Genomic DNA, 288,358 nt, shown 5'->3' on the forward strand with positions numbered 1-288,358 from the left:
TGCTTTCCTATAGTGTACTATAGAGGTGGAGGCTGGGTGTGGACTAGTGGTTCTTTGGTGGGGGTGGAGAGTGGTCGCAGAATATGAATACAGCAAGCGGCAGCAACTAATTTATTGGGTTTTAAGTTGGAAAAGAGCAGACACAGCGCCCACAGGAGGCGAGCGGCAGTACACCTCTGCCTGAGACGGACTACAAACCGTACGTCGGAGTCAGCGCTTTCCATCTCTATGGCTCGGCAACGACCTCGGTAGCAGCACATTGAACTGTCTAAGTGCTGTGTCAGGCGGCGGCGCCTCTGCTCTCGTAATTGCAGTCAGGAGGAGCTGTCCTGTGGCGGCCCAGAGTTAGCTTTGAATCGGTGGCTGTCAGGCCGCAGTGGCTCAAAATTGAGAGAACGTTAAATCGACCCCTGGTCCGTTCATTGTTTAGGCTTTGAGGATGGTGGCGGATAAAAATCCGTTCAGAAATTGTGCAGCTGATGCCATTAATCAACATCACTTGCCCTCGTAGTTCTAAACACATTGTGCTACCAGTGTGCCCGTGGCCATAACTGGTATGGATGATGACTGCGGGACACGTTTCAGGAAACAGCCAATTTGACATTTTTGCTTGCAATTACCTGCCTAGAACGCTCAAATGCTGGTTTCTGTGTACTGAACAGGTTTACCTCGGACGAGCCCGGTGCTGTACATAGTAGTTTTTTGGGACAGACGGTGACTCACTTGGCCCGGCTTTGCAGCAACTCCAGAGTGGGGAGCAGTGTTTGGGACTTTATGTCTGGTATCTCTTACCTCGTGTAATGAATCTCCTCAGGGCTCCCTGTGCCACCAGGTAGGAATGAATTAGGAAACATTCGAACCGACAATCCTTACAGGTGAGTGATATCTGCACTCGAAAATCTACAAACTGCTGCACCACGTAGCCTACAACTAGTTGGGTTCTGATTTCTTGTACCAAGTATGCCTGACTGACTTCGGATACCTGCGAATCTGTATCTAGCAAAAACTTGCACATTCAGTTTCCTACACAGCTGGTTAGAGAAGTAGTCTGCCACTGAGTTAGCATAGGGTGCCTCCCGCTGACATTCGCTGGGAACGCTGCACAGTGGCTGTACTGTTCCCTGTTTGATTTAACGTTGGTGAGAGAGATCCACCCCAGAACCCCATTCTCATGTTTGCGTTTTCCTGTGCTGGCAGTCTAGTTCAGAGCCCAACGTATTTACACTTTATACATTGAAACTTGCTACAATATCGTTGGAGATGACCTGGCTGAATACACCTATAACACTTGAACTTGATATTAAAACATACTTTCCTGTCCCTAGGCTTGCTCACGGCGTCTATCATTGCCAAAGCCGTTGGAACTGTTACGGCCTCGTTTAAAGTCGGTGCAAACTCTACGCACACTTTACACGTCGTCTCAGAAGACAAACCTCACAAAAATGCTTCTGGCACCCTTTGTTCTGCCTCTGCCCTATTGGAATTATCGTCATCTATCGGTTCATACATATTAATGTTTATCTTCCTTATGTGATCCATAAAACTCTCCAGAAACTCTCTCTGTTTTTGAGTTATTCCCTTCAGTTGTTTCCGATAGTGTGCAAATGTGTTCTGGTCCATCCAAAATAGACAACAAGATACATAAAATCCATACGTGTCTGAGTACGTAATACATACTGTTGGGGGAAGCAGGGCAATAGACTTCATGTAAGAAACTGAAACTGACGCACATGGAGCATCCTGGAAGGACTGACTGTTTCGAAACTCATCGTGACACATCACGTACGCCCTAGCATCACCAGCTAATTATAGTCGAGCCATACTTAACAACTGCTCGTCATTTAAATTCCCTAATATTCCCCAGATTTACACCACAGTGTAGTCACTAATGATACCATTCTTGCGTCTAAGACTGATGGGGACATGTTAGGAATTGGCTGTTCCCTTCTTTCTTCGCTAAGTCTGTGTATCTCACTATATAAATACACATTATCAGCCTGCACTTTAGTTAATTGGTGCAGCAAGTGATGAATTGTTTCTTGAGTTGACACTTCTTCACTTACTGCCAATTTGCACAACTATTACTACCAGGAATTTACAGTATACCTAGGAAAACAAAACAGAAAAGGCAAAATCTTCCTAATGGGCCTATGCAACCCCACACACTTACTTGTACATTTTCGTCGAACATCACTTCTGCAATGCCCCTGTCATCGTCCTCATTCCAACCTTCAACAGGTTTTGTGGTATCACTTGTAAAAGCATGGGCTAGGTATAGGCGAGCGGAGGATGGTAGGTGGTAGGTGGTAGATGCAGAACTACCGGTGACAAATTTACTTCTAAGTTGGATGGGCAAGTCGGTAGGGGGTGAGTTTCTGGCCGGGACGGAGTGGCAATTGTGTGCCTAGAATAAGTGCTTTCTGTCAGTACGGCTCGGCACTGACCTAGCTAGCAGCGCACCGTACTGCCTCGGTGCTACATCAGGTGGCTGTGACCCTGCTCTCATAACTGCGATAGAAGGAGCCAGCGTGTGGCCCAGGGTCGAACGTGGGACCGGTGGTCGGAGGGTGGTGGCTGGCTCAGTCCGACCATAGTGGGTTAAGACCATACAGTCTGTGGCTAGACCCCCGGCTGACAGTCCCGTCGGGATGATGGAAGAACGTTGGCAACCTCGCAGTAGCAGCCTGCACACAGTAGACGTTGATGCCCAGTTGTCGCAACATGTCTAAGCTGCACCCTGGCTGGACAACCAATTTTTATACACAACAATGCAGGTCTTGTTGCAGCTGAGGTCAAGCACGCGGCCTGTCAAGTGCTGTTAATGATGGTTATTGCTCCCTGTATCTTGGTAGTAGTTGCAAGGCCAGTGGCATAGTGTAAATGCTGAGCCAGTGATTGTCAGGAAGTGCCTCGATTTCGCCACTGGGCTCGGACATGATCCCATGACGCTACAGTACAAAGGAGATCTGGAAAGTATTTCTTATTACTGTTTTATTTAAACCGGTGATTGAAATGTCGTGCTGAGCGGCACAAGAAAGTCCAAGATATAATAAGTTTACTGAACAAAACAAACTCTCGCTCCGGTTGTAGGTAATTAGAAGGTAAGAATACAGTAGCAAGAGTAACAGAATGGGTATTGAATAATTGTGGCTCAAAATAAGGCAAGACTGCACTAAGAGCCCAGGGCACTGGTTGGACAGAAAAAAATCCTGCCTGAAGCCAACACGGGAATGACCACTTGCTGGTTCCTCAATGACCTCTGGCTATATGTTAAGTTCATGGCTGAAAAGTCTGAGTCCGAGGATGACGACTGTCCGTGTTTAGGTCCAACAAGATAGCAGTTAGAGCTTGGACCGAAAACAAAGCCAGCAAGTCCTATTCAGTATACCTAGGAACTAACGACCCTGGATATCAGTCAGTGAGAGAGTCAGGGAGAAAAACCTACGATTTCTGGCAACGGAGATTATTGCTAAGGACGGATTTCGAGAGCAATCCTGTTTGATGGGGTTAGTAGCCCCCGTTGTCTGGCCCAGCGAAGATTCTCGAAGCCTGACTGACTAGTGCTTTTTTTAAGGGTGGAGCCCCTCCACACCCACACCGACATGGAGGTCATCATAAGAAATCTACTTACTGTTCCCTCTGTATTTGTTAGTTACTAATCGAGGCCTTCACGGGATGTGGAGCCGTGATGTTATCCATACGTCTGGGTAGGTTTACCCACTAGTACGGTGGCATTGAGGAGATAGATGGTGGGCGAAAGGCGAAAGAAGGGTAGCGGTTTCATGGGCAAAGGGGTAAAAAACAGTGCCAAGGCAAGCGCCAAGGGAAAAAACCTCTGTGATAGCCTGGTCGGATAGTAAGAGCAGTAGCGATTTTCTTGCTAACAGTGACTGATCATCCAAGGGCGGGGTTGTTCTTACTTTTGGGTATCGCTCAATGCTCGGTAGCGTCGTCGTTGCTTAGGTCGTCATAAATAGTGTCAGTCCTATCGAGGAGAGGTACTGCTGCGCTGGGCACCTGCAAAGTTTCATGGGCCAGCTGCAGCTGTCCCTGTAACAAGCCAAGGTCGTTATATGAGTGGTCGATTGGCCCTAAATCGATCGCACTGTGGTTGGGTTTGTGCAGTACGGCTTCACTGCATTGCCAACTGGTCAGCTAGTTTGCGACTGGCAATAATAGTTAGCTTTGCTGTGCTATGTCTGTATGTTGGTGCTACCTGGTGCTCTCCTGTCGCCGGCTTACATAGCTGCCTGCGGCGGAATATTGTTGGCACTCTTTCCTTGCTACGCGGCGCGCGGACTCGAGCAGGTTCGGTGTCGGTGGTGCCTTCTGTAGACGCAGGCTTCGCCTCCTGGTGGCCGGTCTTGAAGGCATCGAGTCGCATTTGCTATGCTGAGGCATGCAGTGGCAGTGATGGTTGCCCACGTGATGGGTCTGCCCGACCGGTTTCTGATCTATTAGGTGAGAGCCTCTGACATAATGTGACTGATGCCCTATTTCTTACTGAGATGTTACCATCAAAGTACATAAAAAACATTCTCCAAAACTACTGGATACATCAAATTTGTAATTCTGTCACTTCAGGGATTATTTTGTATGAATTTTTTGCTCCGTGTGCGTCAGTTTCAGTTTCTTACATGAAGTCTATTGCCCTGCTTCCGCCAACAGTATGTATTACGTACTCAGATACGTATGGATTTTATGTATCTTGTTGTCTATTTTGGAAACCAACACTTGTAACCAGACATTAACTAAAAATTACATAGATAAATTTGTTTTGTGTCTTGTTGAAAGATTCTCCAATTTTACGATATTTTAGCTTAAATTTGCTGTCTCACTAATCTACAAATGCAAACAGGCTCAATCAACTATATTACCTGATGTAACGACAGTGTTTTCATTAGTGATGCGTTTGTGGCAGTCCAACTTCCTGACTGACAATGTGTTAGAAACAAACGTTATCCATTGTGGGTTGGTTGCTGGTGAGTACTAAATATAGCACATTTATGAAATAAAGGGAACAATATAAGACAGCTGTGAAATTCGCTTGGTATAAATATGTATTAAAAACGTTAAATTGGAACAATGCGTATAACTGACAACTTCTCAGGAAAGAACATGTACAAAAATGAAGTGCTATTCGCTTTCAGCTTTCCCTAAATAATTTACAAGATTTCAGTTTTCACTAACAGTTGTAAGCAAAATCATTGCGTTTAATCAAACACAGGAACAAGCTGGCTTTAAAGGTGGATATAGCACAACTCGTCGATTGTAAATCTTGACTGATAATGAAGAACACAGCATATACTATTAATTAACATCGTGATGTAGATTTATAAATGATGAGAAAGATTTTGACTCGATTTCAACTAGATCTATGCTAACAATACTTAAGGAACAAAGCATTGACGCAACTTATATTAACCCACTCAAGAAATTTCACTGACAACTTAAAAACATTAGATCGCTGAACACCATAAAAGTTGATACTACCTGGTGACGTTGCACGCATTTGACGTGGTAAGAAAAGTATGAAAGCAGAGCAGAGAAAAATGAGGAATCATTGTACGGGTCGCAAATTGGGAAATCACTGACTTAAGCGACTTTGATAAAGGGTAGGTTATGATGGTCAGGCACATAGAAAAGAGTATGTCGGAAAAGACTGAGCATCTCTCTAAAGTGGTTGAAGGATGCTGAAACTACGTGTTTCGGAGAAAATCGTTAGCGCACATTGTTGAACAACGGGTTCTGCAGCAGATTTCCTATGTACCCTCAACTACACTGTCAATTACGACTGCAATGGGCACGGGATCATCGATATTGGATTGCTGATTAATAAAATTCCCTAGTGGGATTAATCGTGTACAGATGTGCCGCCATCTAGGGGATCTGTTGCTCTAAACCTGCACTGCACCACTGACCTAGGTCGGTGGAGGAAATATTATGCGATGGATGACATTAATCTGGTCTTCCCTGGGACCTGTGGTAATAATAGAAGGCACCAGGGCGTGTGTGGATTATATGAACATTATTGTGGAGCACTTGCTTCCCGTCATGCTTCGTATTGTTGCGACTTCTGCACCACTTGTTAGCAGCAGACATTAGCAGCAGACACAGTGGCTGCGCCAAAGACTGAAACGGCGTGGATGGTTCAAATGGCTCTGAGCACTATGGGACTCAACTTCTGAGGTCATTAGTCCCCTAGAACTTAGAACTAGTTAAACCTAACTAACCTAAGGACATCACAAACATCCATGCCCGAGGCAGGATTCGAACCTGCGACCGTAGCGGTCTCGCGGTTCCAGACTGCAGCGCCTAGAACCACACGGCCACTTCGGCCGGCGAAACGGGGTGGAGTTTTACAATTATTTATTGAACTTTCTTTACAATTTCTCCCTCGTCGTCGCTGCCCAGCCCTGCGGATTCCTCCACCTGGCTGCTGCTGTGTAGATCCTCCGACAATGCGCGCCACGCGCTCCGCTGATCGCACTCGGGAGCCTCAGGCCACCAGTGCTCAGCTGAATCCAGGATGCCCTGTGGTTGAGATGAACTCGTCGCCACCTGGCGCCCCAGTTAGGCACGCCCACGGAGCCTCATCGCCGTGAGGTCAGCTGCCGACGACTGCTGCACCGGCGGCTGGGAAGCCGTCAGTCGCGATGTCCGCGAGGTCCCGTCATGGACGGACCACGCGCCATGGCGCTGCGTTGCCGTGAAGTCCGGACGTCAGTCCCCAGCGGCGCCTGTGCCCAAGACCGCGCTGCGGCCGGTCCTGCTGGAAGTTCTCGCTGTAGTTAGTCAGCCATGGTGCCGACCGAACTCGGGTTGACCTTCAGAGCTGAAGTTGACATCTGGTGGTGAACGGATGACTCCTGCGAGCTGGAACAGACTTCCAGAATCGTCACCTACGAAGATTGAACATTCAGACACGTACCACGTACGTCCTCAGATCCGAACTGCTTCCTAATGGCTTCTGTCTGTTGCTGCCTGCACTCCACTATATAAATCCGGCAGGAGGACGTTTTTTACCCTCGGTGGTAGCTTTTTGCTATTACTCCCGCAGTATATTGCAGCGTAGCTTAGCGTGCTGGACTCACTTCCCCTTACTCAGCACTCTCCAGGCTTCGCTCGGCGCCCGGTCTGTGTACGTCCTTGCGTCAGACTGTTGGTAGACTGCTGCTGTCAGCAAGGCTATCTGTGCGTGCTTATTTCGCAACGCCTCGATCGCCGGCGTGCCTCTGTTTCGCCATTCTCCACTGCGTGAAGGAACACTTACTACATGTGGCCGCAACAGTATGTTCCACGGCGTTTGATGGCGTTTTCCAGCAGTATAACTGTCAGTGTCATAAGACCAGAATCGTGCTACTATGTTTTGAAAGCATGGTAGCGAAATGAAGCTGATGTTCTGGCCACCAAATTCGCCTGATCTGGAACATTGTTGGCTACCAGGTTGTGCCCGCTCGTCACCTGCCAATAATTCGCGATAACTGCTAGACATGTGTGGGTAAACGTCGACAAATAATAAAACAATTTAGCAGAGCAAGTTTTCAGTTAGGCTTCAAAGTCAATTGTAACAAGTGTATAACAATCTGTAATGAACACATTGATGAATAAATTATATCGATAAACGATGGTGTTACAGCGCTAGGTAGTAAGCTTTCATATCTAGAGCAGCTGAAGGAAACGACTGAATGGACAGCAAGAGAAATAAACTCGACTCAGTGATTTAGTTTCCAAAACTAAAATGTCGTGTTCCTGAAATTGTAATTTTGAAGTCTGTGTCTATTATCAGATTTGATTTGTGGCAGCGATGCATTGACTTTGAGTGCCAGAAAGATTCAAAAATTGAGGCTATCTCATAGAGAAACAGCAATATTCATGCTGGGAACTAGTTGGGAGTCCAGAAAACAAATAAATTGGTGAACGAACCCAGCACTGTGGAAAACATAATTATGTAATGAAGATTAAATGATGGTGAGGTTATGTGGGTAGTCGAATAGATAATCAATGGATCAAGGATGTACCTTTCAGGGCTCCAAGAGATAAAAAGACACTGTGAAAACAACGTGATGGGGGACGAGTGGTTGACTTTAGAAAATATGGATAGGTACAGGAGAAGACAGTAATATGGAGAAGTCTCAGAGAGGCCTTTATCCAACATAGGATGTCGAATAACTGATGAGATATACAATTACACTCCTGGAAATGGAAAAAAGAACACATTGACACCGGTGTGTCAGACCCACCATACTTGCTCCGGACACTGCGAGAGGGCTGTACAAGCAATGATCACACGCACGGCACAGCCGACACACCAGGAACCGCGGTGTTGGCCGTCGAATGGCGCTAGCTGCGCAGCATTTGTGCACCGCCGCCGTCAGTGTCAGCCAGTTTGCCGTGGCATACGGAGCTCCATCGCAGTCTTTAACACTGGTAGCATGCCGCGACAGTGTGGACGTGAACCGTATGTGCAGTTGACGGACTTTGAGCGAGGGCGTATAGTGGGCAAGCGGGAGGCCGGGTGGACGTACCGCCGAATTGCTCAACACGTGGGGCGTGAGGTCCCCACAGTACATCGATGTTGTCACCAGTGGTCGGCGGAAGGTGCACGTGCCCGTCGACCTGGGACCGGACCGCAGCTACGCACGGATGCACGCCAAGACCATAGGATCCTACGCAGTGCCGTAGGGGACCGCACCGCCACTTCCCAGCAAATTAGGGACACTGTTGCTCCTGGGGTATCGGCGAGGACCATTCGCAACCGTCTCCATGAAGCTGGGCTACGGTCCCGCACACCGTTAGGCCGTCTTCCGCTCACGCCCCAACATCGTGCAGCCCGCCTCCAGTGGTGTCGCGACAGGCGTGAGTGGAGGGACGAATGGAGACGTGTCGTCTTCAGCGATGAGAGTCGCTTCTGCCTTGGTGCCAATGATGGTCGTATGCGTGTTTGGCGCCGTGCAGGTGAGCGCCACAATCAGGACTGCATACGACCGAGGCACACAGGGCCAACACCCGGCATCATGGTGTGGGGAGCGATCTCCTACACTGGCCGTACACCACTGGTGATCGTCGAGGGGACACTGAATAGTGCACGGTACATCCAAACCGTCATCGAACCCATCGTTCTACCATTCCTAGACCGGCAAGGGAACTTGCTGTTCCAACAGGACAATGCACGTCCGCATGTATCCCGTGCCACCCAACGTGCTCTAGAAGGTGTAAGTCAACTACCCTGGCCAGCAAGATCTCCGGATCTGTCCCCCATTGAGCATGTTTGGGACTGGATGAAGCGTCGTCTCACGCGGTCTGCACGTCCAGCACGAACGCTGGTCCAACTGAGGCGCCAGGTGGAAATGGCATGGCAAGCCGTTCCACAGGACTACATCCAGCATCTCTACGATCGTCTCCATGGGAGAATAGCAGCCTGCATTGCTGCGAAAGGTGGATATACACTGTACTAGTGCCGACATTGTGCATGCTCTGTTGCCTGTGTCTATGTGCCTGTGGTTCTGTCAGTGTGATCATGTGATGTATCTGACCCCAGGAATGTGTCAATAAAGTTTCCCCTTCCTGGGACAATGAATTCACGGTGTTCTTATTTCAATTTCCAGGAGTGTATAATCACCATTCACAATACCCAGTTACAATTTTGATACTGTGCTAACAAATACTCATATACCCGTAATTTAAGTAGATTCTCTGTATTTTACTATGTCTACTTGATACAATTTCGAAGTCTTGAAAGCCACGTGACTTACCTGCAGTTAATAGTTACTGATTTTTTTATTCCCTTTAAATTATAACTGTGACTCATTCACAAGAAGAGGCTTATGTTCCTAATATGCAAGTCACTAACATTACACATATTTGGTCATTATACGTCAGGGCTTCTGCATTAAATACGATTGTTAACATCATTGCTTAGTTTTTCTTTTTACTTTAACAAAGGCATCAGTTGTAAAATTCCTCTTCGCCTATCTGTTTATTGTCTAGTTTCCTTCTAACCATGGATATCATCACAGTTATTGCAAATTTTCGGTAAGCGTGGTTATTAACATGCCAGTTCAGCATTTACAGAAGAACAGTAGTGATTATATAATTTTTTTTAAAAGTGCTATCATCAGTATGGTACCCACAAAATGTACTTCGAGCTGCAACTGAAGAAAAATTATGCAGCTGTGTGACAGTTTTAATTATGAAACGAATTTAAGCAAATTTTTTACGTTATTTCTATCATAATCCATGAAGGGATCCCCAACTATAGAAAATTTAACGATTGATGAGTGCTTTCTGGAACAGAAAGATTTATAAAATAAGAATAAATGGGTATGTTTTATCAGAGGTACAGTGTAAATAGGTGTGTTTTATGGTAGTGCCAAAGATCAGTTTTTAAGAAAACTACAAAAATTTCTGACCTGTTTTGACCTCTTCGTTCACACTATCTTTCCATGACCTTGAATTACGAAATTACATTAGAACTATGAAAGACATTTTGAATATACCATAGACATTGTGAAGTTTCCCAATCAAACCAGCCGTTTATCTTCAGTCATTTATATCCCTGTTGGGGACTCGTATTGAGTCCCTCAATTATAAGCTAGTAGCGAGTTGAAGCACCAACAAATGTTTCTGTTTAACCCTCGTAGCGCTGAGAACAACCCAGGTATCATTAGCCTCGGATGGACACCAGGTAAGAGTGCACCTGCCACCCTGCAGGTGAACACTTTTCAGGCAAATCGGCTCTTGAGCGAAGTCCTTGTGGCAAACTATTTACATCGGATGGCAGGTAAGAGGACAACTGTCGCCTCGTAGCGTAAGTTAGTGTTGTGAGATGGTCCATCTCACGTGAACATCTTTCAAGCACATCTAAACTTGAGCCAAGTCGACATGGCAAACTATTTATATAGTCTAATTATTTATGGGAAAATTATTGGAAAACTAAGTAAGCACGAAAGGAAAACTCTTTATACTTACCTGTTCAGGTACTGTAAGTTGTAGAGTGAATCGTATGCAGTTTATAAAACACGTAAATGACGAAGTGTTTTCCAAGAGAGGAAGACGGTGGCCGAACTTGTACGAACTTTCGTAACTGTGACTATTATTCAATGTGGAGTCAGTCGGCATGTATACACTGGTACAGTAAGATCTCTTTAATAACATATATTAACAAAGTATAAGCATTTTTCTGAAACTGTGAGCTTTTATGTACAAATATGTGAGCAAAGAATTTTGGTTGCAGAATAAGTGACGATTAATTATTGTAATAGCCGCTGTGTTTTATTTTAAGTGAAACCTTGTAACGATAACGTTACCTAATCCTAAATGGACGAATATTAAAATGCACTACGCACTGCAGCTACACAGGAGATGAAATAAGGTAGTCGAAGCTAGGGAAGGCCTAGGGAACAATGCCGTACAGCTGTCTCATAAATAGGGAGCGATGTCATGTTACTCAAGCGAACGGATGCACCATGAGTACAACGAAAAAATAGGAGCGTTTGGTGGTGCTTTAACTCATTTGCTAAACAGTCATGATTTTTGTGATTCGTAGTAGTACCTTGGGCGTACGCCATATTTAGCGTTTGAATATTAGTATTTAGAATTGTGAACAAGTATTATGCTCTTGAACGAGCCAATAATTACAATTAAAACAGCGAAGTACACATTTTAAAATTCTCAGCCGATGAATATAAATCGGTAGCTATGAACTGCATATCGGTGATCAAGAGAATTTCACTTCAAGCATGCGGTCTGTGTAACTAGTTTCTTTTCTAACGTTTATTGATGTCAACAGATAGTTGAGAGTATGTGGAAATTTATGTCTGGTTCACAGCATAAGTTTTGTCAATGAGCATAAAGAAAATGTTCAACATTTCTTACGTTTCCCAGTTGCATTCTTACGACGAAGGCGATATATTGTTGTAAATGCGTACAATAGATTTGAAAACTGTGGCAACAGTAACTGCGCCTGTAAGTAACTCGGAAAAAGTGCTGTACCTTTCCAACTTTCAAATTGTTCTCCGCATCTTTCCAAAGTGACGTGAGTTAGCAAGTTGATTAATTCTTGTTTGCTTTAAGGCCAATGATGTCTTTTGATATTATCCTGGAAATCTACAAATAGAACGGGGTAACTCCATTGTCTGGGCAATTGTCAACATTTAAATACAGCTGTATTATCCTGCGAAATCTACGAATAGAACAGGGTAATTCCATTGTCTGGACAATTGTCAACATTTAGATACAGCTACAAAATGGAAAATGATAAGGAGAAAAGATTACCGTTCAAGAGAAATCTCTAACTGAATGATATACTTTAAGTAGGGAAACTAAAAAGAGTTGTGCATCACAGTTACTACAGATAGAATTTTTTTTTTCTGTTCGTTCTAGTTTAAGCTTATAGCAACCAGAGTACATCTTGTGAGTTGCGTTGGAGAGAATATCCCGTTCCTGTAATAATGTATGATTTATCTGGTGTATGCTTCTGTACCAAGCTTGCTTGTTTTGTAAACTGTCTGTAGCTCACGTACTCTCGAAGTACACTGCTTTTCCCCTGCCTCGCTCTCATATTTTGAAGTCTGTCTTGTTATTCATTTCATTGACGAGTTGCCTATATGTACACACAGCTGTTTCCGTTCTTACTAACCTGTTGATACCACTGTTCCTCTTCCCCCTCCCTCCCCCCCTTTAATACTAGGGAGCACGTAGATACGCCGCCTCCGTACATATGGTGTTGATGTAGAATTCAAAACAAATGTTTCCTTATTATCATAGCAGCAACATCTGTTGTCACTATAACCTTGTCAGATGGCTGTGTATTCTTCAAGAACTGTGCAGTGTGATATGCTTGTTACACCACTTACTGTCAGCAGCAAATGTTAATAGTGTGATTACTCTTTTCCATGTGACATATAAGTTGAATAATAGTCTTTGCTACTTTGTCATTTTGTAGTGTTGAGTGGGAAGTGTTAGCAGATGAATGGCCAGTTGTTACGTCGGAGATTTTTCAATGTAATTATTGGTTCAATATGAATGCAATGTATATCATTTTCTCGGATTTTATGATTATGAACCATCTTGCAAAGTTCTTATTTTTGTATACTTGTGTGAATATTTAAATTGTTTTCGTATTTGTTTTTCTATTCAATGTTCTTTTGAATTTTAAGTGGATCAGGTTTTAGCCAAATATTGTTTGTAGCGTTGAAAGTCACCTTATGCTGCTGTAACCATTAGCAGAAATAAGTGTTACATTATTAATACTTAAGGCCTTTTGTACAATTACCCTGAAAAGCTCTAAACATAAATGTGAAACTGTGTTGATAAATATTCTGCCTGCCTATGCATCAGATATTAAGACATTTTATCAATAGCCCATATGCCTATGACTTGAGTGACGGAATGACGAAGGAGCTCTATTTGTGATATTTACGTGTGTTGTCAAGTTTGCTTCTTATTGTTTCCAAAAGCGTATTACTCAAATAGTATTTCAGCGCTTTCTTTCATTGCAGGCGAGCTGTTCATAGAATTCACAGATATTTGTGAATAATTTGGTTGTTGTCATAGTTTAGCTACACTCCAGCAACACTTCAAAACTGTTATTTACAAATGAGTGGTATTACATTCCATATTTTGTATATGGTTATTAAACCAAATTTTACCGACAGATTTTTCAAATACACACTTAAATATCATAACTATATTGTCTTGTGCTTGTTCGCAGTTTCTAATTGATTCTTCACATATACTTAAAAGTACAACATGTAAATTTTGTATTTTCGGTTACTCTGATAATATAAATTTAATAATAATACTAAATCTTTGGGACAATGATGCTCAATATTTCACGCACAATGCAATACATTTGAAAAAATGACAGCCTTCATTCTTTTTTAATGTAAGAAAACGTAATTCTCAGTAATTTCAATTACATGAGATGGATTATTACTGCGATATTTAGCGCCTAACATTAGTTAAGTGTCTGGGGTGCGATTTCGTATGACAGCAGGAGTACTCTCGTAATTTTCCCGTTCTCCCTAACAGCAAGTTTGCACGTTGCTCTCTACGCGTCCTGCCATTCACGAACAGCATTCCAGGGGTGTTTTCCAACGGTGTAACGCTCGCCCATACACCGCTATTGTAACCAGTGTCATCCACAACCAGCATTAATCGTCTCTGTGTTGGCTGACCACGTGCAACAGGCATGGAACTCCACCACATCAACTGACATCCGCCACCTGTACAACACAAGGTATGCAGGTTTGCATGCTTGCATTCAACATTCTTCGGGTACACCGCTTGTTAAGGTAACAGCTTTTCACATTGTAATGGCTTATCTCTCGGTTGCATTACCTTGTGATCTTGTGATGTTAATCACTTAAATACGTTACCTAAACAAATGTATTACCGGAATTTCATTACTCTACATTAATTAATTTTTGGTCCTGCGACTTTTTCTTCCGTCATTGTATGTATGGATGTATATAGTGTATTTCCTACATGACTGAAGATAGAGACCTGGAGCAAATTTTAACTTACGCATCGAAACTCAGAAGTTACCGTGGAGTCTGTTGTAAGTTTCCCGTTCATGTGGTTACCAGTCTGGGTCTCCCAGGTGCAGCTAGATCGCTAACCCATTCGTTATCCATTGTCGTCGAGTCCATATAGCGATAACTCAGCAAAATAAAGCGTTTTGCGTTGTCCTTATCAACAGTTTGAATTCAGTTGCAGGTTCGTGGCGTAATCTTAGTCGAGAGTCTGGCACGGCACCACCTGCAGGTCAAAGCACTTGGCGATGGCGTCAGCATTTTCAGGGCACTAATTGTTAAGATATGGGGCAATCCACAGGTTATCACCGTTTGGTCGATCAATATGTAGAGCGAATTTCTTAGTATTTTGCATGTATTCTACAATACTCGTCATGCCAGCAGATGGAGGTGAGAAACGAGCAGACTTTTGTGAATTCATTCTGTGCGTGTAGATTGAAGACTATTATTTCCTGCCAGTTTAGTGTTCAGTATGAGGTTAGATTCCATTTCAGTGCAAAAGTGAACCGACATTTCGTAACTGTATGGAGAACACAGCAGCCGCATACTGCAGTTGAGCGCATGTGAGAATCTTGAAAACTTCATGTCTGATTCGCAGTTTCCCAATTAAAAAATTGCACCACGTTGTTTTTTGCGAAGAAGATTCTTACAGAACTCATATACCTGTGTATGTTGAAGATCTGACTTTTTGTGAAAATATGGGATATATGAAAGATCGTATGGCATTGATGGCCGAGAGTTCCAATATGGGAGAAGTTCGGCCGCCGGGTTGCAAGTCTTTTCAGTTGACGACACGTATGTCGATAAGGTGAAATGGTGATGACAACGTCCAGTTCCCTAAATAAGAAAATCTCCGAGCGGGTCGGGAATCGAATCAGGGCCCACTGTATGACATTAAGACGCGCTGAACACTCTGCTAAGTGAGCGGACATATGTGAAAAATATCATTTTTCGACAAGATGGAGCAACATCGTAATGCCGCATGAATTCAAGAGCATTTATTAACATTGAGGGGTCACAATGACGAATCGTCCGTAAGAGGTGTACAGGTCTCGTATTTCAACATTGCACTAGTGGCCTACAATGTCACCTGATGTCACAGTACGTGAATTTATTTATTTTTTTGTGTTGTGGTGGTGGGGGGAGCTTGAGGAAGACTCCGTGTATGTGCATTCGCTTCCAGCACCTTTTGGTGAAATGCTATACCGCATAGCAAGAGCAGTGAATGCAGTGATACCAAATAGGCTCGCAAAAGTATGGGACGAGAAAATTGAACATTTGCACTAAATAAACGAAACCTTCGATCCTAAACGTAAATGTAGGAAGTACACAAAGATGGTATGTGCATCCATGTACAAGATAAGGGGTTCCTAGCCAAGCAGTGAAGGTCCAATGGATATCGCCTGACTACTGTCTCATCCTCTGCCTTGCGGCGTTATGCTGATGTGGTATGTAGCGGCATGTGGTCAGCACGCCGCTCTCCCGGCCGTTTTGCAGACTTTCCAGACCGTGGAGCCGCTGCCTCTCGGTCAAGTAGCTCCTCATTTGGCGTCACAAGACTTAGTGCACACTGCACCAGTGCTGCCACCAAGGAAAAATACTTTGCAGTACCGAAAATCGAAGCCGGGCCCTCTACATGGCAGCCATCTATGCTGAGCAATTAGCTACTGAGGCAGAAGGAGACACGCCAGTGATATGTTAATGTAAAATAAGATAGTTCTTAGGAAAATAAAATTTTTTGTAGGCGTATGCGTAAATTAAAACTAACCACAAAGCTTCTATCTTCATCAGTTTAGAAGATAAAGTATTTCGACGTTGGGTGGATATTTTAGAAACACTACGTACTACTACGCCTTGAAAGAATAATTCAAATTGATCTATTCTCAGAAAATATCTAGAACAGTGTATCTGCAGTAACTGATGACGATTGATGATGAATGCGGTACACTTAGTCCCACTATCCTCTGACGAGGAATTTCTTCGTAATCAATTTATGGTTGCTTGCTTAGACCATTCTGAAACCGCTGTGGCTCAAAACAATATGAAATAAAACTTCCTGGCAGATTAAAACTGTGTGCCCGACCGTGACTCGAACTCAGGACGGGCACACAGTTTTAATCTGCCAGGAAGTTTCATATCAGCGCACACTCCGCTGCAGAGTGAAAATCTCATTCTGGAATATGAAATAAAATTTGTGAATCTGCCGAGGTACAGGTGGGCGAGCGGTGCTAGGCGCTACAGTCTGGAACAGCGCGACCGCTACGGTCGCAGGTTCGAATCCTGTCTCGGGCATGGATGTGTGTGATGTCCTTAGGTTAGTGAAGTTTAAGTAGTACTAAGTTATAGGGGACTGATGACCTTAGCAGTTAAGTCTCATAGTGCTCAGAGCCATTTGAACCATTTTTTCCGCCGAGGTGGTCCTCTATCCTGCAGGATCCTTAACGATATCAATATTAAGGCTGCTTCATCAAAGATGGACATATTTTTTAAATTAAGGGGTGATAAAATAATTCAGTATTCGACTCCATCCCACTATCACTGTCATTGAAGACAAAGAGAAACTGAACTATTCTAGTAACTGATGCTTCCTCTAGCACACACATAAAATTCGATACTGTAATATTTTCACTGCTCTGGCATATGACGGTTGTTTGCTACCAAATTATCTTTAATTGAATAAGGTCTATCAATAATTGTTATAGTGTTTAACAAATCATGAAAATACTGGAACAACGGTATAATATGCTAGCCAGAAAAGATAATGGAGGAAGAACACTAGTTTTAATTTGCAGTTCATGAGTTGTTCAAAGGTTTCATGTGACAGTAATGTAAATTAAGATTTTTTTTTTGGTAAACTATGTGCTTCTGAGGAAACCGTTGCAAGAGATCACCAACATCTACATAAGAATTTTCAGCTGACATGGATAAACAGGCAAAATTTCTCAAAATAAATGTACCTTGAAAGTATGTAACTGCAGTGCAATCCTCTCATAAAAACAAATGTACCTGCTGCTGCAGCTGAACCAACAAGGAAACATTAACGCCTTGCTCCACTCTGCAACTGGATCAATATGAGATCACCTGTAGTGTAGCCAGGTAGGTGAGGTACTGTTGCTATCCCGGCAGCCTGTGGCTGAGCACCATGATGCTTGGCACCGGCTTCATTACCCTTCTGCTTCTTCACAGCTCGGGTTATGTCAAGGTAATCTTCATATAGTAGGAGTCTTAAATTCTATTTGCAGAAATTCTAATTATTTAAGTCTTTGCGTGTTTTAGGATGCACCAATTACAATTCTTCACAAATACCACTCTTGTAATTTTATAAGATTTTGTTCTTTAACTTCACTGATACTAGACGTGAATCAGCAAAGGGAAAAAAGTATACACGGTTGTAATACTAACGCTGTCCTGCTATAGAGGTTCCAAATCACTAATAAAAGGTAAAGCACGTAACTCAAATTTCAGTCACACAATCTGAACTTTACAACTCCAATACTAATATGTGAAACTGACATGTAGTCAGTGAAGTAAGTGATCGGGCAGCATAATGCATAAAAAGCCATTTTATTTAAGATTACAGCATGTGAAGATCATTGGGTATCTAAGGCTGCGCTACAGAGATCGCTGCCACGAAGGAGATCAGATATCAATTAATAGCCTCAACAAAGTTTATCAGCTACCAAAACTATGGATTTATAAAAAGTTACATTCCTGTTTTTATAATGAAAAAAATGAATAATATTTACGTTTACGGAAATGGAAAGTGTGCTCTGTGAAGCAGCAGTCCGAAACTGTTCAAAGTTCATGGTGATGTTTATCACATAATGGTTATTACAGGATTAAACTTTGATTCAGCTGGAACAGACGCCCACCATCAACATCAGTACGTGATTGTTAGAGGAACGAATAAGCTCTTGTATTTTTTATGACATGGAGGCAATCGTGCTCCGAATGTAGCCTCGAGGAACCTATTACCAAGTCTGACACAAATGATCTGTCAGTTAACGAAGATTGCCAGCTTCATGCTGGTATGAAAGTGTAGTATAGGAGGGTGAGTCAAATGAAAACCTTAAATTTGTAATAAAAAATCGAAATTTCGCGCCGTTATCCTGTAAGTTGGTAAGCGTGCTACAAACTGCGTGCAGAATGGCCTGTAGGTGGCAGCATAGTGCAGATGCACACATACCGTCGCAGTATCAGTATAAAGATGGCCGCACCACTTGCGACTTGCACCAGGGAAGAACAGCGTTCTGTTGTTCGGTTTTTGCGTAGTGAAGGTGTGAAACCTATTAAAATTCATCGATGAATCAAGGTTCAGTACGGTGACGCATGTTTGTTACAGCAGCAAGTCTAGGAATGGAGTAGGAAGTTCGCAAATGGTGTGAGTTCAGTGGAAGATGCTCCTCATCCAGGTAAGGCACAACGAATTGTGACTCCACCGAACATTGCAGCATAGTGAAGAAAAACCGCCGAGTGACACTGAATGACATTGCAGCATGTTTACAGATTATTGTGCATGATGTGCTCTACACAAAGTGTCTGCAAGATGGGTGCCACGGCAGCTGACTCCTGAAATGAGAGAACGACGTATTGATGCTTGTGAAAGAGTTTTTTGACGCTTTCCTTGCAAGAATCGTTACTGGGGACGAAACCTGGGTTCACTTCCACCAACCAGAAACGAAGAGAGCGAACAAGGAATGGCGCCTTTCCTCATCACCAAAACTAAAGAAGTTTCGAACAGAACCATCAGCAGGGAAGGTTATGCTGACGCTCTTTTGGGACGAAAAAGGCGTAATTTTGGAGCAGTACATGCCTAGAGGGACCACTGTCACCAGTGCATCAAACACAGATCTCGTAAAAAAATCCTCTGCGGCCTGCAATCAAATAAAAGCGACGTGGATTGCTGACAGCAGGTGTCCTTTTGCAACATGACAATGCAAGGCCCCACACTGCCCGTACAACAGTTGCAACAATTACAGACCTGCATATTGAGAGTCTTCCTCATCCACGATACTCATCAGACCTTGCCCCAAGTGATTTCCGTATGTCTGGACCACTCAAAGACGCAATGGGAGGAAAGAAGTTCCATTCTTATGAAGAGATACGGCACGTGGTGCATGAGTGGTTGTGCGGACTACCAAAAGAATTTTTTTTTTCTAAAGGAATTCATGCACTTTATAAGCACGGGAGGACTTGCATTGAGCGTGGGGGAGATTATACTGGAAAGTGATACAGCTTGGTACCACTTCTGCACAATAAATAATATTTTTAAAAATATTTAAGGTTTTCATTTGACTCACCCTCGTAATTACAGATTAATAGTTTTCCTTTACCCTGCTTCTTGCGAAATTTCACGTTTCTAGACCAATGGGGAGCACCATAGAGGTTCGATGAATGAGTTTGCGAGCATCAAAATATTTTATATAAATGGTTGTATCTTTTGATTCCATTGACTTAGAAGCTTACGTGTATTACACCGCCAAGAGACTGTAGATCTTAATACGTGACATAAATTCAAACTTGATACGCCTATGGACAGAGGTACAGTCCGATGATAAATCATAAACAATATTTTTTGGTGTGAGATAATTACAAATTAACAGTTTCCTCTTTTTTCCTTTAGTTGTACAGTGAAACCTTGCTTCTTGCCAAATTTCAAGATTCCAGGTCAACGGGAAGTACCCTCTAGGTATTGAGCAGTGAGTTTGCGAACACAAAATATGTGACACAAATAGTCGTATCATTTGACTGCATTAACTAAGAAACTTAAATATTTTACACCGAAAAGGGACCGTAGACATTAGTATTTGGGAAATATTTCAACTTGATATGTCTACCTGTTACTGAGAAAAAGAGTTTTTAACAGTCGGACCGACAGACAGACGGACAACAAAGTCATCCTATAAGGGTTCCGTTTGTGCCGAGTGACGTGCGGAGCCTGCAAAATTAAGTACATTGTTTATTATTTCAACAGTAATCGACATAGCTGTAAATACATTTTTTCTGTTGCGAGACAAACGGTCAACGTGGGCCCACCCACATGTTGCCAAGGTTTTTTTGGTTACGCAGCAGGAGTTTCGCTGGGAAGCCCCTACAGATCCCCCATACAGTCCGAATCCCGATATCTCTACATGCGAATTTCATATTACTCGAGCTCTGAAGAAAGGCATTTGTGGCCGTCGATATGCATCGGACAAAGACGCACCCGGCTCGGTACAATCATGGTTCCTTGGGCAACCGCTAACATTTTTCCATGAAGGCACTGACCGTCTTGCCTCACAGTGGAATGAAAATCTGAACAGATAAGGCGATTACTTCTGAAATAATAAACAGTTTGCTTACTTGTTCCCCATCTGCCTCATCTTTAGGATTCCGTGCCTCTGTCGGTGAAAATGGAACCCTTAGAGGATCACTTTGTTGTCTGTCCCTCAGTCTGTCCCTCTGTGCGCCTGTCGCCTGTTTAGACCCATCTTTCTCAGGAACAGGTACGAAACTTATGTCACATACTAAGCTCTATAGTCCCTTGGCAATGTAAAAAAATTTAAATTTCAGAGTCAGTGCACTCAAAGGATACAGCCATTTATGTCACATATTTCAATACTCGCAAATTCACTCATGAAAATCTTGTGATTAGCCTACAGTCGTGAAAATTGGCAAAAAGCAAGGTTTTACAGTAAAAGTAAAAGAGAAAAATCTGAAAGTAGTTAACTTGTAATTATGTAACACGAAAAACATTCTCAAAAGCCTTGGGGCCCCCAGAACCTCTACCTTGCCAGTAACGACGCCGACAACAGGCAAAAATCTTCGATATTCTCGATTCCTGAGGGCGATGTGCTATCTATAAACATAACTAAGTTCATACGGAACCGTCGCAGCACGAGTGGTACCTGCACTTGGCCAATTTTTTCATTTGACTGTCTCTTAAAATACCTTCCTACACCACGACTCCAGGAGTTAGAGAACTGTGAGCTCCAGAACCACTGCTGCCTGTGACCTTCCACCATGTCGTCTGTAGCTACTTCGGCTTCGTTCAAATCACCACATAAACAAACGAGACCCATCGTTGAGCACCGCAGAATGCTGCTAAGTGTCCCAGCTGACTCTGACCCTAGACCACGTTAGTCTCTGTTCCCTGCGGCATGGTGACACAGGTAAAAAAGACGCGTGGCAACTCGAGATCTCAAACGAGCTTCCTGTATTCTGCTCCAGAAAATTCTTTGTTACGTTCTGCCTGTAATCACTGCCCGAATTTCTGCTGTGTCCTACTTATCACAGTGCTGTCCTACCTCCATCCAGGTACCATGGTTCTGCAGTCACTGTAGTACATCCAACACAGTGCGCGTACTGTCAGTATAATATTTCCATATGGCCCGTTGCAGTGCTTCGACGCATCTCAGTCGTCGAAAGCTGGCAGTAAGCTTCCTGTGCACTTCCTCTAGGCTTTCCGTGCTGTGATATGCACCTAAAAAGTTCCAGTACCGTTAACCGTTTTACACGAGCGACTTCCTTGTCAAAGTTGACCACCCTCAGTGCGTGCGCCTGGCTTCCTGCGTATAAAGGAGCAACCAGCCACAACATGCTTGTGTCTGTGACGTCAGTGACCTATAGACTGTGCAGAGTGTGCTCTAAATATCCGATTATACTGCACACTGCGCATGCGCAGAAACAAGGGACTGTGGCGGCGTCTGCTAATATCGCACGTTAACGTATGCTGGCCTAGCTTAATTCTACTATAGAAATCAAGTTTGTAGTTTCGTGTCGTCTTAATGTTTATTGTGTTGTTTGCTTCATTTTCGTGACAAACTGTGAAGATAGACAAGGTCGTGATATTTTTCCTTCTAGTGTTCTCCCACAATAGAGATGAAATATCTGAAACCAAATTTGTATTTACGTTTTATAAAGAAAAAAATCCACACCATACATAAATAAGAACGTGAACAGATGAATGTGTTTCAATGAAAATCATTGCAATAGTTGAAAAAATCAGACTTATTTACAGAGAAAAATAATTTTCATTCTTATCTGGCACTTACCAATAAAACAAGAGGTAAGGGATAAAATAAAAAGGAGCCATTTACTGCGTTCGAGGTATTGTTCACAAATTTATATATTCTCAAACAAAAAAATAAATGTATATGTTCTAAAATGTTTGGATGACACTTTTCCTGTTCTTTCAGTTCTCAGAAGTGTAAAGAATTTACCACACGGCCTTTGAGAACATCCACTGTGAATTCTAGTCTATTATTATGGCTGGATCCTATATTTTGTTACTATATTTCGAGTTTTTCGTAAAAAGGAGAGTCCCTCATATCCTCAGTTTCACCGTTCGGATGCCAAACTGCACAGCAGACAGCTCTCACAAGACACACAATTTTGGCACTGACGTGGGCGAAAATGACCACTGAACTCAATACAGGAAAAAACGCGCTGCAGTAGACTCACTTGTATCGAGTAGTCAATTGAGACAAGAAAACCGATCTTGTAAAAGGGGCTTTGTACACAAGTGCTCACATCATTTTTCGGCTGTAGAAAGAGATTTTTTTCTTTACTGAAAATACTGGAAGTAAGTTCTCACAAACTTGAGATTTTAATCATTATATCCTGCATACATGGAAACATTGGAGTATCAGTTTGGTGGCGTTAATTGAGCTACACTTGATTTTCCCGTGAGCGTAGTCACCTCTGAAACAAATAAAACTGTCATATTTTTTTAACTGTTATATTAGACCTAGAAACAAGATTCAATGACACAGTTTTTTTTATTTATAAATTTTTATTCTCAATATTCCACATAAACTTGACATTGATTACAGCAAGCCATGTTAGTTGATTTGGTTCCTCGCTTTTGTTTGAAATGCTACCACAGTCAGAAATACACTATCACATCTGTAAGTTATACTGAGTGACATCTGTATAGTTTACGTTTTTTTCAGGACTGATAGATGCTATTCACGTACTTTTCTTTTTATCAAAATCTGTTTACAGTATACTGTGTCCCGAACTTCTAGATATGGTAGTCTGTTCTGGATATGGTACTATCTGAAAATATTCGTTGACTGAAAACTGTCCTAGAAGTCATGCATCTACTTGCGATTTTTCAAATCAAGGCATTGTTATAACTGGGTAGATGTCAAAAGAAATAAATAGAAGAGTACTTTTGTGAAACAAAATACACTTTTCGAAACGGAGTCTTCAATGCATGTGGAACTGAACATTTACAATCAGTATATACGACCAGGTTTAAGAACATACAGCAGTGAGACCGGAATATTAAATGCGAACGGCATTCAAAAACAAGGTAGATGAGCAAAAATGGGGAGACAAATGACGGGACTGGCAAGGAAGAAGAGAAGACAAATTAATGTTTCCGAAAAAACACTGGAGTGGAAGACGTAATTATTATTTCAGTGATAATGAAAGATGCTAAGGGAGAAAGACTTGTCACACAGTACCTCAAGTGTGCTCTTGTTTTATTTGATTAAAATATTTTTTATCCTTACTAACGAACTGCAGATTTCAGCGGTTGACAGATTCTCATGCTCCGTTTACATTTTGTGGTGGAATATTGTAAAGCATCCACTTGTGTCCTGGCTGAGTACCTTTCTAACTTGATTATATGTTCAAATAAGTGACGCAGCCAGGCATCGTTGAGGTCAGCCCTACTTCTTTGTCTAAAATGCTCAAAGGCGTGCATACGTACTTGGAATCCTCGGCCTCACTGAATGCCGTGCTTGGCACTTGTAAGGCTAAAATTTCATTTGCTGTCTCCTCGTCGCCATTTTAACACATGTTTACTCCCAGAAGGAAATAAAAGATATTTGGGAATATTTTTATCTCTAGCGGTTGTTTACATTGGGAAACTTACTGTTTACACACCAGATGTCGATCTAACAGAAGTACAAAAGGGACTACATTACTTTATGCAGAAATAATTTGACACTTGAATTGCAGCACAAAAATCAAAATTTGCTACTGCGTGACGTTATTGTTACATTACCATGAATAACAAACAAATAACAAAATACGAGTTATGGAAGAGAAAATTGATGAAATTCTAATAAAAACTGTCAACGGCTCTGAAAGACCAGTCATTCCGCCTCTCAAATAACTTTGGCGGTTTTGCGTTATTAAGTTCGGCGGAGTATCTTCCTCTGCCTGCATTTGCTAGTATTTTCTATGATCATATTTTCCGTATCAGGCCGGCATATCACACTGGGAACCTGAATCTGTGTTTCTTTACTCTCACCTTAACTACGACAGTAAAATATGTACCTATTCCCACCTGTCCCAAACATGAGCTCTTGTTCATTTTGAGTGCATGTGGGTGTATTAACAGATGCATGCAGCTAGAGAAATTCAGGTGGAAGCTGTAAGTTTAACTAAGTAATAGTAGCCTGAGAAGGCGGCTGAACGTTATTTTCTAAGTCAGCTATTGTCGTAACACTCTCGTGCGACTCTGTGTCACCAAAAGCGACCGCGTGTTCCTAGGCGTGGTGTGGCTGTGTGGTTGGCTGTTTCGCATCCGGCCGTTGGGACGCCATCCTCATTCAGCCTTTGAACGCTTAGGAAAATTTTTTGGTCGAGAAAAGTGGGCGTTTTCTCTGGTGTTGTCTGACTGGAGCAAACTCTAGCTCTAACTAAAAGAAGCAGTTCTGGGGCTGGTCAATGTGCCATCACCAAGTCTGGTCGCTCTCTGTATGCAGGAGCGAGTAAATTCAAGTTTAGAGAGAATTTGCAGGGACTTGGACTAGAGCAGTCGCAACAAGCTGTCGCTGCTCCGTGATCAGACAAGCTGTGATTTTCGGATGTGAGTTAGATCGATTTCGAGTTATGTTCCTCTATAAAGTTAAAATTCCATCGTTAGGAGCAGTGGGGAATTTTAGTAAGTGACGATTTCAGCATCGGTTTTGCATGAATTCGGATGGACCCGTCTTCAGTGTTTTATCGGTTACGAAGAACTTCATTCAACGTATAACCAGTGATTACCTTTGTCCTTGTCATTAAGAGTCATGAGTTGGCTTTGATGGTCAGAAAATAACGGAAATTGATGAATTTTGGGTTTGCATCTTTGTGTGTGAATAAACGCGCGTCCTTTTGCTGATAAATGATAGTACGTCATTATTGTTTGGTCGAATAGAAACATAGTTTAATTTTTTTAAATATTTCTCATGTAAATGTAGCCTCAGGAGTACGCTCCATTTGTGAAATAAATGTTAATAATGCAGCTACTGAGTCCGTTATACTCTCCCTCAAAGTGCACGTGAGCACATGTCCCCAGGGCCCGTAATGTTTAGCGTTCTGTTCCGTGTAAGATAAAGTTACTTAACATGTTAGCAAAGTATGGTTCCTGATTGGTCGTTCTGGGTTTCAGTAATTAAAATTCCGTTCCGCAGTGTTTCCCTTAGGATAGACACTACGGCTACGATTTCAAATAACATCGGCTGCTTGACACTCAAGGGCGGATTAATTGTGTTAATTACGGTGTTTGTGCGAGGTTAGCGATCAGCCACCCAAAGTCCTTGTTATTAGGCGAAGTGCTACACTTTTATCAGAACCAGTGTTAAGTCTGTCACAAGAAGCAAATGAAACAACAATGTACACCTGCCTAGGTTATTTACGTGAATAAATTTCGAAAATTACAAAAATTCATCACAAGGAAGATTTTTTAATTATGCTAGTTCCGACAATCGTTGCTGCGCTATTTTCAGGGTGCCTGTCTAGTGGCCACTCAGCGAGTAGAGGCAGTCTGACGTTCAGTACGTCACGCACACTGACGAGCGTACCATTTCCTATTTGTGGCACTCTTCTACTTGTTTAATATTTCATTTTGGTGTGCGTTCAAGATGTCGAAATAAAAAATAAAAAAAATGAGCGCTGTGATGAATTAACACATAGCTAAACAGTTCAATATCACCGGTTTTCAGGATGACCGATCTGTTGCGAAGTGCAGCATTTATAACGTATCAGTAAAAATGATGAAACGTATCAGCTAAACCGTGTACTGCAACATGTGGAAATTGCAAATCACAAAAGTACAGTGAGACGGTAGTTTATTGGTGAGACACTTCAGATACAAAAATTAAAAATTAGTTTTTGACTCATCAGCGGGTTTCTATCTAGTGGTTGTCCTCTTTTTCCAAGCTTGACCGTTCCATTAGGTGCACTCGATTAGAGCACTTTAAGAAACTTACACTTTCAGCTGCTATATGAAGAAAAATAGCCACAAATTGGACGAATAACAGCTGCTGATCGAGTAAAACGACTGTCAGGCGGAACACTTAACGTTGTAACCTCCCCACAAAAAATAAAAATAATATAATATATAAGAATAATATTCACATTTAGTGTAACCTCAAAACAGAAAAATTCTGAACTTCTCAACAGTAAAAATTATAATTATGTCGTTCACATTCAGTGTAACGTCCCAACAAAAAATAAATTCAGCAACCTGGTAATAATACAATTTAACTAACCTCTCAATTAAATTGTTGCTCACTTATAACTTTTCAATAATTGACTGTGGATTTAACCTGGTAAATTTGGGACGTCAGCAGTGCTGCGTCATGGCCCTGAAAGATCATTCTGAATAAAAAAGAAAAATTCTTACCTCAATGAAGTCGCCGGATAACGCATATATATCTGCTTTTACAATAAACTTTTCTGGCACAGCTCTGTGCAATGCTGGCCGATAGATTTGTCATTTACAAAAGGAACAACTGATTTTACTTTTACAATAATCGGGATGATCATGGATTGGAGAAATTAGTAAATTCTTTAAATTGAAATGAATGGTTGTTAAATGTTACTTTTTGTGAGAAAGATTATTATTAGGACATTTTTAAAACATTTACATGGGACTTGAGATAACAATACTACATATGCGCGAGGCTGCTTTTACCTTATACAATAATGCTCAGGGTCCGGCATCGCTGCACCACGACCGGTCCAGCCAACACGATACACCAGACCAGACTAGACTGCTCGCTAGCAACAACTTACTCCTACAGCTACACAGTTCCTACTGCAGTCAACACTGCTCTCTGGTCTGAGATTCTCTTATACCTTACATATCGCAGGCAGCGCGTGAGCAATACATTGAAATGACATCTGGTCGGACCTCTTACATAACCCTCCACTGGGGGGGGGGGGGGGGGGGCAAAAATTTGGCAGCGATGGTGAGTCAATTGGACTTGCCACTTGCCATGAGCAACAAATTTTTCTAAAATCTATTTAGTTACTAAGTCTACAGTCACAGAGTATATACATTATTGATAAGTGCAGAACATATTAAGTAATGAAATACAGTGCACCCGCACTGAGTACAGAATATATCAAGAAATGACAAAATGTATGTGCAATGAGTACAAAAGATATTAACAAATGACAAAGTGCACCCGCACTGTATAAGTCTTTAGCAATTTTTACATAACATATCATGGAGTTAAATAAAGTGCACACGCAATGAATACAAAATATATTAACAAATTACATAAAGTGCACAGGCACTGTAGAAGTCTTTAGCATTTTTACAACATATCATGGAGTGAAATAAAGTGCACACACACTGAGTACAAAATATATTAACCAGTGACGTAAAGTGCACACGCACTGTAGAATTCTTTAGCATATTTAGAACGACTGATCATATTAACAATTGAAATGAAGTGCACACGCACTGTAAAAGTCTTTAGCATATTTAGGAACTAGGAAAGGAATGGGAAGGATTGCATCATGGTTGTAGCACAGTAGGTTGCACGTAGTTGCACCGAAAGTCCGTATCTTTCTACAGAAGCACAACACCAAGTGAGACAATCTGAAGTTCTCTTCCCTGAAGTATTTATCAGTCTAGCCAGGACACTGAAATGTTGTATTAATATTGTATGTTATCATTTTGGTAGTACATTAGGTACACCAAACAGTAGGACCATAATGACATCTCCATCGTTCAAGGTGGTGGACACCTTGATATGTCAACACCACATTCTTGTAGAATCCATACTCTCACATCAACGTAGAATTAGTGCAAAAACCAAATGTAGTGCTCCATGATCTTGAGGATGGACAGGACAAACGGATATTGCAGTAATTTCTGGTAATTAGGTCAGAAGGTGTAGGACATTAAGTCTTACGCTCGTCATCATTGAGAATTACACTAGTCTATCAACCAATTTGAGTAATTATTGGCATTCATTGGCTATTTACACAGCATTTAAGTAGTATGTATGGAGTATTACAAAACATTATTCATAAGTCATCTCAACATAGTAATTATTGGCACTCATTGGCCAGTTACAAAGCATTGTTTTATGCATTATTCAGAAGTCATCATTCAAAATGAGTTAATTATTGGCATAGCATTTATACATAATTCATCTAATTACAGTAATCAATGGCATTCATTGGCAGTTACTAAACATGTAGCAAGTACTGAATATTACAAAACACTATTCATAACTCATCTGATTGCGGTAATTATTGGCACTCATTGGCTAGTTACAAACTATTCATATAATTTTACAAAATATTATTCAGTATTATTCAGAAGTCATCATTCAAAACAAGAGTTAATTATTGGCATAGCATTTATAGAGTATATCAAAAATATTATTTACATAAATTATTGGTGTAACATTTATGCATTATTAGAAAAAATCATTCAGTATTACTCAGAACTCATCATTCAAGTGACATAGGACATATTTAAAATGTAACACACTGTAACAATTACTCAAGGTCTGTGGTCCAATAATACATAGATATAATGGATTCAATATATATGAGAAATTTGCATTATATTTAGGACTAGAAATATATTCTAAACTGGTAGCATTATTTGGTTGTATACTGGTAATAGTTGGGAGTGGTAATAGTTTTTTTTGTGTTAGCAATGCATTGCATTGGGATCGATAATTGCTGGGGCATGAAAATATATGCTTTTGACTTATTGCTGGAAATAGGGATTAATAACGTCATTCGTCATGAGACAGCTGTAGCAAGGTTATGAAACAAGTAGAGTATATGTGATCACATTCATGAATGATACACACAAATGGATAAAAAAATGCAAGTACTAGAACAAGTTTAATGACTAACTGCTTATAGCACATTGATTTCATGAATAGCTTCTCCTGGAAAAAATACAAAATGGATTATTGAGCTGAAAGAAGAAATGCATATTATGCTGAAAAGTAGTGAACTTCGAATTAACAGGTAATGAAACGTGTACTCAATATGTATGTACTCTAGCTGTCTTTTCCAAAACATTCAGTCATTATACCATGCGACATAAGACATACTGTTAAAAGGAACTGCAACAAATACTTAAATAACTACATAGCATTTCTTAACTAATAGTAAATATATATATATGTCATCATTATTCTCATCTGCAAAGAAAAACTTCATTATTCATATTACTATAACTTCATCACTATCATCACCTGCAAAGAAAAACTTCGTTATTCATATTACCATATTCTTCATATAACTATTCATCATCATTTATTATCATCTGCAAAAAATAGACACTTCATTATTCATATTCATATTACCATTTACTTCATATAACTATTCATAGTATAGTGTTTCTTATTTCTAGCATATTTCATCACTAAAATTAACATGTGTAGTTCTGTCTGACAGTCTGCGTCAATCGCCTCGTATTCTGAAAGAAAAATAATAGTCAAGACTGCTACCATACGATGTGTATAGTATATTCTGGTTAATGCTTGTTAATTCTGATCCATTTACTCTTCCTGACAAGATATTCCATTTTCTTTCGTTCATTCCGATGGTAAAATTTCCATTTCAGAGTAAACCACTATGGTTCGTTTAATTTATTCCTTGTACATGTTATCGCTTTCTGAAAATGATGAATAAGGATTAATATCTTGCATTTAAATCATATACCCATTAGATAAAAACTTGTTTCTTGTGATACAACTAAGCATAGAGCATAGCATGACAGAAAACGTATTATGTCAAAAACATAGACAGTTTTCAAGCGCAAAAAATGTACACACAGTATCATAATGTAGTAGCAAAAACTGTAGAATAGTCAAGATATTGAGATATCATCAGGCAAAAATGTCAAAGTCAACTTGTTTGTTACACCTTAAAGATTTCTTAGTTAGTGCACACAAAGAAAAATCTACTTTCGATAGGAAAACAATCATACATACACAAAAAATGGAAAATGTGCACGGTCTGATATATAATGACAAGAAAAGCAACCTGCTAACCTTACCTTGCCGGGCACTGGCCAGGAAAAAATATGATAATCATCAGTAAGTGTTCATATAAATATAATTGCATAAGTGGTCATATAAAATTCAGGAAATGGCATTACAGTGTGAAAAATCAAAAAGTATATTCATTCAATAAAGGGTTTAATATTGGAGACATGGTGATTGCCTTTGCTTTTTCTGGTTCTCAAAGTTTCGACGTGTACTACATTGGGGTGAGGAATGCTGCGAATTCGATATGGACCTGCGTATAGAAGCTCAAATTTACTGCATCTACTCTTTCCCCTGTTGGATAAATAGTGCATACGTACTAATATCTTCTGTCCTATGTGAAAGTCGCGGCGTGTACAAACCTGTTTTTGCTGTCTTCTCCGGCGCTCTGCGGCACGTTTGATGTTGTTGAGCGCAATGTCAATTATTTCATGGTGGCGTAGTCGACGGGATGTAGGACAAGATACTAGTTCTTTAATTTTGTTAGGTGGTTCAACATTTTTCAGTATAACAGTCGGAGATAGCATAGTAGATTCATTTGGTATGGAGTTAATTACATCCTGGAATGAGAGTATGTGTGTATCCCAATCAATATGTTTTTTATGGTAGTATATTCTACATAGTTTACCAATTTCTTTCATTAGACGTTCACAAGGGTTCGAAGAAGCGTGATACTTGGATATGTAGATCGGAGAAATGTTTCTTGTTCGTAACATACGTGTCCATATAGCAGATCGAAATTGTGGTCCATTGTCAGAAATTACTTTCAATACATGTCCTACATGGAATAAAAAATGTTTTACAAATGCATTCGAAATAGTTTTAGCAGTAGCTTTGTGTAACGGAGTGAAGGTAACAAATTTCGAAGTGAGTTCAACAGCGACAAAGATGTAACAAAAACCTCTGTTAGTTCTGGGAATTGCACCAAAAATGTCTACAGTGGCCATGTGTCTCAATTTAACGGGCACAATGGGATGTAACGGAGGAATATGTGAGGTCGTGTCTGATTTAGCTTTCTGGCAGATATTACATGGCGCAAAAACTCGTCGAATACGTTTCTCCATGTTAGCAAAATAACAGTTCTGTCTCAGTATAAGAAAACATTTTCTTGCTCCATAATGTGCGTAACTTAAATTAGTATACCAAATTAATTTGTTAACAAGTTCGTCAGGAATGCATAGTAACCAATTGTTGCTGTCAGTGTGAGAGCGGCGAAACAGATTATTATTGCGTACAGTATAATGGTTTCTAATGGTAACATTATTCCTATCTTGCCAAAGGTGTTTAATTTCTTTCCATACGTTGTATTTGCTCTGCTCCTGTGGTATGTCTCGTAATGACGACGAAATGAAATTTTCAAATGCTACTTGCTGAATATACATGACGCTAAAATTTGCTTGGCAGAAGTTGGTTGCGATGTCTTGCTGATTGTTGCTGAGAGAACGGGATAGTGCTTCTGCTACAATATTTTGTGTACCGGGAATGTGAACAATTGTAAAATTAAATTCCTGTAAATAAAGTTTCCATCTGCTTAACCTGTCATGTGTAAATTTTGCGGAAAGTAAAAACTGTATCGCTCTATGATCTGTGTAAACAGTAGTATGTCTTCCATAAAGAAAATCTCTAAATCTCGTAAATGCCCATACAACACATAATGTTTCAAGTTCTGTAACAGAATAATTGCGTTCAGCAGGTGACAGAATGCGACTTGCAAAGGCGATGTTTTTAATTACTGTATTACCGTCTTCTTCAATTTCCTGAAAAATGTGTACGCCTAAAGCGGTGTTCGAACTGTCGGTGGCAATGTAAAAATTTCTGGTAGGATCTGGGTGTGATAAAAGTGGTGCATTCAACAAAGCTTGTTTCAGATTAGCAAATTCAGACTGTGCTTGGCTATCCCAGGACCAAATAGCGTTTTTACCCGTCAATTGGCATAATCTAGGGGTGTCTAAAGCAGAGTAATGAATAAATTTACGGAAAAAGTTAATTAAACCCAAAAAGCTGCGTAGTTGTTTCTTCTTCGTAGGAACAGTAATGTCACGTAAAGCTTGAAGTTTTTCCGGGTCAGGCGCAATGCCTTCAGCTGAAATTACATGTCAAAGAAATTTTATGGAAGTTTTGCCAAAGTGCGATTTGTTAAGATTAACTGTGAGTCCTTGTGCACGAAAAGTTTGGAACAGTTGTTCCAGAATCAGATTATGTTCAGACCAGTTAGCTTCTGTGATAACGATGTTGTCTACATACGTTGTGATTCTGTCTTTCATGCAAAAGTGTGTATCGGATGTCGTCAAAACTAATAACATTTTCGTGAACAAGATTCTGTGTGTCAAAAGTATGGCTTACGTTGCTGGAAGATGTAACCTGTACTGTATCTAGTCAAATTCTTTCTGACGTGCTATTATTTGCGGGAGGATGCTGTGGCATTTCAACTATTTGTACTGTTCTGTTGTTTCTTCCTGACGTATTACGTTCGGGATGATACCGACTGTCTGGTTCATTCATGATAATCTGTTGTTGCGGATAATTTTGCTGCTGGTAAGACCGACTGTTACGCTGAAAATTGTGCTCATTACTTTTACGTCTGTCATGATAGTCATTGCTATACAGCGCATTGCGATAGGAATTGAAATGATGTGTTTTCTGTACATACTGATTTCCTTGTTGCTGCGCGTTACTGTTTGGTGGAGCGGACGCTATACGTGTAGGCGGCGAAACATTAAACCTTGGTTGACCTTGCAGACTACATTGTTGGTTAGGTATGCTAGCCGGCTGGTTTTGATGCTGTTGCGGAGAAAAGCCTCTATTGTTGCCAAAATGTGTTTGCTGTTGCTGATAATTTTGTACATACTGATGATTAAAATTTTGTCTGTTATTAAAATTACGCTGGTAGTTCTGGAGTGTCTAATGAAAATTGTCATTTTCGGTAAAACTTGTCATATTGGGTTTTCTTTACACGTTTCTAATCCTACATAGATCGATAGTTGAAGAGTTGTTTTGATAGATATAAAGGATAGTAAAAAAGAAGGCAGCAGTGCAGAAAACTAAAGATGAAATAGCACTACTACGGCTCGGGGCCCTGTGCACGCTACGGCACATATTCATCGAAGTGTAATGAATCCCCTGAGGTCACTTACGCGCTGCAAATAAATTTTAGTTTCTGCGTTACAGGCAGTGCCGGTGAAAATTCAAAAACAAATTGTTGTATCCAGTCCAAGGGGTGAATCTGTGTTCTGTCATTTTTTAATACCTTAAATTTTCTCACGGATAGAAAGTGCTTGTAATCAAAATTATCGTCTCTGTATGTATGAACAGGTTCAGGATTGTATGATAATCTATTTGTCTGTGAGTGTTCGGAATCTAACTCACGTACTCTCTGTAAATTACCTAAATTACACTGGCTGTGTGAGTCTGACAAATCTTCGGAGAGTGGCGTATGCTGTGATGTGTTAAAGGCTGAAATATTTTTTATCTCTGTCAATTCGTGCTGTAAAGATGACAATTTTCTACGTAATGTATTATTGGACAAACCTATCTCACTGATCGTCTGCTGTAAATTTTGGAATTCGGGTGTTTGATTAAGCAAAACTGGTGACGTATCGTCTGATTTGGTGTCATTATTATTTTCGGTAACATCAATACGACTGGCCAATTCATCATATTTTTCAGTCAGTGCTTTTACCTGATCATCGTTTTTAGTATCACAAGCATTAATTTGTTTTTGTATTTTACGTGTGGTTTTGTTCAATTTCTTAACGTCTGCTTTGATTGCATCGGGATCCTGTATTAGTTCCAACTTTTCAAGTCTGTTGGTCATTGTCTGAAAGTCTAATGTGTGTGTGTCTGTTTTTGTTTTAAGATCGGAGATTGCATCATGCAATTCGGTGTTCAACTGTTTGATTTCGTCTGATACTGTAGCAATATTGTTGTCTACGTATGTTTTTGCTTTCGTAAACAATTTACGCTTATCTTCCTGTCTCCGTGCAGTAATTGTTTCCATGACTTGTTGCTTTCCTTTATTCTGTTCCTGTATAAATTTACGGTAACGCGTTTCACTGTTTTGTAGGTGGTGGTTAAAACGTTCGTCAATTTGGCTGTTCTGTTGGTCAAATGTCGTGTCTACTTTCGCATCCAGTGTGCGTGAAAGTTCTGCTGACATTAATTTAAACTCGTCGCGTAACTGTGTTGCGTTTTCAGAACATTGTTTAGCGACTGCACTAATTTCATCTCTAAGAAATTTAGTTGTGGCTACATGTGTATTATTTAATTCTTGTGCCACAGATCTAATTTCTTCACTATTGTTCCTAGCATAAGCCTTAATTTCCTCACGTAATTGTTCTTTAGTACCATGACATTGCACGGCAACGGCTGCAATCTGTTCACTAAGTTGTTTGAAATTGTCGTCCTGTCTTTCATTCTGTTGTAGCAATACTGTCATAACTTGATCCAAGCCAAAATTACCGACTCTTTTTTCTGTGCTGTGTGACGGTGTATCTGCATGTGTCACGTTTTGTGTAACCATTTGGTCATTGATTCACAAAAAGGTTTGCCAGTTGTATGTGCACTGTTAGTCACCACATCGGAATCAAATAAATCTGACATAATTTGAGTATTTTGTTCATTTTCGTTAGAAACATTTATCTGTTCACTGTGTAGATTTTGCAAATCAGGTGTGTTAAACTGAGCAGCGTTCATTGGATCGGAACGTACCGCGTCATCAATTGTTAAATTTACTGTGGACATAATTGAATTTGTTTGCCCATCATTAGGATTTAACTCAATACTAGTGATCGGCAGGCACTGATTATCTGTAATTAGACGATTATCACTATTACACTGAGTGTTGCAAGTATTATCGGTCAAATTATTCGAGTCGGCTATTTCACCCATTGCACATTGCACATAACAGTTTTTCGCGGCATTTTACGCAAATCAAAATGTGCTTACAAAATGAAACAAAGACGAAGCAAAACTGGAACAAACACAATTACAACAAAGAGCAATAAATTGCCGATGATCTGTGAAAGAGTGACAAATTAGTAAATGCGTTGCGCCAGATGCAAACTACATTTAAGTAAATAAGAGCAGATATATAACTGACTACTTCTCAGAAATTCACAAAAATACGATCCTGGCCGGTTGTCGCCAAGTGTAACCTCCTCACAAAAAATAAAAATAATATAATATATAAGAATAATATTCACATTTAGTGTAACCTCAAAACAGAAAAATTCTGAACTTCTCAACAGTAAAAATTATAATTATGTCGTTCACATTCAGTGTAACGTCCCAACAAAAAATAAATTCAGCAACCTGGTAATAATACAATGTAACTAACCTCTCAATTAAATTGTTGCTCACTTATAACTTTTCAATAATTGACTGTGGATTTAACCTGGTAAATTTGGGACGTCAGCAGTGCTGCGTCATGGCCCTGAAAGATCATTCTGAATAAAAAAGAAAAATTCTTACCTCAATGAAGTCGCCGGATAACGCATATATATCTGCTCTTACAATAAACTTTTCTGGCACAGCTCTGTGCAATGCTGGCCGATAGATTTGTCATTTACAAAAGGAACAACTGATTTTACTTTTACAATAATCGGGATGATCATGGATTGGAGAAATTAGTAAATTCTTTAAATTGAAATGAATGGTTGTTAAATGTTACTTTTTGTGAGAAAGATTATTATTAGGACATTTTTAAAACATTTACATGGGACTTGAGATAACAATACTACATATGCGCGAGGCTGCTTTTACCTTATACAATAATGCTCAGGGTCCGGCATCGCTGCACCACGACCGGTCCAGCCAACACGATACACCAGACCAGACTAGACTGCTCGCTAGCAACAACTTACTCCTACAGCTACACAGTTCCTACTGCAGTCAACACTGCTCTCTGGTCTGAGATTCTCTTATACCTTACATATCGCAGGCAGCGCGTGAGCAATACATCGAAATTACATCTGCTCGGACCTCTTACAACATACTTAATATTTTAGTGCGGCGTCTGACTAGAGATCCAGTGAAGCCTATGTTTTGTTAAGACGCTTGCTTGAGGAAACAACCATTTCTACCGTGATGCAGTGATTCAACATCGGATGTTGCAAGACGTGGCCTGGTATAGTGAACTGTGATCGAGCAGGGCCCTTGCCTAGAGATCGAACTTCTTGCATGTTATTTGCGTTTTCCATTGTGAAGTCTACTTCTGTAGCTTGAAACACGTAGCGTGCGTTGTGTGAGGTGATCATGGGCTTTGTGAAGCATTAAAAGGGGGGAATACTCATAGCGTTAAGAAAAACTTGAAAAAAAGTTGCTAGCAGACTATGAATACACGACAAGACTTTCTATATCACCTTCCGATATCAACACTACATGGACTACTTGGTTGAAAGCATTAGTATTTGTTAGTAATAATTGTCAGGGTACATTCTTTGATAGATGATTTTTAAGCTCTAAGAAAGGCTAAAGAACTACCAACAGTTAAATAAGAAATGCAAGATGATCTTAGCGTCGTACAAGGACGCTCCTCCCCAAAAACAGCTATTAGAAAACTAGGGGAGTAACGTCTGGGAAAAAATCGACCGTTTTGCAGACGTGGAGAATGCGATGGAAGATTTTTGATATAAGAAAAGCCTCAAAAAAAAAAAAATAGCTTGGCCTAATTCTTGCGACTCTTTCACTGAACATTTGAATTAACAATTCATAGTAGGCCCTGTCGTCCCATAGGTAAAGTAACGTGCACAGTAACCGTGGTTTTTGCCCCCAGCATGCTACTAACTTGAAGGACACACTTTAATGTATTTTGAGATTAATATTCAGGTCCGAAAGATATAGCAAACGTTGGGAAGAGCCTGAGGACTTTATGAGGATGTGAACTGTGGAAAACTGGACACCCGACTAGCGTTCTTACCTGCCTCAAGTGCGAGTGGTGAAGAGTAAGAGACGACAGCCCGCGTTCCAGCAGCGTCGGCGACGGTGGATTACGAATGACCTTGTGGTGCGGATGGTGAAAATTAATATTTGTACCACACGACTTAACGCGAGGCGGAAAACTTAATTTCCTCACCTCGTCAACATTTGCTAATCAATCCGTAAAAACCAGACAAAGATGGCCGCCTATGCCAAGGTTTTCGGACTAACAGTCCATTTCCTTTGTCCCATACAGGACGACTGGTATCGACCACGATCTGATGCGACTGGACGAAGACAGCAAATCAGGAGGGGGCCATTATTATACGCTCGGTTTGAGAAAAAATGTAAGACAAGACGCGCTAAATCTGCATGTTACCAACTTCCTTGTGAGCAATGCACCAATGCCTGTCTCTATCCCACAAGACGCGAGAGGGGTGTTAAGCAAGCACTCGGTTGGCATCCACCGTGTGGAGGAGGGAAGAGTTTTTAACGAACCGAGAAGGCACACAGTGCAGGAGAAATTGCAACGAAGTAGCCCGCTTTCGAAATGTGCAATGGTTGCTTCTTATTTGCCGGCATCTTGTGGGTTTCAGTTATATGAATGACTACTGCTGCCAAACACAAACTCTGGGTACAATGACTCCTGTAGCCAGAGAAATTATGGATACCTCTCATTGCTCTTTAGAAGAAAAGTGAACATGTAAAATTCACCCATAAATTTTTAACTAATTATAATATACGTATATAATATTATATTCTATACAGTGTAATATAGTTACATACTTATTATAAAACAAGTTAACTGATTATAATATCAAAAATTAAATTACGTAAATGATATCCTATAATTATCACTGAATATGTGATGTGATAATTTATCGGAAGCTCTCGATATTTGACGTACTACAAGCGGAGCCGAGACGAACGGGGAATCACTCTAGTGATGATACGACTCAGAAATGGGAAAATCCACTCACATAGGGGAGTGTGACGAACGACAGATGGTTGGCGGCTGGTAATGAGCATTTCGGAAACTGCGAAACTGATCGGCTAAATCGCATGATACTGACATGAACACATAAGGAAAGTGGTTGACGGACGATGGAAGCACGAGTGGGCAGCAGGGTGTAGGACGTCCACGCCTCTTCACAGAATTTTGAGATCGGAGGCGCCTTGCTTGCTCTGAAAAGCAGAATAGGGCGCTGTCTGTGGCAGATCTGAACTCGAACATTATGAATCACCTCGAAGAGAATGCCTTATTGACACATAACCAACATGGATCCAGAAAATATCGTTCTTGTGCAACACAGCTAGCTCTTTATTCCCATGAAGTAATGAGTGCTGTCGACAAGGGATCTCACATCGATTCCATACTCCTAAATTTCCAGAAGGCTTTTGATACCGTTCCTCACAAGCGACAGTTAATCAAATTGCGTGCATATGGAGTATCGTCTCAGTTGTGTGACTGGATTCGTGATTTCCTCTCCGAGAGGTCACATTCCGTAGTGATAGACGGTAAATCATCGAGTAGAACAGAAGTGATATCTGGCGTTCAGCAAGGTAGTGTCATAGGCCCTCTGCTGTTCCTGATTTATATAAATGATGTAGGTGATAATCTGAGCAGCCCCCTTAGATTCTTTGCAGATGAAGCTGTAATTTACCTTCTAGTAAAATCATCAGACGATCAATTCCAATTACAAAATGAACTAGAGAGAACTTCTGTATTGTGCGAAAAGTGGCAATCAGCACTAAACAAAGATAAGTGCGAGGTCATCCACATTGGTACTAAAAGAAATCCGATAAATTTTGGATATACGATAAATCGCACAAATCTAAGGGCTGTCAATTCGACTAAATACCTAGAAATTGCAATTAAGAGCAACTTAAATTGCAAGACCACATAGATAATATTGTGGGGAAGGCGAAACAAAACCTGCGGTTTGTTTGCAGAACACTTAGAAGATGCGACAAACCCACTAAAGGGACAGCCTACATTACACTTGTCCGTCCTCTGCTGAAATACCGCTGCGAGGTATGGGATCCTTACCAGGTAGGATTGACGGAGGACATCGAAAAAGTGCAATGAAGGGCAACTCGTTTCGTGTTATCGCACAACATGGGTGAGAGTGTCACTGATATAATACGTGAGTTGGGGTGGCAGTCACTGAAACAAAGGCGGTTTTCTTTGCGGCGAGATCTATTTATGAAATTTCAATCACGAACTTTCTCTTCCGAATCCGTAAATATTTTGTTGACACCCACCTATGTAGGGAGAAATGATCACCATAATAAAATAAGAGAAATCAGAGTTCGAACGGAAAGATTTAGGTGTTCCTTTTTTCCACGCGCCATTCGAAAGTGAAATGATAGAGGAGTAGTATGAAAATGGTTCGATGAACCCTCTGCCAGGCACTTAAGTGTGAATTGCAGAGTAACCATGTAGATGTAGATGGAGTACAATGCAGACGCAGAGTCAGTAGTATTTCGGAGCACACTGTTCAGTGTACACTCTTGAATAAGGAACTCCGCTGCAGACAACGACACCGTCAGTTACTGTTGCAGTGGATACCTGATAACGGAGACTGGACCGTGGACCAATGGGATCGTGTCACCTGGTCCGATGAGTCACATTTCTTGTTATACTAGGTCAAAATTCGCACCCAGATACGATGTCGCCGGCCGCTGTGGCCGAGCGGTTCTAAGCGCTTCAATCCGGAACCACGCTGCTGCTACAGTCGCAGGTTCGAATCCTGCCTCGGGCATAGATGTGTGTGATGTCCCTAGGTTAGTTAGGTTTAAGTAGTTCTAAGTCTAGGGACTGATGACCTAAGATGTTGTTCCATAGTGCTTAGGGCCATTTGAACCATACCATGTCGGTCGGGCGAAAGACAGCTCGAAGCATGTACCTAGTAACGAACGCAAACCTGCGGGGACACTGTTATGATGTAGGGGACGTTCCCCAGGACATCCACGGACCTGTGGTAGTAACGGAAGCCTCCATGACACTATGGTATAGTGACAAATGTTGCGGATTACCTGCATCCCTTTACGCTTTGTCTTCTTAGGCGGCTGTAGCATCTTCCAACAAAGCAACTGTCCGCGCCACAAGTCCAGAATCGAATAAGAGTGGTTGCATAATAGACAACTTACATTGATGTCTAGGCCACCAGATTCACCTGATCTGAACCGTAGAACACATCTAGGACGATGTCGAGCGCCAGTTCCGTGACCACAAACCATGGGCCCTTAATTTACGGAAATTGTGTGACCTATGAGTAGACGTCTTGTGCCACATACCGCCTAAATGCTTTCAAGGTCTTACAGGAAAATGTGAACCAAGATGCTATCAAACAGGAGGTTAGAATGTTTGGCTCATTAGTTAATTCTTAGGTTATACTTAAGTACGGTGCTTGATTTGTGTCTGTACGCGGCGGTGAAAAAGAAGCTTTAAAATAACGTTTCAAGATGTATAATTTTTAAAAAAACCTGGGAAGTCACAATACCGGAACTTCTTTTCTTTATAAATGAGGCACTGCTTAAGTATATTAATTAAGTATACTTTATGCACTGATGGATCTTCTCTAGTTTTCGCTTACAACGTACTGGACAAGGCGCTCCTGGACATAATATGAGCTGACATGACGTGTTTTAAGATTTTCAGGAAGCACTTGAGAGAAGTTGAGCAATTACGTCAAGCTAACAGATTTGTAGCAGGCTGCCTATGAATGGTAAGAATTTTTGGTTGACAGCCGGTTCACACATGTAATTTGTTAGTAAGTTTCGAAATACTGAATTATAAGCATATTCTAATTATTGGGTGACGTACACGATATAAAACGGGCTACTTCAGCCAAATATGCTTATTCCACATTCATATATTTACAGTTTCATAATGCGTGCAGTATATTCCAACTAAAGATGATACAATCCGGAGACAAACTTTACCATGTTGCGGCAACTTAGTTACATATTCTATACATCAATTGAACGATTCCTTGATCGAAATGGTGTTGATCGAGTCAGTTTACAGGATATGTATGAATGATTAATGTGAACAACAGTGAACGTATTGTTATTTTAGTACCAATCATGCATGTACATATAGTGTTAAAGCAGAAATTCGTTAATGGAATAGAAGAATTTGTCCAGGTGAAACGGATTAAGTTATATTTACCTAACTGTGAGACGTGTCATTGAAAAAATAATCAAATATTGTTGTTTCTGCATATTGAACTCCTTTCTGAGCCACTGACAGCTTTAATAAAGAATAAGAAAGATCATTTTGCCTTTTAGTGTTGTGGGTATGGACATCACTGTTTCCTCAAACTGTAATGGATTACTCATGACGGATTTCATTAGTCAATATTTATAAGTATATTGTAACGGCCCAGTTAAAATGCCTTTCTCGTTGAACAGGTACCTACAGAAAGTATGTGGGTGAACATCATATATTAATCTTACTGTTTGCTTTTGTGCAGTCAATACATCCTTTCTAAGTGAAGAGTTGTTCCATGAAATTTTTGAATAAGTCGTTGTTGAGTGACAATATGCAAAATATTTCAGGAGGTTGATTCGTTTGTTTCCAAGATCAGCAGATGAATGAAGAGCAATAATTGCTGAACTTAATTGTTTGAGATGCTCTGTAATAGTCTTCTTCCAGTTCAAGTCTTCATCAACACGTACAGCCAAAAATTTGGAGCATTCTACTCTGTTTACTGGCTCCTGCTCATCTACCTCCATTCTTGGTATGATTCTATTCGTTGTACAGAAATGAATGTAGTGTTTTTTTTTTTTTCAAAAACTTTGCGAGGCTCCATTTTCTGAGCACCACTTTATAATTCTTTGGAAAATATCATTTACCATCTATTCTGTTGCTTTCTCTCTATCAGGATTTATTACAACACTAGTATTGTAAGAAACAGGTACCTATCAATTCTGCATGTTGAATGTTAAGCGGAAGACTGTTCACGTGTATAAGGAACAGGAGTGGATGCAAATTTAACAGTTTGAGGCTCGCTTTGTGCTTTTCCACCAGTCACTAAAATTTTATACCCTTCCGACATTGTTTGAATTATTCGGCACAACCGTTTGCATTCTGTTTGATACGCCTGATTCAAACAAGCTGTGTGTAAAGCCATTAATTCTATAGAAGCTGTGTTTATCTAACAGAGTAACATGATCTACACAATCAAACGCCTCAAAAGATCACAAAAAACTGGCGATCTTTTATTATTTAAGGCTTGTACTTGTTGATGGGTGTATAAATACCACTCTCAGTCGAATAGCCCTTCTGGAATCCAAACTCTGATATGCTAAGTAAATTGTCTCCTCTTAATCGTAAGACTACCCTTGAGGGCAATAATTTTTCAATATTTTCGAAAAAGATCTCCGTAAGGAAATTTGATGATAATTATTTAAGTCTGTTGTGTCACCTTCCTTATGAAGAGGTTTCACAATTGCATATTTTAACCTGTTTGGATAAATTCCCTGCTCCAGTAACGCATTACAAATATCACTAATGAGAGTACTTATTAAGTTGGAACAAGTTTTCAGAATTATATTTGCAATTCCATCAACACCTCATGAGCTTTTGTTTTTTAGAATTTTTATACTTCTACGTATCAATTTCAGTGACGGATGTTGGTGCTACATCTAGTTGCCTAAAATTTTTTGGACGGACATTTTTAATATATCCTCTTACTTCTTCAACTGAGCTGTTTAATCCCATTTGTTGTAATCACCTCGAACTCATTCCACAGTCTGTGCAGGCTGAGAACGTGCTGGTGAGCACAGAGCAAGGACAGCTGATGGGGACGACGGCCACGAGCGTCTACAACACGTCCTACACGGCCTTCCTGGGGATCCCGTACGCGGAGCCACCCACTGGAGAGCTTCGGTTCCAGGTGAGTTCACAGCGCTGGCCCTCCAGGGCGCCCCTCACGATGTTCGTTCCTAAGCATTGTGTCTGTGTCTTTCACAATTCTAGATAGCGTGAGAAGACTTTAACGCTCAGTAGGCGATCAGTATGGAATAACTGTAAGAGAAAATTAGAGACGATTCTGATACTGCTGTTAGACTCCTGCATCAGAGGTAACGTAATCCACATGATAATACATGTGTCATTCTATCGTAACAAGTCTTCGGATTTTATTTCCACAATATTCATACACTACTGGCCATTAAAAATGCTATACCACGAAGATGACGTGCTGCAGACGCGAAATTTAACCGACAGGAAGAAGACGCTGTGATATGCAAATGATTAGCTTTTCAGAGCACTCACACGAGGTTGGCGCCGGTGGCGACACCTACAACGTGCTGACATAAGGAAAGTTTACAACCTATTTCTCATACACAAACAGCAGTTGACAGGCGTTGCCTGCTCAAACGTTGTTTGATGGCTCGTGTAAAGAGGAGAAATGCGTACCATCCCGTTTCCGACTTTGATAAAGGTCGGATTGTAGCCTATCGCGATTGCGGTTTATCGTATCGCGTGGTTGCTGATCTCGTTGGTCAAGATCAAATGACTGTTAGCAGAGTATGGAATCGGTGGGTTCAGGAGGGTAATATGGAACGCCGTGCTGGATCCCAACGGCCTCGTATCACTAGCAGTCGAGATGACAGGCATCTTATCCGCATGGCTGTAACGGCTCGTGCGGCCACGTCTCGATCCCTGAGCCAACAGATGGGGACGTTTGCAAGACAACGACCATCTGCACGAACAGTTCTACGACGTTTGCAGCAGCATTGACTATCAGCTCGGAGACCATGGCTGCGGTTACCCTTGACGCTGCATCACAGACAGGAGCGCCTGCGATGGTGTACTCAACGACCAACCTGGGTGCACGAATGGCAAAACGTCATTTTTTCGGATGAATCCAGGTTCTGTTTACAGCATCATGATGGTCGCATCCGTGTTTGGCGACATCGAGGTGAACGCACATTGGAAGCGTGTATTCGTCATCGCCATACTGGCGTATCACCTAGCGTGTTGGTATGGGGTGCCATTGGTTAAACGTCTCGGTTACCTCTTGTTTGCACTGACGGCACTTTGAACAGTGGACGTTACATTTCGGATGTGTTACGACCCCTGGCTCTCCCCTTGATTCGATCCCTGCGAAACCCTAATTTTAGCAGGATAATGCACGACCGCATGTTGCAGGTCTTGTACGGGCCTTTCTGGATAGAGAATTGAAAACGTCTGGTCAATGGTGGCCGAGCAACCGGCTCGTCACAATACGCCAGTCACTACTCTTGATGAACCGTGTTATTGTGTTGAAGTTGCATGGGCAGCAGTACCAGTACACGCCATCCAAGCTCTGTCTGACTCAATGCCCAGGCGTTCATGGCCGTTATTACGGCCATAGGTGGTTGTTCTGGGTACTGATTTCTCAGGATCTATGCACCCAAATTGCGTGAAAATGCAGTTCTAGTATAATATATTTTTCCAATGAATACCCGTTTATCATCTGCATTTCTTCTTGTGTAGCAATTTGAATGGCCAGTAGTGTAGTGTTTTTTTCATGCTGAGAAAGACTCCTCCAGAAATTCTGCACAAGGAAGCAGCGAAATGGCAACTGGGAAGGGAGTAATGGTTCTTCCACTTTTCGCCCTCAGTTCTTCTGTAATTAGGCTATCAATCTGTCTGTGATTCAAAGTGCTCAATGTTGTGTCATTTGTGCCAAGGCTGCCCTGCAGTGACCACCATACGGACACACGTCATATTGCGCTTCATTCATGATGCAATAGACACAGTTTTACCGCTTCATTACAGTAACTCATGTGTTAGCTCTATGCTGCGCATTTACTGAGATGACACTGTCATCGCTTGCATTAGCTGTTATTGTTTGCAAGTTAAGATAATTCAGTTACAAGACATATGGAGATCAAACGAAAGGAGTAATAAAAAAAGATAAACGAAATTCTTTGCGGCCTTAACGACAGTGTCAGAAGAGAGGAAATCTTGTTGGTACTGCAGACTGCAACAATAACGATATGTTGCGTTTCAGTCCCACAAGGAAAGACAATATCTATGTAGAAGCAAGGAAAATGGAAACCTTTGATGAAGAAACGAAAATTCAGTCTTCGAAGGAAGATACTGTTGGAAGAAAAATTGGAACTAATTCGGCCGATTTTCAGAAGCCAGTAGTCACTTTATTTACACTGGGTATTCTGCCGCACTTTGTTCACATATGACTGATGTCATTGAACTAAAGACACCTTCGGTCTTACCAGTGGCATCGTCATCATCGTCATCATCATCATCTTCATCTTCTTCTTTTTCTTCTTCATCATCATGATCACTGGGAAGCCATTCCCCTTCCCTCCTACCTCCAATCAACCAAAAATTTAAGATGGTGGAACTAAGTAATTGTGTTAATGTAAAATTAAAAACACTTTCCGCCTACTGCTTCTCTCTGCCCCCTATCCCCAATCAATCATCGTGTAGTATTAAAAATGAAAGAACCAATCAAAAACTCCAAGATGGTGGAAATTGCCGAATTGTGTTAGTGGGAAATTTAAAAAAAAAAAATAAACCTTCCCTTTTCCAGCCAGTCAGAGAGCGGGTTTGAAATGAGGCATAAATAACCTCCACTTGAAAGTCAAAGGTATACATTATTTAACAATGGAAAATCCAGTTTGGAACGTAACAATATTATGAAAAGGGAAGCTGATACTCACCATATAGCGGAGATGCTAAGTCGCTGATAGGCACAACAACAAAAATGTCAAAATATATTGTGACAGCCTTTTTGTGGACATCTGCGACTTAGCATCTCCGCTTTACAGTGAGCAGCAACTTTCCTTTTGCTAATATTGTTATATATACAGTATTTACATATCTCTGGCTAATATAAAAACGATACCTAAAAATAGTGTCAAATTACATTATTTCCAAACGACATTTTTACGTACACATCACACACACACGCACGCACACACACAAAAACACGCACACACGTGTTCTCCTCAGTGTATCTCGGCCGAGCGCCTGCACGTACCGACCACCTGCACAACGATTCTGATAGGCGGATCCTGGACCCAGTAGGGGCCAACTTGGCGGCAAGCGGATCGCAATTTATTCTCTACCAGAGCCCGGAAATCACAGCAGTTTCAGTGTGTGACACACCTGTTCGCTGGTCGTACCAAGGACCAATTTGGCTCACTTATACGACAGAGTGCGCAAGGATACCAAATGTCAAGACTGGTAAACCAAACCTAGTAAGTGTGCCCTCGGCAAATGAGCGATCCGAGATGTTTCAAGGCACACTGTTGGTACACTGTCAAGTCACACTTCACCACAGGCTCCCCAGTCTAAACAACTTGCAAATGAAGTCAGTTTCAGGACAGGTTCCAAGTACCCATCACACATACCAGAGCCTCGACTAGAAGTGCTTTCCAGACAAAAGTCCCACATCCGAGAGCTACGTACCTCTCTAGAAAAAAATTCCTTTTTCCTGCAAAGTGCATGAACGACACCGCCTTCACCCCATCTTGACCCAATCACAGGACTCTAGAGGCGGTAAATCTCCCATCCCACACGACAGCACAAACTCAAACAAAAAAAAAAAAAAGAACTGCCAATTACTGGCTTTTTTTTTCCGCAGAGGGGGATGATGATTTTCTCCGACGTCGTGTTACTTCCCACAGCAACAAGCGAACAGATACAATCTTAAAGATCTGTATGTAAATCACCTGTGCCTTGGAGCTTGTTAGTGCTAGCTATGAGGTATAATAACGATTCTGCCTCTAAACGTTTCTCGGATGGCAGAGTTTCTTATACAACCGAGGCGGCTGATGAAAGTGGTTCACAGAGCTATTTGCAGTATCGGCGAACACGAAAACTAGTGATTTTTTTCTACGCGTGGCTCTGCACACAATGCCTGGTTTATGACTCCACTGTGTAGACACATTCCTTCAGACTGTAACCCCCAGCCCAGACGTCGGCTGGTGCCAAGGCAATTATCGCAGCATTGTTCTGCTGGAGACCTGTCTCAATGAGAGGCTGCCCTGTCTGCCCCGTACAGCTGTGGGCCTATCCAGCAAGATTTACTGAAGGATGGGCTCGCCGCCAATTGCTCTGAACTCCCAATATGCCGTTTCTATGAGCTAAGAACCATAAAAATACCTCATGCTTTTAGGGCCCTACCAGGCTCCATCAACCTCTGCTCATGCCGTTAACTTTCTAGAGTCTAGCTCAAGGTGTGTCAGGTTGTAACAAAATTTTTAACAATTTCCCGTATACGAAAAATAGGTGAAAGAGTAACTGGTCCCCTGTCAAGGCGTTAGAGATGTGTGCAACCGGCCGGTACACCTGAGATCTGGCAGCTCTGCAAGACCTTGTTGCGATGATGACAGAATCCTCGCCCAACGACTCACTGTACTTTCGTTCACTGGCAAGTTTCCATAAACATTCTGCAAGCGCCTGTGATTATCTGTGATGCTCTGGTTTTCTGCCAAAAGAACCTGAATGACAGCTCTCTGCTTGGAACACATTTCCATTACAAAAAGAAAAAAAGAAAATGGCTCTGAGCACTATGGGACTCAACATCTTAGGTCATAAGTCCCCTAGAACTTAGAACTACTTAAACCTAACTAACCTAAGGACATCACACACACCCATGCCCGAGGCAGGATTCGAACCTGCGACCGTAGCAGCCTCGCGGTTCCGGACTGCAGCGCCAGAACCGCACGGCCACCGCGGCCGGCACATTTCCATTACAGATGCCATTTTGAAGGCTACGTATAGCGCCACCCTTGTCTGAAATTCAGGAAACTGTAAGGAATGAAGCGGGAATACTCCACAGTGTCCCAAACAAATTTTTCATTTCTTCAACCGAAATTGGCCAAGAAAAGAAGGGTGGCATTACTTACTGAACGCCGCTCAGACTTAATGGCGATAATTGGAAGGGGGGGGGGGGAGAGGAGAGAAGAGGTTTTTTTTTTATTTCCCAATAACACAATTTGGTTAGTTACAACATCTTGAACCTTTGATTGGCTCTTCCATTTTTCATACTTCACTTTTATTGGTTGGAGGTAGGGGCAGGGGAGAAGATGGGGAGGGGAAGGGACGTGGCTCGATGAGATCATTGGTAAGGAGAGCACGGATTGTCACATGAGGGATCGAGGATGCTGCCATCTTGGAATTTGCGACATTGGTCTCACATCTACAATACACAGCACCAAAACATCATTGCACACTCTCCCTTCCCTCCCACTCCCCCAAATTAAGTGAATTTTCCTAGCATACCATTCATTGAAGAGTTTCCATGACAGATTGCAAGCATTATTCATGCGAAAGATACCTAAGGTAGTTGTTCCACAAACGATAAAATTAAAGACAAAATCATAACTTAAAATTGAGCTGGATGGCGCAAGAATAGTTGACACATGTAATATTGTCACAACACTTTTATTAGCGAAATGAAAATTTTTCCAATTTTGCACTAAGTAGTATGGTCCATGGAAATGCATTTTACTTCATCACTTGTTCACTCCACTGCAGCAGACAACTTCGCGAAGGCGAGTGCACGTATTCCTTACAACTTTGCGCCGCACAACTTTATTTATCTCGTTGCACAGTTGTACTATTCGGGCACGCATTGCCACGACATTCTGTGATCTCAAAGGGAAAAGATTCTCTTTCAGTTATCCCCATAAAAAACTTCACAGGCATTTAAATCTGGACTTGAAGGAGGTCAAAAGAATGCTCCATGATAGCGATACGAGTAACGATGGGAAATCACAAGATTGCAGAATATTTTGTGTAGAAAATACAGTAAAGCATTAGACATGCTGTGTTGCGCCATCTTGCATAAACGACTGTGTGTTCAAATGTTCAAATGTGTGTGAAATCTTATGGGACTTAACTGCTAAGGTCATCAGTCCCTAAGCTTACACACTACTCAACCTAAATTATCGTAAGGACAAACACACACACCCATGCCCGAGGGAGGGAGGACTCGAACCGCCGCGACCAGCATGACTGCAGCGCCCCAGGCCGCTCGGCTAATCCCGCGCGGCACTGTGTGTTCATTGGAAGATTAGTAGCAAGAAGATATGACACAAAGTCAATTTCAAATATTGTCTTGTATCGGTCAGTCTGACAGTTTCATTGAAAAACACAGGTCCGATTAGGCCGTGACGTATAGAGTTGCCCACACTATCAATTTTCCCTCATGCGTGGTGTCTTCAATAACGTAAACACCTTTTGGTTTCCTGAGTTTCTCCTGGCGTATACAACTTTCAAATAACTTCCGGGAATTCAGCCAGGTAACACTTTCAGCGACCGCCGATATTTCGGCGGGAGAAATCCTTGCCATTTTCAAGGCAAACTGCAACGGACAGGCGGCGTACATGCAAATTTAAAACGTCGGTTCTCGGACTGAGGCAGAAAAGATAATACACACACTGAACACTAGTGCCACCGAAGATGACCAGAGTCAGAGCTATCGATAGTGAGACTATGAATTCGCAAGTGAGGTAGCATTGACTCTGTCCCTCTGTTTTTTGACAAGGGAGAGAGCCGGATTCCAAACAGAGTTTAAACAGAAACCTCCATCCCTGTTAACAAGGTTGCTCTCTACTTTAATCTCAACTGCCTCCCTAATAACACTGTCCCAATAGCTGGACGTGCATGCCAATATCTCGGTGTTATTATATAACATGGGGTGACCAGTATCGAAGCAATGTTCGGCAATAACAGATCTATTTGGCTGCTGTAATCGTGTGTGCCGTTTATGCTCAGTACATCGGTCCTCCACAGTCCTGACAGTTTGACCAGTATACGCCACGCCGCAGCTACAAGGAATGCGATATACACCCGCCTTACGCAGTCCGAGATCATCCTTAACGGAACTCAAAAGTGCTCTAATTTTAGATGGAGGTCGGAAAACACATTTCACATCGTATTTCCGTAAAATAGGACCGATCTTGTTGGACGTGTCTCCAACTTAAGGCAAAAAGGCAGTAGACTTAGGTGTTGACTCAGAATTATCATCAATCACCCGATGTACAGTTGGTCGATAGCGCAACGCACGTTCAGTCTGTCTATCACTATAACCATTTTGACGAAATGTAACTTCAAGATGGGACAGCTCAGCTGGCAAAGTCTCAGCGTCAGAAACGACATTTGCCCTGTGTACCAAGGTACGAAGTACCCCTTCACGCGGAGCCGGATGGTGACAAGTATTAGCCTGTAAGTACAAGTCGGTGTGAGTACGTTTCCTGTAGACTGCATGTCCCAATGATCCATCTTCCTTCCTCCTAACCAACATGTCAAGAAACGGAAGGCAACCATCCTCTTCTACCTCCATCGTAAAACGAATGTTCGGATGGATGGAGTTCAGATGTTCTAGAAAGACATTCAAATTCTCCCTACCATGAGGCGAAACAACGAAGGTATCGTCAACGTATCTAAAGAAACAGGCGGGTTTTAAAGGCGCCGACTCCAATGCACGTTCCTCGAAGTCTTCCATAAACAAATTTGCGATCACAGGAGACTACGGACTACCCATCGCAACTCCATCTGTCTGCTCGTAATACTGGTCATTAAATAAAAAGTAAGTGGATGTCAACACATGCCGAACGAGATTAGTTAATTCAGCACCAAACCTGGCCTCAATTAACCGCAACGAATCAGACAGAGGAACACGAGTGAAGAGAGAGACCACATCGAAACTCACTAAAATATCAGAGTCATTCAACCTCAGTCTCTCCAAACGACGTAAAAAATCAGCTGACTTCCTGATATGATGTTCACACCGACCTACTTGTGGTCTCAACAGAAAAGCAAGATGCTTGGATACACGATATGTCGGAGCGCCGATGTTACTCACTATAGGACGGAAAGGAACCCCTTCCTTGTGAACCTTCAGAAGGCCATATAACCTAGGGGGAACGGCACTATAGGTGTTAAGACTCTTGATAGTGTCCTGCGACAAACCACTTTTCTTCAAGAGGCTGTTGGTCTTTCTCTCAACACTTTTTGTGGGGTCAGCATCGATTCTGCGATACTCTGAATCAGATAGTAAACGTTGCATTATTTGTACATAATCATGTTTATTTAAAACAATGGTGGCATTGCCCTTGTCAGCAGGTAAAATAACAATACTAGGATCAACTCTGAGAGAGCGTAAAGCAGCCCTCTCTGCTGCTGTTACATTACTCTTGGGTGAACGAGCCCTAGTCAAAACACGGCATCCCTCCCACCTAACCTCCTCTGCAGCGTCAGGACGTAGTTTGCAAACTGCCTGTTCAATTGAACTAATAAAATCAACTACGAGCAAATTCTTCGGAGTGGGTGCAAAATTTAAACCCTTCCCTAGCACGGATAAGGTTGCGTCGTCAAAAGATTTCTCTGTGAGATTTATCACAGAACGTCGAGATATAACATCCGACTCCGCGCGATGAAAACGTTGAACTCTGCCAAATGCCGGGCAGTGACGGAGTTGTATTCCCAGTCGGCATGGGTCCATGAGGCACCGTCAAACCAATCCCAAGTGAAATCAGACACTTCAGATGCAACCATTAATAGAAAACGATACAATTCTTTGGAAACAGAATCCAAACGTCGACGAGTAAAACGAATCCTTTCGCGAACAAGAGCCAAACCATTACGTTGCTTGATACGATTGGCGGCAGCAGAATTAATATGGTGCACAATCTTAGCAAATGTTGAGACATGATTTTCATCACGACACCACAATAAAAATGACAAAGCACATTGCAGTCTAACTCGACAGCTACGAAGTTTATCCAACTTACGTAAACATCGATACATTTCCTCCCCGTAGAGGTAAACAATGTGAGACCTGGCTTGGCAAACATGATTATGTACAAAAGATGTAACGTTTACTATCTGATTCAGAGTATCGCAGAATCGATGCTGACCCCACAAAAAGTGTTGAGAGAAAGACCAACAGCCTCTTGAAGAAAAGTGGTTTGTCGCAGGACACTATCAAGAGTCTTAACACCTATAGTGCCGTTCCCCCTAGGTTATATGGCCTTCTGAAGGTTCACAAGGAAGGGGTTCCTTTCCGTCCTATAGTGAGTAACATCGGCGCTCCGACATATCGTGTATCCAAGCATCTTGCTTTTCTGTTGAGACCACAAGTAGGTCGGTGTGAACATCATATCAGGAAGTCAGCTGATTTTTTACGTCGTTTGGAGAGACTGAGGTTGAATGACTCTGATATTTTAGTGAGTTTCGATGTGGTCTCTCTCTTCACTCGTGTTCCTCTGTCTGATTCGTTGCGGTTAATTGAGGCCAGGTTTGGTGCTGAATTAACTAATCTCGTTCGGCATGTGTTGACATCCACTTACTTTTTATTTAATGACCAGTATTACGAGCAGACAGATGGAGTTGCGATGGGTAGTCCGTAGTCTCCTGTGATCGCAAATTTGTTTATGGAAGACTTCGAGGAACGTGCATTGGAGTCGGCGCCTTTAAAACCCGCCTGTTTCTTTAGATACGTTGACGATACCTTCGTTGTTTCGCCTCATGGTAGGGAGAATTTGAATGTCTTTCTAGAACATCTGAACTCCATCCATCCGAACATTCGTTTTACGATGGAGGTAGAAGAGGATGGTTGCCTTCCGTTTCTTGACGTGTTGGTTAGGAGGAAGGAAGATGGATCATTGGGACATGCAGTCTACAGGAAACGTACTCACACCGACTTGTACTTACAGGCTAATACTTGTCACCATCCGGCTCCGCGTGAAGGGGTACTTCGTACCTTGGTACACAGGGCAAATGTCGTTTCTGACGCTGAGACTTTGCCAGCTGAGCTGTCCCATCTTGAAGTTACATTTCGTCAAAATGGTTATAGTGATAGACAGATTGAACGTGCGTTGCGCTATCGACCAACTGTACATCGGGTGATTGATGATAATTCTGAGTCAACACCTAAGTCTACTGCCTTTTTGCCTTACGTAGGAAACACGTCCAACAAGATCGGTCCTATTTTACGGAAATACGATGTGAAATGTGTTTTCCGACCTCCATCTAAAATTAGAGCACTTTTGAGTTCCGTTAAGGATGATCTCGGACTGCGTATGGCGAGTGTATATCGTATTCCTTGTAGCTGCGGCGTGGCGTATACTGGTCAAACTGTCAGGACCGTGGAGGACCGATGTACTGAGCATAAACGGCACACACGATTACAGCAGCCAAATAGATCTGCTATTGCCGAACATTGCTTGGATACTGGTCACCCCATGTTATTTAATAACACCGAGATATTGGCATGCACGTCCAGCTATTGGGACAGTGTTATTAGGGAGGCAGTTGAGATTAAATTAGCGAGCAACCTCGTTAAGAGGGATGGAGTTTCTGTATAAGCCTAGAATGCATATACAGGGCATCCGTGGCCCTTGTATATCTTCATTTTTTTTTTAAATTTTGTAATTTTTTGTTTGATTTCAAACTGCTTTCTAGTACTCTTCCACTAACACTGTGACATTCCTCCTATCAAGTATGAACGAGATACCTTTTTAAGTTTTTTGTATAATTCAATACGTTTACCCATACACCGTGAATGCATAAACAGGGCTTCAGAAGCCCTCACACATTTATAAATATTCTTTAGCCTATATTGTCTTCAACATTTGTTTGGGAGCAGTTATTAATTCAACAATAACTGTAGTGGTATTTCCAGCAACAGGAGTGCCAACAGCAGCAGTAGCTGTAGTAGTAATAGTATAACTAAAAAATAATACACACTACTTTCACATATTGGCGATGTAGGTGTATTATTGAACCTTTTGCTATCAAATGTTTTATTATTGCATAGTATTGTTATCCTGTGCTGCTCTTGTCAGCCTCATTGTTACTGTAGTTTGTTTGTTGCTGCAAGGCCCATATTGTTACGAGTATGACTCGTTTAGTGCTGCACAAGCTGCTGTTGGAGAGACACGCCGTTTGCTATGGCTTCGACACGTAAAGCAAGAGAGTTAGTACGTGCAAATGCAGCTAATTTTGAAAGTGTTGTGGCTCAGTGGTTTGAAGAAAATGATTCTTGCGACGAAGGAAATATTTTTGAAGATGAAGTAGTGAAGAATCAGCCAATGCACCTGCAGATGTGAATATTGAGGCAGATGGCAGTCCTTCCGATAATATTACTTCATCAGAGTCTGAAAATGAAGAACCACCAGAAAAAGGTATAGAAAACCACACATACATTTGTCGGAATGGAACGATTTGGAAATTAGGTCCTCCTGCAACTTTTCGTACGCCTGTTCATAATATCGTAAAAGAAGGCACCTGATCCAGCCCGTGGTTTGAAAACCTGTAAAGCTAAGGATGCCTGGGACTATTTCATCTCCAAGGAAATACTAAAGGAAATAGTCAACTGCACAAATATTGAAGGCAGAAGAGTGGCTGCTTTACGTGGTAAAACGTGGAAAAACGTTTCACTTGCTGAAATGGAGGGTTTTCTTGGTCTTTTACTGCTTTCTGGTGTTGAGAAGAGTTGGGATGTCCCTATTAAAAAATTATTCTTGGATGATAAGGCAAATCCTACATATAAGGCCACCATGTCAGTAAATAGATTAGAGGATATAAGGAGAATGATTAGATTTGATGACAGGCGTACCCGTGAAGCTCGATCTGCAGATGACAAACTTGCAGCTGTTCGCTATGTATGGGAACTATTTCTTGACAAGTGTAGAAATAGAATGATTCCCAATGATTCGCTCACAGTTGACGAACAGCTAGTCCCATTCCGTGGAAGATGAAGCTTCACCCAGTATATGCCCTCTAAACCAGCCAAGTATGGCATAAATATATTTTGGTTATGTGATGCTACATCTGCATATGCTTTAGACGGAAACGTTTACACGGGAAGGAAGCCCCATGAACCTATTCAGAAAAATCTTGGATTGAATATGATGGAAGATCTTGCTAAAAGCATTGAATGATCATCAAAAAATATTACTGTTGACAACTTCTTTACTAGTGTGCAGCTGGCTGAAGAGATGCTTCAGAAGCAAATTACAGTGGTGGGAACAATAAAAGAAAATAAAGCAGAAATTCCTAAGGAGATGAAACCATCTGCCCAAGAGCGATTCATTCCTCTTTGTTTGTATTTAGAGGTGACATTACAATGGTGAGTTATGTTCCCAAAAAGAAAAAGTCTGTAGTTCTCATTACCACAATGCATCACGTCAGAAACATTGATGAAACTCATGCAAAAAAGAAACCAGATGTAATAAAGTTTTATAACTCTACGAAGGGTGGAGTGGATTAAATGGACCAGAAAATTCGTTATTACACTTGCAAGAGACAAACAGAAGATGGCCATTTGCATTATGGATGAATATGATGGACGTCGCAGCAATGAACAGTGAAATTTAATTTTCCGCCCAACATCTGATATACCATAGTGGAAGAAGTGATAAAAGGCATTTGTTCATAAGAGATTTAGCAGAGGAAATGGTAAGACCACTAATGGAACTTAGTATTCAGATCCCTAATCTTCCAAAGAAAATCGTTGATGCCATGCAAAGATGTGATGTTCAAAAAGATGTCATATTGCCAAACCAACTACCTGTTTCAGGAAAAAGAAGAAGATGCAATTATTGTCCATATAATAAACACAGGAGAAGTGCTATGACATGCATTAAGTGTAAAACTAACATTTGTAAGGAACATAGCGGGGTTCTATGTGCTTCTTGTTTGTCACATGTTGAAAACTAAGAAAAATGCAATTTTATGTGAACAATGAATAATAACTTTTTGTCAAAATATAGCCTATATACATAATATTGTGAATAATGAGTATGTTTTAATTGAAGAAATTGGTTGTAATGAATGTTATAAAATGTAAACTGCAACTTGTAAGTGAATTAATAAAATTAATTGTTTACGTTGTATGTAAATGGACGTAACTAATAAAAATTCACTATTAGAGTTTTTTAAAAAATTAATAAAATGTTAATCAGGCCCATCAGATCCTGTTACTGTACCTTAGGAATCTTCCAATATGACAATAAATTTGACAGAAATAAATTTAACTCCAAAGAATGATTATATGAAAAGAGGAAAATTTTAAATTAGGGCAGGGCCTTGGAAGACCTGCATATGCATTCATATGTGTTTTCGGCACCATGCCTCCTAGGATTAAACTCTGTTTGGAATCCGGCTCTCTCCCTTGTCAAAAAACAGAGGGACAGAGTCAATGCTACCTCACCTGCGAACTCATAGTCTCACTATCGATAGCTCTGACTTTGGTCATCTTTGGAGGCACTAGTGTTCAGTGTGTGTGTGTTATCTTTCCTGCTTTAGTCCGAGAACCGAGGTATTAAATTTGCATGTACACCGCCTGTCCGTTGCAGTTTGCCTTGAAAATGGCGGGGTGTCCTCCCGCCGAAATATCGGCGGTCGCTGAAAGTGTTACCTGGCTGAATTCCCTGAAGTTATTTGAAAATCTTTTGGTTTTTCTCTACCCTAAAAATCCAACAATTTTGTTTATTTACTGTTCTATTAGGTGGAAATAAGCTTGTCTTATAACCATGTGCTGAACATTATCTCAAAAACGATTCAAATGGCTCTAAGCACTATGGGACTTAATATCTGAGGTCATCAGTCCCCTAGACTTAGAACTACTTAAACCTAACTAACTTAAGGACATAACACACATCCATGCCCTAGGCAGGATTCGAACCTGCGACCGTAGCAGCAGCGCGGTTGCGGACTGAAGCGCCTAGAACCGCTTGGCCACAGCGTGCGGCGAACATTATTTCATCTTTTCCTTCTGTCCATAATGAATACCCCAGTCTTCTCTATTCGTTCTGCTCAGTCAGCTGCTGTAACACAGTCATTTTGTAAGGGAAGAGCGCGAGGTTAATCTGTAAAATTCTTTGTACAGAACGACATGATATCCCCATTCCCCTTGCTGCCCGCTGGGATGATCTGGGTTGACCTCGTTGAATGACGATCCGTAGCGCTGCGGTATTTTCCGGAGAACGAACAATGGGTGCCCGAGGTCGTTTCCCTTCGAACAAACTACATTCTTCCTAAAATTTTCTCGTTAATCGGAGAACTGTGCTGCTTGATGGAACCCAACGCGTGTGGAATATTGCCATATGTCTTCTTTGCATTGCTATGCCACTTTTCTATTCAACATAAAGGAGCACTGTCTTGACATGCTATTGAACAGATAAACGTCCATGCTCGGTCATGGCAAAGCGCCTAACTGCAAATCAAGACACTAGCGATACTGCAGCAATACGATATCTACCGACATTTCCATGAAACAAAAGACGTTGCAGCGAAATCTGAATGAAGTATTTCTTGATGTATAACGTTTATTCAGTGTTAAACTGTGTCAACTATTCGTGCGCTACCGTGTAGAATGAAGTGTATCACACATCTTGCATCAATAAGCTGAAATGCTCTACATGCTCTAAATTTTTACCTGACCAAAATGATAGGAGTTTCAGCATACAGTGTCGAAAATACGTATGCACTCAATATCAAAAATCTAAATAAATCAACATTTGCTGCGCAGATGGCCCGAAATTGACACACAGAGAATAGCATTGACAAAGAATTAGAGGTACTACATTTTATTGTGATAGGAATACAGTGTTCGTCTTTCATTCTGGAAACATCACTCAGGCTGTGGCTAAGTAATGTTTCTGCAATATCCCTTCCTCCAGGAGTGATAGTCCCCTAAGTTTCACAGGGGAAGTTTTTTGACGTTTGGAAGATAGGAGATGAGCTACTGAGGAAGTAAAACTGTGGATAGCTCAGTTTGTAGAATACTTGTCCACGAAAAGCAAGGGTCACACGTTCAACTCACGGTCTGGCAATAGCTTCCATCTTACAGAAAGTGTAATATCTTTACTGGATTGTATATTCCGTTTAAGATTTTCTGTTGCATATAATTCCTACGCGGTATATCGGGTGGTTATAATTAAACTTTCCCTGTTTAACACATTATAACACGGAAACTAATTACCATACGAGGGCCAAACTTGGCAGCATAAATGTCAAGGACATGGGAAGATAAATAACGCGGAATCAATTCAATTGAAACACTTTTAAAGTGCTGCTATGGCACATCACACCATTACGCCTGCAAAAGGGGCACAATATGGCGCCCATTAGTGCCCAGAAGAGTCTGAAAACGCAGAATTCCATTCTGCAAAACAGAACGAAGCATGTCCGCAGGTGTGCTAGCTACCTCTCTTGCTTTGCTGCGCTGCAGATCGGCACATGTTTGAATTTTTCCCCGTAAACCCTGTCTTTCAGGTATCCCACAACCAGAAATCACAGGGAGTGAGATCAGGTGATCGTGCCGGGCAAGCATTTGGAAACGGTCGGCTGATAATTCGATCGTTTCCAGATGTGTTTCGGAGAAGCAGGTAAACTTAACAAGCTTTGTGCTATGGGGCCCCATATAGCACGAAAACTGTTGAGTTTAATGCGTCTCTCTCCTGTAGGGCGGGTATGACATGCTGGCGAAGCACATCGCAGTAACGCTGGCCAATCACACTGCACGTCCTTGGTCCTTGAGCGCCAATCTGTTCAAAAAAGAATGGGCCAATGAGGAACGTAGCCGTGAAGCCACACCATACGGTGATACGTTCGCCATACAGAGCAACTTCAGATGCACAGTGGCCGGAGCTGAAGATCCTCGCACTCGGCAATTCTGTGTGTTCACCTCACCCGTCAGAGAAAAATGAGCTTCGTCTGCCCATAGGATGGTCCAGGCCAGCTCTCGTCAACTTCAATCCTTGCGAGGAAGTGGACAGCGAAGTCAACACGTTGTTGTGAGTTCTGTGGTGCAAGCTGCTGTGCGATATGGATGTTGTATGGATATCTTTTGAGAATGGTTCTAAGCACCTTCCGTATAGTGGACCACGGGATGTTCAACCGTCGTGATACAGCGCTAGCACTGCCTGACGATCGGGAACTGCGCGCCAACCACCTGTCGTGCAACCGGTTGTCGGCCTCTTCCCGGAGTGAAGCCCAGTTCTCAAGTTAATTCGAACTTCTTCCTCAAGCTCCTTTCAGCCGGCGATATTCTCGAAGTGCAGCTGCAGGATTACTGTTGCTGTGATAATGGAGTTTCACCAATAGCGCTCTGCTCCTTTTGTCCAAGCTTATGTTGACACATCAACAAGCGCACTGCTACTGGTCAGGTGTGTGAGACTATGAATCACGGTGACTGATCACGGCACCTGGTGGCCATAGTTGGAACTGAATGGTGGTGGTGAGCCAAATGGAAATCGTACACCTCATACTCCAGACATTAGTGCTACAAAGTTTGGTACTAGCACGGCAATTAATTTACGTGTTAAAACGTGTTGAATAGGGAAAGTTTAATTCTAACCTCCCGGTATGTCCGAGATAACATTTTTTCATCTTTCTGGTCGATTCCAGTTGTCCTTCTCTTCCCCTACTTTGTTCATTACTTCTTCCTTCATAAGGCTCTCAGTAGCCCTTCAAACCACATCTCAAAACTTTAAAATGGCTTTCTTCTTTTTTTATTATCCATGATTCACTATAGTATGACATCCACTTAAGACATTATATTTAGCATATCTTTACTCAGCTCCATTGGATTTCTTCTTCTTTTTTTGCTCATCAGTCTACTGACTGGTCTGATGCGGCCCGCCACGAATTCCTTTCCTGTGCTAACCTCTTCATCTCAGAGTAGCACTTGCAACCCACGTCTTCAATTATTTGCTTGACGTATTCCAATCTCTGTCTTCCTCTACAGTTTTTGCCCTCTACAGCTCCCTCTAGTACCTTGGAAGTCATTCCCTCATGTCTTAGCAGATGACCTATCATCTAGTCCCTTCTCCTTATCAGTGATTTCCACATATTCCCTTCCTCTCCGATTCTGCGTAGAACCTCCTCATTTCTTACCTTATCAGTCCACCTAATTTTCAACATTCGTCTATAGCACCACATCTCAAATGCTTCGATTCTCTTCTGTTCCGGTTTTCCCACAGTCCATGTTTCACTACCATACAATGTTGTACTCCAGACATACATCATCAGAAATTAAGGCCGGTATTTGATATTAGTAGACTTCTCTTGGCCAGAAATGCCTTGTTTGCCATAGCGAGTCTGCTTTTGATGTCCTCCTTGCTCCGTCCGTCATTGGTTATTTTACCGCCTAGGTAGCAGAATTCCTTAACCTCTTTGACTTCGTGACCATCAATCCTGATGTTAAGTTTCTCACTGTTCTCATTTCTACTACTTCTCATTACCTTCGTCTTTCTCCGGTTTACTCTCAAACCATACTGTGTGCTCATTAGACAGTTCATTCCGTCCAGCAGATCATTTAGTTCTCCTTCACTTTCACTCAGGATAGCAATGTCATCAGCGAATCGTGTCATTGATATCCTTTCCCCTCGTATTTTAATTCCACTCCTGAACCTTTCTTTTATTTCCATCATTGCTTCCTCGATGTACAGATTGAAGAGTAGGGGCGAAAGGCTACAGCCTTGTCTTACACCCGTCTTAATACGAGCACTTCGTTCTTGATCGTCCACTCTTATTATTCTTCTTGGTTGTTGTACATATTGTATATGACCCGTGTCTCCCTATAGCTTACCCCTACTTTTTTCAGAATCTCGAATATCTTGCACCATTTTATATTGTCGAACGCTTTTTCCAGGTCGACAAATCCTATGAAAGTGTCTTGATTTTTCTTTAGCCTTGCTTCCATTATTAGCCGTAACGTCAGAATTGCCTCTCTCGTCACTTTTTTTCCTAAAGCCAAACTGATCGTCATCTAGCACATTCTCAATTTTCTTTTCCATTCTTCTGTATATTATTCTTGTAAGCAGCTTCGATGCATGAGCTGTTAAGCTGGTTGTGCGATAATTCTCGCACTTGTCAGCTCTTGCCGTCTTCGGAATTGTGTGGATGATGCTTTTCCGAAAGTCAGATGGTATATCGCCAGACTCATATATTCTACACACCAATGTGAATAGTCGTTTTGTTGCCACTTCCCCCAATGATTTTAGAAATTCTGATGGAATGTTATCTATCCCTTCTGCCTTATTTGACCGTAAGTCCTCCAAAGCTCTTTTAAATTCCGATTCTAATACTGGATCCCCTATCTCTTCTAAATCGACTCCTGTTTCTTCTTCTATCACATCAGACAAATCTTCACCCTCATAGAGGCTTTCAATGTATTCTTTCCACCTATCTGCTCTCTCCTCTGCATTTAACAGTGGAATTCCCGTTGCACTCTTAATGTTAGCACCGTTGCTATTAATGTCACCAAAGGTTGTTTTGACTTTCCTGTATGCTGAGTCTGTCCTTCCGACAATCATATCTTTTTCGATGTCTTCACATTTTTCCTGCAGCCATTTCGTCTTAGCTTCCCTGCACTTCCTATTTATTTCATTCCTCAGCGACTTGTATCTCTGTATTCCTGATTTTCCCGGAACATGTTTGTACTTCCTCCTTTCATCAATCAACTGAAGTATTTCTTCTGTTACCCATGGTTTCTTCGCAGCTACCTTCTTTGTACCTATGTTTTCCTTCCCAACTTCTGTGATGGCCCTTTTTAGAGATGTACATTCCTCTTCAACTGTACTGCCTACTGCGCTATTCCTTATTGCTGTATCTATAGCGTTAGAGAACTTCATATGTATCTCTTCATTCCTTAGTACTTCCATATTCCACTTCTTTGCGTATTGATTCTTCCTGACTAATGTCTTGAACTTCAGCCTACTCTTCATTACTACTATATTGTAATCTGAGTCTATATCTGCTCCTGGATACAACTTACAATCCAGTATCTGATTTCGGAATCTCTGTCTGACCATGATGTAATCTAATTGAAATCTTCCCGTATCTCCCGGCCTTTTCCAAGTATACCTCCTCCTCTTGTGATTCTTGAACAGGGTATTCGCTATTACTAGCTGAAACTTGTTACAGAACTCAATTAGTCTTTCTCCTCTTTCATTCCTTGTCCCAAGCCCATATTCTCCTGTAACCTTTTCTTCTACTCCTTCCCCTACAACTGCATTCCAGTCGCCCATGACTATTAGATTTTCGTCCCCCTTTACATACTGCATTACCCTTTCAAAAATATCCTCATACACTTTCTCTATCTGTTCATCTTCAGCTTGCGACGTCGGCATGTATACCTGAACTATCGTTGTCGGTGTTGGTCTGCTGTCGATTCTGATTAGTACAACCCGGTCACTGAACTGTTCACAGTAACACACCTTCTCCCCTACCTTCCTATTCATAGCGAATCCTACACCTGTTATACCATTTTCTGCTGCTGTTGATATTACCCGGTACTCATCTGACCAGAAATCCTTGTCTTCCTTCCACTTCACTTCACTGACCCCTACTATATCTAGATTGAGACTTTGCATTTCCCTTTTCAGATTTTCTAGTTTCCCTACCACGTTCAAGCTTCCGACATTCCACCCCCCGACTCGTAGAACGTTATCCTTTCGTTGATTATTCTATCTTTTTCTCATGGTAACCCCCCCCCCCCCTTGGCAGTCCCCTCCCGGAGATCCGAATGGGGGACTATTCCGGAATCTTTTGCCAATGGAGATCCGAATGGGGGACTATTCCGGAATCATTTGACAATGGAGAGATCATCATGATACTTCTTCAAATACAGGTCACATGTCTTGTGGATACACGTTACGTGTCTTTAATGCATCCTCATGTCGTTGATCATTGCTGATTCGTCCGCCTTTAGGGGCAATTTCCCACCCCTACGACAAGAGAGTGCCCTGAACCTCTATCCGCTCCTTCGCCCTCTTTGACAAGGCCGTTGGCAGAATGAGGCTGACTTCTTATGCCGGAATTCTTCGGCCGCCAAATCTGATTATTTATCAAAACTTGGGCAGTGGCGGGGATCGAACCCGGGACCGATGACGTTTTGATTATGAGTCAAAGACGCTACCCCTAGACCACGGGTAACCCCTTCTACTTGTTAGTAACTTCATCATCTTTTCAAACTCTCTCTTTTCCATAGATACCTTACCGATTATTTTTTCTGTGTGGCTTCTGTTCCACATCATTAAACATCCCAGATACGGAAATGATTTTACTTGTTCTACTTTTTTGTCTAAGAATACGTTGCATTGGGGCTTAATTATAAAATGAAAATAATTTCAGTAGCTGTGTGTGTCCGGCTACGAAGTCTCGTAACCGGTTGGCCCTGACTAGTATTAGTACGCAATCTGACTGCATAAAATAGCAATAAAGAATGAAGAGAAATTTCCGTTAACACAATTGATTAATTAAGTCCCCTGCAACTATAAAAGCTACGAAACAACAAAGGACAAGTGTAACTGTTCTGTGTGCGATAGTGTGATTCAACGTACATGTATCTGGCACGGTTCTTCCTCAATACGACAAGATATTTGTAACACCATTTACAATGGACTAATTAAAAAAACCAGAAATACTATAATTGCACACAGAAACCAGAATTACAAGTCTAATACATGAACACGAGCCAGATGCTTTGTTGACTGAACCTGTGACCAAGAGGCGCTATTATTAAGGAGATTTGAAATTTAAAAAAAAATTGTTACCTCCATATATATTGACGAAAGATACACTGTGATCATTGCAACATCTTCCACATATACATTACACCAACCGAACAGCATCTACTCTCTCACCCAGCAGAACAATAACTGCACACGACATGCTCTCAACTAGCACTGCTCTCGACATCGTCTGAACAAGCACTGCCCACGGCAACCTCTGAACTACAACTGGCCACCGCAACCTCTGAACTACGACTGCCCCAGTGGAAGCGGCGGAATAATACTCTTTGGCGCAATCTCTGGCGCTGTGACTCAGTGTAGTCACCTTTCAATGTTAACTAGATCTTCCTTCTTGCTTATTATTATCAATTATGTCTTTTCTGTAGTTTTCTTTTCATGCTGTACTACTTGTCACTTTTTGCAAATTCTTTGGCATCTGGTCTAACTACCTTCTGATCCCAGCGGCACTACACGATCATCCGCGTATTATACAGTCTTTACCCCTTCTCCTTCAATAAAAAAGCTTCTTGCGTCCTCTACGGCCTTGGCTGTCAATTCTTCTCCATATTTGTTGAATAGCTTCGATGATAATGAGAGTTCTTGACTAGCATTCTGTAATGTGGCCATTTTCCTCTAAACATACTTCAAAGGATGATATTCAAATTCCCTTGATCAATTAGTCGATCAGTTACACTGCCCTCTAATCGCAGACCTATATTAACATTAACGGACTCAGCATACAGGAAAATTAAAACAACCTTCGGTGACATTAAAAGCAAGGGCGATAACATTAAAAGTGCAACGGGAATTTCACTGTTAAATGCAGAGGAGAGAGTGGATAGGTGGAAAGAATACATTGGAAGCCTCTAAGAGGAGGAATATTTGTCTGAAGTGATAGAAGAAGAGACAGGAGTCGATTTAGAAGAGATAGGGGATCCAGTGTAAGAATAGGAATTTAAAAGATCTTTGGAAGACTTAGATCAAGTAAAGAAGAAGGGATAGATAAAATTCCATCAGAATTTCTAAAATCATTAGGGGAAGAGGCAACAAAACGACTATTCACGTTGGCGTGTAGAATGTATGAGTATGGCGACATGCCATCTGACTTTCGGAAAAATATCATCCACACAATTTCGAAGACGGTAAGAGCTGACAAGAGCGAGAATTATCGCACAATCAGCTTACCAGCTCATACATCCAAGTTGCTTACAAGAATAATACACAGACGAATGGAAAAGAAAATTGACGATGCGCTAGATGACGGTCATTTTGGCTTCAGGGAAGGTAAAGGCACGAAAGAGGCAATTCTGACATTGTGGTTAATAATGGAAGCAAGACTAAAGAAAAATCAAGACACGTTCATACGATCTGTCGACCTGGAAAAAGCGTTCGACAATGTAAAATGGTGCAAGATGTTCGAAATTCTGAAAAAAAGTAGGGGTAAGCTATAGGGAGAGACAGGTCATATACAATATGTACAACATCCAAGAGGGAATAATAAGAGTGGACGACCGAGAACGAAGTGTTCGTATTAAAAAGAGTGTAAGACAAGGATGTAGCCTTTCGCCCCTGCTGTTCAGTATGTACATCGATGAAGCAATGATGGAAATAAAAGTAAGGTTCAGGAATGGAATTAAAATTCAAGGCGAAAGGATATCAAAGATACGAATCGCTGATGACGTTGCTATCTTGAGTGAAAGTGAAGAAGAATTACACAATCTGCTGAACTGAACGAACAGTCTAATGAGTACAGAGTATGGATTAAGAGTAAATCGAAGAAAGACGAAGGTAATGAGAAGTGGTAGGAATGAGAACAACGAGAAACTTAGCGTCAGGATTGATGGCCACGGAGTAGATGAGGTTAAGGAATTCTGCTACCTAGGCAGTAAAATAACCAATGACGGTCGGAGCAAGGAGGACATCAAAAGCAGACTAGCAACGGCAAAAAGGACATTCCTCACCAAGAGAAGTCTACTACTATCAAACATAGGCTTTAATTGGGGGAAGAAATTTCTGAGAACGTATGTCTGCAGTACAGCATTCTATGGTAGCGAATTATGGACTGTGAGAAAACCGGAACAGAAGAGAATCGAAGCATTTGGGATGTGGTACTGCGGACGAATGTTGAAAATTAGGTGGACTAATAAGGTAAGGAATGAGAAGGTTCTGCGCAGAATCGGAGAGGAAAGGAACCTGTGGAAAACACTGATAAGGAGAAGGGACTGGATGATAGGTCATCTGCTAAGACATGAGTGAATGACTCACACGGTATTAGAGGGAGCTGTAGAGGGCAAAAATTGTAGAGAAAGACAGAGATTGGAATACATCCAGCAAATAATTGAGGACGTATGTTGCAAGTGCTATTCTGAGATGAAGAGGTTAGCACAGGAGCGGAATTCGTGGCGGGCCGCATCAAACCAATCAGAAGACTGATGACAAAAAAAATTAACATTGTCAGTCGCTGTTTTTCACTTCTCTGTTTGCTTTTCTACTTTTAGTATTTATTTGGTGGAGGCTTCGAGGACCTGAAAGCTTAAGTGTTGGATGCACGAGATAAGGGTCCTTTTTAGAGGAATTTTCCGCTATAAAACTATTAAGATACGGGCAGGCGTCTATCCGCAGGTAGTGAGCTTGACCTCCTTGTGCCCCCAGCTCACTCTCCAGGCGGTTAGCAGAACACGCATTCTTCTGTCGAAAACATAAAACTCTCTAGAAGCCTTTTATCCAGGTAAGAGATCTCTAGGTTTGTGAATGTCCGTTACGCTGTCCCAACGTAACACTCAGTTTCAACTTTTAGAATACAGCGTTCTGGTTGGATCATTCTGTCGTTTTCGGGAGAGCCCTCTCTATTACGCTGATCCAAAGTGCGGTTTTTCGTTCATCAATTTGAGAAACATGTCAAGAATCGGGAGAAGTCTCCTCGCTCCAGCTGCCCACCTCTGACCGATCGATTGTAGTATAATGATACAGGAAATAGCAGGAAACTGTTTAACGCTGTTACGTATTTTTCTTTCGTTGGAACTCACATGCTCCTGGGAGGCTATTTCCGTTTCTGGTATCATGACAACCGATTTACAAAAAGCATTTGGAAACAACACTTCTGTTCAAGCTATTGTAAGCACTTTGCTTTAGACTTTGTATAGTACAATCCACTTCAGGCTTTTTTTAAAGAGCTCAGTTTAAGTCAGAAGAGATGACTGATAGGACAAGCCTGGAAGGACGTCTGTACTTAAGCACTAATAGTACAAAGAGAGGGCGGAAGTCATATTCTCCAGCCACCATTGGCGCCAGCTACCTTATTCACTTTCTACGTATTTTCATTCACTCCCTTAAGGAGCCTGGTTTCTAAAGTTATTTATCCAGCTTGCTGCTCTCAATTTTGACAATTCTAAAGTGCTTGCTCCTATCTTTTGGTGTACTTTCTATATGTAATTAACAATTAACGTAATCACTGGCCGTGTGCGCAAATTTTTAATGTAATTGTTTTATCCACCTGTGCCAAGGTTATACTTTATTGCTACACCCCATTATTCATTTGTCAGTGTTTCTTTATAAATATCAGGAGGTACTTATCATGTCTAAAGGTAATAAGTCTAATTGTTATTGTGACTGTTTGTTTTCATTTAGAGCTAGAAATTCCTCCTCCCGTTAGCATGTCTCTGTGAGTGATGTGGCACCCACGTGTTTCATGTTTAGTTGCCATACCCCTATTAATATTTTTTTCATATAAGACATTTTCCTTTGTGTGGCAGTATCTTCTTTTTAAATTAATCTGCGTGATCATTTTGGGTGGGTCCTGACTCTGTTGGACATCAGACTCTCCATAACCACTTCCATTGCCCATCTCTTCCATCGCCTCATTCCTTGTTCTGTCACTTTCTACTTCGTGTACACCTCCTTTATTGAACTTCTATCATCCCAGTCTATACCCACAACTTTTAAGATGTTCATCAGTGTACTCCAGCTGTTTCTATCGAACTCCATCCCTGGTCGACCAAATAAAGATGCACCTCCTTGCTCGTTTTTGTTATTTCCTCAGTCATCCTCACACAACCTACAGCAACTCTTGTTTCTTTTCCCCATTTTCCTCATACTAGTTTTAGGTAAATAAGCTCTTTATGAATAAATAGGTGCTAAGACGAGCCGAACCACCGGAAATGGGTAAATCCCAAAGCTGGGAATTTGGACAATTGTTGCTACCATGGCCTTTGTACAGTTGATGCACCAAAAATGGTGGAGTGTCAGACAAGTTGAAAAATGGCTCCTTACAGTCTTATGAGAGTCTGTAATAATTTACAGTCAGGTATTAAAGCAAATCTGAATATAACTGCAATCTGAGAAAAACGAAGCGCACCTAATGATACAACAATATTTCAATATCTTTAAAACTACAGAGGTATATATTTCCCAGTGAACCTTTGAATTAACAACTTTTAAATGCTTCATGCGATTTCAACAAACGATATCTCAGATGACGTCATAAAAGTGGTCCCGTGTTCGTGGACACCACAACTGAAAAGAGAAACAAAAAAGGCTTCTGAGAAGCAGACATAAATAACTGTTTAAACCATATTTAACAACAATCTGTCGTCACTTGCACAAGAATACTGGCTTATTTATTCATGGAGAAATACTTATCTAAATTTATTGTGGATGTTATGAGTGTGATAAATGTTAGTAAAATTTTTTAAAGTATTGTTGTAACACATTACTTTAGTCCACAAAGTGGGCACATTGAGTCGCATGAAGTCTGTGGAACGTAAGAACGATGTACTTTTGGTGGGGATGATGTTCATCCAATGGAAAAGTAGACAGTAGCAGAACCTTATGGGAACCAAGTGGAGACTGGGACTTTTCGTGAGAAGAGCTCAAGGGAGCGATTCATGACAGTTTTTTGTTTGTGCTGGCTGAAGACAGACTTGCCTGTCGTAATGTGCATCATTCAGCTGTATAGGTGATAGATTATGGGCAGTGAACAGTCGCTAAGAGAGTTTAACTTTTGAGGTCGCTTTTCGCTTGGATCTTGAAGAGGACACTTAGACGTTTGTTCTGGAAGAAGGCAGACCAGCCTGTGGTAACGTGTGACATTTGTTTCTGTTAGTGACAGACACTGGGCGGTGAACGGCGGTTACAATACTGTAACTTTTGAAGGGGCTTTATATTTCAAGAGGTCTGAATGTGCTACAGAACAGGACTAACTTTTTCTGCTTCTTTTGCGGAACTGTGGACAGACAGAGTATGAATTAAAACCGTTTGTACCACGTTTGTCAACTTGTGAATCATGTTAACTCTCAACTGTTTTGAGCTGGCGAATATTTCGTGTATTGTCATTCGTATATCTTAAATTACAATCTACTTTGATTTTGCTACCATTCTCGTGAAGCTCTCAATATAACTTTACTGCATTTGGTAAGGCTATTTTCTTTCTGTTAACTGAATATCGTAGGACCACTTCTAGTTTATTTGAGATGTTCTTTCTTGAACAAACAGTATTAAACATAATTCTCTTTCGTCTAGAAATTACATACGAAAGCACAGAACCCTTGTTTAACTTTTATTTTGTGCATGGGCCAAGTACAGTACGAGCAATCATAGGTAAAGGAACAACTAGTTTAGTTGCATAGGACGCTGTTTAGAAGAGCAACTACTCAACAGTAAGCATCAGGTACCGTCGCATATTCCGTCTCTAATGGCATCATTGTTGATGGGACAGTAATATTCTCTCGTCGTGGGCCAGCTTAATCAGGATTTACCATACAAAAGTACAAAAAAAATTCCATTTTAAAAACACTGATAAAAAACATTTCATACTCATGTTATTAAGTTATGTTGTGTTATGTTACGTTATGTTAACCAGGGACCTAGAAACGACGGAGAGGCTCCGTCCCCGCCGCAGCCGCAGTGGTCCGCAACCCCACGACGACTATCGCAGTCCACTTCACCCCTCCGCCGCCCCACACCGAACCCAGGGTTATTGTGCGGTTCGGCCCCGGTGGACCCCCCATGGAACGTCTCACACCAGACGAGTGTAACCCGTTTGTTTGCGTGGTAGAGTAATGGTGGTGTACGCGTACGTGGAGAACTTGTTTGCGCAGCAATCGCCGACATAGTGTAGCTCAGGCGGAATAAGAGGAACCAGCCCACATTCGCCGAGGCAGATGGAAAACCGCCTAAAAACCATCCACAGACTGGCCGGTTCACCGGACCTTGACACAAATCCGCCGGGCGGGTTCGTGCCGGGGACCGGCGCTCCTTCCCGCCCGGAAAGCAGTGCGTTAGACCGCTCGGCCAACCGGACGGGCATGTTATTAAGTTAAGTCAGTGACGGTATTCGATAGGTTTATTAATTTTCTGCCCTTCTTCGACAACTCGTAATATCATGTACAACCGAACGGAAATGAAAGCATCTTTCCACGGAATTGTTTCTTCGTATTCTCCGCAGGCTCCACGGCCAGCAGCAGCCTGGGAGGGCGTGCTGAACGCTACGCAGTACGGCAGCAACTGCGTGCAGAGTACGGGCACTGGCTGCGAGGACTGCCTCTACCTGAACGTGTACGTGCCGGGCACGCCGGCGGAGGCAGCGGCGCTACCTGTGCTCTTCTGGATCCACGGTGGCGGGTTCGGATCTGGCAGCAGGTCAGACCAACAGTACGGACCAGACTTCATAGTCTCCTACGGCGTCATTCTCGTCACCATCAATTACCGCCTCGGGCCGCTCGGTATATACATGAAACAAGGAGATAATTTCTCTACCCAGAAACGCTATTTTTAATATGTCGTCATTGAATGCATTTATTTTTATCTTTTCGTGTAATGCATCGCCAGGCGCGGATCATTGTGAGACAGGTATTTGAGCCAGGCCCGAATCGAAAATATGCAGACGATTAACAAACATTGCACTGGTATACCGGCCAACTTGAGTGTGGCTTTTAGGCGGTTTTCCGCGCTCTTTTATGCAAATGTTGAGTTGCTCCCCAGTGTCTGCCTCAGAAAGCACTACACATTTACAGTAAAAATATGATACCATAAAGAACCAAGTTTACACCAGGGACAGCCACGACCTGCAAAATTTAACACTTGCCCAATGTGTTGCCTGAATGTGGTCCGAGGTTCGGCCTGTCTCGGCATTATTCGGTACGTCTCGGTATTGCTATATCATTCTCGGTATAGCGCGACATTCCATTTAGCAGTCCGATTCGACACTTTCTTCCAGCACTTTGTGTGGCTTGTTTTGGTCGGCATGATTGTCTTCAGTTTATCAGAATAGTGATGTAAATGTTATTTATCCTTCACTATTTGTTCACGGTGAAACAGGTACTTATAAAGAAAATTGTGAATTTTAACGTATTATCCAAGAGCATAAACGATATATCGTTTACAAAGATGTACGTGTGAAAGAACGCTTGCGCTATCGCTGAGGCAGAGTATGTGTAAAAAAAGAGCTTATGTTACCTAGCGCAGTGGTTGCTCTGGGGTGGCAAGGGTTCCGCGTCAGAGGCTGGCAGTGTCTGTTGCGATGCTGAAGTAAAATTAAGGAAATGCTAGAAATACACTACTGGCCACTAAAATTGCTACACCAAGAAGAAATGCAGATGATAAACGGGTATTCATTGGACAAATATATTATACTAGAACTGACATGTGATTATATTTTCACCCAATTTGGGTGCATAGATCCTGAGAAATCAGTACCCAGAACAACCAACTCTGGCCGTAATAACGGCCTTTATACGCCTGGACACTGAGTCAAACAGACCAAGTTAGGCGAGTATGATATTACTGTCGAGTTGCACAATTCCCTCAACTCTAGTAAAGGCGTTGTCACCTGCCGTGATTTAATGGATATCGATGTCGACGAGCTGAAGCAAGAATGGGCAACACAGGGGATTGTAGACGTGGAACAAAGGACACGTAGGAATAATGGAGTTATTGAGAAATCTGCCACCTTCATTGTGACTTTCAATTCGCCTGTCTTACCTGAATACGTTCTGGCTGGTTTCCTCCGACTTAGGGTTCGGCCTTATATACCTAACCCTGTGCGATGTTTCAAATGTCAGCGATCTGGCCATACGACAATGAGTTGTGGGGGTGAAACAACCTGCGGTATATGTGGCAAGGCAGCTCATGAAGCTGGGACCAACTGCACATCTCCAGCGCTGTGTATCAACTGCTCTGGAAGCCATCCCATCTGGAGCAGAGACTGCCCCGTCTTTGCGGAAGAACGAAAAATTCAGGAGATCAAGGTGACAAAGAGGCTACCTTATGTGGAAGCCAAAAAAGAGTGTAGGGCTACAAAACCCCCTGTCTTTGCCACATCCTATGCCCCCTTGGTGCACAACCGTGCGTCGCAAGTAGACGCTTCGACGCAGACCATGTCCAGCGTAGCAATATCCTCCACCAATACCTGTACCTGCGTTTGTACCTGCCAGAGCACTCCCAATAACGGTATAGCTATTCAGGCTGCTCCGCCTGCACCAACCGCTATTGCAGAGAAAGCTACAGTGAAGCCTTCGAAGACCCTCCAGAAACAGAGTGCCTCTCCACTTCCCCCATCCCCGACTTCCACAAAGAAAACGGGACCAGGGAAAGGGGCACGGCGTTTGACGTCAAACCTGCCAAAGGCACCATCGGATGTCGTCATGGCATCCCTGACTGATGAGGAGGAAATCGTCATGGATTTTGATACCTCTTCCCCAGAACCTGGCAGCCTCTCTGCTGCCACTCGCTCTACAAGTGCCTCACCAGCGCGGTGCAAAGACATGGGGAAATCTAAACCGAAACGCTGATATGGCTCCCATACTTCAGTGGAATCTGAATGGAGTCAGACCTCGCTTTGCAGAATTGCGGCTATTAGTACAGGAAAGCCCCTTTTGCATCTCTTTGCAAGAGACACATTTTAAAGAGACTGACACGCCTGTACTTACAGGATATCACATGTACAGGAAAGACGACCTGACTGGTAATAGGGCTCAGGGTGGGGTGGCAGTGTTCATTAAGGACACATTACACTCTTCACCTGTGACCTTAACCACAACGCTACAAGCGGATGCAGCTCGGATCCTGGCCCAGGTTAATGTTACAGTGTGCTCTTTGTATTTACCACCCGCTGAGCTCATTGACAGTGAAGCCCTCGCACGGCTCATAGATCAGCTACCCCGTCCCTTTCTCATTTTAGGAGACTTCAATGCTCATAATGCATTATGGGGTTCCAACAAAACCTGCCCCAGAGGCCAGATGATTGAGCAGTTGATCAGGACTTCCGACATCATACTGCTGAACACAGGTCAGGCCACGCATTTTAACACCGCTTCAGGTTCGTCTTCTGCCATAGACCTCTCTATTTGTTCGCCTGTGCTTGCGGACATTGCTCAGTGGGTCGTAGACGACGACCTTCATGGCAGCGACCATTATCCTATCTGGCTCCATCTGCCAGTTGAAATGGGTCGTGCCGCACAGCCGCCGAAATGGTTGTTCCGGAAGGGAAACTGGACGCTCTACCGGCAGTTGGCTGTTTTTGCACGGTGTGAGGACGTCCAGGATTGGGTGGATCACATTACGGCGGTGATGCACCATGCCGTTGATGTATCCATACCAAAGTCAAGGGAACACCTGTGAGGCAGCCTGTCCCTTGGTGGAATGACGACTGTCGTACCGCCATCAGAGACAGGGGGGCGGCATTGAGGAGATTCCGTCGGTGCCCCACTGCTGCGCATCTGACAACTTTCCGGATAGCACGGGCGCGGGCGAGAAAAATCGTTAGGGAGAGTAAACGGAGGTCTTGGCGTGAGTTCCTGAACTCCATCAATAGGTCCACATCTTCAAGCAAAGTATGGGAAGCCATTAGGAGGATCTCAAGGCGATACTCTCGACCGCCACTAGCAGCTATACGTGAGCGGGGGTGTCTCCTAACATCTCCGAGAGACATCGCCCGGGCGTTGGCAGAATCTTTTCAAACTATTACGGCCGATTCTAGCCAGGACCCAGAATTTCTGCGCTATCGGGGTACACAGGAGAGGGCTGGTTCTGATTTCCGTTCACAGAACGCTGAGGAATACAACCAGCCTTTCTCTATGTGGGAGTTGGACTCTGCACTGTCCATATCTGGGGATACCGCACCTGGTCCAGACCTGATATCGTATAGCATGCTGCAGCAGTTGGATCTGCGGTCAAAGGAAGTCCTCCTTCAACTTTTTAATGAAATTTGGAAGACAAGCGACTTTCCTAGTTCGTGGAAAGAATCGATTTTAATTCCCCTTTTAAAACAAGGGAAGGATCGGACCGAACCCAGTAGCTACCGTAGCATTAGTCTCACGAACTGCGTCGGAAAGACATTTGAGCGTATGGTCAATAGGCGCCTGGTGTGGGTTCTCGAATCCAGATCCTTACTTACCCGCTGCCAGTGTGGATTCAGGAGGTATCATTCCACCCTAGATAACCTGATCCTACTCGAAACAGCGATACAAGATGCTTTCCTACGTAAGCAACACCTTATCGGGGTTTTCTTCGACCTGGAGAAGGCGTATGATACTACCTGGAGGCATACCATTTTGCGGCAGTTTTATGAGTGGGGTTTCCGTGGGCGTTTACCCACACTCATCCGATCCTTTCTGTCGGACAGGTATTTTAAGTATAAGGTTGGGAATGTCCTGTCTGACCGTTTTAAGCAGGAGAACGGTGTCCCTCAAGGAAGTGTCTTCAGTGTGACAGCTCTCGCAATTGCCATCAATAGTATTGCGTCCACAGTACGACGGCCCGTGCAGTGCTCCTTGTTTGTGGACGATTTCTCCATTTTCTGTGCGTCTTCCTCCCTCACAGCTGCTACACGCCAATTACAGCTGACACTCGTGCGATTGGAGGAATGGTCTAAGACCACGGGCTTTAAATTCTCTCTGGAGAAGACCGTTTGTGTAGATTTTAACCGTTCCCGTTCTCTTTTTAATCTCCCTGTTTTAAAACTAGGAGACACTGTTCTCCCCTTTATGGAAAAAGTGAAATATCTCGGGCTTATTTTTGATGAGAAACTCACATGGTTGCCACACTTAAAGGATCTAAAAGTCCGCTGTTTCAAGGCTTTAAACGTCCTTAAATGCGTCAGTCATAGATCCTGGGGCGCTGACAGGGCACGTCTGCTCCAACTTTATAAGGCCTTTGTGCGACCTCGACTGGAATACGGATGTCAAGCTCATGGCTCTGCAAGACCTTCCTACCTCAAAATGTTGGATGTGATTCACCATGAGGGTATTAGGCTTTCAACGGGGGCTTATCGCACGAGTCCGGTTGCTAGTCTGTGTGTCGAGGCTGGAGAGCCTCCGCTGTCCATCCGGCGTCTTCTCCTCGTGGTACGGCACGCGTACAGGACCAAGTCCACTCCTCTTTCATTGGCGTCCGACACTTTTTCCCAGCCGGCACTGGCACGTCTCTTCCGCCACCGTCCGGCGGCAACAAAGCCGTTTGGCATCCGTGCAAAGGAGAGTCTCGAGTCAGTACACCTGGAGGGCATTAAGGTACTCCACCACGGATGGAGTAGGGGATCTCCCTGGCGACTACAAAGGCCAAGATTACTTCTTGATCTGGCTGCTTACAGGAAGTATTGTACCCCGGACCACTTTTTTAAAATTAAACTTACTGAGATTTTAGAACGTCATTCCGATTTTATTCCTGTTTACACGGATGGGTCTAAACAGGGGGATTTTATGGGCTGCTCTGCTGTGTTTCCTGATACTGTCCATCGGATAGGGCTCCCAGAGCAGTTCTCAGTTTACTATGCAGAACTGTTTGCCATTCTGCAAGCATTAGAGCATATGCGCCGACATCGTGGCACGAAATTCATCATCTGCTCCGATTCCCAAAGTGCTCTACACGCTCTTGAACAGATGTACCCAGCAGATCGGATGGTGCAAGAGGTGCAGGACGCACTCCTGCTCTTGCAACAGCAGGGTAAGGATGTAATTTTCTGTTGGGTTCCGGGGCACATAGGGATTCCTGGAAATGAACTTGCAGATGCGGCTGCCAAGGAGGCTTGCTCCATCCCACCTCCTGCTCGCTGTTCCGTTCCCCTGCAGGCCATTACGTCTTTCGTGACTCGGAAGGTCATGCGTTGGTGGGAGGCTCAGTGGCTGGACGTGAGGGATAATAAGTTGCGAGCGGTGAAGGATTCTGTCCGACCGTGGCTCACCTCCTTCCGACAACGACGCACTGAGGAAGTAGCCCTTACATGGCTTAGAATAGGACATTGTCCTTTGACACATGGTTTTCTGTTACGTCGTGAGGAGCCACCAACATGTCAGACATGTGGGACACAGCTGTCGATACGACATATTTTAACTGAGTATGTTTTATATGCGGGTTTGAGGGAAGATTTCAGTTTCCCACCAGACCTACCCTCTCTTTTAACTAATAATGAGGCGAGTGTCGCTAGAGTTTTACGTTTTTGTGTGATGTCTGGCCTTCTTCCCAAAATATTGGGATTGAAGTCTTAATGTGCTGTCCAGTGGTTTGGTCACCCATTATTTGTAAGTGGTCACTCAGCCACCGTTAATTATTTTTACCTGTTTGTACTGCTATTTTATTTTTAGTTTTATCTCCCTGTTTTGATGAGTTGTGTCCAATCTTGCAATTTGAACAATACCCATTCTCTCACAATTCGGCTCTGAATTGAACTTTTGGGAACGGGCGCTGATAACCTCGCTGTTGTGCGCCCTAAAACATTAATCATCATCATCATCATCACCAAACAGAGCTTGGATGGCGTGTACAGGTACAGCTGTCCATGCAGCTTCAACACGATACCACAGTTCATCAAGAGTAGTGACTGCCGTATTGTGACGAGCCAGTTGCTCGGCCACCATTGACCAGACGTTTTCAATTGGTGAGAGATCTGGAGAAAGTTCTGGCCAGGGCAGCAGTGGAACATTTTCTGTATCCAGAAAGGCTCGTACAGGACCTGCAACATGCGGTCGTGCATTATCCTGCTGAAATATAGGGTTTCGCAGGGATCTAATGAAGGGTAGAGCCACGGGTCGTGACACATCTGAAATGTAACGTCCACTGTTCAAAGTGGTGTCCGAGACGTGAAACCAATGACACCCCATACCATCACGCTGGGTGATACGCCAGTATGGCGATGACGAATACACGTTTCGAATGTGCGTTTACCGCGATGTCGTCAAACACGGATACGACCATCATGATGCCGTAAACAGAACCTGGATTCATCCGAAGAAATGACGTTTTGCCATTCGTGCACCCAGATTCGTCGTTGAGTACACCATCGCAGGCACTCCTGTCTGTGATGCAGCGTCAAGGGTAACCGCAGTCATGGTTTCCGAGCTGATAGTCCATGCTGCTGCAAACGTCGTCGAACTGTTCGTGCAGATGGTTGTTGTCTTGCAAACGTCGCCATCTGTTGACTCAGGGATCGAGACGCGGCTGCACGATCCGTTACAGCCATGCGGATAAGATGGCTGTCATCTCGACTGCTAGTGATACGAGGCCGTTGGGATCCAGCGCGTTGTTCCGTATTACCCTCCTGAACCCACCGATTCCATATTCTGCTAACAGTCATTGGATCTCGACCATCGCAAGCAGCAATGTCGCGATATGATAAACCGCAATCGGGATAGGCTACAATCCGACCTTTATCAAAGATCTGAAACGTGATGGTACGCATTTCTCCTCCATACACGAGGCATCACAACAACGTTTCACCAGGCAATACCTGTCAACTGCTGTTTGTGTATAAGAAATAGGTTGGAAACTTTCCTCACGTCAGCACGTTGTAGGTGTCGCCACCGGCGCCAACCTTGTGTGAATGCTCTGAAAAGCTAATCATTTGCATTTCACAGCATCTTCTTCCTGTCGGTTAAATTTCGCGTCTGTAGCACGTCATCTTCGTGGTGCAGCAATTTTAACGGCGAGTAGTGTATTATTATGGAATATCGTTGAAAAATTTGTCTACATATTGTTACATCGATCTACAATAAGGTAACCAGTATTGATGTATTTATGCGCTTTTGCTGTAGAAAGAATTTGAATGAGACCAGCTTTATATGTAACCCCAAATTTTTTATTGTATTTTTTATAATGATCATTTGTTCGCGTAAATGTAATTTTTATGGTATGGCTTAACAATTGCAAGTCAGTTTCACAATGTGGTAAGATTTTCAAATAAGATATTACAGTCATTCTCCCCAATCATGCGCCGCCTCTCATTTCCAAGTCGTTTTATTTAAACAAATCCTCAACGTGTCTCAGTCAAATATCTTGCATTTTGGCTTTTGCAACTGTGATTAGTTTGATATTGCTGAGAGCAGAACAACGCGCTACCCAAGGTGACACCAGTACGAGGTAAGGAATATAATTAACACAGTTCATAGATTTTTTGCACAGGGACCACTTTTGTACTTATTCAGATTTAGAGGACCGTAGTAAGATCGAGTAGATCTGAATGTACTTGCCTCTAATTTGTCATTATCGCGCACAGGTTTTGATTATTTTGGGTTTACTGGTATTCCTTTCTTGCTAATAGACAGATTGTTCAAAACAGATACGCAGTCAGCTCACCACTTGATAAAACTATTCTTTGTTAGGCATAAACATCACACCTTACTTAAGACATAAACGTTACAATGGTATAAAGGAAATTCACAGTCCAGTGGCTGTTTGTTCAAAAAGGTGGAATCTAACGATCTATCGTCGGAATCCTTTGAAAATGAATGGAATCTCATGGGAGAAGGATGAGAACTTCCAGTATCTATTACGTAGTCGCATAATCGAATGGTACCTCAAATTTGCTGTGAAACGGCATGCGGGAAGAATATAAAGATTTAATTATCGCTGAAAGAGCTAACAGACGATTTGTGCGGGATTCATAGGTGTGCACATCAAGAAGCACTCTGTGTTAGTTATGCAGACATGGAACACTTGATGGAATTGTTGGCGTGAATAATGCGTTTTCTGAAGTCGCTTACATTATCGTCAGTTTCAATATTTTTTGATGGTATTGAGCGAAGAGTGTGGAGACCTTATATATTACTGCAGATTCCATTTGTTAAGTCAAAGGACGTGCCTGGAACGATCTTCTATTTAAGACCCGCTTTTGTTGAATTTCTGAAGGAAAAAAGAAAGCAAGAGCAAAAATTAGAAGATCCGGAATGGACTGCAGACTTCATAGTGCAAGCAGAGTTGTCTGCAGACTACCCTTAGTACGACATTGCAAGGTGAGAAACAACTTTTTTCTGACTTCATGACGAAAGTGGATGTATTTAAAAATAAAATCCCATTATGAATGGTACAACTTCTGACAAGGAACACCGTCCATTTACTTAAGTTCACTGGGGTTAAGGAAACCGCGCTATTTGAACAACATACTGTGGCGTTGAAAGAATTACAGAAATAGCTTTCTAAGCGCTTAAGGACCATTCTAGTCATACAACTGTTTTGAGCTGTTTGTAGATCGTTTACCATTTCAGTTGAAAGCGCGTCAGTGCAGTTGCAGATGGAAATGCTCGATTTGTACTGTAACTTACGTTTGAAAGACAAATTCTTTTACGTTAAAACGTGCGGGAGTTCTACGTTGTTTCCTGCAGGAAGAGTGTCGACGTCTCCAGAACGAGGCTGCAAACGAGATATCAGTGTTTCGATCTCTCTCTCTCTCTCTCTCTCTCTCTCTCTCTCTCTATATATATATATATATATATATATATATATATATATATATGCGTGAAAGGCTTTTTGCTGCTACAGAACTAAACAAGTTACCATCAAGTGACAACATAATGACGAAAGTCTGCGAAACTGTCTACATCTTTCCGTCTGCCTATAGTTTGTACTAGATATAAATTTTATTATGTCTTATACTAAACTTCGTGATCTATCTTCTTGTGAAATATGAAACAAACCAGTATGTCGCATGTGGCACTTTCACATTACACCTCCGCCCCCCCACCACGTCTCACGATCCTCTCCGCTCTCAGCGTGGCGTGGTGGAGGAAGAAAAGTGTACTCAGGCGTGAGAGACTGGCACGCATTCAACAGCACTGCACCTGAACAGAATTCTTGACCATCCCTGGTTTACAAGACTCAAAGACATGTGATCAACACAACTTCTCTCATCTGCTTCAACATCTGCATCTACATGAACATCTCTATCAACTTGGCTGCTCCGCCATTCACACCTCTATATCTATATCACAGCAGACCACCTTATTGTGTGTTGGATGGTGTCTTTTCTACCACAAACTGAGCCCTCCAACCCTGCTCCAATCGCAAATAGCGCGTGGGAAGAACGATTGTCGGTAAGCCTCTGTATTGGCTCTAATTTCTCGAATTTCCTTCTCATGGATATTCAGAAAGACGTATGTGGAAGGGAGGAGGAGGGGCAGTAATAAGTTGTCCGACTCTTCCCAGAAAGTGCGCTATCGAAATTTCGATAGTAAATCCCTCCGTGATGCACAACGCCTCTCTTGTAACGTCTGACAATGGAGTTTGTTGAGCATCTGCGAATCGCTCTCATATCGGCTAAACGATCCCGTCACGAAACGTGCGAGCGAGGTGGCGCAGTGGTTAGCACACTGGACTCGCATTCGGGAGGACGACGGTTCAATCCCGTCTCCGGCCATCCTGATTTAGGTTTTCCGTGATTTCCCTAAATCGTTTCAGGCGAATGCCGAGATGGTTCCTTTGAAAGGGCACGGCCGATTTCCTTCCCAATCCTTCCCTAACCCGAGCTTGCGCTCCGTCTCTAATGACCTCGTTGTCGACGGGATGTTAAACACTAACCACCACCACCACCACGAAACGTGCCCCTCTTTATTCGATCTTCTCTCTCTCTTCTGTCAGTCCTGCCTGGTAGCGATCCCAGATGGATGAACAATAATCAAAACTCGGTCGAACAAGCGCGTTATAAGTCGCTTCCTTCGTGGGTGAGTTATATTTCCTTAAGATTCTTCCTATGAATCTGAGTCTGGCATCTGATTTTCTCACAATTTGTTTTATGTGATCATTCCACTTAAAGTCTTTATGGATAGTTACTCCCAAATATTTTACGGCAGATACAGTTTCCAGCGGTTTGTCATCAACAGTGTAGCTATACAGTAGTGGATTTCTTTTGTTATGTATGCGCCATATGTTGCATTTATTTACGTTCAGGGACAATTGCCAGAACTTGCGCCATTCATCAATTCTCTGCAGGTCATTCTGCAAATCGTTACTATCTTCCAGCATTGCTACTTTGTTATAGACAACCGCATCATCTGCGAAGAGCCTTAGGGAGCATCCGATGCTTTCTCCTAGATTATTTATACATATTGTAAACAGTAATGGCCCTATCACACTTCTTTGGAGTACTCCGGAAATTACTTTTGCATCTGTCGATTTCGTTCCGTTAAGAGCGACGTGTTGAGTTCTGTTTGCAAGTAAGGCCTGAATCTAGTCGCAAATCTGCTCTCATACTCAATAACCTCGTATTTTCTTCACTAAAAGGTAGTGCAGGACGGTGTCAAATGCCTTCCTGAAGTCAAGGAACACAATATCAACCTGAGTCTACAGCGCTGTGGATCTCATGGAGGAACAGAGCGAGCTGAGTTTCGAAGGGTCTCTGTTTGCGGAATCTATGTTGATTTTTATAGAGGAGATTTTCCTTCTCCAAGAACGGTGTAATTCTTGAGGATAAAACATGTTCCATAATTCTAAAACAGCCTGCCGCCAACTATGTAGGTCTATAATGTCCTAAGGCATTCTTAAAAACGGGAATGAACTACGCCTTCTTCCAGTCGGCAGGTACCGTTTGTTGCTCTAGGAAGTGCGATGAATTACTGCAAGAAGGAAGCAAGTTCTTTCGCATAATCTTTGTACAATCTTATAGGTATCTCATCTTGTCCTGACCTGATTTCGCTACTAAGCGATTGTAGTTTTTTTTATTCCGTGATCGATTTTCAATATGTGCCCTTTCGACATTCGTACGACGGTTGAAAGGAGAGACCGTTTTACAGTTTTCCGCGTTGAAACAATTTCGGAAGACCGAATTCAGTATTTCGGCCTTCTATTCATTATCTTCCACTTCTGCGACAGTATGGTCACTGAGTGAATGAATAAATGATTTTGACGCACTTACTGATTTTACATACGACCAAAACAGGGTTTTTACTCTCATCGGCTGACAAAGTTTTGCTTTCAAACTCATTGAACTTTTCTCTCATTGCTCTCCTTATACTCATTTTCGCTTTGTTCAACTTCTGTTTGTCAGCTAGATTTTTACTTCTCTTAAATCTGAGATCCGCTAACGGCAGACCGTTTTGTATTATCGTGAAATAAGGGAGATAGTGCACAGATATGATGCACGAATTGTGGAGGCAATCATTAAACCGAAGGCTTTTCTCACTGCGTCAGGACCTTCTTATGAAATTTCAATCACCAAATTACTCCTCAGAGTGTGAAAATATTTTGTTCGCGACCACCATCAAAGGGAGAAATAATCATCACAATAAAATAAGAGGAATCATAATTAGCGCGGAAAGGTTTAAGTGTTCGTTTTTCCCGCGCGCTGTTTGGGAATGAAACGGCAGAGCAGTAGCTTAAATGTGGTTCGATGAACCCTCTGCCAGACACTTAATTGTGAACTGCAGAGTAATCACGTAAACGTAGATGTAAATGATACACTGATGACCCAAAATATTATGACCACCTGGTTAATAGCTCGTTTGTCTGTCTCTGGAGTGAAATGCATCACTGATTCTGCGTTTCAGGGATCCGACAGGTTGTTGGTTTGTTTTTGGAGGTATGTGACATTAGATGTCTAGGCACAGATCATGTAATTCACGTAAATAACAAGCCACTGATTTGAGTTCCTGGTGATGGCGTCCGATAGAGAACCAGATGGGTTTCATAGGCGAACCCCTTATCCGGTATGTCAACGTGAATTCCCTATAATGCTCCTCAAATTACTGTAGCATGGTTCTGGCTCCGAGACACGGACAGTTGTACTGCTGAAAGATGACATCACCGTCGGGGAAGACATCAAGTATGCAGGTGGTTCGCCGGTGTCAGCGCGTCTTCGGTTAGTGCCACAGCTGCCACGCAAGCGCAGGAGAATGTCTCCCATAGCATAAAACTGTTCCCGACAGCCTGCGTCTGTGGCGCGCTGCACGTCTCCATCCGCCTCTTACCTTAATGACGGCGTCTGTGGAAACGACCATCGACCGAGTGTATCAAAAATGTGATTCACCCGAAGAGCATACGCGTTTCCATTGATCGCTGTTTGCATCCCGTTGATTCTGCGCTCACTGCAGTCGTAATTGACGATGTCGTTGACTCATCATGTGAACACGTAGGGGTGGTGTGTTGCGGAGCTCCATGTTCAACAACGTAAGATGCATGGTGTGCTCCGAAACACTTATGCGTGCACCAGCATTGTGCTCTTTCGGCAGAGATGCCGCAGATCACCCTCTATCCTACTTTACAGAACAGACAAGCCTTGGAAGCCCACGTTCTGTGTAGACTCATGGACGTCCAACCTTTTATTGCCTAGTGTTTGTTTCACTGTCCTTCTACCTCTTTCCGTAGATGCTCACGACAGTAGCACGTGAACATTCGACCAGATTCGCCGTTTTACTCGTTCACAGGTTCTGCGTAAAAGTACTCTGCCTTTGTCAGAGACAGTTATCTTAATGGATCTCCCCATTTGCAGCCCATATCTTTGCTAGGCTGATCACTCGTCCGAGTCAGCTCCGCTTAAATAGTTTTGCTAGCGCGTCACGTGCCCGAAACGCCACCAGGAAGCATCCATCGTCGAGCTGGGCAGTGGTCATAATGTTTTGGCTGATGGGAGAGAGTGCATTGAAGTCAAAAAGACAGGATGACTGTAGCTCCAACATCTCGTCCGTTTACAGCACTACACATTCCTAGACGTAAAATACGATGAAAGACAGCACCATTAATGTTTGTTTACGTTGTCCCGGCTAAAAGTTTAGGCCAAAAACATCCATGCATACTCAATATCTTATGTAACGATCTAGAAAGGAAAACATTTATAAATGTGGTTTATTTCACACCATTGATCACGATTTAAGTCAATAAAACACAATGCGTATGATGATATAGATACGCATTTTCTAGTAGTTGCAAATACGAGTTATAAATACCGTTAGTAACAGAAATGATATAAACATACTACAAAGACAGCTCTTGCTTTGAGAATTTGAGTTCATAATTGTACATTAGATGCACTACCAGTAAAGCATGATTACAGGAACATAACGTACCGTTCGCACAGTGTAACAGCCACTCGTTGTAGGTTTCCTCAGTACGGGAGATGAGGTCGTCCCTGGCAACGCTGGCCTCAAGGATCAGCAATTGGCGCTCAGCTGGGTGCAGCGCAACATCGCCAGCTTCGAAGGAGACCCCGACCTGGTGACGCCGTTCGGACAGAGTGCTGGGGGCATGGCCGTCTCCTTCCACCTGGTCGCGCCTTTGTCGGCAGGTAGCTACGCTATGTCATTTGTTTTGTTTTTTATCTTTCAACGATTCAATATTCTCTAGCCTCTTCAAAATTCAAATTCACATCTTTCTACATGCTACACTTTATAACAGCCAGTATTTAAATTTACTTGAAGATATAAGGAGATGGAGCACTGCGTATGAGAAAAGTTCCCAGTTACGGTAAGTTTCCAATACAAACACGTATGTCGTCATCAGTCATTCTTCAACCACTGCAATATAAAAGCCTCTTCCAGAATGCGATTAGTTGTTGTTGTTGTTGTTGTCTTCAGTCCTGAGACTGGTTTGATGCAGCTCTCCATGCTACTCTATCCTGTGCAAGCTTCTTCATCTCCCAGTACTTACTGCAACCTACATCCTTCTGAATCTGCTTAGTGTATTCATCTCTTGGTCTCCCTCTACAATTTTTACCCTCCACGCTGCCCTCCAATGCTAAATTTGTGATCCTTTGATGCCTCAGAACATGTCCTACCAACCGGTCCCTTCTTCTTGTCAAGTTGTGCCACAAACTCCTCTTCTCCCCAATTCTATTCAATACCTCCTCATTAGGTATGTGATCTACCCATCTAATCTTCAGCATTCTTCTGTAGGACCACATTTCGAAAGCTTTTATTCTCTTCTTGTCCAAACTATTTATCGTCCATGTTTCACTTCCATACATGGCTACACTCCATACAAATACTTTCAGAAACGACTTCTTGACACTTAAATCTATACTCGATGTTAACAAATTTCTCTTCTTCAGAAACGCTTTCCTTGCCATTGCCAGTCTACATTTTATATCCTCTCTACTTCGACCATCATCAGTTATTTTGCTCCCCAAATAGCAAAACTCCTTTACTACTTTAAGTGTCTCGTTTCCTAATCTAATTCCCTCAGCATCATCCGACTTAATTCGACTACATTCCATTATCCTCGTTTTGCTTTTGTTGATGTTCATCTTGTATCCTCCTTTCAAGACACTGTCCATTCCGTTCAGATGCTCTTCCAAGTCCTTTGCCGTCTCTGACAGAATTACAATGTCATCTACCTACTCCGAATTTTTCTTTTGTTCCCTTTATTGCTTGCTCAATATACAGATTGAACAACATCGGGGACAGGCTACAACCCTGTCTCACTCCCTTCCCAACCACGGCTTCCCTTTCATGTCCCTCGACTCTTATAACTGCCATCTGGTTTCTGTACAAATTGTAAATAGCCTTTCGCTCCCTGTATTTTACCCCTGCCACCTTTAGAATTTGAAAGAGAGTATTCCAGTCAACATTATTAAATGGTTCAAATAGCTCTAAGCACTATGGGACTTTACATCTGAGGCCATCAGTCCCCTAGAACTTAGAACTACTGAAACGTAACTAACCTAAGGACATCACACACATCCATTCCCGAGGCAGGATTCTAACCTGCGACCGTAACAGCCGCGTGGTTCCGGACTGAAGCACCTAGAACCACTCGGTCACAGCGGCCGGCTGCGATTAGCAATCCAGCATAATGTTCTACTATAAGTAATGCAACACATTCTTCTCTCGTCCAATTTCGGTAGAATAAAATGCGGAATTTGTTTTCGGACATCGTGGAATATTACTACTTCAGCTCCTACAGTTTCTTGAAATTCCTGTAGTTGACGGTGCTGTATGTAACCTTCAAAATGGAGTTTGTAACGGCGGTGCGTTCCAAGCAGACAGCTCTCATCGGGTTTCTTTTGGCAGAAGACCAGAGCATCGCAGATATTCATCGATGCTTGTAGAATGTCTACGGAGACCTGGCAGTAAAGCACGGTGAGTCGTTGGGCGAGGCCTCTGTCGTCATCGCAACAAGGTCGCGCAGACCTGTCCGGTCTCTCGCGTGCCGGCCAGCGGCACGCACTTGTGTCTCTTGCAGTGTTGAGAAAAGGGGAGGGGGGGGGGGGGGACACTCCCAGTCGAAGTGATCCACGGATCACAATCAAACACCTCACTGCACAAATGGACTCAAAGGTGTGTGCACGCTGGGCTCCTCGCTAACTACACACCATCCGACCTCCTCTGTTTGGCCTGATGAAGGATGCGCTCCGGGGAAAGCAGTACGTGAAGGGGAGGTTACTGATGCAGCAAGAGTGGTACCATGTGTGCGTGTAAGTCCACCCGGTAAGGTGGCGTAAGGACGTCGCATTGGATGGAAATTATTTTGAAAAATATGGTTTGTAATATTAGTAATTTTCGTCTCACAAACATTAATTTACGCTCAATAGTACACGCCTGATGGACTAAAGTTACCGAACAATTGTAAAGTAAAAGAAATGAACCATCGCATAGCAACGACAGAATCTATTATTCTTTATCTTCGCCGCTCTTGCGCGGTGCCTGTAAATCTCTACGTACATGTATCGATTAATGATATAAAAAAGAATTCTGTTGTTTCAAGACAAATGAGGCATTTGGCGCCTCACCTTTTACTGTTTGTATTCCATGAAAGGCGGACGCGGACTTGCTGCGCTCCGCAACGGTATTTTATATTTCATGTGAAAATATTGAGTGAATATGCTAATTGTTATTTTTCCAATCAGAAAACATGTAGTTTCTTGTAACTGATTACGAACAGACAGCATCAAGAGGACATTTTGACTGTTATGTATAAAGTATTTAACCACAATGGTCATCTATTGTAATTTAATATGAAAAGTTCATCACCAGAAATTACGATCACGCTGATGGGCCGAACGCTTCATGAGGCAGAAGGAACATTATCTTTTTCCTATTATTTCTGAACCAATTTGTTTTAATTGTGTATTGTTTCATTTCTTTTAAAGTCTATAAATCTTCTGGTCCCTTAGTGTTGTTCCAGGTATGACTACATCGCGAATATAAAAATGCTCAGAAATGATGTTTCCCTTATTCAGGTATTTAATGCTCAACGTATGTTATAATAGTGTAATCAATCCCTGATTCAGTTGCCAAGTGGTCCACCAAAATATTCACTTTTTCGTCATTTTTTAAAAAAAAAATATAAAAAAAAATTCTTTTTCTTTTTGCCCCCCCCCCCCCCCCAAGAGCAACGCTACAGGTTTCGTAGCCAGAAGGGTGGGTAACAGTATGGTGTATTGGAATTCTGGATAAAACCAACCTGCTTCCAGAAAAAAATGTGTTGCATTACTTACTGAACACCCCTCGTATTTCCCCTCTTTGGCTATAGCGAATAGCACCAATTGACAGAATACACTGGAGGAGGAAACTTGTAGAAGAAGAAGAAGAAGCTGGCGTCACAGCTTCACCTTCCATTAAGTCGACGTCTGTCTAGATTCTTGACAGCCTGGATAGCTCAGTCAATTACTACAATGCCAGTGAAAGACAAGGTCCTGCGTTCGAATCCCTGAGCCGCACACAGTTATGATTTGTAAAGAGTTTCAATCGGATTTCTTATTTCGATTATTTCAACTACAATCGAATCATGCTTCAGTAAATCTGGTCAGTGCTCCATGACATCATACTCGTGGTCGCTACGTCCTCTACCACTGCCTGTCCTCCCACTAATTTACACGTGTTTTGTTCCTTTCAGTTATTCAAAACACTCGTTACCTCTGCCCCTTTGGCGTCTCTCAGTTTATGAATGGCCTCCACAATGAATTGGAACTCCACAATGTTAAAACGGAATCTACACACTATTTACAGACATTCGTCTTAGGTTCATTAAAACTCTGTTCTCAAATAAGACAGGGTTTTCAAGGAAAGCAGCTGGTATATACTGATGTGATTAGGAATATAACAATCAAACAAGAATTGGGGCTTAAAAAAGAATGAACAGGTCAAGGAGTATAGAAACACAGAGAGGTCATCTCACAAGAAAGTGTGAAAATTTAATGTCTAAAATTGTAATGAATCCTCCAGCAATAGGGAAAAGGTCAATATATAGGAAAAGGAGAAGAGATTAAATAATAAGTAACCACGAACAACAGATGCACTGAGAACCAATCAGGCATATGCCTAATAAACGAGGAAACAAGAAGGGATGAAGAATAAGATATTAAATTTCCCGAATGAACTCAAGCCAATTTATTCTCTTCTTTGTTTCTTTTACCGTTCATGTGCTCGATATTTTCAGTTGTTATATACAAGAATTAGAAGGATTGATCTATACCTCGTTGTTAATATCCACTCTTTTAATTTCAGAAAACTAGTACAATGACGGAAAAAACCACATCAAAAAATAATTAATGTAGACTAATGAAATTTCGGGAATAAATTTGTTAGGTAACATATTTAAGTGATTAACATTGCAAATTAATGTAAGCAGAACGTAAGACATTGCAAATGTGAAATGCTGGTACATAAATAACCTGTGTAACCGCCAGAATGCAAGCATGCAAACGTGTATGCGTTATGTTGCACAGGTGGCAGATGTCAGTTTGTGGGATGGAGTTCCACGCCTGCTGCACTTGGTCGATAATACTGGGACGATTAATGCTCATCAAGTTTCCTTACAATAGGAATGTGTATGCACTCAACGACTGTGATAAGACTTTCAAAATGATGGAGCACAGCAATCAGTCGTCCTCTCATTTCAGGTCTTGTTAAGCAAATCTAGATTTCGGCTAGTGCCTAGCCAATATCCATCCACTACTTCATAGTTTCAATGCATGTCCTAGTACGTCAGTCCCCCGTTGTTCGGGCTTCTGTCACAGTTCGTTCGTTCAAGATTAGTCTTGAGATATACCTTGCAAACAGTTATTTCCCGTGTCGTCCGTATCCTGACAGCCACAGCTTCAAGAGGAGTTTGAAGGGGCACTGGTTCACTACATACCAAGTTCAGGACATAAACACAAACTCCACCTGACTATTATATTCGCTATGGTTCTTGTAATATCCCCTGTAGCCGAGAAGGGCAGGGGTCTGCATTGCCGGGAACCAGGTCTCCTGGAGGGCAATGCAGAAAGCAGGTGTAAGACTAACAGTTGCCATAGCTCAGCTAGGTAATAGAAAAAACCACCGCAATTCAACTGGAGGATGACGTGATCGTGAGACTGGGACGGCATGAAACACTCAATGAGGCAGTCTACGCCTCAGGGTCACCAGTTGCCACCAACTTATATCCTGAACATGTTATATTCATTGTGTCTGAGGGTCCGGCGAGATCTAGGTCCTCAGACGCAAAGCTTGTAGGCAGCGGTGGTGTGGGTGCCATCGCAGTTCCCTTGCTCTCGGGGGTGTTCTTTCTGGATTTCTCTCGCTGATCCTTGGGTTTATCTGGCTGGGAGGGCTTCACTGATCCAGTCTCCAGGACTGAAGATGATCGTGAAACTCTACAACCAGCTGCTTCTGGGCACTTCAGCCAGTGGCAGTTGTCATCTTTCCCACTAGCAGAAACCTGGGAAGGGAGTGACCCAAGGGACCCCTTACTAGTGAGAGGAGCTGAAGAAGACAGAGGTAGGTGGTGTGGGGGCAACACAGAGGGAAGTTTCCCCTACTATCAAGAGGGCAGATCTAGTCTTCCAGCTCTCAGAGCAGACTGGAACTCGGGGAACTGACGGGGCTACAACTGTTCTCATAGCGGCGGCAGAAGAGGAGGTCATAGCCACAGGATGTAGGCATACAAATTTCCTCTTGGCCTCAGTTTGGTCAGTCGGTCCAGGGTCTTGAATTCCATGATTTTCCTTTCTCGCTGTAAAATCCTGCAATCTGGTGAGCAAGGGGAGTGATTCCAGAATGAGATTTTCACTCTGCAGCGAAGTGTGCGCTGATATGAAACTTCCTGGCAGATTAAAACTGTGTGCCGGACTGAGACTCGAACTCGGGACCTTTGCCTTTCGCGGGCGAGCGCTCTACCAACTGAGATACCCGAGCACGACTCACGCCCCATCCTCAAAGCTTTACTTCTGCCAGTGCCTCGTCTCCTACTTGCCCGCGAAAAGCAAAGGCCCCGAGTTCGAGTCTCGGTCCGGCACACAGTTTTAATCTGCCAGGAAGTTTCAAAGGGAATTATGCTCTCCGCAGTTGACACAGTTGGGAGGTGGGGCACATGGAGTATTGGGATGGGATGGACGTCCACAATCTCGACCTGCGATGCTATAAGTACAGCGCGAAGACATATGACCGAACTTCCAGCATTTAAAGCACCACATTGGGGAGGGATATAGGGCTTTACATCACAGCGGTAGACCATCACCTTGACCTTCTCGGGTAATGTGTCCCCCTCAAAGCCCAGGATGAAGGCACCGGTGGAAACCTGAATATTCCTTGGGCGCTGATGGATGCGCCAGACGAAATGAACTCCTCGCCGCTCTAAGCTGGCGCGCAGCTCGTCGTCAAACTGCAAAAGAAGGTCCCTGTGGAATATAATATCCTGGATCATATTTAAGCTCTTATGAAGCGTGATGGCAACTGAAACATCCCTCAGCTTGTCACAAGCGAGGAAGCCGTTTTTATCAAGACTGACTCTGAACGAATTTTGGACAAGCCTTCCACCTCCCCAAACTTGTCTTCTAAATGCTCTACAAAAAACTGAGGCTTCATCGAAACAAAGGAGTCCCCATCAGTTTTCATACACATGAGGTACCGGGGTAAATAAGGTTCGCTGCCATCCTTAGCCTGGCATTCCTTTCAGGGTGTGGCCAGAGAGGGGGACGATTTAGGATCATACTTCCTTGCATTGTACTGAGACTTGGAACGCTTAGAGACTGCTGGCGTTTGATCACCAGCAAGTGATGATGTGGCACGCTTCATCGCGCGTCATACGCCCTGATGCCACCCACTCCGACCAGGGGCCCACCCCACAGGCGCCACCCAGCCACAGCAAAGGCCACCTGTCAGGATGTGTATTGTCGGGAGTCCCGATGACCCAGAGTGATGGGCATCTACGCCTTAGCATATGTGGGGAGTTAACAGCGCAGGCATCAGCAAAGCGATCCCTGTGTAGTCAGGGGGCTACAACCAACAAGGTACATGGCAGCCTCACCACAATGGACTGGCTACCATACTGGAATAGTCCCCCATTCGGATCTCCGGGAGGGGACTGCCAAGGGGGAGGTTACCATGAGAAGAAGATTGAATAATCAAAGAAAGGATAACGTTCTACGAGTCGGGGCGTGGAATGTCAGAAGCTTGAACGTGGTAGGGAAACTAGAAAATCTGAAAAGGGAAATGCAAAGGCTCAATCTAGATATAGTAGGGGTCAGTGAAGTGAAGTGGAAGGAAGACAAGGATTTCTGGTCAGATGAGTATCGGGTAATATCAACAGCAGCAGAAAATGGTATAACAGGTGTAGGATTCGTTATGAATAGGAAGGTAGGGGAGAAGGTGTGTTACTGTGAACAGTTCAGTGACCGGGTTGTTCTAATCAGAATCGACAGCAGACCAACACCGACAACGATAGTTCAGGTATACATGCCGACGTCGCAAGCTGAAGATGATCAGATAGAGAAAGTGTATGAGGATATTTTTTGAAAGGGTAATGCAGTATGTAAAGAGGGACGAAAATCTAATAGTCATGGGCGACTGGAATGCACTTGTAGGGGAAGGAGTAGAAGAAAAGGTTACAGGAGAATATGGGCTTGGGACAAGGAATGAAAGAGGAGAAAGACTAATTGAGTTCTGTAACAAGTTTCAGCTAGTAATAGCGAATACCCTGTTCAAGAGTCACAAGAGGAGGAGGTATACTTGGAAAAGGCCGGGAGATACGGGAAGATTTCAATTAGATTACATCATGGTCAGACAGAGATTCCGAAATCAGATACTGGATTGTAAGGCGTACCCAGGAGCAGATATAGACTCAGATCACAATATAGTAGTGATGAAGAGTAGGCTGAAGTTCAAGACATTAGTCGGGAAGAATCAATACGCAAAGAAGTGGGATACGGAAGTACTAAGGAATGACGAGATACGTTTGGAGTTCTCTAACGCTATAGATACAGCAATAAGGAATAGCGCAGTAGGCAGTACAGTTGAAGAGGAATGTATATCTCTAAAAAGGGCCATCACAGAAGTTTGGAAGGAAAACATAGGTACAAAGAAGGTAGCTGCGAAGAAACCATGGGTAACAGAAGAAATACACTCCTGGAAATGGAAAAAAGAACACATTGACACCGGTGTGTCAGACCCACCATACTTGCTCCGGACACTGCGAGAGGGCTGTACAAGCAATGATCACACGCACGGCACAGCGGACACACCAGGAACCGCGGTGTTGGCCGTCGAATGGCGCTAGCTGCGCAGCATTTGTGCACCGCCGCCGTCAGTGTCAGCCAGTTTGCCGTGGCATACGGAGCTCCATCGCAGTCTTTAACACTGGTAGCATGCCGCGACAGCGTGGACGTGAACCGTATGTGCAATTGACGGACTTTGAGCGAGGGCGTATAGTGGGCATGCGGGAGGCCGGGTGGACGTACCGCCGAATTGCTCAACACGTGGGGCGTGAGGTCTCCACAGTACATCGATGTTGTCGCCAGTGGTCGGCGGAAGGTGCACGTGCCCGTCGACCTGGGACCGGACCGCAGCGACGCACGGATGCACGCCAAGACCGTAGGATCCTACGCAGTGCCGTAGGGGACCGCACCGCCACTTCCCAGCAAATTAGGGACACTGTTGCTCCTGGGGTATCGGCGAGGACCATTCGCAACCGTCTCCATGAAGCTGGGCTACGGTCCCGCACACCGTTAGGCCGTCTTCCGCTCACGCCCCAACATCGTGCAACCCGCCTCCAGTGGTGTCGCGACAGGCGTGAATGGAGGGACGAATGGAGACGTGTCGTCTTCAGCGATGAGAGTCGCTTCTGCCTTGGTGCCAATGATGGTCGTATGCGTGTTTGGCGCCGTGCAGGTGAGCGCCACAATCAGGACTGCATACGACCGAGGCACACAGGGCCAACACCCGGCATCATGGTGTGGGGAGCGATCTCCTACACTGGCCGTACACCCCTGGCGATCGTCGAGGGGACACTGAATAGTGCACGGTACATCCAAACCGTCATCGAACCCATCGTTCTACCATTCCTACACCGGCAAGGGAACTTGCTGTACTAAGAGGATAATGCACGTCCGCATGTATCCCGTGCCACCCAACGTGCTCTAGAAGGTGTAAGTCAACTACCCTGGCCAGCAAGATCTCCGGATCTGTCCCCCATTGAGCATGTTTGGGACTGGATGAAGCGTCGTCTCACGCGGTCTGCACGTCCAGCACGAACGCTGGTCCAACTGAGGCGCCAGGTGGAAATGGCATGGCAAGCCGTTCCACAGGACTACATCCAGCATCTCTACGATCGTCTCCATGGGAGAATAGCAGCCTGCATTGCTGCGAAAGGTGGATATACACTGTACTAGTGCCGACATTGTGCATGCTCTGTTGCCTGTGTCTATGTGCCTGTGGTTCTGTCAGTGTGATCGTGTGATGTATCTGACCCCAGGAATGTGTCAATAAAGTTTCCCCTTCTTGGGACAATGAATTCACGGTGTTCTTATTTCAATTTCCAGGAGTGTACTTCAGTTGATTGATGAAAGGAGGAAGTACAAACACGTTCCAGGAAAATCAGGAATACAGAAATACAAGTCGCTGAGGAATGAAATAAATAAGAAGTGCAGGGAAGCTAAGACGAAATGGCTGCGGGAAAAATGTGAAGACATCGGAAAAGATATGATTGTCGGAAGGACAGACTCAGCATACAGGAAAGTCAAAACAACCTTTGGTGACATTAAAAGCAACGGTGGTAACATTAAGAGTGTAACGGGAATTCCATTGTTAAATGCAGAGGAGAGAGCAGATAGGTGGAAAGAATACATTGAAAGCCTCTATGACGGTGAAGATTTGTCTGATGTGATAGAAGAAGAAACAGGAGTCGATTTAGAAGAGATAGGGGATTCAGTATTTGAATCGGGATTTAAAAGAGCTTTGGAGGACTTACGGTCAAATAAGGCGGAAGGGATAGATAACATTCCATCAGAATTTCTAAAATCATTGGGGGAAGTGGCAACAAAACGACTATTCACGTAGGTGTGTAGAATATATGAGTCTGGCGATATACCATCTGACTGCCGGAAAAGCATCATCCACACAATTCCGAAGACGGCAAGAGCTGACAAGTGCAAGAATTATCGCACAATCAGGTTAACAGCTCATGCATCGAAGCTGCTTACAAGAATAATATACAGAAGAATGGAAAAGAAAATTGAGAATGCGCTAGATGACGATCAGTTTGGCTTTAGGAAAAGTAAAGGGACGAGAGAGGCAATTCTGACGTTACGGCTAATAATGGAAGCAAGGCTAAAGAAAAATCAAGACACTTTCATAGGATTTGTCGACCTGGAAAAAGCGTTCGAAAATATAAAATGGTGCAAGCTGTTCGAGATTCTGAAAAAAGTAGGGGTAAGCTATAGGGAGACACGGGTCATATACAATATGTACAACAATCAAGAGGGAATAATAAGAGTGGACGATCAAGAACGAAGTGCTCGTATTAAGAAGGGTGTAAGGCAAGGCTGCAACCTTTCGCCCCTACTCTTCAATCTGTACATCGAGGAAGCAATGATGGAAATAAAAGAAAGGTTCAGGAGTAGAATTAAAATACAAGGTGAAAGGATATCAATGATACGATTCGATGATGACATGGCTATCCTGAGTGAAAGTGAAGAAGAATTAAATGAACTGCTGAACGGAATGGACAGTCTAATGAGTACACAGTATGGTTTGAGAGTAAATCGGAGAAAGACGAAGGTAATGAGAAGTAGTAGAAATGAGAACAGCGAGAAACTTAACATCAGGATTGATGGTCACCAAGTCAATGAAGTTAAGGAATTCTGCTACCTAGGCAGTAAAATAACCAATGACGGACGGTGCAAGGAGGACATCCAAAGCAGACTCGCTATGGCAAAAAAGGCATTTCTGGCCAAGAGAAGTCTACTAATATCAAATACCGGCCTTAATTTGAGGAAGAAATTTCTGAGGATGTACGTCTGTAGTACAGCATTTTATGGTAGTGAAACATGGACTGTGGGAAAACCGGAACAGAAGAGAATCGAAGCATTTGAGATGTGGTGATATAGACGAATTTTGAAAATTAGGTGGACTGATAAGGTAAGTAATGAGGAGATTCTACGCAGAATCGGAGAGGAAAGGAATATGTGGAAAACACTGATAAGGAGAAGGGACGGGAAGATAGGACATCTGCTAAGACATGAGTGAATGACTTCCATGGTACTAGAGGGAGTTGTAGAGGGAAAACTGTAGAGGAAGACAGAGGTTGGAATACGTCAAGCAAATAATTGAGGACGTAGGTTGCAAGTGCTACTCTGAGATGAAGAGGTTAGCACAGGAAAGGAATTCGTGGCGGGCTGCATCAAACCAGTCAGTAGACTGGTGAGCAAAAAAAAAACCATACTGGATACGAGGTGTAAAGAATTCCATGGTCCTCGTCGGGGCAGAAAACGACACTGCATAATTAGTGGAGGAAAACGCACCCAGGAAGGTGTCCTCACTCAAGAGATGGAGGATGAGCGGGACTGCAATGCTATGACGAGAAAGTGGGCTAAAGATCTCAATGGGCGATGAACACGATGCACCTTTTAAGGCGCCCTTCCCGAATTGGCTCGCTCTTCGGGGAAATTTTGAAAATTGTAGGTCAAACCCTACAGGGGACCATCACATAAAGGCTGAAAGGTGTGAGACTCCTTTTAGTCGCCTCTTACGACAGGCAGGAATACTTCAGGCCTATTCTAAACCCCGGGCCCACAGGGGTGGTGGTCGTCCGGAGTATGGTCTTCTTGTGGCCATACATTCTCATGACCATCGCTGATAGCAGTCATGTTCAGAGGCTACAGTCCTGCCAAGCCACTCTGCAATATCGAAGAAGGAACATCCAGTTTCACGTAGCCCCATTACACATCCCCATTCAACTTCAGTGAAGTGTTGATAGCGGTTCCTTTGTCACCTTAAAGACAATCTTGACTACCGCGACCAGTCTCAAAGGTAACCAATGTTCATGAATGTTACAGTGTGTATTTAAAGCAAACCCGATTTGCATCCTCATAGTGGCGTTACTTGCGCCCCTCTTATGCGACTGGCGCAAAATCTGAATAGATATCATCTATCAGATCTAGAAACAGGCCTACGAAGTTTCGTTTTTGCCACAAAACTCCTTTTTGGTGCTACGATTTTTTCATCCGTCTTTCTATATCATGTTCGCGACAATGTAGTTAGTTTTCACCTCTACTCGCATTCCATTTCTATTGAACCCATGTATTATTTATTAAAATAAATTTTTGCAGACAAACGAAACAGAAGAATGATGCCACTAATATAAAGCGATATGTATCAGATTCATGGATTCGTACTCTATCGTTTCAGTATAATGTTTTAAAATCCTGTTCAAAGTAGAGGGTAAAACATTATGTAAAGTGGATTAGACTTGTGTAATGCGTTTCCAGCTTACATTAACCGTTACTCTGAGTTGGAGATGCCGAATCTCTACTAGTGGAAAAACGACGAAAAATTTGATGAAAAGCCCACGCAAATTAATTGCACAGGTTGTATATATTATATGATCATATTATCACGGTCATACATCTGTGGAAATATTGTCTTGGTCAATAATTTCATCATGTTTCATAGCCTTCCCTGCGTATAAAACCGCTTGCAGTCGTGTCTGAAAGTGTCGGATGTCATCCTGGGAGATATGGTTGTACGCTGCTACCAACAGTTGTTGTAGATAACTAAAAGATGTTGCTAGTAATGCAATGCAACTTCATAACGAACCACAGATGCTCAGTGGGGAACGAGTCGGGAAACTGCGCTGTCAGAGGATCTGCTAAATACCTGGGATAGCGTGTTGGTTAAAAGGAGACATATTTGCACGGGCCTAGTTCTGTTCAAAAAGCAAATATCCTTCACGTTAGAGGAACGGAAAAAGAAAGGGCTGAACTATTGTCGGGATAGTTCCACAATATTAAGTCTTTATTCACCAAACTGCACAGGTAAACCAGGGAGGGAAAATTTTCGCCGCCTGTATTTTGCCGGATAAGGGAGGCAGGTTATACGCCTGAAGATCTAAGACCAAACAACATTGTGGCTATTTCCTAGGCTTCATTCGAAATATCTTCACAATGTCTCATGGAGCGACTGCACTGACACTCTTCATTGCGACCTGTCCGTCAAACGGCAACGTTTAACTGAGATGACTCCCTGCTGGCCATGGTTTTGACCATATCCCTTTTCTCTTATCATTGTCAAACTCTCAATTAACGAGGAAAATTGCTATTGCGCGCAAAGGCGACGTAATCTGTTCCTTGGTCACTCCAAGCTAACAATGCTATACGACATTAGACGTGGCTAAGGCTGTGACACGCGATGGTTTAAATAGTCATTGTGGAATTCCAACTACCCATTTACTACGAAGAGCTGCAGCTACAGCGAGAGATGTGTGGGATAAAGTATGGTAGAAGTCATCCAGAGTTAGGGACAGGATCTATTGCAAAAAATCCTTTCACTACCATTCGTCCCTTGCATAACAATTTTCGATGTCCATGATGCATCAGAACCGCCAGCGCACGCCTAAGGTTCAGTAACGGCAGCTTCAAGAAACTTCCGCATGACATAAGTTTTACAAAGGATTTAGTTAAAGATTAGGTGTGTAATTACACAACAAATTGTTTTGAGCATGTGAAGGTGGAGACTAGGCATTTTTTTTCCACCCTTTGTACAGTTCTACTGTTAATATTTTCTTCGATTACACAAGTGTTCTGTTGTGAAATATACTAAAACCGAACTGTCTGCTGCTAACTTAATATCTTTAGCAGAAGAACTACAGTGGGTGGTCGAATGATATTTGCATATTCCGCACTAAATAGCTGTTCTGAAAGTTTCTCGATAGGCGTATTTCTTCGCAATCAACCAGCGTTAGTGTTTTCAGCAATTCTGTTGCAAACTCTCGCGAGACAGACAAACATGTGACCGTTCAAGCTTCTCGTCAAGCAAGCATATATACAGGGTGAGTCACCTAACATTACCGCTGGATATATTTCGTAAACCACATCAAATACTGACGAACCGATTCCACAGACCGAACGTGAGGAGAGGGGCTAGTGTAATTGGTTAATACAAACCATAAAAAAATGCACGGAAGTATGTTTTTTAACACAAACCTACGTTTTTTTAAATGGAACCACGTTAGTTTTGTTAGCACATCTGAACATATAAACAAATACGTAATCAGTACCGTTTGTTGCATTGTAAAATGCTTATTACATCGGGAGATATTGTAACCTAAAGTTGACGCTTGAGTACCACTCCTCCGCTGTTCGATCGTGTGTATCGGAGAGCACCGAATTACGTAGGGATCCAAAGGGAACGGTGATGGACCTTAGGTACAGAAGAGATTGGAACAGCACATTACGTCCATATGCTAACACCTTTTTATTGGTCTTTTTCACTGACGCACATGTACATTACCATGAGGGGTGAGGTACACGCACACACGTGGTTTCCGTTTTCAATTACGGAGTGGAATAGAGTATGTCCCGACATGTCAGGCCAATAGATGTTCAATTTGGTGGCCATCATTTGCTGCACACAATTGCAATCTCTGGCGTAGTGAATGTCGTACATGCCGCAGTACATCTGCTGTAATGTCGCCGCAGGCTGCCACAATACGTTGTTTCATATCCTCTGGGGTTGTAGGCACATCACGGTACACATTATCCTTTAACGTACCCCACAGAAAGAAGTCCAGAAGTGTAAGATCAGGAGAACGGGCTGGCCAATTTATGCGTCCTCCACGTCCTATGAAACGCCCGTCGAACATCCTGTCAAGGGTCAGCCTAGTGTTAATTTCGGAATGTGCAGGTGCACCATCATGCTGATACCACATACGTCGATGCGTTTCCAGTGGGACATTTTCGAGCAACGTTGGCAGATCATTCTGTAGAAACGCGATGTATGTTGCAGCTGTTTGTTACAACACGCAACTGAACGTCGGAGGTTTCAAGCGTCAACTTTAGGTTACAATATCTCCGGATGTAATTAGCATTTTACAATGCAACAAACGGTACTGATTACGTATTTGTTTATATGTTCAGGTGTGCTAACAAAACTAACGTGGTTCCATTTAAAAAAACGTAGGTTTGTGTTAAAAAACATACTTCCGTGCATTTTTGTATGGTTTGTATTAAACAATTACACTAGCCCCTCTCCTCACGTTCGGTCTGTGGAATCGGTTCGTCAGTATTTGATATGGTTTACGAAATATATCCAGCGGTAACGTTAGGTGACTCACCCTGTATAATGCCTTCAACCAAAGTATTTACAGCGTAGTGTGAAACTGATAAAAGTTTCTAAATATTTACTTTTTAACATATTTCACTTGTCAAGGCAGCTTTCTTATTAGCAGCTTCCAATGGTACCAATCAAAAAACTGTGGAGATGTACAACCATCGTAGACAACTGCTACACATGGTATTATGTGCAGAGTGACATATGTATATCGCTGCTTGATACTTCCCAGTAGTCTCCACTCTTCTTGCCTATGTGCACTTGCAGATGATCATCATTGACTTCGAGGCAGAATCTTCTGTCGTCAGTGAACCCAACACTATGCCAAGCTTCCCACCAGCTATGTCTTTCATATCATAGGAAGCGATTGCACGCTGGTTCACCGTTGACACTTCAGGTCCTACAAGCTGAAAGCTGGGTGATTCTCCAGGAGAACCATTCATCTACCCAATATCCTCAATGAAACCACACCGCACTCTAGCGGTCCAGTGTGCAATAACCACTACAGATGGGTGGAGGAGTCGTTCTTAGAGTTTGTCGGCACACTGTGGGTTCCATGGATTGCTGAGAGGTACAGGAATCCATCTGATGAGAAAATGACTGCAGCAAGGCAGTCGTCCATCTGGAAAACGCTGTGTGCTACGAAGGCCTCAGTTCAACCCCAGGACCAATAGCGCTGCATGTGGACTCTCTGAAGGGATGACGGTGGAGCAGAAGCAGGCTCATGGCGAAAGTCAACACTGAAGCGGACTCTGACTCGCTAACTTATCCATTATGTCGGATGACGTGCCCAGCCAGAATGCCAGTATTTATACGTGCCCAAGCGGGTTTGTCATAGTGTGAGTGTCACAAATGTCACGTACGCTGCGTACCGGAGCCTCCCTGGCCTGGTTACACGTTGGTCACAAACTCTCAGGCGAGCACCAGCTGGTTTTATGAAAGTTGGGTGGTTATGGCATTTTTCATGCGATAAAGGTTATTTCTTATTTGGATTTAAAGTTTAAATTATTTTTGGTTACTTTTAAGTGGGTGCTGTGGTGCAGCATATTGCACCAAGCAGCTGCCTGTGGCAATGTACCGTCCTGCGTTGGCTCGCGTCATTAATGCGTGAACCAACACAGAGTTTAAGATACCGAACTCGCGTTCAAGGGTATCTTTGGAAATCTTGGGATCGGAGAAGGCAAAAGAAACGGATAACATTACCTCGAAATTTGCAAAATAATCGATAATGTGCTAACCGAGCGATTATTCCAGTTAGCCTGCATTTTTTTTCCTTGCTCGTCCAGATGTCTTTGAGGTTACGGAACAAAACTGGAAATGAGAACGTTAATTTCGTTCGAATGTATGTGAACCTTCAGTGTTGCTAAAATTTCGTCTTTGTTTTTGTTTCTAAGTTCAAGAATATTATGAAGAGTACATAGAAATGTAAGAAAAATCTCAAAAGGGAAGGACACAAGGCGCCATTAATTTGTCGGTATTAACTAGTGGAATGTCAGCTGGTCAGGCTTAATAAATAAGCTAAGCTGTTTAAGAAACTTGGTCCTCTGAAATTTCATTTCAGAATATTGTATATATAATTGTCAGCAACATGCTGACGTATGACTATCAATAATATTTTTAGTAGAAAACCGATTTGGATCAGTTATTTGTGGCTTATAAACAAGAATCATTTTAAGTTTGGCACTCTTTTATTTAAGGAATAATTTTCATTTTGTCTATTATGTGGTCTCTCTAGACGCACTGTTAACAAAACCATTAACCACTGTATCCTGCAACTCAAAGGTTTATTTGATTTGGCTACAATTAGGAGTATTGTTTTGACAATAACGCACAACTTCCGGTAGTTGAATTACTAATAATGTCTCTGCAAAGAGAACTGTGCACTGAGGTGATCGTGTCGGGCCTCCTTTTCCCCGACCTAGTGCAGCAACTCGACCTGGTATGGACTCAACAAGTCTTTGGAAGTCCCTCTAGAAATACTGAGCCATTCTACCTCTATAGCCGTCAATATTTCCGCAAGTGTTGCCGGTGCAGGATTTTGTGCAGGAACTGACCTCTCAATTACGCCCATATGTGTTCAATGGGAGCTATATCGAGCTATCTGGGTGGCCATATCATTCGTTCGAACTATCCAGAGTGTTCCTCAAACCAGTCACAAACAATTGTGGTTCGGTGACGCGGCGCATTGTCATCCATAAAAATTCCATCATTGTTTGGCGGCACGTGGCCTCCAAGTGGCCGAACGAAACCATTTCAGTCAATTATCGATTCAGTTGGGCCAGAAAATCCATTCCATTCAATGTAAAAACAAAACACACCATTATGGAGTCACTATCAGCTTGCACAGTGCCTTGTTGACAACTTGGGTCCATGGCTTCGTAGGACCTGTGCCACTCTCGGCCCCTACCATCAATCAGCTCTTTCTTGCCAATGTCTGGGCTCGTGTGACCAGGCCGCGATTTTCCAGTCGTCTAGGGGCCAACATATATGGTCCTGAACCCAGGAGAGGAGCTGCAGACGGTTTCGTGCTGTTAGCAGCGGTGCTCGCGTCGGTAGTCTGCTGTCCATAGCCCATTAGCGCCAGATTTCGCCGAACTGTCCTAACGGATACGTTCTTCGTACGCTAACACGCCATTGTTACTACGGTGAAAGACCCTCACCATATCAGTTATATTAATTACAAATCCTGCAGAAGAATTGGATGAGTCTCACTCACAGAATGAAACGTATGCTACGTTGAAAAGTATCATCTGCCATATGCTTGACATTATTAAACAGAATACAGAGATTTCTTTAGTTAACATCGCAGTGAGAACAATAAGCTATGAAGCAGCAGCACTAGACGTTAAGAGAACGAGTGATGCACAAAACTTTAAATATCAAACTTCGCGTTGAATAACGCAATGAAATTAGCAGTAAAATCAACAAAACCGACGATGAACAAGACAATTTAGTCACGCTTTATCAGAAGAATTGTCAACACAATAAAAATGGATTATTTGACGAAATATTTACAATGAAAAGAAGTAAATCCAGTATTTTACTTCTGGCATCATTTAAGACGTCCACCTATTATCGTTAGCGATAGCACTGATATATCTCTTAATGAAAGTATGCAGACTTCACAGGGTATAGCATTTTTTATTGAAAAACGGTTAGTTCGTGACAAAATGTAACGTAATATACCAGACGGGAGCCACACAAAATCACTGTTTGAACTATTTTTTTTTCTTACGTTTTCTGGGTCATCGATCTATGAGTGATTTGGATGTGGCCCATCATGATTTCCTCACATAGCCCAGTCTTTTCATCTACGAGTATCATCTACACCCCGTCTCCACAGTTACTTTCTTTTATATTCTTCTGTATATGTATTTATCCTCCATGGCTCCCTTTAGTATTACGGAAGTTATTTCTTGATGTCTAACAAACGTTGTTTCATCTTATCGTTTCCTGCAGCAAATGCTGTTCACATATTCCTGTTCTTAAAGATTCTATGGAGGATTTCTTACCTTATTTGTTCATCTAATTTTCATCATTCTCCTTTTACACCACATCTCAAATGACTCGATTATCTTCTTCTCCAGTTTTTCCACAGTCTATGACTTACTTCCATATGATGCTGTGCTCTGTACCCGGACCAGAATAACGAAGTGAGTGACATCTAACTGTTCACAGGGCTGCTACCTCAGCAACAGCCGATTAGAGAACGAACTTGGTCGCATCTCCTGTTCCTTTCACCCTTGTCAAATCTCTCTGCTATTCCAGGTAGCGCCTCGCCTGATGTAGCCAGCTGCGTATGACACTCGCGGCTTGTAACGTAAACAGCTGTAGTCGTTTCGTTGCGTGCTTTATTGTTTTGTGGGGCGAATTTGTATGGCACTACAGAATGTCTGAAGCTTGTATTGGAAGTGAGCAAAAAGGTGTGACTGCTATACGGAATATTCAGCGATCTGCCCATGTTTTGCGTGGTCAATGCACGTGAGTGTGTGCTCGGTGTGGGAATATTTGGAGAAGGAGAGAGACAATGGTGCAACTCTATTGCCTGTAACGAAAGTAGTCGAAAGGACTGCAGACGCTTTGAAGACACATTAAAATACTATCATCAGCATTTGTAAGGAGAAATATTGTGCAGAATGGGAAGAGCTTAGTTCCCCCAAACTGGAGACACCCTGTACAAAGAGAAGGACGCATAACAAAATGGACTCTTTTCAACAAGATTCTAAGATTCTCTTCGTCCCCACATACATGGATATTACGAAAAGAACATCCAACTATAAAAAATCTGTGTGGTACTCTTCGCGAGACATCTTCACTCTGATTCACATGTATTATTTTTCTTGTTTGTGGTATCTTGTGTTCCGTATAAGTCAGTAAACTATTTCGTTGTTTCCACACCTCTTAAAACATAACAAATGCACAAATTACAGCTTTTGAAAAATCCTTTAATACTACGCAGATGCTAATGCTGTCTACCCATTAAATTCATTCGATATGTGCAAACAGTTCTTCGTTATTCTGCCTCAATGATGGAAAATATAAATTTCGCAAAGGAAAGAGGAAGTAAATTTTAAATATGGGTTTTTAAATTCCACCTTCTGTACACAATCTATTTCTTTAGTCCATACCCGAACATGTTTCAGCACCTATATTCATCTTCTTACAGTCTCTATTTATGTCTGAAAGATGCCTTTAAAAATAATAATGCAATCAAATTATTTGAGTTACAGTGCAGTAAGCATCTTCAAATGGGTTTCGACTGATGTATGTCATCTTCTAACAGGTCTCTTCTCAAAGGTCATAATTCAGAGCGGAAACTTCATCGGACAACCGCTCGGCATGGAATGGGCCCGGAGACACGCCTTCAGATTGGGTACTGCCCTGGGATTCGAAGCTGATGACTCTGAACAGCTAGTGGACTTTTTACGTTCTCTCAACGCTACTGACCTTCTGCTAGACACCTCACTCTTCCTGACAGATGAGGTACAGCATACACTGCTCCAGTCACAATTCGCATAATGTCAACTTTTGTGAATGAAAGTAAGCGTTGTAACGGTAAGTTGTAGTTCTGATAGGACTTAGTTATTCCTCCTTGTAGTACAAGTTTCCCTCACCGGTAACAATTATGAAGAAGAATGGTCGATGTTGCTTACGAGCTACCTAATGAATACCGAGCAAACGGTCACCAGCTAAGTTTCCTGGCTTGCACTTCAAGTGTGCAATCATAATTCACGATGTTGGTAATTATTGTGCTGATCAACAAAGCCCAACGTAGGTTAGAGTTCAGCATATCTCCACCAAGCAGAACGGTATAACTAATGGTGGCTTATTGCTCACTTCAAATTGAATCTCTTAAATGACAGACTTTTTCCCTTGTCGTGCTTCCTTTAAAGACATTCTCCTTGTAGGTGGTACCGATGTTTCGGATTCTCTCCACATAATTGTTAGAAAAGAGGAATTTGTACACCTGTTGGTGTTTTTTGCACTAGAAACCACATTTTCTTTAGTATACTAAAATAAATTTTTGTTCAGTTGTAAAAAATTCAAAGCATATTGTCAATCAGGACAGTTAATGAATAAAAGGTGGAAATAATGAACAGTGGCCTAGCAACGTAGTGTTGCGGTGATGTACAAAAACATTACCAATATTTATTTTAATTCTTTTAGTTGGCGTTTTTGTCGTGTAGCGTAGCCAAGACACAGTTGTCCTGGCTGACGTAATTTAGATCGCCATTTGAACTGGATACGGTATTGTTTTTATCGTTTAGCGGGGAGATATACTACGTGTACAATGATATACGAATACATGTTTTAGCAATTACGCCGCTTCAAGAAAGTAACCAGAAATTACAATTACAGGAGCAAATGCTGTTCTCGTATTCTCCCTGGTGGCCACACGTAGAGCCTCAGCTGGACAGCGCTTTCTTCTCGGAGTCTCCTATTCAGGCACTCATCGACGGACGTTTCCACAGAGTGCCAATTCTGACAGGCGTTACCTCTGGCGAACTTGGTTCGTAGCCATGAATTTTCCGGACTGACGAAAGAAATTATGTTTAATCGTAGAACGCAAATTCTGTATAGGCATCTCGCTATCCATTAATCACTTGAAGCTGCACATACATTAAACTAACTTTCCCTTACACTTTTCAGACTACTAGGTAACGCATTAGAGTCTACCTAGTATTTACAGTCAAACTTTATTCAGGTTATCACTGAATACGTTTTCGATGGTGTATCTGTAAGCTATTCCAACACGATTGCTGTAGCATATTTAGATTCTAATTGACTGGTTACTTACCTAAATTCATATTACAGGTTCAAATCTTCTAAATGACATAGAAAAAATCAATTTCCTCAACAACCAGTTTGTTGAATCAGTGGGACCTAACGTACACCTACCTACAACGGAGCAGCAAATCGACGCAGCTCTTAAACTGAGAGACTTTTATTTCAGAAACGAGACTATCTCTGCAGATAACAATCCTGATGATCTCGTGATTGTAAGTAACTTCCTGTTCACATATTTTTAATCATGAATGTGGTTAAACCGACCTGTCATCATAAATATTCCCAATTCTTTAAAAGAGATTTTTTCTGTGCTGGATTTCGATAGCATCAGCATAGAGACAAAATAAGAACGTCTGATTTATAAACTGGAGTATACAAACCGCATTTCACATCTTTTTCACAGTTACATTCTAAAACACCGTTCAAAACCCGTAGAATATTGAAAGTAATTCGATTATATTTAAAGTTTCTCTTCGCCGGCTTTCTTCTAAACCCTAATCTTTCCCCTTCCTCTATAGCACTTAAACCATTCAGATGTTACATGTACCTTCTTTTTTCCCTAAAACCTCTTTCTTGTCTTTCGCACACTGTACCTTATACCGTAATCCTCCTACTTTTCGAAATGTAGCTGATGTGGGACGGGAAAAAGCTCACGTTGCAGCACAAGTTGAAAACTGTTAAACTTTATCTATTTGCCCCAGAACGAATTTTCTCTCTGCAGCGGAGTACAAACGAATTTTATTTCACCTTTTTGCACTTTGTTTTTATTTATTGACGGGTATTAGTAATGAATCCCCATGCTTTCCGTGCCATATTCCTACTTCAGTCAATGCTTCTTTATAATTTTTGTTTTTCCTTTGGTTGTCAGGCACAAAATCAATGTAAGTTATGATTTTATATTCGTTAAATAATATAGAATAGAATGCAAAGATCAACATGTGGAGCTGGTTTTCATTTGTGAAAATTTTTTTTACTTACTCCCAGATTTGTGTGTGATGCCGTCTGTAGCCATTAATCCTTCTGTTCTGGGCCTACTTCGGTTTTCTGAAGCCATTTATTTCTTTGTGCCTATCTTCCTGCTTTTCCGTTGTCACTGTCGCAAGCTGTTCTTTTGCTGATTTTGATGCTGGCATGACAGCAATGAGTTTCTGATGTACCAGTTTGTGGCCCAATTCCCTTAACACTCCCATAACCAGCCATTTTCTACATTTGCATCTATATCCATACTCAGCAAACCATTGTGAAGTGCATAGCATAGGGTACGTCCCGTTGTACTAGTTGCTATGGCGTTTCCCCGTTCCGTTCAAGTATGTGGCGTGTGAAGAATGACTGTTTAAGTGCCTCTGGATGTCCTGTACTTAATCTAATCTCGTTCTCAGCGTCCTTGTTGGAGCGATGTGCATAGGGTTGCAGTATATTCATAGACTCATCATTTAAAGTCAGTTCTTGAAACTTCTTGGGATAATTTACGTCTATCTTCTAGCCTGCAAGTTCAGTTCTGTCAGAATCTCTGTGTCAGTCTCCCGCGTGTCAGATAAACCTGTGAACATACGTGTTGCCCTTCTCTGCATACGTTCAATATCTCCTATTAGTTCTGTTTGGTACGGGTTTTACACTTTTGAGCAGTTTTCTAGGACAGGCCTCGCGAGTAACTTGTAAGCAATTTCCTTTGTAGACTGGTTGCAATTTCTTAGTATTCTACGAATAAATCGAAGTCTGCCACTTGCTTTACAGGCGACTGAGTCTATGTAATCGTTTAATTTGATGTTCCTACGAAGTGTTGTACCCAGGTATATGTGTGAGTTGGCCGATTCCATCGGTGACTCACTAATATTATAATCATTGGGTGCTACGTTTTATCGTCATGTGAAGTGCGCAGCTTTACATTTCTGTACATTAACTGTTTTCGTATCTCCCTTCAGGCAAGCTTATAATAGACCGTCAAGCTTTCTTTGTCTTCGGGAGGACCGGGCGGCAGGGATGCGTTCGGGAGTCGCTTGCGGTTAATTCTACACTTTTGGAGTGCAACAGAGTTCTGGACGATGGAGGCGGGTAGGCGTGAAATCAAGTTCTTAGATTGATAACGAAGAAATCTGTGGTGGGAGACTGTATCCTTTATGTAGTGCCCACAATAAGCGGTACACAAGCAAACAGCCAATGTATTAACAAACGAACAAAGTTTGTTTGAATAGAGAGAAACTTAATAATGAGAAATCTTGGGACTCTTGAAACAAACTACAGTCTTCTATTTAAGCACAAACAGTCTCAGAAGAAGACAACAAAGTTTTCTAATTTTGAAATATCTTCCTAAAGGAAAAACCCATATGAAGTCTTCTGATTGAAACATAAACATAGTCCAGATTTCTGATAATGAGGAAAACCAAGTGCTGTACTGAGTCTTGGCTCTAAAAGATAGGAAAGAATCTGTGATCATAAGTTCTTAACACATTTCAGATAAGCACTGTCGGAGGAAATTTCTTGAGTCACTTAGAGAAATAACTAAGTCTATTCAAAGTGCACAACACATTTGGGGTACTGACAAAGTCCGACAGGGCTTCTAAATCTGACAACGCAATCCGGTGGAAAACGGTTAGAATCTAAGTTTCAGAGAAGAAGTTCTATGTCTGGTGAGGCCACACAACAGGGAACTACAGAAGTATTCCGAAATCTAGAATCAGTTTTCCTGTTGAGGAGGGAAGACAGAGACCACTTGCAGGATTCAGGGCGAGGAGGCTGGCTCGAATGGCGATCGCGGCGTAACGACGACCTGCGAGAGAGCTACTGATTGTGGAAATGCAATAAGAATCCGGCACCTGACCCAGAAAGCTCGTTCGGTGGGACTCGCTAACTAGGGCCCAAGCACTGCCAGAAATACAGACCTCGCTGCCAAGATACATTCTGTCTTGCTTCCTGTTACGTGGCTAACGTTAGAAAGAGATCCAGAAACCACTCCTGGTGCATTGGTCGCCGTCTGGTGTTCGTCTGTGCCGCAGTAGCCCCCGAACAACTTCTGCAGCAAACAGGCTGCCTGCGTAACTGGAATGTAGTTTGGGTTGCAGACAAAGTAGGCGCTAACACAATTAACTTAACGCATTACAATGGAAAGAGATGCAACTTACTAGCAAAACTGGCAGGAGAGAACCAACTGAAAGCCGTAGTTACCGGCATCTCACCAACCCAGATTACTTTCACACTTAAGCAAACATCAAAAATAAAACTCAACAGTTCAGAAAAGAAGGAAATGAGTAGGAAGAGAAACAGCTATTTAGAAAATGGCCCTGAAAAAACATAAATTGCATGTGCAGTTGATAGTGATGAAATAGACGGTGCTCTTAAACAAGTGAAAAACCATATGGTACCAAATGTGGGTGGCGAACTAGCAAAATTAAAAGAAAAAACAAATCTGTTTCATGGAAATAGTTGACTCTGCAAAACTACAGAAAGATGTGGAAGGAGGCAATGGTGATTGTAATACTTAAACCAAGGAAAACCACAGACGATCCGAAGAACTGTACATCTATCTCTCTGTTATGTACAACTTACAAACTGTTTGGGTAGTGGCCTCGAGACTACAGCCACTTATCGAAATCCTACCAATCTGGATCACTGTGCATCTCATCAATAAAGAAGGTAACAGCAAGTTGAACCTTAAACTCAGCGGAGAGCCAATTAAACAGGAAAACACAGGGAAGTACTTAGGAGCTAAACTTGACTATACAATTTCCTTCAGGCACCACCTACAGGATGACAATTATCGAACTATGTGAAATAAAATCGTCATAACTTCTGAACGGTTTGCATTAGAACCTTCAAACTGTACGGTTGGCCGCGGGGTATAATGGGAATTAGTATGCGCATTGTTGTTTGGTTTAGCGACGAAGCGCGCTTTCATTTCGGTGTGTTCGGCAACAAGTAAAATTGGCGCTTTTGCGGGCTGAGAATCTGCATTTCGCGATCGAGAAGTCTCTTCACCCTCAATGGGTGACTGTGTGGTGTGCAACGCCCAGTCACGGAATAATGGGTGCGATATTCCTTGATTGAACGGTGACTACCGAACGGTACGTGAAGGCTTTGGAATACGATTTCATCCCCATTACCCAAAGTGACTTTGATTTCGACAACTTGTGGTTCATACAAGACAGAGCTCGACCCCATTGAAGCAGGAGAGTGTTTGATGTCCTGGAGGAGTACTTTGCGGCCCGCATTCTGGCTCGGAAGTGGCATGGGCTTCGATTGGCAGCCACATTCTCCGGATCTGAACACATGCGAGGGGGGGGGGGGGGGGGGGCTATATTAAAGACAAGGTATACAGCAATAATCGCAAAACCATTGCTGAGCTGAAAACAGCCATTCAGGAGGTCATCGACGACATCGATATCCCAACACTTCAGCGGGTCGTAAGGAATTTCGCAATTTTTTCTGTTCCACATTGAAGTGTTGGCAGAAGAGCCAACACCGGGTTGCTAGAGGAGGCCGAAATGCACGCGCTTAATTACACGCAGACTGGCGTGAGGTCTGGAACAGTTAAGGGAATTAATAGTAGCAAATAAAGTACGTAGCTGTTGGAATACTTAACTTTAATCCATAATTGGTGTACATCGCTCTTGACAGTACATTAATAACTATCTCAATAGAACTGGTAATGGCGCCTTGCTAGGTCGTAGCAAATGACGTAGCTGAAGGCTATGCTAACTATCGTCTCGGCAAATGAGAGCGTATTTGTCAGTGTAGCATTCCTAGCAATGTCGGCTGTACAACTGGGGCGAGCGCCAGGACGTCTCTCTAGACCTGCCGTGTGGTGGCGCTCTGTCTGCTATCACTGACAGTGGCGACACGCGTGTCCGACGTATACTACCGGACCGCGGCCGATTTAAAGGCTATCACCTAGCAAGTGTGGTGTCTGGCGGTGACACCACACACGCCATCGCCAATGATGGAAGGCATATCGAACATATCATAACCTAAATCCAAAAATCTGTGGTAACGTTTACATGTCGAGTAAAGTGTGTGCACGGCGTAGTGTGTAACTAATTTACGTTTTTTCATGTAGTTCAATTGGAAGAAGAAAAAGAACACTGAATTCCAGAAACTATAATAACCAAACACTCTGCGCACATCAGCATTTGCACTGGTATCTAGTGCTGCAAAATACTGTACCCCAGTATATGCAACGAACGCCTAACCAATAAGAGTTGATGTAGATCTCAGTGAATCGACGAAGATCATAAGTGGCTCTCCGAAACCGATCCCCAAAACCTGGCTATCAGTGCTAGCAGTATTCAACCACCAAACATCAGACGGGAAGCTGCAATAAAAAAAGAGTCGAAGAAGATATCAAACTAATGCGATCTCCCAATTCATCATCATTTACACACAGAGGATCGACTGAAGTCGAGAACACCTGTCTGGAAAACCACCCAAAGCCTAGAACTTTTGAAGAATAAACGGATTGCCAGGAACACTGGCAAGGAACAAAATGGATTCCTTATTGCTGATGTGATTAAACGACTTCCTGCATCGATCTTCCAAGAAGACTCTGGACAATATTATACTGCAACGGCTGCTGTAAAATGTTTATGAGAAAGTAGGTCTTGCGAATGATCCTTTCTATGAGTGTCGTGAACATGAAACTATGACCCATATTTTAAATTGTGTAATTTACAGTTACATTGGAGACGGAATTAAAGACATCCACAGTGTCTCCAGAGAAGGCCTCTTCAACATATGAAGTCACTAGAAATTGGAATTTTGTTTCTCTGACACATTCCGTTGTTTTTCTTCACTATTCGGTAGTATACCACATGGAAACCGTTCGTTGTAATCCAAATTAATGCCATCATATTGCAATAATGCCATCATATCGTAATTTTTCCTCTTGCAAAATTTGTAATGTTTTTAATTAGGTTACTACCGAAAGATTAAACATGAAGAGTAGCAGTTTCGTGAGAGTTGTCGTCATAATTCGTATAGCTTTTCGCACAAACCAAATTTTTTTTGCACCTAAGTGTTACTACAATATCTAGTTCATTACACATAGTATGCATATCACGATTTCTGCAGTGAATTTGGTTGTATTGCAATAGTTCAGCAACGACCTACGCTTCTTGGAGCCAACTGACGCTCTGGTGAGAAAAGTGACAGAAGTTGCCGACCTGCCAGTCTTCTGCTACGAATTTGACTATCGCGGAGAGCACGTGAACGTCACACAATGGGGTAAGTACGAAGAGGCTACACAAACGTATTTTAGGAGCACGTTATTTTATGTAACATTTCGTTCAATTAGAATGATATTAAGAGATAACAGTTTCAATATATTTCCTCTGAAATTATGCAATAATACTTCCATTTTTTGCACTTATTAGTACTAAGACCTAAGAAAAATTCCGTGTTATTTCAATTTTTCTTTCGTTTCCGAAGGTGCTTGCAGATAAGTTGAGATAACTCACAAATTAAATTAAACGTAACGTGATACTATAATGAAAAATCACTGATTGCTGTTATTCCATAAGACATTATGTCTGTTTTTGCAAAGAAAATCGACTAGTCTATAGTCATTTTTTAACTGAAAGGAAGTTGAACGTGGTCTCTTCCAAGACAGACTCAATAACAGAATGCTTATTTTTCATTTGTGTTTCATCGACAAATCTTCTCTCCGACTTGTACAGTATATAGCAGAATTCTGAGATGCTTCTGATCATATCATACTCAAATAGTTCTCATTTCTGAAAGAGTTTTGCGCACAAATACGTCTTGATATAACATGTGAATGGTGGATGTTTATTACATTTTTTTCCTTTCCGAAAGTTCGTTACTGACAGATCTGTCAAAAGTAAAGAGAAATATGCTCTCTTAGCGGTACTGTCAGTGATACTTCAGTAGCATCAGTAATCATCCAAAAGTGGTTAATTTTAACTCGGAAAGAGCCATGGTGATACAAACTAAATTACGTGATTATTAAACATGATAGTCACCACTTCTGACTGTAAAAGAAATAGTCATTGAGATTGCAAATTCAAGTGTTCCTTAAGCGTGAGAATGAGAAAATTTGAAATTTTGAATGTAAAATTTGGCAGCCGTAAGCGCTAAATACCTTTAATGTTGTTTATCTCTGAATCCTCTATTTCTAGTAATATTAGACACTGTCTGACAAAAAAATAATGCATCCGGAAGACATGGTCGGATGTGAAAATAACTTCGTACACGTACAAACAGTCGGTGCCTAAGTAAATAGTTCTAGATTTGCAATTCTATGTGACAAGTAGCGCGACCACCAGAGCCCATTAGTAATGTTCAAGTTTCTGTTATTACCATGCCTGGTTGGGTACATAATAGAAGTGGTCGACGTCACATGTTGCGCTAACACATCGAAGTAGATATTGTCAGGACCTGGCAGAGTTTGAAAGGGGGCTCTGTTTAGCCGGCTGGTCAAAACGTGCAATATCAAGATTTGTGGGGCATTCGGATGTAACGGTGGCTCGATGTTAGACCGCATGGGAACATGAGACTAGGCACACTCGTCGGCAACGTATAGCCATTACAAGGGCGAATAGCCGTAGGCTTACTACTCACCATGCATAACCCGTGAAATTTCATATCGTTTCCTCTTCCTTTTTACTTTTTGCTGTCATGCACTGTATTAATGATTGTTAGGTTGGAAAAATGCATATTGCCTTTAGTCTGTTGATTACAGACGTTCCTAGCTTAAAACTCATTAATGTAATGGTAACTACGTTGTTTTATAATTAACGTGAAGACTGCTAACAAATCTTCATCAAACTACTGCATTATGAGAATTAGATTCCGCCTGATAAAACAACTAACTTAACCTTCTTATTACCCAAATACGTTGCCCCGTAATGCATTCGTCATCAGTGTTGTCATACTTTATTGATTATAAATACAATATTTTACGGTATAATTCCTGACTAGAAAATTCAATGTACCATTATTTTTTCTGTTTTAATCTGTGACGAAAGTGTTTGTGCGGAACATTAAGATTTTATGTTTTTCATACTCAGGCGGGACCCAGTTTCTTAAATTTAGACATAAGCTGCGCCTCTCCTCCTTGTCTTGGCGTTCTGTCAGTAAGGATCGATGACATCGTGGAGAGGCATGAGGTGCACACATAACCGCCGGGCAGCATATTTGTAAAATTAGACGACTGATAGAGAGCGTGTTGTACCTGCAGTTGCACATGTCACGTGTCTATTGAGGTATCTTCTATAGAGACTAAGAGACCGGTAAGCCAGACCATTACGACAAGTTGATTAATAGCATGTTGGTCCACATCTGGAACGCAGTTCAACAACGGCTCTACGTGAAGTGAATTCCAGAAGTCCTTGGTAGGTTTCCGGATCTGTACACACAGGTCACGCAATTCCCGTAAATTGAGAGCAAGCGACCAGTAACGTCCCAGGTGTGTTCCATTGGGTCCAGATCAGACAAGGTTAGGGACCAATACATCAGCGTTAGCCCGCTATCGTGGTCCTCAAACCACTGTATCATGATTGCGGCCTTGTGGCACGGACAGCTACCTTCCTGGAAGGCGCCACCGCCGTCGGGAGAGACATCAAGCATGAAGCGGTAGAGGTGGTCTGCACTAATGTTCACGTAGTTCATAATTGTGAAGGTGTCTTTGATTACTACTACAGATCTCATGGAAACACAGATTAATGTCCCCCATAGCATAAAACTACGCCCATCAGCGAGCGTCCGTGACGTGGTGCATGAGTCGAGCAGCCATTCGCCCGGAATCACGAGGAATGTGATCCACCTCCTAGACGACACGTTTCCGTTGATTAACGGACGAGTTTCGATTACCTGCTTCCCACAGCAATCGTAATTGAAGATATTGTTTGGTCAACATTTCAACACGCCTGGGCCGCCTTGCGCGGAGGCCCATGTCCAACAATGCACTTGAACGGTGTGCTCCGAACTTTGACTGTACGACCTTTCCACTCTGTCGTCAGACCTGTGATAGACCACCGCCTATCCCGCTTTAAAGAGCGGACAACTCTCCGAACTTCACGTTGTCTCCTACTTTAATCGTTCTTCAGCCGCTTGCTCACGACAGCTGCACGCGAAAAACTGACCAGCTTCGCCGTCTCCTACATGCTACATCCCAGGCGCCTGGCCATAATAATCTGCCCTTTGTCAGAGGCACTTACGGCAGTTGATTTCCCCAATCGCGATTGTAATGATTCCTCGCTCGTCTCTGCTCCGCTTATACACCAAGCGAGGTGGTGCAGTGGTTACCACAATGGACGCTCATTCGGGAGGACGGCGGCTCAGGCCCCCGTCCAGCCATCCAGACTTAGGTTTTCGGTAATTTCTCTAAATCGCTCCAAATAAATACCGGGATGGTTCCTTTGAAAGAGTATGGCCGATTTCCTTCCCCATCCTTCACACAATCTGAGCTTGTGCTGCGTCCCTAATGATCTCGATGTCGGCGGGACGTTAAACCCAATTTTCCTTCCTTCCCTCTGCTTATATAATTTCTGTACCGCGTCGCTTATCCAGAGTGCCACCAGGCAGCGTTTACTCTTGCGGCGGCCAATGGTCATAATATTTTGTCTCATCAGTATTAATTTCGATTTGAATTTATAGGATAATTCATTCGTATGGGTTTAGTTTACGTTTAAGAGGTCTAATTAATTTAGTCTTTTGGACGCGAAGCTGTTTACTCCAAGACTATTAAAACACACAACAGTATCCATACAATCGCTAAATAAGAAGATATTAGGTATGTAATACAGATATGCAGGGTATTAGATAATGAAACATTGCTGTTGCGAACTACATGTATTGGAAACATCGATGAACAGCAAGACAGAATCCCTACAATGATTAACTGAGAAGAAAGAAAATACTTACCATCTGCTCAGACATCAAAATTGTGGTAGGCTTGTTGCCTTGGTACCATTAAACTTACCTGTTCTTCGGGAGATGACTAGTCAGTGCTATACAGTGAGACAAGTGCTTATAAAAGTCAATGGATTCCCATATCCGGGAAGAGGCTGCAGCGTGGTATACAGAGGCAGGTAGGGGCGAATACTGGGATGCTGCCTAGCATCTATAACCAGAGCAACCAGTGTGGCTCGCGTCAACATAGAAGTGCGATTAATCTCAGATTATCAGTATAAAGACCCGTGATGCTGTCAGCAGGCGAGTGTGGACAAGATGGTGCTAGACATTCGCAGGTATACCATCACAAAGTAGCAGCGGCTAGTAAGGTATCTTCACTCTTCCTCGCCCTCAACATGACAGCCCTCCAATGACGTCCTTGTCTTGGATTATCGTTGATAAATTCTCCAACCAATGGGGCTCGGTATTACAAACTCGTGGCTTTCATTAGGTCTTCTAGGTTCCAACTCTGTTCATCCGTCAAACGACAAATTCCACCCCAAACACGTTGGCAACGGAAATTTCTAGGTTTAGCTGCAAAGTACTTCTAGGATCAATAGGCTGCGTTCGATTCTTTGTTTTCTAGTGTCGCTTTTTGTGATTTTGTTCCATCCAACCACATTCGTTCTTCAGAGACCGACGTAAACAAAATTCAAGTAGACGGACAAGGGTTCAGTGTGGTATACCAAGAACACGTCTGCGGTAAACAACTGACAAACAGATATCCGGCCATTTCCCGGAAGGCATCATCATGTTACGATTTCTATTCATATGAATCGTAGAATTTCTCTATAATCGTGTGCAACTGTATCGTATGCAAATAAAATCATTTGTGTATCAGATCACTATACTCTTACATTTACCATCACATACTTACATTCCTATTCCGGGAGCAGAGAATTTCTTAAAGCAAGAAAGTCTGCACGGACCTCTGAAAGTAGGAACTGTATCAAATCCCTTTCCGACACAACCTGTCATACATATCGGCCGTTTGATCAGCACAGTGGAAGAACTGCATTGGACACCAGCAGCACGAGTTGAACACAAGTCGTCGGTCATGTAATTCTGCTTGCCTGCAGGGCACTCCTGAATTTCTGCCAGACGTAGGTACTGACAGTAGTTGAAAGTCTGGTACGGATAGGGTAGGAGATACGTCAATGAGTGGAAAGTTTCATGGTTGTGACCCAGTGGATACAAAGTGCTTGCAGACACTGTAACATTAGTAACAGTTGCCCTCTCTTCCATTCTAAACTAGTATTTGTATTAGTTTCAATAAATTGCATCCTTCCTCGACTGTGAATTCTATTTTGTTTATTGGGAGTTTTAAGTACTCAGTAATGTTCTTGTCGATAAACTATAACGAACAATACATTGCACAATAGCATCTGTAAAATCCTAGCTGTTTTTTGTTGTACTTTCCAAACCTATAAAGTTGGACGAAAAATTTATGTAGTTGTGCCACTTGACTCTTCCAAATTATTTATAAGTATTAAAAACGTCATCTTTTGGTAGCCAGAACAGAGTTGTAATGTGTGTATTTTTCATGATTTATTTCACATGTCTATGAAATTGAAAACATTGTAACATTTTGTGAGAGAAAAGGTATAAGGATCTTTTACTTAACTTTTGTACACTGTAAAACCACCTTAAAGCGACCACCTGTCAAAACCTGAATAACCAGCTTTTGCAGCGCCGACCACAGCGTGATGTGCAGGAAGAGTGGATGGGATTCTAGAAGATATCGACAGGGATGTGGAGCCATGCCGACTCCAGTGTCGTTGCCAGCTGCGCTAGGTTTCTCGGTTGAGGATCTATGGCGCAAACAGCTCGGGTGGTGTGATTCCGTAGATTCTCGACTGAGTTTTTCCGGGGAGCCTGGTCAAGGGAGTACGGTGAACGGCCTGGTACTCTTCGAACAACGCGCATACAATGCCAGCTGTGTGACACGTGGCATTGTCCTGCTGGTAGATACCATCGTGCCGAGGATAAATATGGTTCAAAGGGCTCTGAGCACTATGGAACTTAACATCTGTGGTTATCAGTCCCCTAGAATTTAGACCTACTGAAACCTAACTAACCTAAGGACATCACACACAGACATGCCCGAGGCAGGATTCGAACCTGCGACCGTAGCTGTCACGCGGTTCCAGACTGAAGCGCCTAGAACCGCACGGCCACACCTGCCGGCGAGGATAAATAAACTGCATATAGGGGTTGACACGGTCACCAAGGATAGATGAATTCTTGTGTTGAACCATCGTGCCTTACGGAATGACGAGATCATCCAGAGAATTCCGCAACATTCTCCAGACCATAACGCTCCATCCTCTGACCTGCAACCTTCCGATGATTGTTGCAGGAAGTCTGTTTTCAGACGTTTCACACCATACACTCCAACGGCCATGTGTCATTTGAAACGGCCACCTGTCGCCACTCGGTGGACGTCCAATGGCACCGACAGGTGCATGATCCAGGTGTCTGCTGCGGAGGCCGATACTTAGCAACGTTCGCAGAACGATTGGGTGCATGATCCAGGCTCCTGCAGCGGAGATCCACAAATAGCAACGTTCGCCGAAGGATCGTTGAGAAGACGCTATTGGCAGCCCTTTGGTTCATCTAGCCCGTCAGCTGCTCAACAGTTGCAAGTCTAGTAGGCCATACATAATTCCCCAGCCGTCGCTAGCTTCTGTCATTTATGGCTCACGGTGCACCACAGTTGGCTTGGCGTCAGTTCTGAATTGTGCCACTTTGCCATACACGCTATACTTTAACGACGGCGGGATACGAACAGTTTACAAACATAGCCATATTGGGAATGCTTCCATCTTAACCCGAGGGCCAGTGATCATGACGTTTTGGACATCGGGGAAATTACTCTGTTTCCGTATTACGACAGGAACTGCATTGTTTTTCCGTGTTGAAGCTGTGAGGACAGGTCGCACACGCCAACACGTCCGCGCAGCTGCGATACAAGCCACCAGCGAGAACTGCCGGGGCGACCGAGCGGCAGACGGCGTCGCGGCACAGTCCTCAATCGGACCCGCTCACGGCAGGCGCCCACCGAGTCGTGCTTGGGTAGCTCAGTCGAACGGTTCAGCCATGCTGAGAAGGGGTCGTGCGCGGGGCTCTGTGCGACGCTCCACAAGCGGGCCGTTGTTTACTTGGCTCACGGTGTATTGCAATGTAAGCGGATCACTTCGAACGACGATTGCGCTTTCTTATAGAAAGGCCACGATTAAAGTAACGTTCCATGCCCAGTACTCATGACCTAAGGCATACGAAGTAGAGCGTTTCCTGCGTGAAGAAATGCATGTCGATCCACTGGAACTTGTCGGTATACATCTTTCGTTCGTCTCCAGCACAGTTTACCTGAACTTGTCGGCTAAGCAGCGTGCGAACGACTTCTTCGCCGTTCCACCGATGAATACAGTTTTTACCACTCGGATGCCAACATGGGTGTAGTGACTGTCGACCATGCATGACTCGTAGTTCGGAACATACGAGTCTTCGAGCTGCCGTTTGAATTTCCGGCCACGGTTTTCGTGAACGCACTGCAGCCTTACAGGGAATTATTAAGTCACGTGGAAGGAAAGTGGCCTACGTTCGAAACGCTTCATGTACTGAATGGAGTGCGTCAGATGCGAATCGAACTGCGTAAACACATCCCATAGTACGTGACCGTTGGTGGCTGTCGAGAGATCGTCATTTATGACGCTCAACCACGTTCTTGTTCAGGGTGCTGGCAGGAAGGGCATATACGTTCTGAATGTCTGCAGCGACGCCTCTTCCAGATACCATGTGTAGACACGACGACTCCATCGCAACCGACAACGCTGCCTATTACATAAGTCGAGGCAGCGAGGAACATGTCGGAGGCGGACGTTGTTCCTTTCCATTTGCGACCCCCGCAGGCCCGGTTTCCGCGCCCACGACGACGCAGCCTCCATCGGTACCGTCGCCGTCTTCGACAGCAGCGACTACGTCTCCACCCCAGCTGTATGAGTCAGGAGAGCATCAGAAAATCGATTCGAGCTCGGACACGGACATGTGGGAGGCGGCTACTGTGTGTCGCGATCCACAGGACGCGGACACGCGTTCCCGCAAGCAGAAGTCGCCCAAGCCACGAAAGAAGGCTGTCTGCAGGAAATGATTCGTGAGATGGTGACACGTTGCAGGAGGATGAGGAAAATCCATCTGCGGCCAGGCCTGTGGACCTCACTCCAACGGTTCCCGGTTCGCTGCTGGCAACGTCCGCCCAACGACAAAACCAAGTTGACGATAACTCATCTCACCGACGAGCCCCCTGGCGATTTTGCGGTTAAGACATCGGATGAACTTCATGCGTCGCCTAACATACCACACCTCTACCTTGGTGACTGGGCGTCCGAGATGGAAAGAATGATATCAGACTTGATCGACAACCAGATGCCCGCGGCCGGCGGATCGGCGGACGATAATCTTGTCTCAGCCGATCAATAATACAGACGGTGCGTGTGACAGGGACGGTCAGACGGACGATGAGAAGTATACTGGCTTATACGACTGCAGGATACGTCATCGCACTATAAAATGACCCAGGTGTATCGGATAGGTACAGTCAATGTCAACGGTATTAGTTCCAGGATCAAAACTCATTTGTTAAAGGATATAATTAGGGCGGCGGACATTGATATCGTGTTTCTTCAAGGGATACAGCCTGAGCTGCGCCTGGATGTTTATGGATACGAGTTTTACGTCAACCCAACATCTGACGGTGGTGGTGGTGGTACGGCCATACTACTACGCGATGGCATCGAACCAACGGATATTCAGTTTTTGCCATCAGCGAGAGGCATTGCGCTCACCATCGGTGCAGTCCGCCTTGTGAATCTGTATGCCCCGTCTGGTACCGCGCAGCGTAGAGAGCGAACAATCTATTACCCCACTGAGGTGGCTCCATTGTGTCAAGGCGCTACAGAGCACCTGGTGGTGCGCGGGGACTATAAAAGCGTCTTTCGCCCTGAGGATCAGATCCCTCACCATGCCCCATGTCCAGCCCTTCGTGCTATGGTCAGAGATCTCGCTCTGCATGATACACGTACGCTAATTCATTGTGACCGACGCGGATACACACACTTCACCAGCCACTCGGCCAGCAGGTTGGACAGTATTTATATCTCCCGGGTCTTCGGGCTGCAACTGTCGGTGCTGAGCTGTGGTCCACTGCATTCGCCGACCATCAGGCCTTAATCTGTGCCGTGACTCTGCCACAACAGAGGACCTTGGACTCTTAACGTTAACATTCTCCGCGAAGAGGCTTAGCGTGTAGCCGTCATTGATACCTGGCACAAATGTGAGAGACGGTGTCATACATATGATTCCACGACAAGATAATGGACATACTGCGTCAAACCAGCTCTTCGCCGCACGCTCATGGCGTATGGGCGAGACAGGGCGCTTTTGGCTCCTATCCACCTCTGAGTATTACCACACGGTCTTGCGGGAACTAGCGTCGGAACAACCTTGGCCGCTGTCGACACCGACATGCAGTGTTTCATTTGTGGTACGGCTACCGACTGCTGGCTCCTCACACGGCGCATGTTGGCATTGTTGCTGCGACGGACGCCTCAGTCCTTAGAGCCCACCAAGCTGATCCATCCCGACGTCACTTACTTCCCTGCTACTCGTCATAACGCCACGGTTTGGGTTAAGGGTATGGCATTGTCATACTTTTTTAATGAGAGTGTTTCAGGATTGTTAGATTACTGGCAATATTTAACGAGTAACTACACGATTTTATGGTGCAAAGCGTCATATGGTACGCTCTTTGAGAATACTTTGGGGTCGTCGTTTACGCGCCCTCCAGACCACTGGGGTGTACCGGGTGTGAGAATAGACTGAGATATCGCACATTATGGACTGATGAGAGACATCAACGGTAATTATAGGGTGTTTCACCCTCACTGAAGAAGAAGACGACCAGGACATCCCAGCGTCTAGCTTCTGTGGACACTCCCGAGAAAAAAAAGATAGAACAGAAAAGAATTACAAATAAAAACATAAGAACAAATGTACAACAAATAAAATATTGTACCCCTTTCTTTATCCTTTTCTTTTTTGTAATAAAATGTTCAAAGGCATATTTAAGTTTTGTTCGTTGACGGAGCCTGAAGTGGTGGCGCACGACCGTTCTACTTAGCTTTAGGGTGAAAGTGGCGGTGACACTAGGTTTGTTTTTAGGTTAGGTAGGTTTTTGGGGGTTGTTTGGGTGATAGGGGCCAACGCCTGAAGTGGAAGAGGTCTAAACACTATCATTTAAAAAGAAAGAACAAAAACAAAATAAAAATAGAGAAAGGGGGTAGACTAAAAGAGAAAGTCGGTAGAGCACTTGCCAACGAAAGGCAAAGGCCCCGAGTTCGAGTCTCGGTCCCGTACACAGTTTTAATCTGCCAGTAAGTTTCGTACCAGCATACACCCCGCTGCAGAGTGAGGATTTCATTCTGGAAACTTTTGCAATACCTGCAGTTCAATAAATTTTCTAATTTGGAAAACTGCACAAGTCTTACACAACGTAGCGTTTTTATCCGCATATCTGAATTTGATTTTATTTTACATCTTGGATGCTCTATATTTAAGAACAACTTCAGAGTATTCTTTCAAATTTCAGGTGGTAATAACTAATAGAAGAACTGAAAACGATTTTGCTTTAAGTAAACCTGGATTAACAGAGATTATGTTACGTCGTCCTGTAGTGTTTAATTTAGACCAGTGTAAAAGTTCTATCAGTGTTACTCAAATTCTCTTAGTTTTATACATTCACCATTTGGCTTATATATGAAGAAACTAGTTAGTGACATCTAACGATGTTAACACACAATGTATTGGAACATCGCCCTTACACTGCTAGGTGGACCCTAAAATCTAGAGGCCACGGGATTCAACTTGATTTATGGAAATATGATGTAACTAGGTATTTATGATCTACGATTAACTTTATGTTTAAAGGTGCAGTTATGCTCTTGTTTATAATTTTCGAATGCGTGACGGTTGTAAATATATTAACTTGTATATGCACTTTGCTTGTTTTGCGTCAGTCAATTGTTATCGCCTGACGATGACCTAAGAAAGTGAATCAGTCCCTGGATACATTAAACTCTTTCAAGTTTAGGCAAAACTTATTTATATTGGCCACCCCTCCCAAAATTATGTTCATTACGTCTGTTCGGTCTGATAAATATACCCCAGTAATTAAAATAGATGAAAAGAATGTTGCACAAAACATGTTTTAGATAGGCACCGTAATTTAGAGCAACACTTAGCCTCCATTCCGGAATTAATTGAGAAGGTTAGAAACTTGCAGTTTCCAATTTTTTCAGGCGTGAAACATTCTGGTGAGCTGCCGTTCCTCTTCCTCAGGGAGGATACTGAGTACAACTTCGATCCCGTGTCAGAGGAGGAGCAAGTGCGTCGAAGGGTACTTCGATATTGGACCAATTTCGCTAAGTATGGGTATGTTGAGTATCAGGTTGTACAGTCTTTGTCTTACCGTAAAGAAATAACATACACTAAGCTTCCGTGAATAACATTCATGTGATATGAAGTGATACGGAAAGTCCACGCGTGGTTTTAAAACTTGTAGGATAACATGCTGATTCTTTTCCTTTTCGCTCAATATCTTAGAAACTTTTCGAATTATGCAAGCTAATCAAGTTGTTTTATTTGAAGTTTTTAAATTCATTTTTATAGCTCCCCAATCACTTCCTGGAAAAGGAACTAATAATGGGGGACGAAAATATTGACAAACTGGAACACTGAGATGTGCGTGAATAGCTTAACTGATGAAGGTTTTCCCCGCTAATGTCAACAGTTAGACAGAAGTGCGATTCAGCACAGTGTTAGAGTCTGTCAGAAAATTATGATAATCATTTCACCGGACGTTATTATATGACTAACAAAAACTCGGAACAACAGAGTTACTTGCCGCTGTCCCTTTTCAAAGTTTACAGAGCGAGAAGGTATACGCCAGTGTTAGGAAAGCAGGCTCCTGATGAGTCATTATGCAGGTGGTCAGGACACAGGACCCTGAGAGGCCTTTCAGATTCAGAGTTCCTGTGATATTCCTAATTTCCATGAAGCGACTTTCACGATGGTTCCTCAGCCAAGGACATAATACTTATAATAGCAGGCTCTTATTTGTCTCGTTTGATTTGTACAGAACGACAAGCATGCCAATGTTACCTAATGTTTTCATACTTGGTATTGCTGTCTCGCCTGCAGTGGCTCAAGCTAAGACATACGAGCTATATTAAATGAAATTTAAATCAGGCACAGATGCTGGCTATATCAATCAAACAGTAGCTCTCTGTTAACAAAATAATAGCCTAAGGCGGCAGGATGTTAATATTTGCTGCCTCCAATAGCTACATTATGATGCACTACATGTTATATTGCAACCGACATCGCCTTTACAAGTATGGTAATGTCCGCAGTGTCTAAACCACACATGTAAAGGTCGCTCCACGAACGTGTAGTATTCTGAGCATATTTCCCTGATTTTTGCCTTGTTGACTGTAGACTCCTGATCACCATTACCTGTAACTATTTAACCAACAGAGTGAAATGAACCTACAATAAGCAGCGTCAACCACAGTGAATGCAACAATGTTCTGGCTGTCGTTTCCATATCTCAAGTTCCAAATGTTATTAATTGATTTCACATTTAAAGACAGATGCGGATAGTCTGACGGTTTCATGATCGAGCGTGTTGTACGTAATTCACTCAGGTTATTAAAATTCGCACTGACTAGAATGTTACTCAATCCTTGCTTACTTTCACCAGAAAGTAAATCACTTTCAAAGCTAACACGATTTTGACTGCTCATAAGAAGCGAGTGAAGACACTCAGAGCAACCCAGAATTAACGACGAAATACAAGAGTACAGCTGAAGTCGCTCTTTTCTCTTCTTGAGAACACACTGTCAGGGAGTATGTAAATGATTAGAGTTGCAGTCCTCTGTGCAAGCAGAGTACCAACCAGAGTGCATTACTGTTGTTCAAGTTTAGAGTTTTTACCAGGCCTGATAGGGTATATGGGAGAGGGGGGAGGGGGGGAGGAGGGGAGCGTGAACAGTGTTAGATGTAGAGTGAACATGCAAAGGAGACAAAGATGGCGCGTACTCGTATGAGACAGCGTTATCAGCACGTGATAGAATATGGAGCCTCACTGTGGGTCTCCACTTGGCCAGCCAGTCGAGTCGTTCAGTGTCCAGATTTGTGGTGCATTCGGATATGACAATGGCTTGATGTTGACTTTATGGCAACGTGAGGGATGGCACATTCGTCAAGGTATTGGTCGACGACGTCTGGTCACCACAAAGGAGGATAGCCGTCTTATGCACCAAACTTGTCATTGTCCCTTCACATCTGCTCCCTCTATCCGAGAACAATAAATGGACTCCCTGTCACATTCAGTGTCGTCCAGAAGCACTGGTTGGAGACAGCAACAGCCGGGCCTTAGGTAGGTGGCTGATAATATCAGAAAACAAACGACGCTGTTTGGCGCTGAAGTTGCTCTTTGCTCTTTTTGAGAACTGCTGTATAGGAAACTTATTGCCACAGAACGGCGACGGCCTGGTGGGATATAATGAGATATCCGAACACATGGTCCACTGAATAGAGGGACTGGCCGTCGCTACTGGTTCCTGGACACCGGAGGCTGTGACGGTACGTTCAACTCCGGAAGGCTTTAACGGCACTGGGGCTAGGCGCATGAATAGTTCGGGCCGAAAGTGTAATGCGTGATATGGATGAAATGCCCTTTGTGTACAGTAGGGGCACTATGCCTTGTAAACGCTCTAATTTTTTTTTGTCAGTGCACATCAACTGAATTAGTAAGATATATAGTTGGAGAAGATAAAAATGAAACAAACCGAGGAAATGCCCATCTTCCATTTGTGGATGCCGAACCCGTATTTTTGGACAGGAGGATGGATGACCAGTTCCTTTCCTTTGGTACTTTGGCTTTCAATGAATGTGGTTGTCCAGCTCAGAACTCTGTTGTCCTTGCTCAGGTCTCAGCAAAAAATAAAAAGTCAAGCCGCCACCAGCTCAAAGGTTGTTTTCAACACCACCGTGCTTTAGAAGCGTGGTACTGCTAAAGGTAGTGCTACATTGTCTTTCTCCCACCATTAAACTGTCTTACTTAGAGTTATCAGGGGATTTACATTTTAACACAGACTCCGAACGACAGTGCAGCTTGACATTTTTGAGGTGAAAGAGAAGAAAAGTGAGAGAAAAGAAAATCTTGAGGTCGATTGGGAATTTGCTGCTGACACTTATCAGCGGAGTCAACGGCGTACACGTACACAGCACGTACTATGGGGGACCCTTATATGAACATTCGGTACCATGCTATTACGTATTACACGATACACATTTCATAGTACAGTAAATGTAAAAATACAACTTTTAGTGCTCTATATTGTCTCAAGTAGCATTGTACAAATGATATGCAAAATTTAACACACCTTTTTAGCCAACTACAGTTCATTTAAATGCAGGTAACAAGAATCTTTATTTAGTGGAAAAGTATCTTATTGTAATCATCAGTGTGACGAATTTACAGAAAAACTATTATTTCACTTGTGTAACTATCAGACAGTAATCATTTAGAAATGTTGGTGTAAAAATCAGTTCAGTCATTAAACTGGAAATTAATTCTCAAAATTCGATTATTTCATAAAACGCGAAAATTAATGTTTTGAGCAGATTTATGGCTAACTGATGCAGTGAAAGTTACATTCAACCTCAAGAGATTATGTTTCTATAAAAATTCAAATCAGATTCATTGAAATTAATTCTGTACTTTCGAGTTCTAGAACTTTCTGTCATGAAGAAACTATTATTTTCATCATTTGGTCAAGACGAGGTTATTTTGTATAATTTTAACCTCAAAATCTATTTTCACATTATGTAAAGTACTCCAAACTATGTTAGCAGCAAAATTCCTTTTTTTTATATCAAGTACTGTTAGTCACACTTCTCAATCAGAATTTCGATACTAAATTTGAAACGCAATTTTAGAAATAACATATTGTTATAATCAGTCATTTATTATCTTCAAAATTATAACTGAAATTTCTTATGAAACAATCGATTTTAATAGTAACTCAATTTATGTCACTTTGTTGAAGAATACTTTCAAAGAACTTGTAGTGTTAAGAAACTATGCAAGCAGTGAGCCTAACAGCTGAAGGGTGGCAGCAGACCGGCAGTAGAGTGGCAGTGGAGTGGCAGTTGTTTTCAGTTACTTCAAGTACATGATCTGTAAAATCAGTTTTCTTAGCTGTGCACTGTACGAATGTTCTGGACAATATAAACATCAACACAAAATGTTAACTATGCGTTGGTGTAAACAATTAACTTTTAAAATTGACTCTTGTGATTTCTGCAGTAAAGCAATTAATATTTTCCACTCCAATTAATGTCGAATGGCGGAGAAAAGTCGTCGAAACCAACAAGATAAGTACACACTCTCAATAATTTAATTGACCTTAACACAGACCCTTAATCTACGAGTATGTTAAACAAACTGAAACGTCCCCTTTGAACAATTCTACATGACTGTGCTTAAACTGACACACAATATTTTGTTAGCGCAACGCAATCTGACTTTCAAAATTCCCTACAAAAGAATGGCCCTGACTAACATTAAACTATACCTTTCACAAATCACTTACCTCACAAAAATCTTCGCTGCTCAAGCTACTGGAATACAGCGAGCGCCACTACTGCCAGCTAAATAAAAGATTCAAACTATGGAAGGCACTAACTACTGATAGGGATAGTTAGCAAATGGAAGATATTAATAGAGAACAAACAATGTATTTACCTTGATATCATCATATATAAATATAGCAGTTCATGACAAATTTCAAAACTCCGCCATCTCTCTCCCCACATCCACCACTGCTGGCGGCTCACCTCCAACTGCGCAATGCTACGCGCTGTTCACAGCCAGCTGCCTAACACTACAATGGCGAGTATTACAACAATGCAAAGCAGCCACAGACTGCACACAGCACAGCCAGTGATTTTCATATTGAGCGCTACGTAACGTTGCCAATAAGAAAACATAAACAGCCTACTTACATAGCCCCCATGCTCCCCACAAAAAATTTTTACAAATGGTGTTGGGCACTGGCCAATACAGATTTGAAAAAATTTTTCATAATTGCAATAACAAAGATATCAAATGCACACACTTATTGATACAATGTTGGTCAAAAGCTAAAAATTTCTGACAGTCCATAAAGAAAGTCCAGATTGTTCATCACAGTAAAAATGCAGAGTTTTTCTCAAAGTCTGAGCAGTAAAAGAAAATGCACACAGAAGTAGTGGATTTCCATGCAGTCTTGAAGAAGTAATGTTGTCCTTCCAACGGAAAGACAGTGCTGACTCGACATGCAGACAGGTAATGGGCCACAACAGAGTAAACCCACAGCAGAGTCAGTCGACGTTTTGAAGAATATTGGTAGTTAGGTCATCACAGAGCAGACCCACTGTAGTCCTGGTAGAAATTATGGTATTGGTGGGCCGCCAGAGGTGCAGACCCACTGCAGTCCTCGTAGAAATAATGGTATTGGTGGGCCATCAAAGATGCAGACCCACTGTAGTCCTTGTAGAGATGGCTAGCAGCAGGTGCACAATCACCATCGAAGATTCTTGCGGAGAATATAGCAAGTCCATAACCACCACTTGTGCACTCACAAAAATTTTTTTGGAAATGTCTTTAGAACCAGCAATGCTGTTATCCAGTCCCTTGCTGAATTATTAACACACGTGCAAACACTATCAGTCACTACTTCTCACATATTGTCCATATACTATGACCAACAGAAACGTGTGCAGTGAAATGTAACTTACAAGTTAATAATAAGATGAACTGGTGTCAATTACAATTTTATAACATGAGAATACAATTACAAAGGTACAAAATACATCACTAAAAACATAATAATAGAGATAACATTTGTAGTAATAGGGGCTTTACAACAGAATAGAAATAAACATATACATCAGTGTTACAGGAATTATGACATGAGTACATACATAAAAGATCAGAATAACTTTCGAAACATCAACTTCACACATGAGCATTAAACAGAACAGAGTAAATAATGTCTAAACATCTTTACAAAGTAAATAACACATTATTAATGCCAATTGTATTTGAGGATAACAGTATTCCTCATCATAGTGAATGTAACTTAGTATTAGAAGAGAAAAAGTTCTATGAAACAGTACACAGAGACAGGAAGAAAACAAATACACAAGGGTACACAAACATATAGTGGGATAACACAAAAGTGAAAGGACAGGGTTTGTTTTACTGCAGTATTTTGCATGGAGATCTCCCTTTGTTCATCATTATTCCAAAAAAGTCCTATCTAAGCCTGCTTTCTGTATTCTGTTCATATTTCTTTCAAAATAATTATTTCTGATTGTACAATACTCATTTGGGCCCAAATCTTTTTCATATAACTTCGCAATGCATTCTTTACCTATTCTCCATAGTCAGTTTCGTATATAGTCTACCCCCTCTTAAGCTAACTTAAATCTACTGAGCTCAGATGCTAAACTAAGGGACGAGGCAATGCAGCAGCACATAAAACAATTAATATAAACAGCAATAAAAAAAATGGAAAATCGCAAAGCAAGCTACAGTAAATCTAAATTACCAAGCAATTCAACATTATGACTAATATGAGGCAATGCGCAGCAAACAAAAAAATAAATCTGGCTTAGCAGAGTAACACAAATTAAAGTTCAGTAGCACTATGCCTGGCAAACAGCAGCTTATATCTAAACATGACATAGCTCAAGCAAAAAAAATAGTACACTAAAGATAACAATGCAGAAAGGGAAATGTATAATCACATCTTAATGTCTAAGTAATTAAAGTGGTGCACCATAACAACTTATTGTAAAAAAATATTACCATGTACTTGAAAAGAAAATTATGTGTCCAGTTACTGTTACTAGTCCCTTCTTATTGTTCTTTCCTTTCCAAGTGCTCCTTTTTTTAAAGAATGTGGATTACAAAATTATCATTTAATAGATCTGTTGACAGAAAGTGTTCACATTAGCAAATGCATCTAAGTTTATTTTATAAAACTAATGCTGTAACACAGCTGGAAAACAGGTATCAAATGAAATAAGCAATTACGCAAACCAAAGCATACAAATATCATTCAATAGTCATGTGACATTTCATAAGTCAGTAGCTCTCAACTCTCGTAGAAAGACACTTGTCATTATCAGGTTTGCAGATGTAAGAATATTTCCCATCAGTTTATAAGCATTTCAGTAAGTAGCAGAAAGTAGGCGCTCCACAATATAATCATATGTTTCCAAGTAATGAGCGTGTCTTATTTACGATGCTTTCCACAAAGGAATGTCAATAGCGAGGTTAATGGTCTCTCTTTTTTTTCTCCACCTGCGCCTCTGAAAGGCACTAATGGCTTTTTTCCAGGTGTCTGTCGCGCAGCTGGGTGCCCACGACGCATTACGTGCAGGTGGTCACTTAACTTTCTTACGGAAATATTTATGACAGCAGTTTCCGCTACAGTGACAGTCTCACATAAAAATATTTCACAGGTCAAGAATTAGCGTTGCAAATCTGTAGAAAGAAAATCCTATAAATATAAGTGTCCAAATAAAATATTCGTCAGCACTGTGATACAGTCACGCATTTACGCACATTTCATAACTCTTAAAGTACGATTCTTGGTTTCCAACATCCTGTTTCACAAGTCAAGAGTCCCTACCCACTATTCATTACTCCTTACCTTATTACACATATACGTATCCATCGACACTCGTCAATATTTCGTCATTATAAATATGAAGCATAATCAAATAACTCATATAGCCTCAGCCTATTGATCATAAACATACCTCAACAGCATAATACACATCGTCGTCGTAAAAATAACATCATTACACCTCAGTCAAATCTCAAAAACGTCGTAGCTTTCTGCAATAATTTCAAAACCTAAAAAAAAATTCTCTGCTCATTTCAATAGTGTCATCTACCTCAAACGTACTTTAAAATCATGCTCCCTTACCAAATATATCATTCAAAACTCTCATAGTATCACAATGGTTCCGAAAAAATATGAACAGTTTACAAAGTACAGGCAAAATACAATTTCGTAAGTGTGAAGTAATCCAACTCTGTAATTGCATAAACATATGTCACTGATGTAATAAAAAAAGTTTATCTCTCAGTTACATGATCAGATAGCTGTGTAATTTGTGTGTTAGAGAAATATGGTACCGATGTGTAAAGTTGTATAAGCAAATACCATATTAGCTAGGGTTCCTTGTGGTTGTCACACACATGGTACACAAAGTAAGTGTGTACCCCCCTGAGGATAAATGTAATTATACCCTCAGGTGTTACAGATGTATCACGGAAAAACTTCGTATCATTGTACTTCAAATATCTTTAAAAATAAATGTTTTAAGTACAAAATTAATCACTCAAATGCGTGTCCTGTAGCGCTAAATGTGCGTCTTGCTGTAAGATAATTCTGTGGAAGTGTCGTAATTATCGTCCTCTGAAAGCTAAGTTCTGCAGAAGTCAATGTACTTACCTCATGATAAACAAAAGTGAAATGTTTTGCGTATAGATATCTTAGTTATTACGCTTATTGCCATGATGAAGAAAGTACTGTGCTGTAACGTATTGTTGTGCTACGGAAAAGGCAATCTCATTGTAGCTATACCACAAAAGTTACTACTAAAACATGTTTTACTTTGCAGAATAAAACAGAAAAACTGTGCAGAAATAAAACAGAAACACTACAAAAGCAACATTGTAAATTGTCACTCATTAGTAGCGTCGTGATAAAAATCGTGTAGCTGTCACATAAACTAACCACTGTGTCGTCTGGTATCTCACAGAAAGTACATTAAACCCAGAATGTATTTTCAAGTAAACCAAAATGTTGCATTAAAATCTCATTAGCAGTACCAGTATGTGTCCTAAGTATGTAAGCCTGATAGTCGTTATGTAATCGTGCAACTAACAAGCAAGAATGTACAAATACAACACTGTGTTGTCTGTTCACTATAACAATGCATTCGTAATTTCTGTTTAAAAATGTTCCCTAGGTTCTAGACTGGATATTTAACTTCAAACATTGTTGCATGTTAACAGTTTCTTAAGTCTGACAAAGCATACTAGAAATGTGAAGTGAAAAGTTTTATGGCAAAGACAAAGTTAAAAAGCAGATTATCTTTCAATAAACGGTTTTACATGTGAAATGTGGTGTAAACCTTTACTCTTCCTAGTGCACAGAGTTTCAACTTCAAAGCAATTATCATGTTGTATACATCGGTAAAGAATGCTAAAATTTTTCTCCAGGCTAGCGTCTTATGTTATTTTTCTCGGAGCCAGCGGGCGCACGCGGCTGCCTGCTGTGCGAGTCATTGTCTGTCTCTTTGTTGGCGCGCGTCGTTATTGGGATTAGGAGACCTAACTTCTACAAATTCACCTCCTCGAGAGGGCCCTGCTCTGTTTGAATCCCGCCAGTTCTGATGCAATTCAGGTCTGTCGTTACGATCACATCGTCTGTCGTCATGTCGGTAGTTCCTGTAGTTTCTTTCTTGTAGGTTAAGTTGTGGAGAATTTCTCCCTGAATCGTAACTGCGCGCTGAACTGTTGTGTCTGAAGTTATTCTGTCTCCCTTGATAATAATTATTTTGGTTCCCATATTGTCTGTTTCTCTGATTGTCTCTGTGATAGTCGCTACCGCGGAGAGGTGATCTTTCCCTGTAATTATTACTACTCTGCCAACGGTTGTCGTACGGGTGGTGTCTATTTTGGTCACGATTTGCGTTGTAAGAATAGACCAGTCGTGTCCGGTTATTGTTTCTGTCGTCACGGAATTGTGACGGATGTGACCTGTAATTGTTGTGTCCTTGTTTTCGCGTTCCGCGATTATCAGTGTTAATTTCTAGTTCTTGTAACAGTCCCTGAAAAGCTTCAATGTCGTCTTTGCAACGTCCTGCTAAAATAATATGTCGTAAATGTTCAGGCAGTTTGATTAAGCAAATGCGGATGAGTTCTGAGGGGCTGTATGGGTTTGACAGGTACTGATTCTTGTGCAACATGTCTTCAAAATATTTCACAAGACTGGAGAATTCAGATTGTTCGAAACGTTTCATCATTATGATGCTATGTTTTACTCGGTCTTGTGTGGCTTGAGACCAATATGCTGAGAGGAAGGCATGGTAAAACTCTCCTTCACTGTGGCAATCGTGAATTACCGATCGCATTCTTACAGCTGGTTCATTCTCCAAGTAGCCACACATAAATTCTAATCTGTGTTCTAACGACCAGTTGGGAGGAAAACAATGCGTGAATTGATGGAGCCATGCTTGTGGATGAATGTCGTTGCCAGAATTCTTAAATGTTTTGAATTTACATGTAGTAATGAACAGCTTATAGTCAAAATCATCATGTCGGCGAGTCGCATATCGGTCATTGTTAGGTTGTGTCGGCCGTTCCATCTCAAAATTCGGTGCACATTGCCAATTTCTTTCATAACTTCCGAAATGCCCTGTGTTATTATTTTGCGGCTTTTCCGTGTTTCTAAGTCCCTCTTCCCGTGTTGGAGCGCCAGTGTCCTCTGAAATACGTAATTCTTGTATTACCTGTGTCAGCTGATCTTGTACTTCCCGGATTTCTCTTTGGTGTTGTGTATTAATTTGATTCTGATTTTGTTTGAATTTTCTTATTTGTTCATACTCTTCTGTGTCAGTGAAGGCAACGGGTCTTGTGTCATTCAGATCATCATCTACCTTTGTAGATAAGTTAGTGACCTGATCCGAAAGTTTGGCTACTTTCTCCGATAGTGAACACATTTCCTCAGTGTGTTTTTCTGAACCAAGTTTCAGAGTGTCCATTTGTGTTGAAATCGAATCTACTGTGTCCTTTAAGTTTTCCTGAGTTTTTGCAAGTTGCGTAACCGAATCGGTAGATGCAACTGAGTCAAATTTAGCTTGCAAGGTCTCATGATTTTCATGAACAATAATTTGCAGTTCTTTTATGGCTGCTTCGTGATTCTGTAATGCATTTTCATGCCGCGAAAAAATAGGTTGAAAATGCTCACAAATTTGTGTTTTTACGTCATTACAGACTTTTTGACATTTCGATTCAATGTTATCTAACTCAGTAGTTAAATCTTCACGTGTTTGTTCAAGTGTTTGTTCCAATGAGTCTAACTTTTTAAGATTTTGTTCCACTGTGTCTAACTTTTGAAGCTTTTGCTGTGTTTGTCTCTGATTTTGTTCCATTGTGTCTAACTGTTGCTGTGTTTGTCTCTGATGTTGTTCCATTGTGTCTAACTTTTCAAGCTTTTGTCCCATTTGTTGCATTAATTGTAATAACAATGCACTGGTGTCTGAAACATGTTCCTCAGTGCTTTTCGGCAGTGAAGTTGCACCGGCAACCTTCACATTTTGACAAGTGGAAAATGTGTCTTGACTCATTTGAGAAAACGGTGGGAACCCAAAACCTGAGTCTGCAGTATTTGCAATATTGTGTTCTGTCATTCCCGATTCCTGAGGCGAGCTGTTGCCGACCAATCGATCGATAACGCTTCCCTGTTCACTACCTGTTTCACTGTCTACACCATTATTTGCCGCCCGCTCCATTTCCCTATGCGCAATTACCAAATTACTACTTTGAACATTAGTTAATTCATTACTCTGCGGCGCTAACACACTGCTTTCGTCTTCACTGTCATTTCTCAGTTTACTTTGGAGCCTAGTATTACGTTTTTCACGCGCCATTATTGTCACAGTATTTCACACGATAACACAGAAAAGCGCAATTTGAAGAGCAAAATGAAATAACATAGCAATGGAAATAATGTCTACTTAATTGCCAGCGCAGCTGCGAAATACTTGGTGCAAATCTACATGCATGCCACAACTGTTTTACTGTACAACAATGAAAAACTACAACTACAAAGGAAATTCTCTCTATAATTACGCGCTAGCAATAAACAATAGCTACACTAATTACACAAACTACAAGAAAAAAATCAGAAGATTCCAGTGAGGTATCCTAGGCTAAGGGTCGACATATGAAACGTCCCCTTTGAACAATTATACAAAACTGTGCTTAAACTGACACACAATATTTTGTTAGCGCAACGCAATCTGACTTTCAAAATTCCCTACAAAAGAATGGCCCTGACTAACATTAAACTATACCTTTCACAAATCACTTACCTCACAAAAATCTTCGCTGCTCAAGCTACTGCAATACAGTGAGCGCCACTACTGCCAGCTAAATAAAAGATTCAAACTATGGAAGGCACTAACTACTGATAGGGATAGTTAGCAAATGGAAGATATTAATAGAGAACAAACAATGTATTTACCTTGATATCATCATATATAAATATAGCAGTTCATGACAAATTTCAAAACTCCGCCATCTCTCTCCCCACATCCACCACTGCTGGCGGCTCACCTTCAACTGCGCAATACTACGCGCTGTTCACAGCCAGCTGCCTAACACTACAATGGCGAGTATTACAACAATGCAAAGCAGCCACAGACTGCACACAGCACAGCCAGTGATTTTCATATTGAGCGCTACGTAACGTTGCCAATAAGAAAACATAAACAGCCTACTTACAAAACATTTTAACTAGAATCTGCTAAAAAGTGTCAGAAACATTCGTTCAAAAAGTTCCGAACCTGATTTTATTGCTGATGTATAATGTACATGGTCTAGGGGTAGCGGCTTTGATTGGCAATAAAAAACATCTTCGATCCCGGGTTCGAGCCTTGCCACCATTTAAATTTGAAATAAAAATCGTCAGCAGTGGTGGCCGAAGACTTCTGGCATACGAAGTCGCCCCTCATTCAGCCAATGACCTTGTCAAAGAGGGTGGAGGAGCGGACAGAGGTTTAGGGCGCTCCCTTGACCGTTCGGTGGAAAAGTACCCTAAAGGCGGAAGAGCCAGTAATGATCAATGTCATGAGGATACAGAAGGCAATGGAAACCACTGCATTAAAGACACATATGTGTATCCAAAGGGCACGTGGCCTCAAATTGGAAAAGAGCCATGATGATTTCTGCATTGGCGAAAGATTCCGGACTAGTCCACCACTCGGATCTCCGGGAGGAGACTGCCAAGGTGAAAGTGACGATAAGAAAAAGACTGAATAACCAACGAAAGTATAACGTTCTACTAGTTGGAACGTGGAATGTCAGAAGTCTGAACGTGGCAAGAAGCTAGAAAACCTGAAAAGCGAAATGCTAAGCCTCAATCTAGGTCCAGGGGTTCAGTGAAGTGAAACGGAAAGAAGACAAGCATTTCTGGTCAGATGAGTACAGAGTAACATCAACAGCGACAGAAAATAGTATAACGGCAGTAGGATTCTTTATGAATGGGAAGGTAGGGCAGAGGATGAGTTACTCTGAACAGTTAAGTGATATGGTTGTTCTCATCAGAATCGACAACAAACTAACACCGACAACGATATTTCAGGTATACATGCCGACGTCGAAAGCAGAAGACGAAGAGATAGAGAAAGTGTATGAGGATATTGAAGGGGTAATACAGTGCATCAAGGGCGATCAAAACCTGATAGTTACGGGGCATTGGAATGCTGTTGTAAGGGAAGGAGCAGAAGAAAGGGTTATGGGAGAATGAAGGATTGGTACTAGGGATGAGAGAGGAAAAAATTGATTAAGTTCTGCAGTAAATATCAGTTAGTAATAGCAAAGACTGTTCAATAATCACAAGAGGAAGAGGTATACTAGGAAAAGGCCGGCTGATACAGAAATATTTCAGTTAGGTATGTCATCTCCAGACAGAAATACCGAAATCAGTCATTGGATCATAAGGCGTATCCAGGAGAAGATGTAGACTCAGATCACAATTTAGTAGTCATGAAACGTAGGTTGAAGTTTAAGAGATTAGTCAGAAAGAATCAGTGCGCAAAGAAGTGGGAAATACTAAGGAATGAAGAGGTAATCTTGAAGTTCGTTGAGGCTATAGAGACTGCGACAACGAGTAGCTCAGTAGGCAGTTCATATTTTTAAAGAGGAACGAACATCTCCACAGAGGGCAATCACAGAAGTTGCAAAGAAAACCGTCGGTATAAGGAAGGTAACGGCGAAGAAACCATGGGAAACAGAATCAAAACTTCAGTTGATGGATGAAAAAAGGAAATACAAAAATGTTCAAGGAAATTCACGAATAAGTGCAGGGAAGCTAAGGCGAAATGGGTAAATGAAAAATATGAAGAAATTGAAAAAGAAATAATTATCGAAAGGATTGGCCCAGGATTAAGTAACGTCAGAACAACCTTCGCTGAAACTAAAAACAAAGACGATAAGAGTGCAATTTGAATACCACTGTTAAATGCAGAAGGAAGAGCAGATAGGTGGAAAGAGTACATTGAAGGCCTGAAGGCCTCTTTGAGGGAGAGGACTTATCTGATGACGTGATAGAAGAAGAAAATGGAGTCGATATAGAAGAAATAGAGGATGCAGTATTAAAATCAAATTTTAAAAAAGTCTTTGGAAGGCTTAAAATCAGTTAAGACAGATTGGATAGATAACATTCCATCAAAATTTCTAAAATCATTGGGGGAAGTGACAACAAGACGACTATTCACGTTGGTGTGTAGGACGTTTGAGTCTGACGATATGCCATTTAACTTTCGGAAAAATATCATCCAGACATTTCTGAAGATTCTAAGAGCCGACAAGTGCGAGAATTATCGCAGCATCAGCTAAACAGATCATGTATCCAAGTTGCTGACAAGAATAATTTGCTGAAGAATGGAAAAGAGAACTGAGGATGTGTTAGATGACGCTCAGTTAGGCTTTAGGAAAGGTAGGCGCACCAGAGAGGGAATTAGGACGTTGCAGTTGGTAACGGAAACAAAACTAAGGAAAAATCAAGGCACGTTCATAGGATTTGTCGGCCTGGAAAAGGCCTTTCACAATTAAAAATGGTGCTAGATTTTCGAAACTCTGAGAAATATAGAGGTTAGCTATAGGGAAAGACGGGTAACATACAATACGTACAAGATCAAAGAGGGAATAATAAGAGTGGAAGACCAAGAACGAAGTGGTCGGATTAAAGAAGGGTGTAAGGGATTTCGTCTTTCGCCCGTAGTGTTCCATCTACATATCGAAGAAGCAATGACGGAAATAAAAGAAAGATCCAAGAGTGGGATAACAATTGAAGGTGAAAGGATGTCAATGATACGATTCACTGATGACATTGCTACCCTGAGTGAAAGTGAAGACAGCCGCCCGGAGTGGCCGTGCGGTTCTAGGCGCTACAGTCTGGAGCCGAGCGACCGCTCCGGTCGCAGGTTCGAATCCTGCCTCGGGCATGGATGTATGTGATGTGCTTAGGTTAGTTAGGTTTAATTAGTTCTAAGTTCTAGTGACTGATGACCTCAGAAGTTAAGTCGCATAGTGCTCAGAGCCATTTGAACCCACCATTTTGAAAGTGAAGAAGAATTACATGATCTGTTGAATGGAATGAACAGTCAAATGACTACAGAATATGGACTGAGATTAAATCGAAGAAACACGAAAGTAAGCGGAAAAGAGAACAGTGACGAACCTACCGTAACATAAGGATTGATGGTGACAAAGTAGATGAAATTAAGGGATTCTACTATCTAGGCAGCAAAATAACCAATTACAGACGGAGCAACAAGGACATAAAAAGCAGACTAGCACTGTCAAAAAGGGCGTTCCTGGCCAAGGAAGTCTGCTAGTATCAAACATAGGCCTTAATTTAAGTAAGAAATTTCTGAGAATGTACATTTGGAGCATAGCAATGTATGGTAGTGAAACCGGGAAAAACCGGAACAGAAGACAATCGAAGAATTTGAGATGTAGTGCTCCAGACGGATGTTGAAAATTTGGTGGACTGATCAGGTAAGCAATGAGGAGGTTCTGCGCTGAGTCGAAGAGGAAAGCAGTATGTGGAAAACACTGAAAATTTGGGACCAAACTGCTGAGGTCATCGGTCCCTAAGCTTACGCACTACTTAATCTAACTTAAACTAACATACGCTGAGGACAACACACACACCCATGCCCGAGGGAAGACTCGAACTTCCGACGGAGGGAGCCGCGCGGACCGTGACAAGACGCCGCTGACCGCGCGGCTACCCCGCGCGGTGGAAAAAACACTAACAAGGAGAAGGGACAGGATGATAGGAGACCTGTTAAGACATCAGAGAATAACTTCTTTGGTATTAGATGGAGATGTAGAGGGTAAAATTTGTAGAGGAAGGCAGAAATTGGAATATGTCCAGCAAACAATTGACGACGTAGGTTGCGAGTGCTACTCTGAGATGAAGTTGGCACAGGGGATGAATTCGTGGCGGAGCGCATCAAGCCAGTCAGAAGACTGATGACTCAAAAAAAAAAATCGTCGTCAGCGCGGTAGATACTGTTGCAGCTTGAACTAACAACGGTAAACAACAGAAGTGCTTGCAACTAGTCAGTTGCCAGCAAGCAGTGTTATGCCGTGGACGTATGACAGTAGTGTTCCAAGGCTGTTGTGTCACAAATCGCATTGGAGCAACATTGTAAATCAAGTGTTGAAGACATTCTCCAGAACTTTTCAAAGAAAAGAAAAGTGTCAGTAATATTTCTCCTGCATACCTTGACTCCCTAACAAAAACAACCACTCCTGGACGCCTTCCCCGATTTGATTCAAATTGAAATGCAAGATGCGGACATTTCATCTCGGGAAAAAAATCATCACACGCGATGAAACTTGGTCGTATCGATACGAACCTATCACAAAAGAACAAAGTGCAGTTTCACATGAAGGGAGAGTGCTTTGACGAATTAACCAACATTTAAGCTAAGAAGAAATTTTCTTACAATTTCACGTGATTGTGTGAACATTCTGTGTGTAGTACGCAGCACGTCCTACTGCCAGTTTTACTGTTCGAATGGTATCTGAAGTAAGTGATCATTCGACAAGAAAATTAGTCTACTTTGCTTATTTCTATTCGGTTATGTCGTAGAGTATTATATTTTGGGGTAACTTTTCCCATTCTAAAAGGATATTTTTGGCTCAGAACCGGGCAGTTCGGGCAGTAAGTGGTGTAAGTTCGAGAACTTCTTGTCAACCCCTGTTCACTAGTCTGGGTATTTTGACATTGGCCTCACAATATATATATTCTTTACTGTCGTTTCTTGTCAATAATATCAGCTTATTCCCAAGAATTAGCAGCTTTCACTCAGTTAATACTCGGCAGAAATCCAACCTGCATTTGGATCGCACTACCTTAACTCGTGCAGAAAGGTGTGCAGTATACTGCTCCATCAATTTTCAATAAGCTACCACAAGAATTCAAAAATCTTAGCAGTAATCCACACGCTTTCAAATCGAAACTGAAGAGTTTCTTCATGGGTCACTCCTTCTATGCTGTTGAGGAGTTCCTTGAAAAATTAAGCTGATTCTTATGTTATATCGTTGATTGCGTTTACTTAAACTTATGGCTTGACTTTTTTGGGTTCATAAACATTTTGTTTTATCTGTTATTACTTTTATGTTGTAATTTCATTTACTGACACGTTCTAGATCTTGGATATTTGCTCCTCAATTTGGTCCTACGGAACTAGACGTGTATATAAATAAATAAATAAATAAGAGCTCACACATGTTTGAGCCTTGCGAGGCACACTGTTGTTGGTGTGCCGCGCATTAGTACGGCCCGCATCTCGTGGTCGTGCGGTAGCGTTCTCGCTTCCAACGCCCGGGTTCCCGGGTTCGATTCCCGGCGGGGTCAGGGATTTTCTCTGGCTCGCGATGGCTGGGTGTTGTGTGATGTTCTTAGGTTAGTTAGGTTTAAGTAGTTCTAAGTTCTAGGGGACTGATGACCATAGACGTTCAGTCCCATAGTGCTCAGAGCCATTTGAACCATTTTTGCATTAGTACGTCGAATGTCTGTTCGCCGAGGGACAGCATTTTGTGAGACCCTGTGTATGGTGGCTAGAGGGTTGGATGTATGGTGTTATCACGTATCATTACAAACTCACGCTGGTAACGGTCCTTGTGATAAAGATCCATTCTTGACGTGCGGTGACGGAGGCAGCACATACATGCTCTGAGAATTTGTTTTGTGAATAAAACGGCCTTTCCCTACTGCTACTTAATTTATTTATCCCATATAAATAGCCGGCCCTGGTGGCCGAGTGGTTCTAGGCGCTTCGGTCTGGAACTGCGCCACCGCTACTGTCGCAGGTTCGAATCCTGCCGCGGGAATGGATGTGTGTGATGTCCTTAGGTTAGTTAGGTTTAAGTAGTTCTAAGTTCTAGGGGACAGATGACCTCAGATGTTAAGTCCCATAGTGCTCAGAGCCATTTGAACCATTTTTTATCCCACACAAATAAATTAAGGAGCAGCAGGAAAAGGTAGTTTTATTTACAAAACAAATATTTATATGCTTGCTGCGGAGGATGGCCACGCATACAAACTTGTTATGTTCTGAGTATGTTTACGAACTTGGTTCACTGGTGTCGGCAGGTCAGTGTGTGCTGTGTCGAACGTAGGCTGTGCGGATTCCACGGGAAGCAGTAGAGTTTCGCCATATGATAGCTCGGAAAGTGACTAATGGATCTCGTCTTTATATGCCAATCGAATGCCGAGGAGCACCCGTGGTAGTGACTCAGACCAGGACCCACCGTGGCACATCAAAGCTGCCTTCGTAGTCATCTCTTGACCAGCGTTTTCCTTTGGGGGTGGAAAGATGTGCGCATGCGATTGATGCCACACAGATGGCACAGGGCTGTGAAGAGGAGTGACTTGAACTGCCGGCCCTGATCCATCGTGATACGTTCTGGGATCCCAGTGCACATGATCCACACTTCTATAATGCGCGCGCCTTCGTTTCTGCTGTAATATGGAAGGTGAGTACCGCCGCGACCCAACTTGATGTTCTATCGATGACCGAAAGCAGGTACAAGAAGCCTTCTGATTGAGAAAGGGATCCTACTACGTCATATGTACGTGTTTGAAACGTTCTTTGGGTATCGTAAAGCGTCCGGATTGTGGCTGGGGGTGTCGGCCTGTTTTGCTTCCTTGACGAGCTAACCAGCCTTGTGCCCAGTGTCTGCAGTCTTGCTTAACCCCATCCCACACAAACCTGTCTGTGACAGGCGTGCGTTCTGTTTCGTGGGTGGCTCGACATGTATAGTCTGTTGAAAATGCCTCGCTGCGTGCTGAATGGCACGATGGGCTGTATTCTGTCTTTCACAGCAGTGTTAGCTCGGTACTGGATAAGGTTTAGGGTTCAATTCGAGATTGGTCGTCTGACCTGTCATGAGTTCGTCGATGGAAGAATCATTGACTTATTCTGTGGCCATAGGTTCGCAGTCGTTTTGTAATGAAACTGAACTTATCCGCGATTACGTTGTCTGCCCCTAGAACAGGCAGACGTCAGTAGTGTAATGCAAAATCAGGTCTGGGTGGCGGAGACGGCGCGGGGTGACGTCTTGATGGGGCTTCTTGATTGTGTTCACAAGCAGCTTATGGTCGGTGTAAACAGTTATGTTGCGCGTTTTGTGTCTTCTCGAAAATGTTTGAGCACAGCGTAGCTCATGAGCAGTCCGTGATTAACGGCATACCACTTACACTAGGTAAGTATTAGTTTCTTGGAGAATAAACGGACGCGGTAAGTCGTAGACGATTTGCTGCGGAGTGGCCCCCACTGCGATGCTACTAGAGTTTGCTGCAAGTCGCGCATTCGCTAGGGTGACAGCGTTAAACAGTTGTTGTTTCGATATGTGAAAGGCTTTTTTCTTGCTTGCCATCCAGTCGACCTTTTTATTGCCGTTTTTTGTCCTCTCCGGGAAGCGCGTCTGTCTGCAGCGACTGAAGTAGCCGCATATGGTAGGTTACGACGGTAAAAGAAGTTTAATGTGCCGAGGAAACGACGTAAATCGTGCTGCGTCTCCCGTAGAGGCAACATCTGGGTGTGGCTCAGGAAAGTGACCTCAACTTGTTTGGGATTTAGCCTCGTTAATGATAATTCTCATCCCCCTTCACGGAGGTTGACTAAGACCGGCTCTAAATGAACTGAGTGGTCTTCGAGGTTATTGGAACAGATGAAAACATGGTATAAATACGTGTAGCAGCGTGGGAGGTGGAAAAAGAGCCATTCAGTGAATCTCCGCCGCGTTTGGGCTGCATTCTTTATATCATGTGGCATATACAGATACTCTAAAAACCTTTTATTTTAATCAGCAGTCTTCTGACAGGTGTGTTGCAGCCAGCCACTAATTCCTCTCCTGTGCCAACCTCCTCATCTCAGAGTAGCACTTGCAACATACGTCCTCAATTATTTGCTGGATGTATTTCCAATCTCTGTCTATCTTTACAGCTTCTACTCTCTACCGCTCTCTCTAGTACCATGGAAGTTATTCTCTGATATCTTCACATGATCCGATCATTCTGTCTCTTTTTCTTGCCAGTGTTTTCCACATATTCATTTCCTTTCGATTCTGCGCAGAACCTCCTCACTCCCTACCACATCAGTCACGCTAAGTTTTCAACATCCGTCTGGAGCACCACGTCTCGGATACTTCGATTCTCTTCTGTTCCGGTTTTCCCACAGTCCATGTTTCACAACCAAACAATGCTGTGATCCAAAGGTAAATTCTCAGAAATTTCTTCATCAAATTAAGGCCTTTGTTTGATACTAGTAGATTTCTCTTGACAGAAACGCCCTTCCTGCCAGTGCAGTCTGCTTTTTATGCTTCGTCCGTCCTAGGTCGAAAAATTCCTTAACTTCATCTACTTCGTGACCATCAATGATGATCTTCCGTTAAGTTTCTCGAGGCTTTTCTCTTTTCTGCTATTCCTCATTACTTTCGTGTTTCTTCAATTTACTCTCAATTCATCGTCTGTACTCGACTGTTCATTCCATTCAGCAGACCATGTAATCGTTTTTCACTTTCACTGACGACAACACTGTCATCAGCGAATCATATCATTGATATCCTTTCACCATGAATTGTAATTCCACTCCTGAGCCTTTCTTTTATTTCCGTCATTGCTTCTTCGATGTGTACAGTAGAACCCCTCTAATCCGACCTTGGATGGTCCGTCACTCCGGTTAGTCCGACCACGCTCAGGCTCGCGAGCCTGTGCCGACTTGTCACTGACTGGACGCCTGTGGGGCCATTGTTGCGCTGTGCATATTGTTATGCTGTACGTTATTGTGCAGTTTTATCCTTTGTTGGGTTTAAAAAACGTCGTTGTTTGCTTTATTCCGTGTTCTCTACAGTAGTTATTACTGTAGATTCATTGTGTGCACAGTTGTCTGTTTTTCAGCATGTCTAGTTTCAAACGTAAGCACGTAACTCTTTCACTAAATGAAAAATTAGCAGTGCTACAAAGACTGGACGAAGGAGTATCGCTCCAAAAAATTGCAAAGAAACTGAATGTAAGTGTTATGACAATTAAGGATTGGAGTAAGAATCGGAAAGACATTGAATCTTACACAGTTACGATTGATGGTGAAACCACTCTGAAGAATCTCAAAACATTAAAAAAGCCTAAACCTGAACTGCTTGATAACGCATTGTGGATGTGGTTTTGTCAAGAAAGAAGGAAAGGAACTCCAATATCTGGGCCAATTCTCAAAGAAAAAGCGAAGTTTTGCACAAAAAACTGGAAGCCGAAAGAAAATTTGCTGCCAGTGAAGGCTGGATTAATCGTTGGGAAACTCGTCATGGTGCCCGATTTGTTTCTATTTCCGGTGAAAAACTACCTGCCGATGCCGCAGCTGCTAAGGAGTTTTCTGCTAAGTTTCAAGAAATTGTAGAAGAAAAGGAACTGTTACCCTGCCGAGTGTATAACATCGACGAGACAGGGCTGAACTTTAAAATGTTGCCAACAAAAACTCTCGCAGCTTCAAATGAATGCGTGGTAGGAACGAAATTTATAAAAGATAGAATAACAGTCATTCCTTGTAGCAACGCAGATGGTTCCCACAAGCTCCCCTTGTTCGTCATTGACAAATCTAAGAAGCCAAAGGCATTCAAAAATATAAACTTATCTTCCTTGCCGGTTTATTAGCGCAATCAAAAGTCTGCTTGGATGGACTGCAACCTTTTTAAATCCTGGTTTTTCGACGAGTTTGTGCCATCGGTCGAAAAAGATTTGAAGCAAAAAAATCTGCCTGTTCGTGCTCTACTGCTGTTGGATAACGCACCATCACATCCATCTGAGGAAGATTTGGTGAAAGGGGATATGAAAACTCTTTCTGCCTCCTAATGTGACCTCACTCATCCAACCAATGTATCATGGCGTTATCGAATGGTTAAAACGGCGATATCGCAGAAAGGATATCAGCTCAATCTTGGACAAATCTGGAGGAGGTCATAACTTATTTGAGGCAATGAAATCCCTGAACATCAAAGATGATATCTACACAATCGCTGCAGCATGGGATGAACTGAAACCTGACACACTGCGGAAATTGTGGCGTAAGCTTTGGCCACAAGTTATGACTGAAAATGAGCATACTGAAGATGAGCAAAACAAGGACGCAATGGAAATCGTTAAATATCTACAAACTCTGGAGGCGAACGTCCCAGTCAATGAAGTTGAAGAGTGGATCAACGAATGTGACAAAGACTGTGACACTTTTGTAGAGCTCAATGACGACCAGATTGTTATCGCTGTTAGCCAGGAAACTGTGAATGAGAACTCGGACGGCGAAGACGAACCCCCCACCCGGATTTCACACAACGATGCAAAAAACGCTTTTGACATCGCCCTTCAGTACATCGAGCAGAATTCATCTCCAATGTACGTTTTGTGGATAAAAAAATGGAGGGGCACTGCAGCTAAATCTAGTATAACATCTGCTAAACAAAAATGTATCACTGACTTTTTTCCAAGTAATTTGTTTTCGTTTTTACTGTAAAAACAATGCATACAGTATAATCATTTTTTTAGTTTATACATACAGTAGTTTATTTCTTTGTGAAAAATCTTTTTATATACAGTGCAATAAACATTTTTAGTGTACGGTATATATCGTTTATACGTTATTAAGTACAGTACAGTACTGTTATTTGTTTGTCGTTTTTCCTTTTAAAACTAATACATATTTTAGTTAATATATTGTTTAACAATGTGTAAAAAACGTCTTTTTATATTACTGTAGACGTCTTTTAGTTCTTAAATCGTTTAATTTTTTGTAATAAATGTCTTTTTTATATTTTTTGCAATAAATATTAGATTTTTCGGATAATCCGACTTTTTTTTTTCGTTCCGACCATAGTCCCGGTCCCGAAGGTGACGGATTAGAGCGGTTCTACTGTATTTTGAAAAGTAAAGGTGAAATATTGCACCCCTGTCTTAAATCCTTTTTAATCTACTTAGTTCTTGGTCTTCCACTCCCCACTGGACAATAAAAGCGGTTTTCACAACGTCGTCTGGATGCATTGTAATCTGCAGGAACAGTGCATGACGCTGAACACCGTGGCTCCCGTCATTGTACGAGTATAATCATGCGTGTTAGGAATCGAATATCTGTAATGAATTGTCCTAGAATTAAGAACCCCGTAATCACCGCAGGGCTTCATGATATCGTCCTTTTTCCAGACAAGTTTGATCCTGGAGGGCCCACGGACTGTCCCATGATCGCATGACCCCTGCTTAGAGCAGTTCGTCAGTAGCGTTCTTCGCGATCTGCAGAACCACTGGACACAGGCTGAGAGGTTTGTGACGGCCGGGTGGGTCTTCTGTTATAACGACGCATTGTACCGTCTTTAACCCTAGAACGGCCGGTCGAAAAATAATTTCAAGAATGATCGGGCTGGGTCTGTGGGATAATTGGAAAACATACTTCTTTCTAGTACTAAATGTAAGAAAACTGGAAATACAAGTATTTTTGATTGAAATACGAATATAAATGAGAATAACTTATAAAACTAAGAAGCAAAAATTTTGAATTTTCATTATATAAATAGAAATTGTGAATGTAATAAATAGTTTGTGAATATCGGCCTCTAAAATCACCATTTTTCAAAACAGTCGCCACGAACCAAACATAACCACACCTTTCAAACTTTGCAAAAGTATTTAGTGTTGATTTCCTTGATTCTGCATCTACATGGATACTCTACAAATCACATTCAAGTGCCTGGCAGAGGGTTCGTCGAACCACCTTCACAATTCTCTATTATTCCAATTTTTCCAATCTCGTATAGCGCGAGGAAAGAATGAGCACCTATATCTTTCCGTAAGAGCTCTGATTTCCCTTATTTTGTTGTGGTGATCGTCCCTCCCCGTGTAGGTCGGTGTCAACAAAATATTTTCGCATTCGGAGGAGAAATTTGGTGATGGGAATTTCGTGAGAAGATTCCGTCGCAACGAGAAACACCTTTAATGATTTCCAGCCCAAATCCTATGTCATTTCTGTGACACTCTCTCCGATATTTCGCGATAATACGAAACGTGCTGCCTTTCTTTGAACTTTTTCGATGTACTCCGTCAGTCCTATCTGGTAAGGATCCCACACCGTGCAGCAGTATTCTAAAAGAGGAGGGACAAGCGTAGTGTAGGCAGTCTCCTTAGTATGTCTGTTACATTTTCTAAGTGTCCTGCCAATAAAACACAGTCTTTGGTTAGCTTTCCCCACAACATTTTCTGTGTTCCTTCCAGTTTAAGTTGTTCTTAATTGTAATACCTGGGTATTTAGTTGAATTTACAGCTTTTAGATTAGACTGATTTATCGTGTAACCGAAGTTTAACGAGTTTCTTTTAGCGCTCATGTGGATGACCTCACACTTTTCATTATTTACGGTCAACTGCCACTTTTCGCACCATTCAGATATTTTTTCTAAATAGTTCTGCAGTTTGTTTTGATCTTCTGATGACTTTATTAGTCGATAAACGACAGCGTCATCTGAAAACAACCGAAGACGGCTGCTTAGATTGTCTCCAAAATCGTTTGTATAGATAAGGAACAGCAAAGGGTCTATAACAATACCTTGGGGAACGCCAGAAATCACTTCTGTTTTACTCGATGACTTTCCGTCGATTACTACGAACTGTGACCTCTCTGACAGGAGATCACAAATCCAGTCATAACTGAGACTATATTCCATAAGCACGCAATTTCACTACGAGCCGCTTGTGTGGTACTGTGTCAAAAGCCTTCCGGAAATCCAGCAATACGGAATCGAATTGATAACCCTTGTCAATAGCACTCAATACTTCATGTGAATAAAGAGCTAGTTGTGTTTCACAAGAGCGATATTGTCTAAACCAATGTTGACTATGTGTCAGTAGACCGTTTTCTTCGAGGTAATTCATAATGTTCGAACACAATATATGTTGTAAAATCTTGCTGCATATCGACGTTAGCGATATGCGCCTGTAATTTAGTGGATTACTCCTACTACCTTTCTTGAATATTGGTGTGATTCTTAGCATCCCCCCCTCTTCCCTGGTTGTGGATCTTGAACTACTCTTTGTTCTTGGGTGCTCGGGAATTTACAGGTAAGCATGAGAATTTCGCGCTTTAGGTTCGGCTGGGTTTCATGCCTTGGGTTCTGAGGTACTCTCTTCCGACTCAAACCTTATCTCTGCCTGTTCGCCCAGATGACAGAGGATGTTCGCATTTTTTTATGATTCCGGATCACTAGGAAACACTTTCAGCCGTGGCAAACCACACTGTTGGGCGGTATTTATAGAGTGGTGGTAGTCTGTGATAGTTAACACTCGAAGCTGAAGCTTATGGGACCCACGTATGGGATATCAGTGTAGGTGACGATGTCGCAATGTTGTTCATAACGTGCCCCTGGTGGCGCGGTAGTTTAAACCTATGTACCGCTAATTGAAGGGCTTCTGAGTCGTGCGCCCCGGTCAGCATTCGTTTCGTGGGATAGGGTGCTTGCTGGCCGGTAAAACCGATGCGCAGCTGGTTGCGGCGGAGCGGAATGCGGCTGCTCTTACCCAGAATGCGAAGCGGTCGGCATGGAACCGGCACTTGCACCGTGTTGTGGTAGACACTGACACGTTAAGTACTTTGTGGGGCCAAGGTCCGGTTTCAGCTGTGGCGGAAATGTTGCGTAGTGTAGCCTGTTCGTCTGTAATCACAGCTGGTAGCGTTAAATGACACCCGCGTTATTTGCAGCAACAGGTTTCTACAATGGGACGTTGACTGTTTTCTTTATATTTTTATTGTGAGAGTAACTGTTGGGCTGTCTCATCGCGGAAAACACTGAAAAATAGCGTTGAACTTCTTTGACATCCCTTTGAGTGTATTATTAGTAAGATTTCTTTCATTTCAACAAACAATAGCGCTCCTATGTCAAAACTTTAAACCTTCCTCTATACAGTGACATAGCCGATGTGTTCCTGTCATTTATAGTTTGTAACAAAAAAAGTGAAATCTTCCTCAACACCTGCGGATACTCGCTTTGTATCTCTTCCTGATGCTGGAATTTTCTTCTTTATTTTTATACTTCATTACGATAACTTTTCGAGTAATTACAAATCATTTATTACTTTTCTCTTGAGCATACTGCGCAGCCTGCTCCTGTGTTCATGAAACCTTCCTTGGATACGTTATGTGGAAGTTCTGATTGTCCAACTGGCGTACTTTAATGAGCTCTTCATATTATAAAACAATTTACGAAAATTCGTATATTTGACCGCAAATATCTGAACGGACATGTTGTAATGAGTCTGCACGAACTCTTGCTGTTGGTAAAGTACGGTTGCGCTGCAGGATGGTTGACAAAGAACTGTTTCCAAGACGTAAAGATTGTATCTGCAGGAAGAGGTTCTGGACGGCCTTGTCCTGGTCTTCAAATATCTGCTACTGCGTGATAAGGAAACAACCTTCGTGCCTGTCAAGAACCTTCAGTGACTTATCGCCTTCTAACTTTCTGATGTCTCGATACGCCGCGAGTTCTGCCTCGTCTTTCTCGCTCGTCCCGGAATGAGCATTTGCACTGTAAACAAACCACTCATGAAACTGTAGTACTTGAAAGCTGCTCCCTCAAAACTCTAGTCGTGTTACTCAACACGTAAATCGAGAGTCCTGTTGCCATCCTCCATTTCATGGAGTAATTCCAAGCGCCTGCAACTTTCTTCCTATCATATGTAGGCTCATTCTCTAATTACTTTGACTTCTCTATTATATGCAAGTAGCAACGAGTGGTACATTTTGTGGAGAGACATACACAGTCTGATCAAAAGTATTCGGACTCTTAGTAGTGGACATGGGGGAGTGTCCATCCTGCGCCTTCGTGACGGCTTCACCTCCGCTGAGGACGCTGTCAATGAGGTGTCTGAATGGCTGGAGGAGTTGTGGCCTATTCTCGCTCGAGAGCCGTTGGGCGTTGGAGGCTGGAGCGAATTCAACGTTCTAACTCATGCCGAGGGTCTTCCATTCGGTTCAGATCGGGACTCTGGACGGATCAAACAATTTTAGAAACGTTACTGTGCACGTGTCATTGCCTCACAGATATTGGAATTGACAGGGTGCATTGTCGTCATGATATAACCATAGTCTCCGAATTGTTCTTCTACTGTGCGCAGTACATTACACTGAAAACTACGTTCATATCCTTCCACAGTTAACGGTTTCTTAAGTGCAATAGGGGAACCACACCCTAACAAAGAAACACACCGTCACACCGTAATACTGTACTTCATTGTTAGCAGTACACATGATAACGGGTAACGTTCTCCAGCTATCCGCCAAACCCAGCCCTTCAAGAGGGTTACCGCAAGATATAACGAGATACACCACCTAAAAGCACTCTTTTCCATTCATCCACCTACCAGTGGTGTCGCTCTTTACACCACCTCGTGTGTTGCTTAGCTTGACTACAAAAATGTGGGTCTAACGAGGAGCTGCATTGTACCCCATCCTTCTTAACTCCCTACGCAAAGTCATTGTTTTAACTGGACCGCTAGTATCGCTTTGGAAGTCAAGGGTGATTCCTTACTCTCGTTTCATGCGATTTTTCACAACTACCCTACACAATGTTCAAGGTCTCTGTCTGTCAGCCCGCATCTCGTGGTCGTGCGGTAGCGTTCTCGCTTCCCACGCCCGGGTTCCCGGGTTCGATTCCCGGCGGGGTCAGGGATTTTCTCTGCCTCGTGATGGCTGGGTGTTGTGTGATGTCCTTAGGTTAGTTAGGTTTAAGTAGTTCTAAGTTCTAGGGGACTGATGACCATAGATGTTAAGTCCCATAGTGCTCAGAGCCATTTGAACCATTTTTCTGTCTGTCAGTGTATGATATCTACCTGGTCTTAGTATAGCGTTTCCGTTTCACAGAAACATCCCTAATAGTCGACTTGGGCAGCTTTATGAGGTTTGAAACGTACCCGATGAACCTGTTACTCAGGTGACATCCAGTAACTAGCCCACGTTCGAAGTCACGCATCTCTCCTAATCGTCCCATTCTGATGTTACTGCTTCTCTGCTGATTGCACTATACTCCCGATCTCCTTTTGTATTGGCGGGTCCGCTTCTCATGACATCTAGTGGTCGGTTCCATATTACATGTGGACTTCCGAATTCTTTTGATCTGACAGTATACGAGTAGATCCACAATTTCTGCCGAGACTGGCAGTTTAAGTGGTCGTAGTTTCTTTGATACCATACATTACAGAGAATTTGAGCTGTTCTAAACTGACTGTAAGACACTTATTTCATTACAGAGCTAGAGAAGCATCTTACTCTTAAGAGAGGAAAAGAAATGGTTGAAATGGCTCTGAGCACTATGGGACTTAACTTCTGAGGTCATCAGTCCCCTAGAACTTACAACTACTTAAACCTAACTAACCTAAGGACATCACACACACATCCATGCCCGAGGCAGGATTCGAACTTGCGACCGTAGCGGTCGCGCGGTCCCAGACTGTAGCGCCTAGAACCGCACGGTCACTCCGGCTGGCTTAAGAGAGGAAGCTCAGTAACGTTTTACAGTACACCGTCACTGTAGACCTAGTACCGGAGGACACAGTGAAAAAACAAATAAGTAATGCCAACTCTTGGCAAGGCCTAGCATTATGTTCCCAGGACGTACGAGTAGCCTTGATTTCTACGTCCCTGACCAGTACCAGTGTACGGTGGGCATATCATTTTGATTTTTGTAAGTTATCGTTGTGCACGTCATAGACAGAGCAAGTTACGTTACTGTTAAATAGTCTTTGGTCTCGTAGTGGCACCGTCCTCCCCTCTGCAGTGTATGATACCTACTTAATTGAAGTGTGGTAGATGAAAGACGTATTCGGTAGTGCTGTGTTGACTTGATTGTACCTATTAAATGAAAAAAGATTTATTGTAAAGGACAGCAAGGATGAATGTGATGCATATATTGGAAGGTGTAAAGTATATAAATTTTGAGTAATGTTATTATTTTTGAAGATAATTTGAGGTAAGACTGCAGCACCGCGCAGCTAGTAGTGATTATTGTCAGCTACTTAACTTGCTCAGAGATGAGAAAGACGCCACCTCATTTCCCTGAACCGTGCATTAACATATCAACCTGTTTGAATTTTATAGAAGTTCACTGTTAACATTGTACCCTTTTAAACCATTGTTCACTTTCTTAAGCACAACGCTGTTCGGACAAATGTTTCGTGTGAAGATTACGCGAAGTTTCACTCTGTGTTTTTGGATACATACTTCATTCTAAAATCGTTATCTTGGTATATCATTTTATAGGAGTAGTTACTCTCCCCATCCCGTTCTTTAAAGAAGGTTTATCATTACGCTTTACCACGTTGCACCGTATGGTGACAACAGTTTGTATTTTGTTTGGAAATTGTGTAAAAGTAGAAATCTAGCTTAGCCACTGCCTGCCTGCTGTTTGCTGTTGTGCTTTCGATAAATTTGCAACAATGTTGTCAAGACACGAAGTAAGTGAAAATATTGATAAGGGCAAGGTAAAAGTTTTGCTTCAGTAGTGCATTTAATATGAAAACAAGTTGTATTCACATCAGTCACAGTGCTATTCAAATTAGGTTCTGTTTGTCAAATGTTGGCGTATAAATTTAAGTTGTATAACAGTTTGTGGGTACATAGTTTCGGTAGTACGTAGATTTTTTTATAGATTGGGGGGTAAATTTGGGCTAAATTTCACACAGAAATGTATAATAGGCTGCTTACCCTAGCAGTTCCGGCTTGTTACGCACTCCATCACAGGAATGAAAGAGAGCACGTCAACTGAGTCTGCGGCGTCGGGGAAAGGAGATGTCCGAAGCCATACCTAGTGGATGACACCCTACTTGTCAAAAACGTGAAGACCAGTGCGAGTATCTGCGACAATTAAGCAGGCCGCGTCTTCCGAGTCTACAGGAGCGTGCCGTGGGTGCTGCAGCGCTACGGATACGGAGTCATAGACTGCCGTCGAAGCAGTGACCCCCATCACGTACAGATGAAGAAATAACAAAAACATGAGCCTAACACCTAATGCCTACCAATGTCTCACTATTTCTACCGTTTTTTACCATGACTTATAACATTTTTTATTAGCCTAACACCTGTCTGTAATTAGGCAGTTGCTGGCCGGTGTGGCCGAGCGATTCTAGGCGCTTCAGTCTGGAACCGCGCGACCGCTACGGTCGCAGGTTCGAATCCTGCCTCGGGCATGAATGTGTGCGAAGTCCTTAGGTTAGTTAGGTTTAAGTAGTTCTAAGGAGCTGATGATCTCAGATGTTAAGTCCCATAGTGCTCAGAGCAATTTGAACCATTAGACAGTTCCTTACCTTTTTCAGTTTCATTCTTGTCTCTTTCTCTAGATGCCCTTCCTTTTATTATTTTTTTTCCTTTTTGCATAATTAAATATTTTAGCGTAATGTGGTGTCTTGTTTCGGTGATGATTTATAAAAAGAAACCATTTTATTAATGAACTTCGGATGTTAGTTACAACTGTGAAACACAGCCATTAGTAGCTTGAAGGATGCAGGTCACATGCAGAAGAGCTGCTAATAAATAAATGAAAAATAAAATACTAAACAATCAAAATGTAGATGTCAGTGTAACAATCGTGTTACATTCTTGAATATTCTACGTCAAATTCGTTGCTCCACAGGAATCCCACTCTAGCGCCAGACCCTGTGATCTGGGAGCCGTACGACAACTCGACTCGCAGTTACATGCTGATGCAAGCCAACTTCACACTTGCACACGACAAGGACGCAGAGCGCATGGGCTTCTGGAACGAGAACATCGCGCTGCTGCCGTACACCGATGACTTAAGAGGGCAGAAGTTCGAGTTTTGAGCTGTGTCTGTATTAACAAGAACAAAACTTCACTGGTGAAACGAAGTTACAAAACTAACTGAAATTAAAAGAGCGTTGTGTAATCGTCACCAAGTGCATGACTTTTCACTTGCTACAGAAGGTAAACGTAACAGTGACGTCTTGTGTCCAATTTTGCACCAACACAATTACATGGCCCAGCGTACGTAGGACGCTGCTCATGAGTTCATTCTCTATTTGAAACCTTAATAGTCGCCTTAGAAACACTGAGATTAACGTGTCTCGAAAGTTTTATGCTACGATTATATTCATGAGGAAACGTAGGTTCTTTTTTGTTCTGCGTGTTTTTCTTTTTAAGGAATTTCCGCCATGTTACTGTTAATTGTAAATTGCACTGTTAATTGTTCATTGTGCGACAACTGGTCTGTAAGAGCAGAAATATGTTTTTTCTACGATGGCACGTCACAGACAAGTCAGACAAATCTTAACATATGAACATGAATTTGAGAATGGCTCCAAATGCCGAAATCACGATTTTGTGAAGTAAATAAACAATTAACACTCAAACGGCGCAAATTTCTTTAAAAAAATTCTATACGACTGTGGTCCCCCACGAATAAAAGATCAGTGATTATTGTTTTTAGGTATCGTCTCTGAGTTACGTCGCAGTATGCGTTTCACGTGTTTAGCATTGTGTCGCCTCTCGTGTCGTCCATGTACAACATGAGACCAGCGGAAAATTGCCGATGTTAATGCATCCACTCAGCCGTAACAGTAACGAAGTACGTGGCCACTTTATTCTAGTGGAATTATTCGATCAACTGTATTGAAATATTAGATAATGATAGAGGGGATCTACGAGCTCACCACGAGAAATGTGAGCAGTCTGTGACGTCATGTCAGCTTATAACGACTGCGTATTTTTAACATAACTGACGGTAACTGATGCACTTGTTCTGAGGCGGCAAGTATACCTTTCAATCTGTTGGTGAAGTGCGCGCTGATTATCTACCAGTTTACAGTAGATTTCCATGCTTTCAAGTCCACGTAAGGTAACCGTACATTACTAAAAATTAAATAAAACAAGTTCTAATCACTTTATTTTGACATTCATCACCAAACTTCATGAAAAAATTGGAACACAGTAATTGTAGTTGCTTTGCTCATTCTCGGCTTACTTTTACAAAGATGCTGAGCATATCATGGGACCACAGTTTCAGAATACAAAAAGAACGTAATTCATCTATAAAGTAATTCACAAACGGTAGTAACTTTTTAATTGTCATCTCGTAAAACTAAATTTACGTAACTTGGTGCAAAAATGGGTTGTGGTGCACAACACAAATGTCCTGTTTTCTAAATTGGACAGTGCTGTACTGACAAGCAACTACAATTGACACTCTACTGCACAAATGCTGAATAGGTTACTCAGTATAAGGTCACCAGCTTGTGAATTCAGTCACCAGCTGATGACACTTTATTAAGTGCCCTACTCAGCATGTGTGCTGTACTGTTCCAGTTACATAATATGGTTGCATACTTCCTGCACGACTTGTTGCCTCATCTCTAACATGTAACTGTGTTACTGAATAGAAGGAAAGGCGCGACAGCTATTTTCACTTGGTTTGTTGACGGGCATATAAGTGAATAGTTGTCGCTCATGTTTCCAGTTGTATTTATATAACTTTTGGTGAATTTCTACTCAAGATAAGCCGTTAATTGTTAATCCAACACCCTTAGATGACATGCGATCTTAAGATGCAAGCCATTCGCTATATGTCAGTTATATACTACATTTCAATGAGTCAGTTATTATGTTCCATAGAAGCTGCTACCCTGAAATGTGTTTTGGGAGCGGAAGGGAATGGGGAGGATGGGATAGTGTCCCGTTCTGCCCAGTCGTTTTTTGATGTAAGTATTGAAACACATATGTAATGTAGCAGCGATGGTGAGGCATGATAAAATCTTTGACCAGAGAGCCTAGTCTGCGCTTGACCGCGCGAGAGTTCAGTGCTGTTGCAGCTGAGTTACGAGAGAGAGCAGTTCAGTTGCAGTCGAGTTACGAGACAGTTCAGTTGCGGGTTAGCAGTTGTGTGTGAGCGTCGACATGGCATTCTGGTCAAGATTCAGGACGAGGAATATTATTTTTAAATAAGATAATGAAGCAGCATTGCGCTCAGCTAATGATGTAAATTAACTGTAACTAATTTATTCAAGAATCGCCCCAACAATAATTTTGTTTTTAAACCAACCATTTTTAACAAAGAATCCTTTTTTGAAAGAATATTTGCCTTACATTTCCATAAACAAAAGTTCCCTTTAACTTCAAAAAAAAAATATATTTTGCGATGCATTTCCTCCAAGCTATGGCGAAAAATAAGAGCAGATGCAGTTTTACTGAGGTAAGAATTTGAGTTTAATTATTGCACAGGGCCTAAGATCGACATATCGGTCTATTTGCATTTTCATTGTGACTGAGATTTTATTATCACTGAATTGACTTTCATTTTTGTGGGCAGCTTACATTTGGGTCAGATTGCTAATTTTCATTTAATTGTCATTGTCATTAAATTTATTTGTGGGGAGCTTACACTTAGCTCTATGTCGATTTACATTTGAGTATTATCTCTTCCATTTTTGCGGGGAGGTTACACTTGGCGACCCTGCCAGGATCGTATTTCGTTGAGAATCTTTTGAAAAACAGTCAGATATCTGCTCTTATTTGCTTAAATATAATTAGCATATGGCGCAACGCTTTTACTAATTTGTGAATTTCTTTCCTTAGATCATCGGCAATTCTTTGCTCTGTTGTATTTGTGTGTTGTTTTTGCATTGTGCTTATTTCATTTGTGAACAATTTTGACTTTAGCAAAAATGCCGCGAAAGACTGTGAATAGTGTATCGCGAGGTATTATGAACGAAATTACCGACTTAAACAACGTGATTGATAGTAATTGTGACATGCAGTGTAATGATGACAATCCTGCGTTCACTGACAATCAGTGCGTTCCAACTACTAATGATGTAGATCTTAATGATGAACAAGCGAACTCAATTGTCTCCTCTGTTAATCTGACGACAATTGATGACGCGGGGCGCCCTATTGTAATGAGTGCTACCCAGCTTAACACACCCGGTTTCGAAAATTCAAATAATGTACAGACAAAATTTTTTAATGAAAATGGACAGGGTACTGAAAATACGACGGATTTATTTAATTCCGAAATAGTGTCTGACAGTGTACATCCGACTGATAAACGTTTTTGTAAATTACAGAATGACCAAATGGTCACACAAAACGCGACAATTGCAATTACATCGTCAAACAGTACAGAAAATGGAGTAGGTAATGTTATTTTAGATCAAATTATGGCATTGTTGCTACAAACGAACAAACAACTTAGTGAAGATCTCAAACAACAATTTAGTAAAAGATCTCAAACAACAATTTAGTAAAGATTTCAAACAACTTAATGAAAAACAAGACAACAATGATGAAAATCCAAACAACTTAGTGAACAGGTCAGACAATAGAATGAAAAACAAGACAATAATAGTGAAGATCTCAGACAACTTAGTGAACAGGTCAGACAACAGAGTGAAGATTTCAGACAACTTAGAGAACAGAACAAACAGTTTAATGAAAAATTAGACAACAATTCCAGGCAGCTTAGTGAACAAATTACAGCCGTTGCCGCGCAGTGTCATGACACTAAGGAACAGTTACGCGAGGAAATTGAGGCTTGTTCAAGAAAAAGTAGCGAAGAAATTAAGTCTGTTGCTCAGGAATTAACGGAATTGCAAACAGCTGCAACAGAAACACTCAGAGACGAAATTAACGGAGTCGCTAAACAATGCTCTGAAAAAGCTACACAATTACGGGACGAGTTTAAAGCAATGACGGTAGAACTTTCGCGCACAATGGACGCAAAGATAGACGCGAAATTCGAACAACAGAACACTCAGATTGACGAACGCTTTAATCTGCACATACAAAACAGTGATGCGCGTTTCCGCAAATTTATTGAGGATCTAAATAAAGTAAAACGTCAAGTAATGGAAACAATCACTGTTCAGAGACAGGAAGACAAACGTAAAATGTTTGCGAAGGCAAAAGCATATGTAGACAATAATATTGCCACAGTGTCCGACGAAATCAATACCATCAAACAGTCGAACACAGAATTACGTGACGAAATTTCGGATCTTAAATCGAAAACAGACACATACACAAACGATTTTCAAACGATGACCGACAGACTCGAACAATTAGAACTAACACAGGATTCCGATGTCGTCAAAGCTGATGTTAAAAAACTGAACGAAACTACACGTAAGTTGCAAAAACAGATTAATGCCACTGACACTAAAACCGATGATCAGGCAAAAATACTGACTGAAAAATATGATGAATTGGCCAGTCGTATTGATGCTATCGAAAGTACTAATGACAATAAATCAGACGATACTTCACCGGTTTCATTTAATCAAACACCTGAATTTCAAAATTTACAGCAGACAATTAATGAGATCGATTCGTCTAATAACACCTTACATAGAAAATTGTCAAGTTTACAGCAAGAGGTAGCAGAGATAAAAAGTATTTCAGTTAATAACACATCACAGCAGACGCCACTTTGCGAACATTTGTCAGACTCACGCAGCGCGTATAATTTGAGTAATCTACAGAGAGTACGGGACTTAGATTCCGAACAACCACAGTTCAAAAGATTCTCTTACAATCCTGAACCTGTTCCATCACACAGAGATGATAATTTTGATTACAAACATTTTTTGTCAGTGAGAAAGTTTAAAGTGTTTAAAAATGATAGAACACAGATTCACCCACTAGACTGGATTCAACAATTTAGCTTTGCTTTTCCACCGACTTGGCCCGTTACGCATAAACTTGAATTTATTTGCAGTTTTTTGGAAGGCGAACCGGCAACTCGTATGAGGCCGATCGCGAGACAATGTTATTCAATAGAAGAATTTCAGAATGCTTTTCTATCAGCGTATTGGTCGAAGACGACACAGCGCGGAATTAAAGATCAATTAATTAGTTTACCAAATTATGAGAACTCCAATTTTCCCAGTGTCACACAATTTTTTGAGCACATGGTGCAACAAAACCAGTACCTAAGTGAACCGTACAGTGAATCTGCACTCATTCAATTATGTATCTCTAAGTTACCACGGTCATTAAGAGTTTCACTTCTAACCGGTCAGCAAAAAGAAAATATTTCAGCATTCAGAGATCTGTTACAGCTCTTGGAAGTACAACAATCTGATTATTCTTTTGTAAATAAAAATTTTTCTTATAATAACCAAGGTGAACAAACATACAGCAATTATGATCAGGCACGTAATTTCAATAGTAAAAGTAACAGACGTTTTAGGAGCGACAACCATCAGAACTTTAATAACAGACAAAATTCCAATTCTCAATACCGTCAAAATTATCGGCAGCAGGAACCATATTTTAGTAACAATAGACGTTTTCCACCACAACAGCATGAAAGTCAACCGGTTAACATACCTAACCAACAATGGAATGCACAAGGTCAACCAGGCTTTAATGTTTCGCCGCGTGAACGTATAGTCCCTGGTACAACAAATAGTAACGCACGGCAGCAAAGAAACAACTACGTACAGAAAACACAGTATTTCAATTCCTATCGCAGTGCACCGTATAGGAATGACTATCACGACAGACGTAAAAACGATGAGCACAATTATCAGCGTACATATAATAACAGTCGGTCTTACCAACAGCAAAGTCATCCGCAAGAACATATTCTCATGAATGAACCCGACAGTAGGTACCATCCAGAACGTAATACGTCTGGAAGAAGTAATAGAACTGTTCAAATAGTAGAAGTGCCACAGCATCCTCCTGAAAATAGTAACACGTCAGATAGAATTTGACTAGACACAGTAAAGATCGCATCTGCCAGTAACACAAGCACTACTTTAGACACGCAAAATGTTGTTCATGAAAATGTTATTACTTTCGACGACATCCGAGACACTCTTTTACAGGAAAGACCAGTTGTTCAGAAAACTATTTCACATCCTGTCATCGAAATTAAAATTGGTTCATCGAAATTTTCAGCAGTAATTGATTCTGGATCACCTATGTCAGTTATAAATGAGGAAACTTTTAACGAGTGTAACAGAGAGAATACATATCCTACATTACCATCAGGCAAAACGAAAGTGAAAGGAGCAGTATCGAGTAAAGGAGTAGACGTTAAATTACAGACGCATTTATCATTTTGTATTGGAGGTCATACTTTTCACTCAAATTTTTGGATTGTTCCTTTATTGACAACAGACGTTATTTTAGGTACTAATTTTCTCATACAACACGACGCAGTGGTTGATTTTCAGAATTCCTATTTAATGTTGAAGGATGAAAATGAGCAATTGGCTTTAGAGTTTCAGCATTCATTATCGGCAGAAGAAGAAACAATTAATTGTATAGAGGTCATTTCCGTATCACGTAACATAGATTGTAGTTCCACATTGTTCACAGATACGTACGTACATAACTATAACATTCCAGACGAAGCTGACTACGACGTAATGCAGATGATTTCTGACAAGGTTAAACAAAGCAGTGCAAATACAGACGACGAACGCACGCAACTACGCAAAATTCTTTTACAGCAAGCTCCAGTTTTTGACAACATTCCTGGTACTATGTCCGATTTTATGTATGAATTTCAAGTCAAACAGCACGACACATTTAAAGCAAAGCATTATCCCATTCCGTATATTCATAGAGAGCAGGTTAAAAAAGAATTGCAGGATATGCTTGACCAAGGAATTATAGAACCAGCAGTTAGTCCGTACATAAACCCGCTACATATTGTTAAGAAAAAAGATGGCTCACTTCGCCTCGTACTTGATTCACGTCACATCAATGACTAATTATTAATGAAACAGATCGACCACAGACATTAGAAGAACTACTACAGAAGTTTCACGGTACAGCTATTTATTCCACGTTAGATTTGAAATCGGGATTTTGGCAAATTCAACTTCATCCGAATTGCAGAAAATACACAGAATTTCTTTGTTTTGGCGACTGTTATCAATTTTGCAAATTACCATTCGGTTTAACTATTTCTTCAGCAGCCTTTATTCGCGGTTTGAACACAATACTTCCAACAGAACTTAAAGACAGAATTACGACGTACGTAGACGACATTCTTATCGCAGAAGCTAACTGGTCTGAACACAATCTGATTCTTGAACAACTGTTACAAACTTTTCATGCACAAGGACTCACAGTCAATCTCAGTAAATCGCATTTTGGCAAAACTTCTATAAAATTTCTTGGACACGTAATTTCAGCAGAAGGCATTGCGCCTGATCCGGAAAAACTTCAAGCTCTACGTGACATTACTGTTCCAACGACGAAGAAACAACTACGCAGTTTTTTGGGCTTAATTAACTTTTTTCGCAAATTTATTCATCACTCTGCTTTAGACACACCTAGATTATGCCAGTTAACAGGTAAAAACACTATTTGGTCATGGGATAAGCAAGCAAAATCTGAATTTGTGAACTTGAAAGAAGCTTTGTTGAATGCACCACTTTTATCGCACCCAGATCTTACCAGAAATTTTTCCATTGCCACCGACAGTTCCAACACCGCTTTAGGGGTACATATTTTTCAGGAAATTGAAGAAGATGGCTCAAAAATAATTAAAAACATCGCATTTGCAAACCGCATTTTGTCACCTGCTGAACGAAATTATTCCGTTACAGAACTTGAAACATTATGTGTTGTATGGGATTTTACGAGATTTAGACACTTTCTTTATGGCAGACATACCACCGTATACACAGACCACACAGCGATACAATTTTTGCTTTCAGCTAAATTCACACACGATAGATTAAGTGGATGGAAGCTATATTTACAGGAATTTAATTTTACGATTGTTCACATTCCCGGCACACAAAATGTTATAGCAGACGCACTATCGCGTTCTCTCAGCAACAATCAGCAAGACGTAGCAACCAACTTCTGCAAAGCAAATTTCAGTGTCATGTACATTCAGCTAGTTGCATTTGAAAATTTTATTTCATCATCATTACAGGACATAGCACAAGAGCAAAATAAAGACAACGTGTGGAAAGAAATTAAACACCTTTGGCAAGATAAGAATAATGTTACGATTAGGAACCACTACGCTGTACGCAATGACATTCTGTTTCGCCGCTCTCATCCAGACAGCAACAATTGGTTATTATGCATTCCTGACGAACTGGTTAACAAATTAATCTGGTATACTCATTTAAGTTATGCACATTACGGAGCCAGAAAATGTTTTCTTATACTGAGACAGAACTGTTATTTTGCCAACATGGAGAAACGAATACGACGAGTTTTAGCGTCATGTAAAATTTGCCAGAAAGCTAAGTCGGACACCACTTCACATATTGCTCCATTATATCCCATTGTACCTGTTAAATTAAGACACATGGCCGCAGTAGACATTTTTGGTCCGATTCCGAGATCTAACAGAGGTTTTTGCTACATCTTTGTCGCTGTTGAACTCACTTCAAAATTTGTTACCTTCACTCCGTTACGCAAAGCTACTGCTAAAACTGTCTCGAAAGCATTTGTAAAACATTTTCTATTTCATGTGGGGCATGTGATGAAAGTAATTTCCGACAATGGATCACAATTTTGTTCTGCTGTATGGACACGCATGTTACGAGCTAGAAACATTTCTCCGATCTATATATCCAAGTACCATGCTTCTTCGAACCCCTGTGAACGATTAATGAAAGAAATTGGTAAACTGTGTAGAATATACTGCCACAAAAGGCATATTGATTGGGACACACACATATTCTCATTCCAAGATGTAATTAATTCCATTCCAAATGAATCCACTATGCTATCTCCGTCTGTTATACTGAAAAACGTTGATCCACCAAACAAAATTAAAGAATTAGTAAACTTTCCTAGATCAGGTCGACTAAGACACCACGAAATAATTGACATTGCGCTGAACAACATCAAACGTGCCGTAGAGCGCCGGAGAAGACAGCAAAAACAGGTTTGTACACGCCGAGACTTTCACATTGGACAGAAGATATTAGTACGGACACACTATTTATCCAGCAAAATAAAAGGTAAGTGCAGTAAATTTGAATTTCTATACGCAGGTCCATATCGGATTCGCAGCATTCCTCACCCCAATGTTGTACACGTCGAAACTTTGAGAACCAGAAAATCGAAAGGAAACTACCACTTATCCAACATAAAACCCTTTATTGAGTGAACATACTTTACGATTTATCACACTGTAATGCTATTTACTAATTTTTTATGAACATTTCTGCAATTATATTCACATGACTAATTATTGATGACTATCGTATTTTTTCTTGGCAAGTGCCCGGCAAGGTAAGGTTAGCAGGTCGCTTTACTTGTCGTTACTCATCAGACCGTACACATTTTCCATTTTTTTTGTGTGTGTGATTGTTTTCATGTTTTGTTTGTATGCACTGTGAAATAGTTAAGGTACAACACACCAGTTGACTTTGACATTTTTTGCCCTGTGATATCTCAACATCGTAACTGTTTTACATTTTTTTTTTTTGCTGCTGCATTGTGATATTCTTAGTACATTTTTTGCCTTTGAACACCGTCTATGCTTTTGACATATTACGTTTTCTGTCATGTTATGGTGTATGCTTAATTGTGTCACCATTAACCAGTCATTATTTAGTGGGTATATGATTTAAATGCAAGACATTAATCTTTGTTCATGATTTTCAGAAAGAAATAACGTGTAAAGGAAATAAATTAAACAGAAATGGGAATTTCACCTACGGAATAAACGAAAGAAGATGCAATAACTTTATGAGGAAGAGTAAATGGATCAGGATTAACAAGCATTAACAAGAATATACTATACTCATCGTAGAATAGCAGTCTTAACTAATTTTTTCTTTCAGAATACAAGGCGATTGATGCAAGCTGTCAGACAGAACTACATATCTTAGTTTTAAGTGATGAAATATGCTAGAGATAAGGAATAGTTGTGTAATGAATAATGAAGTGATTTTTTGCAGATGATAATGAATGCTGATGAAGAGTAATGATGAAGAATATGCTGCTATGAATAATGAAGTTTTTTCTTTACAGGTTATGATAATAATGAAGTTATGATAATATGGATAATGAAGTTTTTCTTTACAGATGAGGAAAATGTCGAAGTTATGTATTTATGCTATGTGGTTATTTAGGTATTTGTTGCAGTTTGCTTTGACAGCAGGTGTTATATTGCATGGTATGATGACTGAAGGTTTTGGAAAGGACAGCTATGGAAGACATTTTTTATACACATTTCATTACCTGTTAATTCGAAGTTCACTACTTTTCAGCATAGTATGCGTTTCTTCTTTCAGCCCAATAATCCATTTTGTATTTTTTCCAGGAGAAGCCTTTCATGATAGTTACTAAACTTGTTACTTATTAAGCCTATACTAGTACTTGCATTTTTTTTTACCCACTTGTGTTACAACCTTGCTACAGCTGACTCATGACGAATGACGTTACACATTTTTCATTTACAGGAACAATCCAGAAGCAACTTTTTTCTTTTTTTTTTTTTCTTCTTGCTTTCCCTTATAATTACCCAAAGCAATGCATTGCTAACTATCTATCACAGAAACAAAAAAAATGTATTACCAGTCCCAAATAATGCTAAGTTTAAGAGAATTCTGAATAATACTGATCAGCTCCGAATAGTATGTCACTTCAGTAATGACTTCTTAATGATACAAAAAAAATATAAAATAATGCTTTGTAACTGGCTAATAACCGCCACTGTTTATTGTAATGAGACTACTTATAATGCCCATGATTATTAATGCTATGACTGTAATTTACTGATTTTTAATAATGACTTCTTAATGAAAAAGGTGTGTATCACCAGTTTCAAATAATGCTACTCATTTAAGAGAGTTCTGAGTAATACTGAATGATGAACAATGTTTTATACTATTTAATACTTGCTGGCCACTGAGTGCCAATAATTAATGTACCTTAATTAATTATGTTATGGTGTGGGTTCCTGTAGTCATGTCCTAGTTCATGAACCACGGGCAACGTATGAGTGGCCAAGTAAGTGGTCCCGACAGTCGGGATACCAGTTACTTTGGAATAAGGCTGGGCATCTCGGACATATTCTGAGTCGTGGTCACCTTTGTGATCATACGGCAAAGACTACCAAATCCACCGGTTAGTCCCTCAGCCGTTAGGGGTAAAACCCAATGGGACTCGGGGCAAGTAAGGCTAGCAACCTGCTTCCCTGGTACTTTAAATATGATGCTGCAACAATCAGAACAAAATGCCTCGGACCGTTGGAGGTGACGGAGTCCCACCTCTAACTGACAAACCAGGGACTCCTAAGATACGACTTGGCAAACAAATGGTAATGAGATGGGGAGCTATTAATATCAATGGGGGCTACTCTGGGAAGAAGGTAGAGCTGGCAGAGGCTGCAAGTAAGATGGGGCTGGACGTTTTAGCTGTTAGTGACATTCGGGTAAGGGGTGAGAAAGAAGAGGAAGTGGGAGAATACAAGGTCTACCTGTCAGGAGTCAAAGCAGGAATAGCATAATGGGGTGTAGGGCTTTACGTCAGGAAAGAAATGGAACCCAGCATAGTTGCAATAAGGTATGTAAACGAACGACTGATATGGATAGATTTGACAGTGTCTAGCAAGAAAATTAGGATTGTGTCAGTATATTCGCATTGTGAAGGGACAGATCAAGATAAGATGGATAGTTTTTATGAGGCACTTAGTGATGTAGTTGTTAGAGTAAAGAACAAGGACAGTGTTCTGCTCATGGGTGATTTTAACGCCAGGATTGGAAATCGAACAGAAGGGTATGAAAAGGTTATGGGTAAATTTGGAGAGGATATGGAGGCCAACAGGAACGGGAAACAACTCTTGGATTTCTGTGCCAGTATGGGCTTAGTAATCACAAACTCCTTTTTTAAACATAAGAACATTCACCAGTATACTTCGGAAGGCAGGGGAACCAGATCGGTCATTGACTATATAATAACAGATCAGGAATACAGGAAGGCTGTGAGGGACACACGTGTATTCAGGGGATTCTTTGACGACACTGATCATTATTTAATCTGCAGTGAAATTGGGATTGTGAGGCCGAAAGTGCAGGAGGTCAGGTCCATATGTAGGAGGATAAGAGTGGAGAAACTTCAGGATAAGGAAATCAGGCACAAGTACATAACAGCGATCTCAGAAAGGTACAAGTTAGTTGAATGTAGTCAATTACAGTCATTGGAAAAGGAATGGACAAGGTACAGGGACATAGTACTAGAAGTGGCTAAAGAATGTCTTGGAACAGTAGGGTGTAAAAGTAGGATGAAGCAAACAGCTTGGTGGAATGATACAGTCAAGGCAGCCTGTAAAAGGAAAAAGAAGGCGTATCAAAAACGGCTGCATACCAGAACCCAGGTAGACAGAGAAAGTTATGTTGAAGAAAGAAACAAAGCCAAACAGATAATTGCAGCATCCAAGAAGAAATCGTGGGAAGACTTTGGAAACAGGTTGGAGACTATGGGTCAAGCTGCTGGAAAACCATTCTGGAGTGTAATTAGCAGTCTTCGAAAGGGAGGTAAGAAGGAAATGACAAGTATTTTGGACAGGTCAGGAAAACTGCTGGTGAATCCTGTGGATGCCTTGGGCAGATGGAGGGAATATTTTGAAGAGTTGCTCAATGTAGGTGGAAATGCGATCAGTAATGTTTCAGATTTCGAAGTAGAATGGGATAGGAATGATGATGGAAATAGGATCACATTTGAGGAACTGGAAAAAATGGTCAATAGATTGCAGTGCAATAAAGCGGCTGGGGTGGATGAAATTAAGTCGGAACTCATCAAATACAGTGGAATGTCAGGTCTTAAATGGCTACACAGGATAATTGAAATGGCCTGGGAGTTGGGACAGGTTCCATCAGACTGGACAAAAGCAGTAATCACACCAATCTTTAAACATGGTAACAGAAAAGATTGTAACAACTACAGAGGTATCTCTTTAATCAGCGTTGTGGGTAAAATCTTCTCAGGTATTGTTGAAAGGAGAGTGCGAGTATTAGTTGAGGACCAATTGGATGAAAATCAGTGTGGGTTTAGGCCTCTTAGAGGTTGTCAGGACCAGATCTTTAGCTTACGGCAAATAATGGAGAAGTGTTATGAGTGGAACAGGGAATTGTATCTATGCTTTATAGATCTAGAAAAGGCATATGACCGGGTTCCTAGGAGGAAGTTATTGTCTGTTCTACAAGATTATGGAATAGGAGGCAAACTTTTGCAAGCAATTAAAGGTCTTTACATGGATAGTCAGGCAGCAGTTAGAGTTGACGGTAAATTGAGTTCATGATTCAGAGTAGTTTCAGGGGTAAGACAAGGCTGCAACCTGTCTCCACTGTTGTTCATATTAGTTATGGATCATATGTTGAAAACAATAGACTGGCTGGGTGAGATTAAGATATGTGAACACAAAATAAGCAGTCTTGCATATGCGGATGACTTAGTTGTGATGGCAGATTCAATTAAAAGTTTGCAAAGTAATATTTCAGAGCTAGATCAGAAATGTAAGGACTGTGGTATGAAGATTAGCATCTCCAAAACGAAAGTAATGTCAGTGGGAAAGAAATATAAACGGATTGAGTGCCAAACAGGAGGAACAAAGTTAGAACAGGTGGACGGTTTCAAGTACTTAGGATGCATATTCTCACAGGATGGCAACATAGTGAAAGAACTGGAAGCGAGGTGTAGCAAAGCTAATGCAGTGAGCGCTCAGCTACGATCTACTCTCTTCTGCAAGAAGGAAGTCAGTACCAAGACTAAGTTATCTGTGCACCGTTCAATCTTTCGACCAACGTTGTTGTACGGGAGCGAAAGCTGGGTGGATTCAGGGTACCTTATCAACAATGTTGAGGTTACGGATATGAAAGTAGCTAGGATGATTGCAGGTACTAGTAGATGGGAACAATGGCAGGAGGGTGTCCACAATGACGAAATCAAAGAAAAACTGGGAGTGAACTCTATAGATGTAGCAGTCAGGGCGAACAGGTTTAGATGGTAGGGTCATGTTACACGCATGGGAGAAGCAAGGTTACCCAAGAGACTCATGGATTCAGCAGTAGAGGGTAGGAGGAGTCGGGGCAGACCGAGGAGAAGGTACCTGGATTCGGTTAAGAATGATTTTGAAGTAATCGGTTTAACGTCAGAAGAGGCACCAATGTTAGCACTGAATAGGGGATCATGGAGGAACTGTATAAGGGGGGCTATGCTCCAGACTGAACGCTGAAAGGCATAATCAGTCTTAAATGATGATGATGATGATGATTAATTTTGCCATTAATTATCTCCTGTTTTCAATTATGACTTTTCATATTTTGGTAACTGGCCACTGAGTGCCAATAATTAATGTCACTAAATGAATTATGTTATTAATTATGCCATTAATTAGCTCCTGTTTTCAATGATGACTTTTCATGTTCTATAACTGGCCACTGAGTGCCAATAATTAATGTCACTAAATGAATTATGTTATTAATTATGCCATTAATTAGCTCCTGTTTTCAATGATAACTCTTCATGTTCTATAACTGGCCACTGAGTGCCAATAATTAATGTCACTAAATGAATTATGTTATTAATTATGCCATTAATTAGCTCCTGTTTTCAATGATGACTTTTCATGTTCTATAACTGGCCACTGAGTGCCAATAATTAATGTCACTAAATGAATTATGTTATTAATTATACCATTAATTAGCTCCTGTTTTCAATTATGACTTTTCATGTTCTATAACTGGCCACTGAGTGCCAATAATTAATGTCACTAAATGAATTATGTTAATAATTATGCCATTAATTAGCTCTTGTTTTCAATGATGACTTTTCATGTTTTGGTAACTGGCCAATGAGTGCCAATAATTTGTATAACTCAATGTATTATGTTAATGCTAGGCCAATAATTGACTCTTTTTTTTTAATGAAGACTTCTGATGAACATTATTCTGTCATACTAAATATGTTTTGTAACTGGCCAAAGACTGCCGCTGTTTATTGTAATACGATTACCCATGATGCCAATAATTTAATTTTATGAACATTATTCGGTAATACTAAATACATGGTACAGAAATCTTCAATAACTGGGCTATGAATGCCGCAAACTACTAATGTAATTCATAATCAAGACTAGTCTGTGACTTAATGTCCTTCACCTTCTGACCTAACTACCTGGAATTACTGTAATGTCCGTTTGTCTTGTCCAACCTCATGATCATGGAGCACTATATTTGGTTTTTGCACTAATCCTACGTCGGTGTGCCTTGTAAGAGCGTGGTGTTGACACGACATGCTGTCCACCACCGTGAGCGATGGAGACGTTATTATGGTCCCACTGTTTGGTGTACCTGATGTACTGCCAAAATAATAACATGGAAGATTACTACGACATTTCAGTGTCTTGGCTACGCTGATAAATACTAATGGAAAAGGAACTTCACATTGTCTCACTTGGTGTTGTACTTCTGTGGAAAGATATGGACTTTCAGAGCAGCTATGTGCAATCTAAAGTGCTATAACCATGATGCAATCCTTCCCTTTCCTATCCTAATTCTTGTCACATAGTGAAAATCATTTTTTGCTAACATCATTTAAGTTCATGGCCTATACATTTTTTTTCGATTTGCTGAACTGCAGTGCATGTGCACTCATGTCACTTGTCAACATGATTTTTTGCCATTATGTTTATTTGTTCTGAAAATGCTAAAGAATTTTTTCAGTGAGTGTGCACTTTGTTATCTATCAAATAATTTGTATATACATTTTTCTGATTTGCTAATATGTTTTGTACTCACATTTTGTCTTTGCCTGAAATGTTTTGTACTCGGTGCATGTGCACCACATTTAATTTATGTACTACATTTGAATATTCTGTAAATTGTAAAAATTGATTAATTAAAGAAAAAATTTCTTGCAATGGCAAGTCCAAATGACTCACCATCGCTGCCAAATTTTTGCCCCCCCAGTGGAGGGTTATGAAACACGTATGTAATGTAGCAGCGATGGTGAGGCATGATAAAATCTTTGACCAGAGAGCCCAGTCTGCGCTTGACCGCACGAGAGTTCAGTGCTGTTGTAGTTGAGTTACGAGAGAGAGCAGTTCAGTTGCAGTCGAGTTACGAGACAGTTCAGTTGCGGGTTAGCAGTTGTGTGTGAGCAGTCGGCGGGCGTCGACATGGCATTCTGGTCAAGATTCAGGACGAGGTATATTATTTTTAAATAAGATAATGAAGCAGCATTGCGCTCAGCTAATGATGTAAATTAACTGTAACTAATTTATTCAAGAATCGCCCCAACAATAATTTTGTTTTTAAACCAACCATTTTTAACAAAGAATCCTTTTTTGAAAGAATATTTGCCTTACATTTCCATAAACAAAAGTTCCCTTTAACTTCAAAAAAAAATATATTTTGCGATGCATTTCCTCCAAGCTATGGCGAAAAATAAGAGCAGATGCAGTTTTACTGAGGTAAGAATTTGAGTTTAATTATTGCACAGGGCCTAAGATCGACATATCGGTCTATTTGCATTTTCATTGTGACTGAGATTTTATTATCACTGAATTGACTTTCTTTTTTGTGGGCAGCTTACATTTGGGTCAGATTGCTAATTTTCATTTAATTGTCATTGTCATTAAATTTATTTGTGGGGAGCTTACACTTAGCTCTATGTCGATTTACATTTGAGTATTATCTCTTCCATTTTTGCGGGGAGGTTACAATATACACTCCTGGAAATTGAAATAAGACCACCGTGAATTCATTGTCCCAGGAAGGGGAAACTTTATTGACACATTCCTGGGGTCAGATATATCACATGATCACACTGACAGAACCACAGGCACATAGACACAGGCAACAGAGCATGCACAATGTCGGCACTAGTACAGTGTATATCCACCTTTCGCAGCAATGCAGGCTGCTATTCTCCCATGGAGACGATCGTAGAGATGCTGGATGTAGTCCTGTGGAACGGCTTGCCATGCCATTTCCACCTGGCGCCTCAGTTGGACCAGCGTTCGTGCTGGACGTGCAGACCGCGTGAGACGACGCTTCATCCAGTCCCAAACATGCTCAATGGGGGACAGATCCGGAGATCTTGCTGGCCAGGGTAGTTGACTTACACCTTCTAGAGCACGTTGGGTGGCACGGGATACATGCGGACGTGCATTGTCCTGTTGGAACAGCAAGTTCCCTTGCCGGTCTAGGAATGGTAGAACGATGGGTTCGATGACGGTTTGGATGTACCGTGCACTATTCAGTGTCCCCTCGACGATCACCAGTGGTGTACGGCCAGTGTAGGAGATCGCTCCCCACACCATGATGCCGGGTGTTGGCCCTGTGTGCCTCGGTCGTATGCAGTCCTGATTGTGGCGCTCACCTGCACAGCGCCAAACACGCATACGACCATCATTGGCACCAAGGCAGAAGCGACTCTCATCGCTGAAGACGACACGTCTCCATTCGTCCCTCCATTCACGCCTGTCGCGACACCACTGGAGGCGGGCTGCACGATGTTGGGGCGTGAGCGGAAGACGGCCTAACGGTGTGCGGGACCGTAGCCCAGCTTCATGGAGACGGTTGCGAATGGTCCTCGCCGATACCCCAGGAGCAACAGTGTCCCTAATTTGCTGGGAAGTGGCGGTGCGGTCCCCTACGGCACTGCGTAGGATCCTACGGTCTTGGCGTGCATCCGTGCGTCGCTGCGGTCCGGTCCCAGGTCGACGGGCACGTGCACCTTCCGCCGACCACTGGCGACAACATCGATGTACTGTGGAGACCTCACGCCCCACGTGTTGAGCAATTCGGCGGTACGTCCACCCGGCCTCCCGCATGCCCACTATACGCCCTCGCTCAAAGTCCGTCAATTGCACATACGGTTCACGTCCACGCTGTCGCGGCATGCTACCAGTGTTAAAGACTGCGATGGAGCTCCGTATGCCACGGCAAACTGGCTGACACTGACGGCGGCGGTGCACAAATGCTGCGCAGCTAGCGCCATTCGACGGCCAACACCGCGGTTCCTGGTGTGTCCGCTGTGCCGTGCGTGTGATCATTGCTTGTACAGCCCTCTCGCAGTGTCCGGAGCAAGTATGGTGGGTCTGACACACCGGTGTCAATGTGTTCTTTTTTCCATTTCCAGGAGTGTATATTGTAAGGTGTCCGCGTTTTTCGGGCCTTATAGAAGCTTCATACGTACGATACAGAATAAAATCCCCAGAAAATAAATCTATATTGTTAACAGGAAGTAATTATGGCAATCTCATGTACCGAATAACGAAACAATGGCATTGGGAAACCCAAAATTAATATTAACAAAAGAAGGCCCAGCTGCAGAGCAGAAAGAAATAAGGCGAGAACAATATAATACCTCTTAGAATAAACACAGCCGAGACTGTGGGTAAATGGTGATACTACATTAACGAGGCTAGAGGCGACCCGGGAAAGAAAAATAAGAATTCACCTATAATGAGGAAGCAGTTGGTCGAAGCTATACTGTGTGACGTAGTAGAATCGTGGTGGGGAGATTAACGTCATATAAAAGCATTTTGAGAATTAAATTAACACACAGAGAGCTCTCGCAGCGGGCCACACACATGCGTGTGGTAAAATTAGCGAAGACGTTGAGACTCAAACTTTACGCTTGCGAGTGAGGGTGGTACGCTTCTGCATCTTGGTGACAAACGTAGAGTGGTAGTTCATATTCCTGCGGGTATTTTTGTGGGCTGAGATTTGTGCACGTCGCTTCATCTCACAGCGTGTGTGCAATTGCCATTAATTTCGACTAGCGAAAATTTAACGTTCTACAGAATGCATGAAAGTTGAGACTGATTGAATTCAGTCAATGCCAGAGTAGGGAATTAGCGTTTCAGATCCAGCTCGGAGACAACGCCGCTGCAGTTAATTAATTTGTTCGGAGTTGAAAGTAATTAAACCCTCTTGTTGTTTATGACTTGAATCTTGAAAGCTTTGATAAATTAAAATGTAGAATGAGAAAGGGAGAGGTTGTATTAACATTTTAGGATAAATCGCAAACTTGTCATTTATATTAATTTGAGTTTTCTTGTCATGTCACAGTGGCATTTTAATTAACTTTGAGACAGGGCCAAAGTTGTTTAGCTATGTGGAATGTCTGTTTACCACCTTGGGCTTGAGACAACAGTTAAGATACATTATCCATTGTTGCATAAGATGTGTTACCCACTTGCACGAAAACCATAAGATACATCACCCTCTTACAAATGGCGAGCCTGCCAGGATACTGAATAAACAGCGTTCTGCTCAGATAGAAAATACAGGATTCTGAATTAACAGCATTCTGATAGTTTATTGAGGGTATGTAAAAAGCTGACGCAAGTTGGAGAAAAAAATTTTCATTTACATGTGACTCAACTGTGTAGTAGTAAATAAGTTAAGTACATAAGTAAAGTGTAGATAGAAGTGTATTTGTGTATATTTTAATTCCTGGCGCAAAATTATTGTTGTATTGTGTTTTGTTGAGTTGTGTCTCAACTCCAATAACAAAAAAGGCTAAAGGAAAGATGGGGAAATGGATTGAATATAAGATTGTGTGACTGATATTTTGGGGTAAAGTCAAGTCTTATAATCTGATGTGATCGCGTAGTCAGGTTCGAAAAATTCGCGAACAGCATCGCTCAGAGGAACGATCAGAAATGACAGATAACAATAGGTCAAGGCAGAGAGAGGTCATGGCAGATATTCATAGGATCGAGTTGAACACGCAACAGCCAGATCAGCGTGAACAACACGAAACAGAGAACGTAGAAATACCGAATGAGACCGAAAATGTAACACATGGTGTTCAATCTGGTCAAATGAATGAACATGAGAACAGCGGTGCACATTATTCAGATATAGAATCCGTTGACAGTAATTTAGAGTATGTAGAACCGAACTTGATCATATTGAATCAGACAGGTCTGCAATCACATGAAAGATCGAGTGTTGGTGCACCTACACTGTGTTCAGAAGAGAAGTAAACGTTTCACGAAAAACGCGAGAGGGAGCGGTTACATTAAATGACAACAGGTGAAAATGATGTATGAGTAGAAAACGCCAACATATTTGGTATGTTGCAGGGGTTATTACAACAATCTCAAGTATCAGAAAAAAGACGCATAACTCAAGGACAAAAACAATTATCAGGGAATTTAGAAGGGTGCATAACTCAAGGGCTAAAAGAGTTAGATGGTGCATAGCATTGGGGCTGAAAGAAACTAGCAAAGAAATACAAAAAATGCATAGTAATATACTAGGTCAATTAGATGAAATCCGAACTGAAGCTCAAACCCTTGTTAGAGGGGACACACAAATGAGAACAGACATTGACACTGTCCAAGCAGACATGAATACGTTACAATAAGATTTGCAAAATGTGGTAAAAAAGTTAAAAACAGGTCGAAGCTTTTGCCATCAAAGCATAGACGAAAGCGAGACATCTCATTGCTGAAACGATGTCTCACAAAAGAACAACAGCTGCATTAAAGAAATTCTATGTTCATATTTTAAAGATACAAGAGAAAAACGAACATCAATTTCAGCGGCTCAGAAAGGAAGTTTTGTGCTCAATAGAAAGTCGAGGAGACGCGGGAAGCGTTAGTGGGGAGTCGCAAACGACGAGAGAATTCACTTTAATGTCGGTAGATAATACTGTGAAGATGGCAAATTCAACAGCCGCCGATTGTATGACAAACAACAACGCGAAAGTATGGGTGAAGTGAGACGGAAAGGCACATGTGAATGTCGGTCGGAAACCACAGACAGAGATTGGGACATTAGTCCGAAACAGCATATCCCAGAGCAAAATGGTACCAGTAGGGAACGATGTGGTTTGCGACCACTTGTTCACGAATGAATAACAGGTCAGTCAGGAATACGAGAATGTTGCTTGCAGCAAGTTTACCTACGACAAGCACGAAGCGTGACATGCGCAGCCCAAGCAATAGCGACAAATTGCGCAACACCACAACATGTAGGACGAATACCGATGGGTTACAGTACAGTATCTCACTAGCCAGAATCTCTCACAAGACAAGATACAGAGCCGGTAGCGGGTGTTATGCATGCATATTGCACAGTGAAACCTACAAGTGATTCTGCGGTACAAGTGTCACAGAATGAGCCCAATTACACAAGTTTGTGTATATTTGATGTAAACATGGTAACCACTTTCTTACAGTGCACAAATACCAGCACTATAAGGAAGATATAAATAGACTACATCCTTGAACATTTATTGATCAGTTCAAAGTAGGAATACCAACACACTGACCTGTGAAACATAAACTAGATTTCTTTTGCGCACACATGGAAGAAAATATAGCTGAAACCATGCAGAAAATAGCAGAAACTTGCGATTCGTATGACTCGTTTCGAGCAGCCTGAGGCGCAAATGAGAATCAAGTATGGCCTATTGCAAAATGTCTCATTCCAAAACTTGCGAAAGAAAACCGCAGTCAAATTCTTTGAGAATATGGCAAAAAGAAATCAATTTTTAGACAGCCCATATAGTGATGGAGAATTGATACAGATATGCAAAACTAAACTGCCAATGAAATATCAACAAGCACTGATAGGACGTGGCGGCGATAATGTTGAAACTTTCAAAGGTGTTTTGCGAGAAGATGAGTTCATGTATGAAAATGATGCTCAAAGACATTACGAGCCAGGAGAGAATAACTTTGAAAGAACAAGTAATAAAGAGACTAGTAATGGTAGCAAGGGTAGATCGCTAATGCGATTGAATTCTGGACGAAATGGAAATACTTACGTAAGTAGGAATAGTGAAAATACAGGACCACAACGTAATGTGTATGGATTTAATAATGGTAATAATTGGAACAGGACGAATAGGGACGAGAATAGGTATGGCAATTGGAGACTTCGGGAAAACTGACAGACTGATTTTAATCAACGGTCGCCAGGTCAATGGAGAACAAGTAGATGGGGAGGTGGTGTAAGAACGCAACCACAACCAAATACGCCAGGTAATTACAGGAAAAATTAACCGCAGATGGAGGTTGAATTACGACCACAAAATCCAGGGAAGCGCACAGAATGACAGACGTCAGGTATTGCAAGGGTTCAAGCAGATAATACATTCTCTGCAGAAAAGAGTAACGAAGAAACAGCAGCGATAAACAGGTTAAAGATGGACAGGATTCAAAACTGGAAACAGGAAAGAGAGAAGGATCGTCAAAAGTATCAGGACCGATACTTCAGATAGTAAGGAAGTCACAACAAAAGTGTTGGGACGAGATAGATTGGACAGATACGGACGTTGAGGAAGAACTCTTAACTTTACATAATCATGAACCAAGTAATAATGAGGAAGCACTGGTGTATATGGCGCAGATGTTTGATTCTGCACAAATGAAAGGCGATTCTCAACAGGATAATACACGTCCTAATGTAATTATTCACTGTGCAATTGATCAAGACGATAAAATAGAGCTAGTGTAGGTTAGAAAGCAAAAAGGAAAGTACGAACTAGAATACCTAATCAAAAGTTCGATACGCTGCAAGATTTGATAAAATCCTTCCATCAAACCTTGGAAGGAAAGCAGAAAGAGTCGGAAGCGTTATGGATACAGGGAATCGAAAAGAATAGGGAAGAACAGGTGGATCATAGTAAGGCCAATGATAGGGCAAATATTTCGTCTAGACCGAAAAACGAACGAAACAATAACGTATCTGAACAGTCTGATAAATCAGAGTCAGGGGTATATAATTGTGGCACACATGAGGACATGGTATGGCAATATTACCAAGAATATGTGATCACCAAGCCAGATACAGGAAACTGCATCGCAATAAATAACGACGTAGGCGAAAATGTGAATTTGCAACCTTCAGTGGCAGATAACAAAGATGAAAACGAATTGTTGAATCAAGGTGTGAGTACAAACACACCTAATGCATAATATAACGAATCCCCAGAATCTAAACGTGAGGTACTATCACATTTAAAAAATAGTTGTCATGGTTTAAAGTCCAAATGAAATACGATCACGTGTATGTGTGATGAGGAGATAAAGGCAAAAGAGAGAGCAAGCTGTCAAAATGACGTTTTAAATCTAGATTGGCTAAGTTAGAAGCTGATCTAAAAGCAGCAAGAATACAGTTGCATAATTTGCAAAAGGGAAATACTTCTCCCCAAACTTTCGAACAAACACAAATACATCGATTCAACTACGAAGTAATTGAGGATGTATGAATGGAAGAAGTCAAAGACAAGAGTACTTCGAAGATAAGTCCGATACTGCGAGTAACAGTAAAGGGTATTGGTGTTGACGCAATTATAGATAGTGGAACCGAGTTAACAACAATATCAGAGCAGTTATTTAATAGTGACAGTAATGACCATGACGTATACGAAAAGAATGAAGATCCTGAAGTGATAAAAGTCAAACATAAATGGAAAGAAAAGAAATTGGTTGACATTCTGCAGCACTATTTGCTGAAGAATGGCGTGCTGATCTACAGTCACATTGTAAACTAATTTTACACTAATTATAAGGCATGTAGCCATGAGAATATAAATCAATAGATCATGGATAATATAGAACAAAGACAGATTTGTTACAGGTTGCAGCAGAAATCAAGATGCAGACAGGACAAGTTTCAAAAACAAGTAATCATTCAAAAGTTAGGTCTCATAATGCTAATCAATTAAATTGGTAAACTAGGTCAGAAAAGATTAATAAAAGGAAACTAATAACATGACAAACTAACAAACTAATCCACATACCATCAATTCATACTCATACATGAAGTGAAGGAACCGTAAAACCAAAATAATGCAAAGACATATAAATGATAAATTTATGTAAAGTAACTAAGAAAACCTTATTTAAAATCCAACATTTAAATATTTATTGTGTTATTCATGTACATGTTCATTTATGCAAATATTTATCTAAAAGTCTATATAATTACTTGATGTAAGCTCATATTGTTGCATTATCTATGTAATTAAGTGATGTAAACTGTATTGTAAAATTCATGTAAAGAAAATTGTAAGTAGTGGTCAAGAGGTGAAGATGATGCAGAGCCACGTCATTACTAATGTCTGGGTAAGGAAGGAGCAGCCAAGCTGATGTTAAAAACGCAAAGTCACGGGAAGCTACAGATCTGAGTTAGAGTAAACGATTGCGCAACATGGCGTCAGCAACAAACCAACTACCGAAGGAAAGAATTCACTGCCTCACGCCTTACATGAAGGTGGATAACGAAGCAGGTGGATGTTCAAGAATGTGCCTCACCCCATTTGCCGAAAGGGTCAGGGAAAGACAGCAATTAGGACACCTGGGATGCACACATGTAAGGAAGGTAAGCAGACGTCATTAGCAACAACAATAGCGACAGGAAACAAGCTAAGCTTCACATTATCATCACGACCACCTGGGAAAAACAAACACCGAGTATTTCTCTTAATTACCTAATGGACAAGTCTATATCTGATGGCCGATTTATCACTTCTGTGATCTATTCAAACTTCATATCTCATAACAGACATAACTGGCAATCCTTTCAAGTAATTTACTGAACAACAAATCCTATCTCTATGCCCAAGAAGCGCAAGTTCCAAAGAAGAAGATATGAAGATACACCAAGAAACGAAGAGGAGAGAGGTTACCAAGATGAGGGCAGAAGACAGAATAGAAGATTCTTATTTTCCCAATCCTTACCTTGAAACCAGTATATGTCGCAAATCAACTACAAGTAACATTCAGCAAACCTTAACAATTAATATATTAAAAAATAAAGGTGATCAAACCTTCTAGCAGAGCCCATATTTGGACTTCATACATCATCCTGCAACTATTGTTGAGGAGATACATTCAACACTCTCGATGGCAACTACACGAAAAAGGAACGAGGACACCTAACTCATTACCTCATGACAGTGCCTTGAACGAATTGACCATGTAATAGCACTCGTAATCAACAACTCAGAACTGTAGATGTCAAATGATCTTCAGCAACAGCAGAGTCTACAACTGACTATAATATCAGTGACCACTAATCAACAGTAGCACTTTCGAATAAAGAAAGTTTGATCTCTGCATCACATGTGGTAGAAGGCACAATAGACCTCTAAATTCTTCTGTGGAGTTTATCAAATGTCAAAATTTTCATTCAACAGCTAAAATTTCTGTAAAAATGTATCAACAGTACAAAAAATGCCATGTCTATTTCAAATGTCACAATGTTATTTTCTACACACACAACCATCAAACTGATGCCCAAAACATGATTATGAACTTCCAAATTAAGTGGCCCAATGTTATTTCTACGTCTAAACAAATCTGGCTAAAAAATAACATCCCAAAAAGGCAGTTGACATTCTTAGCAATGCCTAAAGAAAGCAATGTAGCAAAACGCGCCTAATCAAGCAGAAAGTACACGTTGGGTAAAATACTAAGCTAAGCAGACAAACAAACAAAGAAATAGGAACTAAATCATTAGTGAAGGACGTAATTAATTACATGCACAATAAAGCCCCAAATAAAACATTACAGCATTTAAATTGTTTTATGAAGCTTGTCAGGTGTCGCAATGGTATCTTCACATAAAAAATAGGGAAAGGGTGTTAGTATTTCAATCATAGGGTACGTTATTGCTGGTTCAAAAAATGGCTCTGAGCACTATGGGACTTAACTTCTGAGGTCATCAGCCCCTAGAACTCAGAACTACTTAAACCTAACTAACCTAAGGACATCACACGCATCCATGTCCGAGGAAGGATTCGAACCTGCGACCGTAGCGGTAGCTCGGTTCCAGACTGTAGCGCCTAGAACCGCTCGGCCACTCCGGCCGGCCTATTGCTGGATCATAGGACGAATCATCACCTGTAGTGTTTACAGGTTTTTAGATAATGTTTCGCCTTAGCAAGCACCATTTTATAAGGTATGAAGATAATGCACCATATTCTACGCTACTAAACGTAACCGATGCTATTAACGGTCTAATACTGATTTTTATTTGCATTTGATATAGGCCTACTAGATATTATGTCCAAAACAAACTTTACAGTAATGTTACAATATTTAACAATTGGAACCGTGGTGCCAGGGCCCTCTAAAACTGTATTCCAAATAATCAGCTAGTACACTAATCACCCAGGACATTATGATCACCGACCTGCTATTGATTTAAATACCGTCCAGGAATAGCAGCGTCCCCTGGCGTGGAATGACTGCTAATCAGACATATGACGGCGCATGTAATATCAGTGAGCGTGCTGTCCATGTCTAGAATGGGGAATGCGCGTGATCTGAGTTTGACTAAGGGCAGATTGTGATGGCCTTGAGTTTCGGCACGAGCATTTCGGAAACTTCACGACTTGTCTGGCGTTCGAGGAATGTTGTGGTGAGTGTCTTCAACACGCGGTGAAACGAAGGTGAAACCACGTCAAGATGTCGTGGTATTCGGCGACCACTCCTCATTACAGACGTCGAATGTCGTAGACTGAGCAAACCTGTAAAACAGAACAGGCGGGTAACTGTGGTGGAACTAACATCAGACTTTAATGCTAGGCGGAGTACTGCTAACGACAGACATCTGCAGCCGACGACCCATCCATGTACCAATGTTGACACCACCAGATCGGCCACTACGACTGAAATGGAGACATGACCATCGGTACTCGACGTTTGCGCAGTGGCAGAACGTTGCATGATCAGATGAATCCCGCTACGTTCTTCATCATGCCGATGAGAGGGCGCGAATCCGTCGTCTTCTATGGGACAGTTCCTTGACACCTCTGCTAAGGGACGTCGATTAGCTGATGGAGGCTCCATTACGCTCTGGGGGCATTCACAATGGCATCCATGGGTCCAGTGGAGCACTTTCAAGGCACCATAACGGCAAAGCAGTATCGTACACCAGTTGCAGACCACATACGCTGCTTCATGACGATCATATTTCCCAATGGCAGTGGCATTTTTCAACTAGATAATGCGTCATATAATAAGGCCAGGAGTGTGATGGGTTGTATCGAGGAACATGGTGGCGATTTCCGGGGTCCATTTGATGTGCTGAACTCCACGTTGCCAGATCTGATCCTGATCTAACACATCTGGAATGTGATTGAACGTGGCGTCAGTGATCTCAGTGATCATAACCTACCTCCCAGGAATTTGCGGCAATTAGATGACTTGTGTGTGCAGATATGGTGCTAACTCCCTCCAGCGACCTACCAAGGCCTCATTGGTTACATGCCACGACACATCGCCACTTTTATCCTTGCCAGAGGTGGTCATATCAGCTATTAGGTAGGTAGTCATAATGTTCTGCCTGATCAGTGTAAATTACACCAAAAATCTTATGAAAATACATGACGCAAAAAGCACACACTCACATCTCACTTAGCCACAAGAAAACACCTTTTTAGGAAGAAAGAAAGAAGGTGTTTTGACAATAACTTTATCGTTCTGAATCACATACACTGCATGTTTTCGCAACGTGTGGGTATAATTTTGCAATACTCCAAACATCAAATGCAAACACACATGAACAAAGATGGTAGTGGTAGCGCAAGACGGAGATGAAATACAATCAAACAGAATGGTGGAACAAGATAGAGGAACGTCTCAAAAATACAATCTTTACCACTGTAATAAAATTATTTATCATAATAAGTAAAGATATTAACTGCACACACACACACACACACACACACACACACACACACACACACACACACACACAAATACATAAACAGGTTGCTTGCCATAATATGCTGGTATAACTACAAATCTCTAATTATGAATGAAATTTCAATCTTTACAAAAAAAATAAAAGTGTATTATTTCTTAATATATGTAAGATTTCAAGCACAAAACAGAAGCTACTACTGTGAGAACTTAATAGTTCTGTAAGGTTAAAAAACAGTACACATTGGTTGTGTATTGGAACTGCTAATAAAGCTTACAGATGAAGCAGTACTTGTTGACTACAGAAGTTCGACTATTATACCACAAGTTGCAAATCCTTAAAATTAAATATTGCCACATGTGAACTGTGTATGCTACTTATTAATTACACATGAGTCACTTATCAGCACCACTAAAATAAATTAAATTCAACATTTGTATCTTACTTATCTTACTTTAAAGCATATATTAAATTCAGCAAAATACGTAAAAATTTGTTCTACAGAATTGCAAAACATACATGAGCACTACAACTGATCTAACTGAGAGCTTAGAATTCACTTGTTGACAAGAATTACCTAATTAAACAATGATACTCCCATGTATAAATTCATAAAAAACTCGTCTCTAAAACCGATACCAATGTCAGCCAAACATTATAGTGACCCTTTGTTAGGGTATTAACATAAGTAGATACAGTTAGCTAGTTAGTTAGTCTCTTGTTCCATATATGACATAACAATGATGTGGAGTACATCAACAGTACAACATAGGACACTTATACACAACTAAAAAAATTTTTTTTAATGTATTTGTACGGCTAATTCTGGCCATTTACAAGTGTTTTCTTTAAAAAAAAGAGTAATTATCTGTTCTCAGTCATTTCAGGATGGTATAGGAGGAGTTCTTAAAGAGAAACATATTTTATCTACTTTTGAAAATACTTTTGCTGTATGTGAAACATTTTATTTCACCAACTTCTGTGAGTAAGTAGATTCATTAAAGGCTAATGCAAATCATTTTTCTTTCTAGTTTTGTGCTTATAAATATCGCTATTACTTTCAAGCATTGACTGATTACTGATAACAAATTTCATACGTGAATAAATTTACTGTAAAGTTCTCATTAATATTTCTAGCTGCTTAAAAAGATGTCTGCAAGGTTTGAAAAAATAAATGAAGAAACTCCAATGAAAAAAGCAGTGGGAGAATTGATGGAAATAAACCAAAAAGAAATAAATGCTGTGGTAGATATTTATCTCCTGCAGATGTGTGAACTCCACACATAGAGGAATTACCTCAGAATATTATTCCACAAGACATCAATGTAGAAAATTTGCAAAATTCATTAACTTACTGACTTCTGCATCTTCAAAGTTTCCAGTTGTCCTTATGACAAAAGTAACTAAAGCTACATGTTTTCTCAAGTGTGCTACATTGCTTTTCCAGTTTAAGACTTCATCTGTATTCGTATCTACATACAATTTTCTACCCATTTTCTTATTTCTCAATGATGTACTAGGTTAATGGGATGTGTATTTTTGTACAGTACATAAATTGATGAACCATATTTTTTTATTTTCAAACTTTAAAGGCACTACATTTGTGCAAAACCATTCAGTTACTTCATTTACTGTTATTATTTACTCCCTTGTTTGGTTTTGCAACAATGTTTGTATCATCTTCAGACAGGATTAATTCCACCTCCTGATTTAAATAAAATGGCAGATCATTAACATAAAGCAAGAATAGTAGCAAGCCCTGTTTGTATTACTCATACTGTCTATGGTAACTTTCTCATCCTGTCACTTAAATAAGAACTAAACCAGACACCTGCTGAACCTCACACATGATATAAACTTCAGGGGTACGTAATGGGCTTGGGACTAGAAAATCGATTGTTCTGAAACACTATTCTCTTAATCTACAGTATTTGATCAATATTGTGTGTAAATTTTTTCTTGATAGCAGCATTAGAAAAAATTCTTGGCTTTGGCATCAAAAATTGCAATAGGAGTATTGTACACATGCATGAGTGATCTTGATATGGATGTCACTAGATTCAGGCTTACTGATTTAGAGATTCTCTGCCAAGCTATAAAGCTTTGATGTTCATGTGTTAGCTGCAAAAATACGGACTGCATGACTGCTGCCGGTGAAAGAAGATTGGGGTAGCTAGTTATCATAATTTGTAACTCCTGTGGCTACAAATTTTCATTCACCTTCTCCAAAAAAACTGCCAGTGGTACCTATTAAAGCAATTTTAGTATTGCATATGCTCTGAGATGCCTTGGACAGGGTAGGGAAGGAGGTAATTTATTGTGTGGTTTCCTGAACATGGCTCTAACTTGTACGAGGTTTGAAAAAATAAATGAAGAAACTCCAATGAAAAAAGCAGTGGGAGAATTGATGGAAATAAACCAAAAAGAAATAAATGCTGTGGTAGATATTTATCTCCTGCAGATGTTACTGACCCGTTTGTTACAGTAGATGGGGCCTGGATGAAAAGGAATACACATCTCCACATGGGGTCGCATCTTAATTGGCATTGACTCAGGTAAAGTCTTAGATGTAGAAATTACGTTTAAATAATCCCATCAATGTGCATCAAGAAAAATGTCTGACAATGAGAAACTGTGGCAAGGAAAGCATGCAGTAACATGTTCTAAAATTTATAGTGGTTCAGGCAGGAGCGGGGAGGCCTCTGTAGTTGTGAGGATTTTCTCCAGCTCTCAGTATCAGTATGGTGTTAGAAATACTAAATATTTTGGTGATGAGGACTTTTCTTTCTACAAAACTATGACAGATAAAAAACGAACAACCCTACAGTAGAAAAATTGAAGTGTGTTGGCCATGTCCAAAATAGGCTTGGTGGTAGTCTCCGCCACTTGCTGAAGGAAATGAAAGGTCAGGTGCTTGAGGCGGCAAAATCATTAGGAGCGAAAGGGAGCCTTACTCTGAAAGAAATTGGTTCTCTTCATTATTTTGTGTGTGTGTGAAATCTTATCGGACTTAAGTGCTAAGGTCATCAGTCCCTAAGCTTACACACTATTTAACCGAAATTATCCTAAGGAAAAACACACACACACTCCCGCCTGAGGGAGGACTCGAACCTCCGCTGGGACCAGCCGCAATGTCTATGACTGCAGCGAGTTAGACAGCTCGGCTAATCCCGCACAGCTTTCATTTTTTATGGGAGAGCTATCAGCAAACAAATAAACAACTTAGATGCATTGAGACCTACTGTGTGGGCATTTTTTTCCCAGAAACTATCCACTGACCCAACACCAATGCATAATCTGTGTCCAAAAGACAATTGGTTTAAGCAGAACAGAAGAAATGGGATGTATTCATGTAAACACTTATTACTGGAACCCGTCATAAATGCAATTAAGCCTGCATTCAGGTTTCTTACAAGCTCTGATTTCTCTGATTTACTGAGAAATTGTTTTCATGGGAAGGCACAGGAAGCAAATGAAAGCCTCATTAATTTAATTTGGAATAAATGGTCAAAAAGGACATTCTGTGGACTTGAAGTTCTGAAAATAGGTGTCGATAATGCTGTTTTACTTACAACCATCTTAGAACACTACAATAACATTTTAAAATCCATTGCATGATTCGAATTTGAGTTATGGCTTTTTGTAAAACGCAATAAAAAATTAAGAATACACATTTCTGGCAAAATATTAATCCTGCTATTTTTATTATATGTCTTCAATAAGTCACAGAAGATCACAATTGATGATATCTTATCATTTAAAGATTTTACTAAGTACACAGTAAATGCATAAATACCTGGATCAGTACAACGGCAGTTTTGAAATCCAAACAGTGATGTATTCTGTTACTAGACAGTTGTGTAACAATCCTGTAGTATATTAAAGTGTTAAATTATTAGAAACTGGTGTGAGAAGTGACACTGGGTGGTACTTATTGTCATCTGCAGTGTCACCCTTTTTATAGACTGGCTAAAGAATGGCATACTCCAATCTTGCTGGAAAAACACTCTGCATTAATGAGCCACTAGGTAAGTGACTAACAATATTACATATTACAGGCCCACATCTTTTTAATGTCTTATTGGAGATATTATCCATCCTCTATAAACTTTTACTTTTGTAGAGTCATGACGAGCTTCTATATTTCATATGAGGGCATGGGATTTTTATTTCATTAAATGTTCTCTGCATCTTCAGTATATTGTTTCACTTTTTCTTCTGAACTGTTTGCACCAATTTTCTCACATATTTTTAAAAAGTAATTGCTAAAAATATCTGCTACAAAAGAACTGTCTTCTACAACGTTCCAGTTCTATTTAATAAAAATAGTATCATCTTCTATGACTCCTTTCCTTGTCTCCCTTTTAGCAACATTGCATACTAATTTTATTTTATTATCTGATTTGTCAGTTTCAGACAAGATTAATTTTTTACAACTTTCCCCAATATATCAGAGTATTGTTTATAATAAAAAGGATTCTGGCTATTTTATACAAGTCCTTTTTCCATTTTGAAGTGGCTCTGATACCTGTAGTGATCCGTAGCTTCCTCAATGGCACATCATTATTAAATTTAATTATCTTTTTAAGAAAACTGTTATCAAAAGTGGATACAAACTCATGAACAAATAAGCTGAATCTAGAGTTGGATTTAGGCTCATTGTAAGCTTCATCCCATGTCCACATTTAAAGCTTTCCTTAAAATCTTCTTTAATTTTGTGACTTATCGGTCTCACTGCTTTCTTACAGTTTTCCCAACTGCATATGGAACTCAGTTATATAATGTTACTAACTTTTAATCGTGTGATCTGACAATCTGTTTACCACTAGATAGGCTTGTGGCTCTTTAACATTCCTTTGTCAAATGAATTATTTCGAAGGGCACTACTGCACTGAGCAACTGTGGTATAAGTGATATCAACTTATAAGCACCTCTAAATTATTGTTCCTGTCAGAGTTCTTCCAGAAATTTACATTAAAATCGCCACAAATCAACAACTCTTCCTACTGCACAAATGGGAGTACAATGATTCATCAGACGTTTTCATGAAAATTTTCCAAATACCCAGTGGTGACCTGTACACTGTTGATCTATCCTAGCCAACTACTGGACAAAACATAAGAACGCTCATTTCTGTCGTGGAAGGACTGTGGACACAAACACAGATGATCTCAGATAAATTATATATTATTTATTCAACAATAAATTATCAGCAAATAACAGTCTGAATAATTTACAAAATTCCTAAATGACAGCACTCAATGAACAGCATAACCTCCAAATAACCAGCCCCTATGGTCTTGCTAACTGCTACTTTCAAAGAATTCATTAAGACATATCTGTTACATGCAAAATCTAAAACACACATATATTAAAAAATTACAAAATGTCACTGGCAAATAATCATTGACATAATTAAAAGGAAATCTGCTTGACACTTATGAAGCCAGTCTTGGAGTGAAAACAAAATCAAATTAGTTGAATTTAGGAAACAGTAATAAAACTTAATATTCAATAGAAGGTTATGTCCAGGAATGTCAAACAAAAATTTCGCTTTATCTTGTAGAATTTTAATGCTTGCAACTTATATGTAGCCAATTTCGGTTCAATACAATCAGTTGAAGGGAACCAGAAGGCATTATAAGCTACCTGCAATCTTTCTTAACATGCTTCAAGCACCATAAACGTTAAAATTCAAGACGAACTACAGAAAGTTTAGCAGTAGTAAAATAAGTGGATCAACACAATAAGAACGTTTAAAAAGATAATGTTTGAACAAACACATGAACATAATCAATTTAAAAAGATTATGTTTGAACAAACTCATAATCAATTTTAAAGAGTTTAATCTCCATTCTTAAGACTAACAAAAGCCTAGGACCAGTCATATTCAGGATCATATACACACCTGGACATTCAGAGCACAAATGAACCCTTTCTTCTAATGCCAGTGAAAAACAATTTTCATGCAAATGTGACGCTCACCGTGCACTGAAGGGTTCTTTTGTACTCCTGGTCATCGGCATATTGACTGCTCTGGGCACTAGACCAGGGAAGACTGCTTCTTAACAAACCTGTGGAGAGTATGAATCATTAGGAATCACAGTATTAGTTGTCTGTTATCTGTAGACGGTAAATGCTTGCTTACTACCCTGCTTCTTAATGTTCAGATCGCGAAATTGTAAACTACTGTCAGTTTCGAGGTCCACGGCCAACTCCGAAATGCTACAGGCATCGTTGACGTTTTTAGTAATTCATCAATATCTTCATCTGAAATGGCAACAGGCAACAAAGTATTACTTACATAAAGTTTACAACGAACCATTTTACCCTTAACGGCTTGGTCAGACAGATCGTCACTCAAGAAAGAAATTTACTCTGAATGCACAACTGAAAGGCAACGAAATGAGATTTCTTAACAACTCTGTAGAATTATTTTAGGTCAGAAATATGGTTATAACTTTTTAATACTTCTATGACGGAACAGCTAGAAGTTGTCGATTGTAGTTTAAGGAAATGAGAAAAAGCAGGTCATTAATAAAACAGAAATACGGTGATGTCAATAATTGGATTTACACAGTAATGCAGAGGACTTGTCAGTTCCCGATAAGCTCCAGACCTCTGCAGAAACGTCAACGTGACACTCTTGGAGCCCACAGCAGAGCATTAGGTTTTGGCCTGATGCAGTGTACGGTGTGAGACAAAACGGCCACTGACAGATGTGGACGATTTTAACGTAAGACGAGGACCCACAGTACATTGTTCTTTTATTTAATGTCCCCCCCCCCCTTAATATTCTGATGAAGCAACATGATAATATTGTTTCTTCTATCATTATAACATGAACAAGGAATCACTGACAATGTAATTTCCTTTAACGTTGTTTGTCTGAATTCTGCATTTTTCCTGCAGGTTGTGTCTCGCCTAACCATTATAAATACAGGAATTTGCCTTTGTGTGCTGGTGTACCCCTCCCCTCCTTTATCTTTTCTGCTGACAGATCTGCTAACTAGTCCTTATCCCTACCATTCAAGTGAATGCCACAAGCACAGTGTATCCCCATCTTCCTATAACCACAACTACAAGAACACCAGATTTATCATTCATCTGAAGCATCACACTCAGCCCCATGTTTACGTGCTTTATAGCAGAGGTAGCCCAGGGGCGGTCCTGGGCCACAGAATCTCCACAAAACCCATCCTCGTGTGCTCAATAGCTTCTTCTATTACGTCCATATCACGCCCAGTACTGTATTTTTTGTTTTTAGCCAGGCTGTTCCCAGCGTCCCCTACTATGTACACCTGATAATCATTGTTAAAATGCTTACATATTTGTCCTACGTTTGCTGCTAACCTGGCTAAGACTAGCACTTGGTTTCACAAAACTTGTGACCAGATGTGCTGCATCCAGTTTTTCCTGCAGCTCCTGGTTTCATCCTCTCATGAGCGCTACCCATCAGCAGAAATCTTGTTTTCATGTTCTGTATTTCACCCCACTTATCAGTAAATTTCTTGAAATTGTTGTGTTGCACACTACCTTTCTCTAAATCTGTATAAGGCTCTTCCTTCTCTAATTCCGGCAGCAACCAATATATATTGCACCATTGAATTTCGAATTTGCTAACAAAACTTTCCCTTGGTTGTCCTTTTCCTTGTTGCCTTTTCCCAGTAGCCCTTCTCTTTTGCCCCTCCTCCTTTTTTTAAAAAAAAATCTCATTTTTTTCGTTTTCGTTTGTTGTATCTGCTCGGGGCAGACGTCACAAGACACCTGTTTCTGCTCGTCGTTGACCCATCAACTCAGTTTTTTTTTATTACAGAGGGCAGCTAACCCTCTGACCGAACACACTGAGTAACCGTGCCGGCTCCCCCTTCAGCTGTCGTAATTCAGTTCTCATGGTTTCAAACTCTGCCTGAATGGTACAAAACTTCACCTCCTATTCTTTAATTTTCCAGTCTTTTTGACAGAACCTGCAATTCCATGGAAAAGCTCCATCGCTCACAGAATTCTCTTCACCACTGAAGTCCCCCTAATGTAACCACAACCTAGAATTTTCGCGAAACACTCTGTGTTTAACTAATCTGCTACATCAACATGGCTGATAGATTTTAATGGTATGTAATATGAAATAAATGAAAACGAAAATTATGTTACTCTTTTTGAAAGATTCGTGCACGCCTAAAATTACGACAGTAGGCGCAACAAGAAAAATAAACTTTTTATAACATTTTACCTTATTTCATATGAAACATTTACATGGTAATGTAATTAATTACATCCTTCCTCTAGCTGGTAGTGACTCAGACTCCTTATTACTTTGTACCTTTGTCTGCTTAGCATAGTATTTTAGCCAACAAGTATTTTCTGCTTGGTCAGGTTCGCTCTGCTACATTGCTTATTTTAGGTCTAGCTAAAAATGTGAACTCCCTATTTAGCACGTCATTTCCGAGCCAGATGTTCTTACACATAAAATATTGCATTGGCACTCTTACTTTGAGAGTTCAAAATTATCTTTTAGGCCATATTTGACGAATTTGTGTGTGTGTGTGTGTGTGTGTGTGTGTGTGTGTGCGTACGCGCGCGCAATGGCGCTTGGAAAATGAAATTGACACTTGACGTAAACATTCCATTTTTTGTATTGCTGGCGATATTTTACGCACTGAATTCACACTGTGACATTTGACAAGAGCCATAGAACGATTTAGATGTCAGAATAATTAATTTGAGTGTTCATTAGACCTTACGCCACATATGGTACAGTAATTGCGTATTGCACATTCACTAGTTCTGCTTAACCTGTATGCTCATTGCACAGATATTGTATGTGTGTGTGTGTGTGTGTGTGTGTGTGTGTGTGTTTGCTGATGTACTTTAGATGTGGAAATACTGCAAGTTGCACGCTTTACACAATTTTTAGGATAAACATTCATGAAGATGACACAAAAATTCGTTATTCATATACACTCCTGGAAATTGAAATAAGAACACCGTGAATTCATTGTCGCAGGAAGGGGAAACTTTATTGACACATTCCTGGAGTCAGATACATCACATGATCACACTGACAGAACCACAGGCACATAGACACAGGCAACAGAGCATGCACAATGTCGGCACTAGTACAGTGTATATCCACCTTTCGCAGCAATGCAGGCTGCTATTCTCCCATGGAGACGATCGTAGAGATGCTGGATATAGTCCTGTGGAACGGCTTTCCATGCCATTTCCACCTGGCGCCTCAGTTGAACCAGCGTTCGTGCTGGACGTGCAGACCGCGTGAGACGACGCTTCATCCAGTCCCAAACATGCTCAATGGGGGACAGATCCGGGATACATGCGGACGTGCATTGTCCTGTTGGAACAGCAAGTTCCCTTGCCGGTCTAGGAATGGTAGAACGATGGGTTCGATGACGGTTTGGATGTACCGTGCACTATTCAGTGTCCCCTCGACGATCACCAGTGGTGTACGGCCAGTGTAGGAGATCGCTCCCCACACCATGATGCCGGGTGTTGGCCCTGTGTGCCTCGGTCGTATGCAGTCCTGATTGTGGCGCTCACCTGCACGGCGCCAAACACGCATACGACCACCATTGGCACCAAGGCAGAAGCGACTCTCATCGCTGAAGACGACACGTCTCCATTCGTCCCTCCATTCACGCCTGTCGCGACACCACTGGAGGCGGGCTGCACGATGTTGGGGCGTGAGCGGAAGACGGCCTAACGGTGTGCGGGACCGTAGCCCAGCTTCATGGAGACGGTTGCGAATGGTCCTCGCCGATACCCCAGGAGCAACAGTGTCCCTTATTTGCTGGGAAGTGGCGGTGCGGTCCCCTACGGCACTGCGTAGGATCCTACGGTCTTGGCGTGCATCCGTGCGTCGCTGCGGTCCGGTCCCAGGTCGACGGGCACGTGCACCTTCCGCCGACCACTGGCGACAACATCGATGTACTGTGGAGACCTCACGCCCCACGTGTTGAGCAATTCGGCGGTACGTCCACCCGGCCTCCCGCATGCCCACTATACGCCCTCGCTCAAAGTCCGTCAACTGCACATACGGTTCACGTCCACGCTGTCGCGGCATGCTACCAGTGTTAAAGGCTGCGATGGAGCTCCGTATGCCACGGCAAACTGGCTGACACTGACGGCGGCGGTGCACAAATGCTGCGCAGCTAGCGCCATTCGACGGCCAACACCGCGGTTCCTGGTGTGTCTGCTGTGCCGTGCGTGTGATCATTGCTTGTACAGCCCTCTCGCAGTGTCCGGAGCAAGTATGGTGGGTCTGACACACCGGTGTCAATGTGTTCTTTTTTCCATTTTTGCTTTGCCAATGGCGGAACTGAGGACCTGCTGTTAGCTAACCTGTATTACGGTAAACTGATGCTCGCTGTGGAACGCTGCACCTTGTGACTTTGTTTCCGCAGGCCCAGGACGTGCAGGTCACCGTGCAGCAGGGTACGCTGCTGGGGACCGTCGTCCAGAGCGTCTACAACACGACCTACACCGTCTTCCGTGGGATACCCTATGCCGAGCCGCCAGTCGGGGAGCTGCGCTTCGCGGTGAGTAAGGTGTCATTGCCCACTTCTCAGCTGAAGCTGTTCCGTAGCTACAGCATCCTTTTAATTGCTACACCATAGTCTGCAAAACCGCTATGAGTTAAATGGCACAGGGTACTTGCAATTATATCTACATCTAAGTGATACCTATTTGTGAGACCTTATACGACACTGCTCAAGTTTCTCCCGTCAGCTAACAGTTGACAAGTAGCAGACTTTCTTTTAGATATACGAGGGTGTTTATAAATTAGTTATACAAGAGTGGCCTTTAACTGGGAAAAAGTATATACCAGGGTCACTCCAAAAGAAATGCACACTATTTTTGTAAAAATACAGTTTTCATTCTGCATGTGTGAAACTTTTACAGTGTGTAGATACATCCTTTCCGCTTGTTTTCAAACTTAGTTCAATCAGTTCCCGTGAGTGGCGCCGTCACATCATGTCTTCAAGATGGCTGCTACACTTGACGTTCGTCGGAAGCAACGTGCTGTCATGGAATTCCTGTGCTACGAAAACGAGACAGTGAGAAACATCCACAAGAGGTTGAAAAAGGTGTATGGAGATGCTGTTGCCGATCGCAGTACAGTTAGTCGGTGGGCAAGCAGGTTACGTGATGAAAGCGGGCATGGCAATATTGAGGATTGTTCTCGTAGCGGCAGGCCTCGTACTGCACACACTCCAGACAATGTGCAGAGAGTTAACGAATTGGTGCCTGCTGACAGACGCGTCACAGTGAACGAATTGTCACGTTACGTTGGGATAGGGGAAGGAAATGTCTGCAGAATACTGAAAGGGTTGGCGTTAAAAAAGGTTTGTGCCAGATGGGTTCCCAGGATGTTGACAGTGACTCACAAATAAACTAGAAAAACGGTATGCAGCGAACTTTTGGAACAGTACGAGAATGATGGAGATGAATTTCTTGGAAGAATTGTGACAGGTGATGAGACATGGCTCCATCATTTTTCACCAGAGACGAAGAGGCAATCAGTGGAGTGCCATCATGCAGATTCGCACAAGGGGAAAAAAAATTCAAAACCACATCTTCTGCTGGAAAAGTTATGGCTACGGTGTTTTTCGATTCCGAAGGACTCTTGCTTGTGGACATCATGCCAAGTGGAACCACCATAAATTCTGATGCAAATGTGACGACACTGAAAAACTTCAAGCTCGACTGAGCTGTGTTCGACCACATCGGCAAAAGCAGGATGTTTTGCTGTTGCACGACAATGCACAGCCACATGTAAGTTAAAAAACCATGGAAGAGATCACAAAACTCGGATGGAGAACACTGAAACACCCGCCTTACAGTCCTGACCTGGCTCCATGTGACTATCATCTCTCTGGGAAACTGAAAGAATCTCTTCACGGAACAATTTTTGAAGATGATGACTCCCTTGCGCATGCTGCCAAACAGTGGCTCCAACAGGTATATAGGTTCCAAGATGGCGTAAGGCAGTTGAGAGGAATAGAAATTGTGTGGAGAAATGAAAATATTGTTCCTAAAGGATGTATATACACACTGTAAAACTTTCAAACATGTAGAATAAAAGGTGGATTTTAAAAAAAATAGTGTGTATTTCTTTGGGATTGACCCTCGTAACTTACAGAAATGTTTGGTAATGTACTGAATGCAATATATCTTCAAGGTTCATTTACAAATGTTCCGTGTGAATACCTTAGGAATGACTGCTAGTCAGATACACGCACGGTGCATGTAGTATTAGTGAGCGTGCTGTCCGTAAACGGCGCGATGTGTAGCCATGCGGTCTTAAGCGCCTTGCCACGGATCGCGCGGCTTCCCCCGCCGGAGTTTCGAGTCCTTCCTGGGAAATGGGTGTATGTGTGTGTTGTTCTTAGCGTAGATTAGTTTAAGCAGTTTGGCCCCATAGGAACATACCAAAAGTTTCCATTGTCCGTGATCTATCTGAGGTTGACCGAGGGCAGATGGTGATGGCCCAGAGGCTCAGCACAAGCATTTCGGAAACTGCTTGACTTGCCGTGTGTTCGAGGAGTGCTATGGTGAGTGTCTTCAAGGAGAAACGACATCCCGACGTTGGGGGGTTGGTCGGCCACTCCTCACTATAGTTGTTGGATGACGTTTGCTGCGCAGACTGGTAAAACAGGACAGGCAGTGAACTGTGGTGGAACTAACATCAGACTGTAACGCTGGGCAGAGAACAAGTATGTCTGAACACACAGTGCACCGAACACTCCTAACGATGTCCCATCCATGTGCCCATGTTAATACCACGTCATTGACAATTACAACTGAAATGGGCAGAGTGAGCATCGGGACAGGACGTTGGTGGAGTGTCAGAGCGTTGCATGGTCTGATGAATCCTAATACCTTTTTCATCATGCTGATGGCAGGGCGCGAATCCGTCGTCCTCCAGGGTAACAGCTCCTTGACGCCTGTATAGCCGGATAGAGACAAGCTGGCGGCGGCTCCGTTATACTCTGGGGAACATTCACGTGATCCATGGGTGCAGTGGTGCTCGTGCAAGGCACCATGACGGCCAACTAGTACCGTACACTAGCTGCAGATCACGTACACCGCTTCATTACGATCATGTCTCCCGATGGCACTGGCTTTTTCAGTAAGATAGTGCACCATGTCATAAGGCCAAGAGTGTGGTGGAGTGTTTCGAGAAACGGTGGTGAATTCCATTTGATGTGGTCACCCCCTTACTTGCTACACCTAAACCCGACCGAACATATATGGGATGTGACTAACGTGGTGTCAGAGCTCGTAGCCCCGTCTCTGGAATTAGGTGACTTGTGTGTCCAGATGTGGTGCCACCTCCTCCAGCAACCTACAAAGATCTCATTGCTTCCAAACCTCGCTCGACTCGTCGCCGCTGTTATTCGTGCCAGTACGGCTATTAGGTATCTGGTTCAAATGGTTCAAATGGCTCTGAGCACTATGGGACTTAACTTCTGTGGTCATCAGTCCCCTAGAACTTAGAACTACTTAAACCTCACTAACCTAAGGATATCACACACATCCATGGCCGAAGCAGGATTCGAACCTGCGACCGTAGCGGTCACGCGGTTCCAGACTGAAGCGCCTTTAACCACACGGCCACACCGGCCGGCCAGGTATCTGGTCATAACGTTCTAGCTGATCAGTGTATGTACCTTACATGTTCAGGAATGTCCATGTAAAAAGGTAACATTCTAGTATAGATCGACCCCAGTGCACTCCTTAAGAAAGACTCCTGACGCATTCGCAGGATCCCCAGCCAGCCGGTGTCTGGGAAGGGGTACGCGACGCCACGGAGTACGGCAGCGACTGCATACAGCCCGACGGCAGCGGCTCCGAGGGCTGCCTCTACCTGAACGTGTACGTGCCGGGCGTCCCAGAGCAGGGCGCCAACCTGCCCGTGCTCTTCTGGGTGCACGGCGGGGGCTTCTACTACAACAGCGGCTCCGACACGGAACACGGGCCCGACTTCCTCATCTCCTACGGCGTCATCCTCGTCACCATCAACTACCGGTTTGCTCAGCTTGGTATGTACACGTACCCCATTACGTATTCATCTAATACGTGCGTTTGTGTTTAAGGATGTATAGATTGTGGAGAATTGTCAAAGCGAAGTACGGCAGGGACACTGACGTGTTGTTAATCAGTGAAACACGGATTCCTATTTACATATAGTTAAACATTCAAAAGATAGGCAGTTTAGGATGCAAAATAAGTATTCGTCCGCAATACTGAAAATGACACCCTAAACATGGAATGCTGTGATCAGTTCTTGGTACACCCTCTTTATAGTCTTGCATCCACATTGGGATGGATTTCACCAGAGATGTTGCTTGCACGGTAATTTTGCGCCATTGCTCTAGAAGAGCGGTGTTTAGATCATTTGTATTCATGTTTTTGTCGAGTGCATGCCACAAATTATTTATTGGATGAATTTCTGCAGACTGCTGTCGTGTCGGCATCCAGCCGGGAGCGCTATACAACAGCCACAGCCTTGCATCCGCAGCTGTAAGTTGTGAACGATTATCCTGTGTGAAAATACAATTCTCAGAAAGGACCTTACTATTCACACTTCGGGATATATGTGATTTTTAGGATGTTTGTGTTAACGTTGACTCATGTAATTCCGTCAATAAAAACAAAAATCCCCCAAACCTTCTGCACTCTTGTAGCTCCAGACAAGTACTTAACCTCCTCCACGTACACAAGTCTTTTTTTCCATTGTTACTCGCCATTTGGTTTAAAGAGCCCAGATCGTCTCTCGTCAGTAAACACAACCTTTTTCCAGAATTCAAACTCATCGATCCATGTTCTCTGGCAAATGGAACCCGCTTTCATCTGTGCATTTGTGTGTTTTAGTACAGGTTGTCTGGCCTCCATATACAGATTCATAAAGCACATTTCTTATAGTCTGTGCTGAAGCAGGTTTTCCCATATGCGTTTTAATTATAATCGCGAGTTTTTCAGCAGTTACTTTTTGCTTTTTCTTGACATCTCTAAGAAGTTGGTTTTTTTTTTCATATTGGACAGATCTGCAGGATGATCGCTTCGTGATTGGCTTTCATACGATACGTTCTGATTATACCTGTATATAAAAGTCCTCACTGTACTAGTATTTCTGTCAATGATCTCTACGATTTCTTGGAGATATTTTCCTTTTCGAAACAAGCCGATGCAGGTTTCTCTCCCTTCTTTTGTAGTTTCACGACGTTTTCGACTCTCTTCCTTACACATCGCGCAACAACTTTTAAAAAGAAGAGCGAACAGTACACTACAGTGGATCACTCAGAACTGGATAAGGAAAGGGAGAGGGGCGCGTGACAGTGCAGCAGCGTACCTGTGACCTTGTTTACTAGACGAATACTTGTTTCTCATAAACTGGAACTTGGTTGTAAATAGCGTGTATATCTTGAGAAATTAAGCAGCATGTGAACCTAAAGCAGCGTTTCATTTTTAAACGTACACTGACGGGAAAAAAACTGCAAAACAAACAAGGAATTGTGTCACATAAAAGAAAGTTGGTAACCATGCCTCTATAACTGAAACATGATGTCTATTCAGATTTCACGCCTGTGAAGATTAGTCTGAGTTCCTAAGAAACGTAGGAACACATAAGTCAATGCTGACTTTACAATTTGTCTTAGAAGGTAAACTGCAGAAAAACAATCATACATTTACGACATTTGTAATTCAGAATGATACTTTGACAGTGTTGACTGGAATTTACTCTTTGAAGTTCTCAAATTGTCAGGGATGTAATGAGATTCGAAGGATATGAAAGACAGGAAAGTAGCTGCCAAAGGAGTGAGACAAGGTTCTCGTCCATGCTCAGAAAGAAGAAACAAATACAGGGTGATCAGAAAGTCAGTATAAATTTGAAAACTGAATATATCACGGAATAATGTAGATAGAGAGGTACAAATTGACAAACATGTTTGGAATGACATGGGGTTTTATTAAAACCAAAAAAATACAAAAGTTCAAAAAATGTCCGACAGATGGCGCTTCATCAGATCAGAATATCAATAATTAGCATAACAAAGTAAGACAAAGCAAAGATGATGTTCTCTACAGGAAATGCTCAATATGTCCGCCATCATTCCTCAACAATATCTGTGGTCGAGGAATAATGTTGTGAACAGAACTGTAAAGCATGTCCGGAGTTATGGTGATGCATTGGCGTCAAGTGTTTTCTTTCAGCATCCCTAGAGATGTCGGTCGATCACTATACACTTGCGACTTCAGGTAACCCCAAAGCCAATAACCGCACCGACTGAGGTCTGGGGAACTGGGAGGCCAAGCATGACGAAAGTGGCGGCTGAGCACGATCATCACCAAACGACGCGCGCAAGAGATCTCTCACGCGTCTAGCAATATGGGGTGGAGCGCCATCCTGCATAAACATCGTACGTTCCAGCAGGTGTTTGTTTATCAGCCAGGCTGGGGATGATGCGATTCTGTAACATATAGGCGTACCTCTCACCCGTCACGGTAGCAGTTTTGCTGTCTAGCGCGATCTGTCGGACATTTTGAGAATTTTTTTTGGTTCCAATAAAACCCCATGTCATTCCAAGCATGTGTGTCAATTTTTACCTCTCTATCTACATTATTCCGTGGTTTATTATGTTTTCAAACTTATACTGACCCGGTACTTTAAAATCTTCCGAAGACTTTGTAATTCTGCATGAGACAGAAAATAATTTGGAAGATAAGTTCAACAAAATTGATAGTGTTTTGAAAACAGGTTATGAGATCAGGATCAGTAAACATAAAATAAAACTAGTGGATTGTAGTCCAGTTAAGTCAGATGTTTCTGGAAGAAATAGATGAGGAAAAAAGAGGTTATAAAATTACTAGACCAGTTCTACTATTTGGGCAACAAAATAATTGACGGTATTGGAAGTAACGAGATATAAAAGTTGGCCTTGCAATAACAAGAAAAGCTTTTCTAAAAGACAGAAGTATGTTGACATAAGATATTCATGTTTTGCTGAATGTAACGGAAGTGAAAGTTGGATGACAAACAGTAGAACAAGGCATAGAATCTTTTAAAATTTGGTTTGAAGAAAAATGCTGAAGATTACTTTGTCAAGGCCTGTGAGTGAATTTACCTGTGATGTTGTCAGTTAATCAACATTTAAGGCTATAATATTATATAGAAATTATCGTAAGTTAGTGGAAGGTAGGATTTTCATGCATAACTGACAAATAATAAGAGCGTAATTCTGTTTTGATTCTCGAGTGTGTTTTTTTTAGCAAGATTCTACATTAATTGCCCGCGATCGCGATCATCAATTTCAGTAACAGATAAGAAGTCGTAAAACTGTCTACCTGCCATTGTGTGAGAGCTCCCTGGGCTTATTACGCCGCTACTCTGAGATGGAACATTCTCAAGTCCTCGTGTCCAGCTTGTCTTCGACTTCCGATGGACACACTCAAGATAGCGGCCAACTGCAGAAAATACGAATACCCTCGCCATTCGTTTTTCCACATATGTTTGATCGTTTCCTTTCAGAATCCCGAGGTGTCAGTTTCTTTTAACCTACATAAAAGAAACAAATTCATTTTTGTTTATTGGGTAACCTATTTCACCCATCTCACATCCTAATTTACTATTAATTGCCATATGCGCTCGTAACAAGTTCCGATAGTTTTCATTGTCAACATCATGCTACCACCAGCACACATCTGTCCTATCACTGACATGCTGTAATTAGATGATGTCGTCTCTTACGAAGAGTTCAGTAACAAGGACGGAGAATACGGAAGTTGCGCAGTAGAAGCAACTGAAACTTTGTTGCTTACTACGGAATATAAATAATGAGACCTTACCAGTGCCTGTGAAATGTTTTCAATGTGAGACGCGTTGTTTGTTGCGGGCTTTCTCACTACTGGCGACGCCGTCGTTCCCGGCAATGCGGGTCTCAAGGATCAGCACCTGGCGCTCACCTGGGCGAAGAAGAACATCGCCAGCTTCGGTGGCGACATGACCTCATCACTCTGTGGGGCCAGAGCGCCGGCGGTGTGTCTGTGTCTTTCCACCTCGTCTCCCCACTGTCCACAGGTAGGTGCACACCGGCTTTTGCCCTCCCCTTTTACAAATTCTCAATAAATTGTATATTAGCAGTTTCATCACTGCGTGTGGAAACAAGCGAGTTAAAAATCAGTCGCTTCCCAGCAGTCTCGGGGTCAGGGTTAGTGCTAATCGCAAACGACGCCAGATTGAACCCCTTGATGGAAGCACCGCCGTCACACACCGTGGCAGCTGCACTAACAGGAACAGGAGTGGCGTGGTGGAGGGGGTAACAGTCAGCTTGTATAGGAAGCCGACACGGGCAGAGTAGCAGTCACCAGGAACCATCTCAAACTGGCAAAGAGTCTGTTGCCAGAAATACGCTAGAGATCTTCTCATTTTTATAATTTATAATTCAACATTAAAAATCCAGTTACACAGAGGCATGCTGGTGTCACTATATGTTATAATGATTTTTTGTGTCTTAGGATCGAAAAATTTTATTGTAATTTTTTCTTTCTTTAAAATCTTTCACCTAAAGCAAATTTCCTTCGATTATTTCTCTGGTATAATTGAAATTGTCACTTTTCTCTTTTCTATGATTGTCACTGAAACGCATTCATGGTGTCAATACGAGGTTTTGTTGTCTTTGCAGAGATTTTTGTAGTTGCTCTAATCACTGTTTTTCGAAAGAGAAATCTTTCATGCAATAATTATTATTTTCTGTGGTGAATTATTCTACTGCTTTCGGCATTTCACATGTTGGCTTATCATTCACTTGATTCGATGAAAATTTAGGAAATCTAAATACTAATTAATAAACTTAGTCTTGGAGTTTACTGATTAGGATTACGAGGTGAATTTGAATAGTTATTGATGAACAAAAATCATGTAAATGTGCATTTCTTATTTACTAATATCGATTTACAAACACGACTTCTTAAAAATATTTTCAAGGGTGCGAGAATTCCCGTTATCATTTACTTTTGTACAAGACAGCAACATTTTCGCAGATCTCTTCTCAAGAATTATCATCCAGAGTGGGAACTTCAACGAACTGCCAGGTTCTCTGGAGCTGGCCCGTCAGAACGCCTTCAGCCTTGGCGCAGTACTCGGTTTGGAGACAAATGATTCGCAAGAGCTGGTGGACTTCAGCGCTCTGTCAACGCTACAGATCTACTGGTGGACAGCTCGCTTGTTATGTCAGATGAGGCGCAAAACTTGCTGTTTTTTGTCCTTTTTTATTATACAAAGGGAAAACGAAATAGTTATATCACAATCTGCATGCAAATGTCAGACATGGCAGCTATGCATCTACGGAAATTTCGTAATAATACTGATCATCACTACTCATGAACAACAGTATGTAAATTCTCATTCTATGACTACTCAGACAGTTCAGTACGTTGACGATTTGATTTCCTAAACCTCTCATTGTAGCACTTTAAGCGGTAACACACCTAGTGACATCCCAAAAACTTTCTGATGGTCCGTAGATGGGTATGTTTAATCATCATGGCATTATTTCTTCTAAATTCCATTGGTTTCTTATAGTCTATCTTTTCAAACTATCATTCACCGTTACATCACAAACGGAAACCAAAAATCTAGAATTTGCAAGACATGGGCAGAACAGTCAGAATCTCTTAACGTGGGCTTCCATAGCAGCGGAGACCGCGTCAGCCGGCCGGTGTGGCCGTGCGGTTCTAGGCGCTTCAGTCAGGAACCGCCTGACTGCTCGGTCGCAGGTTCGAATCCTGCCTCGAGCATGGATGTGTGTGATGTCCTTAAGTCAGTTAGGTTTAAGTAGTTCTAAGTTCTAGGGCACTGATGACCACAGATGTTAAGTCCCATAGTGCTCAGAGCCATTTGAACCATGTGAAGACCGCGTCAACTTATCCGATATATCTGTCTTTTCGGCAACTGTTGAAGAACCAATGTCAAGGATCTGATGGATGACCCCATAGCCAAGACACTGTCCGCCCCGATATCTGAGTGGTCAGCGTGACGGATTGCCGTCTTACGGGCCCGCGTTCGATTCCCGGCTGGGCCGGAGATTTTCTCCGCTCAGGGACCGGGTGTTGTCTTCATCATCATTTCATCCCCATCCGGCGCGCAGGTCGCCTAATGTGGCGCCGAATGTAATAAGACCTGCACCAAGGCGGTCGGATCTGCCCCGCAAGGGGCCTCCCGGCCAATGACGCCAAACGCTCATTTCCATAGCCAAGACACTAACTAGAGCCTAAGATCTGCACAATCTAGATTAAATCCCGACGCGGTCAAGTGACTGATACCTAAAGCTCCTGGTCCTCGATAATTTACGACAATCTCACGACCTGCAAGGAATTAAGTCCGCTATAAGAATAACCAGTGATACCAATTCACTCACATATCTCCACGCCAAGCAACGGGCTGACAGAAATATGGAACTCTTATAGATGCCACAAAGCAAATGAGAACAACTCGGTCCATTTTGTATAGATTTCAAGACTATTACAACAGAAATAATAGTGAACGTTGATATAAAACCTTTGTTCACTAATCGTGAAAATAATTTTGCATCTACAAGAAAAACTATCTTGATGTATCTGTGACATGGCGACGGATTACATTGTGTAAACCTGCCGTATTTTAAATCGCGGATAAAATTTAATGAGCAGTTTGGCAGCGAAGATTGTGATCTGCACTGTCAGCCGTAGTACAGATACGTTTGTGGAAACTTTCGAAAACGTAGACCACGGCTTTGCTTCACTTCACTCACAGTTTTGACTTCTATGTCCAATGAAACTTTCAATGTGGGAAAGTGGAGAAATGGAACATATTAACTTTTACAAAAACTTCAATAACGCACCTCCAAAAACGTCATTTATAATTGCAGTGGAAGCGAGTAGCGCACTATCGATCCTGCACGATGTAGAGTACAGGACGATAGAAGGTACAATAAGTCACAAAATATTCAGGGCCCTACACATACGAACCGTCACATCATTGTGCAGCCCAAACAAGTATCGAACAGAAATCATTGGTTACACAGACACGTCAGATCAGTGACACAGTCACTAGGAAACCAGAGCTGGTACACCTATGAACGTTATTACATGCTATAATACGAATAAAACAGTATACTTCATCAGGAGAAATCCAAGTAGCAACACAGACGAATGAACCAATGTAACTTTGTTCGTCTTATTGCTTAAATGTGTTACTTAACGGCAGAGCCTCATATTACGAATGGACGAAAAAGTAATCTTTTATGGTGACGGCAAGTCGATCAACGATGAAGTGAGAACTCCGTTGCGGCTCCGGTGCAGCTTACTTAAGAGAATTAGGCCGAGTATTAAGCATACACCGTCTGCCCAAAAATTTCCGAGACTGATTTTATTTCTGGCGTATAAGCGACGTCAGCGCAGTAACTACGGTGGCAGCCTGAACTAACAACTGTAAACAACGGATGTGCAGTCGACCAGTCAGTTGTGAGCAGGCTGTGTTAAGTAGTGGACATGCGGCCGTAGTGTGTCAATGTTGTTGTGTCAGTGATAGCAATGGAGAAGCATCTCTAAATCACATGTTCAAGATAACGTCCAGAACGTTTTGGATAAAAGTGTCTACAAAATTTGAACAGCACACATTGACTCCCTGATGAAAACAGTGACGCGTGGACTCCCGCCGCGGCTATACTGAAATGCGGAAATTCACATGATGGTTCAACGCTCTGACGAACGTAACTGATATTCAAGCCAATGTGAGGTACGAGTTCATCAACATCCCAAGCAAGGACTTTTTGACAGTTTGACATAGTTGAATGACTGTTCTGGGCGTTTTACTCAAGTGGGGGAAGACTATGTAATGTAACCGAAGCATTAAAACTACCGCCTTAACTTTTCTTCACTTTTTATTGAACCATTCTCTAAACCTTTTGGACTCACGTGCTATATGTCGCCAAAATGAGTGGGTGGTTGCCTGTCGATGACGAAAGTTGATACCACGGTTGCTGTATGGAAGACTTATGAATGTCGATGAAACTAGCATACTATCAAAATAACCAGCAAAAAAGTAAGGACGCTATAGAGGTCAGAGAGCCTAATACCATTTATAGAGACCACACAGGGAACCGCTAATTCACGAAAAAAAATGAATCGCCGAAGAACAGTTGCTCGAGAAAATAATGAAAATGCAATATTGTCTTCAGTGAGTCACAATCTAACATTAGCACATGGCAATTAATACGTAAATCGCGAATTAGACTACTGTTTGCCGAATTTTGAAACGTAGAAAATATCATCCGTTTCATATTTCCCTCCATCAGGAACTTCATGGCAATGAAGTTCCTATACTTGAGTATTGCTCATCAGTGTGGGATCCGTACCAGATCGGTCTGACGGAGGAGATAGAGAAGATCCAAAGAAGAGCGGCGCGTTTCGTCACAGGGTTATTTGGTAACCGTGATAGCGTTACGGAGATGTTTAATAAACTCAAGTGGCAGACTCTGCAAGAGAGGCGCTCTGCATCGCGGTGTAGCTTGCTCGCCAGGTTTCGAGAGGGTGCGTTTCTGGATGAGGTGTCGAATATATTGCTTCCCCCTACTTATACCTCCCGAGGAGATCACGAATGTAAAATTAGAGAGATTAGAGCGCGCACGGAGGCTTTCAGACAGTCGTTCTTCCCGCGAACCATACGCGACTGGAACAGGAAAGGGAGGTAATGACAGTGGCACGTAAAGTGCCCTCCGCCACACACCGTTGGGTGGCTTGCGGAGTATCAATGTAGATGTAGATGTAGATGTAGATTTCCAGAAACGAGGAACTTTTTGTCAGTTTTCGCTTCAGTAAACACAGAAAGACCTCAATTTCTTTTCTCTAGAATTGTTCTCTGTCGAGTCGACCGTCACGAACCACGGTGCTATTATTCGACATAAAAAGTGCTATTAGAATGTGGAATGACGACATTTGCTACGCCAAGTTGAACATCAGTGCCCGTGGAATGTGACTGGAAGAGGTGGTCCAGTGTCTTGGCTTGCGAGATCGCCAGTTCTTCGTGATTTTGTTTGTGGGGTTATTTGAAGAGTGGTAAGTTAAGAATGAGGTGCCAACAACGCACGATAACATGATTCAGCATATCACCAATGCATGTCAGAAGATTACATCGGAAACACTTCCCAGATGTGTCATCATTCCATGTGTGGATACATAAGTGCATCGAAGTGGGCCGCGACGTTTTTCAGCACTTACAATTAAATAATTCTTACAAGCACCCCTTTGGTGAGAGGTGAGAGGGCACTCCTCAAATAAAGTTTTTACACAATTACTGAACTTGACTGGCTTTGTTTTTTTGGTGCAACGCATTTTTTCTCGAAATAATACCGTTTCTGAACGGAGTTTTGTTTCTTGTCAATTACAACGCCACCTATCGTGCAACGAAAGAAGGCGTTCCTACAAAAGCCTCATATTTTTTCCCGTAGAAACCGCAACTGCAATAAAAATGGGATGTTCGTATTTAAAACTTCAAAACTCCCCCTTCCCCCCAGTCCTCCCCCCATTCTCCTATCCGCATCCCCTAGGGGTGGGACTTGAGGGTGGGGGTATTGATATTGGTATTGCAGGATAACATTTTTAAATATACTGTAGACGTATGTTTGCATTTTTTTAATCCGATTGTAGTTTTTGAGATATTTCGTTGTCTCAAGATTAAAAAACCTCGCCCTATATAGCCAATCTCGACTCGGAGGTAGCATGGTGGGTGGTGGAAGATTTTCATCGTCACTATTTGACCAGCAAGAGGAAGACAGGAGGGAAAAAGACAAGCTACTACTCATACAAGACACAAATCAGTTTAATGACCTACCCGTAATTCCATTATGCCTTTTTTCAATAGCACAAGCTTAACAAGACGGTTAAGTTACGGAAGATACACACATACCGAAGTTTTTATCAGTACCCTCCAAAGCCTCGTGCAAGATGAGATAGTCAACTCAAGAACTATTCCTAAAACTGAACTGCAAACCTGCCGAGAAATTGTGGGCAGAGATGTACACAGCTACCACATTGTTTATTGTCCTTTTGAAAATTTTGGAAGAGGCGGATAAAACGGTGTAAATCTTTGGTATTCCTTCTGAATTGTAGAGATCTCGAGACTGATCGGGAATACTTGTAGCTGCAAAAATCTTACGCAAGTAACTAATAGTGCCGCTAATGTGCAGCGTCCAAATCTTTACCATCCTACAGGGTATCCGATTGTGAGTATATGAATCCTGATAATTCAGACTTATTTATTGCTTCAGTTTCCTTTCTGATTGTATCGAGATCCCCTATCTCTTGGATACAGACCAGAAATTTTGTTCTTTCACAATTTTTTTGTTTATTTCGAAATGTTGCATGTAACATACACAATAGCTGTTTAATATAAGGCAACAAATTGGATGTTGTTGTGTCCGATTTCAGGAGAAGCAGCTGTTTTCGTACAACGTGTGGTGGCCTCACATCGAGCCAGACCTGGAGGGCGCACTGATTTCAGAGTCTCCAATACAGAGGCTCATTGACGGTCGGTTCCTCCAAGTTCCGATCTTCACTGGAGTGACATCTGGCGAGATAGGTTAGTATCAAGTTTTTATAAAGATGAATTGCATTATGCTACTCATTTCGCATATCGTTGGAATGTAATGTCCTAACGGCGACGAGTTTATTAGAAATGGAGCAGAAGCCTTAATAGAGAAAGGATGAAGAATTAAATAGTCCGCATCTTCTCAAATAAATTAAAGAGGGAATATAGATTAGCAGGCCTCCAACCAGCGATGAAGGAAAAGCTTTTCATTAAGAAGCTGCCGGCACAAATGAAAAAAAAAAATCCCACAACACTATGATATTCTTGATTTTTTGCAGCCTTGAAGTTGTCGGTTGATGCTATAGTCAAATTATCAACCATTTGAGCATTTTTATGGGTATCATCCATGTACCTAGAGAACCTAAATTTTTCAGATCTTTTAACACTTACCAAGGTATCATGGCCGTACCGTAGGTGCAACCACAACGGAGGGGTATCTGATGAGAGGCCAGACAAACATGTGGTTCCTGAAGAGGGGCAGCAGCCTTTTCAGTAGTTGCAGGGGCAACAGTCTGGATCATTGACTGATGTGGCCTTGTAACATTAACCAAAACGGCCTTGCTGTGCTGGTACTGCGAACGGCTGAAAGCAAGGGGAAACTACAGCCGTAATTTTTCCCGAGGACATGCAGCTTTACTGTATGATTAAATGATGATGGCGTCCTCTTGGGTAAAATATTCCGGAGGTAAAATAGTCCCCCATTCGGATCTCCGGGCGGGGACTACTCAAGAGGACGTCGTTATCAGGAGAAAGAAAACTGGCGTTCTACGGATCGGAGCGTGGAATGTCAGATCCCTTAATCGGGCAGGTAGGTTAGAAAATTTAAAAAGGGAAATGGATAGGTTAAAGTTAGTGAAGTTCGGTGGCAGGAGAAACAAGACTTTTGGTCAGGTGATTACAGGGTTATAAATACAAAATCAAATAGGGGTAATGCAGGAGTAGGTTTAATAATGAATAAAAAATTAGGAGTGCGGGTTAGCTACTACAAACAGCACAGTCAACGCATTATTGTGGCCAAGATAGACACAAAGCCCATGCCTACTACAGTAGTACAAGTTTATATGCCAACTAGCTCTGCAGATGTTGAAGAAATTGATGAAATGTATGACGAGATAAAAGAAATTATTCAGGTAGTGAAGGGAGACGAAAATTTAATAGTCATGGGTGACTGGAATTCGTCAGTAGGAAAAGGGAGAGAAGGAAACATAGTAGGTGAATATGGATTGGGGGAAAGAAATGAAAGAGGAAGCCGCCTTGTAGAATTTTGCACAGAGCATAACTTAATCATAGCTAACACTTGGTTCAAGAATCATGAAAGAAGGTTGTATACCTGGAAGAATCCTGGAGATACTAAAAGGTATCAGATAGATTATATAATGGTAAGACAGAGATTTAGGAACCAGGTTTTAAATTGTAAGACATTTCCAGGGGCAGATGTGGATTCTGACCACAATCTATTGGTTATGAACTGCAGACTGAAACTGAAGAAACTGCAAAAAGGTGGGAATTTAAGGAGATGGGACCTGGATAAACTGAAAGAACCAGAGGTTGTACAGAGTTTCAGGGAGAGCATAAGGGAACAATTGACAGGAATGGGGGAAAGAAATACAGTAGAAGAAGAATGGGTAGCTCTGAGGGGTGAAGTAGTGAAGGCAGCAGAGGATCAAGTAGGTAAAAAGACGACGGCTAGTAGAAATCCTTGGGTAACAGAATACTGAATTTAATTGATGAAAGGAGAAAATATAAAAATGCAGTAAATGAAGCAGGCAAAAAGGAATACAAACGTCTCAAAAATGAGATCGACAGGAAGTGCAAAATGGCTAAGCAGGGATGGCTAGAGGACAAATGTAATGATGTAGAGGCTTGTCTCACTAGGGGTAAGATAGATACCGCCTACAGGAAAATTAAAGAGACCTTTGGAGAGAAGAGAACCACTTGTATGAATATCAAGAGCTCAGATGGCAACCCAGTTCTAAGCAAAGAAGGGAAGGCAGAAAGGTGGAAGGAGTATATAGAGGGTTTATACAAGGGCGACGTACTTGAGGACATTATTATGGAAATGGAAGAGGATGTAGATGAAGATGAAATGGGAGATAAGATACTGCGTGAAGAGTTTGACAGAGCACTGAAAGACCTGAGTCGAAACAAGGCCCCGGGAGTAGACAACATTCCATTAGAACTACTGATGGCCTTGGGAGAGCCAGTCATGACAAAACTCTTCCATCTGGTGAGCAAGATGTATGAGACAGGCGAAATACCCACAGACTTCAAGAAGAATATAATAATTCCAATCCCAAAGAAAGCAGGTGTTGACAGATGTGAAAATTACCGAACTATCAGTTTAATAAGTCACAGCTGTAAAATACTAACGCGACTTCTTTACAGACGAATGGAAAAACTGGTAGAAGCGGACCTCGGGGAAGATCAGTTTGGATTCCGTAGAAATGCTGGACACGTGAGGCAATACTAACCTTACGACTTATCTTAGAAGAAAGATAAAGAAAAGGCAAACCTACGTTTCTAGCATTTGTAGACTTAGAGAAAGCTTTTGACAACGTTAACTGGAATACTCTCTTTCAAATTTTGAAGGTGGCAGGGGTAAAATACAGGGAGCGAAAGGCTATTTACAATTTGTACAGAAACCAGATGGCAGTTATAAGAGTCGAGGGGCATGAAAGGGAAGCAGTGGTTGGGAAGGGAGTGAGACAGGTTTGTAGCCTATCCCCGATGTTATTCAATCTGTATATTGAGCAAGCAGTAAAGGAAACAAAAGAAAAATTCGGAGTAGGTATTAAAATTCATGGAGAAGAAGAAAAAACTTTGAGGTTCGTCGATGACATTGTAATTCTGTCAGAGACAGCAAAGGACTTGGAAGAGCAGTTGAACGGAATGGACAGTGTCTTGAAAGGAGGATATAAGATGAACATCAACAAAAGCAAAACGAGGATAATGGAATGTAGTCAAATTAAATCGGGTGATGCTGAGGGGATTAGATTAGGAAATGAGACACTTAAAGTAGTAAAGGAGTTTTGCTATTTGGGGAGCAAAATAACTGATGATGGTCGAAGTAGAGAGGATATAAAATGTAGACTGGCAATGGCAAGGAAATCGTTTCTGAAGAAGAGAAATTTGTTAACATCGAGTATAGATTTAAGTGTCAGGAAGTCGTTTCTGAAAGTATTTGTATGGAGTGTAGCCATGTATGGAAGTGAAACATAGACGATAACCAGTTTGGACAAGAAGAGAATAGAAGCTTTCGAAATGTGGTGCTACAGAAGAATGCTGAAGGTAAGGTGGGTAGATCATGTAACTAATGGGGAGGTATTGAATAGGATTGGGGAGAAGAGAAGTTTGTGGCACAACTTGACTAGAAGAGATCGGTTGGTAGGACATGTTTTGAGGCATCAAGAGATCACAAATTTAGCATTGGAGGGCAGCGTGGAGGGTAAAAATCGTAGAGGGAGACCAAGAGATGAATACACTAAGCAGATTCAGAAGGATGTAGGTTGCAGTAGGTACTGGGAGATGAAGAAGCTTGCACAGGATAGAGTAGCATGGAGAGCTGCATCAAACCAGTCTCAGGACTGTAGACCACAACAACAACAAGGTATCATATTCTATGACACCACGAGTTATCAGTATTCAGAGAAAGGCATGGGTTCTTGTCCAGTGTCCGTTTGTGGAACTAGTCTCCAACAAGCATTCAAAATTAATGTCTATCTTCTCACTATTTCAAAGGAAACTACATACATTTTTTCTCCAAATATACTAGCTATATAACCTCAACACTCTCCACTTTTATCAATCTCTGTCACTCGCAGGAATATCAGTCGCTCTTGACAACTGCTTTAAAATAATTACTTAAAACCGTGGTACAATGTGGCTATGCAATGTGTATACCACGTCACAAAACTATACATTTGACAGCAGTTTCCCTGTTAAGATTGTCTGCTACGGTAATTCGTGTAAAAAAATCAGGACTTGAGCTTCATGTATCCAGTTATGTGTTTCTAAAATGAACATATTAATAAGTCATGTTCCCTTGCCGTTTTTCAAAAGAGATAAATGCCAAAAAGATCATAATCTTGCAGTTTGTTCACTGTATCTGTACAATCAGGCGAAAATGCTCTACGACAGAATTTTCAAGGCACACTACTAGACAAAACAGAAATTTCCATACAATACTTTCATTCCTAAGCGATCACCCGCAAAAAATTTCTGATGTCTCTCAGACTTGTTAGAACCCGAACAAAAAATTCCTATAGCTCGCGAACTTGCAAAAATAGGAAAATCAATATTTGACGTTACGAAATGTTGTAGACGACAACATTAGAAATTCACTATGTGATGGTTCTGACCCGTAGGCTTAATTATAAATTATCACATAATAAATTAAGGAAATACTCTCTGAGAAAGTTAAACAATCGTCCCGTCTTCACAAAAACAATAACGAAAAGATTAATGTCTTAGAAGGAGTGTCGTTCAGTCGCTAGAGCAGCAATCAGACAAAAGTTACAGGTTCTTAAAGATAAATTGTATCTTATTTTCCCTTTGCGGGACCTTCTGTTTATCCAGAGAGAACATCTAAATATACGTCCGCATGCTTAGCTGGGTGGTAACGCGCTTGCCTCCCGTGCAGTGGGCCCGGGTTCGATTCCCGGCCGGGTTGGAGATTTTCTCCGCTGGTGGACCGGGTGTTGCGTTGTCACCATCATCATTTCATCCTCATCACCGGCGCGCAAGTCGCCCAGTGTGGCGTCGACTGAAGTAAGACTTCCACTTGGCGGCCGTACTTCCCCGAATGGGGCCTCCCGGCCAACGCTGCCATACGCTAAATTCCATTTTTGCATCTAAATATACAAGAGGATAAATAGAAAACTTCATGATAAAATTCGTCTTCTACCGTTTATAAAGCGTTTTTACATTTCCAAGTCACAGGTTCATCATCCACTGATGCACTGTAAGGGCTCTTCATTGCGATGACAGCACCCTGTGGAAGTTACAGAACGTTCTTAATTTCGGTTTGAGAAACTGTGGTCTTGAAATATAACAGAATCACAGAATACATGTAGATTTTGTTAAAACTTACAGTATTCCCAATCAGTCCAGAATGTTTTGAGACTGGATTAATAAAAAAGTGAAAAAATTTAAATTGGTTTTTTAAGCCTTAGATGCCCTATATAGTTTCCCCCCTCCCCCCCCCCCCCCCACTTGAGATTCAGTACACAGAAGCTCGTACGACCGTGTGAAACCGTCAGAAAAGTCCTTCTTTGGGATGTTGTTCAACACACGCTTCCCATTCGCTTGAATGTCGGCTATGTTTCCAAAGCGTCGACCCTTCGTGGAATTTATGCATTCATATCGTGGTAAGTTCGTAATGATAACACGAAGTGTCGTCACCTGTGGTCTGGGGAATGTTTTCGTAGTGTCCCCTCGGTGATGTCGTAAGTGAGGTATCCGTGTTTCGCATTTCAGTAAAGACACGGCAGGCGTCCACACGTAGCTGTATTTGTTCAGGAGGCAAGGTGTGTGGTTAAAACTTTGCACACACTTTTCTCTTCCTCAGAACCTTTTGGACAATGTCTTGAACACTTCCTTGAGAGATGTTGTTCCATTGTTATTTGTGACGCAACAGTGTTGGAACACTACGGCCGCATGACCACCACGTAATACTGACTGGTCGCACCTGTCTGGTCGAATGTACATCTTTTGTTTACAGTTGTTAGTTCAAGCTACCACCTTGCTTCCAGCGCTTATACGCCAGGAATAAGTTCGGTCTCGCAACTTTTTCGAGAGATGGTGTACCTGTGAATTTTACATGTACTACTACACACATAATTTGCCGGCATATTTTAATTTTTAACAAAAAAATACATGCTTTCTTCTGTAATTCCTAAATTATTCCACAATTCCGCATACTGAGATTAAGAGCACACTATAATTTCCATCACCAGATTCTCAAATCCGCAACTGCCGTCGATATATTTACGGCATAGTCACGTTAATGTGACCACCACCTATGGTCTACGTCAACGTGCAATAACCACTCACAGACGCCAGGTAGCAGCACTAGCAGTGGAGGGTATATAAAACATACTGGGTGGACGCGGAAATAGGAAAACTGAGCAATTTATTTGTTGTCCGAAAGGGCATGATCATTGGCTTCCGGACCAAGGGTGGAAGCATTTGCGAAACAGTTAAGTTTCTAAACTGTTCACGGCCCGCCATGGTTAAAGTACACCACGCATGGGAAAATAGTCCTATCCAAAATTGGCACCGAGGCAACTGTTGTGTACCATAGCCCATAGATGACGTGGTGAAAGATGGTTACCGAGATATGTGCGGGCGAATATACGTGCAACTGTTGAGAAACTGTCCGACCAGGAGAACCAAGTGGCTACCAACAGTGTCTCCTCAGGGCCTTCACATCAGGCACCTGTTTCATGCACCCAAGCTGACTGCTGTGCGTTGGTGACGAAGGTTGGTATTTGCACTCCAATATTGCAAATGGACGTGCTCAGAGTGGCGATATGTTTCACTTTTAATGCTTCATCCGACAGATGGCCGTTAGTGTGTACGGTGTGAAATGTCTGAGAGCAAACACCTTGATACAAGCATCAGAACAGTCTAGGCCGGAGGAGGGAGCGTTATGGTCTGGGGAATGTTTTCGTAGTGTCCCCTCGGTGATGTCGTAATTACGGAAAGCAAAATGGGCCAACACAAGTATTCATCTATCATTAGGGAGCGTGTCGATTCCTACATGAAGTTTTTTTTTCCCTTGGCATGATGGCATGTACCAGTATGACAATGCAACGTGTCACATAGCTCGCAGTGTACTTGTTTGTTCGAAAAGCATCAAGACTAGTTTACGGGACACCCCTGGCCACCAAATTCCCCGGATTTAAACCCAATAGAGAATCTGTGGTATCACATCACCTGGCTATTCGCGCCACGCATCCTCAGCAGAGAATCCTAGTACAGCTGGCTACGGCACTGGAGTAGCTGTGGCTCCATATCCCTGTTGCTAATCTACCGAACCTCAATGACACTTCCTGCACGTCTCGCAGCAGTCCGCGCTGCGAAAGGCTGTTATTAAGGCTTTTGACAGGTGGTTACATTAATGTGGCAGAACATTGTACTTACTACGTGATCGTTTGTTTGTCTATGGTTGTAGGCTCACGTATCCGTTTTATGTTTGAGATGATCTGAACTTACTAAATAACAAACAAACACTTTGAGTTTGTTCAGAACAAAAAGACATCATGCTCCACTTTCACCTAGCGTAGTCTGTGTTGCCACTATACTGTTTACTAAAATCGAATTATCAGAATCACTGACGCAGCTAACTCAACCCACTAGAACTGTTCACCACAGGAGCCCACTTTCATAGGAGGCCGTCTCTTTTATTATGGTGGCTTGTTACGTCATTACTAAGGTATCAAACAAGACCTATGTCAGACTTACGACAGACATTATGAATCAATTTAATGTTTCTACAATCTCCAGTGACGCTAAAAAACGGTTTAGCACACGATTCAGTGGATCTAAATAGAGTTTGTGGTGATTGAACTGTGGTGATGTGGGAACAGAAGGGCTTAAAACGCACAAAACGAAAATCATTGCGAAATAAATCAAAATTAAAATCACGAAGACTGTGCAGGCTGGTTCTTAAGTTATCGAAGCATTTATATTGGAACATTGTCGTTTGGATAAAACAAGTTATCTACATAGACGTATATTGGCTATGATACTTCTTTTACTTCAGAATGATTTTCAGGAACGTGTCAAGAAGTAAGTTCAGAAGTGCTCTCACGTCAGTGTATGCAGGATTAGTTGATGGAATCCATGCCCCACAAAGCCTATTATCTCTCTGCGAATAAGAGGTGGTTCTCACTTTCAATATACATTAGTAACGCAGGGAATAATTTCTAAGAGACATACCAAATACGAAAACTTAAAACACACGAATAAAACAGATAAAGCAAATAAAAGTAAAATGATCGATGGGGAAAGGGACAGACACTTCAGGCAATTTTACATAGTCACCCAAAGTGTATGTTACGTTTCACCAGAAAAATTACTCGAAAATTACATGAAAATTTAATTACGGTGACCAGAAGGCCACGTATCTGAAGCACTAGATTAGAAATGGATCAAGTAGTTGCTATCGATCTGAGAGTTATGAAAAGAGCGGAGAGTTCGATAGTATTATATCACAACACGAATTCATATTAACTGGAAAACAAACAGACGTCCGCCCACACGATTATCAGACGTACAGGCTGACCCCAAAAGTCCGTTAACATCTGAAACTCCACTAATTTACGAAATAACCTAGATACAGAAGTAAAATTTGACACCAGTGCAAAAACTGAACAACAGATGACGCTGGACAGCAACACGTTAGCGACGCCGCATGAGGGTGCGAGGTCTGTCGATACCTTACGGAATAGCATCATCCTGGATGATAAACACCTGCCGGGAGGTACGACTTGCATGTAGGATGGCGCTCCACCCCAGATTGCTACACGTGTGAAAGATCTCTGGCCGAACGTCGTTTGGTGAAGATCGCGTGCTGAGCAGTCACTTCCGCCATGCTTGGCCTCCCAAACTTCAACCCGTCTGTTTATTGGTTGTGGGGTTACCTAAAGTCGCAAGTCTACCGCGATCATCCGGCCTCATTTCGGGTGTTAAAAGAAAAACATCCGACTCTAGCTTCTCACCTTACCTACTGAAATGCTTTACGGTGCTTACAATCCCTCTTTCCGTTTCGTAAACTCTTAATATGTACTGTGGTGAATATAAAAATTAGAAGAGAGACAGGGCGATTATAATGATGAGATGAACGACCAAAATCGGCGAAGCCTTCGTTGTAGAGTTGTCTTTAAGACCACGATGCGTGACCGTGGACATATGATTACTCACGTTTGTCCGTCAGAATTAACTTTGCAATGAGGTGACACAAATCGTCATTGTGCTTCATTGTCATGTAATTAAATGATGACAGGTTCGTTTTCTAGAACGTGCAGCGAGCACTTAGGGCTGCGACAACGGCGGCCTGTTCTTTCCAACATGGTATTAACACGACCAATAACAAATATTTGCTGAAAACGGTTAAAAATCGTTAGATGGGGACAAGGAGGAAATTAAATAATACAAGCGAACAAAGCAAATTTTCAGATTTAAATAATTCAAGATAGTTAAATAGTCGTAGTAAGATATCATCATATGTTACATCGTTTCATTAAGACAGCGAGTACAAGACAGTCTTTAGACACTATCATTTGTTATATCGGAACAAATAAGCTCTTGGTCACAAGTATTAAGTCAAAATTGACTTAGTTTCGACGCTACTATGAGCGTCGTCTTCAGAATTAGACTAACTGTTCTAAAACATATTAGGTATATAGTATAGTAATAAAACTAAAGTTTGTACTGACTGGAAAAGATGCAGTGCTTACAAGTCATATATTAAAAAAGATCTGAGCCGGAAAGTCGACGTCATGAACAGTTGTGAGATGGCGAGCCGCTAAGGGCTGCTCATACTGTGAACAAGGGTACTATCATTTGTTATAAAACAGGATCGTATTATAAATAAATTAAAGAACGTATCGGGGAGCTGCGATAATACTAATAAATTGTGGGATTCCATGCTGTTCACAACATCGTCCCTTGACAGCCGAGATGCTGAGCCTTTGTTGTAAAGAACACCGTCTTTGGTAAATATCATTTTTTATGCTAATTATTGATTTTGAATCATATGAAACGCAATCTGTTGGTCATTCCATGCACTTTTCTATTTCAATAAAACCTCGCTTAATTTCATGCATTTGTGTCAATTTCTGCCCCTCTAACTACGTTATTCCGTGCAGTATTGAATTTTCAAATGTTAACGGAGTTTTGGATCACCATGTGCATTACTCTTCACTAGCGCAAGGATCGTCATCAGTCCTATGATCTTGAATGCACAAACTAGATAAATTTCTCACCATCTATCGCAATTACAATACACATCAATAAATGGAAACTTAGTATCAATTTGGGAAAGACATATTTCTGCTTGTGTGTAGGAATGAAGTAATCATATTAATCTCTAGTACCGTGGCTCACAACGCAATTTTCACACAAATTCACACTACACTGTTAATTACCAAGTACATATATACAAGAACTTTACCTACTAACAGTTCTTGACTACCGTGTTATATTAAAAGACAAAGCAACGCAGATGCAATGCTGCTTTCAGAATAGGAAGAAACAGACAATTTACACATATAAATAATTACAGCGAAACATGACGTTTGAATGCCTGCATTTAGGGAGTGGATTAATTTAGGGATCTTCGTCATATGGGTTTTAAACTGCGATGTTTTCAGTACATTTCGTTTCAGGTCATCATTGAGAGAGCTATCATTTTTATATGTCTTTACTACGTTACATTAGTATTTTTCAAATTACATCTACGAGTTTCATTATCTGCTTTAAGTATATTGAATACTAAACAACATGGTTACGGCTTAGATAAAATGTATTTTAGTAATTTAACTTCCTTCAGTCAGGCACAATGAGTTTAAACGTGGAATCCTATCGCAGGTTGTATGCCTGGGGGTAAAGACAACCTTTCACTCACTGGACTATTATACTGATACAAACTAGTAAATCCACTGGCTATAATCTTTTACAGTAGTAGCTGAAAGTTACACATTGTCTATAGAAAAAGGTAAACGGCAGATTGTTGTGAGTAGTGCCGTAGTGTATTAGCTGCATCGCGGAAGTTGCTCATAAATATTTTTAACTGGCTCAAAATTTCTTGTGGGAGAATAACATTACCGTTTCTGTCAAAGTCAACCACTTTGGGCTATGAAGCAGTGTACCGCACCCATGACAGTTATCGACATATCTGCAACGAACTCTCGCTCGTTCTAAACGCTCCGTTGCTGTCATCTCCGCATTCGTAACGCCATGTGGGTTTTCTTGAGCAACGGTAATTTATTATTGTTTTTCTCCTGGATCTCGTATTGTTATTGATATATTACAGATATATGGATACATGTCATCTACCCCTAACAAGAACCAATGATCATATATCACTTTTACATATCATTCATGAAATAACAATTCTTCAATGACTTTAGAAAATTTATGCTACAGCTTTACGATAATCACAAAGTTAAATAGACATCCTTATTTTTTATAGCAGTATAGAACTTTTTCGTACCGAAGCAAAACAAAATTTCAAATATTTCATATGTATTTGATATTATATTGTAGTTTTCTTCTCCGTGATACTACAGAAAAAACACTAAAGTTAGTATCTTGCCTTTAACCATTACTTACTGATAATCAGTTGACACCTTACTTATTTGTTGTCCCACGTGTCTTCGAGGTATGTCAGCATCACAAAATACTGTGATGGATTGCTGTTAAGGTGGTTACGAGATGATCATAAGAAGACTAGAGAGAGTGACAACAGAAAAATAGTTGGAGTATGCTTCCAAGATTCTATGGTACGATAAGACGAGTACTCGTAAAATATGAAGCTTAGGATGCCACACAGGGGTCTGTGGAAAGACAGTAACTTCTGCAGAGAAAGAAAACAGAATGACAACTGCTTCATTGGAACAGAAGATGATTTTAATGAAAGCTCAATTTGCAAACTCATTTTGAAAGATGGCAGTACATAGCTGCAAACATGAACTTTCACGATCAAACTAAGTACAGCAGTCCAGCCATTTACTTGTATATACTTGTATAAGACACTCGTCCACACAACCTAAAATTAATCTATCTGGCAAAGCAAGTGTATTGCCAGACACCATTAGTTGATAAGTTTTAACAAAGTGTTCTACCACTTGTTGTGTGTCCAATAACATTATTTTCTACTAATAATGTTGTAAGCGTCTATATCACCCAAACTGGGATACGGTAGAGCTTTAACCGAATATTCTGAATACCACTAACGCTTATATTATAGGGCTTTCAAAATACAATTTTTTCGTCCTGCCGTCGTAAGTTTATATGCAAAATCTGAGGCACGGAGGAAAAGTGTGTGACATTAACTGGACAACAAGTTTCTTGTAGAGACAATGAAAAGTAAAGTACAGTAATATCAGATGACAGCTACCGAAAGTAAAAGTTATTATTTCGACTGGCAGTCGAGACAGCATACAGTTCCATTGTAACGAAAACGAAGATCGTGATTTCGTAGTAGAAATTAACAGCAGGAATGCCGATAGTGACATGTGAGATGCAAGTAGCAACAGAAGAAACCAAGTCGTGACATTGTTTCTCTGTTTGTTACAACTTAACACACATTAGAGTGATTTTCACTCAATCAGTGTATAACAGCGCTCTACTCAAAACAATTCCGAAGTTTATCGGATTTGTTTTTCCGTCTGTCTCGTCCTCAAACTGAAACACGACAATGTTGCCATCTGGCCGGGAATACAGACTGTAATGGGTAGTAACAGAGCTGTTAACTACACAGACTTGCAATGTAGTACTACGTCAATGAATACACTGTGACACGGCGTCACGTAAAGATTTATCGCTATGTCGCTATTAATTAATTCTGTAGACCATTTTTGACGGCTAATGATATGCAGAACTTGTCCTGTATCTCAAAGCTTCCTTTTCTCTATTAATTTCAGTCATTTGCTGTGATGATATGTGGGAAACGCAGGCTGTAATTTCTCGGTGGAAATTATTGGGAGCTACCTGCTTTTGGCTTCATCATATATGTTTCAAAATGACACGGAAGTTCACAATGGGTGAAATGTTCAATTCACTTCTATTGTACATCGGAAACATTATTCATAATCCTATTAATACTGTAATTTACGAAAATATGTGAAAATACGTTCATTAAAAGAATGAAACCAATGTTTTTCCCTTTTTGTATCGTGCTCCGACGATCAATAATAAATTTTTCATACGTTACAACTTGGTATCTTGTTAAATACTATTACACTGACTGCAATATGCAATAAAATGCAGACGTCGGTTACCAGTGTCACTGCTATGACGGCTAGTGGGTAATGGAATTTTTGTTCACAGGTTCAGGAATATTAGCCAGTCCAGACAAAATCAGCACACTGAATAATCGCTTTCTTGAATCTGTGGGACCAACTCTGCATTTGCTAACTGTGGAACAACAACAGGAGGCAGCTGCAAAGCTAAGGGAGTTCTACTTCGGAGATGGGGTCATCTCTACAGATAATCCGGAGCCCCTTGTTAATGTGAGTGCATCTTGAAATTCCCTAGTATTGCAGACATTTCTTATCGCATAATACAAGTCTTTCGCTGATTTCCCTCACCTTATCAGCTTCAAAGCACTTTCAAAATCGTTCACAAAGAGGAAAAACAGCTAAGAAACCTGGGTCTCAGTCGCCGTCTCTAGCTACACCATCTTACTGTGTTTGCCATGAAGAGCTTCATATGAATGTCGCCTTGGTTCCTTCAACAAACATAACGATTCATTCCCTCATACATCTAGTTAATTCTCTTCCTGATGATGTCAAAGAGACGTTGACCTGTTCAGATTTTATTCTTTTAATTTTTTAAAATTGCAGTAAAGCTAATTAGTGCAACCTTTCTCATATGTATTTCAAAAATGCCATGATTAGAACAACTTTGTGTCTGACAGATTGCAGTGGCGGGAGGCAGAGTTGCTAGCCGGTTAGCCAGCCGCACTTTACAAGGCTCTGCATGTGCCTACAAAACAGGCAACGCAGCAAGTATGTGGTGTACGAGAAATGACCTGATTGGCGGTGGCTGGCCCCTACTACTCGGCTCGCTGAAAAGTCAAAGTTATTTTAATCGAAGAACAAAATAGTGTTCCATTTTTCATTACCAATTTACCTTGTCAGGTTAGTTTATTTGGTTACTGGGAACAAACTACTAAGATCCAACATCTCACAAAAGGTTCGCCGCTGTCACCTTCACTGTTAAAGTAGGTATCATTTATTCTAAGAAACGTCCCCATTCTCCGCAGGAACCTTCCTGGAAGTCGCATGCAGTTGTTCATTGGAATCAAAGACAATCTACATCTAGAGTGGCTGACAAAAAGTTGAACAGGATCCAACTGGAAACGATTTTAATGTCTTAATCACTGAATACCTCGATCAGTTACGAAGAGTAGAACTTAGAGTTCGGCATACATTAGGCTTGTCGTCTTTACTTGTGCTACAATACTTTTTTTCTCTTTAAAGTTAGAATCAACTTAAGAAATGAAAACAAAGCACTCTGTGACTTTAGTGGACGAGAACTGTTTACCGGGCTTTGTTCCCCACATAAACCGCAGTATGTCTCAAAAGAGTAAAAAGAATGAGTTCGGCTTAACACTCTCAGGTTCAAAATGGCGCACTATCTATTTCTATACTCCGCTTGGAACTCATCCAAATGTATATGGATGATTATCATCTTTCCAGAATGAGATTTTTACTCTGCAGCGGAGTGTGCTCTGATATGAAACTTCTTGGCAGATTAAAACTGTGTGCTGGACCGACACTCGAACTCGGGACCTTTGCCGTTCGAGGGCAAGTAGAGCACTTGCCCGCGACAGGCATAGGTCCCGAGTTCGAGTCTCGGTCCGGCACACAGTTTTAATCTGCCAAGAAGTTTCATATCAGCGCACACTTCGCTGCAGGGTGAAAATCTCATTCTGGAAAGATGATAATTTTTTAATCAGCAAGAAGTTTGATTATCACCTTTAATTATGTGACTGAGAGTCAAGGGTTAGTCCAGTATCTTTAAACACTCAGCACATCCACAGAAATAGTTCACTAGCACTTTTAACTGCCTATGTAAGAGTGAGATCTACTTGCAATAGTGTTCTTACTGATAATTCTGTTTGTCAGTACATTTAATCATTTCTAGCCCCATCTTCACAACAAACAGTCAGAAATATTAATAATACAATCCGTTGATTTGCTGTAGCCCTCTGCATGAGCCACTCGTGTGACCAGCGTGCGCCCTAAACATACAACATCCACCTGTGCTGTTATTTAGTTCACACTAAGCGAAAGTTTAGCATTTTTTAAAACCAGAACACTCATATCTTCAGTCTTTTGATGGTAATCACAACAGTAAACGTTGCGTCATCCTTTCGACTGACTGATCACATTCGCTGACCCAGAACTTATCTCGTTTGCTTCAACTTCATTTCGATGCTACATGTTATTATGTTCTTTTACTATATAGCTGGACTTTTTGAGCCAGCCGCTGTGGCCGAGCGGTTCTAGGCCCTTCAGTCTGGAACCGCGCTGCTGCTACGGTCGCAGGTTCGAATCCTGCATCGGGTATGGTTGTGTGTGATGTCCTTAGATTTTTTTTTTTTTTTTTTTTTGTTCATCAGTCTACTGACTGGTTTGATGCGGCCCGCCACGAATTCCTTTCCTGTGCAAACCTCTTCATCTCAGAGTAGCACTTGCAACCTACGTCCTCAATTATTTGCTTGACGTATTCCAATCTCTGTCTTCCTCTACAGTTTTTGCCCTCTACAGCTCCCTCTAGTACCATGGAAGTCATTCTCTCAAGTCTTAGCAGATGTCCTATCATTCTGTCCCTTCTCCTTATCAGTGTTTTCCACATATTCTTTCCTCTCCGATTCTGCATAGAATCTCCTCATTCCTTACCTTATCAGTCCACTTAATTTTCAACATTCGTCTATAGCACCACATCTCAGATGCTTCGATTCTCTTCTGTTCCGGTTTTCCCACAGTCCATGTTTCACTATCATACAATGCTGTACTCCAGACGTACATCCTCAGAAATTTCTTCCTCAAATTAAGGCCGGTATTTGATATTAGTAGACTTCTCTTGGCCAGAAATGCCTTCTCTGCCATAGCGAGTCTGCTTTTGATGTCCTCCTTGCTCCGTCCGTCATTGGTTATTTTACTGCCAAGGTAGCAGAATTCCTTAACTTCACTGACTTCGTGACCATCAATCCTGATGTTAAGTTTCTCGCTGTTCTCATTTCTACTACTTCTCATTACCTTCGTCTTTCTCCGATTTACTCTCAAACCATACTGTGTACTCATTAGACTGTTCATTACGTTCAGCAGATCATTTAATTCTCCTTCAGTTTCACTCAGGATAGCAATGTCATCAGCGAATCGTATCATTGATATCCTTTCACCTTGTATTTTAATTCCACTCCTGAACCTTTCTTTTATTTCCATCATTGCTTCCTCGATGTACAGATTGAAGAGTAGGGGCGAAAGGCTACAGCCTTGTCTTACACCCTTCTTAATACGACCACTTCGTTCTTGATCGTCCACTCTTATTATTCCCTCTTGGTTGTTGTACATATTGTATATGACCCGTCTCTCCCTATAGCTTACCCCTACTTTTTTCAGAATCTCGAACAGCTTGCACCATTTTATATTGTCGAACGCTTTTTCCACGTCGACAAATCCTATGAAAGTGTCCTGATTTTTCTTTAGCCTTGCTTCGATTATTAGCCGTAACGTCAGAATTGCCCCTCTCGTCCCTTTACTTTTCCTAAATCCAAACTGATCTTCACCTAGCGCATTCTCAATTTTCTTTTCCATTCTTCTGTATATTATTCTTGTAAGCAGCTTAGATGCATGAGCTGTTAAGCTGATTGTGCGATGATTCTCGCACTTGTCAGCTCTTGCCGTCTTCGGAATTGTGTGAATGATGCTTTTCCGAAAGTCAGATGGTATGTCGCCAGACTCATATATTCTACACACCAACGTGAATAGTCGTTTTGTTGCCACTTCCCCCAATGATTTTAGAAATTCTGATGGAATGTTATCTATCCCTTCTGCCTTATTTGACCGTAAGTCCTCCAAAGCTCTTTTAAATTCCGATTCTAATACTGGATCCCCTATCTCTTCTAAATCGACTCCTGTTTCTTCTTCTATCACATCAGACAAATCTTCACCCTCATAGAGGCTTTCAATGTATTCTTTCCACCTATCTGCCCTCTCCTCTGCATTTAACAGTGGAATTCCCGTTGCACTCTTAATGTTACCACCGTTGTTTTTAACGTCACCAAAGGTTGTTTTGACTTTCCTGTATGCTGAGTCTGTCCTTCCGACAATCATATCTTTTTCGATGTCTTCACATTTTTCCTGCAGCCATTTCGTCTTAGCTTCCCTGTACTTCCTATGTATTTCATTCCTCAGCGACTTGTATTCCTGTATTCCTGATTTTCCTTTCATTAATCAACTGAAGTATTTCTTCTGTTACCCATGGTTTCTTCGCACCCACCTTCTTTGTACCTATGTTTTCCTTCCCAACTTATGTGATGGCCCTTTTTAGAGATGTCCATTCCTCTGCAACTGTACTGCCGACTGCACTATTCCTTATTGTTGTATCTATAGCGTTAGAGAACTTCAAACGTATCTCGTCATTCCTTAGTACTTCCGTATCCCACTTCTTTGCGTAGTGATTCTTCCTGACTAATGTCTTGAACTTCAGCCTACTCTTCATCACTACTATATTGTGGTCTGAGTCTATATCTGCTCCTGGGTACGCCTTACAGTCCGGTATCTGATTTCGGAATCTCTGTCTGACCATGATGTAATCTAATTGAAATCTTCTCGTATGTCCCGGCCTTTTCCAAGTATACCTCTTCTTCTTGTGATTCTTGAACAGGGTATTCGCTGTTACTAGCTGAAACTTGTTACAGAACTCAATTAATCCTCCTCCTCTCTCATTCCTTGTCCCAAGCCCATATTCTCCTGTAACCTTTTCTTCTACTCCTTCCCCTACAACTGCACTCCAGTCGCCCATGACTATTAGATTTTCGTCCCCCTTTACATACTGCATTACCCTTTCAATATCCTCATACACTTCCTCTATCTGTTCATCTTCAGCTTGCGACGTCGGCATGTATACCTGAACTATCGTTGTCGGTGTTGGTCTGCTGTCGATTCTGATTAAAACAACCCAGTCACTGAACTGTTCACAGGAACACACCCTCTGCCCTACCTTCCTATTCATAACGAATCCTACACCTGTTATACCATTTTCTGCTGCTGTTGATATTACCCGATACTCATCTGACCAGAAATCCTTGTCTTCCTTCCACTTCACTTCACTGACCCCTACTATATCTAGATTGAGCCTTTGCATTTCCCTTTTCAGATTTTCTAGTTTCCCTACCACGTTCAAGCTTCTGACATTCCACCCCCCGACTCGTAGAACGTTATCCTTTCGTTGATTATTCAATCCTTTTCTCATGGTAACCTCTCCCTTGGCAGTCCCCTCCCGGAGATCCGAATGGGGGACTATTCCGGAATCTTTTGCCAATGGAGAGATCATCATGACACTTCTTCAATTACAGGCCACATGTCCTGTGGATACACGTTACGTGTCTTTAATGCAGTGGTTTCCATTGCCTTCTGCATCCTCATGTCGTTGATCATCGCTGATTCTTCCGCCTTTAGGGGCAATTTCCCACCCATAGGACAAGAGAGTGCCCTGAACCTTTATCCGATCCTCCGCCCTCTTTGACGAGGCCGTTGGCAGAATGAGGCTGACTTCTTATGCCGGAAGTCTTCGGCCCCCAATGCTGATTATTTATCAAAATTTAGGCAGTGGCGGGGATCGAACCCGGGAACGAAAACGTTTTGATTATGAATCAAAGATGCTACCCATAGACCACGGGTCCTTAGATTAGTTTGGATTAAGTAGTTCTAAGTCTAGGGGACTGATGACCCTTAGTGTTTAGAGCCATTTGAACCATTTGGACTTTCTCACTTTCTTCCTTGTACAGCGATTGTGTGCAACTGACGCTCTCGATGAGCACTTCAGGGCACTATCTTACAATCCCAGCACAACCATCACCTTACCAATAATACAGTTATAGTAAGCTCATACCCCGCACGAAAAAGAGTTCGTACATAGAAATTGACGTTTTGGCAAAAATTATAACAAGAGGTTGCGAACACATATACGTACAATAGAATTTACAGTTCCTACTAAGGTCAACAAATAATATTTTAATTTCCTTTTATATTGGATCAAATGTGTATGTTCATGTATATATCTAATACTAAAATTGGCTCCGCTGACAGTAGCAACAGGCGTGCACTCCAAACATAAAGTATGTTATTTGTATAACATTAAATGAACGTATGTAACTATATCTTTACTATCAAAACCATTATCAGAATTACTTAAAATTAAAAGTGCACTGGCTGTGGCTGTTGTTACTAATATTTCTGAGTCCTTCTGTATTACTCAAGCTTCTGTTTCATACTATAATTTAGGGGTTACGGTCTGATTATGCTCGTATACAAGTTTTTATTAGACTGAATTCCACTTATGGTATCATCATAAAAATAAAGTACTCCAAACCATGATGCGCATATTTCCATGATTACACCTTTTGGCGGAAAAATAATTATTCGGTTTACAGATTCGTGTCTGTCACAGCATATATATTTATATATTTAATATCTCGTACGTTTATACTTATTCTAAAAGTGCTACGAATACGAATTTCTGTCGATATGTCACCCTCTCGTGGACTGATGATTTATATGGGCAATTACAGTTTGCTGTTGACTTCTAGGAAAATATTTGATAATAAAGTCATGTGTCTTATGGCGGTTGAGGTGCAGTGTGAACGCAGCCAAGGTAAAGAATGTTGAACAGTTTTATTGAAAGGTACATGAACCTAATAGTCTTCCTTTGGGTAAAGTTAATTACTACAACAGTTTGTGAAATTTCCTTTCCAAAAACAGGAAGCTGTGGCGAATGTGTCCGGCTGTAGCTGACGCTGGGGAAGCATCTGGAACAATGGCTGAAGACCTTTAGAATCATAGAAATGCCTCAAAGCTGTTTAATAAGGCGTCTCTGCATCTGCTATATGTTGGAGAGCAAAGATATGACTTGAGGCGTCTCTTCCCCGTTGACAACGAAAAGACATTTTGACTCAGAAATGTCTCTGTCAAGGTCTACGTGACATAGAAGTGTCACGCAAACACACACTGTCAACGTGGGGCGAGGAATGCGAGTGAAAGTTCTCAGAAAAATATCTTATCTCCACTTGTTCTGGGACTTACATTATACAAATCCGAACTTCGACTGAAGGCCGAAAGAGTCAAAGTTAAATATGTACTCACAAGTAGACCAAAATGAAGTAGTGAAGATCGATGGCCGATGTTAAGTTCTTGGTCTAATGCAGAGGCCAAATCCTTTTGATGGTTGTGACAGGAACTACTTACGATCACACGGCCTGCGGAAGTAAACAGGTTCATGGGGCTGGTAACCTCTAACAGGGCTCGCGCTGCCGCCTGCTGACCTAGTCAGCGTGCGTAATTGTAATTCTGTCATCTACAGATGTAACCCCTTCTGGGTTAGGTAGCTTGCATACTACAGTTGTAAAAGGAGTTGCAGGTCTGCCGGGTGAGCCGTCCATGCACCACATCCCTCCCCCATGTGAAAGATGAGAGGATGGTGCTCATCTCTAAGACTCGGGAGTTATGTGCCCGCCCAGGGATCTAGTGATTCAGGAGGCTGTGGGCGACATCAATTGAAGCTGGAGGCCGCAACCCTGTGGTATCAATGACAGGCTGGAACAAAATCATGAAAATGCTCTGGCAAGGAGGCATCATGTTTGATGGGATGCATTAGGCTGATCTAGTTGGAGGGATGTGGATCTAGTGTGCAGTGTCACTACTCCAAAGGCCGACCCAAAAGGAGGGTGATTACAGCTGGCGTTTAGTGTTGGAAACATTCTAGACGTCCAACGGCCGTTCCTTATGCTGGGATCCTGGCCCAACTGCGAGACTGACATGGGCGGACCTTGAGTGGCTGGCAAAAGTTGCAGCAGGCAAGAGTCGAGTCCTCTGAAGCGAATCCGTAAGGAAACCAAACGCAGACATACAGGACACAGATGGCTGTAACTGGTGCGAAAGAGCTCTGAAAGGAATGTGGACAAATTGCACCCCGAGGGCAGACGTGAGGACGAGAGCGCTTGTAAAGGAAAATTTCGGCTAGCAGGGGGCAGAAGTGAATGAGGGAGAATATGAAAAGTTAAAATCTTGGTCTGGAGGATCTACGAGAATGTGGAAGCACAGCAAACGGAAAATGATGGTGCTGGGAGAGTCGAGATGGTTGCGGTAGCACTTGAGATGTAAAATTTATATGCCCAGAAAGCAGAAGAGTGTACTTGTAGGGGAGAAGTTAATGCAGAAGCACTTTAGATTGAAGGGTATTGTGCCCAGATGGCATAGTTGGCTGCAGAAGCGCCGAAAAAGTAGGAACACGAGTGCAGTCAAAAAAACTTGTGCTGAGATGAAACACAAACGCCTAGATCCGACATTTCAGGTGTGAGTAAGACATAGGTTAGGCTAGGAGGAAGAGAATCGGCTAAAATATACAGGTCTGCTGTTAAGAGACTTTGGAAGAGCTATATATGAGGGCAGTTGTGGATAAAGGTACAGGCGTTGTAAAGCAAACTACTGTAGTGCAGTCCAATGGTAGTTGAACCCTGGAGAAACATATGGAACGGCAGCTGCGGTCGTCCGAAGTCATGATGACGCTGGCCTAGGATTCTGACTCCTTTCCAAAAACAGGAAGCTGTGGCGGATGTGTCCGGTTGTGCCTGACGCTGGGGAAGCATCTGGGACAATGGCTGAAGACCTTTGGAATCATAGAATGCCGCAAAGCTGTTTAATAAGGCGTCTCTGCATCTGCTATATGTTGGAGAGCAAAGATATGACTTGAGGCGTCTCTTCCCCGTTGACAACGAAAAACTCGGAAATAGACATTTTGACTCAGAAATATCTCTGTCAAGGTCTACGTGACATAGAAATGTCACGCAAACACACACTGTCAACGTGGGACAAGGAATGCGAGTGAAAGTTCTCAGAAAAATATCTTGTCTCCACTTGTTCTGGGACTAAGCTCTGGAATCAATGGAGGCATAAAGATCCGAATATCCATATCGCCAATTGAAACTAGGATGTTAAATTGGACCCAATAGAGACACAGAAATGAGACCACAACAAAGTTAAAAACTGCAGCGCCAAAGAAACTGTATTCAAGTACAGAGATATGTAAACAAGCAGAATACGGCGCAGCAGTCGGCAATGTCTATATAAGACAAGTGTCTGGCCCATTTGTTAGATCGGTTACTGCTGCTACAATGGCAGGTTATCAAGATTTAAGTGATTTGAAGGTGGTGTTATGGTCGGTGCACGAACGATGGGACACAACGTCTGCGAAGTAGCAATGAAGTGTGGATTTTCCAGTACGACCATTTTACGAGTGGACCGTTAATACCAGGAACCCGATAAAACATCAAATCTACGACATCGCTGCGGCCGGAGAGAGATCCTGCAAGAACGGGACCAATGACGACAGAAGAGAATCGCTCAAAATGACAGAAGTGCAACCCTACGGCAAACATCAGCAGATTCCAGTGCTGAGACATCAACAAGTGTCAGTGTGCGAACCATTCAACGAAACATCATTGATATGGGCTTTCGGCGCCGAAGGCCCACCCCTTGATGAGTGCACGACACAAAGCCTTACATCTCGCCTGAGCCTTTCAACACCGACATTGGACTGTTGATGACTATAAACATGTGCCTAGTCGGACGATTCTAGTTTAAAATGTATCGAGCGGATGGACGTGTATGGGTATGGAGCCAACCTCATGAATCCATGGACCCTGCATGTCAGCTGGTGGAGACTCTGTAACGGTGTTGGGCATGTGCAGTTGGAGCGATTGGAACCCTTTATACGTCTAGGTACGACTCTGACAGGTGACACGTACATAAGCATCCTGTCTGATCACCTGCATCCATTTATGTCCATCGTGCATTCCGAAGGATTTGGGCAATTTCAGCAGGACAATGCGACACTCCACGCGTTGAAAATTGCTACAGAGTGGCTCCAGGAAAACTCTTCTGGGTTTAAACACTTCCACTGGCCAGCAGACTCCCCAGACATGAGACTTATTGAGTATATCTGGGATGTCTTGCAACGTGCTGTTCAGAAGAGATCTCCACCTCATCGTACTCTCACGTATTTATGGACAGCCCTACAAGATTCATGGTGTCAATTTCCTTCAGCAATACTTCAGACATTAGTCGTGCCTGTGCCACGTCGTGTTGCAGCACTTCTGTGTGCTCGCAGGGTCGCTACACGATATCAGGCAGGTATACCAGTTTCCTTGTCTCGAGTGTACATACACCAATATACTTCTCCATCGGACTGAAGTTACTCACCTCTATGGTTTGTGAAACTTGGCGATTAGCAATGAATTTACACAAGTCCAAACTTAGGCCGTAATGATGAAAATGTCAGTGTTTAATATTCATCCATAAGTAGACCAAAATAGCGTAGCGAAGGTCGACGGCCGATATCAAGTTGTTGTCTCTGATGCATAGGCCAAGAACTTGTGATGTTGGTGACAAACGCTGGTGGCTCCCACCGTCGGCCGGGCTGGCGAGTGGCACAGTGTTGTATGTGGCGAAGATTCTTAATGAGGCTCTAGGTGAAGAACTGTGGGTGCAGTGCTGCCAGTCGCAGATGTCAATGGAAGACTGGCTTGGAGCAAAGTTGCACCGCCCTAAAAGCCTAAAAGCACTAAAGGAACTATTTGAGATCACGTGGCCCACAGGAACAGAGAGGACGATGGGGTCGGCAATCTCTAGCGGCTCTCATGCTGTCGCCTGCTGGCCTAGTGTGGGTGCACGACTGTAAAAACATCAATAAAAGTTTTGCATCACCCCAGTTCCCAGAACTCCTGAAGATAGACTTTGGATATTGTATCTCAGACACAGTCCCTTTGAATGGTCAGAGATGTCACCAAACCCGCCCAAAGATGTAAACAACCATGCATGAGCAGCGCCTATGAGACGGAGGAGGTCCGACAGTTCCACTCATCCCACCAGGAAGGAGGTGTCACGGCTCGTGTTGTCTGTAGTTCAACCATGCCTAGACGGTCAATACCGCGGTTCGATCGCGTCCGCATTGTTACTTTGTGCCAGGAAGGCCTCTCAACTAGGGAAGTGTCCAGGCGTCTCTGAGTGAACCAAAGCAATGTTGTTCGGACATGTAGGAGATACAGAGAGACAAGAACTGTCGATGACATGCCTCGCTCAGGCCGCCCAAGGGCTACTACTGCAGTGGATGACCGCTACAAATGGATTTTGGGTCGGAGGAATCCTGACAGCAACGCCACCATGTTGAATAATGCTTTTCGTGCAGACACAGGACGCCGTGTCGTTAGACTCAAACTGTGTGCAATAGGCTGCATGATGTGCAACTTCACTCCCGACGTCCACAGCGAGGTCCATCTTTGCAAGCACGACACCATGCAGCGAGCTACAGATGGGCCCAGCAACATTCCGAATGGACCGCTCAGGATTGGCATCACGTTCTCTTCACCGATGAGTGTTGCATATGCCTTCAACCAGACAATAGTCGAAGACGTGTTTGGAGGCGACCCGGTCAGGCTGAACACCTCAGACACACTGTCCAGCGAATGCAGCAAGGGGGAGGTTCGGTGCTGTTTTGGGGTAGCATTATGTGTAGCCGAAGTACGCCGCTGGTGTTCATATAAGGTGCTGTAACGGCTGTACGATACGTGAATACCATCCTTCGACCGACAGTCCAACCATACCGGCAGCATATTAGCGAGGCATTCGTCTTCATGGACGACAATTCGCGCCCCCATCGTGCACATCTTGTGACTGACTCCCTTCAGGATAACGACATCGCTCGACTAGAGTGGCCAGCATGTTCTCTAAATATGAATCCTATCGAACATGCCTGGGATATATTGAAAAGGGCTGTTTACGACCAACCTTTCTGGGATTCAAAATGGTTCAGATGGCTCTAAGCACTATGGGACAACATCTGAGGACATCAGCCCCTAGACATAGAACTACTTAAACCTAACTAACCTAAGGACATCACACACATCCATGCCCGAGGCAGGACTCGAAACTGCGACAGTAGTAGTAGCGCGGTTCCGGACTGAAGCGCCTAGAAACCGTTCGGCCAGAGCTGCCGGCCCATTCTGAGGGATCTACGCCGAATCACCGTTAAGTAGTTGTACAATGTGTACCAACAGTGCCTTGATGAACTTGTGGGTAGTATGCCACGACGAATAAAGGCATGCATCAATACAAGAGGACGTGCTACTGGGTACTAGAGGTACCGGTGTGTTCAGCAGTCTGGACTACCACCTCTGAAGGTCTCGCTGTATGGTGGTAAAACATGTAATGTGTGGTTTTGATGCGCTATAAAAAGGGCGGAAATGACGTCTACGTTGATCTCTATTCCAATTTTCTGTACAGATTCCAGAACTCTCAGAACCGAGGTGATGCAAAACTTTTTTTGATGTGTGTAGTTCTGCCATAAGTTGAAGTAACTCTTTGCCATTTGCATATCACAGGAGTGAGAGGGGTTGCAGATCTACCAGGCGAGCGGCCCATACATTACATAAGGTTTGAGGAGTCTCAAGTGTCGAATAGGCCGGTTGCTCCTGAATTTGAATGATATTGAAAGGAAAACCTCTTCGCTTATGTTTCCAGTGAAATGAAAATTAGCATAAAGAAGATTTGATTTTTACTGCACTGCTACAATCAGTGCAGGAACTTGCTCAGTTATCTTGGTTAGTTAATAATGCCACAAGTTCAAACTTCTCTTACAACAGATCAACAGCAAGCTGCATTTGGCACGGTGAAAACACATCATAATTTATTAGATATTTATGATTTTAATACCTATTTTGTTTTCATTAAACAGTTCAACAACGACAAGGTTATGTTTGCGACAACAGACGCTCTCGTTAGGAAAGTCACTGAAATCACTGATCTTCCGGTTTTCTACTACGAGTTTGACTACCACGTAGACAGCGTTAACTCTTCAGAATGGGGTAAGTAAAAAGAATAATACAATACGCCGTTAAAAAATGATTAGTAACAAAATCAGAAACTGTCATCGGGCACTATCGTAAATATTACAGTGAAAGGGTACAGTACCGCCCGACATTGAAAATAGGTACAACATTCTTCGTTATTCTTGTCAGAACAACATATTTTTGTGATTATAACTCAATTTCATTTAATACACCGAAGCCGGAAACCAGTGTAGGAAAGAAGGACAATTTATTTATTTAAGTGATCACATGTGCACGCCCACAAAATAAATCCCTAGATCCAATTTGGTGAGATCTGTGAAATGAATGAATGTATGGTCGTCTGCTAATCGCAGATAGTGAATGTGCAATATATGATCAGCTTTGAGACGGTCCTTTGGTCACATTTGGTGGAACCAAAGAGGTGAAATTTACCGGAGCTTTGAGCGCCTGAAATGTGGCTGACCAATATGGTAGCATGATGCTTCCCCACCCCGGCGGAGGGGCGAGATGACCTGAAGAATGGCCATGTTTCAGAACTCTGGCGCTGGATCTTGTGTTGGTAAGACCTGTCTTAGGTGTACTCCGTAAAGACAAAAGAGTGGAGACATGGTATGCATGTGAAATACTTAAGAGTAGTTTGGAATAATAATTTCTCTACTTCAGGAACTTTTGTGGGGAGAATTAAACGTCAGGCAGGTAATATTAAGGGGATTGTAGTAATCTTCAGAAGTGACCAACGGTCACAATGAAACCACGTGTAGCAATATGTTGAAATACTTGCGAGTGCTTGTACTAAGTTGAAATACGTAGTAGTACTAAGTTGAAAGCGTTTCTGAAGAAGAGATATTTGTTAACATCGAGTATAGATTTAAGTGTCAGGAAGTCATTTCTGAGAGTATTTGTATGGAGTGTAGCCATGTATGGAAGTGAAACATGGACGATAAATAGTTTGGACAAGAAGAGAATAGAAGCTTTCCAAATGTGGTGCTACAGAAGAATGCTGAAGATTAGATGGGTAGATCACATAACTAATGAGGAGGTATTGAATAGAATTGGGGAGAAGAGGAGTTTGTGGCGCAACTTGACAAGAAGAAGGGACCGGTTGGTAGGACATGTTCTAAGGCATCAAGGGATCACAAATTTAGCATTAGAGGGCAGCGTGGAGGGTAAAAATCGTAGAGGGGTACCAAGAGATGAACACACTAAGCAGATTCAGAAGGATGTACCTGTAGGTTGCAGTAAGTACTGGGAGATGAAAAAACTTGCACAGGATAGAGTAGCATGGAGATCTGCATCAAACCAGTCTCAGGACTGAAGACCACCACAACAACAACAACAACATTAGCAAATGCGCCCAAACAGGATCAACGTGCTGTTATTCTTTTCTTGGCTGACGGAGGACGAACACCGGTAGACATCTATAAGAGAATGACGAATATTTATCGGACATCAAGTCCGTCGAAAAATACTGATTGGAATAGTGCAACAAGTTCCCTGATGGTTGGCGTTCTACACAAGACGTCTGCCAATCTAAGGTGGCAACAAAAGTTACGCCAACTCAACTGCGAGACAAACGAGCACCTGCTGTTTGGTCCTGATCTGACACCATGTGATTATCACCACTTCGGTCCCCCAAAAAAAGCCTTCAAACTTCGACGATTCATGTCGGACGAGGGTGTGCAGCACACAGTTGCGGACTTCATCACGCGACATGGTGTTTTACCAAAGGGTTACCTTCAACTTGATGCGTCGGTGGGATAACTGCCTCAATCCTCACGACGATTTTGCCTCGCTGGCAAACAGATTCTGGACTGCATGGCTTTCGAACGGTTGTTTTTCAACAGTCTGCTAACGTAGCACCACTATCAATGACTACATCTAAATCTACATCTACATCTACATTTACATCTACATACATACCCCGCAAGCCACCGCACTGTTACTGATGGAACTAGTTGTTTCTTTTTCTGTTCCACGAGAAAACAGAGCGAGGGAATAATGTTTATATTAAAAGAGGTGCCTTGCCCATTAAATGGGATCGAGAATCAAGGCCTCCGCTTTCACGTGGATTTTGCTCACAATTGCCCTATCAGTGTGACTTTCCCTTATTTAGAAGGGAGGACTGTTGATGAATTTCATACAGATCACCACGTACAAGAGTGGTCGGCGCATAAAAAGGATTAGGGCCTGGCGCATGGATCGTCTATGTGACTGCATAAAAAATATCCACCACGATCAAACAAAAATTACTCATTGGATTTACAATTAATTTTATCGTCTTAAGAGGAGCATTTTCATTAGGGGCTCTGCAATGCAAGCATTTCCTTGACATTTCTATAAATGGGGTTAACACTTTTCGTCGAAAGTTGGATTAAAAGCCCAACAATTTATTATAAATCGAAATTACACTCGTACAAACGAAGTACAATTATTGAGTATACATATTTTGTTACCTATTGACGTTAATGCAAAACTGGGGGGCATAGGGGGAAACGGCCTAAATTCAGCAGTCACTCACAATACTAGCGTAAGAAATGGACAAGGAAAGGTGGGAGCTGACCATTCAGAAATTAATTTACTCTATTTAGTGAAAGGTAAGAGACGGGATCCAATAGCTAATACATGAATATATTGGAAAGGCAAACTAGGAACTACTTGTGGATGCACGTTATTAAAGCGGCCTCCCGTCCGTAAACTATTAAAATTCATAAAACTCGTTCTGCATCACCTTGATTTACGAATACGAATAACAAGAAACGCGGGCCATGCTACTTCTGGTTCAATTTAGATATCGTGTGCAGTACTTCTCGCCACGTGTTCACACGTGGGCGACAAAGAAGGAAAAACCTAACACACAAAGGCCGTTATGAAATGTTCACTAACATCACGGAGTATAGGTAAAGGAAAGACATTCGCTGAAGGCGAAGTGGTTAAAAAGGAGGTTGAATTATTGAATTATACCGAACGTGGTGACTGAGAGTCCCACGTATATTCTGCATACTGCAACCGACCAGGCTCTGACGCCAAGTCCCAAAACAAAATGGCGAAATGAGCAAGAAATAAAAGCAGTGAGGCGCAAACCCTCCCGAAATTAAAGGTCACCTAACGCTTTAATATGTATTCGCGACTTAATCCACTTCTGCACCTAGCAAGAGAACGCATGCTTTCCAGCTTGCAACCGTCTTCTTCTGGATCTCGCCATCGGCTCTTCACGACTGCTAACCGGCTAACCGCCTACCGGCCGTGGCCCCAGCGGAGCAGGGCCTTGTGGGGGTGGAAATTGGCGCAGTTTTCGCCGGCCAATCAGGGGGCACGGATCCGTCGCCGAACTAGCTGCCGTTCAAGTGGACATTCCTGACTTGGCGGAATGACTCGTGACTGGATAGAAGCTCGCCAGAGTGGCCGAACGGTTCTAGGCGCTACAGTCTGGAACCGCGCGACCGCTACGGTCGCAGGTCCGAATCCTGCCTCGGGCATGGATGTGTGTGATGTCCCTAGGTTAGTTAGGTTTAAGTAGTTCTAAGTTCTAGGGGACTGATGACCTCTGAAGTTAAGTCCCATAGTGCTCAGAGCCATTTGAACCATTTGAGCTGGATAGAATTTAGTCATGGAGCCGTCAGGGAGGCCTCTTCACAGAGCCAAACGTCCAGGAGAAACTGAGTTTTAGGTTGGTACTACTACTTAGAAGAATAAGAAGGACTACTTTGGTTTCTCCAAGCCATTCAAACTACCGGCCCATGTTTCCAAGCTAAAAGGTCAGGGCGGGAAAAGGAAAGCCAACATGGCTAGCTGATGGAGACTGCTGAATATGGAAAAATAGAAATACCTTGCTCCAATCCTCTCTCCAGTTTCTTTACGCTGTCGTACTGAAAAAATCAGCAGAATAGCAGGCATGCTATTGCCGTATTAGTAATGATAATAATAGGACTACAATATCGTAAATCGTAAACAAGTGAAAGAACTGCAAGGTAGATGCACGTCTTTCAATATGCCTCCGAATAAGTCCTAATTTCTCGTCTCTTACCTTCGTGGTCCTTAGGCGACATATCTGTTGTCGGCAGTAGAATCTTCAGATGCCAGTTCTCTAAATTTCCTCAGTAGCGTTCCTCGAAAATCAGATCGCCTTTCCTGCAGGGCTTAGCATTTGAGTTCCCGAAGCATCTCCGTAATAGATGTGTTGATCGAACCTCCTGGTAACAAATCTAGCAGCCCGTCTCTGAATTACTTCGATGTCTTCCCGTAATCCGACCTGGTGCGGATTCCAAACACTAGAGCAGTGATCAAGAATAGATCGTGCTAGCGTCCTGGATGTTGTATGAGCCACACTTTCCCAAAATTCTCCCAATGAACCGAAATCGACCATTCCCCATCCCTACCACAATCCTCACGTGCCCGTTTCACTTCATATAGATTTGCAACGTTATGCACGGCTATTTAAACGGCGTGAATGTGTCAAGCAGTACACTACTAATACTGTACTCGAAATTTATGCGTTTGTTTCCGCTACACATTCGCTTTGACTTCATTTTTCTGCATTTAGAGCTAGTTGCAGAAATTTTGTGTAAGGTATCTTGGATACTTCCACTGTCACTCAACTTCTACATCTTCCTGTACATCATAGCATCATCAGCAAACAATCGCAGGTTGCTCCCCACACTGTCGGCCAGATCATTTATGACACAGAAAATAATAGCGGCCCTGTCACCCTTCCTTGTGGTATCTTGACGATGCCCTTGTCTCTGATGAAAATTCTTTTGAACTTTGCGCTGGGCGTGAGATTCGCAATAAACGCAAGCTACGTAAGCGGCCAATACCCGAGTTCTCTTTGAAAAACCAAATTGCGATTCCATCAGAATCTTATATAGAGCACTAAAGTTTCTGTAATTTTGTGAAAATGCTGATATGAAAAATGTGTCATTGACTGATGCCTGTAATGGAAGTAAGGAAGCCGTTCAGCAACTAACGAAGGAAAGAAAAGAGCACGGCCGCTCATCTCTGGTAGCAAAAAGATTAATTTAATGTCTCATGAGCTGGGAGAAAACTGCCGTCCTAGGTTACAATGTTTTGACAGCGTGTCTGAAGACAAGACTAAGTATTTTAAAGGAATTCAATTTAATGGAATCTGTAGATTTGCAGAATGTTCATTTATGTGGTCTCATTTCTGCACTTCCATTACAGAGCAACCAGATTTAGCAACGCAACCTTTTGGTCCATTCTGTTTCCTCTCAGAATATAGAATACTCTTTTCTTAATAATCTGTATAGGTAGAGAACTAATGTTTATTCCTTACGGACGCATTGTTTTCAAAGTTTAGTGGGCCTGAGAACAACTTTAAATCCGCAGACTGAAAAAAAAGACAACGCTCAACTCTGCTCCACTTTTTTTCTACGTATTAGGTCTACAACGTTGCTTCCGCCGTTTTGCAATAAATGGGAGTGGCAGAAAGTAGTGGCGTAGTTGGTAGGTCGTAAGTGCCATACAAAAAGCTTAGGCATTTTTAAACATAACACCATCAAAATATTAGTCGATTTTTTATTGTTTCATAAAGTTATTCTCGATTGAATATGTCAACTTTCGAGTCCAATTCTGATCATTTGTCGAAAGTTTTAATTTTGTAATTTAACATGAAGAAATCCGCTGCTGAGGCTCATAAAGTGCTGTGTAAGACTTACGGTGAAGCACCTTTTAGTGAAATAACGTGCAAAGAATGGTTTCAGTGCTTCAGCAACGGTGATTTTAACGTCGAAGATTGGCATGGCTGTGGAAGAGAGGAGGGTTTTCGAAACTACTGAAACCGAAGGAAACAATCGCAGGGGATAGTTATCGAAAGCAACTGATGCGTTTGAGCCGAACCCTGAAGGACGAACGGCCACAATACAGCGACAGACATGAAAATATGATTTTAAAGTATGGCAATGCCCGATCCCATGTCTCAAAACCCGTCACAGCATACGTGGAAATGGGAAGTCCTACCTCGCCCGCCGTATTCTCCAGCAGCCTCTGACTACCACCTTTTTCGATCAATGGCACACGGCCTTGCTGACCAGTATTTCCTGTCACATAAACAAGTGCAAAATTGGATCTCCTCAAACGAAACCCAGTTCTTCCATCACTGGATTCGTATTCTGCCCGAAAATGGGAGAAAATGGTTGCCAGCGGTGGACAATACTCGAATTGTAAATGTTGTGTAAGTTTTTGACAATGTTGCCTCGAACTTTGAGAAGAAACTGCGAAAGAAAAGTTTTAGACCTAAAATATCTACCTCAGTTTGAAGAAATACATTTTACAAGCATCAACGGAATCCGAAGCCCATGACTATTTTAAAAATTTATTTCTAGTACTCACTTTACAGCTGTAAGGAATTTAACTCCTTTATTGTTGCAGGTGCCCCGCACTCTAGTGATTTGCCTTTCCTTTTCTTAAGAAAGGATACGGTGTATAATTTGGATCCCAACTCTGACGAAGACAAAGTGCGCAGAAATTTACAACGATGCTACACTAACTTCGTCAAGTATGGGTAAGTAATCTTTATTTGTGAAATTTGTGTAATTGCACCTTTGTCAGGCATCGTCATCGATACATAAAATGCAGTATATTCGTACTTAGAAAGCCCAATGAATAGGACCTGCGGTGAATAAGGTGAATCATGAATGAGGCAGAGTAATCCTTGCTTATATAATCCATCGGCACACAACACAGAACTCTTTGACGAAACCTAAGTTTACTATTGATGCTTAAACAATAAACAAAGTAATAATAAAAAGGATGGTGTTAGAAAGGAAACAAAAAAAGAAATAACGTGTTATCGAAGACTGATGTTTTAGAATTTCATACTTGTGTCCGCTCGCCCTCACAGTCTCTAAAGGAGAAAATATAGTTTACTGATTTACCGGTTGCACATATCATGAGTATCGACTGTACTTATGCATTAAGGCCGTAACTCAAAATATACTTTTCAGGTTAGTTTTCTGGATGGTAATGAATGATAGAAATAAAGAACGAAGTTCTGAAACAATTCCAGAACTTGTTTCGAAATCATGTAGCCTTCTCACTTAAACGTCTGTTGTATCATACTGAGAGGCGTGAATAATTTATGGAGAAATCTTAACAGATGAATGTCGTTTTGAGTTCGGTCAGCGAGGAGGCTTTTCGAATACGAAAATGAATACATGCATATAGTCAGCAAATATTAGTATGAAAGCCGCAAATTACGGCAGCATTCGGGTGCATTCATCTATAAACTATGGGTTATCTTGTTTAAGCTTTACTATATGAATATAATTCCTCCTGTATGATAAAGTTTCAAAACAGTAGTTCTTTCAGTTCCACCAAACGATGGTGAGATGCATACCTTTAGCTTCCATAGTGATGGAGGACGTGGGGACGTCAACTACACACATTTTCATGAGCTGCTACCATTTAAATGGCGAAAAATAAATACTGTTTATACCTTATTTAATTTACATATCCGAACATGTGTATTTATTAGTTTCCAAATTTAATTACAATCGACAATGAAGCCACAAGGCTTCATCTTAAAATGTAGACTACGGCTATCGATTTACAGTCCATCTGCATGCCTTATCATCGGTACTGATCATAAAAATTTCATGTCTTTTTTACAGAAACCCTACTCCAGAACCTGATCCCGTGGTCTGGGAACCCTACAACAACTCGACTCGCAGATATATGCTCATGCAGGCCACCTTCACACTTTCGCATGACAAGGATGCGGAACGCATGGACTTCTGGGAAGAAAATGTACCGCTGCTACCTTACGCGAATATCTACTCTAAGCGAAACCTTTAACACAGGACCAATGCATGAAACTGGAACAATTACAACTTGTAAATAAATAATAAATAAGTAAACAGTGGTGTTGCATTGTTGACTGAAACATCCCAAAGGGTACTTCAACTGTCTAATATGAAAGGATTGCCACTTTGCTCGCATCGGCACAAATCATTGCGGAGTGTGAGCCGTATGCCATGAGTGTGGCTCTTCATTGTGGATGGTTGTGATGAGTGTTCGTAGAGCGAAATGTTTTGTTTCTGTTGTAAGATGATAGAAGCAGAAGGTGAAACTCAGAGCTGACACAGCTTCCTCCTCCCGACTAGCAGCAAAGGAATAGCTGAGTTTAAGGTGACCATCCGACGGACGGATGACCATCAAAAGTGTCTATAATTAAATAAAAAGTAAGTCAAAAGGTAAGCGTTGACGTTTAAATGTAAATCAGCTTATAAGTGTAATACTGCCATGTGAATTCTAAGTGACTTGCGGGGGGAAAAGGGGGGGGGGGGGGTTACAGAATGAGTAATGGATAAAAGTATTTTAGTAATACTGGGGTCACTCACTCACATCTAACCATACCGGAAAGTGGGTCGAAATATTTAACGACCGTGTGCCTAGGTTGCACGTATCTGTTTCCCCTTATCTCCTCTTTGCTGCACCCACAAACTGCAATTGCCGGCCGGTGTGGCCGAGCGGTTCTAGGCGCTTCGGTCTGGAACCGTGCAACCGCTATCCTGCATCGGGCATGGATGTGTGTGATGTCCTTAGGTTAGTTAGGTTTAAGTAGTTCTAAGTCTAGGGGACTGATGACCTCAGATGGGTTGGGTTGTTTTGGGGGAGGAGACCAGACAGCGAGGTCATCGGTCGCATCGGATTAGGAAAGGAAGTCGGCCGTGCCCTTTCGAAGGAACCATCCCGGCATTTGCCTGGAGCGATTTAGGGAAATCACGGAAAACCTAAATCAGGATGGCCGGACACGGGATTGAACCGTCGTCCTCCCGAACGCGAGTCCAGTGTGCTAGCAACTGCGCCACCTCGCTCGGTACGACCGCAGATGTTAAGCGTCATAGTGCTCAAAGCCATTTGAACCATTTGAACAAACTGCAATCGAGTCCTGTGATTACTAGATTTAATTAACAGCAGGTTAGGGGAGCATGCACGTAATGTGAACGACAAATGTCTGGTAAAGAGCCAGATATATTTTTATCAGTAAACGTTTAAGTATGGACTACACTGTTAACAACTGTTTTTATAAGCAACATTATCAAACTGAGATAACACTTCACTCACAGAGGACTGCTTGCATTGCAGATCACTCACATGGTTCGTTTGCTAGTACCTCGATTATTTGAAAGTCACTTAGTTAAGCTTTTGGTTGTGGACATAGTTTCTTGTAATCAACGCTTGGCCGGCCAGAGTGGCCGAGCGGTTGTAGGCGCTACAGTCTGGAACCGCGAGACCACTACAGTCGCAGGTTCGAATCCTGCCTCGGGCATGGATGTGTGTGATCTCGTTAGGTTAGTTAGGTTTAAGTAGTTATAAGTTCTGGGCGACTGATGACCTCAGATGTTAAGTCCCATACTGCTCAGAGCCAGCCAATCAACGCTTGCTCATCCTCATGATGGTGGCAAGCACTTTCACGAGTGGGCGCGAAACCGTTCAACGACGCGCCTAGCTGTTGATATCCCGATCTGATATACGAAGGAAAGCACCTCCAGTCGTGAATTTTTAATACACGCTGTTTATAGGTCACTCTCAGAAATCGACTGAATGATGATCAAATACAAGTTTGTTGATTCCGTAGTTGTAGGTGTGCGGGAGAAGGTTACTTCGACGACACGAGACGCGAATACGGAAGGAGCACTTTTCATAATAATCCACTCATATTTTCGCTGACGAAAACTGATATAAAACACATAACTTCCATGCTCAACGTTTCAGCCGTTTTAGGCAATGTAACAGTCGCCGTTTTTGTAGGCCATACGACTGGCGATACCCGTGGCGCCCAAAATGGAAACTCACGCTCGACTCAGTAACAATTTTCTCGCTCTCGAGAGAAGCAACAATCGGTTTTGAGACGTCGTTCGCGGCCCGCTCCGTGGCTCTCGCCGCGCTTTCCTTCACGGCAACTTCAAAAATCAGTTGGCTCTGAGCACTATGGGACTTAACATCTATGGTCACCAGTCCCCTAGAACTTAGAACTACTTAAACCTAACTAACCTGAGGACACCACACAACACCCAGTCATCACGAGGCAAATATCCCTGACCCCGTCGGGAATCGAATCTGGGAACCCGGGCGTGGGAAGCGAGAACGCTACCGCAACACGGCAACTCCGCGACCGGTTATTTTTTAACTGAAAGGAAGTTGAACATAGTCCCTTCTGAAACGTAGCGAATAACGAAATACTTCTGTTTTCTCTGTTTCATCGACAAATCTCCCTTGCGCCTCTATTTATTTTTCTGACTCGAACCATGAGAAATAAGCGATTACCTGTACAGTATTGGCAGAATTCTGAGATAGTTCTAGTTATACCTTTCTCAAATACTTTCCACTTTTGAAACACTTTTGGCACATATACGTCTGAATGTAACATTTATTGTGTATGGTGGATATTTATTACATTTTTTCCTTTCGGAAAATTCGTTGAGGACAGATCTGTCGAAAGTCAAGAGAAATATACTTTCTCAGCAGTACGGTTTGTGACACATCGTCCAAAAGTGGTCAGTGTTAATTCAGAAACGACGACGGGTATAATCTGAAGTATTTGATTATGAAACATGATGGTTACCACTCCTGAATACAACAAAATATACATTGCCATTGCATACTTACGCTTGAGAATGAGAAAATTTGGAATTTTGGTGGCAAAATTTGACAGCCATAAGCGCAAAATTCCTTTAATATTGTTTATCTGTGAATCCTCTGTTTCTAGTTATATTAGACACTGCCTTACCACAAAAAAAAAAAATGATGCACGCAGAAGACATGGTCGGATTTGAAAGTAGCTTCATGTCGGCGGCTACGTAAATAGTTCTAGAGTCTCTATTCTATGTGACAAGTAGAATGACCACCAGAGTCCACTAGTAATGTTCAAGTTTCTATTATTACCACGCCTGGTAGTGTACATAAGGGACGTGGACGGCGTCATTTTCAGCGAACACTTCGATGGAGACAGAAATGGCGTTTCTTCATATGAGACTGTCAGAACGTGGCAGAGATTGAAAGGGTCCTCTGTTTAGACGACTGGTCGAATCGTGCTGTATTCAGATTTGTGGATCATTCGGATCTGACAGTGGCCGGAAGTTAGACTGCATGGGAACATGATGTGAGGCATACCCGTCAAGGTTCCGGAAGACAACGTGTAGCCATTACAAGAGAGGACAGCCGTATGCTTGTTATGCACCGAGTATAACCTTTGAAGTTTCATATTGTTTCCTCCTCCCCTTCGTTATTTGTTGTCATGTAGTATATTAGTGATTTTAAGGTTGGCAAAACACGCATTGGCTGTTGCATACAGATGTTCCACGCCTAAAATTCATTAATATAACGGTAACCACGTTGTTGTACAATTTGCATGAAGACTGTTAACCCATCCTCATCAAACTACTAAATTATGAGAGCTAGGTTCCGCCTGATAACGCAGTTGACTTGATCTTTGTATTACCCAAATATGTTGCTGCATAATTCATCTGTCATAGGTGTTGTCATATTTTATTGACATCGTAAAATACATTTTTACGGATTAATTCGTGACTAGAAAATTCAGTCTGCCAACATTTTCTTCTCTTGTAATCTTTGCGACTAAAATATTTGTGGATAATATTAAGACTTTATGGTTTGCATAACGGGTGGAATCCAATCTCTTACTTTAGACACAAGCTACCCCTTTCCTCCTTATCCTGACCTTCTGTCAGTAAGATCAACCAAATCATGGAGTAGCATTAGGTACGGACATGACCGTCGAGCAGCAAATCTGTAAAGTTAGATGATTGCTAGAGAGCGTGTTGCTTCTGCAGTTGCAGAAATGAAGATCATGTGTCTGTTGAGGTTCTTCTATACAGACAAAGAGACCGGTAGAGCCAAACCATTATCAAAGTTGCTTAATAACGCGCTGGTCAACATTTGGAACGTAGTTCAACAGCGACTCTGCATGGCGTGAACTCGATAAGCCCTTGGTAGGTTTCCGGATCTCTACACACAGGTCACGCACTTGCCGTAAATTACCAGCCGGTTGTTCATGGACGCGGTGCTGGCGCCCGATAACGTCCCACACGTTTCCCACTAAACTCCAGGCAGGTTCAGGGACCAAGACATCGACGTTAGCCCGCTATCGCGGTCCTCAAACCACTGCAGTACGATTGTGGCCTTGTGACACGGACTGGAAGATGCCACCGCCGTCGGGAAAGACATCAAGCACGAAGCTATACAGGTGGCCGGCAACAACATTCACGTAGTTCACAGCTGTCGTGGTGCCTTTTATTACTACCACAGATCTCATGAAAAACGGATTAACGTTCCCCATGGCATAAAACTAAACCCATCAGCCAGCGGCCGTGAACTGATGCATGTTTCGAGCACCCGTTCGCCTGGATGACGGCGTATGCGACCTGGGATCACAAGGACTAGCGTTCATGTGATATAACAAGAAGACGCCTGTCGACAAATAGCTAACAAACAGCACGCAAAGAAAATCACTTGTATATCAAATCACTTTACTCTTACGTTTACCACCACATATGTACGTTCCTATTCCGAGAGCACAGAATTTCTTCAAGCAGGAAAGTCTGTACAGACCTCTGAAAGTAGTAACTGTAAGAGATACCTATTCAGTTCAACCTGTCATACATCGGCCGTACTGTCAGAACAGTGGAAGAAATCTATACTAGACTCCAGCAGCACACACGTTTGAGACAAGCCGTCGATCGTGCAACTCTGCTTGCCTACTGGCCACTGATAAACATAGGTACTGATAGTATTTGAAAGTCTAGTTCGGATAATGGAGAAGATGCGTCAATGAGAGGAAAGTTTCATGCTTGTGACCTAGTGGATACAAGCTGCTTGCAGAGAGTGCAACACCAGTAACTGTTGTCCTGCCTTGCATTCCAAATGAGTGTTGTATTAGTTTCAATAATTTGCATCCTTGCTCGACTGTGAATTCTGTTTTGTTGTGTTGAGAGTTTTAAGTGTTCAGTAATGTTTTTGTCGATAAGCTATGACGACGCAATACACGACACAGTAGTACCTGTAAAATTCTAGCTTTTTTTTATTTTGTACTTTCCAAACCTATAAGATTGGACGAATCATTTGTTTAGCTGTACCCCGGAAAACGGATTTGTACGCCACACGTTAGTGGCCAGAGCCCCATGGCTGTTTAAATTATTTACAAGCGCTAACACACCATCTGTCGGTAGCCAGAACAGTGTAATAATGTGTTTATTTTACATGTACATGAGATTTTTTATGATTTATTTTACATGTATATGAGATTGAAATGAGAGAGAAAAGATATAAGATACAAGGATATTGTACTTTAGCTTTTGTACACTGCCAAATCACATTCATATGACCACCTGTCAAAAGCCTGAATGACCATTTTTTGCATCGCCAACGACTGCGAGACGCGCAGGAAGAGCGAATGGGATTCTTGAAGTTATACACTGGGATGTGGAGACGTGTCGACTTCAGTGTCATTGACAGCCGCGCTAGGTTTCTCGGTTGAAAACCCTTGGCGCGAACAGGCCGACTGAGGCTATTCCACTGATTCTCGATTGGAGTGAAATCCGGAGTTTGGTGGCCACGGGAGTACGGTTAAATCGTCGTGGTGCTCTTCCTACAAAGCACATACTCGTATACTGCGAGCTGTGTGATATGTTGCATTGTCCTGCGGTAGACGCCATCGTGCCAAGGAAAAATGAACTGCATATAGAGGTGGACACGGTCCCCGAGGTCAGATACACACTTGTAGTGACCCATTGCACATTACAGAATGACGAGATCACCCAGGCAATGCCAGGACAATAGTCTCCAGACAATAACGCTCCCTCCTCCGGCCTGTACCTTTCTGACGACTGTTGCATGGTGTCTTCTTCCAGAGGATTCACGCCGTACACTCCAGTGCCCAGCTGTCGTCTCAAAAGGCCACGTGTCGCCATTTAGTGGACTTCCAGAGGCGGTATTGGGGTGCAAATTCCGTTGTCGCCAATGAAGAGCAGTCAGCACTGGTGCACGATCCAGGCGTCTGCTGCGGAGGCCCATACTTAGCTACGTTCACTGAACGATCGCTGAGGAGACGTTGTTGGCACACCTTTGATTCACCTGAGTGGTCAGATGCTCAATAGTTGCACGTCTATTCGCCCTTCACAACTTCCCAGCCGTCGTTTACACCTGTCATTTTGGCTCGTAGTGCAGCACAGTTGCCTTACGTTTTGGATAATATCATTTTGCTATGAACGGTGTACTTTAACGACGGCGGCATGCGAACAGTTTACAAACCCAGCCTTATCGGAAATTTTTACACCCTTGGCCCGAAAGCCGTTATTCATGCCCTTTTGGACGTCAGGTAAATCACTCAGTTTCCGCATTACGACAACGACTACATTGTTTTTCCACTTGGTCGCATTTATCTGAATGGACCGTCCAATTCTATATGACAGAGTTTTGTTAAAGTCAATTTATTATCGATGTTATTGAAGCAGTCACAATGTATTGTAGAGCAGGACAATAGAAGGTAGCTGTGTTTTTGGCTGAGTATGATTTTTATACGTGTTAGACTTGTCAAAATAATTGACACGCTTAAGGTATGAGCCAACAGTACTGTGTAAAAGACAAAAACGTTGTACGAAATGACATGGTTTCAAGAACGTAGCCGATTACGAGAAATTGGCTGATTTAGGAAGTTACGTTGAGAATGAGAAATTGACAGAGTTACGTGGACTGCTATCGTAAAGATGAGTGTAGGATAATACTTCTACCTGTGATGATATAGTTATTTTTTATTCAGTGTGTCATACATAAAATGAAACGGTGACTGATTTATATGGCCTGCTGTTGGAAAGCTACATGTAACTTTATACTTTTGCTCTCTGCTGTTCGAGTTAACATTTTAGTCAATGCGTCACATATAAAACTTTTGCAGTTACTTCAGTGCGTCTTACCAGATATTGAAGTACAGTAAAATGTTTCACAGTCGAAATCTGTCCTTACAGTAAACATTTCATTTATTAAATAAATTTAGTGAAAAATGAATATGTCAATTAAACTATTCTGGAATGACTTCCCAGTAATGATTCAGTTTTGTTTTCGTGTTTTTAAATCTACAGCTACTGTTGCATTTATACCTCATAAAGTGCTCAAAAAGCATTTAGAGTTGGTTGAAATAAAAAAAAGACATCATTTTTCTGTAATTAGTGCTACGATAAACGCCACTGAAACAAAAGGTGAAGATTTCTTATTACTGAAGTGATGCTCATCAGGAAAGACTGATAAAAGTGATTCATTGCTTTCTTTAGCTGCGAAATTCTAAAAGTGAAAAAACCGTTTTGAAGTCTGTGAACAAATTATTACTGAAAAGCTTTGACGTAATTTTCCTCGTTTATAAGAGCGTATAGTACTTTGGTAAAATCAGTAATACTAAATACGAATAGTAGTTTTTACAAGGCACGTTCCTTTTCTTCTCAGATAACACTAATGCATGACTTATCATCACTGTAAAGTTCAACGAAGAAATTTTTGAACCCATGCAAGTGCTTGCTACAGTGTTTCTTATGTTATTGCTTTGTACATTCTTGTGTGTGTAAATGCGCAAGTAGTCATTGCTAGGCAGCCCATTTTTATTGTAAATTTACTCTTAGGTAAGACAAACAATTTTCTGAGACGTTTGTATGAAAACCATGACTTGAATTTTGCAAAACTGTCACTCTGCGAAACAACTTTTACAATCCTTGTTGTACAATTATTTTTCTAATATGGAAAACATAGGTGTTACATAAAGTAGCATTTATCCACATATCTGATTTGAATTTTATTTTGCATCTTCGATGCTCTATATTTAAGAATAACATCAAAGTTTTCTTTCAAAATTTCAAATGGCGATAAGTGGCAGAAGAATTGAAAACAATCTTGGTTTACACAAGACTTATTTACCAGTGACTATATTACATTATTCTGTGGTGTTTAATTTATGCCAGTGACAAAGTTCCAGTAGTGTTATATGCACACCATTGGCCTATATGGAAAGAAGCCAATGGCATCTAACTATGTTGCTACTCAGTATATTGAAAAATCGTCCTTCTGCAACATAAGTTAACCCTAAAATCTAGAGGCCATGAGATTCAACTACACTTATGGAAATTTGATGTAACTAGGTAGTTAGAATCTATAACTTTGTTTTAAAATGCAGATATAATTTTGTTTACATTGCTACCTCCTCACTATTTGTTTCTGTATGAAATTTATCCCAGCTTTACTTCCCAATCTATAAAAGCCTACATATCGTCAAAACTATGTACTCACAAACTGTTATCAAAGTTAAACTCATTTGCTAATCTTTGACTGAACAGAATTATATTTGAACTGAACTGTAATTGGTCTGAATACAATTTACCCTTATATTACATGTGCGACTCAAGTAAAACAATTATCTGGCCCTAATCAAAATTTCCACTTACCTCATGTCTTGACAACATTGTTGCAGATTTCTCCAAATCACAACAACAAACAGCAAGCAGGCAGCGGTTAAGCTAGATCCTATTTATAAATAAAATTTCCAAACTATTCTCAAACTGTTTCATACCCTATAGTACAATGTGGTAATGTGCAATGATAAACAATGTGGTGAGAGAGTAACTATTCCTGTGAAATGATATTTCAAGACAACTACTTCAGAATGAATTATGCATTCAAACAGACAGAGAAAAACTTCATGTGATCTTCATACATAACATATGTCTGAACAATACTGTACTTAACAAACTGAACAATGATTTAAAGAGGGTGCAATGTTAACAGAGAATTTCTGTAAAAATCAACAGCTTAATTAGTTAATGTTACTGCGTGACTCACGGAAGTTGGATGGTCTTTCTCTCAGCTCTGAGCGAATGAACAAAGTTGACTAGCTCACAATAATCATTCTGATGAACTAGCTGCATAGTGCTGCAGTCTTACCTCAAGATCCCTCTCTTCAAAAAAATTACATTATTCTAAATTTGTATTCCCTTCGCTTTGTAACATATACATCTTATTCATCATTGCTGTTCTTTACAATCAATTTTTCTTCATCTAACTGATACAATCACAACTTCACACAGCATTATTAAATGCGTCCACACCTACCACATCTCAACTAAGAATGTATCAGACTGCACAGAGGCAACGACTGTGCCATGACAAGGCCAAAGAGTGTTTAACAGTAACGTCGCTTGCTCTCTTTCTTATGTGCACATCAATAATATATAAAAATCAAAATGACATGGCTACATTACATATCCTCCCCCTTCCTCGAGTAGAATTTTGAACATGGGTCATTTCAGATAGGACTGAGCCAAGGACAAAAATCTAAACGTAATGGATAGGAACATACAAAACATCTTTAATGTACAAGAATGAGTTAAAGAACTATAAGTATAAAATATTTACAAAATTCAGGAACATAGGAATGAAGTAATCAATAGAATTCACCACAGGTAGTTTATCATGTTTTATGATGTCTGAGATCACTCTGCACGGGCTATATTGAAAGTTTGTTTCACATTTTGTATCGAAGTAATATTGGTGATCTACACTATTCTTGTAGCACACAGGAAGTAGGTTAGTGTGTCTGTATCACATAAGGCCTACATTTCTGAAGAACAGTCACATATGTCAGTAGTGATTTGTATGATAAAAGTAGGTAGAAAAGTGTCTTTGTTACAAACAGCCAAACTTTCTTTAGATGGTTGCAATAATGTCAGTGTTGTGGGAAGCTATGTGGAAGCAGACTCTGTGAGACTAACCACAGTTCTCAGCTGATAAACCCACACATTCGTAAACAGTAAAAATATCGTAGTACCTACTTGAAGCAGACTGTAGATGCATTGATAACTCCAAAGTCATCTAGTAGCATCGAAGAGTTCCTAGTCAGTTGCAGCTTGTATCAGTGAAATATGACAACATGTGACAGAGAATATTTCATTATAGAATCAGTAGATTGGTTGGTTGTTTGGGGAAGGAGACCAGACAGCGTGGTCATCGGTCTCATCGGATTAGGGAAGGAAGGTGGCCGTGCCCTTTCAGAGGAACGGTAGAATCAGTAGACACATTTCTATTGATTTGACAACTCTAAATCATTTGTGGTCAGTGGTCAATCAGTTACAATTTGTTACATTTAGAATATACCTATATTAAGAATATACCTATATTAAGACAGGAGTAATAATATTTCTACATCTACAAAAAGTAAGAAAAATGCCACCATGGTTTTACAATAATGAATTACAGAAGCATCAGACAAGTTCATCATGTGAAACAGTGCGTAGTAATAGGCATGGTAAGAAACAATTATTTGTGTGCAGAATGACCTACAGAAAATTCTAAATCCATTGAAATAAATATGTATGCATAAAATATGTAAAAAATACCGAAAGTGTAGGGAGTAAGGTAGAAAGAGACACATGAGGATAGTGATCACATACTTGAAATAATATATATATAAAGAACAAAAATATATAATTAGCAAGAAACATGGATTACTGAGTAACCAAGTTACTTTACGCAGTCAGTCAAACGTCAGCCTGTTGTTATATCTAATACGGTCAATAATTAACGTGCTATCTAGCTACTATGTTTCATTCTTTAGTTAGTAGACCTCTTACTCATTTTTGTCATTTTTTCATTAAACTCCAACAAATACCACTGTTTACTTTATCTCTGTGCTTCTTTCCGTCATATATCTTTATAAGTTCATGTTATTCGGCTCCATTGCCTTATCTAAACATTTGTCATCCTGGCCCTACCTAACCATTTCTCATATTCCATTTTTGTAATCATTTCTTTTTGCTCTTTCTTATCTTTTTCTATTTGTTTCCTTCTTAAATATCTTTCATGACTTATGAGGGTTTCCTATATTACTACACTTAATATAATATTATGCTAATGGCGCCACATCCTTTAGTAACAGTTCATACAGATAATATGCATTACAAACAAATTCAATAAATGACGTGAGTGTAAACGGCAAATACAACCTGAAAATTCCATAAGCTAAAGCAATGCACGTTATTATGTTACATCGTATATAAATACAACGAGACAGTTAGTCTGAAATGTCACACATTAGAAAAAATTTATAAAAGAATCTTAGTCTACGCCATGGCAAAAAAGCTGAAAAAAATAAAAGTAAAAAATCATTAGTATCCCTGCTTATTGTCTACATGTCACACCTCACTAGTGATGAATTTTATCTTCACTTCCAAAACTTGAAATTTCCCAAACATCTAGACTGATGGACAATATTGTGGTGACATTATTTCATACATATGTAAAGTTTATCTGTTACACAAAAAAAGGCAGATAAGCTATACAGAATTCAGTAGAAGTTAAATTTTCGCATACATGTAGCTATATAGGGAATAGAATAAATAAATTACAATTGGCAGTATTAATGCAAAAACACACTACCACAAAGACAAATCACAAGTTCAGTGAGGTACCATACGCTAAAAATGTGTGTCACAGTACAGAGCAGCAATCAATGCTGAGCCACATGTTTTTAAAACATTATCCACTCACAAATGCAGACAAAAATATGCACTTCTCGAATTAGTGTAAAGTACCACTGTTAGATGTTGTGCTGCTATATGTTTAGAAAAACGTTGAATAATTTGCATCATATAATCATTAACTCCACATAAAGAAATAGCTGTGTAGTCTAAAGGCACGTTATCTTCATTCACTATTGTCATCCAATCACATCTTTTCAAAAACTTAGCTTTTATGCTTACGAAATACACCCACATGGCACTAAATTGGCTATAAAAAGAGACGTGGTCCCTAAGCCCCAAGCATTACTCGCTCATTCTCTACATTAATCATCATAATCGTTGCCTCATTCTATTAAAGTATGCACATAAATCTCGTAGTTATCTCCTGTACCTCACCAACATACACTCCTGGAAATTGAAATAAGAACACCGTGAATTCATTGTCCCAGGAAGGGGAAACTTTATTGACACATTCCTGGGGTCAGATACATCACATGATCACACTGACAGAACCACAGGCACATAGACACAGGCAACAGAGCATGCACAATGTCGGCACTAGTACAGTGTATATCCACCTTTCGCAGCAATGCAGGCTGCTATTCTCCCATGGAGACGATCGTAGAGATGCTGGATGTAGTCCTGTGGAACGGCTTGCCATGCCATTTCCACCTGGTGCCTCAGTTGGACCAGCGTTCGTGCTGGACGTGCAGACCGCGTGAGACGACGCTTCATCCAGTCCCAAACATGCTCAATGGGGGACAGATCCGGAGATCTTGCTGGCCAGGGTAGTTGACTTACACCTTCTAGAGCACGTTGGGTGGCACGGGATACATGCGGACGTGCATTGTCCTGTTGGAACAGCAAGTTCCCTTGCCGGTCTAGGAATGGTAGAACGATGGGTTCGATGACGGTTTGGATGTACCGTGCACTATTCAGTGTCCCCTCGACGATCACCAGTGGTGTACGGCCAGTGTAGGAGATCGCTCCCCACACCATGATGCCGGGTGTTGGCCCTGTGTGCCTCGGTCGTATGCAGTCCTGATTGTGGCGCTCACCTGCACGGCGCCAAACACGCATACGACCATCATTGGCACTAAGGCAGAAGCGACTCTCATCCTTGAAGACGACACGTCTTCATTCGTCCCTCCATTCACGCCTGTCGCGACACCACTGGAGGCGGGCTGCACGATGTTGGGGCGTGAGCAGAAGACGGCCTAACGGTGTGCGGGACCGTAGCCCAGCTTCATGGAGATGGTTGCGAATGGTCCTCGCCGATACCCCAGGAGCAACAGTGTCCCTAATTTGCTGGGAAGTGGCGGTGCGGTCCCCTACGGCACTGTGTAGGAACCTACGGTCTTGGCGTGCATCCGTGCGTCGCTGCGGTCCGGTCCCAGGTTGACGGGCACGTGCACCTTCCGCCGACCACTGGCGACAACATCGATGTACTGTGGAGACCTCACGCCCCACGTGTTGAGCAATTCGGCAGTACGTCCACCCGGCCTCCCGCATGCCCACTATACGCCCTCGCTCAAAGTCCGTCAACTGCACATACGGTTCACGTCCACGCTGTCGCGGCATGCTACCAGTGTTAAAGACTGCGATGGAGCTCCGTATGCCACGGCAAACTGGCTGACACTGACGGCGGCGGTGCACAAATGCTGCGCAGCTAGCGCCATTCGACGGCCAACACCGCGGTTCCTGGTGTGTCCGCTGTGCCGTGCGTGTGATCATTGCTTGTACAGCCCTCTCGCAGTGTCCGGAGCAAGTATGGTGGGTCTGACACACCGGTGTCAATGTGTTCTTTTTTCCATTTCCAGGAGTGTACTTCTTATCATTCTATTACAACATGAATCATATTTGCTGTCTTCGTCTGAGCATGCACTTCAAATAACACTTCCCTGCTCTGTTTTCGTCCACTTGCTTCCATATAAAAAAACACTTCATGGTTTTAATCGTAAATATTAAAGTTTAGTAAACACAACTTCACTGCCTCGCAGTAGATCCTGAAAAACTTCTTCTGTAACAATACTTATCACTCTTCTTTCCAGAATACACAATTACCATCCTAACAACCTGTATACCCCATCAAAAGTGGTAGAAAATGTTACGTCTCTGTATTATCATCACAGTGTACAGCCAAAAATACTTCTCAAGTGAACAGCACATTCCTGGTAAGCTGTGTCTCCTCTCAGAGCTGGTTTAAAAATGCTGTTACTGTTCATTTTAATAGAAATTATTTATTCTTATTCCGATTCTAGATGAAATTTTGACGTTCATAGCACTTCGTTTAGTTTACGTGTCGTGGCAGCAGATCGCTCGATTTGTTGCGTGATAGATTAAGTTTGTTGCGTGATGATAGTCCCCAACTCTTGTCAAAAGCTGACTGCCACGCGACAGGAGTCGCTCTGACATGTGGTGCAATAGCATTGTTTATCGCTAAATGTTGCTGTGCGCTGTAATGCAGGAAATATTGTCGAATAGATGCATTTAGTTCTATCACTGGGAACAACTTAAGTAAATAGAATTATTCTGTATGTGGTTTTTTTATTAGAAATATGATGAAGTCCCTTGCTCTTGCGTGTCCCAATAGTTTGTTTCGTCCTGTGTTGCTTCCTCGTCGTTCATTATCTGATGGATTTCGTGATCTGACTTCAACTATTTCTATCTGTTGCGCTGTTGCTCTTCCAGAATTTTGCCACTGTGAATAATGATGTTGATTACTGTGATTGTGTTGGTTGCTGCTTGCACAACTGTAATGCCATGCTTTTCGCGGATTTTATATGCCTGAAAATTTACATCTGGGTCAGAGAACTGAATGTGTTTATTATGTTTGTTATGGTAGTTATGGTTAGGCCTATTCTCGTTACCGTAATTTCTGTGATGTTCCTAATTATGTTCATAGTCAGAGCTCCGGAAATTACTTTTATCACAGTAATCATTATTCAACTGCGAGAAGTGTGCGTCGCTATGGACGATGTCTGTTATCCTAACTGTAATTGTTTCTGTGGTTGTGTTTGTTATGCGAGTTGCCATTTTTTTTTCACGTGGTACAAACGCGTCTTGAGTGTCATACTTTCTGTTGTGATTGTTATTGTGTCTTTTCGTTAAACTGTTGCCACTGTCCAATTCTAAATCATCTTTGCATCTCTCGGCCAAAATTACGTGTCTCAAAAGTTTATCCCTTGTTAAACAAATGCGAATTAGCTCTGGCGGACTGTATGGGTTTTATGCAAACTAGTTACTGCGTATCATGTTTTCGAAGTATTTTGATGCACTCGAGAAGTCAAGACTGTTCGAAGTTTCGTAACATTATAATGTTTTACCCGATCATGCGTGGCCAGCGACCACTAGGCTGATGAAAATGATCGATGAATATTTACGCTTTGGCAATCTCTCGCATTCTTGCTGCTGTTTCATTTTCTGGATAACCGCAGATAAGTTCTAATTTTTTTTTTGAAGTGGCCAATTTGGCGGCATGGAATAAAAGAACTGATCAGTCGAAGCTTGGGGACGAATTTCGTGTGTTTAATTCCTGAAAACTTTGAATTTATATAGTGTCAAAAAGTGTTTGTGATCGAAATTACCATTTCTGTGCGAACCAGATTGTTCTCTATTGCACCACATTGGCGATTCGTTAACATATCTGCATGTGTTATATTGTTCTCGTGGAAAATCACCCAAACGCCATAAAATTGTATGGTCACCAAAGTTTTCTGAATATGAATGTAAAGGGCTAAATTCGTCTTTTTCGTCTTCCCGGTTTAGCTTTCTTTCAGTACGCTCATCTTTTCCATTCATGGTGTTCCTATAACGCTTAATTTCCCGGCAGATTTTCTTTTGGTTCTCTTTAAAATTTATTATTTATTGAGTGATATTCTACTGTGTCTGAAAATTGTACTGCCATTTATCATTTAAATCTCTTGCATTCGTTGACAAATCTGCCATTTTCATTGTCAGGTGATCAACTTTTTCTTTAATTGTACTTACTTGTTCTTTTTGTGCTTCAGAATTTAATGTCAAAGTTTCCATTTGTTCGCTAACTTCTTTTATCGTTAGGATGTTCGTCCTGTTCTTCTATAACTATCGCACTCGGAACTACAGTGTTCATTTTAGCTAGCAACTCGTCCTTGCCATTAGACTGATTTTGTTTATGTTCTGTTTCAAGGTCACGTGAACTAGTTGCTACACTACTGATTATTGGTTGAAGGTCATCTTTAATTTCTTCCCTAAGTTGTTTCCTATTCTCTTCCTGTGATTTTCTCATTTATTCCCTAAGTTATTTACTATTTTTTCCCGTGATTTCCTATTCTCATCTTGTGTTTCTTTAAGCATCTGACGAACTGATTCTAGAAAATTTTATCGGACTGGCGCAGTGTGGTTCTATATAACTGAGCACTGAAGGTGATGTGTGTTGTGTTCGTTCAAAAGACACTGACGCAAAACCTGATTCTCATGTGTCTGTTTCCAGTTGTAAGGTTTTGCACAACTGCGGCGACTTTTGTAAGCTTTCGGTAGACTGTGATGACTTATTCCCGACTGACTCTATTCCAGAAGCTGCGTGTTCATTGCCTAACGTTTGTTCTGTTTCATTATTGTTCGCTAAATTGCTTAGTAATTGTGTATCCGTGCAGTCACCGCAATCTCGTGCAAACTATTGGTATTTGCTTATTGTTCAAGGCGGTGTATCTCATCCAGTACCGTATATTTATTTTGCAACACTCTCTGTTATCTTGTGCTAAGACAAATTTTCATATTGTTTTCTAAAACAAAACTGCTGTAATGACTAAACCAATAAAAATAAAACTGAACTACTGAGCACGCAAATACTCAACAATGAAAACAATCCACACAATACCTGTACTATTATGCCGACAGTATGTGTAACAAAGTAATCAATAATCGTCACACGACACAAATTTTCACAAATTGAACACAGAATTTTCACTGAATTGCCTGAAAAAGACGCACAATATTAGTAAAATTAGCACAATGGTATTTTTAGTTTCAATAATTCCAGCACTGTCTGACTACATATTACCAAAAGAACAACCGAACTAACCTGGCAGAAAGGTCGACAAATGTAACCTCCCTACTATATTGGTTTCTGTATGAAATTTAACCCAGATTTACTTCCCACCCTATAAAAGTCTACGTATCGTCAAAAATATTTACCGACAAACTGTTATCCAACTTAAACTCATATGCTAAATTTCGAATAAACAGAACCTAATTTGAACGGTAACTGGTCTGAATACAACTAGTCTTTATATTAAATGCGTAACTTCAGTATAACAGTTACCTCTCCCTAATCAAAATTTCCACTTACCTCGCATTTACAATTTTGTTAGAGATTTCTCGAAAGCACAACAGAAAACAGCAAGCAGGCAGCGGTTAAGCTAGATTTCTATTTCTAAATAAAACTGTTTCGTACCACATGGTACAATGTGGGATTGGAGAATAACTATTCCTATGAAATGATATTCCAAGGCAACTACTTTAGAACGAAGTACTCGTATGTATTCAAATGGACAGAGAAAAACTTCGTGTGATCTTCACTCATAACATGCGTCTGAACAATACTGTGCTTAACAAAGTGGACAATGATTTAAAGTGGGTGCAATGTTAACAGAGAATTTCTATAGAAATCAACAGCTTAATCAGTTAATGTTACTGCATGACGCGTGGAAGTGGCGTAGTCTTTCTCTCAGCTCTGAGCATAGGAACAAAGTTCGTCACCTACAACACTTCAACTAAGAGTGTTTTAGACTGCGCAGAGCCAAGCCTGTGCCACGACAAGAGCAAAGATTGTTTAACAGTAACGTAACTTGCTCTCTCTCTGAAGGGCAATCGATAACATACAAAAATCAAAATGACACGACCACCTTACAATATTTTCCATATCCACCGCGGTTGTAAATATACCAACTTGCTCATGTACTTTGCTTATTTTTGGGTCAATAAATTACTATCGCCTAAGGGTAACCTAAGAAAGTGAATCAATCCCTGAATACATTAAACTTTGTCATGCTTACGCAAAATTTATTTATGTTGGTCACTATTTTTTTGCTGTTTGTCTGATAAATATACCCTAGTAATTAAACTAAATGAAAAGAATGTTGCACAAACATGTTTTACATAGGCAACGTAATTTAGAGCAACGCTTACCATCCAATCTGGAATTAATTATGAAAGTTTGAAATTGGCAGTCTCCATTTTCTTTCAGGCGTAAAACATTCCGATGAGCTGCCCTTCCTGTTCCGCATGGAGGACACTGAGTACAACTTCGACCCCGCGTCAGAGGAGGAGCAAGTGCGCCGAATAGTACTTCAGTACTGGACCAACTTCAGTAAGTATGGGTATGTTGAGTATCACACTCTACAGTCTTGGTCTTACCATAAAGAAATAACATACACTAAGGTTTCTTAAATAATATTAATGTGATATGAAATCATACGAAATATCCATCAGCCCTATATTGTTTCAAATACTGAGGTCGTGCAGTGTTACAACTTGAAGGACTACATTTCGATTCTTTTCCTTATCTTTCCGTATGCTAGGAATCGTTCGAATTATACGTGCTAATGAGCTTTTTTTTACTTTGAAGCTCTTAAATTTCTTTTTATAGCTCCCAGTCACTTCTTGGGAAAGGAACTAATAGTGGAGGAAGGAAATATTGGCAAACTGAAACTTTGAGATGTGCATGTATAGCTTAATTTATGAGAGTTTTCCCCGCCAATGTTAACAGTGAGAGGCTGAAGTGCGGTTCAGGACAGTGTTAAAGTCTGCCAGAAAATTTATGATAATCATTTCGCAAGATCTTATTGTATGACTAACATAAACTCAGAACAGGATTACTTGCTAATTTCCCTCTTCAATGTTGACAAAGGAGGAAGGTATAATCTAGTGTTTGTAAAGCAGCCTCTTGAGCAGTCGTTATGCAAGTAAGTTTCTACGGTAGTCGGGACACAGTACTCGTAATCTGTATGATCGGAATTAATATTCCCGAGAGTTGTTTCAGATTCAGAGTTATTGTGATTTTCCTAGTTTCAGTGAAGTTACTTCCACAATGGTTCTCGCAAGGACATAATACAGGGTGTTTATAAATGAATATCGGGGTTTTAACGCTTTATAATATTTATTATATTAAACTTACAGTTACAAATGATATGTCAAATGAAAGAGCAACTCAAACAGATTTACTAAGAACCTTATAAATGTTCAATGTGAGCACCATTTGTCACACGGCACACATCAAATCTATAGCCGAGTTCTTCCCAAACGTTAATAAGCGTGTCTTCAGTTATTGTAGTAACAGCTGCTTCAATCCGATTTCTTAATTCAGGGAGATCTGCTGGTAGCGGAGGCACTTACACACGATCTTTGATGACGCTCCAAAGGAAAAAATCGCACGGTGTTAGGTAGGGTGAACGTGGAGGCCATGCAAAGCCAGGCTTATCATTGGGCTTCTTGCGGCCTATCTAGCGCTTGGGTACAATGAAGTTCAACCAATGTGACAAATGGTGCCCACATTGAACATTTATAAGGTTCTTGGTGAAACTGTTTGAGTTGCTCTTTCATTTGACATATCATTTATAATTGTAAGTTTAGTGTATTAAGTATTATGAAACGCCGGTATTCATTTATAAGCACCCTGTACTTATAATAATAGGCTCTTATTTGACTCTTATGACTTTTACATAACGACAAGAATGCCAATACTACCGAATATTTTCCTGCATGGCAGTGGAGGAGTTTGTGCGGTCTCGCTTGCACTGGCTCTATCTAAGATATGCGAGCTATGTCCGATGAAATTAAAGTCGGGCAAAGATGCTGGCTACAGCATTCAAGCATTAGCTCTCTGTTAACAAAATGATGGCCTAAGAAGGCATGATGCCTGTCATATTGCAACCGACATCCCCTTTACAAGTATGGTGATGTTTGAAGTTTCTAACCATACATCTAAAGGTCGCTCCACGAACGTGCAGTATTCTCAGAATATCAGCCTACATTTGCCCTGTTCACTGTAGACCTCTGATCACCATTACCTGTAACTATAGAACTAATAAGAGTGACACAAGCTGCGACATCGTCGCGGATAAAACAGTGACCCGAATATAGAATAAATTTCCTTTACTTTACTTCTATGGTCACAAATTTTTTGTCCTCAGACTACCGATTTCGGTCTGTATTGACCATCTTCAGATCTGTTTTATAAAAATGTACTGCAGTAGGACGTTCTGAAGATGGTCATTATAGACCGAAACCGGTAGCCTTATGACAAAAATTTGTGACCACAGGCGTAAAGTAAAGGAAGAACCTACAATAATCAGCATCAATCACTGTGAATGTGACATTGCTCTAGCTGCCTTTTCCATTACCTCAAATTCCAAGTGTTGTTAATATTTCATATGCGGATAATCTGATGATTTCATGATCGAAGATCTTGTACATAATTCACTAAGATTTTAAAAATTCTCGCTGACTAGAATGTTACTAAATTCCTTGGCCGGCCGTGGTGGCCGAGCGGTTCTAGGCGCTTCAGTCCGGAACCTCCGGAACCGCGCGACTGCTACGGTCGCAGGTTCGAATCCTGCCTCGAACATGGATGTGTATGATGTCCTTAGGTTAGTTAGGTCTAAGCAGTTCTAAGTTCTCGGGGACTGATGACCTCAGATGTTAAGTCCCATAGTGCTCAGAACCATTTGAACCATTTTTCCATTCCTTGGCTACTTTTACCAGAAAGTAGACCACCTTCAAGGCTAAAACGATCTTGACTGCACTTAAGAAACGAGTTAAGGCACATAGAGCAGAATTAACGACGCAATAAAAGAGTACAGCTCAAGTCGCTCTTTCCTCTTGTTGAGAACACCCCGTCGGCAGGTATGTAAACGATTAGAGGTGCAGTCCTCTGTGACCACCACAGTGCATTTCTGTTGTTCGAGTTCAGCGTTTTTATCAGGCCTGATAGGCTACATAAGGGATGTGAACAGTGTTAGATGTTAACACTGCGAAGGTGACAAAAATGGCACGTACTCGTACGAGACAGCGTTATCAGCACCTGATACAGTTTGGAGCTGGCCTCATTGTTGGTCTCCATCTGGCCAGCTGGTAGAATCGTTCAAGAGCCAGATTTGTGGGGCATTCAGAAGTGACAGTGGCCCGATGTTGACTGCATGGCAACGTGGGGGAAGGCACGCTCGTCAAGTTTCCGGTCAATGACGTCTGGGCACCACAAGGGAGAATAGGCCGTCTTATGCACCAAGCATATCTGCTTCATATCTGCTCCTGCTATCTGAGAACAATAAACGAACTCCTGCCACATTCTGTGTAGTTCTTTTAGATCGAACAATAAGAGGGGAAGATTACATCCCTATCTTACATCCATCTTAATCCAAACACTTCGTTCTAGGTCTGCTACTCTTCACCAGGTAATAATGCCGGTTTTCACAGCGTCGTCTGGGTGCATTGGAATCTGCAGGTACAGTCGATGACACTAAACACCGTGGCGCCAGTGATTGTACGAGTAAAATCTTGCATTTTAGGAATAGCGTAACTGTCCTACAATTATGAACCCTGTAATCATGCATCGCTTCGTGGTACCGTCTTTCTTCCTTACAAGTTTGATCCTGGAGGCCCACGGACTGTCCGACGATCACACGAATCCCGCTTACATCAGTTCATCAATAGCGTTCTTCGCGATCTGTAGATCCACTGGACACAGGCTGAGTGGATTGTGGTGGGTGGGTGGGTGGACCTTCTGCCGTAACGAGTATTACACTGTCTTTAAAAACGATCGCATGTGCTAGGGAGTGGGAGGTGGGCGTTGAGGAAGCGTTGTTTATCAACAACGCGCGTTGCATTGTACTAACCTGGGTCTGATTGTTGTCCAGTGCCGGCAGTGTTGACGGGGGCGGGGCAGTACCTTTGTCGTGATTATGGCTGGCCAGCGGCCCGTTTGATGTTACCAAATGCTGTGTGAATAACCACCGCAGGTAGTCGCGTGTCAATGCGAGTGCTGAAGCAGTAGCTTCGATGCGGTGTTTAAGAGTCGTAGGTTTTGTGATTGACCTCCGAAGATTCACAAACAATTTTATATTCCCGCCAACCGCAGCTGTTGAAAGGCACATGTCATTGACAACATTCTCTGAATAGTAACTTTTGACTAAGGAGTCTCTCTTTGTCGTTCGTGCGAGCCGCTTTTGCCTTGCCCTGCACTGGTCTACTCTGCTGTCATACTGATTCAGGTAAATTTTAATTAATGGGGCACATTTACTTTTCGCTCGCCATAACATTGACGACTTTCTCTGAATAGTAACCTTTGAGTAGCAGCGATGTCCGCCCCGATAGCTGAGTGGTCAGCGTGAGGGCCCGGGTTCGATTCCCGACTGGGTCAGAGATTTTCTCCGCTAAGGGGCTGGCTGTTGTGCTGTCTTCATCATTATTTCATCCCCATCCGGCGCGCAGGCCGCCCAATGTGGCGTCGAATGTAATAAGGCCTGCACCAAGGCGGTCGGACCTGCCCCGTAAGGGGTCTCCCGCTCAATGACACCAAACGCTCATTTCCATTTTTCTAGGAGCGATGGGTATGCCAATGATCCTTTAACATTGTTCACCCTATGATGCGGCATAAAGCCGCGAAACCGGTCGTGTTTTAATAAACAACAATTTTATCAGTTGTGAGCGGAATTCTTCCTGGCATCAATCAAGGATTCATTGATGCGTCGTAAGGGTGATGTTTACAGTGTGAGCGCAGTCTCAGAGGGACTCCGCATAGGTGTCGTTGAAGATACGATGTTTTGATGGGCAGGTCGCTTCACGTCGGGTCATAGGTGGAGAGGTTGGTTGGTTGGTTGATTTGGGGGAGAGTACCCTTTCAAAGGAACCATCTCGGTATTTGCCTGAAGTGACGAGGGTGCGATGACACCGTCCACATGATACCGTCGTATGACGTGTGAGCGTGGCTCGTAGGCACCCGGTGGAAGTTAATTGGCACGTAGGAAATCGATTCCTAGGAGCGGATTTGTGATGTCAATTACATAGAAGTTCCACTGACACGTATCATTTGTTTCCAGGCGAACGGTGATTGACGTCGTGCCGCACACCTGGATCTCGGTGTCACATCGGTGAAACTTCGGCGTGCTACCGACCGGGAGTGAGCTAAAAGTCCGATCCTGTATCCATGAAAAGTACATATGAGCGACGAGTTAAAGGATGAAGAGATGTTCGCGTGGCGGCGTTAGTGGAGTACCTGTATCTGTGCTTTGCCGGAGTGCCGGAGACGGGTTTGGTCGTAAGCACTGGCCGGACTGTCTAATTCCAGCCGTGGTTGGCGTTTGGGTAACATCTGCGCAGGGCGCGGCACTTCCGACGTGACAGCCGCTCGCTGTGAAGGCGTTGGTGTTGTAAAAGAGCGTGGAGCCGGAGGCAGGGGCTGTGTGGCGCTGCCTGCACCGGCAGTCGAAGTTCGGCGCTGTTAGGGCGGCATGGAGTTCGTCCGTCATCTGCTCACTCGAGCGCGGGACGTTTGAGCACTGTGTGTTAATGGCGTGGCGATGATTGACGAACCACGAGCAGGAGTCGTTGCTCGAATAGTTCAACGGCGTGTGTTATGGCGAGCTGCAGGTCCGTTGGTAGGTTGATGAACCATGGAGTCGACAGAGCTGCTTCGAATAGTAGGTTAGTCTCAAAGCACGTTCATAGCCGGCACCAGCATTGTGAAGGTTCGTCGGGTTGTGGATGCTGGCCATTCAATGCCACGCTGAGTTATTGTTCAGCAGTGCAGGAAAGTCAGTTTAGCAAGGCCGTTTCAGCTGTGTCGTATTTATTCGTGTTTGGCGGTGTCATGACTATATTCCAGATTGTCTCTGCGTTTTCGCCCAGATCACAGAGGATGTTCGTATTTTTTATGATTCCGGATCACTAGAAAAAACTTTCAGCCGTGGCAAACCACGCTATTGGCCGGTCTTTGTTGAGTGGTGGCAGTTTGTGGTAGTTCACACTCTTCGAAGGTGAAGCTTGTGGGACCCACGTATGGGATATCAGTGCAGATGACGAAGTCGGAGTCGGTTGTTCATAACGTGTCCCCTGGTGGCGCGGGAGGTTTAAGCCTGTGTAGCTCTAATTGAAGGGCAACTGAGTCGTGCGCCCCGATCAGTGTTCGTATTGTGGGATAGGGTGCTTGCGGGCCAGTAAAACTGTTGCACAGCTGGTTTCGGCGAAGCGGAATGCAGCTGCTCTTAGCCAGAATGCAACGCGGGCAGCATGAAACCAGCAGTTGCACCGTGTTGTAGTAGGGACTGACACTTTAAATAGTTTGTGTGGCAACGTCCACTCTGAGCTGTGGTGGAACTGTTATGTAGTGTAGCCTGTGCGTCTGTAATCACAGCTGGTGGCGTTAAATGACACCTGTGTTATTGCAGACAACACTTTTCTACAATGGGGCGTTGACTGTTTTCTTTACATTTTTTATTGTAGCAGTAACTGTTCCTGTCTCATCTTCGAAAAACACTGACAAATAGCGTTGAACTTCTTTGACCTCCCTTTGAGTGTATTATTAATAAGATTTTTTCATTTCAAGAAACAAACAACAGAGCTCCTGTGTCAAAACTTTGAACCTTCCTCTATACAGCGACATGGCTAATGTGTTCATGTCTTCCATAGTTCGTAATTAAAAAACTGAAATCTTCCTCAACATCGGCAGATACTCGCTTTGTATCTCTTCCTGATGCTGGAAATTTCTTCTTCATTTCTACACTTCATTCCTGTATCTTTTCGAGTAATTATAAGTCATTTATTACTTTTCTCTTGAGCATACTGCACAGCCTGCTGCTATGTTAATGAAACCTTCCTTGGATACGTTACGTGGAAGTTCTGCTTGTCCAACTGGCATACCTTAATGCATGCACTCTTCATTTTATAAAACAACTTACGAAAATTCGTATATGTTACCGCAGATATAGGGATGGCGTAAGGATGTGGCGACCCCATCGCCCAGTGGGAAACCACTGCAATCAGCCACCAGAGTACTGGTGGGAAAACCATAGCATTTATAAGGTATGGAGGAAATGCCTAACCTTCAACCCCGTACAACTGGGCCCCCTCTACGGTTCACAATCGTAGTTATAACTCGGAGCTTGCTTCACACAAGGTTGAACAGCTTTGACAATCAACCATGGAAGGAAATCTTTTAAGGAAAATTCCACCGCCTGGCAACAGCCAGGAAATACTGCATTCGCATACGGAGGGTAGTCACTTAAAAGATAACTTACATGAGTCGGAGCATCTGAAAATATCCAAGACTGACAGCAGACTGAAACTTAGATTCAACACAGGACAGATAAGTAACATAGCGACACACAATATAAATTCTCTCATTCAACTAGGTAAAGTCAAAATTTTGACAGACGAAATGGATCCACAGGGGATTCTGATAACCGGACTTCAAGAAATGAGAAACACTGATCAAAAACCAATGGAATCACAAGGATACAGAATTTACAAGGGAATACCACGGAAAAGAACAATGAAGCAATGCCCATAATTCGAAACAGGATTCGTGGTCAACCTCAAAATGATAGATTCCATAACAGAATTCAAAGCACAGCCTCCTAGTTTCTCAACATTAACTATAAGAGCGGAAAATGGAACATACACAATAATAAATGTCCATGTCCTAACTAATGACAAAAATAATAGAAAAGACCACAGAGAAGATGTGACGGATTTCTGGGAGCTTTTGGATCAGACAGCAACAAAAATCAGACAAAAAATTTTAATTGGAGACATTAATGCCCAATTAGGAAGGGAAAAGAGATTCAGAGATGTAATAGGGAAATGGCCAGCACAACGAAGCACAAACCAGAATGGCATGAGACTGGTGGAATTCTGTAGAAACCATGACACGATCTCAAAATCAACATACTTATGAGAAGGCCAAATAAACTTAAAACCTGTAAACACCCAGACTGGACAAAAGGAGAATGGCAGTTTGAACATGGATAAGAACTACCACAAGGAAATCTACAATGTGAAAGTCCTGAGAGGAACTGACACCGGAACAGATCATTACTTGATAAAAATAAAAATTAGATTCACCCCAACGAGAAAGAAAAATCCCACCCAAAAAAGAAGAGAACCTATGACCCTCGTAAATTGATAAATAACAAATAATACGAAGAACAAAGTAGGAATATAAAAATAACAGATGATCTGGATGGAATACTTCCCCAATTGAAACAAATAGCTGAACAAGTAGCCCCAATAAATTCTAGGAAAAACACCAATCGTGGAATGACGAATGTGATAAAACAGTGGAAGATAGACACCACGTTTGGTTAAGGTATCAGAGTCATAAAACAGAAGAATCTTACTTCGAACTCACAAAACAAAGAAAGATTACTCAAAAAACGTTAAGGAGGGTTAAATGTCAATATTAAAAAGATATACTTTCTATAATACACACAAATAGTTAGAAAACAAAGTCACTGGATTACTACAAAACATTTAGCAGACAACTCCATAGATATGATGTCCAAAAACTAGTGCTAAAAGATAAAAACAATAAGATGGCCTATAGTGATAAAAGAAATTCAGAAATTTTAGCAGGATCTTTAACGAACTACTAATTTGCGAGGATCCTCATGAGCTTCTTGAAATAAACACAGGAACTCCAATAAAAACTCCACCAAAAATATAAACCCACCAACAATTCAGGACGTCTACAAAGCTTTGAGCTAGCTCAAGAACTACAAAGCAAGTGGATAAGATCAAGCGTTTGGAGAACTCTGGAAATATGCAGCAGAACCCGTGAAGATATTATTACATCAATGCATAGTTAAAATCTGGATCGGGAAAGAGCTACCAGAACATTGGATTGCAGCTATCATACACCAGTTACACAAGAAAGGAGAACAATCGAATCCCAACAACCACAGAGGGACTTCCGTATTGGACTGCACATACAAAATATTGTCAAGAATTCTCTACAATTGCTGTAAAGATCAACTTGAAATGAAATACTGTACAGGGAACTGGAGCCCATCATAGAGACTATAGATAAAAAGAGGATTTCTTTCTTTGGCCCCATAATGAGGACACCAGAAACCAGATTAGCAAGAAACATTATGCAGAAACTGTGGAATCTGCAGCAACAAGTAGGATGGATCAAGGAAATTAAAGAGGTTATGGGAGAACTAGATGTAACCTTGGATGTTCTGCAAAACAAGGCAGAAAATCTAAAGAAATTAAAAGACAATAAAATAAGATTTAAACCAAAAGTAGAAAAACGACACACAATGGAAAGGGTGTTTACAGATGAGGAAAGACAAGAATGATCAGAACGAATGAAAAGATACTGCGCAGTTAAAAAAGAACGAAACATGCGCTTACGGAAGAAGAGGACCAGGAAATGATTGACTAAAGTGGTCCAATGAGGCCGTAAAAGCAAATAATACTAATAATAATACCGCAGATTACCTTCTTCCCCAAATATGTGAACGGACATGATGTAATGAGTTTGCACGAGCTCTTGCTGTTGGGAAAGTACAGTTGCACTACCAGATGGTTGACAAAGAACTGTTAGCAAGATGTAAAGATTGTATCTGCAGTAAGAGATTTTGGACGGCCTTGTCCTTGTCTCCAAATATCTGCCACTGGGTGATAATGAAACAATCTTCGTGCCACACAGGCACCTACAGTGACTTATCGCCTTCCAATCTTCTGATGTCTCGATACGCCTCGAGTTCCGCCTCGTTATTCTTGCTCGCCCCGGAATGAGAATTTGCACTGTAAACAAACCACTCATGAAACTGTAGTACTTGAACGCTGCTCCCTCGAAACACTAGTCGTGTTACACAACACCTCAATCATGATTCCTGTTGACGTCCTCCATTTTCAGTACTCTGTAACATGTCAAGCAGCAACGACTGCTGCATTTGTGGAGAAACTGGAGCACCTGAATTTGTCATGATAGAGTGCCTCGATCATACACAGTTTGATCAAATGTAACCGGACACTTATTAGTGGACATTAATATGGGAGTGTCCACCCTGCGCCTTTATAACAGCTTTCAATGAGGCGTCTGAATGACTAAAGGAGATGTAGCATGTTCTCTCTCAAGAGCCGTAATGATGTTGAACGTTGGCATCTGGAGTGAATTCAACGTTATAACTCATTCCATTGATCTTCCATTGGGTTCAGATCGAGACTCTGGACAGGCCAATCTATTTCAGAAACGTTGTTGTCCACGAGACATTGCTTCACATGTGATGCGTTATGACACGGTGCATTGTCATGATGATACAACCATCGTCTCCGAATTGTTCTTCTGCAGTACGCAGTACATAACACTGTAAACCATGTGCATATCGGTCCACATTTAGCTGTTTCTTAAGCGCAATAAGGGAACCACACCCTATTCACGAAAAACACCGCCACACTGTAACACGGTACTTCATTGTCAGCACTACACATGATGACAGGTAACGTTCTCCAGGAATTCGCCAAAATCAAGCCCTTCCATCGCATTACCACAATCCAAAAGCAATGTTTTCCTTTCACCCACCTTCCAGTGGTGTCGCTCTTTACACCATCTTATGCATTGCTTAGCATCAAATATCGAAGTATGGGTCTTATGAGGAGCTGCGTTTTACATTTGTACCTCACTCTTCTCAACTCCCTGTGCACAGTCATTGTGTTAGCACTTTGGTACCCAAGTCTCACTCGTTATGCTCGTTTCAAGCGATTTTTCACAACCGCGCTACACAATGCTCGGTGGTCCCTGTTCGTCAGTATATGAGACCTGTCTGGTCTTGGTATAGCTGTCGTTGCTCCTTCGCGTTTCCATTTCACAGTCTCACCGCTAACATTCGACCTGGATAGCTTTATAAAGACTGAAATGCACCTGATGAATTTATTACTCAGGTGAGATCCAGTAACTAGCCCAAGATCGAAGTCACGCATCTCTCCCCACCGACCCATTCTGTTGTTAATGGTTCTCTGCTAATGACACTATACTCCCAACCTCCTTTCCTATTGGCGGGTCCGATTCTCGTGACATCTAGTGGTCAGTTCCACATCACATGTGGACTTCCGAACACTTTTGATCACATAGTATGGATACACAATTTCTACAGAGACAGGCAGTTTAAGGGGTCGCAGTTTCTTTGATAACATACGTAAGACTCTTATTCCATTACAGAGCTATATAAGTATCTTACTCTTAAGAGGGTCCACCACCGTAGCTGAGTGGATAGCGTGCAAGCTTGACATGCTGGAGGGTCCTGGTTCGATTCCCGGCTGGGTTGGAGATTTTCTCCGCTCAGGGACTGGGTCGTCTTCTTCTTCTTCATCATCATCGTCATTTCATCCTCATCGACGCGCAAGTCGCCGAAGTGGCTTCACCTCAAAAGACTTGCACCAGGCCATCTGGTCTACCGACCGGGAGGCCCTCTCCACATGACATTTCATTTCACTCTTAAGAAAGGAAGCTCGGTAGTATTCTACAGTACCTCATCACTGCAGACCTAGTATTGCAGGACACAGTGAAAAAACAAATAAGTGATGCCAACTCTTGGCAAGGGATAGCATGAGGTTCCCATGACGTACGAGTAGCCATGACTCCTACGTCCCTGACGAGCACAAGTGTACGGTGGGCACGTCGTTTTGATTTTTGTAGGTTACCGTTGTGCACGTCAGAGAGAGAGAGAGAGAGAGAGAGAGAGAGCAGGTTACGTTACTGTTAAACAATCTTTGATCTTGTTGTGGCACAGTCTTTGCCTCTGCGCTGTGTGATACCTGCTTAGCTGAAGTGTGGTAGATGATGGACGTATTCGGCAGTGCTGTGTTGACTTGACTGTATCTATTAGATGAAAAACGATTTACTGTGAAGGACAGCAAGGGGGAACGTGATGTATATATTGGAAAGCGCAGAGAATATAAATTTTGAGCAACGTTATTTTTGAAGAGAAATTTGAGGTAAGACTGCAGCACTGCGCAGCTAGGAATGATTATTGTCAGCTGATTAACGTGCTCAGAGCTGAGAAAGACACCAACCCACTTCCCTGAACCAAGTATTAACATATCAACTGATTAACATGTTTGAATTTTATAGAAATTCTGTGTTAACACTGTACCCTATTTAAACGATTGTTCACTTTCTTAAGCACAACGCTGTTAGGACAAATGTTGCGTGCGAAGATTACGTGAAGTTTTACTTTGTCTTTTTGAATACATATTTCATTCTAAAATCGTTATCTTGGTATATCATTTTATAGGAATAGTTACTCTCCCCATCCCATTCTTTAAAGAAGGTTTATCATTACGCTTTAACACGTTGCAGCGTATGGTGACAACAGTTTGTATTTTGTTTGGCAATTGTGTAAAAGTAGAAACCTAGCTTAGCCACTGCCTGCCTGCTGTTTGCTGTTGTGCTTTCCAGAAATTTGCAACAATGTTGTCAAGACACGAGGTAAGTGGAAATTTTGGCTAGGGCAAGATAATTGTTTTACTTCACTTGTGCATTTAATATAAAGAAAAGCTGTATTCACACCAGTCACAGTGCTATTCAAATTAGGTTCTGTTTGTCAAAGGTTATCATACGAATTTAAGTTGCATAAAAGTTTATGGAGACAGTTTTCATAGTACGTAGGTTTTTTATAGATTGGGAGGTAAATTTGGGCTAAATTTCATTTATTAATTTATAATAGGGGGCTAACACCAGCAGTTCCAGTTTCTTACCACTGTATCACAGGAATGAAAGAGTGTGCGGCGTCGGCCAAGGGACATGACCGCAGCCATACCTAGTGGATGACAACCTACTTGTCAGAAACCTGAAGGAAACTGTGAACATCTGACAGATTTAAGCAGGCCGCGGTTTTCTGAGTCTACAGGAGCGTGCCGTGGGTGCTGCAGCGCTTCCGATAAGGAGTCAGGGATTAACGGTGGAGCAGTGATCTCCATCACGTGCAGATAAAGAAATAACAAAGATGAGCCTAACACCTAGTAGTATTTCATTATTTTTTTCACCGTTTTTTACCACGAGTTGTAACATTTTTATTAGTGTAACACCTGTTTGTAGTTAGTTACTTGCCTTTTTCACTTTCATTCTTGTCTCCTTTTCTAGATGACTCTTTACTATTTTTTCTTTTTAAATGATTAAATATGTTACCGTAATGTGGTGTCGCGTTTCGGTGATGATTTATAAAAGGAAACCATTTTATTAATTAACTTTGGATGTTAGTAAGAACTGTGGGACGTGACCATTAAAAGCTTCAAGGGTACAGGTCATATGTAGAAGAGTCGCTAGTAAATAAATAAACAATAAAATAGTAAACAATCAAAACGTAGATGTCAATGTAACAATCGTGTCACATCCTTGAATATTCTATGACAGATTCGTTGTTCCACAGGAATCCCACTCCAGCGCCAGACCCTGTGATCTGGGAGCCGTACGACAACTCGACTCGCAGTTACATGCTGATGCAAGCCAACTTTACACTTGCATACGATAAGGACGCAGAGCTCATGAGCTTCTGGAAAGAGAACATCGCACTGCTGTTGTATACCGACGACCTGCGAGGGCAGAAAATCGAGTTTTGGGCTGCATCTGTTTTAACAAGAACAAAACTTCACTGTGGAAACGAAGCTACAAAACTAATTGAAATGAGAGTAGTATTGTGTAATCGTCACCAGGTGCATGAATTTTCACTTGCTGCACAAAACAAACGTCGCAGTGACCTCTTGTGTCCAATTTTGCACCAACACAATTACATGGCCAAGAGCACGTAGGACGCTGGTAGTGAGTTCATTCTCTCAGTTTGAAACCTTAATTAAACGTCTCAGAAACATTGAGCTTAACGTGTCTCGAAAGTTTCATGCTGAGACTAGGAAGTATGCAGCAGACCTCAGTAGTTACTGTGCCTAGAACAGTTGCAAAGTCGAAGAGGAAGAAGAAGGTTCTGCTGTTAGGTAGTTCTCATGGCAGAGGTGTACGCCAGCAGTTGCAAGAAGTGCTGGGGAGTGAGTACCAGGTCACCAGCATTGTGAAGCCTAATGCAGGGTTGGCTCAGGTGACTGTTAACATAGGGGGGTTATGTAGGGATTTTACCAAAGGGGATCAGGTAGTGATTGTGGGTGGGGCTGGTAATAGTATTGATAGGGATGGGGAGTATAACATAGATGGTGACCTGGAAAACATAGCCACTCAGACTGGCAACACGAATGTGCATTTCGTGGAATTGTTTCAGCGTCACGATCGGCCTCATCTTAATACAGCCGTCAGGCGTAATAACATGAGACTTGGGGATGCGCTGATGACAGAAGGCATGGGTCACATTTCAGTGGTGTCGGTGGAGTCTATCAGCAGGACGGGTTTCACTAGACATGGCCTGCACCTCAACAGGTATGGGAAGGGGAGGTTGGCAAAGCTTATAGGTGACAGCATAGGTGGGGTTGGTGGGATCACTCATGGGAAAATTCCTGCAGTAGTGGGTGTTAGAGCTGCACCTTTTTTAGATTGAAGTCAGCTGATAGGTATTCCTGCTTCAGGGAAGTCTCTCTAACAAGGTAATCACTTTTGACAAAGCTTAGGTATCCGAGTAATGAGGGAATTAGTATATTTCATCAAAATATACACGGTATTAGAGATAAAGTTAGTGAACTGCTTATAGATGTTGACTCTGAAATTATTGGTATATCTGAACACTTCTTAAATAAGAAGATAATTCAGAGGCTTCCTTTACCAGGATATAGGTTGGCTGGCAGCTTTTCGAGGAGCTCTTTGCGGTGTGGAGGAGTAGCCATGTATGTGAAAAACGGCATCCCATTTGAGTCAATTGATGTTTCAAAGTACTGCACTGAAAAGGTGTTTGAATGTTGTGCAGGTGTGGTTAAATTTAACGGAGCCAAACTTCTAACTGTTGTTATTTATAGATCCCCAGACTCCGATTTCACAACATTTTTGCTAAAGCCAGAGGGGGTTCTTCGTTCACTTTATAGGAAATACAAAAAGTAAGTTATATGTGGTGACTTCAATATTAATTGTATAGGTGATTGTGCAAGGAAGAGGATGCTGGTAGACCTCCGTAATTCATATAATCTTATGCAAACCGTATTCTTTCCAACGAGAGTGCACGGGAACAGTAGAACAACCATAGACAACATTTTTGTTCATTCCTCATTAATAGAAGGGCATTCTGTTAGCAAAAAGGTGAATGGCCTTTCAGATCATGATGCACAAATTTTAACTTTAAAAGATTTTTGTGCTGCAACACGTGTTAAATATAGTCATCAGCTGTTCAGGAAAGCTGATCCAGTTGCTGCAGAGACCTTTGTAAACCTTATAAAGGAACAAGAGTGGCAAGATGTTTACAGCGCTGATACAGTAGACGATAAATATAATGCTTTTCTCAAGACTTTTCTCATGCTCTTTGAAAGTTGCTTTCCGTTAGAACGTTTAAAACAGGGAACTAGCACAAACAGGCAGCCTGGGTGGCTGACTAGAGGGATAAGAATATCTTGTAGAACAAAGTGGCAATTATATCAAAACGTTAGAAACAGTCAAAATTTAAATGCAACAGCCCATTACAAACAGTATTGTAAGGTGCTTAAAAATGTTATTAGGAAGGCAAAAAGTGTGTGGTATGCAGATAGAATAGCTAAGTCTCAGGATAAAATTAAAAACATATGGTCATTCGTAAAGGAAGTTGCTGGTCTGCAGAGACAGGTCGAGGATATAGAATCAGTGCGTAGTGGGAATGTCCGTGTTACTAATAAGTCGCATATATGTACAGTATTTAATAATCACTTTCTGAATATACCAGGTGAACTAAATAGAAACCTAGTCCCAACAGGGAATCATATGGCGCTCTTAGAAAAAAGTTTTCCGAGACTATTACCTGAAATGCTCCTCCATGATACTGACAAGAGGGAGATTGAGTTAATAACAAAATCACTAAGGACCAAGAACTCTCTTGGATATGACGGGGTATCTAGCAGAATACTGAAGTATTGTTCTATGTATGTTAGCCCAGTTCTCAGCCATATCTGTAACTTTTCCTTTAGGAGAGGTCGGTTTCCAGACAGATTAAAGTACTCGGTAGTGAAGCCACTTTATAAAAAGGGAGACATTGATAATGTTGACAATTTTAGACCTATTTCTATGCCATCGGTGTTTGCTAGAGTTATCGAGAAGGTTGTATATACAAGGTTACTGGAGCATTTAAATTCACAAAATTTGCTGTCAAATGTTCAGTTTGGTTTTAGAAATGGTTTAACAACTGAAAATGCTATATTCTCTTTTCTCTGTGAGGTTTTGGATGGATTAAATAGAAGGTTCCGAACGCTAGGTGTTTTCTTTGATTTAACGAAGGCTTTTGACTGTGTTGACCACAAAATATTACTGCAGAAGTTGGACCATTATGGAGTAAGGGGAGTAGCTTACAATTGGTTCGCCTCTTACTTTAAGAACAGAAAGCAGAGGGTAATTCTCTGCAATATTGAGAGTGGTAGTGATGTTCAGTCCCAATGGGGAACTGTTAAGTGGGGCGTTCCCCAAGGGTCGGTGCTGGGGTCACTGCTGTTTCTTATTTATATAAATGATATGCCTTCTAGTATTACAGGTGATTCAAAAATATTTCTGTTTGCTGATGACTCCAGCTTGATAGTGAAGGATCTTGTGTGTAATATTGAAACAGTAACAAATAATGTAGTTCATGAAATAAGTTCGTGGCTTGTGGAAAATAATTTGATGCTAAATCACAGTAAGACCCAGTTTTTACAGTTTCTAACTCACAATTCAACAAGAACCGATATTTTGATCAGACAGAATAGGCATATTATAAGCGAGACGGAACAGTTCAAGTTCCTAAGCGTTCGGATAGATAGTAAGCTGTTGTGGGAAGCCCATGTCCAGGATCTTGTTCAGAAGCTAAATGCTGCTTTATTTACCATTAGAACAGTATCTGAAATAAGTGACACTTCAACACGAAAAGTAGTCTACTTCGCATATTTTCATACGCTTATTTCGTATGGTATTATTTTTCGGGGTAATTCTTCTGATTCAAAAAGGGTATTTTTGGCTCAAAAACGGGCTGTTCGAGCTATATGTGGTGTAAGTTCGAGAACCTCTTGTCGACCCCTATTCAAAAATCTGGGAATTCTGACATTGCTCTCACAGTATATATTTTCTTTAATGTCGTTTGTTGTTAGAAATATTAGCCTATTCTCAAGAGTTAGCAGCTTTCACTCAGTTAATACTAGGCAGAAATCAAATCTGCATGTTGAATGCACTTCCTTGACTCTTGTACAGAAAGGAGTGGAGTATTCTGCTGCATCCATTTTCAATAAGCTACCACAAGAACTCAAAATTCTTAGCAGTAGCCCAAACTCTTTTAAGTCTAAACTGAAGAGTTTCCTCATGGCTCACTCCTTCTATTCTGTCGAGGAGCTCCTGGAAGAGCTAAAAAATTAAGCACATTCCATTGTTACATTGTTGATTTTCTTCATTTAAACTTACGACTTGTCACCTGAATATGTTTTTTTATATTTCATTTTATCTGTTTCTAATATCATGTTATATTTTCATGTATTGACTCGTTCCATGACCATGGAGACTTCTCCTTAATTTGGTCCCACGGAACAATAAATAAATAAAAATAAACATTCTTGAGGAATATGAGTTTACTTTCGACAAACGTCGGTTTTTTTTTAAGAAATTTCCGCCATTTTACTGTTAATTTTACATTGTACTGATAATTGTTGACTACGCGACAACTGGTCAATACGACCAGAAACATATTTTTTCGATGACGACATGTCACAGATAGGTCAGACATATCTTAACATGTCAACATGCACTTGAGAATGACTCCAAAGGCCGAAATCACGACTGTGTAAAGTAAATAAACAATTAACAATCAAATGTAGCAAATTTCTTTCAAAAAATTCTATACGACTGTGGTCACCCACGAGGGAAAGGTCAATGATTATTGTTTTTAAGCATCGTCCCTGAGTTATGTCGCAGCATGCGTCACGTTTTTAGCATTGTGTCGCCTCTCACGTAGTCTATGTACAATATGACAACAACGCACAACTGACCCTCTCAATGCATCCACTCAGCCGCAACAGTAATGAAGTACGCGGTCACTTTATTGTAGTGGAATTATTCGATCAACTGTATTGAGATATTAGATAGTGATAGAGGTAGATTAAAACTAACTACAAAAAGGTGGCCATTTCAGGAGATGGGACCTGGATAAACTGACTAAACAAGAGGTTGTACAGAGTTTCAGGGAGAGCATAAGGGAGCAATTGACAGGAATGGAGGAAAGAAATACAGTAGAAGAAGAATGGGTAGCTCTCAGGGACGAAGTAGTGAAGGCAGCAGAGGATCAAGTAGGTAAAAAGACGAGGGCTAGTAGAAATCCTTGGGTAACAGAAGAAATATTGAATTTAATTGATGAAAGGAGAAAATATAAAAACACAGTAAATGAAGCAGGCAAAAAGGAATACAAACATCTCAAAAATGGGATCGACAGGAAGTGAAAAATGGCTAAGCAGGGATGGCCAGAGGACAAATGTAAGGATGTAGAGGCTTATCTCACTAGGGGTAAGATAGATACTGCCTACAGGAAAATTAGAGAGACCTTTGGAGAAAAGAGAGCCACTTGTATGAATATCAAGAGCTCAGATGGAAACCCAATTCTAAGCAAAGAAGGGAAAGCAGCAAGGTGGAAGGAGTATATAGAGGGTCTATACAAGTGCGATGTGCTTGAGGACAATATTATAGAAATGGAAGAGGATGTAGATGAAGATGAAATGGGAGATACGATACTGCGTGAAGCGTTTGACAGAGCACTGGAAGACCTGAGTCGAAACAAGGCCCCAGGAGTAGACAACATTCCATTAGAACTACTGACGGCCTTGGGAGAGCCAGTCCTGACAAAACTCTACCACCTGGTGAGCAAGATGTATGAGACAGGTGAAATACCCTCAGACTTCAAGAAGAACATAATAATTCCAATCCCAAAGAAAGCAGGTGTTGACAGATGTGAAAATTACCGAACTATCAGTTTAATAAGTCACAGCTGCAAAATACTAACGCGAATTCTTTACAAACGAATGGAAAAACTGGTAGAAGCCGTCCTCGGGGAAGATCAGTTTGGATTCCGTTGGAACACGCTAGGCAATACTGACCTTACGACTTATCTTAGATTAAGGAAAGGCAAATTTACATTTCTAGCATTTGTAGACTTATAGAAAGCTTTTGACAATGTTGACTGGAATACTCTCTCTCAAATTCTGAAGGTGGCAGGGGTAAAATGCAGGGAGCGAAAGGCTATTTACAATTTGTACAGAAAGCAGATGGCAGTTATAAGAGTCGAGGGCCACGAAAGGGAAGCAGTGGTTGGGAAGGGAGTAAGGCAGGCTTGTAGCCTCTCCCCGATGTTATTCAATCTGTATATTGAGCAAGCAGTAAAGGAAACAAAAGAAAAATTTGGTGAAGGTATTAAAACCCATGGAGAAGAAATAAAAACTTTGAGGTTTGCCGATGACATTGTAATTCTGTCAGAGATAGCAAAGGACTTGGAAGAGCAGTTGAACGGAATGGACAGTGTCTTGAAAGGAGGGGATAAGATGAACATCAACAACAGCAAAACGAGGATAATGGAATGTAGTCGAATTAAGTCTGATGCTGAGGGAGCTAGATTAGGAAATGAGACACTTAAAGTAGTAAAGGAGTTATGCTATTTGGGGAACAAAATAATTGATGATGGTCGAAGTAGAGAGGATATAAATTGTAGACTGGCAATGGCAAGGAAAGCGTTTCTGAAGACGAGAAATTTGTTAACATTGAGTATAGATTTAAGGGTGAGGAAGTCGTTTCTGAAAGTATTTGTATGGGGTGTAGCCATGTATGGAAGTGAAATATGGACGATAAATAGTTTGGACAAGAAGAGAATAGAAGCTTTCGAAATGTGGTGCTACAGAATAATGCTGAAGATTAGATGGGTAGATCACATAACTAATGAGGAGGTATTGAATAGAATTGGGGAGAAGAGGAGTTTGTGGCACAACTTGACAAGAAGAAGGGACCGGTTGGTAGGACATGTTCTGAGGCATCAGGGGATCACAAATTTAGCATTGGAGGGCAGTGCGGAGGGTAAAAATCGTAGAGGGAGACCAAGAGATGAATAAGCAGATTCAAAAGGATGTAGGTTGCAGTAAGTACTGGGAGATGAAGAACATTGCACAGGATAGAGTAGCATGGAGAGCTGCATCAAACCAGTCTCACGACTGAAGACCACAACAATAACAGAGGGGATCTACGAGCTCACCACGAGAAATGTCAGCAGCCTGTGACGTCATGTCAGCTTATAATGACTGCGTATTTTTAATGTAACTGACGGTAACTCATGCATTTTTTTTTCTGCCGCAGCAAATAAACCTTTCACTCTGTTGGTGAAGTGCACTCTGATTAACTATCAATTTCCAGTAGCTTTCCGTGCTTTCAAGTCCACGTAAGGTAACCGTACGTTCCCAAAAATTACATAAAACAAGTTCTAATCACTTTATCTTGACATTCATTTCGTCACCAACGTCATGACAAAATTGGAAAACAGTCCAAGTGTTCAAATGTGTGTGAATTCCTAAGGGACCAAATTGCTGAGGTCATCTGTCCCTAGACTTCCCACTTAAACTAACTTATGCTAAGGACATCACGCACATCCATGCCCGAGGCAGCACTCGAAGCTCCGGCGGAAGGGGCCGCGTAATCCGTGACATGGCGCCTCAAACCGTGCGGCCACTCCCCTCGTTTGGAACATAGTAGTTGTAGTAGCTTTTACAAGGATACTGAAGATATCACGTGACCACAGTTTCAGAACGCAAAAAAACTTAATTAATAAATAATGGAATTTAAAAACGGTAATAACATTTTAATTGTCATCTCTGAAAAATAAATTTACATAATTATATCTATCTGTAGGCGGTCCTGGTAGGGGAACTCGATGCAAAATGTGATAGAGGTACACAACGGGACTGCTGTTTTCTAAATTAGACAGTGCTGTAGTGACGTACAACTATATTTGACACTGTACTGCACAAATGCTGAACAGGTCACACAGTAAAACGTCATCAGATGTTAAATTCAGTCAGCATCTGATGACTACTAAGTGCCCTATTCAGCATTTGTGCAATACTGTTCCAGTTAGATAATATGGTCGCAGAATGTAATAGTGTCCCGTTCTGACCAGTCATTTTTTTATGCAAGTAAATATCAGCTGTATATTTTTTTCCTTGCCTTTCCGGATGGCGGGAACTTATATTACAAACAGTGATAGACAGCAATGGGGTATTAAGTCAATGGAAATGACAGTTTCAGCCGTTTCATGTTCTGAATTGGGAGTTTTAAAAGCGTCCAAGGAGTTTAACGTACCAAAACCAAAGTTGGAAAGATGCGTTCGTAAATCTAAGAATAATTCCAACTACAAATTTGACAAACCGGAAAGAAAATTTAAAAACGTATGCATTGCAAAAATAGGTGATCTGGTAGCGTACCTGTACTCTTTACTGCAACGATGAAACATTTCACTGTCACATCATTCGCCTATCACATAGCAGAAAGAAATTTCATACCTCATAGGATTTTTTACTAGTTATTCTATTCCTATGTATCTATTTGCAAGCCAGAAAATACATCTGGTTCAGCAGAGATGTGATTCAATGAAGTAACAGCAAAAGTAACAGTAATTTCGTATTAAAAATAATTGTGCCCTTTTCAAAACGACATTGCAATATTTTCCTATTGTTCGTTATTTTTTGATGATTTCATGTTACTTAGTCTAAACGTTTCGTTAAACTACTTCATATGATAATTTGAAGATGACATTCCTCATCATTTCAATATTAATGCACAAAAATTGCCGTATCCCATTCTGACTCGTGGTTGGGGCAGAACAGGAAACATGCAAGCATTTATTTGAATAGATGTAAAACCTGCATGACACAGTTTTACGTGATTTTCAATTGCGATAGGTTGGGGAGTACTACAAGGTGAATTTTACACCATTTTTGTGTTTTCTTGTGTTCCTTTGTTTCACAAAGATTGTTAAATATAAACTATCCTGTTCCGCCCCCAGTTCCCCTACACACTGAAATCCTCCCTCCACAAGACCATAGCACTTCGCCTCGGCACCCAAAATAGAATGGAGCACCCAGGGCCGGTCCGAGAAGATTTTTCTACACGAGCCACATGCCATTGGTCTGTTGCAGTTATTTCCGGTCGATTTAGATCAGTTGCTCCCAAACTTGTAGTAATTGCCCCCTGAGGCGTGAAATGTAATTTTCTCATGGGTAAAAACAAAGGGATCCAATTGTATTACGGTCACGGAACTAAATTATTTTTGAAAGATCAGTACTATTTTTGTTTTGTAAGGCTGTAATACTGATTATGTGAGTTTCCAGTAATTAAATTTTTTCAGATAAGAATATTAACACATTATTCAGTGTGGTGAAGGCTCTGGCTTATGGAAAAAGTGTGTGCACAACATCTGCCTCAGATAATTCACCTGCTACATACATACTTTGTAACATGTACCTATGACAGTGGAGTTAAGACGTATCCATCGCAAGAAAATGCCTTCTCCCAAGTTTCAGGTAGTTCCTTTAATAGACCAAACTTGCTTCATTATCCACTTTGAAATAATAAATGAACTAAGTGACAGCACAAAATCTACACAATGCCATTACACGGTTGCAGGGTCTACAATGTATTATTATTATTATTATTATTACTTGCATTCGTAAGATACAAAATATTTGTATTCTGTTGTCTTCTAATTTCCGCCAGTTCAGAAGAAACGAGTCCAGCAATCGTGTGATTTACGAAGTGTGGCACATACGTTTTAACTTTGTTGATTTTAAAAGGAGTTTCAGGGTGTGGATGAAGCAAATGTCTAGGGACATGACTGATGCAGATGAAGCATATTTTGTATCAATTGTCTAACCTCAAAGTGGACTCTTAGTTATATTTTCTGAGAAGAAGTTGTAAGTAGCATTCGAGGTGCACTGGGAATAGTTTCGTCACTCTGTAAAAGAAAAGGTTGTTAGAAATAAGCAGCATTAATTACACTGAACAATAAATTTGCAGTTAAAGTGTGTAAATGCATGATTTTGAGTTAGTTATGTTTATTTCAGTATAAAATGATGCAAAATCATCACCTTCATAAATATTTAGCTCTAGTTTTTAAAAAAAGTAATCTACATTTTCGTATAAATGGTTCACTAACTAAATATGCATTCATATTCCAAGATTCAGCATAACAAATTTTAAGTGAATAATTACTTGAATTATGTTATGTGTTATGCATTGATAAATTTCAGTGCCATTCTGGAAGTACAAAAGTAAAATATTAAGAAAAAATGAAGATAATATTACATGAATGAAAATACTTTGTAAGTCTACTTTGTACCAGAATCACGTAAAGCACAAAAGAAAAAATATAAATAAACTGGTCCCAAATGCATATAAAGGATTACAAATGTTAAATGTCCATACATACATTATATACAGTTACATATTTTGTTCAAAGATAAATTCAGAAGATGACCGTTTTCGCTTGACTTGCTTATACACATACTCGGGAACATCCCTTGTGATTGTCCAGCAGCAATTTGATAAAATAGTAGGACTCCACTTTACGGCATACTTCCTCTCAAATGAGGCAATATCTTTCTGAAATTGCTCCCCATGTTCATCGCTTACTGCACCACAATCTTTTGGAAAGAAGTCAAGATGACGATGTAAGAAATACATTTTAATGACATGTTGCAACAACGTTTTTCATAAGATGACAACATATTGTCTACTATCTCCTTGCAATTTATTGCTCGTTTGTTCCCTAAGAACTGTAAACAGACTGTCTTAAAACATTCCCATGCATGCTTATCTCGTGTGATTCCATCAAAAGTATGGTCTCCAAAAGACTCTCGAATCTGTGTGCCCACAAAGATGCCCTCCTTTACTTTGGCATCACTTAAGTAAGTGAAGCCGGCCGGTGTGGCCGAGCGGTTCTAGGCGCTTCAGTCTGGAACCGCGTGACCACTACGATCGCAGGTTCGAATCCTGCCTCGGGCATGGATGTGTGTGGTGTCCTTAGGTTAGTTAGGTTTAAGTAGTTCTAAGTTCTAGGGGACTGATGACCTTATGTGTTAAGTCCCATAGTGCTCAGAGCAATTTTGAAGTAAGTGAATTTTTGCCTTAAATACTTAAACGCGTCACCATCTTTGTTCATTCCCTTAATAAAGTTTTTCATGGGACCCAACTTGATGTGCAAGCGCAGGAGCAGGAGCTTCTTAGAGTCTACTAGATGTTTACTCTTAATGTTCTTTATACCTGGTTGAAGAGTTTTTCCGGTGGGCATTCATGTTTACTATAATAAGCTGCACGAGCTCGGCTATCCCATTCACAGAGAAAGCAGCAGTATTTAGTATACTTTAACTGCATGTGGAGACCAGGGTTTATCCTGATTACCTATTTTGCACCCAAAATAACAACTGTAAGCTTTTTTAATCAATGGAGTTATTTGCTGTTTTTGTAAAACAAATGTCACTTCTCCACACACACATAGTAGCAAAATGTGTCAGCACTGTTAACACAAATTCGTGGAATTTTTGTTCACTTCAATAGCAGTCAACTTGAACAACTGGTAGTGAACCTGGAAACAAAAAAAAAATTATTACATGCATTAATAAAGTCACTGAAGCTGAAGAGGGAGAGAAAAAGATCACTAAAATTGGTATCAAAATGTTTATATCCAAAATATTTCACACAAGTAAGACCAGAGACAATAATATAATCCACTGTTACTAATTATTATGACTTAGACAAACCATTATAATATTTGATTTTAAACTTAACGTGAAAATCTGTATATAATTATCTCACCATAATAAAACAGTTTAAAATGAAAACTAGAGCTAATTTTGAATTGTCTTTGTGGTATTCGCGATCAGTACATTAGAACTGACAGTAATTGGCTATTTTATTCGATTTCCATTTTCATTGTTGCACAGTGTTATATGACTAGTGTATTAGTTCGTTGTTTAACCAGATGCTTACAAAGTAAATATCATTTACCTTTCATCATCTTACAAATGGGCTTTCAAAGAAAGTTCTTTTTCGTACGAATGTTCAGTTAGGCCTTAATGTTGAAGATGGCGGGGGGGGGACACTAGCTCTAAATCTAAAAATCTAATCGCACTCCCAATCATCATGGACGAGTGCTAGGCGTATCTCTATGACATCCGGGTCGCAATTTTTGTTTCATTATATTTAATCGACTGACCAGTGGAAAGAAAGTGTTTAGCGATAGCGGACTTATTGACTTGGAGAAGGGGAATATGCCACTGATGTTCTATAATGCGATCTTGCACAGTGCGTGTCGTTCGCCGTTTGTAAGATTTACCGCCGTCGTACGAAATTCTGTAAACACCTGCGTTGCGCAACTCTAACAGATCCTAAAAGCGCTAATATTTTCGAAGGAGGTCGAAAGATTAACTTTATGTCTTCTGAATATTCTGGCTTTATGTCTTCTTAATATTCTAGCTGAAACATATCCAGAATATGGTAGAGAAGCAGTCATTTTGAAGACTTCATTCTCCTAATTGTTCTGTCTTTTGCACTTCTGTAGCGCTCTCTGTAATTGTTGAGACGAATATCCGTTGTTCAAGAACAATGTTTACAGGTGTTCCAGTTCCGTTTGTAGGCCATCGGTATCTGAGATGGTATGGGCTCGGTGGATCAAGGTCTTTAGAACGTCCATCATTTTTGCAGGATGGTGGCAATTAGTAGATTCCTAATGAAGGTCAATATGAGTGGCCTTTCGAAACACTGAATGCCCAGAGGTGCCATCGCTCTTGAACCGCACCAACACGTCTAAAAATGGGGGAGTTCAGTGTATTTCTCGTCATTATTCTCTTGAAGATGGCCAGAAGACTGCGCCGAAATGTCGTACCTGCAAGTTACAGACATCCGGCAGTCCTCTCTAAGTTTTATAGAACAAGAAATGTGTGTGAAACGGCAAAGTAAAAAAATGTAAAACGTAAGACAATAATTTAAAACATAAAACAAAAATAAGTAACGTAAATAATTAGATTAATAATGAATGTTTAGATATTTTAATTACGTATGTTAAAAATAAACTGACAGCACTTTCTGTACAGCTTATTTTTTTAAAAAACCAGTATTCCAGAACCTTGTTATTACACATTGATGTGTGTGGCTTGAGAGCTTCTTTAATTTATCTTTAAACATAAGTTCTCATTTTTCAGAATTAATTAATGGTGTTGGGGCATTCTGAAAAATTTAAAAATTAACACAAAACATGATTGTACAGTTTTCAAGAACATTAATTACATATCAACTTTTATATGAAAAAACATTTTTTGGATATGATTGTTTCGAAGACATTCACTCTGAACCTAATATGCCAAATTACCTTTTGGGGTGTGTTTTACCTCTTGAAATGAAATTGGACACAACAAAAAATATGTATTGCATTATTTCGCCCCCTCCACACACACACACACACACACACACACACACACACACACACACAGTCTCAACAATATCGTTTATTTACACTTGGGAATGTTTCCTTGTCAGTCAGTTCTTCGTTTCCTCGGACGAAGATATCAATGCGTGGCAGACATCTCCAAAATAACGCCAAAGTGATTTTCGAGGTGGAACGTTTCGTGAGCAGCGAAGATGCAGACTTCTTCAACCAAGGTGTCTGCCAAGTCATCCATCGTTGCGAAATACGTGTCGAATTGGAGGGTGAAGGGTGTTTTTTTGCGAGGTGATAATGGAAACGTTATGACTACCCCTCCTACAGTTTTCTGCTAACACTAAACTAGTTTATAATTCTTTTTATGTTGTGCGTTTTAGTTTCTGCTTGTACTTAATGATTACTTCACCTTTCCTCCGTATGTTCTCTTCCGAGGTGACAATGGCACGTTTCAGTTTTAAAATGAATTGTTGCACTGAAGTTGTTATTGTCACTTTTGCACTATGTATTGCCCTCAATTCAGTCGGCATATACATTACAGTCATAATATTTATGCATAACACCTCACTCTCTCCGAAACGTTGTTCGTTATTTCCTGACGAGAATGTTACCGTGTATGTGTTCAAATTTTTTACTGTTGTTGCGTTATTCAACACAGCCAATGGTTTGATTAGAGGTCGAATACTTTTGGTGTGTAAAAATCTCGCGGACTTTGTCTTTCTCGCGAGTGGCATCTCATTGATCTATAGTTCCGCTTCATGTTACCGTTATCATTCTCTATCGAACTTTCCAGATAAGCATCGCCCGCAGTGAACAGCAAATGGCGGTCACTGTCTAAATGTCAAGTAGTTTCCTTGTACTGCTTCCACTGGGCCAGTGAACTGTTGCCCGATTTTCAGTATCTAGGCCATTAAGAAGTTTCCTTAAAAACTTTTTGTCAGTTCACTTAGATAATTACCGAACAATGCCCACGGGCATTACTGAAAAGTGTGAAAGATTACCTCGGTTTGAGGAAGGCCGGCATATACCAAATGCCCACGGGCATTACTGGGAAGTGTGAAAGATGACGTCGGTTTGAGGAAGGCCGGCATATAACAAATTCCCTGTGAGTGTGGGAACACTTATATCGGACAAACAGTACGCACCATCGAAGATCGTTGCCGAGAACATCAAAGGAACACTCGACTGAACTATCCAAATAAGTTGGCGGTAGCAGAGCACTATTTGTCTGAGAAACACGAGATGGATTATGAGCGTACCAAGATCCTGGCTCAGGCCTCTAAATATTGGGACATCGATATAAAGGAGGCTATCGAAATTCGCACCAGGGAAGATCTTATCAACCGAGATTGCGGCAACAATCTCAGCAAGGCTTGGGACCCGGGATTGAATGTAATTAAGAAGACTCTCAGCAAGAAGTACGAACTGGCGACCAGGGCGGACGTAGCAAACACATCGACGCTACGACAGATTTCGACGCCCACGTCTTCGCGACCGCCGGCGCGGCGCGCGGGCGCGGAGGCGAAGGGTGCGACCCGCGGGGATGTGGGGCGGGGGGGGGGGGGGACTTAAATCGGCGATGGCGACATGTCTGATAACCGAAATATTGTGCACGTTGGACACTATGAACCGGCAGTATACCCGTGGACTGTTCGAGCAGCAAATACGCCGGGAGAAACTGAAGAATCACATATGAATAGTGATAGAAGCCGCCACGGCTCATAGACGTTCGTTCCCTAGTTCTCATCGTTTATAAGCAGGACGTCATTTTGTCCCATGACAATAACCTATCACATGATAAAGGTATCCATTACGTAGCATGCATCTGTCTGCTAACAGCGCAGTCCACAAGCGTAACCGATCCTCTCAAGTTCATGTATGGCAGCTTCCCGAAGGAGTGCACAAACGATAAATAGCAACGCCTTCAGGAAACCGGTAATCTTCGTCCACGAGTCTCCACAAACAGAGGACGTAATACTTGAAATCGTTCACCAGTCACCAGTGCAAAGTACCCTTGATATTTCAAGGCAGCTCCAGATATCTCAGAGGCCAGTAGTTGAAGTGTTGCAAAATCAAGGACTGCATCCGTATCATTACGCATTAACTCAACACCAGCAGCCAGAAGACCGCATTCAGCGAGTACAGTTTTATGAATGGCTTTTGTATCAAGGTAACAAATATTTATAAATAACGTGATGTGGACTGAGGGATCTAGTTCCACTCGCGAAGATATTTTTAGCCTCCACAACAGCCATTGTTGGTAGGAACGTAACCCATACGTCACCTGTGAATGTGGCTTTCAGGAACCTTTGGCGTAAACCCGTGGGTTGGAGCCATGGGAGGAGTGTTTTTGGGACCTTACCTATTGTCAGACATTTTGAATGATCCCTTGCACTGTATATTTATCTGCAATACCGTACATGGCGCATTTTAAAACGTTCCACTTGGTGTTCGACGACGGCCACTGTTTCAGCGTGATGGTTCACCGCCACACTTTCAAATGAAAGTGCGTAATTGTTTAAATGAAGCGTTTTTAGGGAAATGGACTGGCCGTGGAGGTCCAATGTTCTGGCCTCCATGTTTCACAGACGTTAATCCACGAGAGTTTTATCTGTAGAGACACTTGAAGCAATAAGTTTATAGTACTCAACCCAAGTGGATGTACACCTAATAGCTCGCGAACACGTTGCTTCGGCAATGGTGGGTGTAGGTGTGTTGTGTACCATAGAGCAAAGTATGATACAGCATGTGACGAAGTGTTTGCAAATCCAAGATGGGCGCTCTACACATCTTGTCCAAAGTGAACGTCGCTCATATCTGTAGGAGCTGTGCTAGGATAATCGTGGACGTAAAACGTACAGAATGGAATTATCGTGTGTAACGCGATGTGCAATCTAGTGTAGCCCACCTGTTGTGTTTTTTGTACCTCATCGCATACAGATGTTGTTAATGTATTCACTATTATTTTCTGTTAGCTTTATTTGTATCATGGACGAAACAAAGTAGTCGTTTGTATCTGTTTAAATTGAGATAACAGTAACAGAAAACAGTCTGATGCTTTAACCGAAAAAAATTAGTTGGCATGAATGCGACTGGATCATCGGCGAATCTGCACTCCCCACGGCATTGCCTCGTCTCACTGAACTAATGGGACAGAGTTCATGCTACCAGTTCTTGGCCACACTGCACGCAGTTACGACGTTTTTGAATCGCATTTCTATTAAACCTACTGTGGGACTAGCTTTGCTAGATATACTTTTGTTTTCAACTGTGATGAAAAATTGGGTGCTAACCGCCTAGTGTGGAATTTTTGCTTCACCCTGTATATATAAACCAGACTGTATTTGTCTAAGTGTGTATGTATGTGATCACTTCCCAAACATCTGGATCGATTTCAACAAAATTTGGGACAGAAACAGTAGGCATCACATATTGGCACCGTGGGGTTCATAACTTCCTAGCTCCAATACAAGTGCAGAGATGGGCAAAAACGTTTTTTTTCCTTGCTCTGGCTCATAGGCTGTCCT

General features: G+C 41.7%; 2 protein-coding genes across 4 annotated transcripts; both read left to right on the top strand.

Annotated features, from left to right (window-relative positions):
- Window positions 1-17,618: 17,618 nt before the first annotated feature.
- LOC124789342 (acetylcholinesterase-like) lies at window positions 17,619-154,723 on the top strand. 3 transcript variants are annotated; one of them, XM_047256663.1, is made up of 10 exons: window positions 17,619-17,739; window positions 43,450-43,593; window positions 70,632-70,908; window positions 84,480-84,665; window positions 104,684-104,883; window positions 105,760-105,910; window positions 106,216-106,400; window positions 112,272-112,401; window positions 123,447-123,579; window positions 154,232-154,723. In XM_047256663.1, the coding sequence occupies exons 1-10, from the start codon at window positions 17,680-17,682 to the stop codon at window positions 154,419-154,421; spliced, it is 1,656 nt and encodes a 551-aa protein (XP_047112619.1). In that variant the 5' UTR covers window positions 17,619-17,679; the 3' UTR covers window positions 154,422-154,723. The 3 variants fall into 3 exon arrangements, with proteins under 3 accessions (XP_047112619.1, XP_047112620.1, XP_047112622.1); XM_047256664.1 differs by having other exon boundaries at window positions 43,459-43,593; XM_047256666.1 differs by lacking the exon at window positions 123,447-123,579 and having other exon boundaries at window positions 154,232-154,381.
- A 24,007-nt stretch (window positions 154,724-178,730) lies between these two features.
- Window positions 178,731-240,544, top strand: LOC124788742 (para-nitrobenzyl esterase-like). Its single transcript, XM_047256024.1, is given in 12 exon segments — window positions 178,731-178,901; window positions 192,650-192,788; window positions 195,992-196,291; window positions 200,126-200,248; window positions 200,251-200,328; window positions 201,291-201,428; window positions 201,431-201,489; window positions 206,715-206,865; window positions 219,931-220,112; window positions 232,621-232,750; window positions 239,120-239,252; window positions 240,361-240,544. Coding segments are annotated over 12 exon segments (1,788 nt in total).
- The last annotated feature ends 47,814 nt before the right edge of the window (window positions 240,545-288,358 follow it).

The sequence above is a fragment of the Schistocerca piceifrons genome, chromosome 3, assembly GCF_021461385.2.
Source record: "Schistocerca piceifrons isolate TAMUIC-IGC-003096 chromosome 3, iqSchPice1.1, whole genome shotgun sequence".
NCBI classification, from domain to species: domain Eukaryota; kingdom Metazoa; phylum Arthropoda; class Insecta; order Orthoptera; family Acrididae; genus Schistocerca; species Schistocerca piceifrons.

Coding starts and splice junctions, on each gene's coding strand:
- LOC124789342 (XM_047256663.1), top strand. CDS start 17,680: ATGATGCTTGGCACCGGCTTCATTACCCTTCTGCTTCTTCACAGCTCG. Junction 84,666..104,683: donor GGTCGCGCCTTTGTCGGCAG/GTAGCTACGCTA, acceptor ATCTTCTAACAG/GTCTCTTCTCAAAGGTCATA. Junction 105,911..106,215: donor CGTTACCTCTGGCGAACTTG/GTTCGTAGCCAT, acceptor TTCATATTACAG/GTTCAAATCTTCTAAATGAC.